The sequence below is a fragment of the Kogia breviceps genome, chromosome 3 (assembly GCF_026419965.1).
Source record: "Kogia breviceps isolate mKogBre1 chromosome 3, mKogBre1 haplotype 1, whole genome shotgun sequence".
NCBI classification, from domain to species: Eukaryota; Metazoa; Chordata; class Mammalia; order Artiodactyla; family Physeteridae; genus Kogia; species Kogia breviceps.
In genome coordinates this window covers 139,391,829-139,656,964 of record NC_081312.1, presented here as the reverse complement: position 1 = coordinate 139,656,964, position 265,136 = coordinate 139,391,829, and the positions used below count along the sequence as shown (strand labels likewise).

The 265,136-nt window shown below is 37.3% G+C and overlaps 2 protein-coding genes and 1 pseudogene across 9 annotated transcripts; 2 read left to right on the top strand and 1 right to left on the bottom strand.

Moving 5' to 3' along the window:
- Window positions 1-51,803: 51,803 nt before the first annotated feature.
- VPS13C (vacuolar protein sorting 13 homolog C) lies at window positions 51,804-237,635 on the bottom strand. Of its 8 annotated transcripts, XM_067029741.1 has the most exons (86): window positions 237,464-237,548; window positions 228,657-228,709; window positions 222,074-222,117; window positions 219,330-219,372; window positions 215,889-215,984; window positions 214,376-214,477; window positions 209,325-209,387; window positions 204,546-204,611; window positions 198,952-199,061; window positions 195,294-195,353; window positions 192,770-192,829; window positions 191,504-191,584; window positions 190,513-190,570; window positions 187,751-187,878; window positions 186,194-186,300; window positions 185,450-185,621; window positions 184,456-184,518; window positions 180,654-180,783; window positions 180,000-180,094; window positions 170,054-170,196; window positions 169,010-169,202; window positions 167,698-167,812; window positions 166,978-167,114; window positions 165,890-166,013; window positions 164,419-164,536; window positions 161,630-161,759; window positions 160,733-160,820; window positions 159,944-160,083; window positions 156,138-156,291; window positions 154,411-154,490; window positions 152,755-152,814; window positions 149,965-150,127; window positions 149,088-149,204; window positions 148,118-148,221; window positions 147,745-147,912; window positions 146,939-147,243; window positions 144,188-144,335; window positions 142,796-142,904; window positions 136,139-136,275; window positions 134,305-134,461; window positions 133,021-133,100; window positions 132,469-132,528; window positions 131,609-131,765; window positions 129,710-129,826; window positions 128,040-128,143; window positions 127,468-127,635; window positions 125,948-126,252; window positions 124,810-124,957; window positions 122,050-122,200; window positions 119,701-119,813; window positions 115,459-115,628; window positions 113,843-114,090; window positions 112,466-112,695; window positions 110,665-110,757; window positions 107,688-108,053; window positions 107,219-107,305; window positions 105,525-105,680; window positions 105,059-105,323; window positions 104,293-104,453; window positions 103,173-103,294; window positions 102,367-102,661; window positions 100,504-100,893; window positions 98,906-99,010; window positions 98,014-98,178; window positions 95,889-96,017; window positions 95,470-95,603; window positions 93,412-93,538; window positions 89,888-90,123; window positions 77,681-77,822; window positions 76,278-76,418; window positions 75,404-75,485; window positions 75,223-75,292; window positions 74,482-74,593; window positions 74,251-74,364; window positions 71,928-72,067; window positions 70,211-70,292; window positions 69,160-69,273; window positions 68,333-68,408; window positions 67,770-67,933; window positions 66,500-66,545; window positions 64,765-64,888; window positions 63,786-63,900; window positions 58,919-59,007; window positions 55,428-55,551; window positions 54,018-54,101; window positions 51,804-53,699 (listed from the first exon to the last, which is right to left on the bottom strand). In XM_067029741.1, the coding sequence occupies exons 2-86, from the start codon at window positions 228,658-228,660 to the stop codon at window positions 53,598-53,600; spliced, it is 11,175 nt and encodes a 3,724-aa protein (XP_066885842.1). In that variant the 5' UTR covers window positions 228,661-228,709; window positions 237,464-237,548; the 3' UTR covers window positions 51,804-53,597. The 8 variants fall into 8 exon arrangements, with proteins under 8 accessions (XP_066885842.1, XP_066885841.1, XP_058914527.1 ...); XM_067029740.1 differs by lacking the exon at window positions 228,657-228,709 and having other exon boundaries at window positions 237,464-237,623; XM_059058544.2 differs by lacking the exons at window positions 204,546-204,611; window positions 209,325-209,387; window positions 228,657-228,709 and having other exon boundaries at window positions 237,464-237,635.
- On the top strand, window positions 138,575-141,042 carry LOC131753350 (intraflagellar transport protein 88 homolog pseudogene; annotated as a pseudogene).
- Window positions 237,636-245,252: 7,617 nt separating the features above from the next.
- On the top strand, window positions 245,253-247,036 carry C2CD4A (C2 calcium dependent domain containing 4A). Its single transcript, XM_059058550.2, has 2 exons — window positions 245,253-245,336; window positions 245,801-247,036. The coding sequence occupies exon 2, from the start codon at window positions 245,854-245,856 to the stop codon at window positions 246,979-246,981; it is 1,128 nt and encodes a 375-aa protein (XP_058914533.2). The 5' UTR covers window positions 245,253-245,336; window positions 245,801-245,853; the 3' UTR covers window positions 246,982-247,036.
- Window positions 247,037-265,136: the final 18,100 nt, after the last annotated feature.

Below are 265,136 nucleotides of genomic sequence, written 5' to 3'. Positions count from 1 at the left end.
TTCTACACTTTCCTGTTTCCGTACTTGCAACTTCTTCATCTTACAGTAAGAAAGCTGGCTCTCATTACTGACAATACATTTACTTATTTGTTCAACCCTAATATACACAGAAAGCAGTTTCAGAATTGCTAACCCAAATCCCCATAGGAAAAGTGTGTGTGTGCACAGTACTTTCTGTCTTTAGTTTTATGGTATCAAGTCAAAAACACAGATTTCCAAAAGCACTTAAGTCAGCTCCTTTCTTCTCAACCCCCCTTCAGCGTAGTTATGTCAGTGGTTCTCAAAAAGAGCTATTTTGCCCCCAGGGCACATGTGACAATGTCTGGAGATATTTTAGGTTATCACAACTGGGGAGGTAACACTAATATCTACTGAGTAGAGGCCAAGGATGCTGTTAAACACTCTACAATGCCCAGGGGAGCTACAGATAAGAATTATCTGGCCTTAAGTGTCATTACATTCAAAAATATATCGTTTTTTCTTAAAGATATTCTCCTTCTAATAGAATGTGAATTTTTTGCTCAGTATTCCAACATAAGGAAGTGAAGAATTTTTGTTGATTTAATCATGTATCATTGCTTTCATTTCACAGTCTTAATCTTCATCTAAATTTTCTCATAATTCTTTAATAAATGAAGACAATGAAAGAATATACTCTTCTTATAGGCCCAAATCAGGAATCTGTAAATTCTTACTTATGTATTGATACGTTCCAAATGATCTTTGCAAACTGCAGTCAAACTAGCATATTTCCAGACAACTTTCCTTTAGCAGAATCCTAAAAGTGTTCATGGCCACCTCAGGCTACCTGGACACAAAGGGAAGTGTGATGGAGGAGAAGCTGGATGGAAAGAGACTGTGGTTTTAACCAAATGTTGTTAAAATGTCTTACTTTTGTGAATTTTACAAAAACATGTGAACATGTTGCTAGGGATTCTCCTAGGGCCTTGGATGAGATCGGAGATGAAGGACCTTCATCGCTTACACTCTATTCGTTTCAAATAATTCTTTTCCACCCAGAAGATGGAGATGGTTTACAAAAAAATCCAGGCTCTAAAGGAGCTTGTGGTCTAGGAAAGAAGGCAGATCTGTGTTCAGAGCTGCCTCAGGAGACAGGAACAGCCAGACATTTAGACCAGAACCTCGTACAGCCCTTCTCACACACCCCGTGAAACTAAACACCTGTGAGATCTTCGTTTCTGCGTGTCCACCCCTCCGCATCGCTCACCAAGTGATGGCCTTCTCACACTGACCCCTAGGTGGCTCTGGAGGCCAAGGCAAGGCTGACTCCTGAATTTTCCTTCGCCCTTTCCTTTTTACACAGGAGTGTGGGGTAGAGTAAGAGCTTGAAAGAGGATAAAATACATCAAAAATATCATCATCCTAAACACTGTGATTTGAAGTCGTTTTTCACTGCCAAGAAAGAAAGAAAGAAAAAAAAAAAACAACAACAACACGGTACTCATGCCTCTGATGGCAATGTTTACTCTTCCAGGGAGAGGACATATGGGAGAGCTTCTGACAAGACTGTCAAAAGTGTGTTCAGCAATTTAACTAGTAATAATAGTGAAAAACAACAAATACAGCCTTGAATTAATCCAGCATCTTTCACCTCCATATATCAAAGGGTGTTGCCAATGTTCCTGATGTCTGTGAAACACGCAAGTGTCAGGCACTGTCATTCCCCAGTGACAGATGAAAGAACAGAGAAGCTAAGAAACTCTCCCCCAGTGAATCAGCCAGGGACCTGCGGAGGCAGATCAGCCTCTCTCTGAGGTATCAACAACACCTCCCTGGGCTGATGGAGCATTTGCTCTGAGGAAGTTGGGTTTAAGGAGTGCCTGAACGTGAGCTACACAGAGCATCTGTGGAAGGCATCGAACCTGTGTCCTCCAGAAATTTGTCAATAAAATGCATCCACCACGATAGCTCTGCATCTCTGCAGGTGGATCGGCAAGACTCTTTTTAAAGGTCAGCTGTTCGCGGACCTTGCTGGATATGCTCTGGGAAGGCACTGGCCCCACAGAGCCTACCATTGGGGAGTTCATAATACATGGAATCAATTAAGGGAAGATACACACAATCCCTTCAAAACCCACACTCCAGCCACAGGAAGTTCCCTGCAGTTTCCCCACGTGCAAAAGCATGGGCTTCTGTGCCTTTGTTTATGCTGTTTCCTCTCCTTTGCTTGTCCCCCTCCATGATACTATGGAAGCATCACCTACACTATCAGACCACACACACACACACACACACACACACACACACACACACACACACCCCTTTCCTTCCTTTCTGTACCTTCCAGATTCTATATAGATCTCTGTCAAGGGCCCTATAACTCTACTGCATATACTTGTTTACACATCTGTATTCCCTACCAAATTCTCAGCTCTTTATCAGGGGAATGTATTATAGTTATCCTTGTATGTCCAATGAAGCTCATACCAGATGTTCAGTGATTGTTTCAGGAAAGAAAGAAGGAAGGAAGGGCAGGAGGGAAGGAAAAGGAACTAATATCTACTGCACAGCTATTTATTTGCCAGGCCCTGTGCTAGACATATATTTGTTCAGCATTTAGTGTGTACTTCTCATCTGAGAACTTGTACCTTCTTTCAATTTCAGAATTTTCTCAGCTATTATCTTTTTGAAAACTGCTTTTCTCCTATTCCTTCAAGTCCCTATTTCAGGAAGTCCATCTGTTGGAGACTCGGTCTGTCCTCCACGTCTCTTTCCTGTTTCCATCTCTTTATCTCTGTGCCACATTCACGTGACCTCCCCAGTGTTAATTCCCAAATCACTGATGCTCTCTTGGGCACATCAAGTCCAGAGTCGATCTTGTCTCCTGAACATATTTTTATTCCAATTGCTTGATTTTTCATTTCCAGTGCCTAATTAGTTCATTTTCACATACACCTGTTCTTGATTTCTACCTGCCTGTTTTTGTTTCATAATTTCACGCTGTTTAGGTTATTCCTTCCTTTACATCTTTAAGAATCTCAAATGTACTCATTTTAAAGTAATTTTCAGATTGCTCTATTATTCACTTTCAGTGGGAGTGAATGCTACTGATTTTTGAGCCTGTTGACTATCTTTCTCGGTATTAGTTTTCTTCATGTGCTTTGGGACTTTCGTTGGCAAGTTCATTTGGAATGTTTCCCTCCCACCACCTCTCTCCTCTAATCCTTCCCTGTCTGGAAGTTGATCAGTCTCCCCCTGTTAGGACTCCTAGTCCAGAGTCAGCTCTGATAATGGTGGCTCAGGTTTCCTTTTCCAAGGTGATCTTGTGGGTAGCACAGATCTAGTCACTGGGCCAGCAGTGGCTACTTGAGGTCCTGGCGGTATGGCTTCCTCTGCTTTTTTCCTCCACCTAGGCATTCAGCTCTGCAACATGCTGCATCTCCAGCAGAGACTGAAGTTTCTTCTAGCCCTTTCTGAAGACCTGGCAGTGAGCCCTTCAGTTTCACCCAGTGAGCTTGGGTCCAGTCCCCAATCATGAGTCCAAAACTTCTGGTCCCTGTCATCTCACAGCAGCTGTATTTCAAGTCCCCTCTGCCTATCTCCAAGTCCAAGAGCCCAGCAAGTCTACTGTGTTGTTTCTGGCCCACAGAGGTGTTCATCTTGTTGAGTGTGGCTATGTTTGAGTTGTTTTTGAAATGTTTCATCTCACATTGCAATGTATTTGACATCAAGGGAACTTCAAGGCATGAACTCCCAATACCGTCTTGGCTTCAAGTCCCAGTCTAGACATTTGCACACCACCAGTGACTTCATGAGCAATGATCCCCAGATGCCCAGAATGTACACTGCCACCTATAGGCCCAGCTCTCCAGGCCTTGGTCCTGGGCCAATGAGAGCCAGACCTGGGAACATGCAGAGCCCTGCACATGAGCTAGCATAGTCTGCAAATAGTCTCTAGCTCTCCTGCCTGTGCACCTCAGGGTGAAGCCAACTCGAGTCCCCAAGCAGAACTAAGCTGCAGCTCCCATAAAGCCAGCACCCAGCATCTGAGCTGGCCCACACTGCCCAAGTCTGCCTCGAAGGCTCACTCCCCTTGTCCTCTTACCTAGCCTTGTCTGGATTTTGTCAGACTCTCACTGAAATAAACCTAAAGTCCCACCTAAGGCTATCACTTCTCCAACATCTCAGACCAGACTCTCAGAGCACTGAACTTGAATCTAATATTCCCAGACTTGGTCCAGACTTCAGACCTCTCTTAGGCCCACACCACACTCCTTCTGACCTGGTCCCAGCTGATGCCTTCCCCCTGGCAGCTCTCATCCCCACTAAGCATTCTACGCCCAATTACAATGTGTGTGTGTGTGTGTGTGTGTGTGTGTGTGTGTGTGTGTGTGTGTGTGTACGGGTGGAAGTTCCCACAAACAATGCTCCCCACCAGCTGGGTGCCCTACAAGTCAAGTCAATTCTGACACTGTCTCCCTGGAGATGGGATCAGATCCCACAGGTTAAGGGCTCAGTCCCAACCAGACTGCCCCCACTCCTACTTCAGAAGCCAATCTCAAGAGCAGCTTGTCACCTGTGCTTCTGGCCGACTTTCTGACAGACTAATCAAGGGTTCCAACGACCCCCTCCTTGGGTTTGATTAACTTACAAAAGCAGCTCACAGAACCCTGAGAAATATTTTACCTACTAGATTACCAGTTTGTTATAAAAGGATATAACTCAGGAACAACCAGATAGAAGAGATGCGCAGGGCAGGGTATCAGGAAGCTTCACAGAGCTTCCATGCCCCCTCCAGGCTCACCACTCTGAACTCCATCTTTTTGGGTTTTTATGGAGGCTTCATTACATAGGCACAATTGATTAAATCATTGGCCTTGGCAATTGAACTCAATCTCCAGCCCTTCTTCCCTCCCCAGAGGTTGGGGGGATGGAAGTGAAAATTCCAGCCCTCTAATCACCTGGTTGGTTCCCCTGGCAACCAGCTCCCATCCTTAGGTGCTTTCCAAAAGTTGCCTCATTAACATAACAAAAGATACCTTTATGGGTCTCATCACAAGAAATTCCAAGGGTTTGGGGAGATATGTGCCAGAAAAGGCCACAGAGACCAAATATATATGTTTCTTATTACAACTCACAATATCACACTCACCCATCTGGGGCTGGACAAGAGACAGTGTTCATGCATGCTCTCACATAATTCTTAAGTAGATATTGTTACCATTTTTATCTAACATAACTACAATAGTAATATTTATTCTCTGCTCACAATGTTCCAGGATCTGTGCCTACTAGTACTTCACTGGCAATAATTCACCCAATCCTTGCAACAGTCCTATGAAGTGGCTACTTTTATCATCTTCCCATTTATGGATGCAGAAGCTGAGGCTCAGGCTTAGTATCTCTAAGACCCTAGAGATACTAGGTGCTGGAACCAGAATTTGAACCCAGGTTCACCTCAACCCAAAGCCCATGTCCTTAGCCAGATGCTTCACTGCCAAATCCATCCTGGCATTGATCTTGCCAGAACTCTTTGTGGCATTTGACACTATCACCAATGTCTTCCTCCTAGGAAGTGCCTCCTCCTTTACAGGCTCCCAGGTAACTGACCTGGACAGAGTTTCCTCTCACCCTGATCTCTTTCACAGGTGCTCACTGTTTTGCCCATGAATCCTGGTGTTCCCCAAACTCCCACCTTCTTAGACACAGACTCCTCAATTTCCACATTCAATATGTTCAATTCTGAACTCATTACTTACATCCCCATCTCAGTTCCTGGCAACACCACCCACCCAGGCCCCCAAACCAGAAGCCAGAGTCAGCCCTAGACAGCCCTGTCACTTAATCTCACAGCCCATCAATGGATGCAGCAGCAGACTCTCCCTCCTGAGCACCCTGCGTCATCCCACCTGACATTCCCAGAGCCTACAGAGGAGAGCCCCAAGCCCCCACCAGGCGCCCAGGGCCCAATTCTCCATCCTCATCATTTACTCCCAGCATCCACACCTAGAGCCCTGGAGCCCTAGCTGCCTCCATCACCTGCCACTTGCCACTTTTCCGGCCAAAAACCTTTCTCTTGGGTTCTGAGCAAGGACAGGGCACTGTCGTCTCTGCCCTCAGCTCTCCGGGGACTCCCCAGTGTGGCCTAGTTGGACTTTCGTCTGACCATCCTGCTCCAACATCCCAGGCCAGCCATCCGGATCTCTCCACGAGGGGAAGGGGTGCAAGGATTCCCCTCTTCCTTTCTGCCTCCAGCCCCGCCTCACTTCTAGCCTTAATCCAACATTTAGGTAATTAACCAACAACTGGCAACAGATACAAAAAAGCAATTTCTCACCCCAACAGGGGAGTGTAATGTTCAATTATATTTTTCTAAGGGCAGTGACCAGAAGCCTGTGTACACAGAAGAGATGCTTTGATAGGGTCGCCAACATCTGAAGTCAGCAAGGAGGCTTAAATCAAAGACTTAAGAGAAACAGATCTCAGCTGGAGCTCTATGCAGAAGGCTATGATGCTAAAATTTGCATTTAATAGGGACCACATGGCAGAAACGTTCCATCATGACTTAGAGTGCCACAGAACGACCTCAGCAGTGAGTCCCCAGTTCCCTAAGGCTGTGTCCCCACCTACAAACACACAACCCCCCACACACCCCACACTGAGTCATTTCCAAACTTTTGACTGATTGGCCCTCAACAGGTTGTTAAACTGCATCTCCTGCTAATCCCCAGTCTATTCCTTATCAGTTCTAATCCGAATGTTGAAATACTTCAGGTGGAAAAGGTAACCAAAAAAGAAATACAAATGGCTAATAAACATTAAAAAATTCAACCGTAGGAGTAATGAAAGAAATACAAATTAAGACATTATACTATTTTTATCTATAAAATTGGCAAAATTAAAAGCAATGATAAAATTCCTCCCTGCCAGAGAGGATGCTGGTGGCCTCAAGGAGCATCCACACCCCAGGGCAAAAGAAACCTCCGTAGTCCATCAACAGTCTTCAAGAGTTAACTCATCAGTGTCCTTAAACATTTCACGGTTAGTAGAGCCTTGCTGAGCATGAAGTGGTTTATGTGCAAGAATGGGGAGGGTGGAGAGAGGAGGGCAGGGAATGACCACACACACACACACACACACACACACACCGACACATCCACACTGTCTGACCATGAACGGGACCATACTGCACCCCACCCTGCCACACTGGTCTGTTAAGGAGGGCATGACCAATTCTGCCTTTATAGGCTTACAATTTAAAAGTGCAATCAAGACTCATACCCAAATCTGTAGAAAACAGGCAAACAGAATTAGATGCTGTCAGAGAAGAAAAAGTGCTGGGTGCAGTCAGAAAAGAGGAGATTATTTCCAACTAGGCCATCAGGGTGGAAATGAATTTTGTCAAAGGTATATAGGGTGAAAAGTATTCTAGGGGGAAAGGAAAGATTAAGGTCACAGTCAAAGACATTTCAATACGCATTAATTTAATCGCTGAGGTCCTTTCCAGCCTTTACATTTTTATAATCTGATACTTCCTCTCCTGTTAGTTGGGTGAGTTCCAATGACCCCAGAAAATGGATGGACGCTGCAGTTATATGCCAGGCACTGTCCTTATACACTATACAGATATGCTTGTTTAATTCTCAAAACACCTTTAGAGTAAGTCTCCTTAGGCCTGTTTTACAAATGAGGAATCTGAAGCTCAAAGAAGATTTGATTGCCCAAGATCACAGAGCTCGTCAGTGCTGGGAGGTCAGACATGAATTGACGTCCACCTGACTTTGAAACCTCCATCCATTCTTTATTCTACACCATACAGCCTCAATTCAAGATCACTTTCTTTTTTAAAAGTAAAGCCCCCAAACTGATCTATAAATTTGATGCAATCTTTATCAAATCCTGGTAGGCTTTTTTGGTCAAAGTGAAAAGGTGATCCTAAAACTCACATAATAATTCAAGGGACCCAGAAGAGCCAAAATAATCCTTTAAAAGAACAAAGTTGAAGAACTCACACTTCACAACTTCAAAACTTACTACAAAGCTACAGTAATCAAAACTGTGTGGCATAAAGTGCTGACATAAGGATAGAAATAAAGATCAGTGGAACAGAATTAAGAATCCAGAAATAAATCCATACCTTTAAAGGGCAACTGATTTTTGACAAAGATGCCAAGACAATTCAATGGGAGAAAAAAAATAGACTTTTGAACAAATGGCGATGAGCCAACTAATACCCACATGCAAAAGAATGAAGTTGGAACCTTACCTTACATCATATAAAAAGTTGACTCAAAACAAATCAAAGATATAAATGTAAGAGCAGAAACTATAAAACTCTTAAAAGAAAACATAGGGGTAAATCTCTGTGACCCTGGATTAGGCCATGGTTTCTTACCACCTAAAGAACAAGCAACCACAGAAAAACAAAAATAGATAAATTGAACTTTTGATAAAAAATCAAAAACGTTTGTACTTCAAAAGAAATTGCCAAAAAAGTGGAAAAGACAACCTATAGAATCTGAGAAAATATTTGCAAATCATATATCTGATAAGGGTATAGTCTCCAGAATATGTAAAGAACCCTTATAATGCAACAATAGAAAGACAAAAAACCCAATTTTAAAATGGACAAAGGATTTGAATAGACATTTCTTCAAAGAAGATATACAAATAGCTAATAATTACATGAAAAAGTACTCAATATCATTAGCCATTAGGGAAATGCAACCTGGAACCATAAGGAGATACCACTTCATACCCACTAGGATGGCTAGAATAAAAAAGAAACATTACAACAAGTGTTGAGAAGATAGGGAGAAACTGGAACCCTCATGCATTTCTGGTGGGAATGGAAAGTGGTGGAGTTGCTGTGGAAAGCAGTCTGGCAGTTCCTCATAAAGTTAAATTTAGAGTTACCATACAATCCAGCAATTCCATACATAGGTATATATTCCCAAGACAATTGAAAACATACGTTCACACAGAAACTTATACATCAATGTTCACAGAAGCGTTATTCATAACAGCCAGAATTTAGAAACAACCCAAATGTCCATCAGCTAATGACGGACAGACAAAATGTGGTATATCCACACAACGGAATATTATTTAGCCATAAAAAGGAATGACGTACCAATACATGTACAAAATGATGAACCTTGAAAACATGATTTCAAGAAAGAAAAGCCAGTCACAAAAGACCACATATCATGATTCCACTTTTACCAAATGTCCAGAATAGACAGATTTAGAGATACAAAGAAGGATGGGGGTGGATGGGGAAGGTGGGGAATGACTGCTAATGGGTACAGGGCCTCTTTTTTGGGAGAATGCAAGTTTTCTAAAATTGATTGTGGTGATAACTGCACAACTCTGTGAATATACTAAAAAACACTGATTTGTACACTTTAAATGGATGAATTATATGGCGTGTGAGTTATATCTCAAAAAAGCTGTTTAAAAATAAATAGGCCATTGTAAAGCAATTATACACCAATAAAGATGTTTAAAAAATAATAATAATAAATAGAGGTGATAATCAGAAAAATAAAATACATAGACCAAAAAATTTAAAAGTAGCACATGCTCACTAACAGTTGGAATATATGGAAAAATATAACAAAGGACAGAGAAGTCACTCAAGACCACCAGAGCTAAGTGTTGCTCACATTTTGGTTTCCTTCTTTCCCAAATTTATCTTCAATGGTTATTTTTATGATTGAAATTACACATGGACACTATTTTACCTGAATTCACTTCTTTCCTCAGAATAGCCCCTGGTGATACAGTCTCTAGCCACACGGTCCAACCTTTGTCCCCACCCCCGCCCAGCCAGTTCCTGGGGACCGTGTTCTCACCCAGATGGTGTCCTCTGCCTGGAAGGCCCTTCCCCCGATCACCTGGCTGGAAACTCCCTACTTTTCCCCTCATCGTCTGCCCTGATGCCTCCTCAGTGAAGCTTCCCCAGAGCACTCAGCATTTGCTGCTATTGATACATCTCTCATCTATCACCCTTTGTTCCTACGACTGGCTTCTGCTCCAAAACTGGGCTCCTTGGGCGCAAATTCAAGATTCATTCCCCTTTAGGAGAGAGGGGCCAAAGAGAAAGAGAGCATTTGTGGGAGGGTATGGCGTGGGGAGGCTGACCCTCCTCTCCTCAAGAGCTCCCCCTCCTTGTGACTGATGTCCCTCCATGTACACAAAGGTGAGGGTCCTGCAGCCTTAGCCTAAGAGCCCCCTCCTCACCCTCTAGCTCTTCCTGGATTTCCTGCCCTGCCCCACCTGGGCATTGCAGCCAGTGGCTGGCAGGCCCTCCTCCCAGGCTGGCCTCCCCCTTGCCTCCACCCTCTCTCTAAAGTAGATGGATGTCCACCACTGACCCCCGGTGAGGACTGGTTTGGGGGCCTAGGAAGAAGTCAGGCCACATGCCTGGTGACCCCACCGACCCCTCAGGTTCCAGGTCAGTCAGACTGAGTCCCTCGTGCGTCTGCTTGACCACAAAAATCTGGACCCAGTGTATTACAACTAACACAAGAAGATAGGGCTCCCCTTCTCTCTCAACAGAGATGGACTTACACTTACCTCGCAGAACTCAGGAAATGGAGCCCATCTCCTTGTTATCAATGTAAAAACTGAGCTGAGCTATTTGTGATCTAAATCAAAATAGAACTGTGTCTGGCAAACTCATTTTTCTCAGGCCCCGGCAGCTCCCCAAGATACATTGTCTACTGATGGGGGGGGTGAGGGGGACAGACAATGGCAACTGCCAGGAGCCATTGATCACTTGTTTTATGTGCAGAATGAATCCTTAATCACTGTCGCTTCAGAAAAAAAGGGGAAATTGAGATGGATTCTCAAGTGCCAAAGGCAGGGAGCTTGGTAATTGTAGCTCTTTCATTAAAACTTTGGAGCATAATAAGTTAGTCAGTGGCTGTGCATCTCCGCGTTGGCGTCCGTGGACCCCACCTTGGCTCATTGCTAAGAGGCAACAATGAGGAGTCCTGAGAGCCACGGGGAATCTCTCCTGTGAACTGGGAGGTTCAGAATCTCATATGTCACCTGGAGTTGGACATCTCAGGCTGGCATTTGAGGACCTAATTACTGGACCCAACTTACCCCTCCAACCCTATCTCTGAGCCTGGGTTTCCTTATTTGTAAATGAGAGCAAAGCCCTGCGCTGCCTTATTCACCTATGCTATTCTATTCTTTTGCCCCACTTCTTGCAGTAGTTCTTTCTACTGGTGGTGACATTTATTTATGTACTGATTCATTTTGCAAATAATGATCAACAGTTTTATTACGGGCTCAATGGTTAGCAAGAAAAGTTACAACAAGGGGCAATATTGCCCCTTTGGTTCTGGGGAGCAGAAAAAAATCATACTCTTTTTATGTATGAAGTCCAAATATACATGCAGTACATAAACAGATATGCACCCTATTTTTACACTTCATGAAGAAAGGTCAGAATGATTAGAATAAAGATGTCCGAAAAGGTTCCTTAGAGGAGCAATGAAAAGAAAGTCACTTGTCTACACTGGCTTAGAGTGGCTTTCTCTCCCCCTCAACTACCTCATGCATCAGAACTCAATAAATGTCTCCACCTCCAAGAAACTTTCCATGATCAATCCCCCATTCCTCTTTGGCCCTTCTCTTTGCTCCCCTGATGACCTCTACAAAGCTAGTTCACAGCACTAATCTCTGTGCACCCAACCATGACTCTGACCCATGGCTTCGTCTCCCATACTAGTCTGGAGGATGCACTCAGACAAGACTCTTGTCTTAGTCTATTTTAAACCTTTAGGGCCTAGGAAGGTACCCTGTATAGTAGCTGCTCAATAAATGTTGAATAAATGAATTAATGAGTGACTGACAATACATATCTCACTTTGTTATTCTCAAGGTAGAGAAAGGCAGAGTTAAGGGAACCAACACTTACTAAGACCCTTGGGTGCGCTAGGCACCATGATAATCCATGGCCCATCTTACTTCATGCCCACATTTACCACAGCCCTGGAGATTCCAGGGCAGAAATTATTACCTCTGGGGAAATAAAGATTAAACCGTGTTCCATGCACAAGTGTACTGAAGCCAGTCCCTGTGGCTCACCAGAGCCTACTACATTTTCAAAAAATTTTCAGGCCAGTTTTTAAATCATTGACAGCTTGAAATCAGCCATGATGAGAGTATTTACACCATGGAAATTGGCAAACATTACAAACCAAGGCTTTCTCTTTCCCCTCTGAGAGCCAGTTTACCAGCCTATCACTGCTTCCATGCCTGGCAAGTGGCTGACAGGAGAAAGTACAGAGTTTTTCCATTGTACCATGCTGCCTGCCTCCCAGTTGAGGGGGAGTGGTCAAAGGGAGATGTCCATCTTTGCATCATAAGACTTCATCCAGGATCTCACCTGATACCACCTGTCTTTCATTGAAATGCCTTTCCTTGCCCTTTAGTTAATTATTGTGAGGAAATAAACAAAGAAGACCCTTGAAAATTGCCCTTTTGAAAACTTGGGGTCACCACCGCTTTCTAGGAGGCAGAGGTCAGAGGAGAGAGTTTCAGAACCCTGCTCCATAATAGATGCCCCAAAGCCAAAGTCCAACAGGTCTTCCAGTTACCCTCACAGGGAGCCCTGCAGAAGCCTCACTTAGAACCTACAATCATTTATTTTGCCCATCTCTCTTGAGAGCATAGGTCCTTTAGGGCAGGGACCAAGGGCTTCTGACCTCTGCATCCATCTCTAGAATGCAGCCCAGTCCCTGGCATATAGTTAGCACTCAGTACATGCGTGTGTTGAATAACACCCACCTGACCCAGACACAACTCATTAGGGGACTGTCCCATACCAAACCCAGGTATTCCTAGCAATGCCCCAGTGAAATTTAACCCACTGAGTCCACTTCGAAGCTCAAACAACTCTCTTAATTCCTTGACCCTTTTGCATTTCCCGTAAGACTCAAATGAAACTTTAAATGCCTTGAGAACACTCTAGCTTTATGTTCTAAATGCTAAATGTCTTATTAGACACAGGAGTGTGGGTCTGACTCCTTTAGAGTACAGACCTGCTCGGAGGGGCATCGGCAAAAGCTGGTATTTCACATCGCAGTATCATTGACCACCAGACAGAGTTATTCAGTGCATACCTTTTAATGTCAAGTCTCCGTTTCCTGATTGCCTGACAAGCCAGAGAGGATAAATAAAGCAGGCTCCTATAGCGCATCTGGTTTTCTCTCACATTAGGTTCTCTGATGGGATCCCTGATTTAAGACCAGGATCCAATTGAGAAGCTGTGCTGACAGCACAATAAATAATAGGAAAACATCAGGCTTGAATTGGTGTTCTGTGTTCATCCAGGACCATGTACTGTCATTATTTATATCAAGCAAACCCTTACTTTGGTCTCTAGAAAAGGGCATCATGGAGAGAATATTGAAAAGGAAAGAAAAAGGCATTCATGGGAGAAAGAGTGTTTGTCCTTGTTGGGGAATGAGAGTCAACAGGTAAAGATATTTTCTATGGACGTGTTCAAAATACTTATAAGGGACAGAGAAGGTTCTGCTTTTTCTGGCTGCTTTTGTCACGATCTCTACCTACAGCCTCTTGCAACTGACACTAGTAGAAAAGAATTAAGAGGATTCCTTATCAACAGTGATCAAACAGCCTAGATTTTTTTTTTTTTTGCAGAATTCCAAAGTGCTGTCTCTGAAACAAAGATTATTCATTAAATTATACCAAAATACAGTTTAATTCTGTCCCTAAGACTTTACACAGCAATATATTCACAAATCAGAAAAAAAAATATCCTAAGCCAGTTTTTTAAAAACTATATGGCCTCAGTCTTTTTATTCACCCTTTTATTCTCCCCTCCTTTTAAAATCTGTATGACCGCCTGTGGGGTACACGGAGAACCACAGATGCAGGTACTGGGGTGCAGACGTGTTCAGTTAATTGCACGAAGACTCAGGGCCAGCAAGTGATGGCCCTGGGCTTCAATACCCAGCTGCTGTCTCCAAGCACGTGACTCCCACCATCCTCACTTCCACCTGCACCCCAGCCCCTGACACCTTTCAGTCCCACTTGAGGGAACACTAGAGGTGCCCCACAGAGGCAGGGCACTCTGGAGAGTCCCTAGCCTCTTCCTTCGGCAGTGGTCCTGCCACTTCCAGGGAACCCTGGGACCCATGCGTGTCACCCCAGTTCTTCCTCACGACAAGGTTGTACAGCAAGTGGTATCACCCCTATTTTGTAGATAACGCAAATGAAGCTCAAGGTGTGGAGTCACTTCCCAATGTCACACAGCAAATGGCAGTCAGAGCCAGGACTCAAACCCACACCTTGAATTCCAAGCTTCCCCCATTTTTCCGCAATAGTATATAAAAAGTCCCAGTATGGGCGACTTACCGGCTGGAAGGGCCAATTCTCTACACCTGTGCGGTTAGACCAACTGCAGGCTGTGGAATTACAAGCCCTGGGGCGAATGAATACTGCTCTGAGGCCCGAGCAAGTTCCTCAACCTCTCCGGGCCTGAGTCCCTCATTTCTCACGGGAGGCGGAAACACCAGCTGCCGGGGTTGTTGTGAAGCCCTCAGACGACACCCATGACACCCCAGCAAGGCCACGCACGGGCGCAGGGGGAGGGGTGCTCACGCTACCCCCGTCAGGTCCCCGCCTCCTGCCGGGACGTGGGGTGTGTGCAGCAGCCGCGGAGCCTCAACCTGTCAGAGGCAGCAAGTGGGCACACACTGGCCCCTCTCACCTGCACGGGGTTCCTTCTTAGGGACCTTGTCCAGGTCTGATAAGGGGCCGATCCTCGCAGGAAGATCCCAGCCAGCAGCCGTCTCTCTAACCAAGGAGAGAAAACGAGGGAGCCAGAGCCAAGTTGACGCGGGACACATAGGGGCTGGGGATGTAGCCAGCCGTCGCTTGGGGCCTAATTATCCAGCAGTCAAAGTCCTGGTGACATCTGAGATCCCCATCAACCCTGAAACACCCTCCGTCGCCTTCCTAGTTTGAGTTCTCTCTACAGGCATCCAAATGAACGAGGCACGAGGTGGCTACGGTGGCCTCCAGGGGCCATTTCTAGTGCGAGCGTTGTTAATCGCGGGCTCCTAAAAAAGCTGCAGGTTTGGGTCTGCAGCAGAGAGGTGCCATCAAGCAGGAAAAACCCAGAAACATAAAACAGGAGCGCAGAGCACATCCAATTAAACCTCCTAAATTAACAGGTGAAGAAACTAGGACCGGGAGACGGATGTACCTAGTAAGTAAAGCACAGCTTAAAAAGTGGCACAGCTGGTTCCAGAGCCCCCCCCCGTCCAGCCCTTCCAGCAGGCCTCCTCCCCTTCTCCACGTTGCCTCTTTGGTACTTAGATCCTGCCCTTGGCAGAAGCCATTGCCAGATTTGCTATCACAAAGACTCACTTTTACCTTATCATCCTCTGCCCAGCACTTCCAGCGGCTCTCCCATGAGCTACTCAGTAAAGAACAAAAAGCCTAGGCCGGCATTCAGAGGTCTACCTTGGTGGGCTTGATACCGCGTTTCTAGCCTTAATCATTCATTCATTCACTCACTCATTCCACAAGTATTTATTGAGTACCAAATTGAAGCAGGCACCGAAGGACAAAGTATTCAAGAACAAAACTGTTCCTGTCCTTTAAAAGCTAATTTAGTTCCAGAAACAAAAATTTACCATATAATGTGTTAGGGCAGGGAAACAGACATTTGCAGATACATGAACCCAGAAAAGGAATCCAATCTGAAGACAGAGGTTACATTTAGGAGAGTCTTACAGGGAGAAAGATGCCTGAGTTGAATTTTAAAGTGAGCAATGATGAGTTTGCAGGGAAGGACCAGAGGGGCACCACGAGAGGGCATAGCTGAAGTAAGAGAAAGGCACAGAGAACGTAAAGCCCACATCACATTCTTTTTCACCTCTGTGCTTTTGGTGACTCAATCTAAGGAATTTGGTTCTTCATAAATGGTCACCAGGTGAATAGAGGACTCATGTGAGGAGCTTCAGGAAGGTCCATGTCATTGTGACACCAAAGAGTGAGCCAGGTGGACATGATTACAGGCAAGGCCAGGCCATGGAGGGCTATGTGTATTATTCAAAAAAGCTTACACTTGACCGTGCAGGACAAGGATTTAATTTTTTTTAATTTTATTGAAGTAGAGTTGATTTACAATGGTGTGTTAATTTCTGCTGCACAGCAAAGTGATTCAGTTATATATATGTATATTCTTTTTCATACTCTTTTCCATTATGGATTATCACAGGATATTGAATATAGTTCCCCATGTTATACAGTAGGACCCTGTTGTTTATCCATCCTGTATATAATAGGTTGCATCTGCTAATCCCAAAGGTCAAGGATTCTTGAAGCCTGGCCTTCAGGGTCCAGCGTTCTCTCCCCTGAAGCTGTCAGCAAAGTTTTCTGTATGAATTCAGCTTTTATCAGATTTTAAAAGGGATTCATGACTGAAAGCATGCAAAGAATAATTGGGATAAGGATTGAAACATGTCAGAAGGTTGTAAGCCAGAGAGGGCCAGTGTGAGATGTATTAGTTATGTGGATCCTGCTGACGTATGAAAATAGGGTCTTTGTCTTTTTCACTGTTGTATCCCTAGCACATATCACCATGCTTGGCACATGATAGGTGTTCGATAGGGAAAGAATGACAACACTGCAGAGAATGGACTTGAGGGTACAGGAGCAGAGGCAAGGGACCTGTTAGGACGCTGCTGAAGTAAACCTCAACAGGGAAAGGGGGAGAGGATGGTTGTTGGTATAGAGTAAAAATGACATATTTTAAAACTCTTTTGGAAGTAAAATTTATGGGACTTACTGATTTACTGAATATGGCGGGGGGGGGATAGGGTAAGGGAAACAGAGAAGTCAAGGATGACTCCCACTTTTCCAGCTTGACAGACTAGCTAAATGGTGGTGCCATCAAATCAGGGGAATAGGAAAGGGAGCATGTTAGGAGTGGTTGGTGTTTGGTTCTGTTGGGATGTGACCAGCAGGGGGCGCCTGGATGACATCCAAGGGGAGATACAAAGTAGAACAGTGTCCTTGAGGCTGAAGTTTGGAGGTGAGATTTGAGCTGGGGACAGAGGTGTGGGGAGCAGGAATATAAAGCCGTTGAAAGCCTGAGAGTGATTGAGGTCACCTAGGGAGAGTGTAGAGGAATAGGGAACAGCCCAAGGACAGAACCCTCAGAAAGAACCAGCATTTGGGAAGTGCGGAGAGGATCAGGGACCTACAAAAGAAATAGTTTCCACGGGAGATACAATGAAATCAAGAGAAGGAAGCACTTGATGAAGGAGGAAGCATCCAATTCAGGCAGATGTGGCTGAGGGTTCAGCAGCCTAGGGATCAGAGCTAGACACTGATCTGCCAATAAAGAGGTCATCAGGGGCTTTAAGGAGAAGGATTTAAATGGAGCAGAAGTGAAAGTCAAATGGTGTGGGATTAGATGGGCAGTGAAGAAATGGCTACAATTCAAGGAGCCCATCCTTTCGCAAAGTTTATATATAGACCAAAGGTGGAGGGAGTTAGATTATATCAAGAGTGGGCTGCAGGATAAAGGATGCACCTTTTTCAGATGAGAAAGACTTAACTTCTTGCTGTATTTCTCTCGCTAGATTATCATCAATTCCAGGCACTTGGGCTAAGTCAGAAACAAGATAGACTGCCCTCAGGGTGCTTAATTCTAGGGAAATGGGGTGGTGAGGGTAGTGAGCAGTGGGCCTCATTGAGAAAGCAAGAGTTAAGCAAAAGCCTGACGGGAATGAAGGGGTTTGGCTGGTAGGAATGTTGGCGAGGCATGTTCCAGAGAGATGTAGGATGATCAATGGCCTCAATTTGCCCAGGACCAAGAGGTTTCCGTACAAAAAGCCTAAAATGTGAGACTTTCAAAACCAAAAGCCTAAGAGAGGGACCAGCTACAGGGCCAAGGCAGGAGTATGGCTGATGAGTCCAAGGCCAGTGTGACTGGAGGAGAGTGAATGGGGGGGAGGGGGGAGGGGGAGGGAGAAGCAGCACAGACGCTCCAGAGGCCCCGGAGTCATTCGTGTGCCAGAGCAGTTAAGCCCCTGTGCATGTCCGGTATGTATACTGAGCCCAGAGAATACATCCATTAACAAAACGGGGGGGGAAATACAAGCTTCACACACAAGGGTGAGGGGCTGTGATGACCCTCAGGCAAATACACTCACCTTTCCCAGCAACTTCCAAGTGTGATGCCTGCATCCCCCCCCCCGGGCAGCAACCCCATCCCATCCGCATGGGCTCCACGCACAGTTCTGCCCTCGTAGTGAGACTGCTGTTCACCTTCTCATCAGCTCCTTGGGGGAAAGGTCCTGAGCAGCAGGGCCAGCCTGACCCAGAGACAGAGCAGGACGTCGTCTGTCACACACTGGTACCCTCCCCGCCCCACCCTGACAGATCCCACTTTGCTGGGCTGCGTGGTCCTTGGGGAGAGACAATCGTTCTTACAAGGGGTCTCCAGACATCTGGTGACCCATTCAGATGGCAATGAGGAGGATTTCTTATGAAATGTTCAAGGTTTCCAATGAGACACAGAAAGAACACCCACAAATTCTCTTTTGTTTTATAAAGTATAAAGACACACGCATGTGTGGATCCAATTCCTACCAAGTTTGCTTCTTTTAGAAACATCTCATAGAACGTGGGGCTGGAAAGGAGAAAGATAGGGGGATCCCTAGTGTCAGCAGATTAGGAAATTCTGAGTTAAAACTTCAGCTAAAATGAAAGTGTGTTATCTGAGAAAAGCAAACGCATTAGGCTATCATCGTTCATTAACATTTGAGTGTAAATTAGCTGGTGAGATTAGCCGTTCACAAATCGAAGATTCAAGTAGCACCAGGAAGGGAGAGGGAGGATGATTGGAGACGGTGAAGAGCCAGGACAATCCCAAATAGGAAACCAGGAGGAGGCACAGACCCAGGGTTCAGAGAACCTGAGGTCAAAGTACCCTAAAAATAATCACACAGGCCACAGAGCAGTTTGACATTCTCTACTTCATTTGCCCCCTCAGAGTCCAGGATGGTGAGAATTACAATGATCCTCCAAGGAGCAGCACAACATAGCAGACCCAGACTGGACCTCAAAGCCCAGCTCTACCACTCAGCTAGCTGTGTTATTTGGGAAACTGACTTAGCCTCTCTGTGTCTCCTACTCCTCATCCTAAAAATGCAGATAATTATACTACTGCCAGTCTTACAGGCCTGCTGTGAAAATTAGATGAGCTAAGTCATGAGACACTCTTAGAACATGCTTGACACATGGTAAGTACTCAATAAATGTTAGCTGTTACTTATAAATGAGGATACAAGGCATCACCAGGTGGAGATTAGTTGGCCAAGGCCACCAGCAACAAAACAGCAAAACCTAGATTAGGAGGCTTCACCTTTCCTGGAAGAAGAATCATCTGGGAACCTAGTTGCAGATGCAGATTCCCAGGCCCCACGCTGGACCATCTATGTGGGTGGGGCAGATGGGCTGGTGGAGTGGGTATGCCATGCCATAGGAGGGCAGGAATCTGCACTTCCTTAAGACAGGTAGTGGCCAGGTGATTCTGATAGAGAGGCTCAGCGGAGGACAGTCTGGGGAACACCGGCTGGGACTCAGAGACCTCTCCCACCGCACGTGCCACTGTCCAGGAGACAGTGGGACTGAGGCCTACTTCCTCCACCCAACCCCTTGACCAACAGCCGGCCCTGCTGCTCCTGACTCACCATGCATTTTTCTTTCTCTAGTTTCTAAAGGGAAAAGTGTTATACGACCATTGTCAGAGAGAGAGAGAGAAAGAGCATTTTCTCCAAGACCAAGAGCTTTCAAACCAAACCCCACTTCAGAGTGGATTTCACCACCAGGTTCTGTAATGGAAATGCTGACATAATCTTAATTATGAGAGAGAATGTCTCTCGGATGGAAATGCGGTGACCTAGAAGACTCCATTTGCAAGTCCTCCTGACCTGTAAGAGAAGATGCCTGGTGGAATATTTTGGGTAATATATTATGCATCTACTTAGCCTACGATCCCCATCTGTGGGCTTAGCAAGGAGGTATTTTGAAGACAGGGTGAAAAAACTATCAACACCAGGCTTGAGAACACTCGCCTGGATCACAGACCAGGGTGAGCTTTCTACTCTGCAGTGTTTTGCATTTCATATGAAGTGAAATCTATTTCAGGTGCTGCTGAAAATGCAGGAAAAGTACCAGGGACTAGAGCCCTAGGAATTAAACTGGCCTCAGTTCAGAGACATGGAGTGGTCTCATACCATCTCTTCTGCATATTCATAATTCGCCAATATGAAGAGGTCTTTGTTACCAATAAATAAATAAATAAAAAGAAAGAAAGGAAAGGAAAAAATTCCTTGGGAAGCATCATCTCGTACAAATGAGGTGGTCCCCTTCACCCCAGCCCCAGAGGCTCCCACGTGTTATCAGCGTCTGTCCTCTAGCATTTGATTTTGTGCTACCCCTGCCCCCTGCTTGCCAAGACAGGGATGGTGTGGGCTTCAGGTGGCATATATTTCTCAGAAAGCAAGGCTGCTTCCCCAGAAAGTGGGGCAGTATTTGAGTATTTAGCTTGTGACTAGGATAACAGGGCAGAGCCCCAAGATGGGATGGATAGCCACTGTGACTCTATTTAACAGAAAGTGTGAACCCGTGAGGCCATGCCATCCTGAGAGTGGAGTCATCAGTTGGCATCTGGGGTAGGCTACAACTGCCTGGAAGTCTCTATCAATTGTACATCACTACTAAGTAGTATTAAGTCACCGCAAGATTTTTTTTTTTTTTTAAGCATACAGTTTGGTGAATTTGAGCAGATCTATATGTTCATTTACCAACACCCCAATCAAGATAGAGAACATTCCCATCAGCCCGGAATATTCTCTCATGCCACTTTTCGGTCAATCTCCTCCTCTCCAGAGGCACCACTGTTCTGTTATCTATCCCCATGGATGCATTATGCCTGTTCTGGAACCGTGATGTCAGTGGAATCATGTAGCCTGTGCCCTTTGTGTCTGCTTCTCTCATGGAACATGACATTCTGCAGATTCACCGTGCCATGGCATGTGCAAGTGATTGGCTCTGGACTACTTTTTTTTTTTTTTTTTTTTTTGTGGTACGCGGGCCTCTCGCTGCTGTGGCCTCTCCCCTTGCGGAGCACAGGCTCCGGACGCGCAGGCTCAGCAGCCATGGCTCACGGGCCCAGCCGCTCCGCGGCATGTGGGATCTTCCCAGACCGGGGCACGAACCCGTGTTCCCTACATCGGCAGGCGGAGTCTCAACCGCTGCGCCACCAGCGAAGCCCCAGGACTACTTTTTAAATATTGGGAGCTCACTCCACAGTCCCACTGGCCACAGAGGCATCCATGTTCCCAAGCAAACAAAGCCTCGGCTTCCCAGGAGCTCCAGGACCTGTAGCAGCAGCTCTTCCAGTTGCGGAGCTCATGGGGTGAGAGGGACCCCGGCTTTCAGAGAGCCCTTAACTTCCTGCCTCTTCTCCATCCTTCCCCACAGCTGTTCCCCTGTTCTGATGTGGAGCAGGGATTTCCCCAGTATCCCCTTCTAATCCCCAAATAGTTCATGATCTTGACCCGTGCCCCGTCAGTGAGGAGGGCAGGAGAGCCTAGAGGCGCTGACAGTGAAAGGTCTTATTAGATGCGATAAGAAGTCAGCGGTGGGGACCAGGGAGGGCATGCTTTCCAAGGCCTCCAGAGTCTGTGCTAATGTATCCTTCCCCTCAAATTGCCTCCAAACTTCGGTAATAAGCACGCACGTAGTTCACTGATGAAACATATTCTTCCAAAGCAATTTTAAAATAATCGTTCGTAGTGTGTGCTAAACCCTAAAAAAAAAAGAAGAAGAAGAAGAAAGAGAAAACCTGCAGCCAAGTCATCCTAGACTGAGCGGCAACGACAGAATTTCATAATTAGGAAATGCAATGTCATTTCTGAACGTTAGTGCACCTTTGAAAAAACGGTATCAAACTGAGGCCTGCATATTTGATACCCAATTGATTTCAGGTTTCCAGTCAACTGCAGCAAAATAATGAGCTGCCTCTGTCTTGAGCGGCTGAGCTCCAGCTCAGAGGGCCTGGGAGGGAAGGCATGAAGGGGTACTGAGCCCCAGGGCCCCAAGGCCTCAGAAACAAAGCTGAGGGGCCACTGGGCTGGCGGGCAGGCAGGATCCCACACTGTCTCCTGCGTGAATTTTTTTTGCCCGAGGGGCTGATTTTGAACTCTTCAATGGTGCTTCAGTTTTGCTCACCAGGGCTGATGTTGGGAAGCAGAGGATCAAAGCCCTGGATGGGAATGAGCCTGCAGTTCCCCCACCTCTTATCCAGGGCTGTCCCCAGCCCAGGGAACATGGGAGACAGTGTGCACAGCGTGATCTCACAGACCTCCACCCCTTCTCCATCACCACCAGGCTCGTCACCCACTACCCACTGCTCCAATGTCCATTAGAATTTCATTCATAAAATGAGAGCATCTCGGACCCAGAAAGGGACAGTGTGTCATTCTTCTCAACACTCGGCTCAAAGCCAGAATGTCTCCACATTGTTTCCCAGATCTGGCCCCTCAGGCCCTGCTGCTGGGGGCTGCACTGCCTTGTGATGTCACCAGTTCATGGAGCTCCAACTGTTAGAAAAGACCTCTTTCCCTTCACCACACATTTGCTGCCTGTAATTCTCACCCACATCACAGCCCTTCAAACATCTGAGGACAGTTCTGATGCCTGTAGCACATGTGTTGGTACCATGCCCATAGAGCCTTCCTACTATCAGTGTCCCATCTCTGAGTCTGGGGCTCTCTCTGAAGCCTTGGAGAGACCCCTGGACACAGCCCTCAGTCAAAGACAGATGCCCCAGAGCCCCCAGCGCTTAGATGGGATCACTGAGATGTATGATCTATGCCATTTCCAAGTTTCTCTTCAGAATTAAGCCCCCAGATACCCACAGTGGGAGCTGGCTGGATAACACCCATCACTGGTTGCCTTCCCTTCACTGTTTCCCCTCTCCACCCCGCTCCCAGGGTTTTCTGTACTTCCCAAATAAAGCACGTACGCCCAATCCTTGTCTCACAGTCTATTCCTGGAGAACCCAACTAAGATGATGCTCTATTTAAGTTCTCTTCCTCAAGCCAAATAGCCCTCATGCCTTCTCCTATTCACCATGTGATATTGTTCCGAGACCTATAACCTATAACCCTGGCCAAGCTTCTCCCCGGTCGTTTCACTTGCAAATTTCTCTCCTTCAGTGTGGAGCTGGGACGGGACATGAAGCTCCCAGCACATCTATCTAATGCAGTGCAAGTGCTGGGGTGTCTCATGCTCTGAGCACACACTTCTCTTCTTAGTCTTTCATGATATCACACTCGTGGTTTATAATCTCCTCCTTGTTGGTGTGAAACTCCCAGACTTCTGACTTGAACTGCTAACAGGCCCAGTCTTACTTTACTTTGGACTAGATAGCCACGCTCTCTGTGTCTTTATCCAATTTGATGTAAATGCTAGCTAGGACAGGCTCAAAGACATGACCCCCCAGCACGGTACTAGAGACCTTAGGATGGTGGCAATTCATTAACCAAATCCTTCAGAAACAGTTGATCAGCCAGGACACATATACCTAATTTTTACCCTGAAATCCACATTTTCGCTATTAGATTCATAGGATTTCATGAGAGACTTTGCAAAGGCCTTATTGAAAGCCAGGCCCATAGTCTAAAAGACCAGAATAAATCCCAGAATGTTCCATCATGCCACCTGTCCTGTCTTCCTGTACTCCATGGTGTCACCTCCCTCAAGCTACTCCGATATCAAAAATACTTTTTATATTTTGTTCCCAGGTTCTGACATTTTTAAAATACATATGCTTTATTTTATTTCATTTTTTTAAAAATTTTGGCCATGTCGCTCAGCATGCAGGATCTCAGTTCCCCGATCAGGGATCGCACCCGTGCCTCCTCCAGTGGAAGTTTGGAGTCTTAAACACTGGACCACCGGGGAAGTCCCCCGATATGTTTTCATAGATGTTCTCCGGTGGGACAGTAACCGTTAACATAGCAGCCCTAGAAGGACTGACCGAGAGATGGAGAATGGGGGTCAGCACACTTTTTCTGTAAAGGGCCAGAGAGTAAATATTTTAGGCTTTGCAGGTCAGATGGTCTCTGTCAACGACTACTCAACTCCACTCTTCTCACCCCAAAGCAGCCATAGACAGTGTATAAACAAAGGGCATGGCTGTGTTCCAACAAAACTTTATTTATGGGCACCAAAATTTGAATTTCATATCATGTTCACATGTCGCAAAATATTTCTTTTTCCCAACCATTTAAAAAATCCATTCTTAGCTCACAGAACATACAGAAATAGCCAGGGGGCTGGATTCAGCCCATGGCCATAGTTTGCCAGCCCTGCTATAGAGTAAGAGAAAGAGCACAAGCTCCACTGATGTCCTGGATCCTGCTTTTCCAGCTGTGGGATCTTGGGCTCTGACTGTGCTCAGCTCCCAGAAGGGATACCCAGGGGAATAAATGAAGGCAGCCCCGTGCCCCGGGCTGGGGTGAGGGGTCCATATGCACAGGAGGTGATACATCTCAAACCTATTACCCCAGGCTGGCTCCTCCCTCTGCAACCTTTATTTCTAAACGCTCAGAATTTAGATTCTGAGCAATTTGGGTTGTAATTTATTTTAGAATTTGGCTAACAGTTTATATCCAGTATGTTCCCTGCATGAAAAGCCGAATGCTAGCCGGCATCCTTCTCATCCCCTCTGGCTTTCTGTGATCTCTCTAAATTCTCAACAGGAGTTCATCAAACACAGCTCCAGAAAATTCCAGCACCCTGAGATGTAACAGGTCTCAGCCTAGAAGCTGGTAGATTTCAAGGTGCTTGGGTCGCTCTTCTTATCTTCAGCCTCAGATATCTCTCTCTCTCTTTTTTTTAATAACCTGCTTTTTTATTTGACCAAATGTTGTAAACAACATCCATTCATTAAGAAATCTTCATATCATTTTTAATGGTTGCATAGTATAGTATTCCCTTGTAACAATATCCCATAATTATTCACTTAATATCCTTTTATTGAGATATTTAGGTTCTCTGCCTGTCTTACTATTATACACAATGCTTTGCAGCGAAATCTTCGGACATATCCATGCTTACTCCCTTAGGACAATTCATGACTGTGTAATATTAGTGAAACGTAATTTAAACAAACAAACAAACAAAAAAGGTCCTGTTTCCCAAATCTTCAGTTATTCTTACACACAAGCTGAAGCTGAGGGTTTTCAACTCAACAGTGCATCGGAAATAGATCAGTAACTTTCATCATCTTATGTGGTATCAGATCTCTCTTATACACTTAAGTTTTCCCTATCCAGGTTAGAGATACTTCTCCTCAGCAAAGACAGAAGACAAGCAATCTACACCCTGCTATACATGGTGCCCCCTCCACTGGCCGCCCACTAATTCTCAGTGTCCCCACCATGGCGTCTAGATGGCCCTTCAGCCATTTCCAACTTACCCTTCCTGGGATTCATCCTGTGGCCGGGCGGTGCTGTTGAATTGGCCCTTGGCTACATGCTCCTTGCTATGGTTACTTAGCTGTCAACGGGGCTAAGCTATGGTGCTCCATTGTCGGTTCAAACAGCAGTCTTGATGTCACTGGGAAAGTAGTTTTAGATGAGATTAATGTTTAAATAAGTACACTTTGAGAAAAGGAGATTCCCCTCCATAATGTATGTGGGCCTCATCCAGTGGGTTGAAGGCTTTAAGGGCAAAGACTGAGGTTCCCCAAAGTAGAAGGGAATCCTCCTCCAGACTGCGACGTAGGAACCTTGCCTGAGTTTCTAACCAGCTGCCCTGCAGAATTTGGACTCAAGACTGCAGAATCAACTCTCACCTGAACTTCCAATCTGCCAGCTTGACCTATGGATTTTGGACTTTCCCGCTCCACAATCACGTGAGGCAATTCACTAAAAGAATTACGTGTGTGTGTATGTATGGAGGTGTGTGAGAGGGTTTGCGTGCGCACACGTCTGTCCTATTTGGAGAACTCTAAGACGCTCCTCCTCCCCTCTTCCGTGTAGCTGTACTGGTTTCTTTACGAGCCTTCTCCACCTCTTTTTGTCTGGGTCGCTTACGACTGCATAAGCAGAACGGCCATGGAGAGAGAGGCTCCTGCCCTTGTAACCAGGATCATCTTTTAACACTTTCCGGGGAAGAATCACCCCTCTCCTCTCTGACCCCTTTGCACTGGGTCCTGCTCACATGTGGATGACATACCCCACTCCATTCTCAGCTTCTCTTCCCTCCTAGGTGGGTGCCAAGGCTGGGGCCACAGTCCTCTGGGTTCTTGTTTGCTCCCACCCCAAATAGACTCCTTCTGGTCCCAATTACCAGTTTTCCTCTTTGCTTTCTCTCCCTTGGGAGATGAAATTGTCAGCAAGGCAAGACAAGACGTTATCTGTTTTTAGCTGCCTGAGACTCCGGCTGAGGCCCAGATGGTTGAAGTCTTCCTTCACTCCTGGATCTTGCCTCCATGCCAGCTTTGTGTTAGGCTTTTAAAAAGTATTATCCAGAGGCTCCGAAAATAGGACTCCTGTTGCCCTCTCCACCAGCGCCCTCCCTTCAGGATGGGATTTGCACTCCAGTGAAAATTTGCTAGATTCCCACACTCCTTCTATGATTTCCAGTTCTATTACTGTTAAACACATTTTATGATGTTCTTTCCCATCAATATACTCGACTGCTGAGTCCCAGAATCAGAGAACCCCAGGGTTAGAAGGGGGCTTACAGTCATCAGACCCTGGGACCCCATCTCCTCTATCAAAACCCCATCAAGAGGTTTGAGCACCTTCAGTGACTAGAAACTCACTTTCTGCCACCCTATGTGGCCCATTTCCATTTTTTATGGGTTTTTCTCACCAGGACTTGACAACAGTGGCACAGCCTAGAGGAGGGCAGACAGGCTGTTCACAGTTGGAACCGTCGAGCCACACCTTCCAAAATCAGTCTTTTCAAACCCAAAGATGGATAGAGAAAGTAAGGAAATACTGGAGGGCTTTTTGCATTAAGTTCCGCCCCCCCCCCAACAAAATCTGGCCAGACTTCCACTTGGCAACACCTGTGAAATTTATGTTTCCTTTGTTACATTCTTTTTCACTTTGTCACTCAGTCTCTATTTACTGGTATCTCTGAGGTCCTACAGATTTTTCCTAGCTTTCTGTAGCATTAATTTAAATGTAAGAATATGGGCAAAGAATTCAGCAAGGATGGTACATTGTATAAAAACTCAGGAACAGAGAAAACTGAAATGAATTAACAGATTTTACTGAATCAAAATGAAAACCTTATTGGAAAAGTAAAAAATATAGTAAAATAGATTATAATGCTCAAAGTGCTTCTGTGTCTTATACAAAAAGATCTGTAATAAATATATAATAAAAGTACTTTATAGAAAAACTAGGTAGAGGATATGAACAGAAGAGGAAATTTAAATGGCCAAGAGACAAATGAGAAGATTCTCCAATTCATATCAAAAAGGTAACCAAAAATAATATGGAGGTTCCTTAAAACACTAAAAATAGAGCTGCCATATGATCCAGCAATCCCATTCTTGGGTATATATACCTGGAAAAGACAAAAACTCTAATTCAAAAAGATACATGTGGGCTTCCCTGGTGGCGCAGTGGTTGAGAGTCCGCCTGCCGATGCAGGGGACACGGGTTCGTGCCCCGGTCCGGGAGGATCCCACATGCCTCGGAGCAGCTGGGCCCGTGAGCCATGGCCGCTGAGCCTGCGCGTCCGGAGCCTGTGCTCCGCAATGGGAGAGGCCACAACACTGAGGCCCGCGTACCGCAAAAAAAAAAAAAAAAAAAAAAAAGATACATGCACCCCAATGTTCATAGCAGCACTATTTACAATAGCCAAGACATGGAAGCAACCCAAGTGGCTATCAATGGATGTTTGGCTTAAGAATGTGTGAGATATATATATATCATATTATATTACTATCATTTATATCATATATTACTCAACCATAAAAAAAATAAAATATTGCCATTTGTAGCAACATGGGTGGACATAGAGATTATCATACTAAGTGAAGTCAGAGAAAGATAAATACTTTATGATGTCACCTATATGTGAAATCTAAAAAATAATACGAATGAATCTATATACAAAACAGAAACAGACTCACAGACATAGAAAACAAACTTATGGTTACCAAGGAGGGAGGGGGGAGGGATAAATTAGGAGTATGGAATTAACAGATACAAACTACTACACATAAAATAGACAAGCAACAAAGACTTACTATATAGCACAGGGAATTATATTCAATATCTTGTAATAACCTATAATGGAAAACAGTCTGAAAGAGTACATATATGAATCACTTTGCTGTACACCTGAAACTAACACAATATTGTAAATCAACTATTTTTCAATCTTTAAAAAGATGATCAGTGAAATGTATATTCAACAAAATACCACTTTGCACTCATAAGTCCAGCAGATCTTCTTTTTGAAAATGATAACATCCAATAATGTCATGGTCATGGAGAAATAGAATTGCAAATAGAAATTGGTGCCATCCTTTTGGGTGTTAATTTTGCAGTATTTATGAAGATCAAAATGGAGATGAATTCTGGTCCAGACACACCCACTTATAAGAATGTACTCAACAGAAAGATATGTAAAGATTTTTTACATATGTAAAAATATGTAAAAAATGTTTAATGAGGCATTGTAATAGCAAAATGATAATAATAATACCTGAAACAAGCAAATTAACAATAAGGGAGAGGTAGAAAAATTATGTTGCATTCACATACTGGAACGCTAAGCAGAAGTTAAAAGAATCAAGAAGATCAATATTCAACGATCTGGAAAGAAGGATGTCTATATATGCTAAAAAGAAAACACAACAAGACAAAAACAGTTGCAGACCAAACATGTTTGCAAAGACATGTCTGTTACCGACATAAATACATCTGCATCACGCGAAAGTCAGGAAGAACGAGTCCAAACTGCTGACTGAGATCCCTTTGGACCATGAGACAGGATGGCCCTGGTGAAGGCAGGGGACTCTCCTATCTAACTTCACAGAATCATGCCCACTACCCCAGAACAGCAGGGGATTATAGGACATTTTAATTTTTGGTTTTTTTCTCTGTTTTTCAAATAGAAGGGTGGTTGGGAGTATTAAAGAAAATAATGGAGGTAAAAATACCTAGCACAGTGCCTGACACACAGTCAGCACTAAGATGTTAGCTCTCAGTCCTTTACTCTGAGTGTGTAACCCTTTCCTGGCAGGTAGTCTTGAAAAGGGAGGGAGAATGAGAAGCCTGTGTGTCTTAGGGAGGGAGCATCCCAACCAGGGAAAGGGCGAAGGAAGGCTGAAGTCCAGCTTTGCTGATGTCATAGGTTTGGCTCACGGATGTCATTTGCACTGATTTGCTCTGTCACCTTTTTGGGTGACCTTGCCTCCCTTGTCCTCTCATTGTGGAGGGTAACAGTACCCCTGACGTAGAGAAAATGATGAGAACCAATGTCTTTTCTAAGGAGAATTATCAGCAGGGCTGCATTGGTGGGGGCTTCTCATTTCTGGTTTGTGAGGTCATTCTTACGGACAAAGACAAGAAACCAGAACTTGGCCTCTGCCAGAAACGTAGAGGCACCAAGCCAGTTCTGAGTTCAGTTTAATTTGACCAGCCACGAATCTTTTTCAATGTCGTCCAACACATTACAGGCACTTGATGAATGTTAAACAAGAACAATAACAAATCATTGTCTTCCACCTGCAGAGCCCCCTCTCGGCACCTAAGCCAGAGCTCGGTCCAGAGTTTTTGGAAGGAAATCCTGCTTATCTCCGTGTTCTCCCAGCACACCACCCAGGGGCAGAGAGCTCCCAGGCTACAGTGATTACGGACCACAGCCTTGGCCCACTAGACAGGGTCCAGCCCCTGCAGAAGTGGGCAGTCACCCAGGGAGGAAGGAGAAAGAAGTGCAGCAATGGCCCCAAGCGCTGCTACCCACCACCAGAGCCTCTTATTCCTGCTGTCATTCTGCGAACCCCACCACCATCAGCCAGAACACCTCCATCTGCCCAGCTGTCTTTTGGCCCTGGCTTCCCGACCACCCAGGGCAGCCAATTCATTTCATCTCACCCGTCAGTTCCAATCCATCACTCATGGTTGCCTGGAGAACCAAATAAGGAAAGACTTTGGAAGAAGCTGCTGGTGGTGAGTTTTGGGAAGAGGGGAGCAAGATGGCTTGGGAAGCCAGGATGATACCGAGGAGGGCCCTGTGAGGCTCCTGGACACAAAAACCTTTCTGTGTCCCCCATTTCTTTGATTACAGGAACTAGGCTTCATGACCTTCTCTGAGTTCCAATGGGCAGTTCAAGCAGTTGTTAATTAGGGAAGGGAGGGGATGCGCCACCAGGGAGAAACCAACAATCAAGAAAAACAATAGTGCAGCCTTGGGGCAGGGTCCTGGTTCCCCATCAAGGGATACACACAACAATACCTTTGAGCTGTTTTGCAGACACTGAAACCTCCTCCAGGTGGGAGAAGTTAGCGATTTAGATGGGATGGTGTGCTGCACACAAGCAGTAGACACCAGACTGGTTAGACCTGAAGGTTGATGATGCTGACTCCTACTTACCTCACCACCAACCCATCAGAAGAATGTCCACGAGCTGATCACGCCCTCTTTGAACCAGTACTACAACACTTCTCACTACTCCCTCCAGGTGGGGACAGTTTTGAGGGCATTAGCCCACTGTGGCCCCCTTTGCCTGGCAAAGCAATAAAGCTATTTTTTCTACTCCACCCAAAACTATGAGATTTAATTCGGTGTTGGGGTACAGAGGCCAGATTCGGCTTCAAGGATGGTAGAAGACCCTCTTCCCACCATATGCCCTTTTGCATCTTGCTGAGGTTTGGGTTATATGCCTGTATTATCTATCAAAGAAGCTAAAATTCAAACACTTTAAAGGAAGGATGGAAAAGTTGCCTTGAAGAGAGATGGAACAGAGAACTGTGTTCTCTCACAAAGTCAGCCGTTGTCGGGGGAGGGGCATGAGTGCAGAGAGTCACTGAATTTTATGTTCTTGGTAATGGTTAACCTGAAAAAAAATCCTGGTTGAGTTACAGAGGACAACATGTGTTTTATCTTAGATCCCACCCCCTCCATGAGGAGACTTTCAAATCAAGCAGAATTGTCACCTATCACCGTGGATAGTACCCACCTGTGCCCTGTGTTTTTGTTCCTCCCTCCTTGCTCAGGAGAATAAATGATAGAAGAAATAATCCAAGCAGGGAGATTAAAAAATAAAAGGTCCAGAAGAGGCAGGAAGCAAGGGAAACCAATGTTCAGAGTTTAGAGTATGTCACAAAGGAGCAAAACAAAACCAAAAAAAGCCCAGAGCCTTACATTGGCCGCATGTAGTGAATTCACTTCTCACCTCTGCAGCCGGAATGGTCCTAGTTATGAACCATCCTGGGCAGAGTTGAGAAAACCATCACTCAGACCATTTTCTGTGTTCTGTGGTTCCCGTGAGGAACCCCGGGGGAGACAGGCTGCATGAGAACGTCCAAATAAGCAAATGGGGTTCATCCACACAGGACAAACCCAGACCTTCCCAAGAAGCCATGGGGCCACAGGACAGAAGCCAAGATAACAATTATGGAACTGTCACCACACTAAGGAATATAATGATTCACCATTTTAGGTTTCTTCTGGCCTCCTTTAGACTAGAAGCTCCATGAGGAAATGGCCTTGCTCCTGCGAATTCCCCCAGCACCCAGCCCAGCACAGGGAACAGAGCAAGAGCTAAGTAAATACTCATCGGTGGAGATGAACAGTGGTTCGGCATCGGCAGATCTGAGGAACACAAGAATGGTTGATGTTGCTCAGCTGAGGAACCCAGAGAAGCCCATTTCATAGATGCGAGGAGGAGGCCAGACGTAAAGCAGTCTCTGCCCCACCAACCAGCCAATGAGCGCCTTGTAGATGGTGACACATCTCAGTCACAGTCGTGTCCTCTAAACCCACCCAGGACCTGGCATCTGCCTGTGTCAGCGGGACCTGTAGGACTTGGGGATCGGGGAAGGAATCCAGGGAGAGGGATGCGGATGGAGGTGACTGATGGAACCTCGGGCAGCACGGCCAAGGCCAGGGAAGAGCCCTCAGAAGAGTCCGAGGGGTCAGAGGAATTTCTGGCCCCCGTGGCCCTTGCCACAAGCCCCGCATATCTCCGTTTCTGCAGACCTTAAGCTTCGGGGTCTGTAGAAAACGAGCTTTGGACTGTGGTTGTGGGTGAGAGAGGCCCCAGGCTCAGGGGCTTCTACCCAGGATGCCAATGCCTCCCAGTCAGCTAGACGGCCAGCGCGGGAAACCAAGAAGTCTGCGAGTTTGGTTGAAGGGAAGGGTGTCAGGGAAGGTGAGGCCCCAGAAGGACCCCCATGTGACGCAGCAGGACATCGGCGAGGGGCGGGGGGGGGGAAGGGAGGGGAAACAGCCTGAGAAGTTTGCTGAGATCAGAGTCAGGCAAGTTTAAATCTCACCTGGGGGCTTCCCTGGTGGCGCAGTGGTTGAGAGTCCGCCTGCCGATGCAGGGGACGCGGGTTCGTGTCCTGGTCCTGGAAGATCCCACATGCCGCGGAGCGGCTGGGCCCGAGAGCCATGGCCGCTGAGCCTGTGCGTCCGGAGCCTGTGCTCCGCAACGGGAGAGGCCACAACAGTGAGAGGCCTGCGTACCGCAAAAAGAAACAAAAACAAACAAACAAAAAACCCACCTCACCTGGACTTGACTGCCGAATGTCATGCCTTGGCTGTGTGATGAGGATGGACAATCTGGGGACACGGCCAGGTGTTCTCACCCGGGGAGACCAGGAGTCGGAGGCAGACAGGGGGACATAGTGGGAAGGCCTGGCTGGACCCTGCCAACGAGCCAGCCCCACGGGAGAAACCTCTCCTCAAAATCACGGAGGCCTGGACATACTAGCTGGACTCACTGACACTGACCAGGCTCAGTGAGGGAGGCTGTAGGACAGCTTTTCTCCCTGTTTTACAGATTTGAAAACTGAGGCCCCAAAGGGTGAGATAATCTGCTGGAGGCCGCCTGGCCAACAAAGAGTAACCAGGAACTGAGGCCTGGGGTCCCTGGTGCTGGTCCTCCTGCAGGGTCTCCCTGTCCCTCTGGGCCTCACTCCCCATACCCTCTCTCCAGCAGACACTCCCAAGGTGCCCCCCTGCTGCCTGGCACCCCCTACCCAGTGGATGGGTCAACTACTGCCCGTCAGCCACCGCGGGCCTGGGCTTAGAGCAGCAGGAAGTCCCAGTGGACCTCAGCTCACAGCCCGTTGGAGCCGCCCTGATGGGAGCTGTCCCACCCTCTTCCCAGAGCTTGGGGTCCCTCATTCTCAACCCAGGGAACTCGGGACATGGCTCCTCCCCACACACCTTCAACACCTGGGGCAGGTGTGGCCCCAGGAAACCCTAGCTCAGATGTGCACACAGTGCCCTATAAGGGGCGCCTTTGCCCCCCCCCCAAGGGCACCAGCATGGACCTGTATCCTGATTACCAGGCCCTGAAAGGTCACATGGGGCTCCCCGACCTGGGGCTCTCCCAGAAATGGGAGCTCAGACCAGCTCTCAAGGGCATCCCCTGACGCCCTATAATCCTGTTGGCAGGAGAAGGGTCCTTCTGTGTTTCTGAAGGTCACACTCTCCTTAAGGGACTGCAGTTTCTGACACAGAAGCAATGCCTCATTGGGTGGCCAGGCTCCCAGCCAGGCCACCCAGTCACAGGCCGGGGCCACAGCCCGTGTCCCTCACCCTCACTCCCTGCCCAGTTGGCCAGAGGGATGGGATTCTTTCACCACCTACCCCTCCCTGGTGGCCACAATGACGTGTCACCTCAGCGCTCCCAGCTCCCAGGAGACACTGTCCAGTTCATCTCTGGTCCCCACCTTAGCTGGTCCATAAGAACATGAGGGTGCCTGTTAAAGAGGATCCTGGGAGACTTGAGATGACAAAGAGGAGGGAAGACTAGTAAAGCTATGTATTCATTGAGTTCTTTCTACGTACACGATGAAAAGCCCTTTATCCTCGTTCATTTGTCCTGACAAGAATTTATTGATGTGGGGACTGCTCTTACCCACGTATTGTGATGAGAGAACCAAGGGAAAGACACACAGATAGGAAGGGCCTGCGCCAGGATTCACAGCCAGGCAGCCTAGCCCCAGCTCACATGCTCAGCCGCACGGCATGGCCCTGCTTTTCTGCCAAACAAAGGACAGATTCCCAGGGGTCTGTCTTTTTCTAAAAATAAGCATGACTCTGATTTGTTTTAATTTGCCTGGCACACAGTAGGTGTTCTCTGAATATCTACAAAAGATTAGTAAATGAATGACATAAACATGGACACAAAAGCAAACACTGGAGGAGGAAAGAAGCTAAATATATGCAGCCTCTGTTCTGAAGCTTTAGCAGCAACGCCTCCCCCATTTTGTGCTGTGTGTGTGTGTGTGTTATATACGTGTGCGTGTGTCATACACAAACACATGCACACACACAAGTCTATGATCTCAAATCGGAGAAACTGAGTATTAATCACGTCTACAAAAAAATGTTAGAGACTCCTCCATCCTTCAAGTTGGGCTTGCAAAATGTTCTCACAGTGAAATTCAACATTGCCTCTGCTAATCTTGCTAAGAGGACTAGAGCTCATGGCACTAAACCTCTGCTGTCTTTATACAGTGGCATCCAGGGCTTGGCAGAACTGCAGGAGGTAAAAGCCCAGGGCTTCTTCACTGGCCTCCGTGGGACCTGTCGGGCTCTGGCCCTCTCTATCTACCTGTGGAAGCCCAGTAAGGCCCATAGCATCTGGGGACCGTGGCTCACAGCAGGCCCCTTCAGGTACAGGGTCCTCTATGCTCCCATCGTGGGGTGTGTGTGTGTGTGTGTGTGTGTGTGTGTGTGTCTGTGTGTGTGTCTGTGTGCAGTGCCTGCATGTCCCACGGAGTCCAAATTAGTCCCACATTTAAATGTTCTCTCACTATTCCCTTAAATACAGCCATGCATATCAGAAACATATGTCCAAATTTAGGGTTCAGAAATGGATTGTCCCATTGGACTCTGCATTATCCTCCCCCCTCACTTTATACACACTTAAACCTTTAATAAATAATGAGTTTTAACATGGGGAAAAGCGGGCTTCCCTGGTGGTGCAGTGGTTGAGAGTCCGCCTGCCGATGCAGGGGACACGGGTTCGTGCCCCGGTCCGGGAAGATCTCACATGCCCCGGAGCGGCTGGGCCCGTGGGCCATGGCCGCTGAGCCTGCGCGTCTGGAGCCTGTGCTCCGCAGTGGGAGAGGCCACAACAGTGAGAGGCCCACGTACCGCAAAAAAAGAAAAAAAATAATAAAAGAGGGGAAAGCAATCTATAAAAGCAGAGCCCCAGGAAAGAAAGTTCAGACAGAGGGGGAGGTGGCAGCTCTGGAATTCTCCAGGACGGAGGTTGCTCAGCATCCTCCAGGTCGAGGGCCATCGTGTGGGTCTAACTTGGCCATTCAGATCTCCTTCCAAGGGCCTCTTCCACTGCTTCGGAATCGAGCACCCCGTCTCCTTGCTCCCTTCCAACACTGATGTTCTGGAAACAGACATCTTTCTGCTCCCTTTTAAAGAGGTTTATAAACGTGAAGTCCATGTCACTCTGAACAAACTCCCAGTTGCTCCACTTTGCTCCCTTTGACCAGAGCCCAGCTTCCTGTCCTGACACTGAAAGGCGAGTAAGAAGCTTAAGTCAATCCGCCACCCTGTGGCCACTAGAAGAACTGCACTTTCCACACGGGTCAGAAGCCGGCTCCAGAACAATGAAGTCGCAAAGCCGAAAACAATTTTTTAATCTATCATAGAGATGAGCACCTCCTAAAAGGCTCCACGGTAGTTATTAATTGGACTGGAAATTACCAGTTTTAGTACAATTACCCATAAATGTTCTTGCATTAAAAGGGACAGATTCGTCTATTTCTCAGAGCTTTGTTCTATAGAACAGTATGGTTAGAAGCCACCTCCAGGGTTTGTCCAGTTAATCCTCCTGCCTCAAGGAAGGATGGCCTTCAACCTTTCCAGGAAAAAGCCATCACTGGCATTTTCTGAAGAGTATCTGGAGGGACTGTCACAATCTCCTGCTAACAACACACACACATGTGAAGGTCAGGGAGTCAGAGGTTTTCTCTGAAGTCAGACCCAAACAGGAGCAATCCCTTTCGAATCAGATTATGTGAGTTCAAGTCAGAATGTCAGCACTTACTTGCTCTGAGCCTTGTTTTTCTCATCTGTGAAGTGGGAGAGGTAAAAGTCATGCCTGATGGTTGTATCAAATAACATGTGTGCAAAAGTATGCAGTAAGGCGCACAAAGTGCAGTGGAAACTAGGCTTCTGGCCATCCTCATCAAATGTTTCAAAGTGGCAGAAGTAACTCATACAGGGGTAGGTGGCTCAAAATTAGGTCCTCAAACACAGAGCCAGGAGAAACAAAGAATGGGGGAGACATTCATCACATCCTTCTGCTTACAGAGCATGCTGAGAGGGAGCCCACCTATGAACCAGTGATCTGTTAATTAGAATTCTAAGTCAAGAGTGATCATGCTCACCCATAAAATGCCAATGCGGAAGCAACACTGGCAGGGGGCAGGGAGACCCAGGGGCTCTGTGACAGAGAGCTTGCCCTGATCAGGGAAAACATTTATTCTGGCTTTTCCTGAGTTCTGGTTTCAAATATTCCAGTCTATTGCTCCCATAAGGACATCTGTGTTTGCAGGGGTCTGGCAATTGAGGTTCAGGAAATACAGACCCCAAAGCCATGGAATCTGTCATAAGTCATCCCTGCAGTGCCCTTCTGAAACAAAGAGAGACGATTGAAAATGAAAAACCCTCACTGGGGTTTCTGAGATCCCAGTCCTGAAGTGCAGGGCTCTCACAGTCCCCGCCCTCCCCAGGGAGTTGGAGGGTGTCCTCTTGAGGGAGCCCTGAACCCCAGGCTGGACGCAGGCCTCCCAAGTCTGTTGCCGGCCCCAACTGTCTCCTTGGACCAGGATGGGAAAAGACCTACTTGGAGCGCTTGCACAGCTGGTAGTTGCGCGCCCTCTAGTGGAAGATGAGGGAAAGACAGATGCAAAATGAAACCTAACCCCGGCAAGCCAAGTGAGTTTTTCTCGCAGATTTTCTTTCCTCTGCTACATAACTGCCAGCACACATCTGCTTCCACGTTGACTGGAGAGTAGACCCTGGTGCCTCCTACGATCCAGTCCAGGGAACGACTTTCGATTCATAACAAATCACAGAAACCTTGGAAATTTTTCTGAACAGCAGCTCTCTCCACCTCCAAGAAAAACAATGAAGTTGGGTTTTGGGAAGCCTGACTCCTGTGATGTGTTTCTCACATGGTTCTCCTGGTTCAGGGAACTTTCAAGTCTGGGCATCAAATCCAGACACAGCTGTTTCAAATAGGAGGTCTGAAAACCGAGACAAATAGTGGCTGTTCTTTTTAAAACGGATCATTTCATTTGCAAAGCGTTTTGGTTTTTTTATTACTCCTTTTAAAGCATAAAATCCACTCTGCAGCGCACACCCATCCCTGTGAACTAGATTCCAGTAATGCTTCAAGCAGACACACTCTTTCTATTTTGTGGGCATGCACGGAGGTGGGCCTACATTTTCATGTAAGTTTAAAAATTGTCATCAAAATGGAATTATTTAAGCAGTATATAAGGGTTATTAATCTTTGTTTATGATATATTTTTGCAGTTAATTTTTGCATGGTTTTTGACACTGATACAACCTAAATGTAATAACAGTGTTTGAATATGGATATTTAATAAGAATATTGGGTCAAATTATAAGATCAAAGACCACTAGGATTTAATTATTAGACATCTTGTACTTGGTTCCTCTGAACATTGAGCACCTTGCCAAACACAATGCATACACAATCTCGTTTAATCTTCCCAACACCCCCATGAAGCAGGTATTATTGTCTCCATTTTATTGTTAAGGACACTAAACAGAGCCAGTAAATGATCATTCAGGGATTCACACCACACCCACCTTGTGGAAAAGCCTAGGATCTCCCCACTCTGCTTTACTGCCTCCTGTGTAAATGCTATCAATGCTGGCAAGGACAGCCTACTTCCAAAGTACCCTAAACCGGAGGATGCTGACTGAAGAAAAAATATTTTTTAAGACAAATAGAATTTCAAATCAGAAAAGTCAAATTAAAGTAAATGCTTAATCTGACCACAATGGCATGAAACTAGAAATCAACCACAGAAAAGAAATGAGAAAAATATGGTTACATGACACTAAACAACATGCTACTAAAAAATTAATCGGTCAACAATGAAATCAAAGAGGAAATTTTAAAATACCTTGAGACAAATGACAACGAAAACACAACCACACAAAATCTATGGGACGCAGCAAAAACAGTTCTTAGAGGGAAGTTCATAGCAATGCAGGCTTTCCTCAAACAACAAGAAAAATCTCAAATAAACAACCTGACCTACCACCTAAAAGAATTAGAAAAAGAAGAACAAACAAAACCTAAAGTCAGCAGAAGGAAGGAAATAATAAAGATCAGAGAGAAAATAAATAAAATCGAGATTAAGGGCTTCCCTGGTGGCGCAGTGGTTGGGGATCCGCCTGCCGATGCAGGGCACGCGGGTTCGTGCCCCGGTCTGGGAAGAGCCCACATGCCACTGAGCCTGCGCATCCGGAGCCTGTGCTCCGCGATGGGAGAGGCCACAGCAGTGAGAGGCCCGCATACCGCAAAATAAATAAATAAATAAATAAAATAAAATAAAATAAAATCGAGATTAAAAAAACAATAGAAACAATCGATAAAACCAAGAGATGGTTCTTTGAAAGGATAAACAAAATTGACAAACCTTGGGCCAAGCTTACCAAGAAGAAAAGAGAGAGGACCCAAATAAACAAAATAAGAAATGAAAAAGGAAAAATAACAACCAATGTTGCAGTAATATAAAGTAAATGCTTAAAAGGAAGACTGTAGTAGTAACACTCAGCAGAAGGTTTTCATACAAAGATGTCTTTAGAAATGTCCTAAATAGTGTCTCCAATCCAAATTACACAAATAGACTTGGAACTTTGAAGACCAAAATCAAACTGTACACAAAACAGTGGTGAATATTCCCAGGAGGACACAACATCCAAATTTACCAAAAGCACAGCTTTTGAGTAACAGATTTGAAAACACATGTAGAGATGCTCTTTGCAAAAAGAAGACTTCAGCTTTTCTTTGGAGCATTTTCTAAAACATTATAAATAATGTAAAAAATAACTTAAAATGATTAATTAATCTTAAACTTCACCTTTCCTAAAATTAAATGCCTCCAGTCTAAAGGCCTGGCTGCTTGATCTAGGAGGAATTTCATTAGCATTTATAAACTGTTAGTGTAAATATCTCTTCAAGAGACACATATGATTATTTTAATTCAAGAAGCCAATTCAGCGTTTATAAAAGGTAACTAAATCCGTCAGCATGCCCATCCATTTTCTTTTTGCATTTGTAAGACTGTGCTTCCTAATTTAATTCTGAAGTGTACAATTCAAGTGTGTTTAGATTAATGATAATTATGCACATATTAATATATGTTTACTTTATGGCAACAGAATTAAAATAGGGAAACTTTAATCTCAAAATTTAAAGAGCAGTGAAAATGAGGAAGTTTCCTTAGACCTGATTGTTTCTTCCTTACCTTGGTGACTCCCTAGGCCAAATGGTCCAGATAGGCAGAGACTGGTTACTCCTGCGTCCCCAGCCAGTGCAGGGTTTGACACATGGTTGGTGCTCACTGACCGTTTCTTTAATTGACCCGTGCTAACAACTTCTGGGCTGCAGTTTTTTTTTTGTTTTTTTTTTTTTTTTTTTGCGGTACGCGGGCCTCTCACTGTTGTGGCCTCTCCCGTTGCGGAGCACAGGCTCCGGATGCGCAGGCCTAGCGGCCATGGCTCACGGGCTTAGTTGCTCCGCGACATGTGGGATCTTCCCGGACCAGGGCACGAACCCGTGTCTCCTGCATCGGCAGGCGGATTCTCAACCACTGCGCCACCAGGGAAGCCCTGGGCTGCAGTTTTGATCCCTAGCAAAGGCTCTAAATGTCACCAAGGACAAACGTACCTGCCATTCTTTAGAAGAACGCCAAGCTCACTGCAACCAGGGCTTTTTACTCTTGAGTCAAACCACTCACCCCACTAAAGGGTTGGCAGGGCTTTCAGAACCAATCTGTTAGGTGCTCATCAGGTAGACAGGCTCAGAGAGGTGAGGGCAGCCCTGAGACCCCTACCCAGGCCTTCCCATTGCAAACCGGTGCTCCTTTCTTATGCCTGTGCAGCTGGGGCCTCAGGGCATGCCCACATCCCAGCAAAGCAGCATCCTCAAGATAAATCCCAAGAGCTCTTCTCTTCCACAATGGCTAACCAGCTGCCACATTCTCTGAGTGGGGTAGTCCAGGCAAACACAGCAAGCAGTGTGACGGGCCTTGCTTCATGCCGAGGTAGGTGAGTGCAGAGCCTCTTCCGCTTGGCGGCTGGTAACTGGAAGAGGGGGCAGATTACAAAAGGGAATTGGAGGGAACAGAAGTGAACATCAAAAAGTGCAATCAAATGCAGGTAACAGAGGTTTGTCGGAGCTGCCCCCAACCATACCCTCCACTATGGTCTTGTGTTGGATTGGGTCTCCCGTTTGGATGATCAGCCCCACAAAGACAAGAACCATCCTGGAAGTAGACGTGCAGCATTTCTTTATGCAAAGGCACTCCACATCTTCTGTCCCAGGAAGAATAAAAGACATGGCAAGCTTCCTCAAAGAGCAAATGAGGGGAAGATTATCTTTCTACAGGAGGCCACATTATCCGTGTTTATCACTGTTTTGACAAAGAGGCTGAATCAAAAGCAAATGTTTCTGGAAGCAACAAGTTAACTGGCCAAAGCCCTGGTCTCTTAATTAATTAACCAGCTCAGCCCAAAGACATGTCTGTTTCAAATATATGCGTTCTGCTTTAGAAGGGGGAGATTTCCAATGGAAATGATTAATCGGTGGCTAAATTGAGATACACTTGGGGCTGGGCCGCCAATGTAAATGCTGACGAGGGCCCGCAGAAGGTCAGAAGTTTTCTGAATTCGAACTAGGTTCCTGTCAGGCATAGTAGATCCAGAAATATTTTCTTACCCGGAAAACCTCCTTAGTGTGGATTGCCAAAGTGATTCAAGCCAGCCACTGCTCTATCAGTGAAATTTAAAAGTTAGGTAGAGCTAATTAAGAGGGTAAACTATCACTTAGCTTACCTTTCAAGCATTCCCAATGACCTTAGAAGCAGCAATTGACAATCACTCGCTATACGAGATATGAATCAACTTTATGTGATTCATTACAGCAGGTCCCCCAGAGCCCTGGCCAGACCACACTTTGATAGCCTAGTTTTAAATGCCTGAACCATTTGTACCTGAAAGCAAAAGAATTGACTTTCCTTAAATATTGCCTTCTGCACAGTCCGTTTTTTCATTCCATTTTACAGCATTTCTATCTTCTGGGAAACAAGTACCTGCACTACGTGTAGTAGCAGATGTCTGACTTCTTTTCCTTGTTCTCGTGTGCAGGCCCACCTTCCCTGGGACGGAGTTCCTCGCTCTGTAAAACGAGGGGCCTTGTCTCCCAAGTTCATGGGTCCCCTTTGTTGCAGCTGCCAACCCGGGTTAGAATCAGACCCAGCCACTTTGCTGGGAGACCCTCAAATGTCAGAAATCTCTAATGTCAACATCCCAAAATGTCAGAAATCTCTTGGGAAAATCAGTTTCTCCAGAGGAAAAGAATATCCATCCTGACGGCCAGTGTTTGGGGAGCGTGAGGGAAGAAGGGGAAGCAGGAGGGGGGTCTGCTTCATAAAAATGTTAATTCTTCCCGAGTTGCTCTCCATTTTCAGTGTAGCACCTCAAACTGAGGTCAATTTCTCCGGGGCACTAACTGCCTCACCCATCACACCTCTGCACACCTGTCTCCTTCAAAGTCCAGAGAAAGGAGATTAGCTGGTTGTGAGAGGCTAGAGAGGAGAGATGGAGACCTAATTACTCTTTTTAAGACTTTCAGTGCATCCCCCTCTGTTCACTTCCACCCAAAATACAGCCTCCTTTACTCTATAAGGCGCCGCAGTGCGCCCCTCGGGGTACTCAGTGGCTCACTACTCTTTGGTATCCTCCCAATCCCCACAAAACCATCTAGGCGTCAGCTCTATCCAGTCTGCTAAACCAGTTACAGTCAAACCTGTCACATCTCCATCCCTGTCCTCCCCTTGTAGGTCTGTTCCTTTCTCTTTCCTTTGCGTTGTTTGCGTGGGGGGAGGAGGGAGAGCAGCTCCAGGCATGGTTCCATCTTGCTTTGTTTCAGCAGACATCCCCAGCGGAGCTCCATTATGTATTTGGTCCTCCCCCTCTCCCCTGCTTTCCCTCCTTGACATTTGCCAAGACCCAGAGTCACTTCAACATTCGCTGTCTCCCCCGCAGCCTCCCCTCTCACCAGGAGCCACCCCCTTGCAGGTCAGTCCTTTCTTTAGAGAGTGCGTGGGGCTCTGCGGAGAGAAAGCCCTTCCACAATCTGGGCTCCCTTCATCCAAAGATGAGGGCGTCCAACTTCCCCAGCTCTGCTAACAGTTCTTCAGTCCAAATATTATCCTGGCCACCAGGCCATGATTTTCTTCTCTCCCTCACTCTTTTCTTCCTTCCTTTGTTTTAAATGTGACATGTTTTGTGTACATAAAGTGTGAAAAATAATCTTATAAACACTCATGTCCTTATCACCTGGATTGAACAGATACTGACATTTTGCCGTTTTGCTAACGATCTCTCTTTTACTTGTGAAGAACAAATCATGGCAGATATAACTTTTTGGGTTCAACTTCCTGTTTCTTGAAGGTCATCTTTTAGTAATTTTTAAAAAAAGGATCTGAAAGTGGAAAACCTTTTTTTTCCTGAAAATGGAATTATTTAACCCTCATTCTTGAATGATAATTTAGCTGATTAAAGACAAGTAGGCACACAGTTGGTTTTCTCTCAACAATTTGTAGATATGCCACTGCCTCCAGGGCCCTATTGTTGAAAATTCTGCTAATTGTTGATCCTTTGTCAGTCATATGTTTTCATCTGGTTTTCAATTTTTCTCTTTGTATTTGCACTGGTATAGTCTCAATCCAATGTGTGTTAGGCTTGGATTTATTTTTATTTATCCTGCTCTGGGCTCACCTTTTTTCCCTGCATTTGTCAAATCAAATCTTTCTTAAACTCTTCTGGAATATATCAACCATTTCTCTATTCTCTCCTTCTAGGACTTAGATTAGAAATATGTTGGATATTCTCAGTCTGTCCTCTATGTTGCTTAACTTCTGTTTTATATCTTCCATCTCTTTTTCTCTACTGCATTCCAGGAAATATAATGAGTCAGTTCTATCTTCCAATTCATGAATTCTTACTTTAGCTATGCTTAATTTACTATTGTCGCTCTGAAACTGTGGACCTCAGACTGGGACTTGAACCCAGGTCTGGGACTCAGCCAAAACCCAGATTGGGACTTGAACCCAGTCTTTTAACTGAGATCACACACCTGGTCTCAGGACTTAAGCTCAGGTTCTTGATGTCTCATTGCAGAATTCAGTGAGAGACAAGGTGATAGGTAAGAAGTGGATTTATTTAGAGAGAAACACACTCCACAGAGTGTGGGCCATCTCAGAAGGCAAGAGCAGCCCCAGGGAATGGGGCTGTCAGTTTTTATGGGCAGGGTAATTTCATAGGCTAATGAGTGGGAGGAGTATTCCAGCTATTTGAGGGAAGGGGCGGGTATTTCTATGAATTGGGCCACCACCCACTTTTTGGTCTCTGATGGTTAGCCTTGGAACTGTCATGGCACCTGTGGGTGTGTCATTTAGCTTGCAGATGTGTTACAGTGAGTGTATGCTGAGGCTCAAGGTCTAGTGGTCTGCTATCTTGGACCTATTTGGTCCTAATCAGTTTATGTCATGTCCTTGGGCTATGTCATTCTTTTAAAAGTTGTGCCCTACTCCCTTCCCTCCTGTTTCAGCTGTCCATTGATTTTTTATTTCAATGATATTTTTCATTTCTAGAAGATCTATTTGGTTCTCATTCTAATTTGCCTCTTTTTTTTCTTTAATAGTATCTTGTTTTTAATCCTTCTTTTAAAGCGTATCCATTTAATATATTTTATTGGATATTTCTTTTTCTAATTTCTTGGTAATTTAATCCTACCCTTTTGCTGATTTGGTAAATTAACCTGTGCAAATTTATCCACATGGGTAATATTTGTAATCCTTTCTCCAAAGCAAGGACTCCAACAAAATTTTAGATGACAGGGCTGGGCAGCAGGGGAGTCTTCTGAGCGGGTGATTGTCTTAGTCCATGTGGACTGCTATAACAAAAAAACCATAAACTGGGTGCCTTATAAGCAATGAACTATTTCTCATAGTTCTGTAGTCTGCAAGTCCAAGATAATGGTGCTAGCAGATTTGCTGTCTGGTGAGAGCCCAATTCTTCATAGACAAGATGGTGCCTTCTCACTGTGTCCTCACATGCAGGAAGGAGGCAAGGGATCTCTTGAGGTCTCTTTCGTAAGGGCACTAATCTCATTCATGAGAGCCGCAATCTCATAATCTAATTACCTTCCATAGGCCCCAACTCCTTAATGCCATCACCTTGTCGGTTACAATTTCAACAACTGAGTTTTGGGGACTGAATTCAGTCCATTGTAGTGTTATAAAAAATAAAAAAAAATAAAGGCTTTGTGGTTTTATAAAAAACCACACACACACACCCCTCATTGGTCAATAAAACATACATATGTCTATGGGGATATTGTGGGAAAGAGGGAATAAGACCTCCTTGAAGTAACAAATCTCACACACTTGGAACTAACAATGTTAAAACCCATCACTTTGTCCATAACTGTATAATCCATGCAGAGCACAAAAAGGCAGATCTGGTGCAGAGGTCTTATTTTTCAAATGAAGAAACTGAGAGAGAGGTAAAGGGATTTTTTTCAGGGTCTTTTGATTTTTAAATTTGTAGTACCACACAAATTCACTCTTAGTAAGAGATAAAAGGGATAATAACATTCTTATATAAACAGAAGTTACAAGACTAACAAATTATAATCAAGAGGAAAAGTAGTACAATAGTGAGGACATTTTACTTCATGTAAGTAATTAATAAGTTGGGATACTTATAATATTACTATTAGAAAGGTAGTAGAAAATATGGGATTGCCCAGGTACTGGTCTGCCTAAGTTGTCTCTGGCAACACTCACTCCGATCAGGTCCCACATCTGAGAGGGACGGGGATGAACTGCTGTATTTAGGGAAGGGCCATCAAGATTATGGGATGGGGCTTCCCTGGTGGCACAGTGGTTGAGAGTCTGCCTGTCGATGCAGAGGACACGGGTTCGTGCCCCGGTCCAGGAGGATCCCACATGCCGCGAAGCGGCTGGGCCCGTGAGCCATGACTGCTGAGCCTGTGCTCCGCGGTGGGAGAGGCCACAGCAGTGAGAGACCCGCGTACAGCAAAAAAAAAAAAGGATTATGGGATGACCTGAACTTATGTCTAATCAGGGATGGTTTAGGTAGAAAGAGATGAGAACTTGAAGACGTACATGCTTTACTGAATGAATGGCAGGACATGAGGTCAGCCTTCATTCTATTACTCAGTGCTTCCATATACAGGCTTCCATTTATATAAAGTCGTTGTTTTAAAGACTCATTCATTAAAGGATGGGTGGTTTTATGCAAGGTCAAGAAGATGGTATATATAATTTCATAAAGATTCTATGGTTCCATCATGAAAGGCTTAAAATATCTGTGACTAAAGGGACTTCCAACTACTCTTACAATATAAAGTTACTAGGTAGGCTCAGTATCCAGAATTTAAAGCCATTGGATTTATAGCTAGAATTAGGTCTTTAATTTTTAATTTACATAGTTGAAGGTTTTCACCTATTATGTGGGACTAAAGGGAGTAAATGGTTTTCAAGTCTTCAGCTGTAAAAATAAAAGCTCTCAGAGTTTAATAAACATTCCGTCATGTAAGACAAAACCTGTATTTCTTCTCTCTGAACTAGGAATACATGTGTAATGCTGGGGGGAATTCATCCCATGAGAAGGACATCAGCCAGCAGAGGAAAGAGCAGTTATAACTGGACTTCATCTGTATAAAAATTCATTCTTACTCTAATGGCCCCAAGGATTGGGACTGAGTTCAAAGGATGGCAGCCACAGGAAAACAGATTCCAACCAAGGACTATTATCAGTCTATGAATTGAAGTACAACTAAAACAAAGGCCCCCAAGGGAATTATTTTCTCCAAAAAATGAGTGATAGTACTAATTAAAAATGAATCCACTTGACATAAAAGCATTATTGGTGTTTCTAAAAGAGCTACATTATAATTTTTTTTTTTTTTTTTGTGGTACGCAGGCCTCTCCCGTTGCGGAGCGCAGGCTCCGGACGCGCAGGCTCAGCGACCATGGCTCACGGGCCCAGCCGCTCCGCGGCATGTGGTAACCTCCCGGACCGGGGCACGAACCCGTGTCCCCTGCATCGGCAAACAGATTCTCAACCACTGCGCCACCAGGGAAGCCCGCTACATTATAATTTAACATTAATTGATTAAGTCATTAGTTTTAAATAGAACAGGCAATATATTCTTATTCACCAGTCTGAGTCATGGGTAATCAGTCTTTATGACCCTTACAAAACAATGTTTTCAATAGTATCCATTCACCACCTAGATTGTAATAATAGTCATGCAAAATTTCCACTCTGTTCATTTGGGGTCAGCTCTGAAGGAGCATTTTCTAGGTCTCTAAACTTTAACCAAAGGAATTTTTTACATGGGCAAGCAGTTATTTCCTGCAATGTATTTCCGGTCAATAATTCCAGATATATTAAAATGTCACACAGACCTTATAACTATTCCAGAATCTCTCAGGAGTATGACTCCCTTATCTTGGCTTAAAGAAAAAAAAAAATCTACTACTTCCATTACACAGCTACTGATATTCCAATCACTGCAGAATCCAGGAAATCTTTAATGAAAACGTTAACTCTGTTAATACTCTAATTCATGCCCTCCCCCCCCCTACTTCTGAAAGTGTGAATCACTGTGAATTGAATGAAGTAAGGAAGATTTGATCAGAAGTATCAAAGTAGGTTAAGAATCTCCAAAAGAGCTCTGTAGGGAAGGGAGATATGTCTTGTTCAGGTGTGTTTCTTAATCTAAACCATCAGTAAGTGCCTGCTTATCTCATTTGCAGCACCATCCTCTGGTGAATCTAAAATGTTACAGCTTCCACTCAAATTGCAATCTTTGAACACCTGCTCATGTTACATTATTACTCTTTAATATGACCTACTATGCTTAAAAGCATGTAACTTCCTCCAGTGAGCCCCTAGCTACTTGGGATACAGTATGCATCTTGGGCATTTTTTTCATGCCTCTAACAACAGAACCTTCTAATGGCTTGATTATGGTATAACACCATAATCACGTATTTGATTCTTCATTCTGACCATGCATTAGAAATAGAGACAAGTTTTAGGTCCTAGCCAAAATTATTTCTTGATGTTTACACCTCAAAAGCTCTATTTGCTAGTAAACTGACACAGTAATATCAGATCAGGGCTTCCCTGGTGGCGCAGTGGTTAAGAATCCACCTGCCAATGCAGGGAAAACAGGTTCGAGTCCTGGTCCGGGAAGATCCCACATGCCGCGGAGCAACTAAGCCCATGCGCCACAACTACTGAGCCTGCACTCTAGAGCCTGTGAGCCACAACTACAGAGCCCATGTGCCACAACTACTGAAGCCTGCTCACCTAGAGCCTGTGCTCCACAACGAAAAGCCACCGCAATGAGAAGCCTGTACGCTGCAACTAGAGAAAACCCACACGCAGCAACCAAGACCCAACGCAGCCAAAAAAAAAAAAAAAATTAGATCATATGTAAGAATTCTCTAAAGAAAAAAAAAATTCACACAAAGGGCCGGTTTAGATTTCAAGTGCTACTATGGGAAGTGCTTGTGTCACTGTTAGACCCAAAACATAGAGGAGAAAATACATATATAATTTTGGGATATGGGTATAAGGTTCTAAAAGAAATCCAACATCAGTCATGTTCATTCAATATTGACACAAGTATCCTCTTTCTAAGAAAGAAGGGGAAGAGGTGGAGATAAGAAAGAGACGCTGGTAGGTGCTGAATCCTAATTTCTGCTTCTATCTCACCATAGGATTTTGGGTAAATTATTTAGTGTCTTGTTTCTGTCCCATCTCTAAGATTAATTTTATATTGATAGTATAATGTAGAGGTTGATGTTCTTCTGTAAAGGTTCAGAGAGTAAATATTAAGTTTTGCTGGTCATATTGTCTCTGTCACAACTACCCATTTCTGCCATTGTAGTGTGGGAACAGCATTATCAATGCAAATGAATTACCAATGCAACAGCATTACCGTGTTCCAGTAAAACTTTACTTACAAGAAGAGATTATTTGGGGACTTCCCTGTTGGTCCAGTGGTTAAGACTCCGTGCTTCCACTCTAGGGGGCACAGGTTCCATTCCTGGTCGGGGAACTAAGATCCCGCATGACGCGCAGGCACGGCCAAAACAAAAAACAAAAAAAACACCAGATTATTTGGTCCATGGGCTGCAGTGTGCCAGTCACTGGTATAATATCTACTGATACTTAATAAAGAGAATTCAATAATATCCAGAGAAGTGCCATTAAAAAGAAAAGATAAAGAAAATAATGTATAAAGAAGGCTTAGAAGATGACAAAAGAGGAAAGCAGTTTGTGTGACAGAAAAACTAGTATTATAAATGTTTTCTACAAAAACAAACAATAAAACCCCAAAACCAAGATCTGAAGTCTTTTTTGATGAAAATTATTTATCGTGGAACTTAAACCACAACTGGGGAAATTTAAGCATTATAGTCAATCTCTGGAGAAGTCACTTGGTCATTCTTCACAATCAAAATACTACTAAAGAATTAAATCTTCTTTGTAAAGTGTTCACTATTATCTTAGTGGATACTATCAACCTAGAGGATCATGTTGCCTTATTTCACTACCATTCTAATTATTTTCACACTAGAGAGGTCAATTCTAAAAACTTTTCAGCCACCAGGTATTTACTTAATACACTAGGGGATAGAAATCATGACTATGTTCTTCTGGTTTTTTTCTCCAGAGTTGTCAGGAATGTTTATGAATCACCATCATATGGCAACATTTTAGTCTCCTACATGCTGATGCCAATTACTTTGAATGCTTTATCAAAACAACTTGCCAGCATAACTAGAATGAAACATTGATACAATCTGAAGAGGGAAGAAAATCCTGTTGTTCCTCATGGCTTCTCCTACAGTTTATGACATTTCCAAAATTCAGGAAGCAACTTTAATAAACTGATAATTTTGAGGTTATACAGATTTACAATTTCTTATCTACCCCCTGGGACCAGAAGTATTTCACAATACAGAATTTTTCAAATTTTAGAAAGGCAATACGGTTCATATACCACATAGCTTGTACCCCTCTCCAGTGAAGTCTGGAGCAGCACCTCATAATCAAATACGTTAATTTTGCTACAGCCAAACTCATTTACACAAATAGAATAAAGACCACAAATGGCCTCATGTCAGTTCAGTTCAGATTTTGCTGTCAAATGTTTCTGTTGCAAACTTACAAAAAACCTTTCGGCTTTCAGGGCTTTCTCAATTTTGAATTTTGTTAGGGACTGAGGGTCTGCAGTATGTAAAAACAAAACAAACAAAAAGTTTTTCCAAAGTCTTTTTCAGTGCAAAGAGACGCTCAATGCTGAGTATTTGAATGATACAGCCTTGTAATGGAAGCATAAATTCAAGAACAGTAAGCCTAAATTCTTATAGGCACAATTACTGAGAAAAATGGGCTCCCTCTGTTCCAGGGAGTCTCAATTTCTATTGAGTCAATGCACACATAGCATAGAATCCTCTTTCATCAGTATTAATCGTCATTCTCACAGTGATTCTCAAACAAAAGGGCTTGTGCCTCAAGGATAGATGATTTTGATATAAGTAGTCTCCTATCCTTTAAAAATCTTTGGTTTTCTCCCCAGTGAAAAGATGGTTCTTCTAGCTCTGGCAGTAATTGCAATTCTGTAATTTAACTGCAGAGTTCTTCAAGAGTTTGACTACTTTAAATACAGAGAATTAATTTTTTAGTCCCAGGTGTACCTTAGAAATACACATAAACCACTGTTAAAAATACAGATGTCCAAACAACACCACACCAATACATGTAGAGGCCCACAGCACCAAAAAGGTGATAGTCACCTCCCTTATACATAATTCAAAATAAAAACAATACTAAATCATGAAACATGTGTAAAGAAATCCATTCTAGATCAGATTTTTCTTATGAGTCTTTGAATCTTTTGCACTTATTTTCATTTTGATGCCCCTGTTTTGCTATATTCCTCAGGCTATTTTCTTCCTAGTGGATAACCCAGTACCAAGAAAGCCTTCAGACTTGTAGTCTGAGTTCCCAGTGGGAGGGGGTGGAGGGAGGGAGACAAAAAAACGGAGAGACAGAGACAGATGGGGTGGAAGCCCCCCAAACTGCCGTGCAGTCTAAGAAAGGTTCTGCAAGGCCACTGAGGAGTCTTCAAGCCGAAGTCGGCTGTCAGAGGAGCTCCCTGTCTCCCAGGGGTGGGTCTGCCCAGCATCCTTGCCACCCACAGTCAGCGACAGATAGAAAGCATGGAAGACATGGCAAGTGGGGCCACAAATTCAAAGTGTGGCAGCTGGTCACATCTGTTCTCTGTATTCTCTCCGTATTGAAGATCTGTGCCACTGGTCTCCAGTGTGGTAAAGGGGCTCCACACCCCCAGGAAAAACCTTTTCCTGCCTAGCATCTTTTTAAAAAAAATTTATTTTTGGCTGTATTGGGTCTTCATTGCTGTGCACAGGCTTTCTCTAGTTGTGCGTGAGCAGGGGCTACTCTTCACTATGGTGCACAGGCTTCTCATTGTGGTGGCTTCTCTTGTTGCGGAGCACGAGCTCTAGGCGCACAGGCTTCATTAGTTGTGGCACGCGGGCTCAGTAGCTGTGGCTCGCGGGCTCTAGAGCACAGGCTCAGTAGTTGTGGTGCACGGGCTTAGTTGCTCTGCAGCATGTGGGATCTTCCTGGACCAGGGGTTGAACCAGTGTCCCCTTCATTGACAGGAGGATTCTTAACCACTGCACCATCAGGGAAGCCCTTGCCTAGCATCTTTTAAAGCTCTTGGGAACTAAATTCAATATCCTGTGACAAACCATAGTGGAAAAGAATATGAAAAAGAATATATATATACATACATACATGCATATATATGTATAACAGAGTCACTTTGATGTACAGCAGAAATTAACACACCATTGTAAATCAACTATACTTCAATAAATTTTTTTAAAAAAGCTCTCTGTAACTATTAATCTAACTTCTCACAAAAAGTAAAAGCAAATATTATTGAGTATGTAACAGAGTCACTTTGATGTATAGCAGAAATTAACACACCATTGTAAATCAACTATACTTCAATAAATTTTTTTTTAAAAAGCTCTCCGTAACTATTAATCTAACTTCTCACAAAAAGTAAAAGCAAATATTATTGAGTATGTCACATAAACCCACAAAGTTTTCACACCTGTAAACAATGCACCAAATGTTTTATTTCTCTCATATGCAAGCAGTTGACTCTCAAAGCATTTTAAAAAACACAATAGACATTATTATACTTTACTAATGAATTACTTCTGTCCCAGGGAATTAAATCAAATGAAAATGGTACAAATATTTAGAAGTTTATTTCTGAACCAACTGAGATGATGAATTTATGGGTTTCTATAAATTAATTTTTCTTAGTTCAATGTTTTGTACATGCCACCAGTATAATATAATTACTTACATATTTAGGATATTGTCAATAGCTGTGATTCATATGAAAAATATAATCAGATATCTCAAATTCCTGATTAAGTCAGTTTTAAAACACACAAAATATTAGTACACTTGAATAAACTGCAATTAACAGAAATTCTGCTTAAAGCTAGAAGTTTTGAATATAATACTTTCCTCGACAGAAAAAAAAAGTGATGTTGAAAAGGCAAAGACCACCATAACATATCAAATATTTAGAGCATTAGTTATTATACCCTTTGTTTTGGAGTCTACAGTAAATTTATAACTAGGAAAATTTTTTAAAGTTGTAAGGCCAGCCTTAAAAAACATGAATAAGGATAGTAGAAACATTACCACACATATCAACAAAAACAGAGCAAACCAAGTTTGTGCACAACTTCATTTCATCAATTCAGTGATTTGAAGTAAATGCCATGTTAAAAACCATGAGCAAATTTAAAGATTCATCCAAGGAAATTAAGTACTTTTGAGCATTTTTTAAAAAGCTTTAATAGGCAGTGCATCTCTGACCAGCACAAACGAGATGCAGAAAGAACAAAAATGAGAGTGTATGGAGCTGATTCTTACAGGCCTGCTCGCTCAAAGGATACATCTACCAATGATTTTCCACAGTGTTGTTAGATGCCTTATTTTATTTATATATAAAGCAGCTAGAGCTCTTTCATTATTCCTACTAAGTAGTTAAAATACATTTCTACGTATGCATTAAAATTAAGTGTTAATTATGATGCCCTTAAAAATCTTTCAACTTAAAAAAACAAGTTCTGGAAATATAAAAATATTCTTTTTTTTTCATGTTTCTGACTCTTGAAAAACTTAAAGTGCAATATTTTCATGCATCAGCACATTCATCATGCCATATGAGTTCATCTCGAAAGAGCATGTAAATAATTTCCAAAACTTCTAGAGAACAGAGTATAGGTATTTTAAGGTTTGATTTTCCATTTGTCTTTATATTACAGTGCAAGGAGGAAAAATGAGCGCCAAATCAAAACATGTTTTTATTAGGATAAAATAATGCTTTCATGAAAAGAAAATAGGAAACATGTCATGTCTCCCTTTAGTGGTTTTTCGTTAGTCAATCACCTGGTTTACCAAAAATGTTGTATCAGTTCAATTATTGAATAAAATATACAACATTTGTTCAAAGACTTGTCCAAAAAAGCTCTCACAGAACACTAGTCATTCTAAGCTCCTTTCTTATTTTTCAGTAAGGACTTCAATTTAAAACAAGCTGATTACCCTTTGTTTCACAATTTTAATGGAAATTTCACTCTGAGTTTAAAGTGGTATTTCTTTAAGGGTCTGACCCATCCAGGTGGCAGTGTAGAAGTGGACTGCTATCATACACACAGCTACAAAATTAGAGCCAAAACTAAGGGGGGAAAATGGAAAATCCAAAACTAACTACTCCAGAAAAAAATTCCAAAACTAAAGGTTCCTTGAAGAAGAGTGGTTTACAGACAAGACTGTGATTGGTTTTTCTCCCAGCAGCAGCCCCCTGGAATCTGTGATTAAGATGGTATTTGGGGCCTGAGAAATTTCAGTGATGATTGCTTCATCAATTTTTGCTGGTGTCTCATTGACCATGCATCCTCAACGGCACGACATGCTCTCTGGAAAACAAAATATTTACCATGAATGATAAAGACAAGTACAGGCTTACGTGGTGGAGGAGAAAGGTACAAAACCAAGAGTATGAACTCTCCACACAGATCCAAAGACAAGAATATACAGGTATTTTTAATACACGTCATGCTAAGACCCTTCTGCCCTGTTAAGCCCACAACATATTATTTTAAGCATATATATCCATCCAAAGCTATAACTAGTAGATCTTTTGGGAAAAGGAATAAGAATTGTTAATTATAACATTTTTATTTCAACTTGCAGTAAAAACACTGAGAGGGCATTCTTTAAAATAAATCGTTTACCTCTGCTGTGGTGATATCCTGCAGGTAAATTTTCTGAACATAGTCTTGATTGGCACTGTCTCTTTTTTGGAACAGACCTTGTTTCTGTTTCAAAACAAACAATGACAGAAAAGAAATTATTATGGGGAAGAAAAAAATCATAACCTTTGAGTGCTTAAATGTCAACTCTATTTTATAATCACTAGACTAACCAAATATACATATTCGATATGACAAGAAATAAATAATTTTGGTACAAGGATAGTGATTCCATATGTGAGTTGTTAGAATTTATGAAACTGGATAAGTATATATCTATCTGCATAAAATGATGGCTTTCTGCAGGCAATGATAAATAACCTATAGAAATACCACTTGATAACTCATCACATCTGACAAATAAAAAACCTTCATTTCCTTGGCCGATAGATTAAATTCTTATATAATGTAAAATACACTGAGTCAACTCTCACCACTGATGTGAGAGAAAAGTGATAGCTGAGGAAACTGTAATATACATGCATAGTGACACAATCTTTCCTAGTCTAAAAACTATGTTTCATATACCAAGGCATTTAAATTTTGAAACTCTACAATGAGGTAAGGCTGAAATACAAAATGGAATGGTTTCATGGTAGTTTCTTTTACTTGTAAACTTCTATGAAAAGAAAGTAAATGTAAGTTAAAGGATAATAGTACTTACATCTCTAACTATTTAATTTTATGATAAATATTTTTCAGATAGTTTCAGGAATAGAGATAACAATTATTGTTTAGGAAAAAAATATAGAAATTACCATCTCTGGAATAGTAATTTCTAGTTTTTTTTAAAGGGGTGAAAATAAATTTATATCATATATAATAAAAATTATACATTTCAAAGTAAAGTGAGTCTATGAACTAAGCAAAAGATAGGGTATCATTTTTGCTAATTACTTGCTATATAATTAAAAAGTTTTTCCATAGAAAATGTAGAGGAAAGACATGAAAGCATTATTACATACTTAAAATTCATTAGCCTTCTATAGATGTTAAATATTATTAAATGTGAGTGTTTTAGACATAATATTTATAATAATCTCCTAAAAGCCTAAAATGGGGAATCTTTCCAGAAGTATCTAAGATTATAGCAAAATAGTATCCATATGAACTTAAAAAAAACACCTTCTACTCAATAATGCTTTATTCTACCAAAAAGAAACCTAATTCTCTCAGTGAACAAATTTAATATTTCACTCAATGCAATCAAGGACTGTCAGAAACTAAAGTACAGAACACAAATAGATTACATCTTTCCTTACTTTTCAGCATATAATAATAATAATACTTCAAACATTTTATTCAATTAACTATAAAACAGAGTCAGAAAGCACTGGTTTCCATTCATTTAACAAACTCCTGGCTCTAAAGGTGTGACTCATGTTTCCTTACCTCAACTGAAATTTTGAGCAGATTTCCATCAACAATAGGAGACTGTACAAAATCTTCAAATGGATATTGCCAGTCTATGGACACATGGCCTAGGATTTCAACTTCCTTTACACACAACACTCGCCTATTTTGCAAAAGGAAACAAAAACATACAGGTAGCGATAAAGACAGTTAATTATTCTAATATTTCACTCTGCTGGACAGTATTACTTGCTCAGTAAGCATTATAACCTGGTACACTAAAAAATGTATGCTTCACATTTTAAAAAAAAAAGGTAACTGTCAAATAAAGAGCAAACATGGCACAAGTAACAAAGCAGACCTTCAAAAATTCCCCTTCTGCCAATCTTGCAAAATTCAGAAAAGTGTCTTTTTTTTTTTTTTTTAAACTGACCAGAAAACTGAAATCATTCTCTTTAAAACACATAAGGAACAAGCTAAACACTCATCTGGGAAGCAATAAAGGCAGAAGCCCCTGAAAATGTTTTACTTGGAAAATTATTTAATTGCTTTTTACTGTCAATCACATATGCCTTCTAATCAAGAAAAAAATGTTACAAACCTCAAATGTCAGCAAAGATTCACGTTAGGCCTACCAATAAATATCAGGGGTTTGAATACTTTAATACTGATGTACTATATCACAGAGTGTGTATCCCATTTTACGCAACAGCAATTAAAAAAAAATTCACAGAATCCTTAAAGGGCATCCACATTGATTTCCCAGTGTGTGATTCAGATTTGTTACTGATATAACTATACTTGATTTTAAAGTTTCTATTACAGAAAGCAAAACTAGGAAAGTAGAACTGTTCATTCTACAAATGTGTATGGTGCTGGAGAAACGAAAAAGACAGTTTCTGCTTGAGAGGTACCCATAGGCTATAAGGGGAAATAAACCTGCAAATAAATGCTACAGCACAGTTAGATAAGAACAATAGCAGTGACTGTAGAAAATTCTTTCGGCACACGGGAGAGAGGGACTGACCGTGGTGATAAAGTAGGTAGCGTTAAGAGCTGATTCTTGAAAGAAAGAAGTTCTCTAGGTAGGAAAGGGAAATTATACTCTAGACAAAGGAAACAGTGCATTAACATATATAGGAGTACAAAACAGGGAAGATTTGCGACTTCCTTGGTGGCACAGTAGTTAGGAATCTGCATGCCAATGCAGGGAACATGGGTTTGAGCCCTGGTCTGGGAAGATCCCACATGCCGCAGAGCAACTAGGCCTGTGCACCACAACTACTGAGCCTGCACTCCAGAGCGCGCGAGCCACAACTACTGAACCCGCGTGCTTAGAGTCCACGCTCCACAACAAGAGAAGCCACCGCAATGAGAAGCCCGCGCACCACAATGAAAAGTAGCCCCTGCTCGCCACAACTAGAGAAAGCCTGCGTGCAGCAACAAAGACCCAATGCAGCCAAAAACAAATAAATAAAATTAATTAATTAATTTTTAAAATGTTTAAAACATATTTCTTAAAAAAAAGGGGAAGATTTATCTGAGGAATGTGGAGGTCTGTAGCTGGACTACTGGATATATACAGAGGTGAGAAAATTAGCTTAGAGCCAGATCTTGAAGGATTTTTGTTTTTTGGGTTTTTTTGCAGGGGTCAGGGGTGGGGGAGGCTTTCAAGAAATTTTGACTTTGGCTGTGAGAAGAAGAAAGAGCTAGATTCTAGATGTTTATAAGGTAGAGTTGAATGAACTTGGTGACCAATGGGGTGAGGACTGATACAGACCCCTGGCACTGTATTTTTCAGCACAGGTGCTACTGAAATTGCGGGACTGTGTTGTGCACCATAGGAAGTACAGCATCCTTGGCCCCAGGCTACTAAGTGCCTGCAGGGCCTCTAATCATTGTGACAACCTCCAACACCCCCTACACATTCCAAACAGTCTCTAGGAAATGGACTCCATCCCCCCCACCTCCTGCCTAGTAGAGAATCAGATGATAGAGCTAAGAGTTAAAGGTAACTATTACAATTCACTGCATCAAACGCAATTCACCATTCTGATTGTCTTAAAACTCTACTCTTGACCATCACACTCTTGAACAATATTATTGTTCTCCTGCCACCTTCAATCTCCTTCACTTTCTTCCTCCTGCACCATGTTTGCCAGAGTGCAAATCTTGGTCTTCTTCTGTTTAACATATTCTCTCACGATGGTTTCTTAGATCTCAACTCCAGATCTTTACCCAAACTCCAATTATCTATGCTTATACCTGTATCTATATGTCTCCCTGACTACTGAGGCACCTCTACTTTGATATCTCAAAGCTATGTCAAACTCATTAAGCTCAAAACAGAAACAAAATCATCATCGTTTCCCTCAAATTACTGTAAATGGTACTCAAGCCCAAAACCAGCAAAGTCATCTTGTATTCCCTTCTCTTCCATATTCAGTCACCCAACCCTGGTCTCTTAAGGCTACCCACTCATATCTAAGGGAGACTGTCATTGCACTGGTCAGGAATATTATTTTTCTAATTGCCTCCTGAAAAGCTCTATAAGGGATTAGATTCAAATTACTATGATTTTTCAGTTTATTTGAAGAAAAACAGATGTATGATGTACACATTAATATTCCTACCAAATGACTAAATCAAACAAGTACTAAAGTATTACATATTACCAAAAAAACCCCCCCAAAAAACCCACTGATTTCCACTGCTTAGTGCTGAATTACATAAAAAGTATAAAAACCATAAAAACTACTTTTTAGATTGTTTTGTGAATATTTTACTTCTAAATTAATGGGCAAATCAGAAGACTAGTTAACTCTCTCTTAGAAACAGCTTGTAGGTTTAAGCCTGAAACCTAATGCTTTCCTTTCTCTCCTTGCCACCTAAATATATTTAAATGCAATAGTAAGGAATCTAATGCAGATGTTACCTACTGTAAGTGCTTTGCCTTAGTCTTACAAAATACATAACTTAGAATGTTTTGAAAATTATTAATCTATAATTAGAATAAGTGATGTAAGGTAAATCTCAGGAAAATAAACTTAGTAGTTTAGTCCAAGTTCTTTTATTGGGAAAAATTATCTAACACTCCCAAAATACTTAGAAAAAACTGGAACACAAAGAAATAATACCATCCTTTTAAAAGGTATGCTAATCATCCAAAATAAAACCTAGTGAGAAAAAGTGATTCATGAATTCACCCTCCATAACTGGATTTATAATTCACATATAAAGGTATCACTGCTGCACTTATAAAGTCTATTCTAGACTCCGTCTCTCAGAAGTTGTGTAACTTGGTTAAGCCCCTAAACCATGTTAGTCTCAGTTTCAGCATCTCCAAAATGATAGGGTCAGAATAGGTTATCTCGAAGGACCTATCCAGATCTGTATTTCTGTGATTCTATGACAATGAACATTTTGCAGTTGAAGCATAGTTATCTAAATCCTCTGCCATTTTAATCCCCAAAATTCTTATAATCTATATAGTTAGCATTTTTTAAAATGTCACTTGAAGAAGTCAATACCTATTTGTAACCATAAGGCTTGTCTTCTTCCTTCCCAGAATAACACAGTGGTATCGGTAAGTCTCTCCTTCTAACTTTTTGATATGATTCTGAAAGAAAAGAAGACTCAAGATTTGGGTTGTACATGCATCCAAATAGTATTTCCAATACTCTATATTAGCTAATCATAATAACAGTGCCAGTTAGGAAAAAATTATTAAAACCAAAAGCACAATTCTATAGATTGAAGCTAGAAAAATATTCATAGTATAAATTAACTTTTACTGTGCCTTAAAAGACAAATAAGTATTAAACACTTACTAAGTGATCTTCTAATAAAATACATCTTGTTGCATAACTCAGAAGCTTTTAAATATTTACCAGAAATAATCAGACATTTTCATTAATATGAACCTATACTAAAACTGGATATTAACATTACAGGGGTCTTTACCCTGGGGTCCACAGAAGGACTTTGGGAGGTCTATCAACTACCGTAAAAGAATATAAAATTTGGAAAATGTATTTCTGAACTTTATTCAGAGGACAGTTCGTACTTTTCATCAGATTATTAAAAGGGGTCTGTGATCCTTCTCAAAGGTTAAAAACCACTGATTTACAGAGAGGTAGATATACACATAATAAAATTCCAAGATAACTGATATTTAATATTTTTGAATACTTGGTCTTATACATTAAACATGCATGAGAAGTACAATTGTGTATTGAATTATATTCCTGGTAGAAAAGAAAATTTAATGACAATCTTAATACAAACATGAAGAATTTCTAAGATTTCAAATAGCTGGCACAATTTATTACTAAAGACAATTACAAGCATAAAGTAATTCAAGTATAAATAGTAGCACATTAAAATACATTTATTTTTTAACTATCTCAAAACTATTGTGACTTTAGTCAACACACATTAAAATTAATAGTTATTTTTATAATTAATGCTAATGAAATATTATTGACATTATATATAATAATTAAAAATCAGATGAGATAATATATATATGAAAATATAAAACATAAACATACCTATAAGATATTAACATTTTATAACCAAGAATACAACATCAATATTATCAAAAGAAGAATATAATCAATAATAATCATAAGCAGAGAAAGCACACTTGTTATTATTTCAAATACATATTTTTTTAAAGATCCTTGGTTCCCAGTCATTCCTTGACAATTACAAAAAGCCATGAACAAGGAAGATGAATCCCCAGAGAAAGGGGTCTCAACCTCGGAATGAGTCTCAGAGAGAAGTGGAGTTTAATAGTCACTTGTTTCAGATCTTCCCTGTGTGAATTAGCTAAAATCTTTTAACATTTATACCTTAATTCCTTTAAAGAGAATATAGGAAATGAATGTAACAATTTAGTGCTTTTACTTTCAGCTTTGACATTTAAATGTTAAAATATTTAGATTGGAGATGAAATGTACAAGAAATACTACCCACTTTCCATCTTGTATGCATTTTCATTAGTTACCAGGCTTTGCACTTTAAAAAAACTGAAGCTTTTAAAGTATATTTATCATCATAATACATTATAGAAACCTCATTTCCAGCACTTCTAAAACCCACTACACTCTGAGATTCAGTCTTTGTGACAGACTGGTTTATAAAATATTTACTCTCCCTTCCCAAAATGCAACTTGAAGAATTTACAATATTTAGCAAAACCATTCAATTTTTTCAAATAAATTCTAAGGAAATAATATAAGATACGAAAAAGCATTATGTTTAATGATATTTATCACAACATTCTTACTGTTAGTAAAATAACAGAAACAACTTTAACGTCAAGAACTGGGAATGGTCAAATATACGAGGTACATTTACCTCAACAGATGGTAATGCAAGAATTAAGAATGAAGCATTTCTAAGAACATGGAAAAATATAATTAAAACAAAAATGCAAGGAACACCATTTTAAATATTATATAATCATAACTATGTGAATCAAGATGAGTATTAAATAAAAACTGGCTCTCTCTCTCTATATATATAAATATATATGTCTGTGTGTAAATATATATGTGTGTGTGTGTGTCATGATAATTATCCTAGGAGAACAGAAGATAAGTAGAAGAGTATATCCTATGAAAACATAGTATATAATTCAGTAACTTTCAAAACTCAGTATTAAATTAAAGAATACAGAGCAATGCTCAGGAGAAAAAGAAAATGGGGTAAATCGAAAGATTCCCAAATAAATTATTTAAAATGTACCCACATTACACTAAGCACTAGGAGGACATAATTTTACCCTCAAGTGCTCTTTAATATTTACACATTTTGTTATACTAGGTCCCTTAAGGACAGAAGTCTCCTTTCTTCTGTATATCCAACACAGTCTAGATTATCAAATACTTTGTACCCAACTAACTGATTACAGCAAAGTGGGCAAGGGATGAAACAGCCTAAATTTCTTAATTATCCATGCCTACCCTTGCTACCCATGGAAAAAAATTACCAAGTTCTGTTCTTAATGTACAATCATTCTACTTCTTCCAGTTCTCATATCTTAACAAAAACTACTAAATCAGATGACTATATTTAGCTAAAATAATAAAGTTTCTTGAAGTTTTGTGCTTACTGACCTGCAGTTGTAAAAAGGGAAATCATGAGGAAAAGAATAACAAAGAGCTAAACAATCAAAAAGTAGACAATAAAGAAAAAAATTTTAACAAGTTATAAGATTTTCCAGAAGTCTCATTAAAATTGTAATATATCCAGGAAAATTAAAAATCATTACTTTTACCTAAGAAGGAAGAATAATTATTAGTGATGACTTAAGACAGAATTTTGAATTAATTACTGTGCCTGATTCTCACAGAAACTGTACATGAGGCAACATTTTTGCCAACCCTCAATTATTCAGGCACAAGAAAAGTCTGTCAGCTATAGTTTTAGGCTAGTCTTTGAAGGTCATTCTTCCTTCTTTAAAGAGTCCTTGTTTTAAATATGAAGGATTCAATTTATTCTTTTGTTAACCATAGTTTAAAAAATACATAATCCAACTGAACAGTTGTGTGTTAACAGCTTCATTCTCTTTAAATGTTACAACACATTAAATCTAAGTTTATACTTTGGTTTCACTTTTGGGAGGAAGCATGAAAGTTGCTAGATAAGACACTGCTAAATCAAGCATTTCTATCATTTATAAAAAAGAAAAAAATCAAAATATAACTTATATTGAAATTAACTATGGGACCACTAATTTCAAAATGATAGTTCATAATATTTTTGTTCTCATTAGGATAATGAATCCTCTCGCAGGATTTAAAAGCACAAGTGGTTAGTTTTTAAAAATAAAGACATCTATAAATCCAAAAGCCACATAAATATAATTACATGTTCAACTTCTATTTACATTAGTTAAAACTAATAATTGTGAAATAAGCATAACCAATAAGGAGACTTAATTTTTAAAAGGTATAAATACTAAAGGCTAGGAATATATATAACATAATTAGAAAATAATTGCCACTTATCTAGCAAGAGTACCAAGGAGTTAAAAAAAGAGAAAGAGATTAAGGAAACATATTCTCAAAATGCATGTGCCAACTCTTATTTGAGGTCTAAGGACAGACCCAGAGCAACTGATACTTCATTTCTTAAAATATATGCCCCAGTCAATAGTTCTGTAACTTGAGCAAATTTAGGTGATTTGCGAAACATATAATAGTTATGTAACTCTATCAGCAGGACTCACATACACAAAAAGCACATAATAGACTGAACATAAGAATTGGGTTTTTTCCCCAACTTTATCAGAAATGCACATGAATACCGTAAGAAAGATGAAATTCTCAAAATGATAGTGTAAGTATCCACTTGTGAGTTCAATAAAGTGTTCCTCCAACAAAATGTAAAAGAGAGTCGATTTCCTATATCCTTTCATCTTTTATATTGACCTCTTATTCCTGGTACAGTATTACCAGGAATATCATAATTTTTATCTGTAGTCAAGCCACTACAATAAAAAGTTCAGATAGAGGTGAGAAATGTAAAGAAAACTTCATTTTAATGGACTCTCACTCTAAATAAATCAGGACAGGCAATTAGTAACACAGTTTGTTTTGATTTTTAAGGATGAAATCAAGTAGTAGTATAGAAAACATTTACTCCTGTATTTCCAGTTCTTGCTGTGTAGGCAGAAAAAGAAAGAAAATAAAGTTAGAAGCATGCAGAAAGATAAAATATAATCACAAACTATAAAAATCAAAGTCTAAGAAAAATGAAGAGTCATTTTATTTTAAAGTCAAAGTAGGAAAATATTACTAATTTTATTTTGGAGGAAAGCTAGTCATGGGAGAATAGCAATTTACATATGTGTGTATTATTTAAATACAGTAAAATTAAAACTAAAATAAAAGCCAAAAAAATCCTTAAAAAAGTTTTTAAGGTTTAAAAAGATTAAATTGCACATAATCTTTTTTTCTCTCCTCCAGCTTCTGTTTACCTGAATAAATCTAGACTTACAATATAGTCCAAATAAATTAATTTGGTTGGGAGAAAAGGAAGCAGTGAAATTCCAATAATTAGCTACAAAGCAGGAGACCAAAGTTAACAATGCAAACTAAAGGAGCTAACATACAAATAGTAATAAAGCCTATGACTTCGTTTAAGATTATCCTTTCTACACTAAAAAGCTTTGATCCTGTGCAGAAAAAAAATGATGAGTTATTCCCATTTAATACATTATCCTAATATAATAAAACAAATAAATAATCAAATTCTACCCTACCATTGTTCCCTGTGTCATCTTTAAAGAAGCTCATGAATCACAAACTTTAGGAACCACCCATGAAATCCTGATCCTAGAAATCTTTAAATTTCACTCATGACCATGAAGAATAGAATTTATACCTCAAATAAATCATAGCCCTCAGATTCCTGTCTGTCGTAAGGGCGAATGATACCATCCTCATGGATCAGGCGAGGGGAACGGAGCCTGGTCACTTCCTCAGTTGATTCTGCCACCCTGTGTAAGGCAGCAGAGTAAGTACATATAAGAAAACATGTGAGAATCTTTCAAAATAATACAAATATACATGCATTGATTAAACACTGTACCACGTAACACAGTATATCAATATTTGATAAACAGAGTAACTTTAAATAACTTGCCCAAAATAATGTGACAAGTATTAAAACCAAGTAGGTTTAGGGCTTCCCCGGTGGCACAGTGGTTGAGAATCTGCCTGCCAATGCAGGGGACACGGGTTCGAGCCCTGGTCTGGGAAGATTCCGCAGCCACAACTACTGAGCCTGCGCGTCTGGAGCTTGTGCTCCGAAACAAGAGAGGCTACGATAGTGAGAGGCCCGCGCACCACGATGAAGAGTGGCCCCTGCTTGCCGCAACTAGAGAAAGCCCTCGCACAGAAACGAAGACCCAACACAGCCAAAAATAAATAAATTAATTAAAACACACACACACACACACACACACACACACACACACACACACACACACACACACACACACAAAACCCCAAGTAGGTTTGACTCCAAGTTCCCCCACCTTTTCTTAAAGAAAAGAAAATGTCAAAATAATAAAGGCAGGGAGTAGGCCATCCAACTCTTTGTATCTGTGGTGTCTAGCACACTGCCTGGCATATAGTAGGGACCAATAAACACTTGCTGAATAAAAGAGAAACTGGCTATAAAAAAAACATATCTTCTTACTCCTTTCTGGGGGCACTCTACCTTGTGAACCTGTCAGAGATTTCAATTAGACTTTAATTAAGGTCCTCAAGCACAGGCAGAGTAATTAACCTACTTAATGTATTCCTGGCAACAATTAGCACACAGACACATAGCTTGCACACAGTGTGCACTTAATTACCTCTGGATTCCTTGGAAGGTGCTGCTGGCCATATCTATTATTCCACCAGTTGGACGAGCCACTGCACCCACAAGCCCTTTTCCAATTCCTTTAAAGAATCCAGCAGCTCCTTCCTTTTTGGCACCTTCATAAAGCCAAAGACAATTAAAGAATAGAGATTTTAAAATGAGCCACTTTGAACTCAACAAAAGCCTAAGTCAAATACTGAATTGTTTTACCCAGGAAGTTCCTAGAATTTGACTTTCTAAAGAACTTGAATTTAATCCTAACATGTGATACAACAGCAGTTTTCAAAGTGTGTTAAAAATGCAAATTATTAGCCCCCACTCCCAGCCAGTAATCTGTGCTTTAACAAGCCCCCAATGTAACCCCAAGGCACACTCAAATTTTACAACTACTGATCCAGGAGTCTAGTCAGTACCTATGACTGGAAGATCTAAGAACTGACCAGAAAATATTGTGGGTTTTGTTTCTTTTTTTTGCCAACAATCAGGAGATTTTTCAAGCAGTGCACTTTTTAAAAAAATATAAGAACTTTATTAAAACATAATTCAAATACTATATAATTCAGCCATTAAAGTATACAAGTTAAATGTTTTTTATAGTATATTCAGAGTTGTGCAACTATCACCATAATCAATTTTAGAAAATCTGTTATTATCCCGAAAAGAAACCCCATGCCTATTAGCAATCATTCCCCATCATTTCCCCCTAAACCCTCTTCGCAATCGTATGCAATTTACCTCCTTCCTCCCCACCCTGCAGACCCAGGCAACCACTAACCTACTTTCTATCTGTATGGACTGGCCTATTCTGGTCATTTCCTACAAATGGAATCATACAATATATGGTCTTTTGTGACTGGCTTTTTTCACTTAGAATCATGCTTTCAAGGTTCATCCATCTTGTACTTATATCAATACTTGATTTCTTTTTATAACTGCATAATAACTTATTTGTAAGGATATACCACACTTTCTTTATCCATACATTAGATGATGGACATTTGGGTTGCTATTACATTCTGGCTATTATGAATAATGCTTCTATAAACATTTATATGCAAGTTTTTAAAGCAAACGTAGCTTTTTAATTCCCTTGGGTATAATACCTAACAGTGGGATTGCTGGGTCACATATATAAACTCTATGTTTATATTCAGTTGTCCCAGCACCATTTGTTGAAAAGGCTATTTTTCTCTATGGAATTATCTTGGCACCCCTGTCAAAAATCAATCTACCATAAAAGTAAGGATGTATTTCTGGAATCTGAATTCTATTCCATTGGTCTATATGTGTACCTGTATGCCAGCACCACCTGTCTTAGCTACTTTAACTTTATAGTAAGTTTTAAAATTGGACAGTGTAAGTCCTCCAACTTCCTTCTCTTCTTCCAGATTGTTTTGGCTATTCGGGGTTCCCCTGAATTCCTATATAAATTTTTGAATCAGCTTGTCAATTTCTGCAAAAAACTTAACTGCGATTTTGATAGGGACTGTACTGAATAAAGTAATGTGCTTTTTTAAAAATAGGATTAAAAAAGAAGAGTCAACTGCTATTGATGGTCCAAGTGACTCTAGTCTAACTATGGACCTGTTAAAAATAGCATCCAAAGTCTGAGACATAGTCTACTACTTAATCTCTTCACATCCTGAGGAAATTATGCTCGTTAAACAACAATTTACCATATATCAACTGCTCAGACTCTGTACAGGAAGGAAACGTTCTCAACCTACCTTCCACTGGCTTTGTTATTATTCCAGTCACTCCACCAACGACTCCCTGAGAGAGAAACCAATCAAGTCAAGCCCAAAAGGAAGGTGCTTAATTTTAAATCAACCACTAGAGGTCTCTACAGACATACTAGAAATAACTTTTTTTTAATGAGGACTTGACAGAGAACAACATGCACATATAAGTGAGCACTATGATTTTTAAAATATTACATCATAGCAAATTTTAAACGGAGCACTTTGTAGAACTTTATAATAGACAAAGGAGTAAAGCAGGTGAAAATTTTCTACATCTGACTCTGACACCAATTAGCAGTTGATACAATCTCTTTAAGTCTCAGTTTCCATCCATATCAGTATATGAGTAAGCTGAGAAAATTATACATCTAATTATAAGTTCTAATGAGGTTACTCTATAATCTAGTGAAAGTGTGGAAAACCGAAAATGAAGGGACCTCTGAAGGATAGCAAATATCCTGACAAGTAAAGCACTTTAGAGGAGAGAATACATAAAACATTACAAATCACTGGCACAAATACAGCAGTTATAGTCTCCTGAATTATTTCCAAAATTTAAAAAATAATATTTGTACATTCTTTAAATAACTGACAAGTAACGGTAGTAACTAAAAATACCTGAATATTATATAAACACACAGAAAAGGAACTGAAGGATATATACTATATTGAAAAGATTAGATACCTCTCAGAAGAGGTGAGGGGTAATCAAAGAGTACTTTATAGCCTTACCTATGTTTCCATTACTCGTTTAAAAAAAGAACTTATAAGTTCTTATTATTACCTATAAGGAGGACAGTCATATAGTACCTGTATAATTAAACAGTATTTGTATATAAATTATAATACCTGTACCTAAAAAGTAGTGAAAGGTAGTTCCTGGTTTATAACCTGTAGCTTGTATGATTCCCTTCCATAGAAACGGTCGACTAACGATGACCTGAAGAATTCCTCCCCCCACCAGTTACCTCCACATTCCTCTGCTCTACCTGCCCCCCTCCCCACTAGTGCTAACCTGCCATCATTACAGTTTTCACTCCAGCTGAGTGCCAAACTAAGTCCAGGGATTGGGGGGTAGATCTGATGGTGATAAAGGGAAGGAGAACAAAAAAGGAAACAAAGTCCACAATTTATCACTACTGATACTCTGACAGACCTTTACTCACAAGCTGTATTCCAAGTGTCAAACAACCAGTACATATTCTAAAGTGTATATAAAAGTAAGCATTTCTTAAAGATTCAGCAGGAAACTTACACGCAAGAAGCCCTTTCCTCCTCTGGCCAGGCTGTCACCAAAATCTTTAGGCTGCCGACCCATCTCTTCTCTTCTTTTTTGCTGATATTCTTTGTCCATTGTAATTGCTGCCAAACCTTTCCCAACAGAACCGGTGATTCGAGATACCACTCCTGCTGCACCACCTATCAGAAGGTCAAGAGAAGTAAGTCACACTGTTTCTTTACAGAGCATTACCACAATATACAGCATGCGGCTGCTTTAAACTAACAGGTGCTTAAAATTCTGTCTCATATACAAAAATGTATTTATATTTTCCATTTCCCACTTAGCAAGAAGAGTAATAAAACTATTTAAAGTACATTGATTCAACACAACAAAGACATATTAAAAAAACTCAGCAGGTCAGTGTTAAAATTATTTTCCACTTAAGAACAAGGGAACACATATTTTAAAAGGATTATAAAACTAATCCCTCTTTTATTAAACATAATCATTTGTTTTTCATAAACAATGCATTTTATAATAACTATAATTAAAAATATGTACACACCCACACACAAACAAAAGTATGTGATACATACCTACTGTATGTCCAAAGAGACTTCTTACTCCAATTACTAACCCCTCAGCAAATTCTTCAGGGCCTTGAACAGCACCCTGGCCAGAGAAAAAAAAAAGTTTTGCTACTTAAAATTTAAATAAGTTTTAAGACTTTGAATCTACTATTTCAGGGTTTCCATGAATATATACAGAATCTGTAAAGATACATAAACATTGTGGTGACAGTTTTCACCTTCTAACCCAAATACTGATGGAATACCTATTGTGTTTGAAGATACTTTCAACCCACATGATCTCAGCCCTTTAAGATGACAAAAATTGGAGAGGAGTAAATCACTGGCTTCAGTAACAATCTGAAGTTGGCCTCCCAGGACCAAGTGCCATCTGACTGCTAAAGCAAGCCACACTGCCAACAAGGCTAAGAGCCACAGTTTCGGCTCTCTTGTTCTCCCCATTAATTCTCTTTGCTTGGTCCTTCTAAAACCCTCACCACACTAGGCTCCTGGATCCTTTAAATGGAGGAAAACAGGTTAGAGGAAAGCTTGACTATGAAACAAAGTCAGCTTTTAGTGCCCCATTAGTCCTTTCCATAATGGTGAAACAGCCTTGAAATGGGTCTCAAACTACGTGGGGATGCTTTATTACCCAGACACTAGAAGTGCTCAATTAATTCTAAAATAATCTTTTAATGTTATCTCTAGTAATTTAAAAAAATATATAAAATTGATATATTTGTTATTTGAACATTATTCAGTCCCCAGATACAATTAAAATACAAATTACTTGTCATAAAAACTAGAACATCCATTTTTCTACACTACACTTAAAAAAAATGAAAGATCAATACCTGGAAGGGTTCATAGAATAAAGCTTCAAATCCTTCTGACAGGCCTCTAATTAATCCAAATGGGTTTCCAAGCACATCTAAGCCCAATACAAGGACATACATCTGTTTCAAGAACTACAGGGGAAAAAAAATAAATGAAATCCTTTGCAAACTATTTTAAGGAACAACATCATGATGCAGTAAGAAAGTGGGATACTGACTAAATTAGGTTTGTTAAAGGAAAGCGCTGCAGAATAACCACCATTACGACCATTAATTGCTCTTTCACTATGTGCCAGGCATTATGTTAGTACTTTTACATGGGTTTTTCAAATTGGACTGAACTAAGGTTTGAGGCAAAGTCTGCCATTTGGCAGTTACGTAACCTTAGACAAGTCACTTAGTCTCTATAGGCCTTCCTCTTTTCATCTATAAAATGGGAGGTCTATTATACTGACCTTGCATGGCTGAGTATGCATATTAAATGAATATATATTTCAATAACTGGTACTTACTTTTGTTATTATCACTATCTCTATGAACTAGATGGGTTAAAAAAAAAAGAAAAAATATCCTTATTTGAACATGTAAAAACATAATGTCTATACACCATAAGAGAAAGGAACTGCCAGCAGAGGAAGGAAAGAGGAATGTCACCCTGGAGTTCCACAGTATAGCAATGGAACCCTAGTGCCCCCAAACAACTACTATGTCTCTGTGCATAGAACTCGAACCATGGAGCAACAGGCAAAGGGAGGAAGCTGGCTTCCTCGCAATTCTACTATGCTTAGAAACTATAGTCATTGAAGGAATAAAATGTATTGACTCCTAAGTTATTATTCTTTCCCAAAGTGGTAAATGTACAACTGCAAAGGGAAAAAACATTTTTAAAAAGTTTATAGATGGGGAAAAACTAAAGAAATGGAAATTAATCATTCAAGAAAACTAAGTAATGAGATTGAGAACTGCAGTAAATTAGGTAAACGTCACACACTGTACAATCACATACAAATGTTTTGTTTTGATATTTTATGAAGTATATTCCTTATGAGTTACTATGATAGGAAATTACCTGTTCACTGTAATGTCTAACAACACTCCACATGAGCTGATCTCTGTTGTAAAACTGATATCGAATTTCATAATAAGCAAGTCTGGGAGGAGAAAGTGTCAAAAGTACTAAGATTATTTTTTGAAAAAAAAAAATAGAGACTTAAAATTTCAATGATATTCATTGCTAATTCACAATTAGGTTTGTACACATAATTTGTTTGAGATCTTAAATATTAGGATAACAAAACTACTATAAAAATAGTGCATTCTCATGCAAATCTTTCATAAACACATAAAGAGTAAAAAGGTTTTAAAAAGTTGACCATAATCCCACCACACAGTGGATTTTTTTTTAAGTTTTTTCTTCTTCTCATTTTCCACTTTGAATTCTTTCTTTTCTGTGCAACTGAAAAATATTAAAACATTCTATATGCATTTTTACACTCAGCATTGTAAATAAATATTCTTCTGTGTTTTCAAAATTCTATGTAACCATTTTTAATAATGCATAGAATTCCATCATGTGAACGTGTCATAACAAACAATTCTTCCACGGTCAGACATTTTTAAATTTTGACATAATAATTAATGTTGCTATGTGTATCTTGAATATTAACTTTGGTTGCGTTTCAAGATTATTTTTTGGACCGAATTCCCGCCCAAAATAATTGATGAGTGAAAGACTACAAAAACATTTAAGGCTCTTGAATAGATCCCTTTCCACTGATACAAATAGTTAAAAAAAAAAAAAAGTGCCCATTTCTTAGATCCACCCCTCTCTAGTACTAGGATTTCTCATATTTTGAAAGCTTTGATAACTTGTTTTAATTTGCATATATTCTTTGATAAATAATAAAGCTAACCATTTCTAATATCTATTAGCCACTGTATCTTCCCTTTCATGAATTATCTCACATTGTCCTCTGGCACCTATGGCATTGGAACTTTTAGGTTAAAAATTAAGATTATTATCTTTCGTTATACTTGTCATCATATTTTTCCAGTCCTTTGTTTTTTAAGTGTTTTCACTGATTTTGTTGTAAGAGTTTAATTTTTATGTAGTCAAATCAATTTTGTATTTTTCCATTGGGATTTTTTCATTGCTTTTAAACATAGAAAGGTTTCCTTTTATTCAGAGATTTGATAGTGATTAACTTCTATTTTTCCTTAGTCTTTGTTTTTCTATTTGAATTTTATGTTTAAGCCTTCAATTCCTATGAAATTTGATAGTGTACAAGTGAGGTGAAAATAATATTAATGAGTTTTTTTCTCCAGTACCACTGTTGAATATTCCATTCAATAAACATTCATTGAATTTATATGTGTCTGGCACACACAAATATTCTTATAATAAATGTAGCAAGGATCTATTATCTATACTTTGCCATATAATTATACTGAAATCTAATCCTGTTGGCTATGTATTTCTAATTATAATTCCTTTTAAAACATGGTCAATTTATAATATACTACTAAACTAATTCTGTTTATACTATATTCATGTATTATCTAGATACTGATAACTGCAGAAGATATTAGACTCTTTACCTTATCTTTATGAGTAAAATAAATATACCTAAAGGGCATAATTAGAAAGGGGCCAAATTATTCAAGAATAAGTAGTAAGAATTATCATTTTTCTAAGCAAACATTCTAGCACAAATGGAGAGAATTAATATCCAGAAACATCATCCTGATATAAAAACCTCCCCAATACACTTTAACATAACTCTTACTTGAATATAAGGTCATCCACATCAGTCAGAGTAGCACCTATGCTTTTCAATAGCAGATTGACAGAATGAATTGGAATCATTTCCTGGTTTTCTTGGTCTGACTCTTCATCGCCAGAACCCAAAGACAAACTCAAGTGTAACTAAAAGAAAAATAATGTTCAATAAATGAAAACTAAAAACAAAAATATTTATATACATAGAAGCCAGATCGTCCAGATACAAACAAATGTTGTATCTTTCAATTAGAGTCCTAAAGAAACTATTTGTTACTCAGTAAATTACACTGAACAGCTCTGATTCTCATATTTACCTTTTGATAAAATACAAATCAGTCTGTCCCAAAAATTGAACTATAATTTTATTCAAAGCCTATAAATACCATTGTGTTTATATGGAGGAGACCAAAACACTTTGCAAAAATAGCATCATCATTTTAAGGAGAAAACTGTGTCAACTGGCCCACAAGTAGTCTAAAACTTGAAATAATGGACAATCATTTATTTTAATCCAATAAGATAAACAACTTATGGTAACAACTAACAATAACAACTGTGGGGCTTCCCTGGTGGCGCAGTGGTTGAGAATCCGCCTGCCGATGCAGGAGACACGGGTTCGTGCCCTGGTCCGGGAAGATCCCACATGCCGCGGAGCAACTAAGCCCGTGAGCCATGGCCGCTAGGCCTGTGCGTCCGGAGCCTGTGTCCCGCAACGGGAGAAGCCACAACAGTGAGAGGCCCGCATACCGCAAAAAAAAAAAATAAAAATAAAAAAAATAACAACTGTGGTATAATCATACAATAATAACAGGTAACAAGAACATGACAATTATGGCAACAACTAGCAAGTTCTAAACAAATTTTTTAAAAGAGTAATAATTTTTCAGTTTCCACAGACCACTCAACTCAATACTGAACCATGAGATTTTCCCATTCCCATTTAGCTTCTTCTACTTTGTGCTGCATCATCATTAGTGCAACAGTGCCAGAAGGCAACAGTACCAGAAGACACAGGTGTAAGGTAATTCAACATGTGTAAGTAAAGCAGATAACTCTCCCTTCTCATTCTGCCATTCTCTAGGCATTTTCCCTCATCAACAGAGAGATCAATAGAGGGGACTTGGGTAAAGCCAAGAAAGCCTGGTTGTTGAGTTTTTTTCTCTGATGTGGACTTTTGCCCATCTTCAGAGTCATAGACTGCTGGGGTCCAGGAAAGGTAATCTTAGGTGAAAAGAGATCCAGCTTTTTCCTAGGGCAAAGTCACCATGGAATAAGAAAATGACCATGGTTCATGATCTTAATTATTCAACTGCATGGCACAATTCCCAGTGCGCCTAAAAATACGTATCGGTAAATCATCAATCTTTAATACATCCTAGATTATAAACTCCATAAAGTCATTTTACACCTTCCACAGCAACTTTGATAGCAGGCCTTCAGTAAATAATTTGTTGAAGGTACTGCTCAATCTCATAAAGAACTGATTTTCATTTAATGATGAAAAAGCAGCTGTGCATAATACCACATAAAACAATATCAATTTTAAACCTAACACTATGGATATGTCTGATAACACCAAACTAATATATCAATTTAAAATAATAATTGCATTTTATAAATCTATTCATTTAGCTGAATGGATTGGTGAATGCAACTAAAAATAATGGGCTATAAACAGTTTTGGAGACTGTAAAGGATCATCAATATTTTAAAAGAGTTACTTAATTGTAAATCTGGCCCATTACACAAGTTTAGAGCTTCATGGTTGACAGCATTTGTGAATTCTCTAAGCAGTCACCTTCCCCTATAAAAGCTAAAAACAATAACAAAAGGAGATAAGGAAATGGGTTCATTAAAGTACAAAATCAGGCAAGGGAAAGGTATCCAATTTTCCACTCTCTTAGTTACAATCAAATTTTGGAAGGGTGAAAAACACCACATCAACAGTATAATACCTACTTCAGCATTTTCACATTCTGGTTAGGAAACCCATTATAGCTTTCTATTCAGACAGTGACAGTAGTTACAAAGTGCAACCAAAACATTAAACACTGGTGAGCACTTCTTTGCTTAATTAAGAAATGCTTTTGTCAGCTTTTTCCTTGAAGAAAGGGGTTATTAATTCAAGACTAGAAAGCACGCTCTGGTGGTTTCTCTGTGGGAATTATGGTTGTACATATGTCAGAGAACTGTCTTAATTATTTCAATTAATGAAACAAAATTCCCACCAAATACTTGATGCAACAAATTAAAACCCACATTTGTAAACAGATCCTTTAAAAGTTCTACAATACTATCACAGTTTCAAAATAGTAATTATAACAAACCTTAATAGGAGAAATATGGAAATGTTCAAAGAAACTAAGAATGGACGTATCAGCCACTGAGGTCTCCACTAATTCTGTGTTTATAGCATCAGAGTCTTCCTGGATTAACTCTGTCTGAAAAAAATTAATCAAGAATTTCTATTTTAATTTTTTTCCTACTACAATTAGTGCAAAGAATGGTTGATTTAATTTTTTTACTTTATAATTTTCCCAAGATATAAAAATTATTACCCATTTTCTTTCGGCTTCAGGGTCAGCTGTTGGGGTAAACAGTGCAGTAATAGCTCCTAGAAACCCCTGATCAACTTTTAAGGCCATTTCCTGAATGAGAACCATAAAATACCTAAGGAAAAAAAAATTTTTAAGTGGAAAAGGTTTTTTTAAACATGAAAAAGGCTTTCTATCAAACCTTGTAATTTTCCATGTTAAAACTTTGATTTTGGCCAAAAACCAGAGCGAGATCTTGTTCCTTGATCTCTAAAAAAAGTGTTATGTTAACAAGATCAAAGTCTACTTAGACTGAGATTTTTTTTTTTTTTCATTATAGTGATGGTTTCACTAGAGGTAATACTGCTGTATTAACACTTAGTGTTAAAAGTCCCAAATTCCATATTTATCATGTTATAGAAAAGACAAAAGCAAAGATAATGTAGCATGTATTACTTAATTTTTAAAGTCCACAGGAATTACTTTAAAGAACACACCTCACAAACACACTTATCATTTATATTTCACTATTTTATATTCTAATGGAAGTTACAAAGGAGAGAAAGTGGTTGAAGGAATTTTACTTTAAAATATATATTATTAAAATAAGTTTCAATATAGAAAATCACTTCACCAAAAGTAGATTGATATGTTCAGGTGGATAATAGTTTTTATACAGAAGTCACTTTCAAAAGAGTAAAATTTATTTTCAAAGTAGATTATCATTTTAAATTCCTTTAGATAAATAAGGGAATCTTCACTTACTTGAACTGTAAGACTTTACTGTACTCATTAAATCTTGTGATGACACTCAAATCAATGAAAGGTTTAGGCTCTAAAAGGAAGAAAGAAAACAGGAAAAAGGCAATCAATCTTTACAGTAGGTCAAAATAATGTCTACTCAACTTTCATATATAGGATACATCTCAATTTAATTTTTTTTTACCTGAATCCAAAGCAATAGATTTTGGAGGGGCCACAGGATGAAATACAACAGGGAACACTGTACCTGGTAACTGACTATCAACCTGACAAAACAACAACAACAACAACAAAAAACTGATTCAGCAGGACTTGAAATAATTTAAATTTAAACTTCTGTTTGAGACAATATTATAGACGATGCCACTAATTACATCATAAATAAGTATCTGTATGTATATGTGCTACTATTAAAAGTTTCACTTTAAATCTAAAATTCTTATAAATCTCACCAAGGGCAAGCTTTTACATAAAGGAATATATAAACATCCTCATAATTGCATTAAAATTGTGCAGCATGAACACTATTAATGGAAATATTTGTACCTATGGATCATGTGAGATTTCATCTATCCATTATTTAAATAAAAATGTAAGTAGAGACCAGATATGAAATTAGAGGTTAGGTATTAAGAAAAAAATAAAAATGTCCTAAATAGCAGTAATCGGTAGTTAAAAGCAAGAGATGGAGAGAGAGAGGAAAGGAGCAAGCAAACAAGCAGACAAAAACAGCCTCCAATAAAGCCCTACTCATTCCCATATAGAAGGACAAAAGAAAATGCTATTTTGGGATCCCATGAAAAATACAAAGGAATATTAAAAATAACAATTTCAGTGTAAGAAAACACTCTGGCAGGCTAACTGGTCAAATTAAAGTCTCAATGGTCATTTAGCCTTGGACGGTGAATCTACAGGATATGCGGAAGGAGAATAAACACATAAACAAAAAGAAAGATACCAACTATGATGCATGATAGAATCTTGTTAAAAAAAAAAAATTCAGACCCAAGATTCCCAAACTGATTAGATATATCTACTGAATAGGATGATAATGTTACCTGAAGCCAAAACAATCTGGCCCTTAAACTTCTTTGGTGAGGAGACTGCTTAAATTCAACCTGAATTCCTGATAAAAAATCTCGCTTTATAGGGCACCGAACAGGGAGGCGCATTTCCATTGGGTCTTTGCCAAAATTTACCTGGGAAAAAAGTACATGTGTTTGTGATAAACTGGTACGAGCAGTTAAGCCCATTTTATATATCCACTTACTCACAAACTGAAAAGGAAAAATATCTTAACCTCTTGGTCTCATCAAAAGATCTACCTTAAGATGATCTACAGTTGAGATACTGGAAGCAGAATCATCACTTTTCTACCAAGGTTATTAGGAAAACAAGAAAACAACTGGAGAACTTTTCAACTATATAAATTATACTTAAAGAAAATAAGCCATGCTTTTTACATTTTAAAAACCTCAATTGTAATGGATAATTCTAGATAACACTTAAACTTTGTTTTAACAAAGTTAAACAAGGAATAGTTAATAGCTTATTTACGTCTGACACTAACTGTAGAGTGTTTTTTCATTTGAGCATGACCAACACTTACAGGGATGGGCGTGGGGCTGGGGAGCCTATCTGGTGACAATGCAGACTCAACCATTAAAGACAAAGAGTGGGCTTCCCTGGTGGTGCAGTGGTTGAGAGTCCGCCTGCCAATGCATGGGACACGGGTTCGTGCCCCGGTCTGGGAGGATCCCACATGCCGCGGAGCGGCTGGGCCCATGAGCCATGGCCGCTGAGCCTGCGCGTCCGGAGCCTGTGCTCCGCAATGGGAGAGGCCACAACAGTGAGAGGCCCGCGTACCGCAAAAAAAAAAAGACAAAGAGTAACCCAAATTGTATGACTGAACCTGCAGTCAAGCTTCTGGGGTCTTCTTGGAGCAAAAGTGACTTTCAGTTTCAACAGTGTAGTGACCTATGTAGAGTACACATTTATTTGTGGACATCTACTCATGTCCTACAATCATTCACATTTAATGAATTTAATTGAGCAAGTTTTCTATAGGGTTTTCATCACTGATATATACAATTTTGCACAGCCTTTATTTAGGTATCATTCAGAAAAGGAAGTTTCAATAAGCAATCTTAATTTCTCCATAATCTTCCTAAAAACAAGTTACATGAAACTATCTGCTGTGCAAATAGAAGAAATTATAAAAATGCAGATAACGTATTTAGATAATGTTTCATACTATATGATTCAACAATGTATTTTAATTTAATATTTATTTTAATAAAAAATTTTTAATATTTATTTTAATAAATTTTATTAGTTATGCCAATCCTACAAATTAATTAGTTTCTGCATATACATTTTTACTTGGATAATGAAATTTGATTTACTACCACCAGAAGCAACAAAATACATATATAAGAAACAAAACAAATTTTTGGTATACCTCAAAATTATCATCTAGTTTAATCCAGCCAAGGTCTCTTGATTCTAGGTATTTCTTATAGGACTTTTCCAATAAAATTATCTTCTTTTGACTAAATGGCTTCCATTTCTGTTTTGGTTTCATCTCCCAAACAACACCAGAACTAAAATAATTCACAAAGAAAATTAATTAAATACATATTTAGGTTGTGGAATTGTCATTCAACTCCAAATTGTTGTAACTGTCAACCACCTATGAAAATCACATTTATACATGAGATTTTTTTAAAATACCAAAATATATCTGTGTTATAAAAGTGCATAAAGAAAAGAGGCAGGGGTAAATCTTTTTCTGTCACACGTTGACATCAACGAGCTAAGGGACCAGCAAACTTTTTTCACATGGGGATATTTTAGGCTTTGTGAGCTGAGACAAAATCGAAGTTATTATGCAGGTACTTAAATAACAAGAGAGAAAAAACACTTTCACGCATTTTTTAATTGATGAAATTCAAAATGTAAAAATAACAATTGGGTACAATTTTTAAAAACAAGTCCATTAATGAGAAAAACACTTTCTCCCTCCCTCCCTTCCTCCCTTCCTTTTTATTGAGGTATAGTTGACATAGAACATTACTTAGTTTCAGATGTACAACATAATGATTTGATATTTGTATATACTGTCAAACTATCACCACAGTAACAGTTAACCTCCATTACCATACATAGTTACAAAAAAATTTTTTTACTCTTCTTTTGTGGGGGTGACAACTTTTCACTTAATTAGGGCTCAAAGTTAGTGTTCCCTATTATCAAAATCTATTGCAAATGCTCACCTGTTAATGCTGATCTGTAATGAGCATCTTTAAAAATGTCCTTTCATGCAGATACTGTCAAATACTGATCTCAATCTAAGAGAATATTAGTTTAACTAAGCATATGTATTGTTTGTAATACATTTGTAAAATTCTATTCTATATTAGAAAAATTCTAGATCTAATTTTAAATTCTGTTTCCTACTCTATTAGATTCTTCTCTTGATTGTTGCCTTTTAGCATGTCAATACATTACAAATAAATCACTTCCGATTGAAGGTTAGGTAGAAGCTCTTTCATTAATAGTTAAATGAATTTTGAAATGTGGAAATTTTCTTTGTCCTTGCCCTGAGGTTGGAAAACATGTTGTTGGAACTGTAGTTGTAGGTCATAGAATATATCCACCAGCTCCAAACTTGTGTGGGGTTGGAGATCTTACTTCTTGCTTTAACTTTGGACAGCAGAGGACATATATAAAATAGACTAACACTATTTGCGATTCAAATATTAGTTGTCATCAAAATGACTTTCCTGTTTTACCTTCTGCTTTTAGGTTGAATTTGCTATCAAGTCTGCAGCAAAAGCTAACTTACAAAGCCATTCAGTGTTCAATAATAGTGGCTGAGGGTGGTTCCTTTCATTTAGAAAAATTTTAATCTTGACCGGGAACTCAAAAAAAGTACAATGAAAAGTATTACCGTTACACAGTCAAATTGCTGTGTGTTAAATAAGGACATTTGGCTTCTAGTTCTGACAAAAATTCGCTGAATAATTATCGTTAAGTCCACAAGAGTGAAGGAAGTTCGTCACTGGGCACTACTGGTTTGATAACAAATGACCAATTCAAATATTTTCTACAAAGTACCTGCTGACAAACAACATAATGAAACTATACACATTCAACACTACATTTTCACAAGCTTTGTGAATTTGTCCAACTATGTCTTCTTGTGTTTCACACATTATTTTCTCATCATTAGTTGTAATATATCTTAGAAGATTCCACTTCATGTACTGAATTAGTATTACTTCAACTTGTTTGAAAATATTCTCACCTGTATTGTTCTATGTTGACTATTTATAGAGGCTAACTCTTCATTCACTTTCAAACTCAGTCCTGGCTTCTCAAATATGCAACTGAGCATACTGGTAACATCTATTCACTCAAGAAGAGCCAAGGAAAACCACTCAAAATTATTTGCCTGTTTTCTAATTAACTACTGATGTTGATCCAAATGTCCTCAATTCTTCAAGCAACTATTCTCACCAAAAGGCTAATGTTCCTAAGTTTATATGCTCTGGACACATTTCTTTAGCTGCTACAATCAGACACAATTCAATTAATCCACCATAGGTAAAAGGCTTTCTCTGCATGGCTAACAAATGGGTCACTCCGAAACTAACTTTGGTTGCAGCTTCATTTTTGTTTTGTTTTTTTAATCTTATAAAGAAAAATTCTTCTGTGATGAGATATTTTGTCTGAGATTTTCTAATTTTTCTGGCCATTGCTTTCCTGTGAGTTGGATATATTCTGATGCATACCTAGTTTGCAAATGTCAATATATATTGTATTCTTTAACTACACACATAGTGTCATTACATAATAAAATAATGCTTTGCCATTTCATTTGATAACTGTGTCCTATAGGAGAGACATTCAAAGTCCACTTTTCTTACTTTGACGTGATAAATATGCATTAAATATAAAAAATAAATAAAAGTTTCAGTAGACCTATATCTGTGGCACTCAAACATTCTCAAGTTATAATTACATCCCTGTCATTCGTTATGCACTGAACAGCAGTACAAAAGCAGTCACAGACATGCAGAAGAATAAGCAAGGCCGTTTTCTAATAAAACTTAACTTATAGGCAACAAACTCTGAATTTCATATACTTTTCATGCGTTACAAAATATTATTGTTCTTTTGATTTTTCAATCATTTAAAAATGCAAAAAAATCACTATTAGATCAAGGGCTATACAAAAACAGGCAGCAGACTAGATTTAGCTCTTAGGCCATACTTTGCTGATCCCTGATTGGAGAATGTTTGCATAAAGATAAAATATAACTCCATAATGCATTAATTTACATAACTTGTTGATAACAGTCATGATAGTGTTAACAATGTCCTCACTACATAATGTGCTTAAGGGACACCAGTCAATAAAGGTAATGAATAAACTACCTACTATAAATTATATAAATTCAACATGATAAAGCTTCCACAAACTAGGAAGAGAGGGGAACTTCTTCAACTTGATAAAGAACATCTACAAAATACCTACAGTTAACACCATACCTAAGAGTGAGAAACTAGATATCTTCTCGCTAACATCAGGAACAAAGCAAGGATGTCCACTCCCACTAGTCCTAGTTAACATTATACAGGAAATCCTAGATAATGTAATAAGACAAGAAAGTAAAATAAAAGGTACACAGATTGAGAAGAAAGACATAAAGAACTGATGAGTTTGTTCTTAGATGACACAAATGTCTATGCAGAAAATCCTGAAGAATTAACCAAAAAACTCCTGTGACTAGTAAGTTTCAAGATACAAGGGTAACATAAAAAAGTCAAATACTTTCTTATATACCAGCAATAAACAACTGGAATGTGAAATTAAAAACAGGATAATGTTTACATTAGTACCAAAGAAATGAAATACTTAGGTATAATAAAATCTAACAAATCTGTATAAGATCTACATAAGGAAAACCATAGGAGTCTGATGAAAGAGATCAAACACCTAAATAAATCAAAATATCCATGTACATGGATATGAAGATTCAGTACTGTCAAGATATCAGTTCTCCCCAAGTTGACTATAGATTCAATGCAATCTCAATCAAAATTCCAGCTAATTATTTTGTGGATGTTGAAAAACTGATTCTAAAGTTTATATGGAAAGGCAAAGACTCAAAATAGCCAACACAATATGAAAGGAGAAGAAAAAAGTTGAAGAACTGACACTACCTGACTTCAAGATTACTATAAAACTAGAAAAATCAAGACAGTGTGATATTGATGAAAGAACAGACAAACAGATCAAGAGAACAGAACTGAGAGCCCAGTAACAGACACTAACAGTCAACTGATTTTTGAAAAGGAACAAAAGCAATTCAGAGGAGAAAGAACAGTCTTTTCAACAAATGGTAATAGAACAACTGGACATTCACATGCCAAAAAAGTGAATCTAGACAAAGAGCTTACATATTTCACAAACAACCCCTCAAAATGGATGACCTAAATATCAAACACGAAACTATAAAATTCTTAGAACATAACACAGGATAAAGTCTAAGTGACTTTAGGTTTGGCAATGAATTTTAAGATATGACACCAAAAGCACAATCCATGAAAGAAAAATAGATGTGGGACTTCAATGAAACTGAAAATTTCTGCTCTGAGAAAAAGACTGTTAAAAGAATGAAAAGACAAGCCACAGGCTGGGAGAAAATATCTGTAAACCACATATCTGATAAAAGACTGATACCCAGGGGCTTCCCTGGTGGCGCAGTGGTTGAGAATCCGCCTGCCGATGCAGGGGACACGGGTTCGTGCCCCGGTCCGGGAAGATCCCACATGCCGCAGAGCGGCTGGGCCCATGAGCCATGGCCGCTGAGCCTGTGCGTCTGGAGCCTGCGCTCCGCAATGGGAGAGGCCACAACAGTGAGAGGCCCGTGTACCACCAAAAAATAAATAAATAAATAAAATTAAAAAAAAAAAAAAAAAAAGACTGATACCCAAAAAATACAAAAACTCTTAAAACTCAACAATAACAAAAAATTTTAAATTGGGCAAAAGATCTGAACCTCATCACAGAAGATGTTCACATGACAAATAAGCATATGAAAAGATGCTCAACATCATATGTAATTAGGTATTCAACATATGTAATTAGGCAAATTAAAATGAGATTATCACTACAGACCTATTAGACTAGCCAAAATCCACACAATGACAACACCAAACACTGGCAAGGATGTGGAGCAACAGGAACTCTCATTCATTCCTGGCAGGACTCCAAATGGTGCAGCCTCTTTGGAAGACAATTTGGCAGTTTCTCACAAATCTAAACATACTCTTACCATATAATTCAGCAGTCATGTTCCTTGATATTTACCCAAATAAGGCGAAATCTCATGTCCACACAAAAATCCAGCACATGAACGTTCATAACTACCAAAACTTGGAAGCAACCAAGAAGTCCTTCACTATGTAAATGTATAAATAAACTGTGTTACATCCACACGTGCCACATTATTCAGTGATTAAAAAAAAGAATCATCTATCAAGTCGCAAAAAGACATAATTAACCTTAAAAGGATATTACTCAGTGAAAGAAGTCAATTTGAAAAGGCTACATGTACAATTCCAATGATAAGATATTCCTGAAAAGGCAAAACTTTGGAAACAGTAAAAAGATCAGTGGTTTTCAGGTGTTCAAGGGGAGGGAGAGAGGAATGACTAGGTTGGGCATAGGTGATTTTTTAGAGTAGTGAAATTATACTATATGATCCTGTAATGGTAGATACATGTTACTATACATTTATCAAAATCCTTAAAATTTACAACACAAATAGCAAATGCAAACAATATAAACAATAGACTTTAGAAAACAATAATGTATCAATATTAGTTCATCAATAGCAACAAATGTACCACACTATTTCAAGACGTTAATAACAGGTGAAACTGGGGTGACGGGTGGGGAGAAGGGAGAAAATAGGAACTCTGTACTTTTTATATTCAATGTTTTTGTAAACCTAAAACTGTATTTTAAAAAGACTATTTTTTTAAAAATTATGTAACTCATTTTCCTCAGTACACATCCTACTGAATGTGCATTGAATGTGTAGTGTGTCAGAAAAAGGTAATCAAGTTCTTTTAGATGAAATTTTGAAATGTCCTTATAAATGAAGGTCAATCTAACAAAATATACTAGCATATATAATATTAGAGGAAAAATAAGTTATATCAAAGAACAAGAGTGGAGAAAACTGGATTTATATAATTTCAAAAAGATTTCTGAACTAAAATCCTGCAGCCTGTAGAACAAAAACCACATTTACAGAAAGATAGACAAGATGAAAAGGCAAAGGGCTAAATACCAGATGAAGAAACAAGATAAAACCCCAGAAAAATAACTAAATGAAGTGGAAATAGGGAACCTTCCCGAAAAAGATTTCAGAATAAAGATAGTGAAGGTGATCCAGGACCTTGGAAAAAGAATGGAGGCGAAGATTGAGAAGATGCAAGAAACATTTAACAAAGACCTAGAAGAGTTAAAGAACAAACACCTAGAAGAATAAAAGAACAAACAAACAGAGATGAACAATACAATAACTGAAATGAAAAATACACTAGAAGGAATCAATAGCAGAATAACTGAGGCAGAAGAACAGATAAGTGACCTGGAACACAGAATGGTGGAACTCCCTGCCAGAGAACAGAATAAAGAAAAAAGAATGAAAAGACATTAAGACAGCCAAAGAGACCTCTGGGACAACATTATATGCACCAACATTCGAATTATAGGGGTCCCAGAGGGAGAAGAGAGAGAGAAAGGACCCAAGAAAATATCTGAAGAGATAACAGTGGAAAAATTCCCTAACTTGGGAAAGGAAATAGACACACAAGACCAGGAAGCACAGAGTCCCAGGCAGGATAAACCCAAGAAGAAACATGCCGAGATACATAGTAATCAAACTGATAAAAATTAAAGACAAAGAAAAATTATTGGAAGCAACAAGGGAAAAACAACAAATAACATACAAGGGAACTCCCACACGGTTAACAGCTGATTTCTCAGCAGAAACTCTACAAGCCAGAAGGGAGTGTGGCATGATATATTTAAAGTGATGAAAGGGAAGAACCTACAATCAAGATTACTTTACCCGGAAAGGATTTCATTCAGATTCGATGGAGAAATCAAAAGTTTTACAGACTAGCAAAAGCTAAGAGAATTCAGCACCACCAAACCAGCTCTACAACAAACGTTAAAGGAACTTCTCTAAGTGGGAAGCCCAAGGGAAGAAAAGAACCTACAAAAACAAACCCAAAACAGTTAAGAAAATGGCAATAGGAACATACATATCGATAATTACCTTAAATGTGAATAGGTTAAATGCTCCAACCAAGAGACGCAGGATGGCCGAATGTATACAAAAACAAGACCCATATATATGCTGTCTACAAGAGACCCACTTCAGACCTACAGACACATACAGACTGAAAATGAGCGGGTGGAAAAAGATATTCCATACAAATGGAAATCAAAAGAAAACTGGAGTAGCAATACTCATATCGGATAAAACAGAGTTTAAAATAAAGAATGTTACAAGAGACAAGGAAGGACACTACATAATGATCAAAGGATCAATCCAAGAAGAAGATATAACAATTATAAATATATATGCACCTAACATAGGAGCACCTCAATACATAAGGCAACTGCTAACAGTTCTAAAAAAGGAAATCGACAGTAACACAATAGTAGTGGGGGACTTTAACACCTCACTTACACCAATGGACAGATCATCCAAACAAAATATTAATAAGGAAATAAAAGCTTTAAATGACACAATACACCAGATAGATTTAATTGATATTTAAAGGACATTCCAACCAAAAACAGCAGATTACACTTTCTTCTGAAGTGCACATGGAACATTCTCCAGGATAGATCACATCTTGGGTCACAAATCAAGCCTAAGTAAATGTAAGAAAACTGAAATCATATCAAGCATCTTTTCTGACCGCAAGGCTATGAGATTAGAAATCAATTACAGGGAAAAAAACATAAAAAACACAAACACATGGAGGCTAAACAATATATTACTAATAACCAAGAGATAACTGAAGAAATCAAAAAATACCTAGAAACAAATGACAATGAAAACACGACAATCCAAAACCTCTGGGATGCAGCAAAAGAAGTTCTAAGAGGGAAGTTTATAGCAATACAAGCTTACCTCAAGAAACAAGAAACATCTCAAATAAACACTCTAACCTTATACCTAAAGGAACTAGAGAAAGAAGAACAAACAAAACCCAAAGTTAGTAGAAGGAAAGAAATCATAAAGATCAGAGCAGAAATAAATGAAATAGAAACAAAGAAAACAACAGCAAAGATCAATGAAACTAAAAGCTGGTTCTGTGAGAAGATAAACAAAATTGATAAACCATTAGACAGACTCATCAAGAAAAAATGGAAGAGGACTCAAATCAATAAAGTGAGAAATAAAAAAGGAGAAGTTACAACAGATACTGCAGAAATATAAAGCATGCTAAGAGACTACTACAAGCAACTCTATGCCAATAAAATGGACAACCTGGAAGAAATGGACGAATTTTTAGAAGGGTATAACCTTCCAAGACTGAACCAGGAAGAAATAGAAAATATGAATAAACCAATCACAAGTAATGAAATTGAAACTGTGATTAAAAATCTTCCAACAGAGCTTCCCTGGTGGTGCAGTGGTTGAGAGTCCGCCTGCCGATGCAGGGGATACGGGTTCGTGCCCTGGTCCGGGAAGATCCCACACGCCGCGGAGCAGCTGGGCCTGTGAGCCATGGCCACTGAGCCTGCGCTCCGCAACAGGAGAGGCCACAAGAGTGAGAGGCCCGCATACAGCAAAAAAAAAAAAAAAAAAAAAAAAAAAAATCTTCCAACAAACAAAAATCCAGGACCAGATGGCTTCACAGGTGAATTCTATCAAACATTAAGAGAAGAGCTAGGGCTTCCCTGGTGGCGCAGTGGTTTAGAGTCCGCCTGCCGATGCAGGGGACGCGGGTTCGTGCCCCGGTCCGGGAAGATCCCATGTGCCGCGGAGTGGCTGGGCCCGTGAGCCATGGCCGGTGAGCCTGCGCGTCCGGAGCCTGCGCTCCGCAATGGGAGAGGCCACAACAGTGAGAGGCCCGCGTACCACAAAAAAAAAAAAAAAAAAGAGAAGAGCTAACACCCATCCTTCCCAAACTCTTCCAAACAACTGGGGAGGAAGGAACACTCCCAAATTCATTCTATGAGGCCACCATCATCCTGATACCAAAACCAGACAAAAGTTACTACAAAAAAAGAAAATTACAGACCAGTATCACTGACAAATACAGATGCAAAAATTCTCAACAAAATACTAGCAAACAGAATCCAACAACACATTTAAAGGATCATACACCATGATCAAGTGGGAATTGTCCCAGGGATGCAAGGATTCTTCAATATACGCAAATCAATCAATGTGATACACCATATTAACAGACTGAGGAATAAAAACCATATGATCATCTCAATAGATGCAGAAAAAGCTTTTGACAATATTCAATACCCATTTATGATAAAAACTCTCCAGAAAGTGGGCAAAGAGGGAACCTACCTCAACATAATAAAGGCCATATACAGCAAACCCACAGCAAACATCATTCTCAATGGTGAAAAACTGAGAGCACTTCCTCTAAGATCAGGAACAAGAAAAGGATGTCCACTCTCGCCACTATGATTCAACATAGTTTTGGAAGTCCTAGCCACAGCAATCAGAGAAGAAAAAGAAATAAAAGGAATACAAATTGGAAAAGAAGAAGTAAAGCTATCACTGTTTGCAGATGACATGATACTATACAGAGAATCCTAAAGATACCACCAGAAAACTACTAGAAGTAATCAATGAATTTGGTAAAGTTGCAGGATACAAAATTAATGCACAGAAATCTCTTGCATTCTTATACACTAACAATGACAAATCTGAAAGCAAAATTAAGGAAACACTCCCATTTACTACTGCAACAAAAAGAATAAAATACCTAGGAATAAACCTACCTAGGGAGACAAAAGATCTGATCTGTATTCAGAATCTATAAGACACTGATGAAATTAATTAAAGATGATACAAACAGATGGAGAGATATACCACGTTCTTGGATTGGGAGAATTAATATTGTGAAAATGACTATATTACCCAAAGCAATCTACAGATTCAATGTAGTCCCTATCAAATTACCAATAGCATTTTTTACAGAACTGGAACAAAAAAATCTTAAAATCTGTATGGAGACACAAAAGACCCCAAATAGTCAAAGAAGTCTTGAAGGAAAAAAACAGAGCTGGAGGAATCAGACTCCCTGACTTCAAACTATACTACAAAGCTACAGTACAAAGCTACAGTAATCAAGACAATATGGTACTGGCACAAAAACAGAAATATAGACCTATGGAACAGGAAAGCCCAGAGATAAACTCATGCACCTATGGTCAACTAATCTATGACAAAGGAGGCAAGGATATACAATGGAGAAAAGACAGCCCCTTCAATAAGTAGTGCTGGGGAAACTGGACAGCTACATGTAAAAGAATGAAATTAGAACACTCCCTAACACCACACACAAAAATAACCTCAAAATGGATTAGAGATCTAAATTTAAGAACAGACACTGTAAAACTCTTAGAGGAAAAGAGAGGAAGAACACTCTTTGACATAAATCACAGCAAGATCTTTTTTGATCCACCTCCTAGAGTAATGGAAATGAAAACAAAAATAAACAAATGGGACCTAGTGAAACTTTAAAGCTTTTGCAAAGCAAAGGAAACTACAAACAAGATGAGAAGACAACCCTCAGAATGGGAAAAAATATTTGCAAACAAGTCGACAAAGGATTAATCTCCAAAATATATAAACAAAATATATAAACAGCTTATGCAGCTCAATATTAAAAAAAACAAACAACCCAATCAAAAAATCGGCAGAAGACCTAAACAGACATTTTTCCAAATGAGACAAACAGATGGCTAAGAAGCACATGAAAAGCTGCTCAACATCACTAATTATTACAGAAATGCAAATCAAAACTACAATGAGGTATCACCTCACACCAGTTAGAACGGGCATCATCAGAAAATCTACAAACAACAAATGCTGGAGAGGGTGTGGAGAAAAGGGAATCCTCTTGTACTGTTGGTGGGAATGTAAACTGATAAAGCCACTATGGAGAACAGTATGGAGGTTCCTTAAAAAAAAAAAAAAAAAATAGAATTACCATATGACCCAGCAATCCCACTACTGGGCATATACCCAGAGTAAACCATAATTCAAAAAGACACATGCACCCCAATGTTCATCGCAGCACTATTTACAATAGCCAGGTCATGGAAGCAACCTAAATGCCCATCAACAGATGAATGGATAAGGAAGATGTGGTACATATACACGATGGAATATTACTCATCCATAAAAAGGAACGAAATTGGGTCATTTGTTGAAACGTGGATGGACCTAGAGACTGTCATAAAGAGTGAAGTAAGTCAGAAAGAGAAAAACAAGTATCCTATATTAATGCATATATGTGGAACCTAGAAAAATGGTACAGATGAACCAGTTTGCAGGGCAGAAATAGAGACACAGATGTAGAGAACAAACATATGGACACCAAGGGGGGAAAGCGGCGGGGGGCTGCGGTGGTGGTGTGATGAATTGGGAGATTGGGATTGACATGTATACACTAATATGTATAAAATGCATAACTAATAAGAACCTGCTGTATAAAAAAATAAAATTCTAAAAAAAAATAGATTTTCATATTTAGTTCAAAATACTATACAATAATGAAACGTATAGCCAAGAGAATATATCAGTCATACATACATAAATGTACTAATATTACATTAATGGTATGTATAATTGAACCCTTAATCTGTCAGGTGTTGCACTAAGAGCATTACATACATGATCTCTTTATTTCCTTAATTTTCTACTTCACTGAACAAACACATGATTATCGATAGACCCTATGCTGGTTATACTTGGTAACCATTCCCCCCAACAGTCTCCAAAGAAGAATGAGTCTTTAACTAAAGTTAGTGTGATTGAAACACCAAAACAGTTAAATTCAAATATTTTTCTTAGATAGGTATAAGCACAATCAGAGGAAATACCTGGCTCCATCATGAGTAAAAAGTTCTAAATGAGTAGCCAATAAAGATTATGTACCCACGTCCACTACTGCCTGCCTGCTCTATAAATAACCCTTTCTACCACTATATGCAACTTGTTGTTGGCATCCCCCATCCACACCAGTTTCTCCAGCCTCTACAGCACCACTGCACGTGCACATACTTCTTTGTAGCTTTTCCTGGTGTTTTTATAATTCATTCCAAAAATGTACAAACAAACAACAAAGAAAGAAGCAAACCTCTTTCTTCCCCCACCAACTGATGAGTATCATAAAGGCAAAGACATGATCTTAGTCATCTTTCTATCCTAGGGGCTTTTCAACTAGCAGTGAAAACAGTTGTTCAGTAAGTTTTGCTGAAAGAATTGCATAGTAAGCAAATTCAGAACAGGTATCTGGGCTCATCAAACCTGATATAACGAACTCAATGCCTTTTCAAGATTTCTGATACCTTTTCCTTCTTTCATACCTGGTTATCCCAATATACGAAACTTCTTGCTTGTTTTCATTGTTAACCAGTGAAAGCCCAAGACTATGGAGAGAAAAAGTTATTTCATGATTGGCCTGCTCCATTTCTTCTGCCTGCAGTGCTTTGGAAACCAAGGCAACATCATCAGTGAAAAGCAAAACTCTCTGGCGCCCATCTAGAAATGATACCCAGTGTATCTGGATGTTTGCATCATATGGAAACTGTCCACATTCATCCTGTGGGAAAGAGAGACTTCATATTAAAACCACAAACAGTGCTTTTATTACATAAAGTTGAACTGTAGTAGCTGAGAAAGCATGACTATAAATCAGAAAATTATCAAAATAACAAATTAAAGTTATAATCTGCTTTAAAACATACTCACCAATTTTTTCAAACAGTAACAAAGATTAATAGTGCTTAATTTTTTTAAACCTTAGTTTGAGTTACCTCGTTAGTGCTCAAAGGGCACTTAGCAGGGACAGGAGTATCCTTCAATGGCACCAATGCCATAAGATGCTTACTTGTCTCCCAGATGGAGAACAGAATGGTTTAGAAATTTATTGGAAAAGTAACCTCAGGTAAAACTAACCTGGTTTATTTTTAGGGTTTAATAATTTATAACACTGCAAATACATATATAAATCACATTCTTAAATAGTCAAACTATGGTGATCAGTTTGTACTGTTTCACAAAGAAGAACCTTTTTGGCTAACAGTCTCATATAGCATTTAAAAATATGAGGCTTGATTTGGTGAGTGTCTTTAGAGATTTAGATAATGATTTTTCTCTCATTCTGGACTTAACATAAATATAACAACAGTTCGTTTCAGCAGGCAGTACAAGTTCCTAATATGTGCTTTTCATTTCATGCTTTCTTGGAAAACCAAAACCAAAACCAAATAAATAAAGGATGTTACCAAAAGCATAGGAATGGTTGGTATTTGTTGTTGTCTAAAATTTACCTATTGCTTTTAACATATGTCAAAGTAGACTGTGTAATTTTTTTACTCTAACATGATCAAATTTTGTACATGTTCCAGAGATACCTACTAAGGTGAATTCTCTCTTTGTAAACTACAAAATTTGATACATAGCTTGGTTCAGTCTTATTTATCATTCAAATACTCTCTAATCCCATTTGTTTTTCATCTATTTGATCTGTTAAAAATTAAATGAGGTGCGTTAAAATATCCTCAGGCAACTGTGTTTCAGTTGACTTCCAAGTTTCACATTTTGATTCAATATTCACTGCATGAAGGCTTATGGCTATCATGCCTTCTTTGTCACATTATCATATTCTATTGAATGACTGAATTCTTTGAATTATAGTTACTCAGAAATTAAAATCAACAACTTTCCTTTTTATTTTTGTTTGTCTGTTAAATCTTTACCATGTCTTCTGCTTTCAACTTTTTGTATTAGTTCAGTTAAAACAGATCTCATGTAAGTAGCATTTGGTTAGAAACTAATTTTTAAATTAATCTGAATGTGGTCTTTTAATAGGAGAATTTAAACCATTTTCATTTACTGGCATAATTGATGGGAAGCATGGTTTAGTGGGGAAAGTCCATGAACTGTGAAGTCAGACAGACCTGGTTTTGAATTCTAACCAGAAGTTCTAAGTTCCAATCATAAGAATTAATGATACTATATGACAAGCATGATATACACTCAATAAAAGGTATTTGCCACTTTCTATATACTTCCTTAGGTTTCCTTCTTTTACTATAAGGGCAAATTTTTCTTTATTTTCATTTTCTCAATTAATTGTTTTAGAATTCTTTTATCACTGATTTTGGTTCTACTAATTGGTATCTTTAAAAAAAAAAAACCCATCATCTTTGATCTTTATCTCCTAAAACTTAGGGTTAAATGGTGTTAATATAGTATGTTCAGAATATATTGTTTCCCTGCTCCCCTTTCACTTTATTTTGTTGTCTTTGTCTTTTATTTCACCATCTTTCTCCTTTTTCATAGTTGTCATATCTTTATAACTTTAGGGATCTCAGGCATACATTCTGAAATTTTTCTCTGGTCTTCCTGTAGTAAAAAAATTTTCAGAAGTATAATCAGCCTCTGAATCTTTAGGATAATGTTACGTTTTTCTCCTGAACTATTTTTTTCATGTTTTTTTTTTGTTGTTTATTCACACTTAATGAGGAAAGTGCTTTCCAATACTGTAAGGAATTTCTCTGAATTCCCAACTAGGCCTGAGCAGAATTCCCTTCTTAGATCAACCCAGGGGACAAGGAAATGGGTAACTGCCTTGCTTCTAGCTCAAGTTTCATAATCTGGCAGATTACCTGCTGACTGAGGCACACTTATCTACTTTTCTTACTGCCTGGTTCTCTAACACCAAACAGAATAGAGACATTTAAAACCACAATCCAGTGAATACACAATTACCAGGATTCTTCATGATTTTGCCTTAATTTACAGACCTGGATATCCTCCTTCAGGATGGCATTACCACTTTCTCTCCAGGGCCTGTATACCACTTTCTGGGAGTTGTGGTTGCTGAGGAGCATGAAATGTAAGGAGAAGGAAAATAACACCAGCATAGTACAGGGACCCATGGTTGAGCTACCATGTCTCTGAGCCAGAGACCTAAGAGTAACAGGGAATTTAAGCTCCTCTCTACCACTTATAAACCTTGAAGGTTTTTCTGCTGTAAAAAGTAAAGCATAAGCAGGCAATAGAGCTCCATCAAATTGTCATGGCAGAAATCACTCCAAGAATCTCATAACTATCAGTCTGATTTTTCAAAGGTGGGTAAGTCTATCTCTTTTATGGGTATTTCAGAGGGAATATAGGAGAGAATAATTCAGTCACTGTTGGCCAATTACTATTTTAAATAACCAAGAAAGCTTTTCTAACAACTGGCATTATCAGACAATGGAATATGACACTGTATTAACTTTTCAGGATACATTCCTACAGAAACTAGGTGCTCATGGAAGAGCAATGCCTATATTAGAGGGAGGCTGGCAGATGAATTCTTAAGCCCTTCCCAAAGTCTAAGAGTCTAGGAAATAACATATTTAATTAATTTAGCTACCTAAATATTGTTTCAATAAATATTTTATTAAATTTCTTATATGGGATAATTTGCATACTGTCAGACTCCTTTAATTAACAAAACATATGGCTTTGATAGGGAAAACATGCCTAAAAATTCTCACAGCTAACAGTGGTACACACATGTTCAAGATAAAGTTGTTTTTCACTTAGGCTCAAAATTCCTTTCTTTAAAAAAAAGTAAATAAAAAAGTACTTTCCTGGTCTTAGGCAAGCTGAAACAGGCCTATTTTTTAAAACTGTAAATAAAGTATTTTGACTGATCTAGGACAAAATATTGGTATGAACTCTTTGCAATCTAAAGCCAAAAAGTAACTTATTTTGAAAATATTTTCAATTCATTTTTAGTTCAGTAAAGACAAAGATGACTGCGTGAAGCTAACTTGTCTACTTCCTTTGTTATCAGGTACTTCATACAGCACTCATTCACATCAAATGGTACCTTTAACAGATCATGTTCCCCAGCATTTGCTGCATAACTCCATATAAGTTTTCTGGTACCAGTGGGATCTGCCCAGGCAAAGAGTCGAACTTGTCTTGGCAGCAATACCATTTCTTCCTGTGACCCACTGAAATGCAAGCAACAGAGGGAAGATGAAAATATCCTCACCTTGAGAAACCTAGACCCATGGTTTATTGAGGAAAGGACTGGTGCAAACATCTTATAAAATTGCCTTTGTTAATAAAACACAACTCTGCCTAAAAATAAGCACCCTAAAATGTCCAATTAACTAACGATTTTGAAGCTTGAGGGAACAGAATACTGCCCTTTCTGAAGTTGCAGTATACTCTGAACTGATCTAGGCAAGATCACACTAATGAAATTCATCAAAGTAAACAGACTGGTACATCAGAGTTCATCTACAGAAAAGGCTGTGAATCGTAAAAAAAATTTTTTTTTAATTAAAAAAAAATTTATTTGGCTGTGCTGGTCTTAGTTGTAGCATGCAGGATCTTCATTGCCGTGTGTAGGAGCTTCATTAGGCCACGTGGAATCTTTAGTTGTGGCATGTGGGATCTAGTTCCCTGACCACGGATCAAACCCGGGACCCCTGCATTGGGAGCACAGAGTCTTAACCACCAGACCACAAGGGAAGTCCCAATAGTAAATTTTTTAGTAGCAGAAGAACTTTACTTGGTGCTCAAATTTAAGATTTTAATCAAATGCAACACATAGGGCTTCCCTGGTGGCGCAGTGGTTGAGAATCCGCCTGCTGATGCAGGGGACATGGGTTTGTGTCCCGATCCGGGAAGATCCCAACATGCCGCAGAGAGGATGGGTCCGTGAGCCATGGCCGCTGAGCCTGCGCGTCCGGAGCCTGTGCTCCGCAACTGGAGAGGTCACAACAGTGAGAGGCGCGCGTACCGCAAAAAAAAAAAAAAATGCAACACATAAGAAATAAGCTCAGAGGAAAAAAATTGGGTCCATGTACCATTGCTACTCAAAGCATGGTCTGTGGACCAGTAGCATTAGCATTACCTGGAGGCTTGCTGGAAAGTGCAAAATTCTGGGTCCCACTTAAAACCTACTAAATCAGAACCTACATTTTAACAAGATTTCTAAGGGATCTTAATATTGATACTTAAGTTTAAGAAGTATTGGTCTAGATAAGACAAAAGACTTTCCAGAGAACTAAAATAAAACAAAAAGTAACCCAATTAGGGTTTAATCCCAATGTATGCTTTTAAATCTCTCAGCAGATTCAGCAGAGTCAAGCCATGAGAGTTATAAATACATTAAATCTGCAAGGCATTATTTTATATGTATACATATATAATGTATATTATTTATATTTTATATATACATATAAATAATGCCTTGAAGATTTATAATAATAATTCTTTGCAAATATATATTACATATTTTAAGGATTTAAAGCTATCTGTTATATCATTATTTAATGGCATTACCCAAGCCAAATGATAGCACAGACACAAAATTCCTATCATTCTGTACTATAATACATTCAACACCACTACTTAATCTTCTACTTTAATCTTTCTTTAATCTGCTGCCCTCTTATTTAATCTTCTACTATTCCTACCAAAAAACTAGATACAGATTTACAGGGAGAGGTTCACTGAGCATCACCAGACTACAAAAGAATGATAATACTTAAACAGGTTCACAGTTCCTTACGTGCAATTCTGAAGTTTAAAAAATTCCAAAACTCCAAATATTTGTCTCTAGGTTTGGTGTCAAACGTCATGTGGCAGCAAAACTTGATCTGAACTGATGTGAAACTGCTAATGGTTTCATTTATCCCACTTACTGTGAAGGTTCACAACTTTTGCTACAGGAATACTAATGTGTTTGGTTATAGAGTACTGTCTCAAAACCTGCTATGGGTATTAGCAATAAACATCATGTATCCCTATTACCTTTCTACAATCTGAAAACATGCAGAATGTGAAACACATCTAGCTCCAAGTATTTCCTAGAAGGGACTGTGGACCAGTAAAAGCAAATCAGATTTTCCAAGAAACTTTTTTTTCATACCTCTGTTTATATGTGAGGATGTTCCATGGTGTGTGGTTTACTATTAGGGCAGGTGCGGATCCCTCATGGTAATCAGAAAAGCTTATGACAGTTGAATGTGGAGCAGTATCTACATCCACCAAGATACCCCCATTCTATTGTAGAAAAAAAAAAGAGTATGTTTGAGGTATTGGTTTAAACTGCACATGGTACACTTAGAATTTCAATCACTTATATAGATATTACAAAGTTGGTTTTCTTAAGTTCTTAGTGAAAAGCAAACTGGCTCTGATCTTACAAATATACGTACAGCATTATATATTGATATTTTAGTATACCTTCAATTAATTATCAGTATATTTTATAGCATGTCTTAATAAAATATTTTAAAGCAAACTTTAAAAATCAAAAACATTTTATTTTAAAACAGGAAAACTTACCAGATCTTCTAAGCTCAATAAAGTGCCATTATCCTGTTGGTTATAAAAGAATGGCTTGGAGGATCCTTCATAGCCCACCACTCTCACACAAAGTTTGCCTGAAATTTTTTCAGGCCAAAATGGAAGGTACTGAAAATATGAAAGTCAATATCAGTCTTAAGACAATACTATAGTATAAATAAAACAGTGGCTAATAAAGTTTCCAATTCTAATTCAGATCATGATTCAATTCTTACTAAGTTTCTTAAAATAGCCCCTCTATATCTAATATTAAGATTACTGATAATATAATGATTATTTATGAAGCCAAAGAAACTCCATCAGAAGAATAGATATATTAGTCTTTTCAGACTTATGGAATAATTACAATATGAGAAACTGAAGTGCTATTAAGAACATCTCAAGTATCTTGAATATTTAAAAATTATAATCTTAATAACATTTGCTTTTATTTTTTTTTTTTTTTTTTTTTTTTTTTTTTTTTGTGTGGTATGCGGGCCTCTCACTGCTGTGGCCTCTCCCGTTGCGGAGCACAGGCTCCGGACGCGCAGGCCTAGCGGCCATGGCTCACGGGCTTAGTTGCTCCGCGGCATGTGGGATCTTCCCGGACCAGGGCACGAACCCGTGACCCCTGCATCGGCAGGCGGATTCTCAACCACTGCGCCACCAGGGAAGCCCAACATTTGCTTTTATATGTAACCCATTTTAATTCCTTAATCACTATGAATTCTTTCACAGAGTATCTTATCCTAGATAAACCAGAAGACAACTGAAGGCAGAGGACCTTGCTGGAAGTCCTGACACTATCCTCCAGGCTGTCTGATCTTAATCAAATCATGCACCTTTTTGAGCCTGTTTCCTTATCTGTAAAACTGAGATCTTAGTTCCTAAAAAGAAAGTTCTCTCTGTTATAGAATACTGGGTAAATTCTATTTCTAAAACAAAATACTACTGCTATCAAACTCACATCAAAGATAAAAAGATAAGGAGCATTTATTTGTTGCCAAGTCTATGGAGATCATTCCAAGTGCCTTGGAAAGGTCATGCCTTTTAGAGGTCTAACAGTGTTTGTAGTGTAATTGGAATCCTTCTCTTAAGCTTTTGCTAAATATTTTTTTTTTTTTTTTTTTTTTTTTTTTTTTGCAGTATGCGGGGCTCTCACTGTTGTGGCCACTCCCGTTGTGGAGCACAGGCTCTGGACGCGCAGGCTCAGCGGCCATGGCTCACGGGCCCAGCCGCTCCGCGGCACGTGGGATCTTCCCGGACCGGGGCACGAACCCGTGTCCCCTGCATCTGCAGGCAGACTCTCAACCACTGCGCCACCAGGGAAGCCCTAAATATTTTTTTAAATAATTTTAGAATTCTTTTGAGATGTACAGAAGAACAGTCCTATCCTTAAGTCAGGTGGCTTGGTTGAAAACTCGGGCAAATTCAAGCACTAACACTTGTCTTTGCATCTGTCCTCTCCCCACTCTTTCCTTATTCTCTTCATGTTTCATCTTGTTGAGTCTCCAAAAGTTTAGTTCAAATGCCAGCTCTTCTATGAAACTTCTCCTTTTGATCTAGACCACAATGATCTCAACCTCCAATAACTTTACTGACCTAAAAAAGTAAGATTCAATTTCCTTCTCTGTAAAGCAAGGTGGTTGAATTTTTGAAATTTTTCAAGGAAACTTCCAGCTCATCTATTCAGAGATCCTATAACCACCTATAACTTACCATACACTATCTTCTTCTCCATGTATTAATTTATATGAGTCTTAAGCCCTCCAACAAGATTAGATGCTTCTTAAATACAAAGACGTTACCTTGCTATTGACACAATACATACTACTTTATGTACATTTTACAGTACATACCCATGTTCATACATATAGGAAGAACTAGAGAATGAGTGTTAACAGTCTAGACTGAGCTAGTGGTAAATATTATCCACAATTATTTTCTTCTTTTTTAACATATGCTTATAGTATGAAATAAAAGTCTTTCAAAGCTGGCTGTCATATTTTAACCCACAAATATGGTAGCAAAGTGAGTATGACAAAGAGATATATATAATTCTTATTTATATGTCTATATTTATTTGTACATTTTAGGAGCCAGTTGTATTAAAGGAAAATATTACCTCTGAAGAAGCAATATAGTTCCATTTATTAGTTGGCATTGAGCCATCAGATGCAATTTCACCAACTTCTAGTTCTAGTGATGACTTGTTCACAATAGTATAAAAGGGAGTCAAAGTAACTATTCGTGTAAGATTAAAACTGCTCATTTTGATGCTAACACCAACCTGTAAAAAGTAAACAAGCTTATCATTTCCCAGTACTTTACACAGCTTGAAATACACATACATACATACACACACACACACACCATTCACATACAGGCTTCTTAAAATATTTTAAAATAAGATTTCTTAAATAAATTAACTGCTAAGAGTCATATTCCATGATTGATTATCTTCTCACTAAGAAGAAAAATTTTGGTTCCTTAGTTTGGCTCCATCAGAAACAAATTCAAGAAATATCACTCAGTAATTTAACTAATGATGACTTACAATAACAAACTTAATTTTAAAAAATCCTTTACTTTTTAACATTCCAAAATAAATTGTTTTAAAATTAGTGTACAGGCTCGATTTTTGCTGCTTTATTAATTCTGCTATCAATAAAATAAAATAAAAATTTCAAAATGGTAATAAAACAAGTCAACTTGTATCAGGTTATTCAAATTTTCGCAGTCAGATTTAAGAAACATTTGGCAGGGAGTGGTATGGAATGCAGATTCTAGTATATTCTGAATATTTACCAAGTTGCTTAATTGTATGGATTCAACTCACTGCCTTAAACTTTATCAAATTTAGGTTTTGCTTTGATACTAGCGGTCCTAGAAATTAGCAGAGAGATATAAAAGTCCTCCACGTAATACTTTGAATTCACATTTCTGTACCCCTTAGGATCCAGCTCATTTACTGATGAAAATGTGAATGAAATCAGAATAAGCAAGCAAAATCTTACCAGGTATTCCATATTGTTGGCAGGACACTTCACACACCCATAATTTCCCACTGTATCCAATGAAAAACCACTGGACCATGAACTAGTTGAAATTTTTAACTGTACCTACACCAGAGAACACAAACAATCATATAAGAAATCTAAAACACGATATTAATTTTATTTGATGGAATGCTGCTAGACCACTAGAAATTTATTTGGTAACATGAGACAGAAAAATATAACCAAAGGCATGCTGCAAATGGGTAACAGAACCACAGAAACTCTAGGGCACAATGTAATATTTAAAAGCAGAGCTCTGACCTTCCCATTCACCTATGCAATGAGTATAGTGAATTTAAAGATGTATACCAATGTGATCTTCTGTTATTTGGAAAGGAATTATAATGTAAAATGATATTTTCCAGTGTTAGACTTTTGATACAGAGCTAACGAATTCTTAAAGTTTTAGCACAGAGAATTTATGCTTTTAACATTATTCAGCAAACAATAAAGGAGAAGTGTTGTGATAAGCAGAATGGAAGACACAATTCCTGTCTTCAATGAGCTTCCAACTAAACAAAGAGATAGGAAATACATACTAATAATTATGATGCGAGACTTAATGTGATAACAACTATATAAAAGGGATAATATGTGATCAAGGTGAGAGGGTAAAAAGTTTACTTCTGGCTATGGGATTCAGATAAAGTTGTACAGAAGGGATCTAATTCTGCTCCTGCATTAACCTCCATCTACCCAATAGATTATAAAATACCTGAGTACAACCAGAGGTCAGACTCATAAACAGGTACAATATCAAGTATTAATCAAAACTCGAAGACAGGTCCCTGGACCAGCACCATCAGCAACACCTGGCAATCTGTGGAAAATGCAAATTCTCAGACCCTACTCAGACCTACTGAATCAAACTATGGGGGTCTGACCCAGCAATCTGTTTTCAAAGCCCTCTGGGTGATTCTAACACACTGAGATTTGAGAAGCACTTCTCTAAGAGAACATGGATGGAATATCTAGCCCCACTTTAGATGGTCAGAAAATCCTTCAAACATGTCAGGCTGGAGCAGACTGCCAAAGGATGAACAGCAGATAACCAGAAAACATGAGGCAGACAGGCAAAGCATAGGGCAAGAGGCATTCTAGGCAGAGAGTGCAGCCATACAAACGCATAGAGGTAAACTATACCAAGATGTGAATCTGAAAAGGAAAGAAGGGACCAGAGCATAAAGGACCAGGCCTTATGCATTAGGTTCCTCTCACGAAGGCCTGCTTTAGTGCTTCACACATAGGAGGGCTCAGTTAAAATAAACCAAATTCAACTGTCCTATCTTTTGAAATGCCATTGCATCACTGGTAACCTACATAAAATCAAGGTTTCTACTTGACACTATGTCAAGAACAGAAGTAATTCTAGGGGCACCAGAGAAAAAGGTAACTCAGCCTTGGGACACTATTGTTAGTTCCTAATATCCCACTTAACCATGTATTCCTTAAAAGTCCTCTTGGACCTAATTCATACCTGTGACACTGAGCGAAGAGGTAAGCATGGCATTAGATAAACAATAAACAGGTCATTTGTTTTATCAACAAAAACACACCTTATTTTTACTAAATATGTTCTTCTTCTTGAAAGAGAATAAAATAATATCCCTAAAATCAGCTGGATGTTTCACATGAATTTCTTCTGAACGATACTGGAGAACCCGAGAAGTCTTGTTGATTAGCCAATAGGGACTAAAGATGGATAGCTCCATCTGGCTGCCAATTCGCTTGACATGTATTGACAGGTCAACTGTCAACGCTTCTGTGGAGTCAGAAGAAAAATACACAAGAAAGAATTCGGGAAGTGTATCACATATACGGAAATGTCCATTCCAGTTTTTGCCCTGATATTTCACCAGAACTAATTCCATTATTTCTCCATTGATTCTCGAATGTAGAACATTGGCAGCACTGCCTTCTGCTAGCTCATGAGTTTCTGCTGTTCCCTAAAAACAAACAAACAAAAACTAAATTTGCTTACCAATTTTTTAAAAACCTCTGCAGGTGATGTCCATATTTTATACAAATACTAAGTAACCTACCAGATTCACATTAACTGACAAGTCTTCAAGGTACCATCTTTACATATTATGAATATCCAACAATTACTAATGATTAAAAATAAAACACTATATCATAGCCAAAGTCAGAAACTGTCTTTTGGTCATTAGCAGGCCAATGGTTATAAATTTTGAGAAAAAGACCTGTGCCAAGAATCAAAGGCTGGATTCCGGAACATTGGCTGTTTTCCATTAACAGCTATGTCATTAAATGAGCCACTTAATTGCCTGGACTTCAGCTTCATCCTTTATTCACATACTACACCTAATGGTTCTCATACAAATAGAATAAGAAAAGTGATATCAAGCTATGCTGACAAGCTATCTAAGGTGGAACTACTTTAAAAATGAGTAATAGTAGGCTTCCCTGGCGGCACAGTGGTTGAGAGTCCGTGCCCCAGTCTGGGAGGATCCCACATGCTGCGGAGCAGCTGGGCCCGTTGGCCATGGCCGCTGGGCCTGCGTGTCCAAAGTCTGTGCTCCGCAGCGGGAGAGGCCACAGCAGTGAGAGGCCCGCGTACCGCAAAAAAAAAATAAAAATAGAAAGAGTAATAGCAACATAATAAATTAGGCTTTCTTACCGAAAGCATCTCTTGTATAAATACTACTTAGTTCATCTAATTAATTTTATTCTCTGAAACTCAGGGATGGCTCATTGTCAGACACAGAAAATAAATTTAGGTTCCAAATACTTTCAGATTTTTGTATTTTGATATGTTGTGGCATGTACAAATTTAAAAATATTTATCATACTTCATTACTAGAAAATGTTCCCTAATATTTTTTAAGACAGTAATTATTTTTCAGTTCAACAGAAACTTGAACCAAATAATCATCACTTTAAAACAAAAAACTATAAAATTAACTTCATAATAAATTAAGATGAAGTATTTTCTCACTGGCATTTTTCCATACTTTAGCTAAGAGAATTATATTTAGATAATAAAGAGACTATGATAATTATTAATTTAGAGCAGATGCAGCAGAGTTCAGTGGTGGAGAACAAGGAACCAAATTGCTTAGGTTCAAATTCCAGCTCTACTATTTATTAGCTGTGGGATCCTGGACCTGTCACTTAAACCCTCTGTGAATCAGTTTCTTCATCTGTAAAATGGGTATAATAACAGTACCTTCCTCAGGAAGTTATTGTAAGGACTAAATATGTTAATACATGTAAAATACATGACATAGTGGCTGGCACAAAGTAGATGTTATACCAGTTTTTGCTATTATTAATATTATTAAAGCATTACAAGTACGTGAATGTAAAACACTGACCTCAACTAAAAATACCATTAAAAAAAAACTAGAATTCATTCCATGTAATAATAAAAGTCAAACAAAATGCAAGAGGCATACCTCAAGTAAATATCTTAGAGAATATGGGAGAAAATTCCGCAAAGTGACAGTAGGGTAAAGATGAATGATGTAAGCTGGATCCCAGTCTTTCCTGTGTGTACATATATAGCTTAATTCATCAGGCACAGCAATTGTATTGACTATAAGAGGTAAGAAGTTGACTTCTGTTGACGGACACTGCAGCATGCATCTGATTTCCCTGCTCCGATGAAGTTCTTCCTTCCAGGAAATATATGTGGTGGATTCTTTGTACTGATTCTCTAAGATACCAGCTGGCTGAATGAACAACTGACATCTACAGAAGAAGAAAACAGAGTGGGAAAAACGTTTTTATTGAGAACGTAAGAAAAAGAATCTCATTAATTCTTCTTGATAACTCTACAAGATAAGTACTATTATTCCTATTTTTACAAATGAGAAAAACAAGGGTAATAAATTTTAAGAAACTTGCCCAAAGTCACACAGCTGACTCATGGAGGCACCTTCTGGGAAAAAATACTCTGTAAAAAATGACAACTTAAAAAAAAAAGTCATTTCAAATACAAAGGCAATCTAATAAAAATAAGTCTCAGAAAATTCTAAAACATCAAGTATACAACAGGAAATTTCATCTGGTAAATTCAACAATATAAATGTATTTCTCTATATGTCTCAAAACTGACTTTTACAGATCTTTAGATAATAAGAATGATTATTATGTAGAATATAGATATTTTACTTTTTTTCTAGAATAAAGATCCTAATTCACAGAATTAAAAATGTGTATTATGAACCTTTTATATCAACATATTCAAGGAAGTATCTACCTATATGAATCTAAAGGAACATGGAACTCCTCTTCAGGTCTGGCTACTCCAATGCGCTCCAATAACTTCACATTCTTAACATATTTATAGATGATGAAAGCAATAGAGAAATGGTTTTTAATCTGTTGGACAAAAAAACATACAAGTTGTTTAAAAAGATGGAGACGTTCAAAAGAAAAATGTGAGCCACACAATCACTTTTAGATCTAAAAAATTTCAAGCCCAATATTGGAAGATATTTTTATGGTAATTGAAAAGTTTTAAGATATTTAAGGAGCTATATATATGAAACTTGATGTTTAAACGGAAGTTAAAAATTATTAGGATATTCACATGTTCATATATTACAGACTGATTTTTTTAGCGTGTATTATTATCTTTCAAATACGTGTTAATCTTTGAGGATTTCAGCCATAATATTTTCCTCATTACAACCTTTTCTCAATGCACCATACAACTAAACAGAAAACAATAGTAAAGGAAACATGAGGTAAATAAATACAGTACGATCCTTCCTTAACTACAGTGTAATATAGGTTGGAGCTAATAGTAAACTGATAGACAATGACTAAAATTGGAAATCTTTTCATTTTTATCTGATGTTATAGGCAGGAAGAAATATTCTTCTGCTGACCATATACTGAAATCTGTAATAATGCAGAGAAAAAGAAAAATCGATAAAGCCTTAAAGGTGGAAAAAAATAATTATACAGATTAATATGCTAAAATTTTTTTCTGGGGAGACCATTTCAATATTCCTTCATACATACTTGAAAAATACAATACAAAGAGAATGGAATGTTATCCTATTTGACAACCAGCTATTACTGCAACATTCCTCAGTTCTGAATCTTTAAAGGAATAGACAAAAAGTTTCATTAGTTTTAAACACAGGAGACAACAAAAATGGGCTTTAAATTAACAACAGCATTTCATGAGACATATAAAATGAAGAATATTACAAAAGTAAGTTGGACAGGAAATACCCAGTTCAAACTATTATTTATTTCTGAACTATCAGTACTAACCTAATGAAGTTTTATTATATTCCTATATTCAGTCAAATGATTTAATATTTCTTGATATACTTAAAGGAACACAATTCACTTTAATGCATTACCTGCAGAGGAGAACGAAGGGTAATTACTTTGTTCCCTTCAGCTGCATCTATCTGTACCACGAGCGAGTCAAAACGATTGGCACTGGGATTCCACACATTATACAATCGCCGTCCAGGTCTGGCAACAGGGACTTTTGTAACTTCTGTATATCCATGAGGTGCTAAGTAAGAGCATAAGTGAGAAGCATTCCAAATACTAATTTACCTAAATGTTTATAAGACAGATCAGGAGCAGCACCTCAAAATAATGACAAGAGGATTGATTCTTCCTCATGACTAGAAATGTAGAATACACAAAATTCTTTTCTAAGACACAGGAGCTAACAAAGAAAGGAAACTAGTTATTATAAAATTTTTTGACCCCAAACAATTTTTCTTGGGGTTTTAAATGTATTACAACAAGCAAAATCTAACTTGTTCTTTATTTTCTCAACTATATAACAATAATAATTGCTTTTTTTTGGAAATGGTGATAACTACTGTCAACATAAGACTTCTGAATATAGTTATTTTCTCTCCTCACTGTACTGTACTGTTTAAGCACATAGAAATAATCTAGTTTTCTAAGGTAATTCTTAAATTAATCAAGTTTAATTTTCTCAAGTTTAGAGGAAGAAAACAAAAGTTTATCAAATATTTGTTTCAAGCCTTTAGAAATGTTGTCTCTCAAGGTATCTGCAGCAAATATTTTTCCATATTTTATCAAAAATAAGCTGACACCAGTAATTCCAAAAATACCCTTAAAAAGAGCATAAATATAGCATACCAAAGGTCAAAGAGAAGAAGGAGCTCTCCTGACGGCTCAGTGTAGATAGTTTCCCTTGACATGAAGGTTCCATGATGGCATATTCCAATTCCAATTTCTGACCAGCATCAACATCACACACATCACTTTTCTCAAGGGAGCCCATCACTCTGAGATTATGATTGGGCTGCACCTTAATGGGAACACCTACAGAATTTGTTACTGTAAAAGGTGCCCTGTCTTTTAAAGAGTAGTCAAAAGTAGAAGCAGTGCCCTCTGAAAAACCCTGAAAAGGAACACAACAACACAATAAAATTTTTGCAAAATTCAAATTTTTTTTCAAAAACTAAATTTCAACTACACATTTTTTAGAAATGAATGTTGATGACAAACAAAAATAATGCATACATTTCAATTTGAAATTCCATTTGAAATAGTCCAAGCAAGAACCAAACTATGAAATAGTCCAAGCAAGAACCAAACATACTTTTGCTAAATTGTTGAAAACATTAAGACAGCTTTTGGATATTGTTATATTCATTGTATCTCCTGAAGAAATATCAACTTCTGTTTCTGGCTCAGGAAGTAGAATAAAATAATCTCCTGGCATCAAACTTTTATCCTGGACTGGATTCTTCTTTACCTATGAGGATAAATACATAGCAAATTTATTAGCCAATGAATAATAAAATTAAAATACTCTCAACAGAGTCAAGGTTAAATTCTCCTAACCTTGTCACTTTATATTAAGGCTCCTCAAAGTCTCATTTTCAAAAATATTCAGTGCTTCACCCTGACTTTTAGCACAAGTCAGCATTCTTTCTCTCAGTGTGTAGTCCACGCATAGGGAAATGTTTAGAATTGTGCCATGGAAGGACTCCAAGTGAGTTACAATATTTGTCTTTTGTGCATTCACCAGAGAAAGCTATTTACCCAGTGTCACCTAATTGGTCATTTTACGTTGATGAGCACTTTAAGAGGACCCTGAAGTCTAAACTGATCCTTATTGGAAGTAACATCTGGAATTCCTTCTACTTTTTACCAGTAACACCTATAAATAAGTAATATGATAAGCTTTCAACCAGCCATCAGATTCCACCATAGTTTTCGTTCTAAAGGCATTTCAAAAGTCTTGTAAAACATTCTTTGTTAGCCTGCTTACTCCAAAGAGAGGTAGGTCAGAAATATTACTTCTACTTTACTGAGAGGAAATTAGGACACAGGTTAAGTGACTGCTCATCTTTAAAATAAGAATCTGCTAAGTCAATTTCAATGCCTCACACTTGAGTCAAGTTGCCCCAGAGAAGTGTGCTGTGATAATTTGTGAAGGGTATAAAACTTGTGTTCCTGTTAATCTAGGAAGATGTGTTTCAGTATGTAGGACTCTGCAGTGTTCTCAGGAAGTACCATAAAGAGATGACACAAAGAATTTATGAACCAGAATAGCAGTTCTTGGATTTTTTGGTCTCTTAAAATGATTGAGGATCCCAAAGAGCTTCATTTATGTGGTTTATTATCTATCAGTATGTACTCTATGAGAAACTAAAACTGAGAAAATTTTAAATATTCATTTAAAACCAACAATTACATGTTAACATAAATAATTTTTTTTTTTTTTTTTTTTTTTTTTTTTTTTGCGGTACGCGGGCCTCTCACTGTTGTGGCCTCTCCCGTTGCGGAGCACAGGCTCCGGACGCGCAGGCTCAGCGGCCATGGCTCACGGGCCCAGCCGCTCCGCGGCACGTGGGGTCTTCCCGGACTGGGGCACGAACCCGCGTCCCCTGCATCGGCAGGCGGGTTCTCAACCACTACGCCACCAGGGAAGCCCCATAAATAATATTTTAATGAAAAATAACCATTAAAAATACACAGTGAGAAGAGGAGTATTTATAAATCTCTTTAGTGCAAGCCTTAAGAGAAGACAGGTGGACTCATTTCTAATTTTATATTCAATCTGCTGCAAAATTGCATAGTCTCTGGAAAATTCCATTGTATGCTCATGAGAGAATGAGAATGAAAATGATATATAATGTCTAAATATTATTATGAAAAGAATTTTGATCCTATGATCCTCTAAAAGGGCCTCAAGGATCCTGGACTACATCTTGAGAATCTCTGAACTAAAAAATATATATATAAATGAATGTACACAATGATATTATTTTATTATGATTTCCTTACAGTAAGCCTTAAATTCCATGGTCTCTTCCCCTCCACTCTCTCAATCAGTGGCTCCCATACAGCATGGGTCTCATTGTAATAATGAACCTGGAAAGGCAGAGAATTATGAGAGTCTTTAAACGCTTAACTACATATTTCTATAACCAGTAGGAAAAAATATTAAGTAATGTTATATGCCAATAACCGTTTTAACAACACACCTAAGGACACAAAGGATATTTATAAAGAGAGTGCATTTTATTTTACTCTTACTTTGCTCCATAAACTAATTATTTAGCAAAAGAACCTTTAAAAAGTAATGACCAAATAAATAATACCATACATGAATAAATTAAATGTTAGAATGTATTATCTATTCACATATATACTTGCTATGGTCATGCACACAAAAAAGCTCACTTCTTAATTCCTCCATTGTACTTTTAAGGAAGTTGCCTCTGAAGGTGGGTAATAATTCACGTGGTCATACCTCTAGTGTCATGTCAGCAGAAGCAGCCATTAGGGAAGTCCAATTTTTAATGCTTCCTGAAAACTTAGACTCCGCCAATAATAGAGGTATAGTTCGATGCCCAAGGCCACATTCTAAGGTAACTTGAACTGACTGGACAACAACAGCACAATTTTCCTCTATCAGTGGATTTTCAATGTCTCTGAAATTTTCTGTTATTTCTGTGGCCATGTCAACACCAAGAAACCAAGAGTTATAATCACTAATAGATTTGACACCCCAAAGATGTTCCGTTTCCTTAGATATATCTTTGGATTCATCTTCTTTTGTCTTTGGAGACAGAGCAGCCATTATTGTCATCACAGTATTAAGAATTATGGGTGAAATCTTTAAAAAAGAAAGGAGAAAAAGATTTAGAATAAATTATTTCCCAGATGAGAAGAATTAATACATAACACACAAAATTTAAAGTAACTAATTAAAAATTTAAATATATTAAATTAATAACTGAGGAAAACAAAAGAGAACAGACAAAATCATGTGTCAAGTCAACTAACCTCAAAACTGGTTTCTGCCCAGGTTATTCTAGAATTAAGTGACTAATGTACATGTCAATTGTCGAAACCTAAAGTTAAATCAGTTAATTCAGAGTGAAACAGTGTTATGTGAACAGAAAAATGTAGAAGTGTAACTGAATTTTTCATTTTTCAACCAGCTGCATAAACTAAACCGAAGTATGTGATCCTCATCAAGATATACACACATGGTTTTCATTTGTCTTACTGACATAGGAAACCTGAGAATCACCACGGACCCCCTTTCACCCTAAGATCTGAAAATTCCACCTCCTATTATCTTTGGCTAGTATCTTTGCTCACCTCTTCATTCCAATCACTGTGCCTTAGTTCTTAGCAACGATGATGTCTTCCGTGTCCTGTCAGCACCATCTCGGGCCACCCACCACATGATTTTTCTAAAACCCAAATCTGAGCATGTCATTCCTATGTTTAAAATGTTCAACAACTCCCCATAACTTTCAGGGTAAGATTAAAACTCTTTAGCATAGGACACAAACTTCTTTGTGACTTGATGCCTCATCTGTTAAGCTACCCATGGTTTCCCAAAGTTTCAGCAATACTGGGTTAAAGAAATTAAGTGGATTCCTTTACTGTTCACTTCTCACAACCCTTACTTGTTTAATATGCTAAGGAGATATGATTACATCACCGAAAGAAGGAGCGAGTATGCAGTACTTACCTGTCAACTGAATCCTTTTCTTCATTGCCTTATTAATGTCACCTATAATTAGTGTTCTCAGTCCTACGACTCCACCACACCATTCTCCCCATCCACATGGGATCACCCCTCTAAGTCCTTAAAGGATTTTTCAAGCCTTTGCCTTTATGCATATTGTTGGTTCTATCTAGGTAACCCTTTCCCTCTCTCTCCATCTAACCACCCTCAGATGTTCAAAGCTCAGTTCAAGCAGCCCCACTTCCAGACAGCTTCCCCTGATGTCCTAGTCTGAGCTGGAGGCTCCTGCCTGCACCCCCAAGAGCACCTCATGCATGCCTCTAGCACTGAAAGCTGAAAGTAATCACTCATTTACTTCTTTCTCTCACATATATCACTAAGTTTTTTGAATGTAGGGACCACGTACCCTCACAGTGCCTTGTACAGGACGTTCTTCATACACAGTAAAGGCTCAAAAAACGTGTGCTCAATAAATAAGTAAAGTGATATACAAAGACATGGAAAAACAATCCCTCAGCACCTTAACCCAGTGTCGCAGACAAAATGCATGCAAATCCAAGTTTTCTCCCCATTTAGCATTTTAAGTCTGTAGAAAAGTAAATCTGTTAACAAAATACCATCTAAGACAAACCAGTAATTTAAAACGTTGAGAGAAAAGTACTTTGGAGAGCAGATTGCTTTTTCAATACTACCAATGTAAGAGATAAAAAAAATCTAATAATTTATTTCTGGCATACATCTGTCATTATAAATATTTTATAAGACAAATAAAACATTTAATCACATAATTATTAAATTCAACTAAACTACACCTCAAATAAAAGACTAAAAATAACATTGCAAATAAAATAAGAGCAACCTCATTTTTCCATCCTTCCTTTCCTTCTCTTCCCACTTCATCTCTGCTCTCCCCACCCAAACCCAATCTCCAACACACACAAATATACTAGATAAAAACTATCCTGATCATTTAAAAGTGCAGTTCACCCTGAGCAACATGGATTTGAACTGTGGGGGTTCACTTATATGTGGATTTTTTTTCGGTAGTAAATACTATGGTACTACATGAGCCACAGTTGTTTGAATCTGCAGATGTAGAACCTCAGACATGGAGGAATGCAGACTCTGAGGGACCGCATATACCGAGGTCTGACTATAAAGTTAAAGCACTGCTAATCCCCGCGTTGCTCAAGAGTCACCTGCACTCTTTCAAAGAAAACAGAAACAAACATTTGCATTAAAGAAAAATGTATTTTAATATTAGAGGCTTTTATTGATTACTAAATATGTGACTAGCATAATGCTCTAGATGTGAGAGTCATCAAAAGATAAGAAAAATAAGAATTGATTGTGGGACTTCCCTGGTGGCGCAGTGGTTAAGAACCCACCTTCCAGTGCAGGGGACACGGGTTCGAGCCCTGGTCCAGGAAGATCCCACATGCCACAGAGCAACTAAGCCCATGTACCACAACTGCTGAGCCGGTGCTCTAGAGGCCCTGAGCCACAACTGAGCCCGTGTGCCACAACTAGTGAAGCCCGTGCGCCTAGAGCCCGTGCTCTGCAACAAGAGAAGCCACTGTAATGAGAAGCCTGCGCGCCTCAAGGAAAAGTAGCCCCCGCTCGCCGCAACTAGAGAAAGCCCATGCACAGCAACGAAGACCCGACGCAGCCTAAAATAAATAAATAAATAAATAAATTTTAAAAAAGAATTGATCTTCACCCAAATAATATGATAGGCACTAACCTTAATTATAAATTCTTCAACTTCAATATTTATATCTTCTTTTCCTGAAGCCCATGTACATTTTTTCATAAATAGAGAACAGGGCTGTAAGACCTAGAAACAAATAAATGAAATTTACTTATGAACATGTCTTACTTAATTTGAGATCTTTAACTATAGTGTACAACTAAAAGCAAAAAAGGCAAATGAAATTAGCTGAGAATCTCTTGTGAGGGCTCCTCCAAACTATGACAAGTCTATGACCACTGGAAAGGACTTTAAGCGGTTCTGATGAATTCCTTTATGCCAAATTCTTAAGTAGTAATGCACATTTACTATAAGAAGTTTAAAATGTTTCCTTTTGCTAAAATGTCTTTTAAATGATGCCCTATGTAAAATACACTTTTAAGATACCTACAAAAATGAGCTAAGGACTATGGTAAGGTCTTACATTTGCAAAGAGGTAAATGAGGAAATGGAAATGGTATTTCATTATAATTTTTATGATCACTAAATCACTTGAAAATGTTATTCTAAACAGATAGTTCTGTTAACACCCTTAAAAAAAAGACTATAGAGGGGTGGGATAGGGAGGGTGGGAGGGAGGGTGATGCAAGAGGGAAGAGATATGGGAACATATGTATATGTATAACTGATTCACTTTGTTGTAAAGGAGAAACTAACACACTATTGTAAAAGAGTTATACTCAAATAAAGATGTTAAAAAAAAAAAGATTATAGTAAGGTAGGTAAATGAACAGCTTCCAGATGATTAACAACAGGTCAATCTTGAATTTCCTGTAAGGTCCTTATTAGAATAGATTTCAAATCTTCAAACTCGACGATTTATTAAAACCATGAAGGCTATGTTATTAAATATCATTAAAGAAACAAATAAAATGAACCTGAACTGAATGGGGGAATTAGTATGCATAACTTTCATTTTTAAAAAAGTAGGATGAGCTTTAAATAGAATGATTAATATAAACTTTCTGTGACATGTCAAAAGAAGATGATCCTGGGACTTCCCTTGTGGCGCAGTGGATAGGATTCTGCACTCCCAATGCAGGGGGCCCGTGGTCAGGGAACTAGATCCCACATGCATGTCACAACTAAGACCCGGTGCAACAACAACAACAAAAAAGATGATGATCCTGCTAAAAAGAATGTTTCATGATACAGTATAGATTAAGCTTAGCACTGCACTTCTTTATGCAAGTCACTTTGTCCATGCATTTTTTAAAATTTAAAATAACACTGCAAAAAAAAAAAATAAAATAAAATAAAATAAAATAACACTGCAAATGAGTCACATTATATAATGATGCTCTTTAACATAAAATTATCAATTTAATACTAAAAAATATTTAGTACAGTAAATAATTTAATTAACTAAAACCATATTTTTCAATATAATGTGAAAGCACAATTGAAGTTAATTTGTAATAAAGCAAAACATAAGCTCTTTTGGACACATGACTAATGAATTTTTTGGTTCATTCATCCACTCACTCATTGGATATACTGTGGTGAACAAAAGCAACAGCTGAAAAGGAATGTTGATCTGTACTAAAATTCAAATACTGTTCAGCAAAAGACAGTAAAATGAAAATGAGTCTGGAGATAGTCTACAGTTCTGTCACTACAGATATGGCTAAATCATTTAACATCTTTGGAATTCAACATCCTTATCTGTAAAATCTCAAGCTGGAGTAAATACTCTCTTAAGTCCTACAGAGCTCTCACTCACATTATGGGATTCTATGAATCAACCATATCTGCCATCCTTCAATCCAAGCTTAGAATATAAGGTAATTCTTACTGTGGTAATGTTTTCTCTTCTCTTTTCTCTGAGAAAAGGGCAAGCAAGCACTTTAAGATCTCTCACAGAAGCTTTCATTATCTGTTCGAGTTTGGATGTCGACAGACAGAGGTTACACCGGAATGAGGCTGTCAGGGCAGGAGCACCAGCCTTTGTCAGGCTGGCAACAAACACCACCTCTGGATCTGTGATCTTGGCGTTTAAAGTCATATTTGGTCTTACAGAGTCATCTGAAGAAACAAAAAGAGGAACCATAAAAGTTCTAGTAAAGTAAATCTTGTCACTTGGGTACATGCTATCTGTAAGCTGCTAAGCTGCTTGTAATATCCTGCTATTATGGATATGGTGAAAGTAACAATATTAATAACTAATCGGTAAAGACTAACGATAAATTATTATTAACAAATGCTGATTACGTGGGATAACGCAATCTTGATCCCTGTTGTTAAGATCATTCTCACTTTGACCTAGCAGAAATCACCTTGTTTTGAAGTTCTTTTTGTCAGAATTAACGCATATATGCGATGCATGTGTGTATATGTCTGAGTGTGTCCTATGTTATGCTGCAGGACAAGAAAGGGAAAACAGGCGAGAGGAGTATCAGGAAAGGGACAGGAGACCCTGATAAGTACACAGGCCATTATTACTCGTCTGCCTTGATTTCACCCTTAAGTCTATAGTTAGTGTCATACAATCTATAGTATAAATACATTACATGCATATATGAATACAGAGATATCACATGATTACTGTTTAAGAAAGGTAAATGGAAAAATAAAATTCTGACCTTGCCAGTAAATGGCAGTTTTCCAATCTTGCTGAGTTGCACATCAGAGAGAAAAATGCCTGACCTTAGACAATCACAATTTAACAGAGAAAATCACTGATCTACTTGGCAATGCTGGAATAAATGGTTTATAGGTCAGGGAGTGGCACCAGCATACACAGACACCAGACCTGAGCAAACCCTCTGCTAACTTTAAGGAATCTAAGGTGATGTCCAGGGGTGTCATGTTAGGTCCTCCAATACTCCCACCCTCTGCTTTCAGCTGTTTAATTGCTCTTCAATATGATTTAATTCTTCCAAATATTTTCTTTGCATGAAAGATTCCCTTTTTATAAAACAGGCTGTATTTCTGGATGGGTAAAGAAATGTCAATGGCAGAGTTGGAACCAGAGCTGAGGTTTCCTGGCGCCTGATCCGATACATATTTTTACTGCACCTCTCTCTTAAAAAAATCTATGCTTACTATGGTTTTTCTGCTGAATACATTTAAATTTGAAAGAGTAATTTTACATTCTTAAATTCTCCATTTCTCTTTTTTCCAGTTTGTAATTTTGGTAAAATATACAAGTTGACAGATAAATTCTGCTAACCTTTCTCCATTTTGATTTTTGCTAAGGCAGTCTGTCGCAGTGGAATCTGTGATTCTTTAGCCATATTTTCTGGACTCTGAGGTACAGCTTTGATAAAGAAATCTGCCACAGTCATCAGAAATTCCACACTGGCACAAACATACAGCTTGTCAAGAACAGCATCAATATGACTTCCATTCTTGTCTTGTGTATAACTTACGTCAATCATAGAACTGTTGTTATCTTGGCCATTCTTCTTATCAATCATTCTGAAAAAATATATACATTCATTATTTTATTTCTGCTAAAAGAATTAAAAAGATGAAAAATTTCCTATACATTTTAATAATTTTTCTTTCACCTTTCAGTTTCCAATCTGTGAATAGAAAACAGATCAGTGTTAACTTGAGTCTAATTAGCTAATCAGCAACCAAGACATGGTCTCCTAATCTCCACAGCAAGGTTCATGATAATAAGTAATTATAGAATATTTTATAATTATAATGCAATACTAGAAAAACAAATCAATGACTGCTGAAAGGAAGTTTGGCAATTAACAAAACACATTAATGTGGTCCCACAAAATTTAAAAGACAACCTGTTTATATTATTTTACAAAATAAAACCTCCCTGAAAGAATTTGTCTCCAAAGATCACTCTATACAATTGACTCCCAAATTATTCAATGTAATTCAAATCAGGCAGTGTTCATCAAGCGTCTGCAATGATATAATAATTCCCACACATCCTCATGTGCACTGCAAAGAGCAGGCTATGAAACAGAAGGACGGCCTTTATCACCCTTGCCTAGATTGCTACCCCAAGACGTGAAATTTGCAAATCAGAAAAGCTGGTTACATGATAGCACTCTTTCCTCATTTATTCATCTCTTAGAAAAACAAAGGGCTCAGAAGTATTCAATACATATTCAACGGGTCCAACTTCAAGTAGCAGAATAGTTTTTCTCCAAAAAACAACAAGGACAAAAACACTATGCATCTCATTATTTGGGAAAGGAATAAAAATATAATTAGGCTATTAAAGTTGCATGTTTCTCACTTTATAGTAGGGTGATATAAATTAATCTTTCAAAAGTGAGTTGATAATGTGAAAATTAGGGATTCCATTTTTTTTTTAACTCCTGTAGGGTCTTTTTTTAAGTACAGTTGATCTACTAAAACTTTTAAAGAAATTTCACAAAACTGTTTTAAAATATATAGACAAAATAAAACAAAAGAAAGATCCATAACTTTAAGGCTTTTTTTAAAAAAAAGATTCTGCCTACTGTGAACAATTTAGAAAAATATATCACCAATCAACCACCCCATATGGATTTAACTATTAAAATTCTTCCAGTTTCTTAGTTCCCACTTTTAAGACAATACTCTATTTTATTATTAAACTTCCTTTTATTCAAACTTTAAAGCAACTGAATCTGAAATTAGCACTACTTCTTGATGTACTTCAAACTGAAATATGACCAAAGACCTCTTTTGATAATTCCAAGGAACAGAATCCCAAAAAGGATGATCAAAAGACCCCTTCTGACAATCTTAGCTGAGCAATTAATGCCTGGTAGCAATGCCAAATGCAATGTCAACCTTATATAATGTGTGGCAAATTCGGAGATGACAAACCTTGAGGTTGCTCTCTCAATTCCTTCTCTGAGATCATCAAGGGTGCATGTCTTAAGTTTAATATTGACATTCATTGAGCCATCCTTAAACATCTTCCCTGAAGAGGCCATAAGATGTAGTCTGAGTTCACCAAGCCGGAAACTGTCATTATGAAATGAAAGTTTGGATTCCTGTGGTATATTTTTCAAGCAAAACAATCAATTATCTTCAGGTGTTATGTAATTACTTTTAAACATATTTCTTAACTCAGAGGTTAAAAGCAAACCCAAACCACAAATTTTTAAAGTATGGGCATTAAAACTGGAACAAAGAATAATATGCATGTTTGTGACTATATATACACATACAAATAAATATATAAGTGTGTGTGCTGATCTTCAACAAGGGTTAATACATAAAAATTTCTAATTTACAATTCAATGCAAATTTTTAAAAACCCAGGAAACTGTCAATCAATCATGCTAACTGGGCTTCCCTGGTGGCGCAATGGTTGGGAGTCCACCTGCCAATGCAGGGGACACGGGTTCGTGCCCCAGTCCGGGAGGATCCCACATGCCGTGGAGCGGCTGGGCCCGTGAGTCATGGCCACTGGGCCTGCACGTCCGGAGCCTGTGCTCCACAACAGGAGAGGCCACAACAGTGAGAGGCCTGCGTACCGCAAAAAAAAAAAAAAAAAAAAAAAAAAAAAAAAATCATGCTAACTTACAAATATTGGGTTGGCCAAAATGTTCGTTTGGTTAATGAATACATTGTTCAATAAAGTTCTTGGTGAAAATGAAAAAGTTCTTTTATTTTTACTTAAAACCAAATGAACTTTTTGGCCAACCCAATATTTAATGAGCTCTTCTGTAAAATACTCTGTGAGAGGAACTAAAGGCTTTATGAGAAAGGATAAGGCATGGTAGGTGATCTCATTGAGCTTATACTCTAATTGAAAAAATACAACAGAAATACATTACAAGGAACATCCCAAGGAAATGCTGTAAGTTGTAAATAATTTTAAAATGATATATCATCACTTATTTATTCATATTTATATCTTCCCATATTCCACAAAGGATATTAAGTGATTAGGTAAAGAATATAAACAGCAAAAGCTCATAGGGTCAAAGAGATCACTGTGGGCTGGGAAAAATTCATGAAGAAGGTTGAGAACTAACTGAGCTTGAGAGACTGAGTGGAATCAGATAGGCTATGAGGGGTAGAAGACATTCTAAATGGGGAAAAAACATGAGCAAACAATTCAAGATGATCTGAGGGCACAAGGTACAGACTGGCATTTTAGGCTTAAGTATTCCAATAAAAGAAAGGTAGGGAATGACGTCTGGAAAGAAATGTGGAGGTCTAATCGTGCTCTCAAATCCTAAACCAAATATTTAAACTTTAAGGAAAAATGACCTCAATCTTTATTTCACCATAATGCATAGCTCCAAATTCTATAGGTGTGCTGAGACATTAAAAGAACAAAACACAATCAACCAACCAAAAAAACCACACAAATATTTGGGGAAGTAAAGAAGATCAGTTCAGTCATATTGCTCACTACAGACCATGGCATTGATATAAGGGTACTGGTGATGGGCAATTCTTGGCACACTGGTTATAACTCCCTATCTTCTCTCACTCAAAAGAGTACAATGCATGTAATTGGGTCAGAATGAAATTATTATTGGAAAACTTGGAATGCCTTTAATTTATAAAAATGTAAATAATTCACAAACTTGTGATCTGTAACTATTAACAGAAATGACTAGTGACACGTCTACTGATCACAATATAATAGCATTTGTGATATGGTTACTGATGTAGACAATTTGGAGCAAATGAATTTTTTTAATAAGTTAAAATTCATATAACATAACACTGAATGCTTTCTAAGTAGAATGGGAAGTTGTAAACGGCTACATAAGATTAACTGAAGAAACCGACTTGTGCCAATGTCTAGGATGGATGAAAGGAAAAAGAGCAACGAACAAGGAAGCCACTGCAGTACTGTGTGAGCTAAGAAGTTTCAAATAAAGCAGCAGTGAAAACTGCCAGGAAAAAACAAATGTTCACTCAAAGAAAAAACTGACAATACTCTATCTAAATGAATAAAGAAGGTCTACAAAGAAGGAAGTAAAAGAAGACACCAAGATTCTAAAGCTGAGAAACCAATAGAATGATAGTACCTTAACTGAAATGAAGAATCCATTTAACTGTTCATTTTCCATTACGTCATTTTCTGATCTTTTTCTTAACATTAAACATTAGAAATTAAGGCAGTCACCTCACACCAGTCAGAATGGCCAACATTAAAATGTCTACAAATAACAAATGCTGGAGGGGGTGTGGAGAAAAGAGAACCCTCCTACACTGTTAGTGGGAATGTAAATTGGCACAGCCACTATGGAAAACAGTATAGATTTTCCTCAAAAAACTAAAAATAGAATTGCCATATGATCCAGCAATCCCACTCCTGGGCATATATTCAGACAAAAATATAATTCGAAAAGATACATGCACCCCTATGTTCACAACAGCACTATTCACAGTAGCCAAGACAAGGAAACAACCTCAATGTCCATCAACAGATGAATGGATAAAGAAGATGTGGTACATGTATATAATGGAATACACCTCAGCCATAAAAAGAATGAAATAATGCCATTTGCAGCAACATGGATAGACCTGCAGATTATCATACTAAGCAAAGTAAGTCAGAAAGAGAAAGACAAATACCATACGATATCACTTATATGTGGAATCTGAAGTATGACACAAATGAACATATCTACAAAACACAGACTCAGAGATAAAGAAAACACATTTCTGGTTGTCAAGGGGGAGGGAAGGATTGGGAGTTCGGGATTAGCAGATGCAAACTATTATATACAGGATGGATAAACAACAAGGTCCTACTGTATAGCACAAGGAACTATATTCAATATCCTGTGATATACTATAATGGAAAAGAATATAAAAAAAGAATATATATATGTATAACTGAATCATTTTGATATACAGCAGAAATTAACACAATACTGTAAATCATCTATACTTCAATAAAATTTGGGAAAAAAAATGAAATTAAGGCAGTCCATTGCACAAATGACAGACACTAGCCCAAGGCCCGACAATAACAATATATGAATATTGTATAAGTTTTAGAAAATATGAAACATAAGAAAACATATAAATGGACATAAACAACAGATATAATACTTATAATCAGTGCATATTATGGGTACTATATGTATGAGTATTATGAGATATTAACTGATATAATCAAAAACATTTATTAGAAGACACTACCTATATAATAAAAAAAATAGCTTTCTAAAATATCAATTACACATTATGTGGTTCAAATCATAATGGCACTAGACCCTTGGTTCCTCCACTCATCAGTATCCTTAATATGTATCTACTACATATAAAATTTATTCAAGAGAAACATAATTAATGCTTATATATCATGGATAATCATGAATTTAAAAATAATCCTCTAAGGTTCCAAAGCCACTACTAAATTATTTTCCTTAGTTAAATATGCATATATATCTAGCTACGTAATAAAATTGTACATATAATTAATTACTCATATATAAAATTCTTCTCCTAGAGACACGTTGTGTTTTAGTCCTGATATTACTTGGAAATAAGTAAGAACTTTTCCTTGGCCTAGTAAGATTAAAAACACTGGGACTTCCCTGGTGGTCCAGTGGTAAAGAATCTACCTTCCAACGCAGGGGACGCAGGTTCTATTCCTTGTCGGGGAACTAAGATCTCACATGCCACGGGGCACCTAAGCCCATGCGCCTCAACTACTGAGCCCACACGCTCAACGAAAGAGCCCGCATGCCTCAAACTACAGACCCCACGCGCTCTGGACCCCGTGTGCCACAACTACAGAGCCCACGTGCTCTGGAGCCTGTGCATCACAACTAGAGAAGAGAAAACCCCCATACCACAACTAGAGAGAAGCCCACGCGCTGCAACAAAAAGATCCTGCATGCCACAATGAAGACCCGACACAGCCAAAAATAAAAATAAACAAATAAAATATTTTTAAAAATAAAAAATAAGAACACTACAAAGTGAAAGCAGAGAGCAAGACCAATGCATATTCTCTAAGCCAAATAGAATTTAATAGACACATCAATTTTGAGAAGAAAAGTCACATCAAAAAAATGACAACATTCTAAAATTGAATATCAAGAGCTAAAGACATATTCCTAGATGCAGACATTAACTACATACCTGGCAGGGATCATTGTTATAAAGTATAATAGAAAGAGATTCAAAGTGAAAGTCAAACTGGAGAGTGACATTCTGGTCCAAAGAAAGCTTTGAGTCTGTCCCATCTTCTTGTTCTGATGGTTCAAACATAAATATGAAAATTAAAAAGCTTTTAAGTATGTATATGATTTTATACATATTTTAAAAGCTAAGATTCTGGGCTTCCCTGGTGGCGCAGTGGTTGAGAGTCTGCCTGCTGATGCAGGAGACATGGGTTCGTGCCCCGGTCCGGGAGGATCCCACATGCCACGGAGCGGCTGGGCCCGTGAGCCATGGCCGCTGAGCCTGTGCATCCGGAGCCTGTGTTCCACAGCGGGAGAGGCTGCAACAGTGAGAGGCCCACGTATTGCCAAAAAAAAAAAAGCTACGATTCTAAATTTATATCATATTTTCAAGGATTCTTTAAATCATTATGAGACAATTAACAAAAATGCCATATATTTAATACAAGGCAAAGTGATAGAGCCAGACTATCTACATTAAAAATAAAAAGAGAGAGGGCCTTGCAAAGAGTATCAAGACAACTTTTTTTAAAAAGCCCATCCAGAGCAAGACTACTTCATTATAGTTTATAATTATCAAAGCATTTCAATAAACTGGTTACAAGCAATTCTCAAGAGACTATGAAATTGGAGGTAGAGAAAAGCAAAATACTTTGTCCTACAACAGACAGCCAGTCAGTAAAAGATCCTCTGCTAGTGTAGTTCACGGCTCACTATCTTTAATTACCTATATCACCCAATCCATTACTTTTATAAGAAGAACAGAATGTAATTCAAAAGCAGAGTCGAGGAGGGCTCAAATATAATTAGGGACAGGGAGCCTTCGGAATTCTGAGATGAGACTTCGACAAGTAATTCAGTCTCTCCCCTCATCTTTAGGCAGAAACTTTTTAGACAAAGAACAATACATATTGCTTTCAATCACTTGTACAAAGTGATTCTGCAATCTCTTTTGGAGATTGATTCTATTCTTTTGGTCATTTATAGGAAAGTCTATTCTTACTGTACAAGTTACTGGAAGAGCAAACACTGCATAACTTTAACCAGATAAAGGCTTCTCCAAGTTGGAAAGCTCTAGGGTTTTTTCCTTTACCTTTCCTGAAAATAATTTACATTCCAATCTTCATCATCTTTATAGCTTTTCCATCTGAACTCGCAAGTTTTCCCAAGTACCACATTAACTGTATAGCCTGAACCAGAGACATGAATTGACCACAGCTGAACATAATGAGATCCTTAATCACATAAAGCTTGCCTGCTACAGTTTATTCATGTGTACATAGTTCCTGTCTAACCAGAGCTACAGCGTACTTATCTAGCATTTGTCTATACAGTGGCATGACCTTAACCTGGGAGAAAATGCTGACCTCACTAAACTGATATAGTACTCATAACTATCCTGAATGAAAAACCTTATTTTTCACACTGCTCTAGTCATTTGTTTTGTGATTTCAAAACACACCAGACCTAACTATAGGTGAAGCAGTGCTGGTACAGTGTTATTAACTGGCGGTTTTACTGACTGTTGTCATAAGTAACAGCTGATGACCTGAGCGTTATAAAAGCACAGCAGTCTGGGGCCATTTATTATATGGACAAGGAACACTTCATCTCTTTTTAGCTATGGAAATATTAACCTATTCACAGTCTAAAATAAAACATATGATATTCATGTAATGATTTTAAATAATGAAAAGAGTGCAATTATAAAATTATTCTATATAATTGCTCAAGAAAGCAAAAAGCAACCTTATATTTTAGAAAAATTATCTTTTAAAAATGGCTGAATTTAAAAGGTTCAGTACTTGTGAAAGATTCAATTTTAATAATCTGGGAAACTCCCTTAGGTATCTGACTATATCACACTCCCCAGTGAAACCAGATAAGTAATGCTGTTACTAAACAAGAATACCTTCCTTTTTTATGGACCAGTCATCTGAGTATGACATCAAGGTCCTTTTCTCTCAATTAGTTTGGGACCTTACTATGCTACATGCCTACTTTGCTTTTTCTCAAAGTACACCACCTCAGTGCCCCGTGAATTGGACAAATTCACCTTTCACAAATAAAGGGCAAATACGTATCATGCAGGCAATAAGAGGTGGGCCCTCCCTTTAGAGCAATGAGCCTATCTCCTTCCCCTGGGAGCTTCAAGGCAGCCCCAGCTGATTTTCCACAGTAAATAACACAATGCTGGATCAGTTCACACCACATTATGCTGGACAACTAAAAACAACACTAAATATAAATATGGCATTAATACTAATTTTTCTCTATAATCAAAGTGAAAATCTCCATCAATTTATACCTTTGAAGTGGTCAGGTCTACTGGAAACATCTTTTCTTACTGTTATAGCCTCCTGGGCAGACTGTGTAGGGCTTGTCTGTGAAGAAGCTTCTCCAAGATTCTCTACCAAAATTTTCATTAAAACTGTCAAGTCATCTTTACTGAGAGCAACCTAGAAAGCAACAATAGGCTGTTGTTAATACAAAGTAATAAAAAATGCAAAATATAATATCTATGTCTTAATTTATGGTCCCTCAAATGAACTAATTGTACATCTAACTGGAAAAAAAAAGCAAGTTGGGACCACGAATACCAGGATAAAAGTATTTCATCTTGTATAGTATTAGACATTACTCCTGTGTGTAAACACGCATCTGCCTCCACTCATATCCAAGCCCCTACTTCCGGTACTCCCTTCTTCCTGCCTTAACTGTTACTATCTATTTTGTCCTGTTCCTGGACCTGTGTCCCTCTCCCCTCTCCCTAGTTCCTCATCTCCATTCTGCTTCTCTCTATTTTCATACACTGCTAGATTTTTCCTCCACATTATTTACTCTCCTCCAAACTCAATACAGGAAGAATGCTGTTCAGTTTCCAGTCTCCACCAAGAAGGAAAAAGATGCTCTCCTGCAATGCAGCATTTTTTTAAAAATTTAATTTATTATAAATTTTGACATCTCTGTATACCCATGAAACCATTACCAAAATCATGAAAGTAAACATATCTATTACCTTCAAAAGCTTCCTTATGCCATTTTGTAATCCTTCCTTCCTGTTTGTATTATATCCCTCTTTTCCCACAACCACTGATCTGTTTTCTATCACTATAGATTAATTTGCATTTTCTAGAGCTTTATATAAATGAAATCATGTAAAAAAAAAATTTAATTTATTTATTTTTGGCTGCATTGGGACTTCGTTGCTGCGCACGGGCCTTCCCTAGTTGGGGCAAGTGGGGGCTACTCTTCATCGTGATGCATGGGCTTCTCACTGCGGTGGCCTCTCCCGCTGCACAGCACCGGCTCCAGGCACACAGGTTTCAGTAGTTGCAGCTCACAGGCTCTAGAGCGCAGGCTCAGTAGTTGTGGCACACGGGCTTAGTTGCTCCACGGCATGTGGGATCTTCCCGGACCAGGGCTCGAACGCGTGTCCCCTGCATTGGTAGGCGGACTCTTAACCACTGTGCCGCCAGGGAAGTCCCTAACTCAAGTTTCTTAATCTTTACAATAGGAATAATATCATCTACCTCATGGGTGGCTGCACAACAACATGAAGCTGCTAGAACAAACAAAGATGCTACTGGCTGCTAAGATCCATTAAACCTTTTAATCCTTCCATCTTTTGTACACTTCCCCTACACATATAGTGGTCCAAAAGGCCTTTTGCAAGCACCTAAACACAAATTCACACAGATACATTCACAGCACCTTTTCTTCTGAACATCAGAGTACCCTATGCCCCCCAAATTAGGTCCCTATCACCAAGGAAATTGCTTGATTCCCAGCCTAAATGAAACTGGGGAGATATTTTAGCAAGAGACAATGACCAGGGATTTCTTATTTGCTCCAAGCCCCAGTCCTTAGATAACAGATGTTACTTTAACTCCCTAAGACTTCTTTGTATATTCATTCCCACTTGCGACACCAACCAAGATATCACAGCTGCCTGAAGAAGAGCTAACTTCACCACCTCCTAATATTTGAAAAGGATCAAATATTAGTTCTGGGAGCTAATCTTAGCAAGGGAGAATTTAAGAGAACAGTCTCATATTCCAGAATAGAAAAGTCTCTATCAATACCCTGAACAGATGTTCTTCTTCATATATCATATCTACTCATACTATAGATAGGGATCTATTATTCCTACAACAAACTTCAATTTTAACATCTTCCCTAGTAGGACTCTGCTCCTTTGACCCTTCTTGTTTAATCTTAGAACTAACTCTGAAATAATCACAGACATCAAAAACCACTAAACTACTAAATTTTTATTTGTCTTTCACACATTCTGTTTAGCCACCCCCTCCCTTTCCCTATCCCCTACTGTTTGGCTTCAACAGTTTCACCCACAGGCGCACAAGAACCATAAGATTCCTACACTTCCATGACCATCTTGGAACAGTATCACCTCTTCCTGTGAGCCTACATATGACCTGCTAACTACAGTATTAAAAATACTGCTGTTTACTTGGTGCTTTGTGACCACCTGAGGTGGGGGGATAGGGAGGGTGGGAGGGAGATACAAGAGGGAGGAGATAGGGGGATGTATATATATGTATAGCTGATTCACTTTGTTATAAAGCAGAAACTAACACACCATTGTAAAGCAATTATACTCCAATAAAGATGTTAAAAAAAAGTACTGCTGTTTATATGCTTACCAAATCAACATATTCACCTATTGAAAATGTCCACTTTTCTATAAAAGAGTGCTTCTATACATTAAAAATACTACTAAGGTGCTTTGAATGTGGTATCTAAATATCACTTTACAGTGTCTTATAATTTAACTGCCTTAAAACTTTAATAGAATTTTCTACAATTACAATAAATATTTTCTGTAGACTCCATAGCTTTTAACCTCAGAGTTCTTGCTTGGTTTTACCAAATATCCAATTAATGTGAAATAAAGAAAAGTGTGGGAAACTAGGATAACTTCATTTTCAGTTAACAAAGCATTCCCTTTAAATGTATTATCACTTCTGATGTCCACTTGAACTACATTGTGATCAATGATAAAAGCCTATCTAGCAATTTTCATGTATTTTATACATATACTTACCTGCATAGGTTTTAGTTTTCCTTTTATCTCCATCCCTGGAATTTTCACATACCATGATGCTGCTAAATTTCGCTGTATGGATAAAAGCATGTTGACTGGTTTTAAAATTTCAATGTCATGCTGTGGTAAGCCAGCCTGCAAAATTGTTCTGAAAGATAAATAAGAATTTATTTTACATTTCTAAAATCTACATTTTAAAATGAAGACTATCATATTGTGTAACAGTTTCCACGGAGCATTTTTCTTTTTCTTTTTTTTTTTTTTTTTTGAGCATTTTTCTAAAGGCTGCTATCAGAGTTCTTTTAGAACATGTTTCTTTTCACAAATCAATCTGCATCAGAATAATTCAAGTTTATATGCAGAGCTATGTAAAATAAAGCCTATGCAATGCTGATTTCAAAGAGACAAATTTCATGAAGTATGACTATTGCACTATTTACTATCTTTCACAAGGATATTTAATAGCAACTAGTCCAACATCATACAAACAAATGTTACATCCTCCTAAAATTGGAGGACCAAGAAAGTGATACTCTACTTAGCCCTTAGGTTTATGTTATTAGTACTTCTCCAAACTCAAAGGGAAAAACTCACCAAACCTAGAAGTTAAACAAGCATATTATAACAGTCATATCTAGCCTGCCTGCCAACAAACATTTGAACCACCAAATAAGTTACTCTTGTCATTCAACAGAGCGAACACTTTCCCATTTGGATTTGATAATCCATTAGATATCTTACTGAGAATTCCTAAATGAGACAAGGTTTGGAAATGAGAAATATATCTTAAATTTTATTACATTTTAAGAAGTCTTTATCTCTGTACAGAAATGAAAATAGCTGTGTGCAGAGCAAATAAATAAAAATAAATCTAAATTATTATTGAGTAAACTATAATTTTGTAATAGGAAATTTTTATAGAGTGAAAAGAACATGTTATAAATTTAGTAAGACAAAATGTAGATTCTATGAGATCCACCATTATAAACCACTAACCAAAAACCAACAGTCAAGGTTTCATAATTAGAAGAAATACGGAATAAGAACCATAAATCACTAGAGTGTTTTACCCCTGGCAAAGATTTTATGAAAATCCTATTTCTAGTAAGTAATTCACCATTGGATTATATATTTATACCTGGACAGCTTCAGCTGAGTGAGTTGGATGTTCATTTTATCAATGACTGGGGGAAGAGAATACTGTTCCACAGAAACTACATTAAATTGGTTTTCAACTTTGATTAAACCCAGATCTGCTATAACAGCATTAGGTGATACTGAAGACTGAGGAATGATAATAACTGGTGCTTTCAAATTGATATCCATCAAAAGGCGGAAGCTCTTTTCAGCCAAGTCTTTCATGCTGGAAGCAGCTCTTTCTGCAGCCTGGACTGTAGCTGTGCTCAAAGCTTCTTTGGCAGTTTGAAAATTGTTGAGGAAGTTCTGTTGGAAAATAATGGTATTTAGAGTTCCCCCCAAACAGGATTTATTTTTAAAAGGAAAAACTTTAAAAAAGAAAAACTAAATAAAAGAGGTGATGATATAAAAGAGATGTTATTTATGACTGTGTACATGGAGTAAAGTCTAGAAAGATACACTCTGTGATAATTAACAAGTGGAAGAAAGAATCATTTAACTTTCACTTTATGTATTTCAGAATTATTTGTTTTTTGACAAATTTTGGTTACAATACTTTTTAAAATATCCCTTTTACTCATGAATGTTGTCATCTTAATTCAAATTTAAATAAAAAGATGAAGGAGAACTCTTCACACCTCCCAAAGTTGCTTTAATTCTGTACCTCTAGGTCTTAGGAATAAAGTCTATTAGTTTTAGTCCTTAGTTTTAGAAACTAAGGTTTTGCCCGCTTATTTCTAAATGTCCTTTTCTTAAGTGTACTCTAACATGAGCAAAGGTGCAAGTGTTTACAATCTTGCAATCATTAATAAGAGTCAAAAATTCTTTTTTTAGAGTGAGATCTTTCACCTCAATTTCAACTAAAAACAGAAAGATTTTTCCCAATGGAGAAAAGAATTGGAAGCAATATTCTTCCATTAATAATGCAAATGGTTTATTTAGTTTATTAAACTAACCCCCCTCCAAATAAATTACTTTCCAGATAAATAAAACATGATGGTTTAGGTAGAAATCCATAACTTAAAATCTTTGATTAACAGCCCTGCTAAGAGGCATAGGCAAATTAAACTCTTCAGCCCATGACACTTACATGGAAATAATTAAAGGAATTTTATGGCCTTGTTGATCATAATTATAATCAAAAGCTGTAAGTTCCAGTATTAGTCCTTCAAATGCCTGATGACCTCCTTAAAAGATTCTTTTTGCTAAGTACCTTTTAAGGGTCTCTCATAAAACAAATAACACTGAAAAGCCCTAATTAAAACATCAGAAAGTACCTTCAAAATATATAACTATGGAAATATTAAAGAATGATCATTCACAGGTTCAAAACAATGATAACAAAAATTCATTTAGTTATCCATCATGTAAAGGATTTCCTTAATTGTAATATTCTATTCAGCATTTGGAAGTTTATCACACAGCCCTATTAGTAAATATTTTGACTACCTAGGTTCAGATGTATAGGCAAAGATACTTAGGTGTCAATGAGAAATAAATATATTTTTAAAATAAACTTACCAAAAGAGACATGAAGAATTTATGAACATAAACAATTTGAATACAACCCACTTTGAGAGTAAGTTTGCCATCTACTTTAGACATATCAGCATAGGCCTTTCCTTCTGTGGCGTCTGGATAAAGAGTCATTTGGAACCTAAAGACTTCATCTCCCAAAATAGAGACAGCCTAAAAGTATTAAACTAACTGGTTATTATATCAAAAGAGCTGTATCACTGTATTATGAATAAGTTTCCTATTACAGAATCCTTGATATATAAAGAAGCATCACTTAAATTCAACCTTCAACAATTAGTTAAAAACATTTAACTTGACAATAACTTTTTCCTATATCTATAAAAAATGTTTTATCAATGGAGATATCAATCACTTAATTGGTTAGAAATAACTTTTACAAATCATCTAGTCTATATACACTGTGAAAGCAGATGATGACCATATTCATGCTTACTCCCTAACAAAATGCCTGACACATGACAGATAATAAATATACACTGAACAAATGATTAAAGGCAGCTCAAGCCCTCAAAAACAAAAATAAATTTCAATATAGAAACATATCTTTTAATTACCTTTTTGTGAATGGAAGTTGAATCAACATTCGTAACTATGATGTCCTTAAGTCTGGCAAACATGTCGGTCTGCTTTGGCCTCACAGAAATAGAGGCATCCATTCCTGTGGGAAACACAACACTTTTCACCTAATCCAAGTTCACTAATTTAGTGGTTTTTAATTCAATAATATACTACCAAGATAAAGAATAGATAAAAATTACTCACTATTAGACATATTAAAGGTAACAACTTTTCTTTTCTTTTTTTTTTAACATCTTTATTGGAATATAATTGCTATACAATGGTGTGTTAGTTTCTGCTTTACAACAAAGTCAATCAGTTATACATATACATATGTTCCCATATCTCTTCCCTCTTTTGTTTTGGCCACGCCAAGTGGCATGTGGGAATGTGGGATCTTAGTTCCCCGACCAGGGATACAACCCACGCCCCTTGCACTGGAAGCACAGAGTCTTAACCACTGGACCACCAGGGAAGTCCCAAAGGTAACAACTTCTATGTATGAGATACCTAAGAAAGATGATAATATCTTTAAGTGCTAGAAGCATCTCATACATAAACTTTGTGGAAATTTTAAAACAAAAGAAATCAAATGTCAAAGAAAATTAATCCCAGGTCTCCAAACACAAGTATCCTGTGCATTATTAGTAAGATCAGAATTGGTTATTTATGATGACACCTAACATTTGTTAAACAGTTATTTTACAAACATTATATAAACTATTACTCTGAAAACTAAAGAATTGGAATTATAATTAAATATAATTTGATGAATAAATACTATTCTTTCTACAGTAAACTGTATCTAAAACACAATCTTTTAAAATTTCTCTCCAAAACAATGTTTGTCATTCTCATAATTTCTAAAGGCATGATTTCTAAAACAACTCCTCAGAGTGAATGAGAGAATGCCTACAGCTAAGCCCCAAGGATGAACCTAAATCATTACCATGCTATGCATAAATACTCAGCAACATTTGTTGAATGGAACTGATTTTCTAACCCCTTGTTAACTGCTTATTATGTACATACCAGGCACTTTTCTTAACACATGTAAATTTGTAAACTTAATCCTCATAACAATCCCATGAATAATTACTATAAATATCTCCATTTTACAGAAGAGGGAACTCAGGCATGGAAACATTAATTAATTTGCTCAAGGTCAGCCAGTAAGTGTTAGAGCCAAAATTTGAACCTTGGCAGGCTGGCTCCAGAACCCATGGTATAATCTGAACTCATCTTTATATCAGGCTGATGATGAGTAAAGCTTACAAAATTTCTTTTAGAAACTTCTCTTCCTGATGCTATATAAGCACAAAAGACAAGGGAAACAGGATAATGACATTTTCTTTACTCAGTGAGATGTTATGATATTCATTTCTCAGTTTAAAGTTATATTATTCTGAAAATGCAAACAGAACAGGAGATTAAGCCTTAGACTTATTCTGAAAACTTTAAACATAAGGAATGTCTCACATCAGTCATGAATCATAACAAATTTACTTCTAACATTTCAAAGCACATCTTTGAAAAGTTTGCAAGAATCTTCAATATAAGTAAGCCAAAAGACAACTCATGACAAATCTACCATGCAACAAGCTCATTCTTCCTGAAGGTCTATGTAAAGAAACAGAAATACCTACACCAAGAAAAAGTTACTTACCATGTATTCTAATATCTGCAATATTACACTTCTGATCACAGACAAAGACATTAAATGCATTTAATTCAGCTATGACCTTTAAATCAAACACATCATCTTGAGAAGTGTTGCTGCATACTGAAAAGTAATAGAATCCTAGTGATTAGCAAAGTGCAAAGATGATATAACATAAAATAATCCCAAAATCACTAAAATAAAAGTACATTATGAACTATGAAGAACCAAAAAGGTCTCCATTAAGATTACATATAATTAATATTATTTTAAAATGCCAATCTGACAGAAAGTAGCATATTTCCATCCAAATTTTTTAAAAATAAAGGCAACATTTATTAGCACCTTATAAGTATAATTTTGCTAGATGGAAACTTTACTATAATTTTTCTTGTGGGTAAAAAGGAAATTCCCTATATTAGAATTCTAAGATTCCATCAGAGCTAAATTTTGATTTGGAACTCCTTTTCATATCATATATTAGATCAAAGAAAAATATTTCATGAAAAATTGAAATAGTGATGACAGTAAAATATGTAGTATTAACTATGACACATACATGTTATTAACTATAGAGACAACTTCCCTAGATTATATTATGTTCCTCCATGAAGAATCCTAAAAAACGTTCTATAAGAAATGAACATAAAGGGCTAAAGTTAAGAAAAAAACAAAAAATTATTTTATAATGTGTATTTGTGTCTGTGCACGTGTATAAAAACCACAATCACATGGATTCCCTTAATCTATTTTAGTCTAGGTCCTGATTGATAAAATTAAGATATAATTTCCTAGAGATTTGTCTTGACTGAAGGAAACACTTTTTCCTATAAAACTGTAAAAGTATGGGGACATCAGTCCTTAATCACCGAGATGATAAAAGGGTTTTTTTTTTTCTTTAAGATTTAAAGTAGCAAAATCAAACTGTAAAAAACAGCTATTTGGCATAACTAGAAGATTGTTTCTTTGGATTACTATTTTTTGTAGTTTATTGTGAGCTTAAACATTGCTTTTTCATTTATTCAACTGTGTGCATGTGCGTGTGTATGTATGTATATGTTATGTAAGTATTTCCATGGATATTAATGTAACAAGTACATTAAAGACAAAGAAGGTAAAACTCTTTTACTCTAGTTTAATGCAAAAATACTGCTCTGCTCCCTGGTTAAAAAAAAAATCTCATCCTTGTATCAGATCTAATATTACTAACAGTTTTCACTTTAAAGATGCCAGTAATATAGATATAATACAAATAGGTAATGGTCTGAAAATTAAATTACCAGATATTAGATACTCACATCATATGACATGAAAGAAAAATAATTAAAATGATATTTGGCTTAAAAATAGGCACATGTTCACTCACGCTACACCACATCTAATATTTCACAAAACAAATTGTGGCATGTGCCCATATCTCTATGTGACTTAAATAGTTTTGGTTAGAAACCAAAGTGAGTCTGTCTCTTCCATGAGATTGTTCCTTTTGTGTTCTGCAAAGCTGAAAACTGTTGAGCACCAGGTAGTTTTAACTGACTGAAATGGGGCTTTGTTACCATGCATGATTGTGTTCATATTTTAATTACTTCCTTTCTCACTTTCACTGGCGTGAAGGTTACAGAGACATCAATGCAAAGTATATACAACTTTATTTTACATAAAAGCTAGGCAGTGAAATCAAAAATAAATACGCAATAAATATTAAACACTTATGTAAAATCTCTCACTAAATTACCCTATTATACCATAGGGATAAAATCTGCTTTCTTTTGAAACCAACCTCATCTGTCAAAGCAGTTAAAACATTAAGGTGATAAACAGTTATCTTAGCTTGAAAATACATGTTATTATATGATTATTAAAGTTCAGATAGAAAGTATTAAACCATGATTCAAAAGTTAATACCAGTTTTGGCAATGATACTTCTGGACTCCCCCGTAAGTGGCTTCATCTCCGATCCCTTCTTAGAAGGTTCAGAGGATGGAAAAGCAGATGATAAAAAATCCATGAAGGACAGTAAAGCTTCCAAATGAAGAACTAAGTTTAAGGATGAAAATGAAACCTAAGATAATGAACAATTAGAGAGGTAGATTTCAGATATGGAAACATTTTTATGTCAAACATCAACGTATACAAGTAGTACAAGAATAGTTCAACTAAAGACTTCTTTTCTAAGAAAGAACTCACTATTACTTTGTTAACCTTTACCAGACAATAAACCAACACAGCCCACTCCCACATCCAACGATAATTCTAACCTCAATGGAACTTGATAGGCTTTAAGTAAAGATACAATAAGTATTATCAGCCTTAGGTTGGTCAGTCCCCTTACAAATAGCCCCCAGACAGACTATACAAGCTCAAATGGATGGTGACCAATGTCTGTACCGAGCCATATTTTTAGCCTTACCCTTAATTTTTTTCTAATCCTAAAGCCAATTCATTCAAATGTTTAATGCTTCCATCAACACTACACCAAATAATCAGTGAACAAAATTTCCTTAAAAAATATTTTATTTGTGTACAACAAGGAATCATTAATTTATATCTAGGAAACAAGGAGTCTTTTAGGAAATCAAATCAACTGTTGTAATAACTTTATTTCAACTCTCTATCCATTTCTTTTATCTATAAAATTAAACCTATTATTGTTACCATCCTTATTCTAATTTTAGAGCTCACAAATCTCACAACTGAAGATGGCCTTGAAGCTAGATTTAATCATTACTATAATCTAACCTTATAGTGAATTAGAAAAGATTTACCTGAAGTCTTTGTTTGGTATTGTCATGGATGGTTTTAAATTCTGGTCCATCACTGTCTGCCTACAAATAATGGAGGATAAAGCCACTGGGTTGCAAACACTAGAAATTCACACACTGAAAAAATATATATGTATTCTTTACTTTTCAAAGTATGCTATGAAAACACTATAAACATATTTCTTAAAGGCAAAGAAGAACATGCCAAAAACATGACCACATAGCATTTCTTATACTCTACAAAAGCAAAAACTCGAACTCCTTATCCTACTTGGGAGGAGATGCTAGAGGTAGGGGAAACTGTCAGTGTATTAGATTATAATAGATTTTGCTTCAAATTACAATGGAACTTTGTATACATCTACTTATTCAAAACCATAGGATTAACTCAGAAGATTACTGAAATTATCCAGATTGTCAGATGTTTGCAGAAATCACTATAATCAACCAGTTTTAGGATGAAAAATTTTAGGGAAGAAAACCAAGATATTATATACAGGGGAATGATATAATTTCATATATGCAAATATTAAAGAATCCTAGAAATGAAACTACCTTTTTCAACAACATTTTCAGAAGAGGTTCATCTGTTACATTAGAAGAGTTAATAATGTGAAGAGGTTCTCCTTTAGAGTCTAAAAGAGAAAAAAGAGAGGGTAGATTCATTATTAAGTCCTTTAAACATTTCAAATGTATTTGATACAGACCAGCCAGTTACACAAATATACGTTTGTCAAAACTCAGAGTTGTATGCTAAAAAGGGTGAATTTTACTGTATATAAATCGTATCTCAATAAAGCTGGCTTTGAAAAAAAAAAAATTAAAGAAACTCCAAAAAACAAAAAAAACAGCACTGGCCAATTATAAATGCTATAACATTTGGTACTACTGGTTTTACTTATTTGAACAAATCATAATATATTAAAGAACAAAGCTATAAAACACTTAAACTAGTGATTATTCTCAATACAAGTTTGCTTTACTTAAAGTTACCCCATAGAGTTCCTATAAACTTTAAACACCCATACCAACTTTAAAAGTTGGCTTGGTGCGGGGGCTTCCTTGATGGCGCAGTGGTTGAGAGTCCGCCTGCCGATGCAGGGGACACGGCTTCGTGCCCCCGTCCGGGAAGATCCCACATGCCACGGAGTGGATGGGCCCGTGAGCCATGGCTGCTGAGCCTGTGCATCCGGAGCCTGTGCTCCGCAACGGGAGAGGCCACAACAGTGAGAGGCCCACGTACCGTTTAAAAAAAAAAAAAAAAAAAAAAAAAAAAAAAAAAAGTTGGCTTGGTGCAATTTAGAAAGTGAATTTGAAAGGCTGAAGAGACTACAAGGTGATGTTAAATTTTTCCTCTATATATTTCTGGGTTGTTTAATTTTTATTTTTTACAAGTATATATTAATGTCATTAAACACTAATTAAAAAACACTTATGTAATTTTAAAATAAATAAAAAACCAAAGAAAAAAGTTACTTCCCAGTAAATTAACTCACCTTTCAAAAAGGGTCCCTGGGCTCTATACCTGGGTATTGTTCTCAGAGCACAGTTATAATGTAATGTTGCTTTTCCTAAGTACTGAAGTGTTATGTATTGAAGACATATGCCTCATTTTTCTTTTAGATATATGCTACTTTGTGCTAAATATTTAGATATAGACCTACTTTATGATAAATAACCACATAATGAATTTTAACTATCAAATTACTTCATATTAATGTAATAAATTTAAATTAACTGATTGTGGTGACACTAATAAATATGCTTCATGTCGATAAAAAGGTAGTGACCATCTGCCTATTACATGCACAATTTACAGAGACTATACTTCACACTTACCAGTGAACTCAAAGCATCGCATACTAATTTTTTTTAGATAAGCTTCAGCAGTCAGGTCGTAGGCTTTAACTCTAGCTTCCAGTCCAAGCTGCAGGACATTTAGTTCATGTAAAGGCCTTCCTTTCTTTTCTGCTTTTTCCATCAAAGTAATCACGACCTAGAAAAAGGTACCATTATTACCACACACTATTTCACTAATATACATTGAAGATAAGTTAACAATTTAATAATCATCCAGAATGATATTATCAAAATATTCACACAGCGTAAAGATGTTCACTTCTATTTGTGCCTGGAAATTACCTAGGGTTATTTACTTTGGAAGGCTCACTTACTTGTTCAGACTTTTAAAGCACTGTCACTATATTCTAATGGATTTCAAGATAGTTATGAAAAAAAAAAAAGTTGTTCTGCCTAATTCCCAGAAGTCCTAGTCTGATGGATGGTGTCAGACTAGATCTGAAAGTCAGAGATAAACAGTCAATTTTTAAAATACTCCTAAGGCAAGGTTTCTCAACCTTGGCACCACTGACATCTGGGGCTGGATAATTCTTCCCAGTGGGGAGTAGTCCCATGTGCTGTAGGCTGTTTAGTGGCATCACTGGCCTCTACCCACTGGTTGCCAGTAGCCCACTCTCTCTCTGGATAGTGACAACCAAAAATATCTTCAGACAATGCTAATTATCAGCTTGAGGGGAGGATGCAAATTGCTTCCCCCAACCCTAATCACCGTCCTAAGGGAAGGGAACTGTAATTATATGTATTACAAATAATATTAAAAAGGACTTACAGGTTTTCTATGTACATATGTTAATGAAACCCATCTGCAAATAGAATTATTCATTTATCAATGTTTCAATTATCAAAGCCTAAAAATCTTCAATAACTGTAACATTAACCAGAAAAACAGCAGAGGTTTAGCATGAAGGAAGTTAGTTTCAAAACATATATTTCAGATCAAAAAAGTAGCACTCATTTGTTTAAAGTTTATAATTTTTGACTCAAAGATAAAACATAACCTCTACACAGCTATTTAACGATAAAGGGATTTTGGAGAAAGTTCTTCTAAGTCCCTGTATCCGCGATTCTTTCCCACATACACACGTGTATGCCTGTCCCTCTTTCTACCCTGTCCCAGCCCCTTACCTTCTTCTTCTTTAAAAATTCAACTAAATCTCACTTCCTCCAGGTAATCTTCCCTGACTCTTTAAGACTGCTTAGATGCCCTCTTCCTACCATCACTGCCACAAGCTCCCTGGGCACATTTTTAAGGGGCGTACTTAACAAAAATTTTAATTGTTTTCTTGTTTGAGTTCAGAGTTTACGTCTTTTACTTCTGTATCCTTAGCACTTAGTACATGCAATGAATATCTGTTATGTGTGCAAACACAGAAGAGGAAAATTCACTTAACCTTATCTTAAGAATATGCAGATGGAAAGCAGGTAATGGTAATATAACATTTTTTAAATGTAGGCATATTGTGTTTTATTATTCTATAAATGGTTTCTAAAATTTGCAAAGAATTTCTCTGTCATTTTTCCCTTTCCTGCCTTCCCTATATAAATTCCAAAGCAGGCCACATTCCAACTGTCCTAAAATCATTTGAAAAGCCTGTTACAGGGCATATTACCATTTTCTCTGTAAATATTATATCCCCCAAATATAACTCATCGTTAGCAAACTCTCAAATTTTTAAACATTTCTACAAATTAAAAATAGCCTTTGTAAGCTTTTTCTACCCATATCAATAACCTACAAGTTTAATTTATTAGAGGTAATTCCGAATATCCATTATTTGTCCACCTTTTATAAAAACAGATGAAAATTACACACCTCTTTGATTTCAAATTTCAGCAGCATATTAATGATGTCTATAGATCGAATTTCTTCCACTCCAGCTGTTAAACTATCTTGTGAAACATGCATATCTTGTTTTAATGTAGAGATTTCAAGTGGCTCTTTAGTTTCATCTAAAGATGTTTAAAAGAAATTCATTCACTTCTATTCACACATTTCTTACATGAATACTCAACAAGGACTTATACAAGTACTCTGGACTTGGTTCAGGCATTGAAAATCCACAAATCAGTCATACACAGCTCTAGCCCTTAGAAAGCTCAGGGCTTAGTAGAAGAAACATATATACTTAAAATACAAACAAAATAAGAAGGCCCCACCTAGTCACATTAAATGGACAAATGTTAATAGTCTCTAGATAAAGTACATAGAAAGCACAGAACTAAGCATGACACTGTCATGAGAAGGTCAAGAAAGTTTTAATAGGAGAGTTATAATTCAAGTAGAACTGAAGGAGCTCCTCACACAGAGAAGAATAAAATAAGAGGTAGTAGAAAATCACAGAGAGATAACACATCAGGATAGGTTTTGCAAACAGAATGGAGTTTGATATGGTTACATCATAAGGAGGATAATAAGAGCTAAGCCTTGATATGAAAGTGGGGGGTGGGGGTGAGTTAAAGCCTCTTACGCCATACCAAGAATCAAAAGTAAAACCATATGAATATGATGAACCTGTTGTCCTGAAACTCACGCATCCTGAAATGCAGTAAAATTGCTTTCTAAACTGTGATACACAACACTAATAATAGCTATCACTTGCAAAGTACTTAACCTCTGTGTTGGATGTTGTGCTAACAGACGTTCATGGACTATCTCATTTAACTCTTATAACAACACTTTAAGGTAAAACCTTAACATTGTCTTTATTTCACATATGAGAAAATTGAGGTCCAGACAGATTCAGTACCTTGTCTAGTGTTCTCCATATGGAAAACCACTGCTGTTAATTACTACCTTTGAGAAAGTAATGCACAGGGCAAGGTTTCTTAACTATCACCTTATTTCAGCACTGTTCCAAATACAATGTGATTGAGGGAAAATAATTCTACCAAATATTTTGCTTCTACAAAACAATTCCTGGAACAGGCAAAGATTTCTTAAATAAGAAATAAAAAGCACTGATCATTTTTTAAATTGTGTATTAGAATTCATTAAAATTAACTAATTCTGGGCTTCCCTGGTGGCGCAGTGGTTGAGAGTCCGCCTGCCGATGCAGGGGAGACGGGTTCGTGCCCCAGTCCGGGAAGATCCCACATACCGCGGAGCGGCTGGGCCCGTGAGCCATGGCCGCTGAGCCTGCGCGTCCGGAGCCTGTGCTCCGCAATGGGAGAGGCCACAACAGTGAGAGGCCCGCCTAGCACCAAAAAAAAAAAAAAAAAAAAAAAAAAAAAATTAACTAATTCTATTAAAAGAAAACCTATTAAGAGAGTGAAAAGGTAAAGCACTGATAGGGAGAAGATATTTCTACACATGCACTAACATGTATACATATAACACATATAACCAGCAAAGGGCTCCAAGAATGAACCAGAATGAATAAACAACTCCTATACACCAATTAGAAAAAAGACCATACCTCAATAAAAATAATGGTCAACAGACTTGAATGATCATGTCATAAAAGAGGATATCCAAACGGCATATGAAAAGGTTTTCAATTTCATTAGTTACCAGGGAACAAATAAAAACCATAGAGATACTATTATATAACCACCAGGATGGCTAAATTTTACAAGACTGAGGATAGCAAGTACTGGTGAGAATGTGAAACAACTGGAACTCTCACACATTGCTAGTAGAAAAGTAAATTGGTTCAACCACTTGGAAAACTGTTCAATATAGCCTGGCGTAAGTTACTGAAGCGAAATGTAAGCTAACATACGACCTGGTAATTCTACTCCCAGCTATATGTCCAAAAGAAAACAGTATATAAGTGTGCCGAAAGACTGTACAATGATATTCATAGCAATTTCACTCATGATAGTCAAATACTGGAAACAGGAATAAAAAGAACTAACGCTACAGACATCAACACGGATGAATCCCACAAAATGTTGAATGAAAGAAGCCAAGGGATCCGCGCGTGGCAGCGCTGCGGCCGCGCAGGTCTCTGCCGAGCCCCAGAAAGGCCGCGACGTCCCCCCACCCCCACCCCGCGCTCGCGGTCGCGCTGCTCCCCTCGCCACGAGCGGGGAGAGGGCTCGGGGCGGCGCGAGTGCCTGCCGCCCTCAGAGGGGGCCGTGGGGACGGGTCGCAGGGGCTCTAACCCAGGCCCGTGCCCACCCCCCACCCCGCCCGAAGCCGCGCGGCCCTCGAGCCCCCAACCCCGAGCTCGTGACACGAAGCTCCAAAATCCCCGGCAAGGCTCGGCCGAGGCACAAGCTCGGGCCCGCTCTCACGGAGGTACAAATGATGCAAAATGGATACCTCACCCCAGAGACAGATGATGATCTTCAGTCTGGCTATAATGACTACAATCCAACCTATGATACCGAGGAACTGGAGAATGACACAGCTTTTCAGCAAGCTGTGAGAACTAGTCATGGGAGAAGACTTCCCGTAACTGCTAAAATACCAAGCACAGCGATTGCTAGACCTGTAGCTACTGGGTATGGGTCCAAGACATCCCTGGCATCGTCAGTGGGAAGACCAATGCAGGGGCTCTTCAGAATGCAGTTACTAGACCCATGAGAGCAGTGAGGGCAGCTGGTTTTACCAAAGCAGCTTTGAGAGGCTCTGCGTTCGACCCCCTCGGTCAGTCGTGGGGCCCTGCATCGCCCCTGGAGGCCAGGAACGAAGACAGCAGAGAAGAAAAGATGAGACAAGTAGAGAAGAAAGTAAATGAGTCGGTAGAAGAAAGCTGTATTGCTAACAGTCGTGGAGAGTTAAAATTGGCCTTAGAAAAGGCAAAAGATGCAGGAAGAAAAGAGAGAGTCCTGGTGAGACAAGGAGAACAAGTTACAAGTCCAGAAAACATCAATTTGGATTTAACTTAATCAGTTCTTTTCAACTTGGCCAGTCACTATTCAGCTAATGAAATATATGCTGAAGCATCAAACACCTATCAAGTTACAGTGAAAAATAAGATGTTTTAGCAATGCAGGATGGTTGAAAGTGAATATGGGGAATATTTATTTAAAGCAAAGAAATTATTCCAAAGCCATTAAATTCTACCAAATAGCCTTAGATCAAATTCCAAGTGTCCATAAAGAAATGAGGATTAAAATTATGCAGAACATTGGAGTTACATTTATTAAAACTGGGCAGTATTCAGATGCCATTAATTTATTTGAGCACATAATGAGTATGGCACCAAATCTGAAGGCAGGCTGCAACCTAATTCTTAGTTACTTTGCTGTTGGAGATCGAGAAAAAAATGAAGGCATTCCAAAATTTGATTGCTGTTCCATTAGAAACTGATGAAGATGATAAATACATTTCACGAAGTGATGACCCACATACTAGTTTAGTGATTGAATCTATAAAAAATGATCATCTAAGGCAAACGCAAGGTGAAAGGAAAGACATGGCAGAAAAATACAACATGACAGTTGCAAAACTCATTGCTCCTGTAATTGAAACATCCTTTGCTGTAGGTTATGATTGGTGTGTTGAAGTTGTGAAAGCTTCTCAGTATGTAGAGCTGGCAAATGATCTGGAAATAACGCAATTACATACCTGAGACAAAAGGACTTTAATCAAGCTGTAGAGACCTTTAAAATGTTTGAAAAAAAGGACAGTAGAGTGAAGAGTGCAGCTGCACCCAACCTCTCATTCCTGTATTATTTGGAAAATGAATTTGCAAAAGCCGGTAGCTATGCAGATTTAGCTGTGAACTCTGACAAGATATAATTCGTCAGCTCTTACTCATAAAGGGAATACATTTTTTGCAAATGGTGATTATGAGAAGGCAGCTGAATTCTAAAATGAGGCTCTAAGAAATTATTCTTCTTGTACTAAAGCACTTTATAATATTGGCCTTACCTATAAGAAGCTAAACCAGCTTGATGAAGCTTTGGACTGTTTCCTGAAACTTCACGCAATCCTAAGAGACAGCACCCAAGTCCTTTACCAGATAGCAAATGTATACGAATTAATGGAAGATCCCAATCAAGCTATGGAATGGTTATTGCAGCTGATCAGTGTTGTTCCAACTGACTCCAGAGCTTTGTCTAAACTGGGAGGATTATATGACACTGAGGGGGATAAATCGCAAGCATTCCAATATTACTAGGAGTCATATAGGTATTTCCCGTCCAACACTGAAGTCAACTAGTGGCTCGCGGCCTATTACATTGAAACCCAGTTTTGTGAAAAAGCCATTCAGTACTTTGAAAGAGCTTCTCTTATACAGCCTACACAGGTGAAATGGCAACTGATGGTAGCTAGTTGTTTTAGAAGAAGTGGTAACTACCAAAAAGAATTAGATATTTACAAAGATATTCACAGAAATTTTCCAGAAAATGTTGAATGTCTACGTTTCTTGGTACATCTCTGCACAAACAGAGATGGATTAAAAGAAGTTCAAGAATATGCAACAAAACTCAAGAGATTGGAAAAAATGAAATCAGGGAACAGCGCATCAAGTCTGGCAGGCATGGCAGCAGGGGTCCCCATGGCAGGAGAGACAGGAGCGCTGGCAGTGACAGTGGCCAGAACTGTGGCTCCGGTAGCAGAGGCAAGCAGCTCAGCACCCAGCTCCGAGCCCTGCCTGGGACAGACGAGCCTTATGAGAGCAGCAGTAACAAGAAGCTAGATGCCTCCTATGGGATCCGCTTGGCCCGCCAATAGAAAGACCCAAAACCACAGCCAAAAAGAGAGTCAATGAGGATGATTTTGCTGATGAACAGTTAGGAGATGATTTGCTTCCAAAATAATATATATTTTAATATATTATTTATTAAAGGAAAGAAATGGCCTTACAAGAGAATACTCATGTTAAAGTTTGGATTAAATATCCAAACTTTAATTTTGCACACTGTCAAAACTTTAAATAAGTGTATTCTGTTCTATGAGTATGGATTTAGATTTTGTTTTGCTTTTAATGGAAAAAAAACATGTGAAAATAAAAAAAAAAAAAGAAAGAAGCCAAAAATGAAAGTAAATTCTCTATGATTCCATTTATATGAAATTCAAAAAGAGGCAAAACTAATGTATGATATTACAAATCAGAATGGTACTTAATTCTGGGTGGATTCAGGGGCAGGGTGGGTGTTTGGTATTGATTGGTAAAGGTATAGGGAGAGCTCTAGGATGCAGTGCTGGAAATGTTCTATATCTTAATCATGGTGATTACACTGATGTAGCCATATATAAAAATCCACTGAATTGTACACTGAAGATTTGCAAACTTTACTATATGTACTAACATACTGTAAAAAAGGTTTGTCCCCCTAGTATTTTGTGTTTTTTCTGAGACACGATTGACATGTAATATTACATTAGTTTCAGGTAAAAAAAAGTTTTTCAAAATTGAAAAAATACAGTGAGATACCATTTTTCACTCAGCAGCGAACTGGCAAAAATTTTTAAATCTGATATTACACTGTGTTAGAAAAAGCACAGAAAAACCACCTGATGGGGGTACAAAATGAGTATAAGTTATATGGGGGTCTACTGGCAAATCTGTCAAAATGTTAATAAAATTACTTTTATTAAATGTATTGATTGAATTCAATTATTATTTTAATTTAATAAAAACTAAATACTCTTTAACCCAGCAGTCCTGGTATTTCCCCTACAGATAAATGCACTTTTACATGCACTTGTAAAAGTGTATGTACAAGGATATTTAATGCAACATAGTAAGAGTGAAAGACTGAAAACCACCTGAAATGTCCATCAATAGGGACTTGCTAACTAAATTATGATACTTCAACAGAATTTAATACCAAGCAGCCACTAGAAAGAATGAGTCGGATCTATACACAGCATATATACAGATATGGAATGAACACCAAGATACACTGTGTATGTGTATATGTGTACATATAAAACAGCTTAAAAAATAATTCTGGTAGTTACTTTGCCTTTAAGGACCACTGTATCTAATAATTTAAATACTATTTGCATTTTTATTGCGGTACAATTTTTTTCAGTATCTTTGTTCAGTGGTAATTTATCAACCACTTCACTTTGTACAGCTAAAAATCAGATCAAGGGACTTCCCTGGCAGTCCAGTGATTAGGAGTCTGCACTTCCACTGCAGGGGGCATGGGTTCGATCGCTGGTCAAGGAACTGAGATCCTGCATGCCACACAGTATGGCCAAAATAGATTTTTTTAATTTATAAAAAAATTTAAAAATAAAAGTCAGATCAAGTATGCTACATAGCCTAGTGCCAACTTAAAATGTTTTTTTCTCTATACATGTAAGTTCAAAAATTTTTCCAGGAATTCACCATTGATCTGAAACCCTTCTTTATGGCCTTCTCCTAATTCATGCAACTTAGAAATAACTGACTTTACTCAACTTAAAAGCAAACTATGGTTTTTTCAATAGCATCTTATTTGTTTTCTTGGTAATACAAATCGCAATTTGTAAATATATGTTTACTTCATTTTTATTGTTTGTCTCCACTACAAAATTGTAAAAAACCATTTATTACACCACCTACAGTCAACCTCTTACCTGTCTCTTGCACTCTTGGTTTCACTTTATTCAAGTCTTCAGTAGCCTCACCAAGATTTTCTGCTAGTATTCTAAATAAAAGATTAAGATCTTCTTGATTTAGATTAACCTGTGAAATATGATGTTCCAAGAAAAGATAAAGATATTTCATTTTAAAATGAAACAATTTTAATATGGAAAACACATCTTTAGTAACAAAACACTAAGGACAGGATACTCTTAACATTGACTAAAAAATTATATAATCACTGTACACACAAGTATTTCACTACTTATTTCATGTTAAAAATTTCATTTTCAAATATAAGAGTGAAGAAAAACAATGTGACTTACAAGTCAATATTAGTTTCAACCACTTAACCAATATGATACTTAGTGAAAGTTAATAATTATTAAAGAAATCAGATCACTTTTTTTAATAAGTGACTTTAACACACATAAATTCCACTTTGTGTGTGTGTGTGTGTGTGTGTGTGTGGTACACGGGCCTCTCACTGTTGTGGCCTCTCCCGTTAAGGAGCACAGGCTCCGGACGCGCAGGCTCAGCGGCCATGGCTCACGGGCCCAGCCGCTCCGCAGCATGTGGGATCTTCCCGGACCGGGGCACGAACCCGTGTCCCCTGCATCGGCAGGCGGATTCTCAACCACTGCGCCACCAGGGAAGCCCAAATTCCACTTTTTAAACAATAACAATTTCAATGTAATAAAAAGGCCACCTTCAGTATGAAAAAAGGCATTTCACTCAATGCTATAATTATCTGAGGGGTACTCAGATATTCCTAAAATAAAAGGGTATGTATATAATATATAGAAAGAGCTATAATTATAATACACTAATAAATAATTTACAAACAGATCTCTGCTAACACATACACATAACCAATTTAAAAGCTAAGTAACATTTAACTGAAGATTAAATTCTACTAAAATTAATAAAGATCCTGTTGGACAATATCACACTGAAATTTTCCTTACAATTATCAGTAAAAATTCCACATTTCATTTAGATTTATAATGAGAAAGTCTTCAGAGTCTGAACTTTCAATAAGAAAGTTTTTTTCTGGGACTTCCCTGGTGGCGCAGTGGTTAAGAATCCGCATACCAATGCAGGGGACACGGGTTCGAGCCCTGGTCCGGGAAGATCCCACATGCCACGGAGCAACTAAGCCCGTGCACCACAACTACTGAGCCTGTACTCTAGAGCCTGTGAGCCACAACTACTGAAGCCCACGTGCCTACAGCCCGTGCTCCACAACAAGAGAAGCCACCACAATGAGAAGCCCACGCGCCACAACTAGAGAAAGCCCAAGCACAGCAATGAAGACCCAGTGCAAAAATAAATAAATTTAAAAAATAATTTTTTAAAAAAGTTTTTTTCACTCATATACTCACATTCATTGACTCAAGATGACCTTTAATTTCCACAACAGGCACCTTGTGGTACCAAGATGCAGCTAGATTCCGATTTACAGACAACTCCAAATTAATTGGATGCAACAGCTGAATATCAGGATGAAAGATGCCTGGCTGGATCACTGTCCTAATGAAAAATATAATTGATATATATGCATAAACAAAGGGGTAAATGCAACATATCATTAAAAAAAACACAAAGCCCAAAGTTGCTGCTCTAACCATTGATTTGAAACAATGCTGTCTTAGTGTTTTCTAAACTTGGTCTATAATTAATTTAATCTACAATATTCTAGCATGGACAGATTAAAACACAGCTGTCCCTTGAACAACACGGGGGACTAGGGTGATGACCCCTCCATGCAATCATGTAACCTATAGTTTGCCCTTCATATTTCATTTCCTCTGTATTTGCAGTTCCTCCATAACCCAGTTCTAAACAACCACAGGTTGTATAATACTGTTATTTACCACTAGAAAAAAAAATCTGCGCATAAGCAGAACCATGCAGTTCAAACCCGTGCTGTTCAAGGGTCAACTGTATATGATATACAATTAGCCTTTAAGAAAACTTTTTTCTTTAAACAGAAGATAGATGACAACCTGAGTAAATTTTGAAAAGAAACTGATATTTTTGAAGCTATGGGGGAAATCAAAAATACAGTTGTTCAAGGACTGATATGTGTGCTGGTACAGAGATTAGAGAAAAAAATGGCAAGATGAAAAGGAAGCTATTTCTAAGTTTATAAAGCTCTTCAACCAGGATTCTTTTCTGGACTTGTCTTATAATCATTCCTTTTGTATTCAAGATAATTAAATCTCCTTGGATGGGGTAGAAAATGATTTTAAAATGAAAATATACACTTTCAAATGTCCTCTGGTAGAGCCCTAGAGATACATCATTACTTACACAGCATTCCTGCCAAAAATGTATAAGCTCAATTAAATCAAGAGAAATCACTCAGACAAAACTAAATTGAGAGTCATTCTATGAAATAACTAGACTGAACTCTTCAAAACTGTCATCATCATGAAAAACAAAGAAAGGCTGAAGAACTATCCCAGAATAAATGTCTATCAGTACAGAAAACCCCCTCACTAATGTAGGATACAATTAAATGCCACATGTTATCCTGGATTGAGGGGAAAATTCTTGAAATAACTGGTAAAATCTGAATATTTAATGCATATTAGGTAATAGATTATATCAATGTTAAATTTCCAGAATTTGATGGTTGTGGTTATTATGTAAGAGGATTAATGTCCTTGTTCTTAGGAGACACATGCTAAAGCTCTTTGGGACAAAGGGTTAAGATATCTATTCTCAAACGGTTTAGCAAAAAATGTTTTAATTTCCAATTATAAAATAAATCTTGGGGATGTAACATATAGGATGGTGACTATAGTTAATAACACTGTATTGTATATTTGAAAGTTGCTAAGAGCATATATCTTTTTTTTTTCTTTGGGACAAAGGGTTAAGATATCTATTCTCAAATGGTTTAGCAAAAAATATTTTAACTTCCAATTATAAAATAAATCTTGGGGATGTAACATATAGGATGGTGACTATAGTTAATTAACACTGTATTGTATATTTGAAAGTTGCTAAGAGCATATATCTTTTTTTTTTTTTTTTTTTTTTTTTTTTTTTGCGGTACGCGGGCCTCTTACTGTTGTGGCCTCTCCCGTTGCGGAGCACAGAATTCGGACACGCAGGCTCAGCGGCCATGGCTCACAGGCCCAGACGCTCCACGGCATGTGGGATCTTCCTGGGCCAGGGCACGAACCCGTGTCCCCTGCATCAGCAGGCGGATTCTCAACCACTGCGCCACCAGGGAAGCCCAAGAGCATATATCTTAAAAGTTCTCATAACAAGAAAAAAAATTTCTGTAGGGACCAGGGAAGCCCAAGAGCATATATCTTAAAAGTTCTCATAACAAGAAAAAAAATTTCTGTAGGGACCAGGGAAGCCCAAGAGCATATATCTTAAAAGTTCTCATAACAAGAAAAAAATTTTCTGTAGGGACCAGGGAAGCCCAAGAGCATATATCTTAAAAGTTCTCATAACAAGAAAAAAATTTTCTGTAGTGCTTCCCTGGTGGCGCAGTGGTTGAGAATCCGCCTGCCGATGCAGGGGACACGGGTTCGTGCCCTGGCCCAGGAAGATCCCACATGCCGCGGAGCGTCTGGGCCCGTGAGCCATGGCTGCTGAGCCTGCGTGTCCGGAGCCTGTGCTCCGCAACGGGAGAGGCCACAACAGTAAGAGGCCCGCGTACCGCAAAAAAAAAAAAAAAAAAAAAAAAAAGTTTCTGTAAATGTGTGCTGATGGATGTTAAGTAGACTTACTATGGTGACCATTTAGACTTACTATGGTGACCATTTAGCAATACATACGACTATCAAATCATTATGTTGTATACCTGAAATTAATATGTCAGTTATTCCTGAATAAAAATAAAATTTTAAATTTTTAAATATTTTAAATGATACTATGTATATACACAGAGTTAAAGCAAATGTAAATAATTGGTGAATCTAGTTGAAAAATTATAGGTACTATTTTTGCGATTTGTCTGTAGGCTTGAGATTTTTCAAAATAAAAAGTTGATTAAAGAACAATTCTGTGCAACAGAAGTATGTTGAGCATGAATTTCAATAGTCATAAAATTTCATAGACAATATTAAATAATACTTAAATATCAATACATAATTATTGAAAGAGTATACCTAGAAAGCTTAAGCTTTGTTAGCTGCACATCCATTCTATCAATTACTGGAGGGTCTGAGTAGTCTTCACCAGATATCAGACTGAACTGATTCTGAACTCTGATTAACCCAAGATCTACCACTACTGCATCGGTGGAAATGGAAGACTGTGGGATGACTATAACTGGTGCTTTCAAATCAATATTGATAGAAACACGAAAGCTCCTCTGGGCAAAATCTTTCACACTTGTGGCAGCCTTTTCAGCAGCCTGAGCAGTGGCAGCACTCAGCGCCTCTTTGGCTGTCTGGAAATTGTTCAGGAAGTTCTGTGGACACAAAATAAAAGGAGCAATTCAAACAGGAGGACAAGCACATCATTTCTCACACCATCTTCTTTTTATTTATGTGCTAATTTTTTTCCAGTAAATAACTTTCAATTTAGTCCTATCTTTCTAGTTAGGAAAGAATTACTGATTATCCATCCATATTTATGAGCTACCTGACAAGGGCTAATTATAATTAGACTTATATGGCTGAGGAACAGAGAAAAAACAGTTTTAATAGTTTTTGCACTTGAGAATTTGGATTCATTATATTCCAGCAAAAATAATTCCAGTTCTAGACAATGCTAGACAAAAATCATTATATGATTCAGATTTCAACTGTTAAAAGAGAGGTTTTGACCTCTACATTAATCCATAAATACCATCAATAATCAAATCAATGCACAACCTAACGTTCACAGTTCTAAGATTTGCAATCATAATTATCAGACTTATTTTAAGTATTTCTAAGTCAAAAAATCTATATATAAATAGTGATTTTACCAGAAGTGACACGAGGAATTTATGGAGATAGACAATCTGAATACAGCCAACGTTCAGGGACACCACACCATCCACTTTGGACATGTCAGTATAGGAATCCCCCTCAGTAGCATCTGGATACAAATCCAAGTTAAAATGAAAGACTTCATTTCCCATTATTGACACAGCCTGAAAAGCAGAGATTTGAATGCACTCCATCCAATGGACAATGACAATGACAAAATAAAATCCCAATTTAAAAGGGTTTATAATCATAATAGAAACATTTTTCTATCAAAATATATTTCATTCATATTTTAAAAAGTAAAATATATTTTAAAATAAAATCTCACATTCAATCATCAAAACATATTAATGATTTACTATCACCTACTTTTTTATGAACTGTCTTAGGATCAACATCTGTGACAATAATATTTTCCAATCTGGCAAATAGTGACTGTTTTCTTGACTGAAGAGAAAGGGAAGAATCAAGTCCTGGAAAAAAAATTATATTATTATAATTCCTATAGATACCATAATAAGATCTGAAGATTTTTCTTCTATTGCATAACTTTATTCTGTAGGTGATATTTTTTATAAATTTAGCAATGTTTGAACTCACAATTGATAAATAAGTACAACATTAGATATTTTTAGTTTTATGAACAATGAAACCTATAAACTCATTAAAAAATAATTATCTCAATTTTCAACCTTCTGAAAAAACTATATCTAGTGCAAACAGATTATCTTAGGATTTTAGTTAAGTCTTTACACCTTATATCCAGTCATTTACATGGAGACTATAAGAGTTTCATGAATCAAATTCAGACTAGTAGATGCACTGCCAGTTTAGAAAAAACAAAGAAAAACCCTAGTTTTCTTGTTTTAAGTTCCTCAAGAATTGTATTAAACATATTCTTTACCTTTACCAGATCACAATGAGCTGGTAAAGATAGAGTCAGAGAAAAAAGCAACATTCATTTTAGCAGATTTTGCCTAAAAGAACATAATGGGCTCATAGGATTTGTTCTTCATGATAAGGTTGCTTTGCATTTGTACCAAGATCAAGTGTATTCACAGACCTTAAACTGAATTCTGGGTTGACACTTAGCTCATCAACAGCATCCCTACATTGACATTAGTATTCCTTTCACCTCTGACACAACTCTCAAAAGGGTCCAAAACACCAGTATGTGTATTGTGGTTCAACTCTCAAAGAGTTAAGAAAACATGCAATCCAATTATGTCATAAAATAATCCAGTTTTCACAGCTCAGAGCCTTCCATTTTATATATACTTTAGCATTGCAAAAAAAAGCTTATCTTTTAAACAATTTTTAATATCATGAGAACTTTTACCTTGAATCTTGATTTCAGCAATAGTGCTCTTCTCATCACAAACAACAACACAGAAAGCATTCAACTTGGCAAACAGCCTGAAGTGAATAATGTCACTCTCCTTAGAGGATACAATCACTGCATATAAACAAAGCAATTCTATCACAGTGGATTCTAGTAATATACACTCTGTTAAGATTTCTTCCTTATATTAAGTGAACCATGGTTCTGCTTAAAATAATTTTAAAATTCTCAAATTCTTAAGTATTTCAAATACTTTTTTTGCTTTATATATTCTTTATATATAGTTTGCATTTTTAATAGTGAGATGTACTACTTTGATAATGTAAAAGAAAAAACTTAAAATACATAAAGATAACGACATTGAAACTCAAGGAAGTTATTGAATATTAAATAACATGCCTATGGTCCCACAGTTTAAGTAGCAGAGTCAGGATTAGAACTGAGTTCTTTCTGATCCAAAAGCTGGGCTCTTATCCAATTCGATGCTATCCCTGCACCCTGGCCCTCATGTCTCTGGGTCTTGATTTCCTTATCTGTAAAATGTTAGGGAAGATTAACCCTCTATGGAGTCCTTTCAGGAGCCACTGAGAGGAGGAAGAGCTCAGAATAAATACAGGTCTTCTTCCCCTAATACCCATATAAAGGCATCCCCCCCCATCACCACCAGAATAAGAACAAAAACATTTTTTTAAACAACAGTATTAACTACATTTATCTTACATATCAGGCACCCAAGTATGACTCAGTTTGAAGGAAAGAACAAAGGTAGGCAAAATGGATGTAAATGACTAACCAGATGGTCTCTAAGATTCCCCATTTAGCTCTACAATTCTAAAACCCTTACTAACAAGAAACAAAACAGTGTTTTTCATACTTTTCTGCAGAGCTGAATTTTTTTGTTGCTTTTCAGTAGAAACTTGTACTTCCTTGGTATCACCCACATTTTGGCCATCTGATGGAATAATGGTTGTCAGGTAATTAAGAGAAGAGAGAAGAGCTTGTGTATGCAGCAACAGGTTTAAAGATGAAAAAGCCACCTAGAAATATTTTAAAAAGAAAATTAGTTTCCCAGGCCAATTATACCAGTCGTCTACATGATGTATGCAAAAGGCTCCTTTTAGGCTTGCATCACTGCCGTACACCACTTAAAAGGAAGAGAGAAGAGAGGAAGACTCACAACTCACAGTCCTCAAACAGGGAATATATGGAGAGTAAATTATACTTACACATTTTGGGGGTTCATTTGAGTATCAAGGTAACCTAATTACTCCATTTCCCAATCCTAATTACTATAGAGCCTACAATCTACCTGTCATGGCCATTCCAATATTCAATATATATATCACTTTTTTGAATCTTCAATGACTACTATTATGATTATATAAAACATATAAGTTAGAACATGAAACTCCAGAATCACCATGTATTACCACCGTGTTAAGAAATGATTTCAGGCTCTGCACATGGCTCTGCACATGGCCCTTGAAGCTACAGTGTCGGCAGAAGCCAGTTTGCACTAGGAACTCTGGTGTGAAGGGCTGGGCACGAGGCCTCTGCACGCAGCCCCCTATGAGCAAGTGCATCTAGACTAAGCACAAAGGAAAAAGAAAAAGCTTGCAGGATCTTGGTTCCCAGGCTGGAGGTCAGGCCTGAGCTCCTGTGGTGGGAGCTCCAAGTCCAAACCGCTGGACTAACAGAGAACCTCAGACCCCAGAGAATATCAATTGGAGTAAGGCCTCCCAGAGGTCCTCATCTCAGCACCGAGACCCAGCTCTACCCAACTGCCTGCAAACTCCAGTGCTGGACGTCTCAGGCCAAACAACCAGTAAGACAGGAATACAGCAACACCCATTAAAAAAAAAAAAAAAAAAAAAAAGAAACGACAAAAAAATATGTTACAGACGAAGGAGCAAGGTAAAAACCTACAAGACCAAATAAATGAAGACGAAATAGGCAACTTACCTGAGAAAGAATTCAGAGTAATGATAGTAAAGATGATCCAAAATCTCAGAAACAGAATGGAGAAAAGACAAGAAACATTTAACATGGATCTAGAAGAACTAAAGAGCAAACAAACAATGATGAACAACACAATTACTAAAATTAAAAATACTCTCGAAGGAATCAATAACAGAATAACTGAGGCAGAAAAACAGATAAGTGAGCTGGAAGATAAAATGGTGGAAATAACTGCCAGGGAGCAGAATAAAGAAAAAAGAATGAAAAGAATTGAGGACAGTCTCAGAGACCTCCGGGACAACATTAAACACACCAACATTCGAATTATAGGGGTCTCAGAAAAAGAAGAGATAAAGAAAGGGTCTGGGCTTCCCTGGTGGCGCAGTGGTTGAGAGTCTGCCTGCTGATGCAGGGGACATGGGTTCGTGCCCAGGTCCGGGAGGATCCGACATGCTGAGGGGCGGCTAGGCCAGTGAGCTGTGGCCGCTGGACCTGCACGTCTGGAGCCTGTGCTCCGCAACGGGAGAGGCCACAGCAGTGAGAGGCCCGCGTACCACAAAAAAAAAAAAAAAAAAGAAAAAGAAAAAAAGAAAGGGTCTAAAAAAATATTTGAAGAGATTATAGTCGAAAACTTCCTTAACATGGGAGAGGAATTAGTCAGTCAAGTCCAGGAAGCACACTGAGTACCATACAGGATAAACCCAAAGAGAAACATGCTGAGACACATATTAATCCAACTATCAAAAATTAAATACAAAGAAAAAATATTAAAAGCAGCAAGGGAAAAGCAACAAATAACATACAAGTGAATCCCCATAAGGTATGGGGATATGGGGATATAAGTATGCATACAGCTGATTCCCTCTGTTATACAGCAGAAACTAACACAACACTGTAAAGCAATTATACCCTAATAAAGATGTTTAAAAAAAGATTTCAAATGTGACATTCATGAGATTTAAATATAAAAAATGCAATTAAGAGTGAGTTCTCAGTCACTAAATAATCTTCTAAAACCACAATTATGGTCCTATCATTTAAAAAAAAGAATATATAGCTTATAGGAGAAAATATTATATTTTTAAAAACAGTAACTCCAGAAACCTAAAATAGCAACACAAATTGCTTTAAAGAATATATGATTTTCTAATAGCGAATTGAAATTTTTTAAAAATCACTTTTTATACAAAAGGACTTCTTTTCATTGCTTCAAGACACTAAGTGGATATAAAAATTATTAAAAGGAAGATTCAATATTCAACAGATTTTCCCATCTCTCAAAAGTATAATCTGAAACTCATTTCTCTCATTTTCTTTTTACTGTACCCTAAAATTACATTTTGCCTCTTCTTCCTCTACTTGAGTACCTTAGTATAGCTACAGAAGTACTCAACATCTCTCCTTGTATTTCACATACTTTCTGAGCCCTGCATTAAAAGACAGTATCTAGTTTGGTTTGTTCAGAATCCTGTTGGTTCTTTGTAAATCAAAGTTCCCTCATCTACAGCATTCCCTCCTTTAGAAGTAATTAGGATGTGAGACAATGAGTTAAATAACAGTATTATTATCCTGAATCATAAACACAGAGCATGGTAGACATTTATGAAGCTAATATATAACTTTTAATGGTTCCTTGAAGGATACTGAAGACTTCCAGAGTAGGTTATTTTCAAACAGGATCTATTCTTTTAACAGAATTTCTTACCTTAAGTGTTTGTTCAGTTTTTTCAAAGCTAGTTTGAAAACTGGGTCCATTCTTATCAGCCTAAAAAAAAAAAAAAAAAAAAAAAAAAAGAAAAAAAAAGTTCTAAAGAAGGAATTAAGACCAAAGTAAATGAATCATTTACTTATAATCTTTACTTAATTTATTTATATTCAGATATAACTATTTTAAAATACATTATATATTTAATTTTATTGCATTATTAAAAAGTTACATCAAATCTATTTATTTATCGTAAGCGTAAAAACTCATCCTCCTCTTCAAACAGAGGAGAGCATGACATCATTCACTTTTGGGAAACTACAGCTAGGGATCAGAATGATAAACTCTGAGGGTTAGAAGGTTTAAAGGTAGTCTAGCCCCATCTATCACCTAATATTTAAATACCTTTAGAAAGTCTTCAGCAAGTCTATTTTAGGATATGTCCAGTGAAAGAAACCTCATTTTCTTAGAAATCCAAACTTTAGAGAAATTTGATTTAATGAGGTCTTCACACTGAATCAAAAATCTGTCTCCTGGGACTTCCCTGGTGGTCCAGTAGGTAAGACTCCGTGCTCCCAATGCAGGGGGCCCGGGTTCAATGCCTGGTCGGGGAACTAGATCCCACATGCATGCCGCAACTAAAGATCCCACATGCCAAAATGAAGATCCTGCATGCCACAACTAAGACCCGGCGCAGCCAAAAAAAATAAAATAAATAATCAATCAATAAATAAATACATATTTTTAAAACTATATCTCCTATCATAATAACCAATTGGTTCAAGTTATGTCCCTTGGGAACATACATAGTAAATTCAAAGTTTTACATCCTGTGAGAAGTCTTCTAGCTAGATCAATATCCCTGCCTCCCTGCTCCCATAATGCTTTGTGTTCTTCCTTATTAAAGAATCAAACATTATATTTTTTTGAATTTTATTTTTTTTTAATACAGCAGGTTCTTATTAGTTATCCATTTTATACACATCAGTGTATACGTGCCAATCGCAATCTCCCAATTCCTCACACCACCCCACCCGCTACTTTCCCCCCTTGGTGTCCATAAAACACATTATATTTTAATTATTGTTTACCTATCTCCCTACTGGTCTATAAATTCCTTGAGAACAGAGAATATTTTTCATCTCTGTATCCTAACACAACCTAACACAAAAGACATTCAACAGTTACTGAATAATTAAATAAATCAACTAATTTTGAATGAAGCTGAATACCATCAGTTCATATAACATTCTTCAACCTTCTTCATATAACATATTTTTGAGTCCTTCCAAATCCTGGCAATTCTCTTCTGAACCAAATTCAATTTGACTTTATCCCTTTTGATGTAGGATACTTAGCCAAATATCACCTACACATACAATAATGTAGGTAGGTGAATGTGCCCCAGAAGACAGTAGTAGGACCTACTTCACCCCAGGCTTCCATCTTTGTGGACAAAAGTGTGACTTTGTAAAATCCTAGTCCTTACTTGAGTGAAAGAGAAAGAGGTGTGCAAATGGAAAGAGAAAACAGTAGATATCCCTATGATTCAAACCTATGATACAGAAGAGCCTTTAATAATCTACTGTCATCTTTTTCCTTCCAGAGGATAGTTTAGAGTATACAATAAATATATAAACATTCTATGACCCTTACCTTAATGTACTCCGCTTTTAAGAGATCTAATCCAGGTTTGTCAGAAGAGCTAATCAAGTGAAGGGGCTTCTTTTTGGACCCTAGATTAAAGAAAAAGAAAAAAAAAAGTGTTTCAAATAAATTGCTCTTTTTTACATTTGGAATTTTCAACGTGTCCTTTTCTTCTTAAAAAATTTTATTAATTAAGCTTTAAAAGACTATCTGCACATATTTTCATGGTTATTAAATATTAAGGTCATCACTGGTAAAGAAATAAGCCAATCCAAATCCTTACCTTACCTCTGACATCCAACTTATTTAAAAACATGCATACTATATTTATTTTCTTTGATCTTACATCTGTGTTCAAAAGTAATCAAAACTTCTCTAGATATTTTTAAGACCATATGTGTATTCGTAAGGCAGTAGAAGACTACGGGTGTTAAGAATCAGGAAATATGAATTCTAATTCATCTCTACCTTTACCAAAAGCTATTTAACTTCAGTTTTCTCAACTACATAACAATGAGGTTGAACTAAAAAAACACGTAGTATTCTGTTGAGCTCTAAAATTTCATTCATATTAAAGAAATTTAAATAATTTTCCTTTGTTTAAACTAAGAGAAGGCTTACACAGAAGAGGAAATAGTTTTTTGAAGGGAGGGGAATTGTTAAATTTCTTTAAATTTAAAAACAACAGGTACCACCAGATGTCCTCTATATCCTCATGTACATGTCCCAAGGAACTACCTCCAGAAGCCATGGAGGGAGAAGTGATTTATCCACTCTTTTATGCATCTTTTATTATTTGCAGTTTTATAACTCCTGTTTCTGAGATATCTCAGAATTTTCCACTGAAATAACCTTCTCTAAAGGAAAAAGTAGCCTCGAAAATTTATTATTTGTATTTTTCCCCTTAAGACCGTAATGTAAACTCCATGTCTCCACAGTGCTTATAGGAGCTTACTAACACATACAACATTTTTCTTCTAAGCTGAGGTTAATTTTAGTTAGAGCTATTTAAAAAATAACAAAAAAATAGGTCTTTATATTTGACTAAAATACTAGGCAAATATTAGGTAACCTTAATTACTGTAGATTCACCCATTCCTTCATTCCTCCTCCAATGAGTATACAAGATGTACACTGAAATGCATAAACCATAAAAGCTTCTGAAAGAATTAATTTTATGTCCCACCATTTTCATTTTCATAACCTGATGCTCCTTCTGATATATGAACACTATTGAATCAAAAGAACAAGAACTTCAATATTATAAGACCAGAGATAAATTCTAGGTTTTGCTATTCGTAAGATGCATGATCTTGAGTAACTCATTTAATCTCTCTTTATTTAACCTTCCTTTGTTTGTAAAATGGGAATAATACTCTCTATATAAAGGTGATTTATGTGGACTCTCAGTAGATCATAGTAGTTAAGAATACAGACCCTAGGGCCAGCTTTCTAGGGTTTTAATCATGGTTCAGCCACTAACTAACTAGCAGTGTGACCTTGGGTAAATTATGTAACCAATTTATGACTTTGTTTCCTCTTGTGTAAATTGGAGATAATAGCATTGCCTATCTTATAGCATTGTTACAAGGATTAAATGAGTTATTATTTATAAAATGCTTAGAACACTGCTATTATTTATTATAATTATTACTATATAACTGAATGTGTTTCAGATACTCAAAAGTGATACTAAATCTGTTACTGTCTATTATTTCTAACTTTATGGCTATTACCTTGAATTTCATGGTAATCCAAGCTGATTTTCTTTAGGTAAGTTACCGCAGTTAAATCAAATGTTCTCATTGTAGCCTCTGTTCCTAACTGAGTAACATTAAACACTAGAATTGTATCCTCTTCCTTCTGTTGTTTGGTAAATTCCAAAATCACCTAAAACAATCAGGACAGCCAATGAAAGGCAGATAAGTACTTTGAATCATACTTAAAAATACAAAATCCTTCTTCATATATATAATCATTACCATAGTAGACATTTTGCTCATACTCTTCTATTACCATCAAGTTATTTACCATGATTGGAAGTTACATCTTAAATTCTATTATTGAGAATATAACTACATCTATCTAAAAATCATGATGAAATTTTATATCCTTATTGATTTACTTTTTAAATTTAGTAAAAATAGGCATGTATGAATTCTTCCTGCATATGAGTTTTTAAAACCTTTATCTCAAAACTAAAAGTCATATCTGGTGATATAAGAATCATCTCCATTAATGTCAAAAAGTACGACAATGACATTTACTATTACACTACTATTCAAATTTACTGTAGAAATGATAGCCAGTATATTTAGCCAATGAAAAATAAAACATATATGCTGCCATTTTTAAAACATGCAAGTTCTTTGATCTCCGTCAAGAGATGGAGGTCTTTGCCCTACCCCCGCAGAATTTGGGCAGGGTTGTGACTGCTTCAATCAACAAAGTACAGAGGAAGTGATACTATAAGGATTTCCAAAGTCAAAAAAGGCCGTAAAACTTCCACCTGGGATTTCTCATTCTGGAGGAAGCCAGTTGCCATGTAAAAAGTTCAACTACCCTGAAGCTGCCATGGTCAGGAGGCCGTGAGTTGGTACTGTGGTCAACAGTCCCAGCTGAGGTCCCAGCCAACATCCAGTATCAACTGCCAGCCTCATGAGTGAGCCATGAGGCCCATTGAGAGTTCAGGTCACTGCTACTCTAGTCAAATGTGACTGAAAGCATGTGAAAGACTACATGCAAAAATTACTAAGCTGGGCCCTTCCAGAATTCCTAACCCACAAAACTGTTAGCAAGATAAAATAGTTGTTTTGAACTATCACATTTTGGGAAAACCTATAACCCAGCCACAGTAACTGGAAAAATATAAATGCTGAAAAAAAAAGCAAAAACTAATATTATTAGCACTGATATAATCATATACCTAAGAAAAATCATGAGTGTCAACTGAAAAACAGAAACAATAAAACAGTACAGTAAGATATTCAGTACTGAATTGATATAAAAATAAATTTCAAATAAATCAATGATTTAAATGAAAGCATTAAAATCATGGAACAATAAATAAAATCATGGGTAAATATTTTTGTAATGGAGGATAATTTTCTAAACACACACTTAAACTAGAATATAAGGCTTCCCTGGTGGCGCAGAAGTTGAGAATCCGCCTGCTGATGCAGGGGACACAGGTTCGTGCCCCAGTCCGGGAAGATCTCACATGCCATGGAGCAGCTGGGCCCGTGAGCCATGGCCACTGAGCCTGCGCGTCTGGAGCCTGTGCTCCACAACGGGAGAGGCCACAACAGTGAGAGAGAGGCCCACATACCACACACACACACACAAAAAAAACTAGAATATAAAGAAAAAATTAGATAGATTTCATTACAGAAATATTTAAAACCTCGGAAAGGCAAAAGAAGGTCAAATTGGGAAAAATATTTCAAACAGCACTACTATTTTTTCTTAGATGATTTTTATTGTTTATGACTTTAGTTCATTCATTCAATACTCAATAAAATATTTATGGAGCATCATCTTCCATGTATGAGGGTGTGCCAGCCACTAAGAACATCAAAATGACCAGGACAGACAAAGTCCTTGTCTTCAAGAAGCTTACATTCTAGGGAGGACGGGGAAAAGCAAAGGTTGTTGCTGTTTTGTGTTGCGTGGTCAGGGCTTTCCAATAAGATGGCATTTCTAAAAGAAGTAAAGAAGCAAGTCATGCAAGGAAAGAGTTTTCCAGGCAAAGGAAACAGCAAGCACAAAGAATATGCTTTGGTATATACAAGAAAGAACAAAAGGTAAGTGTAAGCTCCATGAAGAACTCTGCTTACTGCTGTCGCTCTAGTATCTAAAACAATGCCTGGTACGTGACGACACTTGATAAACATTTATGGAAGGAATAAATGAAATACGGCTGGAGCAAAATGAGCAAGGAAGAAGAGAACAGCAGATGAAGCCAAAGAAGTCACATGGTGTGACTTGTAAACCATGTAAGGCCTTGTAGGCCATGGGAAGAATTTAGCTCTTTACTGTGAGTGAGATGGGAAGCCTGTGTGGGGTTATGAGCAAAGCAATAGCATGAACTGACTTTCCCTTTAAAACAATCACTCTAGGGACTTCCCTGGTGGTCCAGTGGTGAAGACTCTGCTTTCCAATGCAAGGCACACAGTTCGATCCCTGGTCGGGGAACTGAAATCCCACATGGCATGGGGCAACTAAGCCCACATGCCTCAACTAGAAAGAGAAAACCTGCACACCACAACGAGAGAAGCATGCGTGCCACAACAAAAGATCCCACATACCACAACTAAGACCCAACACAGTCAAAAGGACAAATAAATATTTTTTTAAGAAAAGATTTAAAATAGTATCACTCTAGCTACGGTGTGGAGAACAGAGTACATGATGGAAGCAGAGAGACAGGAGGCTACTGCAATAGTCCAATCAAGATATGATGGTGACGTGGACAGTGCAATAGCTGTAGAAGGGAAGAGCAATCATTTGAATACATTTTGAAGGTAAAGTCAAGGGGTTTTCTGATATGTTAGATGGGAGTATGAGAGAAAGAGAGAAGTCAGAGAAGTCTAAACATGGAGAACATATCTTTCTTTAAACAAATACTTAGATATGAAGCAGTCAATAAGAAATACCTCCATTTCATACCTTTTGTGTTTTATTTCAAAGCAATGCATATTCATTAAAATAAAATTTTAATTGGGCTTCCCTGGTGGCGCAGTGGTTGAGAGTCTGCCTGCCGATGCAGGGGACACGGGTTTGTGCCCCGGTCCGGGAAGATCCCACATGCCGCGGAGCTGCTGGGCCCGTGAGCCATGGCCACTGAGCCTGCGCGTCTGGAGCCTGTGCTCCGAAACGGGAGAGGCCACAACAGTGAGAGGCCCGCGTACCACAAAAAAATAAAATAAAATTTTAATATATATAAAAGTAAAAAGGCAGGAATGAAAAGCTATAATCCCACCACACAGAGATGAACACTGTCATTTATTTTTAAAAAGTGTGTGTGTATGTGTGTGTTTATTTTCTAAATGGAATCATAATATCCTTGGAATTGTAATTGCTTTTTTTTTCCCAAATGAAGATATGCGGTGACCATCTCTCGATGTCGATGTTTTCTTTTATTACTACCAGACTTTCAATGGCTGTAAAAGCCATGTTGCAAATTTAGGTTGCTCACATTTTTCTAAATTATAAACATGACAATAAACTATATTATTTGGCTTAAAAGTTGAAAAATTTTAAAGTAAACATGGCACAGAAATTTTCTACAGAAAAGAAAATCCTAATTAAGAGTCTTGAGCTTTTCCAGAATAGATCAGATATACCACAGATCACACTTATATCAGTTTTTACAAAATAACATTTCATTTTCTTAGAAGTATGTGTGTGTTGGGGGGTGGCAGTAGGGAAGATAGAGTACAACATTTTAAATATACTTAATGTTTGGGTCTAGCATGAGACAGTTTATGAGGACAGCAGTAACAAGAATATATTTGTTTATGGACAAAACAAATATACATACCTCTTTAACTTCAAACTTCAGTAGAAGATTAATGAGCTCCTCATTTGGGGCCTCTGCAACCTTTTTTATGTCTGACCCTTTCATACTTTTACCAGTCTGTGTGTCTCCATCCTCAGCATCAAAATACTCATCATCAGACTCTAAAGGAAGAAGACAACTGACTTGAGAGAATGTCCACTGAAAACTGCATAAAACACTCAAACTGAAATCTCTCAAAAGTAACATTCATTTATTAGACATAACCTTCATATTCAGAATCAGAATATAGCTTCTTTCTAAGTCCCACAGAGTGACTCAACCTGGCATGGGATAATCATATATAAAATCAAACCGCCCTTCTATTTTCTTCTTCACTTCTGATTGTTTTTCACTTTAGTTTATTCATTCAGTTTTCAATAAAATATTTACTGGGTATCATCTATCACATATCCATCTGTACCAGCCACTAAGGACACCAGGGTTACCAGAACAGACATTATCCTTGTCCTCATAAAGTTTACATTCTAGTTCAAAATCAAAAAAGATCAGTGACACCAGAGATAGAGAAAAGAATCAAGTAGAGATCAGGGCAAAAAAAAGTAGCTTATTTAGAATCTTAAACACTGTCAATAACAAAAATACTTTTATTAAAACAAAGAAACTTGGCCTTAAAAATAAATAACTCGAAGTCTCACTGTTGGTTAGTAGCACAACTGGAAATAAAGCCAGTAAATTATTATAACACTTTCACAATTCCTTTATTTTCTGAAAAGTTTATCTCTAGGTTTGGTTTAATAAAGACCATTTTACCTTCCTCACCAGATTCCACTCCATCTAGCAACAGTGGAGTACCAAGTAGGCCTTTTGTCCTAGCTGGTGTAATAGGAATTGAGGATACCTAGAAAATAATACAAAAAGTTTTCTAAACATACTAATTTAGCAGGATTAAATGTACATAAATGAGAGAAATACTGAAAAAGTAAGAGAGGATATATAGAGAGATGGAAAGACACATACACAGCACACAAATCTTCCAACAAAGAACGTTATGCAATCAACTAACTAATGGCTGGCTGGAGTTTATTTATTATTAAGACCACCATCTGCATTTACAAGGGCAGAACCATGTACAACTCTAGTAGGTAAGTCTACCTATCATTGTGTGGCATTCAGTTACTGTCTATTACAATATTAATTATACATCTTTTTGACAGGTTCCTGGAAAATGGTATCGACATTAGTTGGCTCTCAAATTTCATTTCAAAGTAAATGGAAGTCCAACATTTATGTTGTAAAGATCAATTCCAAGTAAAGTATTCTAGAACTTTTAAGTCTAACATATAAGAAAATTTTATAATAATCATTTTATTTTGCAACATTTTAAAGATTTCTATATTTAGCTTTATTTAAAACATATTTCCTAAATTTGAAAAACATTTTTCCTTTCATTTATGTATCTTTCTTTCCATTTTTCCCTATAACAGACTTTCTACCACCACTCCAAAACAAAAATAGGCTACAGTCTTTATTTATTCAATGCCATATGCAGTTCTGTACAGAATCAACCACATTAAACCTCAAAAATGTATCAAATAAATGAAACTGGCCCTGAACAATTGAAAAATAAAACAGCTCACAAAAAGATGGAAAAAAATCACCATATATACAAATATAAAGATATTTAGCATTTTTATTATGTCCATTTACCTGTCTCTCTGGAGACTGCGCAGATGATTTCTGTGGCAAGGGTATACTGTTAATCAAATGTAGCATGTCTTTCATCTTCTGATCAGAAATTCTCACGTGCATCAGAGGAAGCCCTCCAGATACTTTAAATCTAAAAACATAATTAATTCAACTATAAGGTTTCAAGGTCCAGCTTCTCTATATTATGGAGGTGGGGAAGAGAATGGAGAAGAGACTACATTCTGCGGTCAAAGTTACTTTGGATATGTTTTAATCTAATTACATTAATGTCTCAACACTGTCAGGGAATGGGAAGCTCTATGTAAGCCAAGTTTTGTATCCTTCTTAAGCAGCCAAACCTTAAGTTAACTAATTTTTAGGAAGATATTTTCAAATACAAATTATCTATGTTTTAAAACCTAAAACACTATACATAACATTTCCTGGTATCAAAGATTTCTCATTCTAAACATAAAAGAGTATCTACCCCATCATTCTCTATCCCCTCACCTCCCATTATTTACTTTCATAGCATTTGTCAGCACCTGACATAGCATACATATACTTGTTTATGTCTCCTCTGGTTAAGATATAAGCTCCATGAGAAGGGTATCTGTCTTACTCACTGCTGAATCACTGTTGTGCTTTCATCAGGTGCTTCCTTTTCAGCACGTGCTTCTCTTCTGCTTCCCTATTACACCTAACTGCCTGGGTTTGCTTGTCCTAATAACTTTGTGGCAGCTATCTGCTGCTCATAAAGCTCTTTCAAGTTGTTTATCTTTATCTTCCTAAGTAAGCTGTGAACATCAAGTTGACAGATGCCTAATTACTAAATGAAGAATGATTTTTCTGTATAATGCAACCACTAATGTTCAAAAGAGGCTAGTTAGCTGTTCCTACCTCAAAGAATTGAACTTTCTGTGAAAGTACTCTGTAAATTGAAAAGCACTGTAAAAATGTGAGATGCTTCTTTATTATTTCTGAAACATTACATAAAACTAATATCATCCCAAATAGAGGGACTAGATAAACCCTCCCAACTAAAATAACTAAAAAAATGGACAAAATATGTGAAACAACTGTTTCAAAGACACTAGACATCAGTCAACAAAGGAAAGTTGAAAGATGGGAAACAAATGGCTAAAGTCGTACAAATACCCAATCTACTGACTGAAGAGTTTCAAAATGTGTAGGATACAGTTAAGCAGCATTTCAAGGGAAATTTAAAGCACTAAATGTCTGTAATTAGAAAAGAAGAAAGGTCTCAATGGAATGGTCTCAGCTTCCATCTTAAGAAACTAGGAGAGTAAAACAAATGAAACCCAAAGTAAGCAAAACAAAAAAGCAATGCTGTATGTGAGTGGAAATCAGTGAAATAAAAAACAAATACAATAGAGAAAATATTTGAAACCAAAAGCTGATTCTTTCAGAAGATCGACAAAATTGATAAACCTCTAAACAGACTGATCAAAAAAAAAAGGGAAAAGATACAAGTTACTAATATCAAGAGTGAGAGAAATAGCAACACTACAAATTCTCCAGGTATTAAAAAGGTTAAGATGGAAATATTATGAACAATTTGAAAACAATAAACTCAACAACTAAGACATGAAAGACAAACTTTTTCATTGCAATGCAAGCTACCAAAGATCTCTCAAAAAAACAGATAATCTGAACAGCCCTATATCTATTAAAGAAATTGAATTTAAGTTAAAGAAACTTAATTTGTAGTTAAAAACCCTCCTCCAAAAAAGAAAACTCCAGGCCCAGGTGGCTTCACGGGCAAATTCTACCAAACATATAAGAAGGAAAAAATACCAATTCTACATAACTTTCCTCTATGAAGCCTGATACATTGATGCCAAAACAAGAAAATAAAAGCACAGATCAATATCCCTCATAAACAGAAATGTAAGGTTTTAAAACTTCATAACAAAATTTTAGCAAGCCAAGTCCAACATTTTAAAAGAATAATACATTACTGCTAGAAGAGGTTTATCTAGTAATGCATGGTTGGTTTAACCTCCAACTGATAAAGAGTATCAATGAACTAAAGATACACACACGAATAAATCTCAAATCAATTATACTGAAAGAAGTCAAAAAGAAAAGAATTACAACTCTATGATTTTATTTATATAAAATTCTAGAAAACTCTAACAAACCTTTAGTGTCAGAAAGAAGATCAACGTTGCCTGGGGACTGAGGGAAGAGGAGTTAGCAGGTAGGGATGTGAGGGAGAGAATACAACGGGACACAAGGACTTTTGAGGATGATGGATGGATGTGTTCATTATCTTGACTGTGGTGATGGTTTCATAGATAAATACTTATGTCAAAACTTATCAAAATGTACACTCTAAACAAACATAGCATATTAAATGTCAATAATACTTCAACAAAGCTGTTTTTAAGAAGGCAGCAGATAATTTCATAATTATCTACTTAAATTCAAAATTCAGTTTCTACTTTCCATTCCCTAGATTATTCTCGAGATTTTATATGGTTCGATAATCAAGAGTCTATAATTTTTGAAGATTTTATATTTCAATATTGAACCTTGAATTCAATCCATTCAAAAACAGGGATAACTAACTTTCACAAAATGTAAAAGCCCAAGTACTTCTGAGATAAGAGAGGTGATATATATAATTCAAATAAACATTTCCTTAAAAATGTATTTCTGCTGTAAGATAATCATTATTTTTCTGTCCTTCAAAAATCTAGCTTTGCTTTCTTAAAATTCAGTTAACTGATGCAGATATATTTCACTTTGTTGATTTTATAATATAAAGGAAACTCATACATTACCTAGCCATTCTAATGTCTCTTTCCACCATTGCCTTGGCCAACTCAACATGAATATCCATGGGTTGCAATATATGCATAGTTGATGGATGCTGAAATCGACACTTTTTCCAGTTTTCATCTTAAAAAAATTTTTTTAATTTAATGACTAATTTATTAATTAGTTTTAGATTATCAGATGTTCTATGGAAAAGTAACCTATTAGAAAATAATTAACAAATACATTCAATAATGATTTTTACTTCTTTCAACATACAAGCTAAATGACCTATATTTTTTAACACAGATTGACAAAAGTCAAAGACTATGATATAAAAATAATTCTAAACATTTATTTGAAGAATGTTTTCTAATAACATCTTACATTTTAAAGCAAACAGGGAAAAAAAACCTAAGAATTTACTTCCTTGATTCCAGAATTAGAGATCAAGGTTGGGGGGCTGCAGTGAAAAAAGGAAAAAACGGAAAAAAAGACAAGAAAAAAAAGAGGTTTCTGGGGGTCCTAAGTGCAATAATTCTAAAGCAAAAATGAGTTTTATCAAGCAAGATTTTATGACCAAAAAGTGTAACAGTCACTTTTCTTCCAAATAAGAAGGTTCCAAAGACAGACTTCCAATGACTGAAAGAACTCTACACAGATCTTAACCAATGGCAATGAATGAACATCTTTTATTGCTTATAAATCAAACAATTATTATTAAGTACAAAATAAAGGCAGCTTTAATGGTCTGTATAGGTACTTCTCTTCAAGGAATTAACAGGCTCAATCTATAAAACTAAGTAGAGCATTATATATTTACATTTTAGTAAATCTCATCACTCCAACTATAGTACACACTCTACACACATAAGCTATGTCCTTTCCTCCAGTGACTACCACAGAGTGATATACTCAAGGATATTTTGCAAATACTTATTATTGCTTCTAGAAACTAAAGAAATACAGAGAACCAACAATCTTCATTTAAGCAGCAGAAACCAGCAAAGCTTTTGGAAAATAATTAAATTCACTACTTTTAGGGTTTAAAGACTATATCCATACTTCTCAGGTATCTACAAAAGTAAAAAACATACTACTACTCAAATAAAGACTAGGCTAATAGTAAAATATTTTAAAATAAAGGCAGCAAGGGAAAACAACATTGAGACATCCCAAACACACTGGGACAGAGAAACATGAGCCAACTGCAACTTCTGTTCTGTATTCTGGGCAGTTTTAAGTCACTTTCAAAAAAAACAGGCAATGACTGGACTTAGATTCAAATGGTACTAAGTACCCTAAGATGAACAGCCACATCTCTGTTTGTAATTGTGACAGATTTTCATTGATGGGCTCCTATTTGGTTCTCTTAAGTGACCAACAGTATATGTGTTCAAAATGTTATCAGGGTTGATATACACGTAAACATGCATATCTATTTACCAATGCTACTCAACGTAATTTCAAGGTCCTAAAAACTGAGCAACAGTTTACCTGCTCTTGCAAAGAGTAGCTGCACACTTTTTATTTCCACATCAAACTTGTCATATGCCTTATCCATTATTTCTTCCAGAGATGAATTACTAGTCTTCTGCAAACCTTGATCTTTACTGTTAAGCTGAAATGAAGAAAAACCTTGAATTTTTTTAACAGAAAAATCTTTATGTCAACATACTTTAGTTGTGTTTTCTTAAAGCCTAAATAAAATTAAAACATTGCCCTTAATGAATTCATATTTTGCTTAATTTTCTAATAATTATTAGCAAATATTTTATTAGGACTATACCATTTCAGCATACATCTCTACTACATTTGGGTAACAGGTGCTCAGCACATTTAAATTAATCACAAGATGAGATACACAGCTGTCTCTCTCAAATAACCCGTCTAGACATGCGACTCTTCCTGGCTCTCAGGAGTTGTCACCACTTGTGGCTCAAGCTTCCCTACCAGCTACCCTAACCTCTTCACCATGAAACAGAAGCTTTTATTCCTTCCTCTCCCCACTATATAACTAGAATAATTAGGCCAGTAGAATTCAGCTCCAATCTCAACTTGCTTTTCCCTCTTCCTAAAGGAAACAAGGATCAATTCAGGACTACATTTTTTGAAATCTTCACTTTTTCTCAGAAGATTGGATTTCTAGAAGGTTCAACACCCAAACTCTTAGAGTTCTCATACTCTACTTAGTTGATGTCAGTGATTTAACAAATATATATTCATATCTGTATAATTTTCTATTCTCAAGACATATAAATTAACAAAGAAAACTATGTAATTAGATTCTGGAAACCTAGGAGTGCTTGAAACCTAGGAGTGCTTCTCTCTAATTAGGAAAAGACAGCAGTAAGCCAGTCCTCAATGTCAAATCATCCACCATTTCAGAAAATGTTAGTTTGCTTTTTTTTAATAGCGGTAAGATACATACAAACTACACAATCTAAGCTAGGCTTGACAAAATGCTAATAAGAAATAAGTCTAGGTTTAGTTTAAGTGAACTCTGAGGGAAAAACAGCATACTGTTAGACAGCTAGCTACTTAACTGAGCAAAAATGGGCAGATAGAAATGCATATACACCTACCTGAAATGTACCAAAATCTAAGATGAGAAGATCTGACTTTTCATGGTGGAAACCTGTCTGTGGAACTATTAGATACGAGGGCTTCAGATTTATCCTTAAATCAAGAACTTTTCGGGTTTCAATAATATGTGTAAGTCCTAAAAGAAGAAAAAGAAATGATGAAAGATTATGCAGTCAAATTGAAATATGTAATCATATTATTAACAATGAGAAAAAGAAGATCACTTGAAAAGTATGTTGGAGAAGTTCTTTTCACAGATTAGATTCTCCATTCAGCATGTAAGGCGAAATTGCATATGGTCAATGAGAAACAATCATATCACATAATATAATAAACCCAACACAGCTAGTATTTTAGCCAGAGATAGAAAAATTCATTATTTCTTTAGTTAAGTAACCAGATACAGTAGGTGTCTTAAGATTAGAGGCCATAATGCACAAAAGTATGTATCTTTAAAACTCGATTCACACACAGTACGGTGAACCGTCGCTTAAGAACTAAGACAGAGATGTTTTCCAGCTCAAGTTCACTCTGCAGCACAGGTTCCTGAAGGTAACAGCAGACAGAATCATCTGTGCCCCATATTATTCTCTTTCTCACCCAGTCTGGCAGGTATATTTGACAAAAAACTACCTACACTATTTTAAACATAGTATTTACGTTAGAACAGCAAAAAATTTTGAGAGTTTAGATGACATTTATTCAGTCAAATTCTTTACCTGTAGCTGTTCTCTCTTTAATTTCTTCCAGCTTCATCAATGTAGCTGATGTTATTTGCTCAAGATCTAATCCCCTATTTGACTGAAAGAATTCAACCACTGCATTGATGGTTTTCTGTAAAATCATTTAAAATATAAACAAGTTATACAGAGTACTTTCTATATTACAAAATTTAAAGTTTCAGTTTAATTCTAATCAACTCTGGCTCTGAACTGAGGTGGTACCTCCAAAGACAATCTACCCTACTACATCTCCCTCTGGAGTGAAAGGGAACCTGAAAAAAGGTATAGCGCACTTCACCTTATTGGAAAGGCAACAAATGTGTGCATATCATTAAGGTGACCTTAAGTATGTTCTACGGTATCATGTTAATGTAGCAATGGGGCATTACTTCTAGACTTAGCCTCCAGATTAGAAGGTGAAACTCAACCTCTCTATACTGCAACTGGACTCTCCTGCACTTTGAAGTTTAGAGAGGAAATAAGAAAGCTGTTCAGTCCTTACCTACACCCAAAACTTGAACTTAAATTCAGACATTTTGCAAGAAAGAATGAGTTCTGGGCATTGGATGTACAATGGTGTAAATGTACTTAACCTTAATGCACTATACACTTAAAAAATGGCTAAGATGGGAAATTATGTTCTATGTATTTTACAATTTAAATTTTTTAAATTTTTTTTTTTAAATCACAGAATACACTAAGTTCTGCCTCCCACACACACTGTGAATTTACTTCTAAACTGTACAGTAAAAATAAGTCAGGGATCTCAATGACAGAGTGGGGCCAACCTACAAGTGATGGAACGAGCGATGCTCAAGATGAGTTAAGAGAGTCTGAATAAAGATGGAGCTACAAATACAGAACTGGAGCCAGCATTTTCAACAGCAAAGAAATGGCAATGCTTTTTTCTCACGTGAACAGTATCTAAAATTCTTTCATTTGTTGCTAAAGCTCTTTAAATTGGTTCCAAACATTGAAGAGAAAGGGGAAATAGGCAAAAAGAAACTGGAGTAGGAAACTGATGTGTAGTTATTTGTGACTAGTTAGCCAGTATAATAAACACATACTTCTTTAAGGGTATATTACATTTTTAAAAAATTTAACATAAGCATACAGTAGAAAAAAATCTATAGCATATGAAATATCAAAATTAACTGCTAAACATGTACTGCTCTTTAATCAAGAAAAAGGTGTCAGTAAACTGAGCTGCTAAGTAAATTAAGGTAAAATATGAAAAGGAAAAAAGAAGAAAACCATGTCAGAAGCATAAGACGTGTTTAATAAGGATTTACTTTCTCCTTGTACTCACAGCATCGTAGATGACCTCCACAGGCTGAGACTGAACAACCAGAGTCTGGTCAGCAGTACTATTCTCTGGATTGGTTTCAAATTCAATTTTAAGCAAGGATGATGCAGTATCGCCAATTGAAGCCACAAGTGATGGTACAATATCTTGCTGTCTCAGACCTGTTATATACCAGTGTTCTAATTTTGCTTCCACCCTACAATCCAATGTGGAAAAAAGAAGTATTACAAGTAAGATCCTTGTAATATAATAGGTTAAAATACAAATTTCCCTTTTAAAAAACTCCTTTGAGAGCCAAGGCCATGCCCATCACCCAGAGTTGAAGTCCAAACTCCGAAGTCTGGCATTTAATTACCCACACAATCTGGGGCTTTTTTCTCTGATTTGGTTTATTTTTTTATTCTCCTTATCCTCATGAAAAATCCACTTTGGCCAACTACAGAACACTGCAGAACTGCCACACAAATACATGCTATATGGAATACATGTTCATGGAACTCATCTCCCTATTTCATGCCACCCTGCACACTCTCCTCCCTCATCCCTGCATCTATTGGTCCCTTCCATTTAGTTAGCCTAAGCCCCAGATCTCAAAGCCCAAGTTATTCCCTTCTACAACTGAGCTTGTGTAGCATTAACCCTAAGGTATTTCACATTACAGTACCTTCTTACTCATGAGTTCTCAAATATTATACAGATCTTAAATTAACTTTTTGTTTCCTTGCTTATCAACTACAGCATAAACACCTTGAAAACAGAAAGTTATTGTTTCTATGCATAGCCTTTATAGTAACAAATCTATGAGTTAAACAGTATACAAGAAATATTTGTGAAGGAAAAAAGGAAGGGAAGAACAAATGATGAGCTCCTTGTATAGTTCTGTAACAAAACAAACTCTAATATAAAATGACTATCTTCACACACAAAAGGAAAAGAAATTAGAGACAAACTACTATTAATCAGGTTTTTTTATGCTAACACTATATTTTTTTGGCCTGAAGTCAAACTTAGAAATAAAAATTAAAATAATAAGTTTTTTAAACTTACTTAAGTGCTTGTGCTCCTGGTCGCTGAGATACTTGGGTGCCAAGGCCAATTATCTGAATTTTCAGTATTTCTGGAACATTTCTGTTTTCTCTTATTGTAACAGAGGTGCTAACTAACTTCAGTGCCACAATATAAGCAACATACTAAATCAAAGAATGAATGAAAATGGTTAAATTTTAAGTAATTCTTTTATTTCTCCATATTTAAATCTGCTAAATTATAAAATGATCTAAAAAAACGTATGTTCATTGTAAAAGAAGAACATTAGAAAACTCAATACAAAATTGCTTGCTCAAATAGGACATTTACAAAAGATTCAAAATTAATTTCTCTTAGTTTTAAAAGTAATAAAAATGAAATCTGATAAAATATTTGGTGGCCTAAAGATTCAATTCAGCAGCTTTCACTAAAGCAAATTAATTCAAACCAATCCTCTAGCTCAAAAACTGAACAAAATATGAAGAATATCTGCTTGATGACTTTGGAGAGTTAGTAAGACATTGAGAAAAAAAAATCTGCCCCCAAAATTGATAGGTCAAGAATACAGGTAGGACAGATATCTAGAGAGATGATTCTCATCAAACCACACAAGAAGAGAGGAAACAAGGAACAAAGAATCTATGAAAGAGTCAGAAAACAATTAACAAAATGTAAATAGTAAACCATTATCTCTCAGTAGTTACTTTAAATGTAAATGAATTAAATTCTCTAATCAAAAGACAGAGACTGACAGAATGGATTTTTTTTTTTTTTTAAAGATACAATGATCTGCTGCCTACAAGAGACTCACTTTAGCTTTAAGGCCACACACAGACTGAGAGAGAAGGGATGGAAAAAGATATTTCAAACAAACATTAACCAAGAGAGACAGAGTAGCTATATTTACATCAGAAAAAAAATAGACTGTAAGTTTAAAATAGTCGGAAGAGAGTAAGGTCATTATATAATGATAAAGGGGTCAATCCATCAAGAAGAGGTAACAACTGTAAATATGCTATGTACCCACTGGAGCAACTAAATATATAAATCAAATACTAACAGAACCAAAAGAAATAGACAGCAATAAAATATTAGTTGGGGACTCCATTCTCAACAAAAGAGATATCATCCAGACAGAATCAATAAGGAAACAATGGATTTGAATAACACTACATGCCAAATGGACCTAAGAGACATAGAGAGAAATTCCACCAAACAGCAGCAGAATAAATACTCTTCTGGAATAAATGGAATATTTTCTAGGATAGATCATACATTAGACCACAAAAAAGTCTCAAAATATTCAAGAAGATACACATTATATCAAGTGTCTTTCCAATCACAATGAAATGAAACTAGAAATCAGTAATAATAATAAAACTACAAAATTCAAAAATACATGGAAATTAAACAACACACTCCTGGATCAAGGAAGAAATCAAAAGGGAAAATAACAAGTATCATGAGACAAACAAGAATGGGAACACAACCTACCAAACTTATTGGATGTGGCAAAAGCAGTTTTAAGAGGAAAGTTTATAGTGATGAACGCCTATAGCAAGAAGAAAGAAATATCTCAAGTAAACAACCTAAATTTACACCTCAAAGAACTATGAAAGAACAATCTAGGCCAAAAGGTAGAAGAATAAAGGAAATAATAAACATTACAGCAGAAAGAAATGAAAAGGAGAATACAGCAGAAAAACAGAAACACAATGGAGATTAACAAAACCAACAGTTGGTTCTTTGAAAAGAAAAGCAAAACCGACAAACCTTTAGCTAGAATAACAAAAAAAGAAGAGACAACACATATAAATAAAATTATAAATTAAAGAAGAAACATTACAACTCATACCACAAAAATACCAAAGACCATAAGAGTGATTACTATGAACACCTTTCCACCAATAAATTGGAAAACCTAGAAGAAATTGATAACTTCTAAGAAACATAATCTACCAAGAATGAATCATGAACAGAAAATCTGAATAAACCAATAATGGAGATTAAATGATTAATTTAAAATATCCCAATACACTAAGATCAACAAGACAAGGTTGCCCACTCTCACCACTCTTATTCAACATAGATTTGGAAGTTCTAGCCACAGCAATCAGAGAAGACAAAGAAATAAAAGGAATCCAAATAGGAAAAGAAGAAGTAAAGCTGTCACTGTTTGCAGATGACATGATACTATACATAGAGAATCCTAAGGATGCTACCAGAAAACTACTAGAGTTAATCAATGAATTTGGTAAAGTAGCAGGATACAAAATTAATGCACAGAAATCTCTGGCATTCTTATACACTAATGATGAAAAATCTGAGAGTGAAATTAAGAAAACACTCCCATTTACCACTGCAACAAAAAGAATAAAATATCTAGGAATAAACCTACCTAAGCAGACAAAAGACCTGTATGCAGAAAATTATAAGACACTGATGAAAGAAATTAAAGATGATACAAATAGATGGAGAGATATACCATGTTCTTGGATTGGAAGAATCACATTGTGAAAATGACTCTACTACCCAAAGCAATCTACAGATTCAATGCAATCCCTATCAAACTACCACTGGCATGTTTTACAAAATTAGAACAAAAAATTTCACAATTTGTATGGAAACACAAAAGACCCCGAATAGCCAAAGCAATCTTGAGAACAAAAAATGGAGCTGGGGGAATCAGGCTTCCTGACTTCAAACTCTACTACGAAGCTACAGTAATCAAGACAGTATGGTACTGGCACAAAAACAGAAATATAGATCAATGGAACAGGATACAGAGCCCAGAGATAAACCCACACACATATGGTCACCTTATCTTTGATAAAGGAGGCAAGAATATACAGTGGAGAAAAGACAGCCTCTTCAATAAGTGGTGCTGGGAAAACTGGACAGCTACATGTAAAAGAGAGAAATTAGAACACTCCCTAACACCATCCACAAAAATAAACTCAAAATGGGTTAAAGACCTACAAGTAAGGCCAGACACTATCAAACTCTTAGAAGAAAACATAGGCAAAACACTCTATGGCATAAATCACAGCAAGATCCTTTTTAACCCACCTCCTAGAGAAATGGAAATAAAAACAAAAATAAACAAATGGGACCTAATGAAACTTAAAAGCTTTTGCACAGCAAAGGATACCACAAACAAGACCAAAAGACAACCCTCAGAATGGGAGAAAATAGTTGCAAATGAAGCAACTGACAAAGGATTAATCTCCAAAATTTATAAGCAACTAATGCAGCTCAATAACAAAAAAACAAACAACCTAATCCAAAAATGGGCAGAAGACCTAAACAGACATTTCTCCAAGGAAGATATACAGATTGCCAACAAACACATGAAAGAATGCTCAACATCATTAATCATTAGAGAAATGCAAATCAAAACTACAATGACATATCATGTCACACTGGTCAGAATGGCCATCATCAAAAAATCTAGAAACAATAAATGCTGGAGAGGGTGTGGAGAAAAGGAAACACTCTTGCACTGCTGGTTGGAATGTAAATGGATACAGCCACTATGGAGAACAGCATGGAGGTTCCTTAAAAAACTACAAATAGAACTACCATACGACTCAGCAATCCCACTACTGGGCATATACCCTGAGAAAACCATCATTCAAAAAGAGTCATGTACCAAAATGTGCATTGCAGCTCTATTTACAATAGCCAGGACATGGAAGCAATCTATGTGTCCATCAACAGATGAATGGATAAAGAAGATGTGGCACATATATACAACGGAATATTACTCAGCCATAAAAAGAAATGAAACTGAGTTATTTGTAGTGAGGTGGATAGACCTGGTGTCTGTCATACAGAGTGAAGTAAGTCAGAAGGAGAAAAACAAATACCATATGCTAACAAATATATATGGAATCTAAGAAAAAAAAATGTCATGAAGAGCCTAGGAATAGGATGGGAATAAAACACAGACCTACTAGAGCATGGACTTGAGGATATGGGGAGGGGGAAGGGTAAGCTGTGACAAAGTGAGAGAGTGGCATGGACATATATACACTACCAAACGTAGGGTGGATAGCTAGTGGAAAGCAGCCACATAGCACAGAGAGATCAGCTAGATGGTTTGTGACCACCTAGAGGGGTGGGATAGGGAGGGTGGGAGGGAGGGAGACGCAAGCGGGAAGAGATATGGGAACATATGTATACGTATAACTGATTCACTTTGTTGTAAAGCAGAAACTAACACACCATTGTAAAGCAATTATATTCCAATAAGGATCTTAAAAAAAAAAAGAAAATGAAAAAAAGAAATCCACAAGAGAATACTTTATTCTGTATGCAATGAATGGATGAGCCATTCGAAAATAAAAAAAACTTTACAAAAAAAAAAAAATCCCAAGAAAAAAAGCCCAGGACAAATGTTTTCATTGGTGAATTCTATCAAACATTTAAAGAATCTACACCAATCCTCTCAAACTCCTCAAAGTGGGGGCTCCTCTTCCTTGCGGTGTGCAGGTTTCTTACTGCAATGGCTTCTCTCTGTTGCAGAGCATGGGCTCTAGGCACACGGGTTTCAGCAGTTGTAGCACGTGGGCTGAGTAGTTGTGGTGCACGAGTTTAGTTGCTCCGCAGCATGTGGGATCTTCCCAGACCAGGGATTGAACATGTGTCCCCTGCACTGGCAGGTGGATTCTTAACCACTGCACCACCAGGGAAGTCCCTGGTCCCCTATCTTACACCACTCACAAAAATTAATTAGAAATGGGTTAATGGCTTAAATGTAAGACCTGAAGCCATAATTCCTAGAAGAAAATACAGGGAAAAAGCTCCTTGATGGCAGTCTTGACAATGATTTTATGGATATGACACTGAAAGCAGAAGCAAAAAAAGCAAAAATAAATAAGCAGGACAACATCAAACTAAAAAGCTTCTGCATAGAAAAGGAAGCAACAAAATGAAAAGGAAACATACAGAATGGGAGAAAATATTTGCAAACCACATATCTGATAAGGGGTTAATAAGAAAAATATAAAAGGAACTCATATAACTCAATAGCAAAAGATAATAATAATAATAATCCAATTAAAAATTGGGTGAAGGACCTGAACAGACATTTTTCCAAAGAGGATATTCAAATGGCCAAGAGGTATATAAAAAGATGCTCAACATCACTAATCATCAGGGAAATGCAATTCAAAACCACAATAAGGGTGAAGATCAAGATGGCGGAGTAGGAGGATGTGAAATGAACTCAACTACCCAACATGAACACATCAAAATATGTCTACATGTAAACAATTCTCATTGAAAACTAACTGCAGACTGGCAAAAAGACTCCGCAAAACCAAGACTGTAAGAAATACCCACATAGAATCAGGTAGTAAGGGAAGTCCACTAGTAAAGGCAAATACATAGTAAAGGCTGAGGATCAATCATTAAGCTATCATGGAGATGAAAAGAAAAAAATTTAAAATCAACTATAACTACAACAATCAGTAAAGGGATAAACATGAAGATGTAAAATATGACATGAAAAACACAAAATGTGAAGGAGGGGAGAAAAAAATGTAGATCACTTAGAATGTGCTTGAGCTTAAATGACTTCCTATTTAGAACAAGTAAATATAGTTATAGGTCAACATACGTGAACCTTGTGGTAACCATAAATCAAAAACCTACAATAGATAAACAAAAAATACACAGTAAGAACACAAGCACAGCACTAAAGAAAATCATCAAACCAAAAGGGAAGAAACGAAAAGAAGAACAGGGAAGAACTACAAAAACACTGGAAAACAAGTAACAAAAAGTCAATAAGTACACACCTATCAATAATTACTTTAAATGTTAATAGACTAAATGCTCCAATCAAAGACAAAGGATGGCTGGTTGGATAAGAAAACAAGACCCATCTTTATGCTGCTTACAAGAAACTTCAGAACTAAAGACATACACAGACTGAAAGTGAGGGGATGGTAAAAGATATTTCACACAAATGGAAATGACAAGATATCAAGGGGAGCAATATTCATATCAGAAAAAACAGACTTTGAAACAAAGTCTATTTTAAAAAGACAAAGGGGCTTCCCTGGTAGCACAGTGGTTGAGAGTCCACCTGCTGATGCAGGGGACACGGGTTTGTGCCCCAGTCTGGGAGGATCCCACATGCTGCGGAGCGGCTGGGCCTGTGAGCCATGGCCGCTGAGCCTGCGCATCTGGAGCCTGTGCTCCACAACGGGAGAGGCCACAACAGTGAGAGGCCCGCGTACCACAAAATAAAAATTTTAAAAAGACAAAGAAAGGCATTATATAATGAGAAAGAGATCAATACAAAAATAGAATATAACGCTCATTAACATATATACACCAAATACAGGAGCACTGAGATATAAAAAGCAAATATTAACAGACACAAAGGGAGAAACTGACAATAATACAGTAATAGTAGGGGACTTTAACACTCCACTTACATCAATGGACAGATCATCTAGACAGAAAATCAATGAGGAAACAGTGATCTTAAATGACACAACAGACCAGATGGACTTAATAGATATCTATAGGATATTCCATCCCAAAACAGAAAAATACACATTGTTTTCAAATGCACATGGAATGTTCTCCATGATATATCATATGCTAGCCCACAAAACAAGTCTCAACAAATTTAAGAGGATAGAAATCATATCAAGCAATTCTTCCAACCACATTGGTATGAAACTAGAAATCAACTACAGGAAGCAAAGGGGGACAAGCATGAACACATGGAGACTAAACAGTATGTTATTAAAAAACCAAATATTCAATGAAGAAATCAAAGAGGAAACCATAAAATATCTCCAGACAAATGAAAATGGAAACACAACTTTCCAACATCTATGGCATGCAGTGAAAGCAGTTCTGAGGGAGAAGTTTATATTATGTCATCCCTATCAAAGTACCCATGACATTTTTCACAGATCTAGAACAAATAATTCTAAAATTTATATGGAACCATAAATGACTCCAAATGACCAAAGTAATTTTGAGAAAAAAGAACAAAGCTAGAGGTATCACGCTACCTGACTTCAGAATATACTACAAAGCTACAGTAATCAAAACGGTATGGTACCTGCATAAAAAGAGACACAGAGATCAACAGAACAGAATAGAGAGCCCAGAAATAAACCCACACACTTACAGTCAATTAATCTATGACAAAAGAGGGAAGAATATACAAGAGAGAAAAGACAATCTCTTCAATAAGTGATGCTGGGAAAACTGGACAGTACATGTAAAAGAATGAAATTTGAACATTTCCTCACCCCACATACAAAAATAAACTCAAAATGGACCAAAGACCTAAATGTAAGACCTGAAACCATAAAACTCACAGAAGGGAACACAGGCAGAATATTTTCTGACACAAATTGCAGCAATATTTTTTTGATCTCTCTCCTAAGGCAAAAGAAACAGAAGCAAAATAAACAGGCCCTATTAAACTTAAAAGCTTTTGCAGAGCAAAGGAAACCACTGACAAAATGGAAAGGCAACCTACCATATAAGGGAAAATATTTTCAGGTGATATTACCAGTAAGGGGTTAATATCCAAAATATATAAACAACTCATACAACTCAATATCAAAAGACAACTAACCTGATTAAAAAAATGGGAAGAACACCTGAGTAGACATTTTTTTCACTGAAGATATAGAGATGGCCAAAAGACACATGAAAAAACGTTCAACATGGCTAATCATCAGAGAAGTGCAAGTCAAAACTGAAATGAGATATCACCTCATGCCTGTCAAAATGGTTATTATCAAAAAGTCCACAAATAACAAACAAATATTGAAGAGGGTGTGGAGAAAAGGGAACCCTCCTACACTAATGGTGGTAATGTAAATTGGTGCAGTGACTATGGAAAACACTATAGCCATTCCTCAGAAAACTGAAAGTAGAACTGTCATATGATCCAGCAATTCCACTCCTGGGTGTGTATATGAAGAAAACGAAAACACTAATTCAAAAAGATACATGCACCTCAATGTTCACAGCAGTATTACATTCAATAGCTAGGATATGGAAGCAACCTAAATATCCATCAACAGATATAGAGAACAAATTTGTGGTTACCAGATGGGCAAGGGAAAGGGGGATGGGCACAAGAGGTGTTCGGAAATTAAAAGGTACAAACATATATAAAATAATAAGCAACAAGGATATATTGTACATCACAGGGAAATATAGTCATTATTTTGTAAGAACTTTAAATGGAGCATAATCTATAAAAATACTGAATCACTATGATGTACACCTGAAACTAATATAATATTGTAAATCAACTATACTTCAATTAAAAAACATTAATAACTTCATATGGAGGGAAATACATTTGCCAATGTTCTTTAGAAAAAAAAAAAAAAAACTACAATGAGATATCACCTCACACCTGTTAGAATGACTATTATTCTGTACCAATTTATATTCCCATGCTTGTACACTGTGGGTGGGAATGTAAATTGGTATAGTCACTATAAGAACCAGTGAGGAGGCTCCTCAAAAAACTAAACAGAGAAGTACCTTATGATCCAGCAATTTCCACTTCTGGATATTTATCTGAAGGAAATGAAATCAATACCTCAAAGAGATATGTGCACTCCCATGTTCACTGAAGCATTATTCACAACAGCCAAGACATTATAACAACCTAGGTGTCCACTGACTGATGAAAAAATAAAGAAAATGTAGTGTGGATATACACAATGGAATATTATTTAGCCATAAAAAGGAAGGAAATTCTGCAACAACATGGATGTAGCTTGAGGACATTATGCTAAGTAAAGTAAGTCAAACAGAGAAAGACATATACTGTATGGTCTCACTTTATATGTGGTATCTAAAAAGACCAGAGAATAGACTGGTGGTTGCCAGGAACAGGGAGCAGGGTATGGGAGAAATTGGTGAAGGTAGTCAAAGGTACAAACTTCCAGTTATAAAATGACTAATTTCTAGGGATGTAATGTAATTTAACAAATACATAAAAGACTCCTACAAACCAATAAGAAAAAGAAAACCCAATAATGAACAAGAGACTCAAAAAGCTACTTCACAAAAGAGGATATCTATCAGGCCTACAACAGTACAAGAAAGTGAAAAACCTCTTCAGTCATCCAGAAAACACAAATTAAAACCACAATGAAATACTACATACTCACCATTTAGAATGGATAAATTTAAAAGACTGATGATGGTAAGAGTTGGTAAAGATGTGGAACAATAAGAATCCTCATATACCACTGATGGAAATGTTTTTCACATTGGAAAAGTATTTAGCAGAATCTATTAAAGTTAAACATACTCATATCCTATGATACACCAATTCTACTCCTAAGGATATACTGAGCAGAAAATCTCATATGCCCACTAAAAGACATTTACAAGAAGTTAATAGCAGCATAACAACCAAAAAACAGAAACAACCCACATGCCCATAACAGAAGTATGAATAAGTAAGTTGTGGTATTTTCAAATGAAAATACCTACACAACAATGAAAGTGAGCAAAATACACAGAGTCCAAGAACAGAGACAGATCACACATTAATGCCCTATCTATTGCAGAATCCATAATTTAACCAGTAGTAATTACACAGCTGTTCTTTATGACAAATCAAATGAGCAATACATTTTGGTTCTGATGACTCTTTTATACATGAGTTACATTTCACACATACAGATTTTTTTAAGATAAAATTTTAAAAGATTTAATTTACCTCTATAATAAGTACTTTTTATCAGGTTATTTTCACATTCATTAAAGCAACTAAATCTAAAGTTGGAGACAGTTTTAATTGGTAAGGTCTGACTGAAATGTTTAACAAAAAGTTATGCAGAAACAAACTAACATATTTTTATTAGTTACTTTTAAAATCAATAACCTGTTTAACCCAATTCAAGATAACACAGAAAAATGAAACCACCTAAATAATTACCACCTAAATAATTACCTGCTTGGGTAAAGTTAGGTTGTGGGTGCTCTCACTATAACCAATAGCCGTGAAGAGCTTATCTTTTTCCTCTGGTGTCATAAGGTCATCAATAGCTACAAAAAGATAATATTTTAAGAAATCAATTGCTTGTCTTAGATACAATAAAAAAATTAAACCAAACTAACGAGTGGCCTAAAATCAATAGACACAAATGCTAAAGCAAAAGCAGCAAAGTAATTTCCTCTAATATACTATTTTGACTTGTTAAACATCATGTATTTGCTTGTTTAGGTCAAGAAAACGCAAAGAGACACCATTAAGGGAATTCAGGTGTCACATAACAATTTTATAATTCCCTAAGTATTTTAAAAATTAAGTGAAACATCTAATTAAATATCCATGTAAAAAAGTAACAATAAGGAATGCTACCTGTGAGATTTCTGAATTTCAAGATTTAAAATTTCACACAAACAACTTTTCTCAAAAATTCAAAGTTTTTTGTTAAATAAACATGGGAATGTTCCATCCTGATGTATTTGTTTATGTGTTTACTATACTAAGGCACTTTTATTTCAAAAATATTATGAAATAAAATTCAACTAACTGGTAAAAACATAATTTATATATTTTTTCCTTATCAGTGTACAATAAACTATCTGACTTGGAACTTACTTTCAGGAATCAAAGATTCTTCATCTTTTTTCTTAGATTCCTTCTTACCCCAAAACCCACTAAACCAGCCTCCACGTTTTTCACCTCTGTCAGTAGACTTTTTCCTTAATTTTTGCCCAGATCGAATCACCTAAAAAAATAAAAATCAAAAAATTTAATTAAAGAAGAAATGCCCTCTTCACTTTCAGGTGCAGCCAGGTAAGAACAATGGTTAATTTTTTTAACACTAAATTAAGTTAAAAGCAGTCAATAAAGCCAGTTCCTTAGGAAACGATTCTCAACATTACTTGGTTAATATAGTCTATTAACTTATACACTTGTCACACCTACTGATAGGTTTCTGACGAAGTTGCATTTTGTGAGTAAGTTAAGGTTTCAAGTAAAATTCTTCTGAGCAATGTGTCTTCCAAATTTACAAGGTAAGGAGCTACTATGACAGCAGATTTTTAAAATGAAAAGTTCCCTGAAAGGAAGACACTTCCACACTCAAAAATAAAATTTAACAATCTTATTTCATAATTCACATACATTGTTGACTTGCTAACTATGAACATGTTTGGGGGACAGAATATAAATAAAATTAGAAAGTCCTCAAATCTCATTTCATCCTGTTTCTCAACAAATCCTGGCTTGATTATCTGCTGCTTCTTGTCTTTACCCACTTTTCAGTAAAATACAGATGAGTAACTCAAAAGTGGAAAACAAAAGGATTAAAATATAGGGCTTAAATAATTTAGACTCTATCTTCTCATTTCCTGAATAAGTAAATAATTTTCCCACTTTAACTTTAAAATATTTTAAATTGGTAGTGAATTGGTAACATACTGCAAGCTTCTGTGTGTACCAAAAAGTGAAATAATCCAAAAGACAAGTTAAAGAGCTGAATTCTATAGTAAAGAGAGTAAGTTGATTAACAACTCAGATTAAACTAAGTTAAATAAGTTATCTTTGACAAGTAGACATTAAACAAATAATCGGGGAACAGGTCTATATCTGCCCACAAAATCATTGATGGTCCCAGTTATATCTCAGCTCTAACTTCTGTCAAGCTTAATCCATTTTCAGCAGTCAGAAATGTAATAGGTAAAAAAATATACAGCTGATTAGTTTATATTTTATATGAAATAACATTTAACTTCTTTATTCTCCTAGCATAGAAGATTAGTATGCGTTTTTATTTTTCACTGTAAAATATATCTATGAGACCATAAATTTTAAAATGTGTATAAAATTTAATATGAAGAGGTATGCAGAACCCTTTCACTTTTTCCTAAATACCACCTCTGTTGCCTTCACTTCCCCTCCCTGTCCAGCTAAGAGGCCAAGGTAAATAACTTCATCTAATCCTCTGCCTACATTTTAAACTCTCTGGCCCTGCAGATTTTCCACTATAATGAAAAATCATCAATCTCGGATGAATCTAATTGCCTTCTCTGCATCTACATTCCATCCTTCTTTAGCCACAGCATCCAATAATTTATCTTCTTCCTTCAATTTTGAAGCAACTGATAAGTAGTATTAAGAACACCCAATTAAACTGAAGCAACTTAATTTAGGGAGGATTAGAATTATATGTTTCTTCTGGCAAAATGTTTCTCTAATTCGTAGGAACAAATCCACAGTAACAGCAAATACCTTTTAAAATATTCACACTCTCTGCCCCACCTTGGGGAATTTGTCCTTAAGAAAATAAGGAACGTTTGAGAAAATGTAAAGACAAGGCTCCTCATTGTAGTGTGTTTTATAATCAAATATAACCAGTGGGAAATAGTAAGCAAATTCTGGTATACGAACAGAACTGAATACTAGTCAGTTATTTAAAATTATTTTGGATAAACAATTCTATGGAATACTATATAAAACAGAACACTAACATTTTTTTAAAGAAAGAAAAGCAACTTACAAAACCTTTTCTTGACTCCACAATCCCCACGAGTTGCCACTCCCTTTATCTTGCTTTCCACTTACAGTGAAGTATCATAACTGTCTGTATTTAGTCTCTCCAATTCCTCTTCTTCCACTCCCTCTCATTCTTATCAAATTCTACCCATACTATTCTATAAAACTTGCTCTTTAAATGATTTCTTTACAGCTAAATCCAATGATGAACTTTCAGTTCCATGATGAACTAAGCCCTCTACAACACATCCTTCATTGCTTATTACAACAAAAAATTCTGGACAAAACATAAAAAGCATCTACCACAGACTCTGAAAAGTTAGCAAAGTAGGCAGATGGTGGAGGGAAGTCAACACTTGAAGAAGTGATCTTCTCAATAGTGAGTTCCTCACTTTTTTTTTTCACATGTTGTACTCATCCCCAATCTGCCCTAAAACTTCTCCCTCCTGGTGTTCTTAACCTTCGGACAGTCCCCTTCCCTTGAGTGTGGGCATGACCTGTGACTTGTTTCTGACAAATAGAATACGGCAAGGGTGATGAGATGTACATAATTATGTGCATAGAATTGTGCCAGGAACATAACAGTCTAAGTGGTTTATATGGTTTATCAGGTACTCCACACGATAACCCTATGATGTAGGTACTGTGAATTAATATTGTTTTACAAATGAGGAAACTGAGGCGCAGGCCCGTTAAAAAGTCAACCCAAGGTCAAAGAAGTAGCAGATAGCAAAGCTGGGATTAGAATCCAGACCATCTGACTTCCAAGTCTACACTCTTAACTATTATGTTAGTACAACAGGCACTCAATGAGCATTTACTAAGTACATGAATGAACAAGTGCATATGCTTTAATCCCAATTTAAAAAATGAGTATGTGTATAAAGATCTATGACTATAAAAAAGACTGGAAGAATACACAAAAAGGTATTAACAGTAGTTATCTTTAGTGTGTGAGATAATGGGTATTTCTATTTTCTTTTTTTGTGGATCTTTATTTTCTAACTTTCCTATAAAGAGTTTATTGTACTTATAATTTATTTTTTTGTTTACCAAAAAAGTCATGTTACAGAATAATAGAAATGACATGGAACAATGAGGGCAAGATACCAAGTGGGATAAGTCAGCAATTACAAAACATTACAAACAGACTGAGTCCAATTTTAGAAAAAAAAGAAAGGAAGAGAAGAGGGAGAGAAGGAGGGAAGGAGGGAAAAAAAGGAAAATGGGTTAAAGAAAGGAGGAAAGAAGGGAGGGCAGAGGAAATAAAGGGAAAGAAATGGGGGATACAAAGCATAAATAACTAGGTACATATGCATGAGAGAAAAACTAGAAGCCTACATATCAAAATCTTAACACCAGCATTATGTGTTGCTAGGATTATGGATGACTTTTACTTACTTTCTTTTGGGGGGTTAGCAAATTTTTAGTTATAAAATTAGAAAATTTGCCCCTTCATATTACTGGGGTTTTTTCCTCCAGTATTCCAATTAATTTTCTCCTGAGACTAAATTAAGACATGAAAACTCAACCTTTATTTTCACTTGAGTAAATCTAAACAACTTCCCATGAAACTTAAATTTCTTGATCCCAGGTTTAAAGGAGTAGTATTAACATGTTTAAAACATAAAATCAGCTAATAAAAATTACTGACATAAATACACTACCATGTGTAAAATAGAGATAGTTAGTGGGAACCTGTTGTACAGCACAGGGAGCCAGCTCGGTGCTCTGTGGTGACCTAGATGGGTGGGATGGGGGGATGGGAGGGAGGTCCAAGAGAAAGGGGATGTATGTATACATATAGCTGATTCACTTCGTTGTACAGCAGAAACTAACCCAATACTGTAAAGCAAATATACTCCAGTTTAACCAAAAAAAATCATGAAGAAAAAAAGATTACCTCAACTTGTGCTTGTTGCCTTGCTAAAATTATGTTAAAAACATCTAGTGGCCTCTCCAAATCCTAAAAAACAAAGAGACACTTGTAAACAAAGAAAATGGTCATTAGATCAAAAAATTTTTTTCTTCTATGATTTCTAGGCTTATTCTAGTCCATGAACAAACAGCATTTGTGATCTATTAAAAGTATAAGTATAAATTTGAACGTACACTTGGCTTTTACATTTTTACTTTTTTGCAATGTGAGAAACAGTTTTTCAAGAAAGTAAATGCTTGTTAAATACAATATGAAAATAAGAAATTTAATGGGACCACTATAATACAGAGATAGCCATACATGTAAATGGAAACAAAAATATTTAGGAGGGGGACCTGTTTTAGGTATTAGCCTTATGGTTGTTACTTCTGACTCCCCTGTTTCTGTGTTATTTCACAATCATCGTACTAAAGGCACCTTAATAAAACACAAAATTTAAGTATGTAAAATTCTTCAAATCAAGCACACTAAAGCAGAAACCAACTTGGGGAATTTATGTAAGAGGAATCTAACATGTAGTGGGTGACCTGTGTGCCACATGCTCTGTGTATTATTTCATGCAATTCTCACAACTCTGTAAGACAGATACTGTTTCCATTTTATACATGAGAATACCAGATCTAAGATACTGAGAAACTTGATGCTATTTCTAATATATAATATTAATTATATTAATATTAATTGTTAAATTATATCATATTAATTATTAATATTTTCTAAACATTATTATAAAAACCAAACACATTTTTCCAAATAGTTACAAGTACCCTGATATTAGGAAGCTTTTTTTTGAAGGAAATAACAGGGGAAAAAATGCTCTGCATTTTCCATACAATTCTCTCAAAAAGAGGTCAGTTCTGTTCTTTCTAAAATTATATTTAAATTTAAAGTAAATTAAGTTAACATTAAAGGATGATTTAAGCAAATAATAGCTCTCACCAATATATGCAAGATATACCTGAATTTGTTTCTGTATTTCTTCTGGGACTTTAGTCTGGGTTAGCTTATTTTTGTAGGCACTTTTATAACTCTTGAGCAACTGCCTGTGTTTTTTTATGTTACTCCATGACCACATCCGTGTATACCTTCTTATGTGAACTTCAAGAACAGAATCAATTGCATATTTCCACCTGCAAATCAAAGTTTGTTAATGCACATTTGAATATGAAGGTTTAAGAAACAGCAGGAAAACAGCTTTGACGTTTTAGAGCTACACTGTTACTCTTTTTGTTCTTATTAACTGTATTCCTATAAAAGTTCAGCGATAACATTTCAATTCCCCAGTACTTCAATTCTCTGACTTAAATAGATTATGAATGGAGCAAACCACTCCAGGAAGAGGATATGCCAAAGCAAAATCATAAAGACACAAAATGACATGTTGCGTGAAATTAATAGTATCCCAATATGGTTGCAACATTGGAGTTCATATCCATTACTGAAGGGCAATAAGAAAAAAAATGTTGAAAGTCTTGAATACTGAGTTAAGAATTTGGGAATAATCTAGGAGAAGGAGTACAAGAGGACGTGTTTATTTTTTTTAAAAAGTAACAAGGACATAATATAAAAGATATCCCTCTCATTTCTCTAAAAAAATAAAGTGGCTTCATTACATGGCTTTAAAGGTCTCTTAGCTCTGAGAGTCCCTAACTATATGATTACATGGTTCTCATAAAACATTTTTTAAAAAATTCTAACTTACCATTGTCGAGCATTGGTATGAAGTGGTAAATAAGGCTTAAATTTCCTGTAAGGAGCATTTCTAACCATATAATCCACTGATTCCAAAAGGTCAATCATACTTAAGTACTATTAAAACAAAAAGCAAGTTACATTTGTTACATCACACACATGAATAAACACCAAATTTTGTTACATTTTCAGTATAGTGAGACTTCAAATTCTCTGAACAATGAATATCACAGTTGTCTGGTAATTCAATAATATATTTCATCAGATTTAAGACAACAATGATTATAAGTTGTAAGATAATTTTAAGTTCTACTACAAAAGAAAACAGTACTGCCAATTAAACTGTCATACCACCAATAATAATATACATCCTATTTTCAAATATATTGAAGTGTGAAATAAATGTAAATCTTAGAACCAATGAAATATGGTATTTGTAACTACTAACATGAAACATGCTGATTCCTAAAACTACATATTTTCCTCTGGACCATCATTTCAAGCAGTGGCTATCTATAAGCTGAATTTCAAATTGCTCTAGTAAATTATTGCATAACTAAAGCAAGATAAAGCTATTTAACCACCCATCTTAACCACCAATACAACAACTCTGTGTGTATCTGGTAAACAGCTCAAATAGAGGGAAACACACACACACACACACACACACACACACACACACACACACACACACACACACACACAACTATAGGCAAAATAAAGAAAGGGGAAGCCCAGCTTCTTCTCCATTTTTTTCTTAACACAACTCTACCTAAGAGTTACCACATGGCTATTCAGTACTTAACATGTGGATAGTCTGAACTTAAATGTATTTGTAAGTATAAAATAAACCCCAGATTTTGAAGACTTAAGAAAAAAATAAAAATATAAAATATTGTAACAATTTTTAATTTTGATTACATGTTGAAATGATATTTGGGGTATGTTAAATAAATGTTATTCATTTTAGTAATTGTTTTCCTCTTTTCTTATTTTGCTAATGTAGCTACTAGAAAATGTAAAATTACACATATGACTTGCATTATATTTGTACTGGACTGCACTGGGCTAAAAGCTCAGTTAACTAAACCCCCCATCCTCCTTTCACTTCCAGTTCTCCAGATGTCTTATCCAAACTCCTTAGGCACATAACCAAACTTGAGAAACAAGTGAAGGAAAAAAAGCTGCCAACATAGCTATTCTAAAACTTAAGTGAACAATATTTAATGTAAGAGTGTCTGCTATTAAAATCTGAGGAAGAAAAAAACTATTAAAACCATCCATCAAGAATTGGGAATTAAATGGGAATCATGTCATTCACTATAATTTGGTAAGATTCTCCACCAATAAGGGAAAAATCAGGTAAAATGAAGGAAAACTATTTCTTATATATGGTATTTATTTTCTTTTAAAAATACACATATAATCTATTTTTAGGAGATATATCAAATCTGAACATAACGAACCAAAAGAACCACCAGAGCACTGGAGAAGGAATAATCACAGAGGACAAAAGCCACTGAAATTTAAGGTTAATCAAAGCTATAAATACCTAAATGAATCTTACCTGAGGTTTGGTCAATTCAATGGCAATATTTTGTACTTCTATGTTCCAATCTAGTTTAGGTGTTTTGAGCTCTGTTTCTGCATAAGGATTCATGTAGAGTTTTGCAGAGGCTGATATTGGCTGGAAAACTTATATAACATGGGAAGACGTAAGATATGTTTACATGCCCTTACATATGAGCAACTGTAAATAATTATGAGAACACTGTTACTTTGCAAGTAAAGAAAAATGATCAAAAATATGTAAAAAAATCACTACTACCAAAAACTATTTAAGCATCTACTTATCTGCATAATACAAAATGTCAAACTCAATGGTAAAAGTGCAATCTCCAAGGAGGAAATCTGATGCTCTATGCTTCTAAGTAAGAAATGTACAAAATATAGACAATCTAATCTTGGTTATTCACAGTTTGTGTAAAATTATGTTTCCCTTCCTTGCTACAAGACATTTAATGATTTTAGTATTCATTAAAAATAATAATACAGGGGGAGGGATAAATAGGGAGATTGGGATTGACATATACATACTACTATATATAAAATAGATCACTAATAAGAACCTACTGTATAGCACAGGGAACTCTACTCAATATTCTGTAATGGTCTATATGGTAAAAGAATCTAAAAAAGAGTGGATATCTGTATATGTATAACTGATTCACTTTGCTATACACCTAAAACTAACACAACACTGTAAATCAACTACATTCCAATAAGAATTTTAAAAATAATTATAAAGTATTGCCTGACATGCCCCCCCAAAAAAATACTAATACAAGATAAGAAACAAAATTTGATTACTTTCCATATTATTTAATCATAGTCAGAATTTAGGAACAGAATCATGAATGAAATTCATATTACCCAGAAAAAATTGCCTACTACTTATAATTTTCAAAATGATCATTACATATATAATCTTAGACTCAACTAAAGGCAATATTTTTGAAGTTGAGAAGTAGTATGAAAAAGAGTATTAGGGAAGATGACAGAGCAAAGTAATGTAATAAACTTTAATTGCAAATAGTATTAAAATTATGTAAATTGTGGTATCTTATAGTATTTACAATTTGTGTAAGACTGTATAAAATTTTAACTTATTTAGAGGTTATTTATAAATGAAACATGTCTCAGAATAAAGTTGTAGATTTTTCTGAACAAGTTATTTCATGAGTGAAACTAAATGCTCTCACAAACTAACAGTATCTGAAAACTATGGTCATTGTTTAATAGAGAGGTTTGTGGACATAAAGAGAAAGTGCCAGCTCTCTTATAAAGGCAATTAACTATAAAAGAATAAGAAGAAAACAACAGTGAACGAGAGTAGTATGGAATATAGAAGAACATGGGCATGAAAGCTGAGAACAAACATAAAGAGGTACACTAAATAAAAACAAAAGAATAGCATCTTTAGAACAAAACTGAAATGCAGAAAATGAATGGGATAAATAAACAGAGAGGCAGCTTTGTTAGAGATCTATTTAAAAATAAGTAAAGGTGAGGCTGCCAAGAGATAGAAAAGCTTACTTAAAAAAGATCTCTGAAGAAATATAGATCAAAACAACAAGGCGGTACCCCCTCACACCTGTCAGAATGGCTAACATCAAAAAGTCTACAAATAGCAAATGCTGGAGAGGATGTGAAGAAAGGGGAACGCTTGTGCACTGTCGGTGGTAAATGTAAATTGGTGCAGCCACCATGGAAAACAGTATGGACGTTCCTCAAAAAAACAAAAATAGAACTACCATATGACCCAGCAATTCCACTTCTGGGTCTATATCCTGAAAAAATAAAAACACTAATTTGAAAAGATACATGCACCCCAATGTTAACAGCAGCACTATTTACAATAGCCAAGACATGGAAGCAACCCAAGTGCCCATCAACAGATGAATGGATTAAGATGTGGTACATATATACAATGGAATATTACTCAGCCATAAAAAAGAATCAAATACTGCCATTTACAGCAATGTGGATGAACCTAGAGAATATTATGCTTAGTAAAATAAGACAAAGACAAATATTATATGATATCACTTATATGTATAATCTAAAAAATAATACAAATGAATGTATATGCAAAAGAGAAACAACTCACAGATATAGAAAACAAACTTGTGATTACCAAAGAGGAGAGGGAAGAAGAAGGGACAAATTAGGGTTATGGGATTAACAGATACAAACTGCTATACATAAAAGAGATAAGCAATAAGGATTTACTGTATAGCACAGGGAATTATACCCACTATCTTATAATAATCCATAATGGAGTATAGTCTGTAAAAATACAGAATTGCTATGCTGTACACCTGAAACTAACATAATATTGTAAATCAACTATACTTCATTAAAAAAAGAATCTCTGGAGTAGTCAGCCTGTCTTAGCACTGCAATAGTGACATGTTCAGATCTTGAATATCAAGATCTCAGAGATTTCGTTATTAAACAAAGAAAAGAAAACCTAATTCCTAAAACAAAGTAGACAATAAAAAGGTAAGAAGAAAACATAGAGGTCAAGGGGGTTAACTGATGGGAGTGAACTATAGCCACAGTGCCTTTCTCACTCTCCAGTGGTATAAGTATTATAATCTATTTCTAAATACTAAATTATATACCAAATATGCTATATCATAAAACTAACATATAAAATTAATACTTTCTCTTTGTCAAAATAACTTTATCAGAAAAAGTATTTGAAAATAAAGTATTTAATTCCATGCTTCTTATAACATGAAATAAACTTTTACCATTACTTACTGTATTGATGGTTTGGGGGTATATTGCTACTTGTAAGAATTTCACTTTTCAGCTGACCCTAAACAAAAAATTTGAATTATATGAGAATGAAAAAGAAAATGCATATATATTCAGCCACCCCCCCACCCACCCACCCCCACACACACACACAAATTTAGTCCTAAATCAATATCTCTATTCCCATCTTCATAATTATTAATCCATAAGAAAAACACACTGAGCACTATTTACAGATATATTTCTTTAGAATATTACTTTAGTAGATAATTTTTATAAATTCTAAATATCTGGAAACATTTTAAGACTGTGTTCCCCTCTGACTTAAAATGTGTCTATGTGTTCATACATATACACACACATATATATATATACATATACACACACACACATCCATAAATTAGGATCTCAAACACTTTCTAGACAAAGGCAAGTTAACCTAACATTACAGTGTCTTTCTGAGAAATAAAACATAGAATCTTGGAATTAATTCAATTCAGAAAATTCAACTGTTCTTCCTTTCTCCTCTAAGTAAATAAACATGACTAAGACTGGCTTAGCAGTCTAAGCCAGTCGTTCACTATTCAAGAATGCATTATCACAAATGCTTAAAACATTTGCTAAGAACACATTTTTTAGATCTGAAAGATATCATCTTTCTTTACAATACTCTTCAAGTAATCATTCTCATATGAAACTCCACAATGTGACCAGAATGCCATCAAAATGAGAGTGTAAAACACCATAAACACAGTTTTAATGTGATAGTATAGGTTCTCATCTCACTGTCAAGTGAATGCTTTCACAACGATCTTCAAAATCAAAAGTGCTTTTTTTTTTAAAGATAGAGTGATTCCAAAAACTGTGTTGCTCACTTCTGACTTAGTTACATACAACTTAAACAAAAGACTGATATCCTGTCCTCATTAAAGACCACTATGTAAAACAAATCTAGGGAGTGTGGTTAGCTCTTCAAGGTATGAACTGAAATTACCAAGATCTGTTCCCTTGACTCCGGGTAAGACATGCGGCAGTTAACATTCCAGTAGGCACTGAGACTATCAAGCCGTATAAGCTATAGAAGAAAATGGAAAAGGTCAGGTAACTAACACACTGAAATTATGAATCAATATTAAAAGATTATTCTCATGTACACTACCCCAAAATTCTCCAACTGCCACTTTGAACTTTTAAAGGAAAGGAGATAATGCAAAAATGGAGGAAAATATATGTATGTTATACAGAGACTTTATTATTAATCTAGCATTTGCTACATTGTGCTTCCAAGAACACTATTCCCAAGGGGATTCATTCATTCAGTGATCAAATATTTATTGAGAGTTTAGTATTTAACAGACTGTAAATATTTCATTGAATAAGAAAGACATGATTTAGGACTTCCCTAGTGGCGCAGTGGTTAAGAATCTGCCTGCCAACGCAGGGGACATGGGTTCAAGCCCTGCTCCGGGAAGGTCCCACATGTCATGAAGCAACTAAGCCCGTGCGCCACAACTACTGAGCCTGAGCTCTAGAGCCCATGAGCCACAACTACTGAAGCCTGCACGCCTACAGCCTGAGCTCCTCAACAAGAGAAGCCACTGCAATGAGAAGCCAGTGCACCGCAAGGAAGAGTAGCCCCTGCTTGCCCCAACTAGAGAAAGCCCGCGCGCAGCAACGAAGATCCAATGCAGCCAAAAATAAATAAATAAATTTATTTTAAAAAAAAGAAAGACAGACATGATTCCTCCAGTGGGTACAAATGGCTGTTTCAAGGGAGGGGTGAAGGGAAAGGATTCTATGATCAACAAAGGTGGGGAAAGCTACATACTAAATATCCTTCTTAAAGCTTTACAATGTTTATTAGCATATTTAAAGTACTGTGAAGTCCTGGAGTTTAAAACAAAATAAAATGTACCTGTTTAACTATGTACAGCTTTCTACTTTAGTCAATAATCTTACTTGACCAGAGAATATTTTTTCAACAATCTGATAATATCTTAATTACCTAATGTTCCATGAAGTACAATTTGGGAAACATTCATTTTATTCAGTTTCTTTATATTCTAGGTGAAGAATCTAAACCTCAGAATAGGTAAGTGATTACAGAAAGTCACATAGTAAGTAGCAGAGCCAAAACTGGACCCAAAACTTTTAACTCACATTCCAATGGCATAGTCTGCTCCATCAAGGTTTCTTGAAGAAAATACATTAAGTGTTTGTACTTAGGAAAATAATTGGATTAAAAAGTTTAGTCTAATACCTTGTATATAATTTTTTCTGCTTCATTTAATATGCACAGAGTCCAGTGTTCATTTGCAGTCTAAAAGAAAAAACGAGAGTAACTGTGAAATGAAGTATATACATCAACAAAACAGTGCTCTAATAACCGTAACAAAATAACTTGGGAATAACAAGACATTTAGCTAATGATGGCTAATGTTAGCTGTTTCTTTACATATTTATATTACAAAATCAAAGGAACAGTGAAAATGGAATTGAGGAGGTTCTAATTTAACTGAGTTCATTCATTCAGAAAATAATTACTGAGCTACTCTGTGTCTGAGTGTGGAAGGAATAGTGAATAAAAACAAGAGCTAGCCTATAAACTATTGAAGAAGGTCCACATTCTTGTAAAAAATAAATAAATAAATAAATAATTATTGCAAAGTAGGAAGAAAACAAGGAGAATATGGAAATCACAGCATGACCATGTTTCTACAAAGTCAGTATGGTCAGCAATGCCAAAAGCTGATATAAGATAAACTAAAATAAACTTACTTAAGCGGCCAGGGCATTACCGATGAACTTGTTAAGAGAAGTTTCAGTGGAGCAGCAGAATAAGAGTAGTTTCAGTGGAGCAGTAGAATAACAGTATAGTGGGTAGGGAGTCATTAGGAGGTGGGGAAATAAAGATAGCAAAGGTAGAGAATTTTCTCACAAACTTAGAAAGAAGAGAAGGAGAAGGCAATGGTTAGATGAGGTCTGGGTGCAGTGGGAGAAGGTTAAGGAGAGGCTTTTTAATTTTAATATAAAAGAGACACCTGAATGCATTTAAATGCTTAGAAGAAGGAGGTAGGGAAGGGAGAAGAGGGAAGGAGAAGGGTTGAAGATTTAGGAAAGAGAAGGAAGTTGACAGAAATAAGGAAGAAAAGGCAAAAGGTAGGAGGGGGTGAGAGAAAAGGGGGAAAAGGCTCCTAAGGACATGGGGGACGACGGGATCCAGATCAGAGGTGGGAAGATTATCTTAGATATAAACGTTAGTTTGTAAGTGGAAAGATGGAAAAAGGAATGGTATAGATACAGAAAGAGTTAAGTTTGCTATTATTGTTGTTATAATAGTCAATGTAGTAGTTGAAGCAGAAACTGAGCCAGACAATATGCCAAATGCTTTACACAAACTAATTTAATCATCACAAAAACACTAAAATATAGGTACTATTGTATCAATGAATGAAGGCTGAATAGAAGGAAACCAACATGATAACCAGTTCAGTAATGTGTCACATGTGCTTTGATAAAATATAATGGGGAGCATAAAAGAAGGAATGGTAACTTGTAAGAGTGAAGTAAAAAAAAAAAAAAAGAAAGAAAAAGATGGTAATATCTGAAGGAACTATTAAAACCTGAATAGAATAGCCAGGCAGATTAAGGGAAAAGAATAACGCAGGCAAAGAAAGCCATACGAACAATCTGAGCAAAGATACAGAGGATCAAACAACACCACACACTAAGAAAACACACCATCCTTAGAATGCCTGTTATCAGTCAATGGGAACTATGTGACTATTTTGTATTTTTCATTTGGTCTGTTAGAAGCTCAACATTAAACAGTGAGCTCACTTATGACTAATATTGCTGGTCTCATTTTTCTGGAACAATTATCTCTCTGGCTTTCAGAATTCAGATCCTGGTTTCTTTAGAAGTGTTATAGTATTGTTTCTTTTTTATTGAAAGCTACTTCAAATTCATTTTGAAAACAAGCAGAGGATAAACAGTGGATTAAACACTAGCTTCCTTGACTCCCTTTCCTTTCTTTCTCCAGTTTCTTTTCTTTAATTTTTGTGCTTTGATGTTCAACTGATGTATACCTCTACTTCTCCGCATGCATGTATCTTCTTAAGGCCTCCATGTAACAATGACCTTTTTCTGTTTAGTAGTCTACTTCTCTTTCTTTTTTTCTTCGTCTCCTTTCCGTACTAAGGTCCTCTTCATATAACTAATCAAAAGCCAAAAATGTACCCAGTATGATCTACTGCTCACTGTCCTTAACTTTAAAACATGTTTCCTACCACTTAGTTGTCCATAACAGTAAAATAATGTCCAACCTGGATATACACACTCTATATCCTTAAAGACCTTTAAGAGAAAAACCAAACTGCATTATAAAATACTTAATCAAAATAAATCAGCTTATGTACATTTCAATATAATAAACAAATAGACATGTATAAACTATTTGGAAATTATACTGTGAATAAGAACATGACTCTATAGAAATCTATCTTCCCCTAATTTACTAAAGATTTAAGATACAGCTTTTAATACTTTCAAAACACTTGTTCTTGATATTTTGAAATCTGTTAAATTCAAAGATAAATCAAAATAATCAGAGAATATAATAAAAGTATCACTAAATGTTGTAAATTCCTAGAAAAGCTGTAGAAGGATTACACATAAAAATAAAACAGCTATTTGTAGCAATAGCTGATTTTAGGAAATTCACCCTGTGACTTGAGAATAATATTTCATGGGTTCCACAGAAATTTTAAATAAGGTCACTTTACCAATAGACTAAGTTCTCCCAGTGTGACACCAAATGAAAGAGGCCGCTTTGGATCTGTTACCTATCAAAGAAAAAAAGGTGACATTAAAATATACTGATAGTGAGGGTAAATCCATTCTCCATTCTACAATAGGCAACATAGGACAATGAGTTTAAAAGTAACACAACCAAATGGATTTGTGTAAAAGAAAGGGAAGGAGGACAGTAACATGGCTGGGATTTTCCATATTTTGTAGGCATGACACTAACATGATACTTCCCTAGTGGAACTATTTTCTTACTACAAGTGATACGATTCACTAACTAGCACTAAACAGACTCTTATCTACATAGTTTAAAAGAGACAGTCTCGGGCTTCCCTGGTGGCGCAGTGGTTGGGAGTCCGCCTGCCGATGCAGGGGACACGGGTTCGTGCCCCGGTCCGGGAAGGTCCCACATGCCGCGGAGCGGCTGGGCCCGTGAGCCATGGCCGCTGAGCCTGCGCGTCCGGAGCCTGTGCTCCGCAACGGGAGAGGCCACGACAGTGAGAGGCCCGCGTACCACAAAAAAAAAAAAAAAAAAAAAAAGAGACAGTCTCTTTATGTATATACCATTAAAGATGTTCTCCACAGATAAACAAAACAAGGAGTTGTAGATAAAACCATGCCACTAAATTATTTTTAAAACATTTAAGATTTTCACATTTAGAAATGTGAACTGCCTCTTTAAGCCTTTAATTTCACGGACACTTTAAAAATGGTTTGTTAGAAGATGCTTCAACATTCTTAATATTTAATTTCCTCAATCCCTTAACTCAAAATATTCCAATGTTAAACTTCTGATCTATTTCTCATCTTCAATACCTAAATTATATTTATACACAGTGCTTAAACTGTGCCATGGTGTGTATGATGTCATTGTTTTCGACATCTAAAAGATGTCCAAAAGTCAGTGTTTTTTGGTCATGAAAGAAAATAGGGAAACTAGAGAGAGGAGAAAAATTATGTTCTAAATCATCCACCAGAGACTTGAGTTTAGTCACCTAAATACATGCTCTGGTATAGCTGCAAAGCACAAAGAGCTTTGTGAGCTTTGTTTTTTTGTTTATTTATTTATTTATTTATTTATTTACATCTTTACTGGAGTATAATTGCTTTACAATGTTGTATTAGTTTCTGCTTTACAACGAAGTGAATCAGTTATACATATACATATGTTCCCATATCTCTTCCCTCTTGCATCTCCCTCCCTCCCACCCTCCCTATCCCACCCCTCTAGGTGGTCACAAGCCACCTAGCTGATCTCCCTGTGCTATGCAGCTGCTTCCCACTAGCTATCCACCCTACGTTTGGTAGTGTATATATGTCCATGCCACTCTCTCACTTTGTCACAGCTTACCCTTCCCCCTCCCCATATCCTCAAGTCCATGCTCTAGTAGGTCTGTGTTTTATTCCCATCCTATTCCTAGGCTCTTCATGACATTTTTTTTTCTTAGAGTCCATATATATTTGTTAGCATACGGTATTTGTTTTTCTCCTTCTGACTTACTTCACTCTATATGACAGACTCCAGGTCTATCTACCTCACTACAAATAACTCAGTTTCATTTCTTTTTATGGCTAATATTCCATTGTATATATGTGCCACATCTTCTTTATCCATTCATCTGTTGATGGACACTTAGGTTGCTTCCATGTCCTGGCTATTGTAAATAGAGCTGCAATGCACATTTTGGTACATGACTCTTTTTGAATTATGGTTTTCTCAGGGTATATGCCCAGTAGTGGGATTGCTGAGTCATATGGTAGTTCTATTTGTAGTTTTTTAAGAAACCTCCATGCTGTTCTCCATAGTGGCTGTATCAATTTACATTCCAACCAGCAGTGCAAGAGTGTTTCCTTTTCTCCACACCCTCTCCAGCATTTATTGTTTCTAGATTTTTTGATGACAGCCATTCTGACCGGTGTGAGATGATATCTCATTGTGAGCTTTGTTTTTAATATTAGATATATTATGATTTGTGGCAAAATGTATTTCCCTTCATTCCCATATTCATCTTTTTATACCTATGGATATCAAGCTCAAAATAACTTGCAGCTATTTCAGAAGGAACCTTAATAAAACACAACTCCTCAGCTGCTAATGCACTACCCATAAATTATTGCTATCATACAAATAACATCTTTATGATAAATTATTATACTTTTCCTTCCCCCATTGCTATATTTTTCATTATCCTTCTAGACACAATGATTAAGGTAATCACATTGAAAGAGGCAATATAAGGAAGATCCCTCTGTGCTTTTAATTTTTTTCCTTTAGGTTATTTTAATATATTTTGTCACTGACACCAATTTAAATGTAATTGATATTACTTGTCCCACTCCTATGCATCTCTGTATTTCTTCATTAAAGAGAAAGAAATAATGTACCTTTTGAATTGTATTTGCACAATAAAAAAGCTTAGTTTAAGTTTAAACTGAGATTATCAATCACCAACATGCCATTAGCTTTAAGAATAATTCTTTTACTTCCATGATGGATTGAGTCAATTTTATTTTCCTAAGTTTGTTTTAAACAAGGAGATTTATGAATTTGGTTTTTAGACATTATTTGTTAGCAAATTTCAGTCTAATGACTACAGAAAAACCAAAAGATAAAAGTCAGTGTAGGGGTGGGATAGGGAGGGTGGGAGGGAGGGTGACGCAAGAGGGAAGAGATATGGAAACATGTGTATATGAATAACTGATTCACTTTGTTGTAAAGGAGAAACTAACACACTATTGTAAAACAGTTATACTCAAATAAAGATGTTAAAAAAAAAAGTCAGTGTAAGATAGAGATGGTGTATCTTGAAAAACTACAAGTGTGTCTTACTGAATATTAAGTTACAAAAGGAACTTATCAGGAAAGTAAAATAAATTCTATATATGGCAGTATGACTTTAATTCAATCCAAACTTAAAGCAAACTAACAACAAAAAAGAAAGCAAACTCATTTTTGGAAAAGATGAAAAAGCATTTCCAATTTGTTAGGTAAATGAAAAAGATTCAAGGCTTCTCATGTATGTTTTGAACTTTAAGACAAAGCAGTGCATATTAAGTTCAAAATATTTGTTACATTTTAACTAAAATTAATCAGTAAAATAGTTCTTAATCAACTAATGTTAAACTTTTGCTTATAAGTGAAGTGTGGTTTCTAAATATTGCCACACATGTGTGTGAGTAGCTGTGGGTGTTAAAATCCAACATGGTGGAAAGTAAAGTGAATGAGAATAGCAGCCAAGTGACCTGGATTTTAATCCCCTCTCTACCAACTACCATTATAAACGATTACTTCATCACCTCTGGAAACTAATTTTTTGTCATTATTTTAAAAAGTTAGTTCCTTAAAATTATATTAGTCTAAGTCTTTAAAAATATTCAAAATAAATGATAGAGAAAAATCCAAAAATCTCTTAAATTAGCTTTAGAAAGGAACATATGGAAGTTTTATGATATATGTACACACATTAATGCCGGATGAAAAAAGCCTAACACAAGGAAGGAGATATGGTAGTGTACTAATCAGGAAAAAAAAATCTATCTTGGATTTAAAATTGCTATTTATGGGAAAATCAAGAATTAATGTCATAAAATACACACTTAACTACTAACTTAAACCAAGTAAACTATACTTACATCATCTTCATATTTAATGTGAATGTCTGTGATTTTTACTTGTACATTTTTAATTACTTGAGTTGCCAATTTTTCCAACAACGTATCCTTTTTGGCTTCTTTTGGTTTATCTATAAAAAAACAGGAAAATACAAGTTAAAGAGTTGAAATTCTTGAACAGAGGGCAGAGAGCAGAAGCAAGAACTACAATTTTTCAGCCTGTGGAAGGAAAACCACATTCAAAGAATGACAGACAAGATGAAAAGGAAGAAGACTATGTACCAGATGAAGGAACACGATAAAACCCAAGAAAAACAACTAAATGAAGTGGAGATAGGCAACCTTCCAGAACAAGAATTCAGAATAATGAATAATGATACCACTATCATTATCCAGGACCTCGGAAAAAGAATACAGGCAAAAATCGAGAAGATGCATGACATGTTTAACAAAGACCTAGAAGAATTAAAGAACAATCAGAGATGAACAATACAATAACTGAAATGAAAAATACACTACAAGGAATCAATAGTAGAATGAGTGAGGCAGAAGAACAGATAAGTGACCTGGAAGACAGAATGGTGGAATTCACTGCCTCAGAAGAGAATAAAGAAAAAAGAATGAAAAGAAATCAAGACAGCCTAAGAGACCTCTGGGACAACATTAAACGCAACAACGTTCACATTATAGGGGTCCCAGAAGAGGAAGACAGACAGAAAGGACTTGAGAAAATATTTTAAGACATTATAGTCGAAAACTTCCCTAACATGGGAAACGATATAGCCACCCAAGTCCCAGAAGCACAGAGAGTCCCAGGAAGGATAAACCCAAGGAGAAACATGCTGACACACATAGTAATAAAATTGACAAAAATCAAAAACAAAGAAAAATTATTGAAAGCAACAAGGGAAAAACAACAAATAACATACAAGGGAACTCCCATAAGGTTAACAGCTGATTTCTCAGCAGAAACTCTACAAGCCAGAAGGGAGTGGCATGACATATTTAAAGTGATGAAAGGGAAGAAGCTACCACCAAGATTACTCAACCCAACAAGGATCTCATTCAGATTCGACAGAGAAATCAAAAGCTTTACAAACAAGCAAAAGCTAAGAGAATTCAGCACCACCAAACCAGCTCTACAACAAATGCTAAAGGAACTTCTCTAAGTGGGAAACCCAAGAGAAGAAAAGGACCTACAAAAACAAACCCCAAACAATTAAGAAAATGGCAAGAGGAACATACATATCGATAATTTCCTTAAATGTGAAAAGGTTAAATGCTCCAGCCAAAAGACACAGGCTGGCTGAATGTATACAAAAACAAGACCTATATATATGATGTCTACAAGAGACCCACTTCAGAGCTACAGACACATACAGACTGAAAATGAGGGGATGGAAAAAGGTTTTCCATGCCAATGGAAATCAAAAGAAAGCTGGGGTAGCAATACTCATATCAGATAAAATAGACTTTAAAATAAAGAATGTTACAAGAAACAAGGAAGGACACTACATAATGATCAAGGGATCAATCCAATAAGAAGATATAACAATTGTAGATATTTATGCACCCAACATAGGAGCACTTCAATACATAAGGCAACTGCTAACAGCTCTATAAAAGAGGAAATCGACAGTAACATAATAATAGTGGGGGACTTTAACACCTCATTTACACCAATGGACAGATCACCCAGACAGAAAATTGGGAAACACAAGCTTTAAATGACACAATAGACCAGATAGACTTAATTAATATTTATAGGACATTCCACCCAAAAACAGCAGATTACACTTTCGTCTCAAGTGCACAAGGAACATTCACCCGGACAGATCACATCTTGGGTCACAAATCAAGCCTCGGTAAATTTAAGAAAACTAAAATCATATCAACATCTTTTCCAACCACAACACTATGAGATTAAAAATCAATTACAGAGGAAATAAACGTAAAAAACACAAACACATGGAGGCTAAACAATACATTACTAAATAACCATGAGATAACTGAAGAAATCAAAGAGAAAATCAAAAAGTACCTAGAGACAAATTACAATGAAAACAAATGATCCAAAACCTATGGGATGCAGCAAAAGAAGTACTAAGAGGGAAGTTTATAGCAATACAATCCTACCTCAAGAAACAAGAAAAATCTCAAGTAAACAATCTAACCTTACACCTAAAGGAATTAGAGAAAAAAGAATAATCAAAACCCAAAATTAGCAGAAGGAAATCATAAAGATCAGAGCAGAAATAAATGAAATAGAAACAAAGAAAAAAATAACAAACATCAATAAAACTAAAAGCTGGTTCTTTGAGTAGATAAACAAAACTGATAAACCTTTTGCCAGACTCATCAAGAAAAAGAGGGAGAGTATGACCCCATAAATGTTAGTTGCTTTGAAATCCAATTTTTATTGAAACTCTCCTATAAAATGTATAATAACTCTATTAAATAAATTAATAAAAAAAAAAAAAAAAGAAAAAGAGGGAGGACTCAAATCAATAAAATTAGAAATGAAAAAGGAGAAGTTACAACGAATGCTGCAGAAATACAAGTGTCATAAGAGACTACTTCAAGCAACTCTATGCCAATAAAATGCACAACCTGGAAGAAATGGACAAATTCTTAGGAAGTTATAACCTTCTAAGACTGAACCAGGAAGAAAGAGAAAATATGAACAGACCAATCACAAGTAATGAAATTGAAACTGTGATTAAAAATCTTCCAACAAACAAAAGTCCAGGACCAGATGGCTTCACAGGTGAATTCTATCAAACATTTAGAGAAGAGCTAACACCCATCTTTCTCAAACTCTTCCAAACAACTGGGAAGGAAGGGACACTCCCAAACTCATTCTATGAGGCCACCATCACCCTGATACCAAAACCCGACAAAGATACTAAAGGAAAATTACAGACCAGTGTCACTAACGAATATAGATGTAAAAATTCTCAACAAAATACTAGCAAACAAATCCAACAACACATTAAAAGGATCCTACACCATGATCAAGTGGGATTTATCCCAGGGATGCAAGGATTATTCAATATATGCAAATCAATCATTGTGATACACCATATTAACAAATTGAAGAAGAAAAACCATATGATCATCTCAATAGATGCAGAAAAAGCTTTTGACAAAATTCAACACCCATTTATGATAAAAACTCTCCAGAAAATGGGCATAGAGGGAACCTACCTCAACATAATGAAGGCCATATATGACAAGCCCACAGCAAACATCATTCTCAGTTGTGAAAAACTGAAAGCATTTCCTCTAAGGTCAGGAACAAGACAAGGATGTCCACTCTCACCACTATTATTCAACATAGTTTTGGAAGTCCTAGCCACGGCAATCAGAGAAGAAAAAGAAATAAAAAGGAATCCAAATCAGAAAAGAAGTAAAACCATCACTGTTTGCAGATGACATGATACTATACATGGATAGTCCTAAAGATGCCACCAGAAAACTACTAGAGCTAATCAATGAACTTGGTAAAGTTGCCAGATAAAAAAATTAATGCACAGAAATCTCTTGTGTTCCTATACACTAACAACAAAAGATCAGAAAGAGAAATTAAGGAAACAATCCCATTCACCATTGCAACAAAAAGAATAAAATACCTAGGAATAAACCTACCTAAGGAGGTAAAAGACCTATACTCAGAAAACTATAAGACAATGATGAAAGAAATCAAAGATGACACAAACAGATGGAGAGATATACCATATTCTTGGATTGGAAGAATCAATACTGTGAAAATGACTATATGACCCAAAGCAATCTACAGATTCATGCAATCCCTATCAAATTACCAATGGCATTTTCTACAGAACTAGAACAAAAAATCTTAAAATTTGTATGGAGACACAAAAGACCCCAAATAGCCAAAGCAATCTTGAGGGAAAAAAACAGAGCTGGAGGAATCAGACTACCTGACCTCAGACTACACTACAAAGCTACAGTAATCAAGACAATATAGTACTGGCACAAAAACAGAAATACAGATCCATGGAACAGGATAGAAAGCCCAGAGATAATCCCACACACCTATGGTCAACTAATTTATGACAAAGGAGGCAAGGATATACAATGAAGAAAAGACAGTCTCTTCAATAAGTGGTGCTGGGAAAACTGGACAGCTACACGTAATTGAATGAAATTAGAACACTCCCTAACACCATACACAAAAATAAGCTCAAAATGGATTACAGACCTAAATGTAAGACAGGACACTATAAAACCCTTAGAGGAAAACATAGGAAGAACACTCTTTGACATAAATCACAGCAAGATCTTTTTTGATCCACTTCCCAGAGTAATGGAAATAAAAACAAAAATAAACAAATGGGACGTAATGAAACTTAAAAGCTTTTGCACAGCAAAGGCAAGTACAAACAAGACAAAAAGACAAACTTCAGAATGGGAGAAAATAGCTGCAAACAAAACAATGGATAAATGATTAATCTCCAAAATACATAAACTGCTCAAGCAGCTCAGTATTAAAAAGACAAACCAAATCAAAAAATGGTCAGAAGACCAATCAAAGAATGGACAGAAAACCTAAATAGACATTTCTCCAAAGACATACAGATGGCCAAGAAGCACAAGAAAAGCTGCTCAACTTCACTAATTATTAGAGAAATGCAAATCAAAACTACAATCAGGTATCACCTCACACCAGTTAGAATGGGCAACATCAGAAAATCTACAAATAACAAATGCTGGAGAGGGTGTGGAGAAAAGGGAACCCTCTTGTACTACTGGTAGGAATGTAAATTGATACAGCCACTATGGAACAACAGTATGGAGGTTCCTTAAAAAGTTAAAAATAGAATTACCATATGACCCAGCAATCCCACTACTGGGCGTATGCCCAGAGAAAACCATAATTCAAAAAGACACATGCACCCCAATGTTCACTGCAGTACTATTTACAATAGCCAGGTCATGGAAGCAACCTAAATGCCCATCAACAGACAAATGGATAAAGAAGATGTGGTACATATATACAAGGGAATATTACTCAGCCATAAAAAGGAACAAAAGTGGGTCATTTATAAAGACATGGATGGATCTAGAGATTGTCATTCAGAGTGAAGTTAAGTCAGAAAGAGAAAAACAAATATCATATATTAATGCATATATGTGGAACCTAGAAAAATGGTACCGATGGACCTGTTTGTGGGGCAGTAATAGAGACACACATGTAGAGAACAAATGTATGGACACCAAGGCGGAGAAGTGGCGGGGGGTGGCGGTGGTGTGATAAATTGGGAGATTGGGATTGACATACATACACTAATATGTATAAAACAGATAACTAATAAGAACCTGCTGTATAAAAAATAAATTTTTTTTAAAAAAAGAGTTGAAATTCTCACATAGTTCATAATCAATGACCAAACGATAGCTAAGGCACTACTCAAAGGAAATTACAACCTACTCCAGTGTCCTTCTTTTATTTTAGATTTTAATATGCATTTCCAACTTAAAACTAATTTTTGAAGTTACATTGTAATCTAACATTCATTTGACCTTTGAAGACAGAAATCAAGTGGCAATGTGTATAAATAACACATGGCATAAAAACTACTTTTACCTACCTTTTGAGCGATCAAGACCTTTAAAAGGTTTCTTAAAATGTTTTTTGTGCTTTTTACGTTTACGTCCTTCTCAGTGGAAGCATTTTAGTGAGAAAAGGATAAAATTCAAGTTAGCAGACTAGAGGACAGAAAAGAAAACAAGAGACTTCTTCCTGACAGCAAATTTTGGTACAACTCACCTTACTTTATTCTAAACTGATCTGTTATTTCAATACAAGCAGAAATTCACAAACCTTCTTTAGTCTAGAATAACCTTCTTTAATCTAGAAAATAACTTGGCTGGTGCAATTATACAAAAATTGGGTAAATTATCCATACAGAATGCCCTTTATAATATTTATGACTGTTTACACTATGAAGCTTAATTTTTCATTTCAGCGTTACCAAAATATTGGAAATGTAATAATGACAGAATAAAAAGACTTTCAGAGAAAGGTTTTGATAAGTGTGTGATAGGAACACAGGAACACAAATGAAATGAATGGGTAGGCTGCCGACAGATGACTTCCTATGGATGATACACCTCACAAGCAGAATCCTTTAATAACGTGAAGACATAAAGAATACAAAAAGGGCAAAAAAAGTACATGGACTTGTACACTGAAATTAGCTTAATAATTCCTTTAACACTCATCCACTTTTATTTGGCACTGCCTCACTTCATGGCATTAACCCAAACCTATCTTACCCAATTTACAAATCATTACATTCAACTGCCCATTACACATCAACTCCAGTCCACACTCTTGGGGCAGCCTCTGTATGGTCTCCCCTGCCTCCAGTCTCCACTGTTACCTCCGACCTAACATCCTTCTATACCGCCACCAAACTTACATCTTCTAAAATACTATTTAGGCCTGTTAATTCCCTGCTCAAAATTCTTTAAAGCCTCTCTGCAGCCTGCCAGATAAAATGAGAAAGTGTTTGCATGACACAAAGGTCCTTTCATGATCCGACCCCTATCACCCTGTCCTGTTCTATCTCCTGCCACTCATCCTTGCACTGGATACTTCAGGAATACTACTTATACTTTCCAAAACAAACCATAACTTTCTAATGCCTAGTGCCTCTACACGTTTCATTCCCTGAACTTGGTTTCCTCTCCCTGAAGTTCTTTACCAGGCAAATTCCTAGGAGGCTTCCAAATCTCAGGTCCAGCACTACAGTCTGTGTGAAGCCTTCTTTGACTCTTCCAAGCATCTCCAAGGCCATCTACCCCTGCACCTTATAGAGACTTCCATTAAGCGGTGATTACACTGTATTTGAAGTGTTTGCACAACTGTCTTGTTACCAGGCAGGAGTCTTCATTAGGACAAGAATTACCCTAACATCTAGGCACAAAGCACATGATACGTATCTGTTCAAATGAATCAAAAAAATCCACATCTGAACATTATAATAAAAATATAAGCTCAGTTAAGGTTACATATATTTGAGAGAATATACAGGATATTTAGCTTGAAATTTTAAATTCGTTTTTCCTTGATATTTTAAAGCAAATTGTCCTGCCGCTACAAAAAACTAAGAATCAAATCCTGGATTTTAAGAATAAAACCCTAAGTTTCAAGAAGAAAATATTTAATAAATGTATAACAAAACCTGGATTTTGCTATTACCAGTAGTTCTTGTCACAGTGATGTTCCCTAAGTCTTTTTCATTTATAAATTAAACATTCAGAAAAAGACTAAGTTCTCAAAGAAATACCATTTGAAAAGAAACAGCTAAGAAAGCCAGAGTAGCCCTGAAAACCATCCCACTTAAGTAGAAAGCTTTCAGAGACAGGAGTTCAGCTGCCTGGGTTTAGAATCTACCATAACTCACTCTTCTCACCTGACCTCCTATTATCTTTCTGGTTTCACATTTGTTCTAGCACCTTGCTTTGTCTTTGATCTCAGTGTTAGATGCACCATGTTTAAACATCTTCAAATAGTTGCAAAATCTAATCTGAGTACTACATACTTCTTTAGAGTTTCTGTTTAATCGGATGGACAATAAATTCATGATCCCCAGTCACTCTGTAAAGCAGTTCTCAAATGTTTTGGTCTCAGGGTTCCTTTAACACACTTACAATTTAAGAACCTTAAACAGCTTTTCATTAGTGTGGGTTACAGCTATTGATATTTACCATATTGGAAATCAACACTGAAAATCTTTTTAATATTAACTCATTAAAAAACCCATTATGTGATAGTACAGTTAACATGTATTTATGAAAAATAACTCTTATTTTCCAAACAAAAAGTTGTAGTGAGAAGAGTGGCATGGTTTTACAATCTTACAAATGTCTTTAATGTCTGCCTTAGTAGAAGACTGCTGTATTCAAATATCTGCTTCTGCCTTTGCTCTTTTGGTATATGTTGTTTAGATTGAACTATGTGCAGAAAATCTGACCTAACTACAGACATGTAGTACGAAAAGGAAGGAACATCTTCACAGTCTTTTCATGCAATTATGGATACTACACCAAACTCAACTAGTGATAGCTTCTTAAAGTTGCACCTTGGAAATTGAAACTCTATCAGTGTATCTTTCGTCTGAATTAAAATCAGTCTACCTTGCTCTTTTATACATTCATAATTTTTTACTACGCACTGATAATATGGAAATATTGCTTCATTGAATTATGCATCTTACAAACACTGAGTTACCTTATTATTTAATACCCAAAATCACATTGTTAATACCACCACAAATCTCATCAGAAAAGTCTTTTAAGTATGGGAAGCCATCAAGCTCAAAGCAGCAAATACAAATTCCCCCAAATTCTAATTTTTGTACAGAAACTCAAATCTTTTTGCTGGCAACAAACACTGTCAGCTGTTTTTTCTTAAAGTTGTATTGTTGAAATGTCTACCAAACACCCAAATCTGTGTAATAATAGTCTGTCAGTCATTCTTCCAAATAAAATGACTTTCCATGAAAAAAGCAACTGGTTCCACTGACAACCCAAACAACTGCACAAGTATTTTTCCTTGAGACAATTATCCTGCTTCAGTCTGTAGAAGTACCTTGTGTATGCTTCCTCTTTTGTCACAAAACTTCAAAGACACATATGCTCAAGAGCTGTAATTTATTAAAATTAAAATTTTTCTATTTCATCAATGACATTCTTAAGTAAAACTGGTGCTTTTTCCATTTTATTTTGTTTTTTACTGTGAGTGATTGGTAAGGAACAATGGCTCCAAATAGTATAGTTTAGTGTCACAGCCTCGATTCATGCTAAGGCAGCCAGCAATTGTACACAACATTGTTTTTGCACCATCAGCACCAATGTCAACACAGTGAAACATCAAATAATGTCTTAGCATTATTATGAAAATAGTTTTGAGTTTTTGAAAACCACTGCTCTACAAGTTCTGGGTTGTTTGTTTGTTTGTTTTTTAACGAGAACTCAGAAACTGAAAACAACGAAAGGATTATAAAGTACACACAAAGTTCTGGACAACTAAATAAAGATATCATCAACAAAATTATTCTCATTTCAGAATCATCAAATTCTAGGCCTAGTTTTTTTATCCAGGCTAATATACCTTTTTGGAATAAAAGGAAACTGAATCAATGAGGTTTTACTTTATGATGACCTCTGTCTGTTTTGTTTTGTTTTTAGCAATGCTGCCCAATGATTTTGTTACATGTTTGAATGGGCCGGTGGAATTCATTTGTATCCTGGAGGCAGGTTGCTCCTAGTAGGATCAGAAAACACTGCCCCTGGCAGACTACAGAAAGCTGGTTCAATTACAACCTACAAAGCTGGACAGTGAACCATGAGTATCTCCACGCTATCTTTTATATTAAACAAGGTGACTTGAAGACAAATTAACATAGCCAGCCACACTTACTGGACACAAATTTGTACAAAGAGAAACTCTTTCTCCTTTCAGGGTAATTTCATTCAATGCTGTGAAATCTGCATGCAAATTACTCTTCCATTTGTCATAATGAACCTAAACATTAAAGAAGTTTCTAGCAGCAAAAGTAATTATATCACAGTGCTTATTAATGTTTACATTTTGAGATAGAGACCCCACTTGCCATTTAATCAAAAGAAATTTTAAGTGTGACTGAGCTAATATAATACATTCCTGAAAAGTTATAGGGAATACAGTTAAATAAATCAAATTACTATGTAAAATATTAGAGATTATTATTTTAATGTGCTTGGTAAACTTTCTAGGATACAAAAGAATCCTACTGTAAATCCTAAAGCAGTCAGCCTTCAAATTTGCCTTTTGTGAGGCTGTCCAGGACAGTAGTCTACAGGCACCTCCAAAGCTACTACAGAGGTGAAGCAAATCAGGGAGGACATGAGAAGAAAGCCACAGAAACATCTCTTATCCAGGTTCTAAATAAAGTCTCACTCAAAAAATAAAAGGTTCCATTTTATTGCTTTTTACAAAGTCTGAAAACCACTGCTATAGGAGAGGAATTGCTTAATTGAGAAACTACTATTCTACAGAACTAAAGTCAAAAACGCAGTCCAGATTTGAGTTATCTATAGATCAAACTGTAAGCTTCATAAGGGCAGTGGATTGTGTCTGTTTCACCTCATGAATATTCAGCATCCAGCATAGTGCTTGCTACCAGAAGACATTAAGTATTTGGTGAATGAATAAATGCAGAAGGTAGAGAAAAGGAAATGATGGTAAAGGGGAAAAACATGAATTACATTTCCATATTTTCTAAAAGGATGGCATGTCATATGCACTCCATTAAAAGCACAAGCATGGATAAGAATATAATTTTGTATGTAGCTGAATATAATTAACCATGCATACCCACCAGGCTTGATGTCCTTGTAAACAAAGTTTTCCAAGCCATATATGAACTCCCCTGAATGTGCACCTGCATCCACATGGCAGCGATAACCAAAATGCAAAGCGTTTAAAAAACACCTTTAACTTTACACATAAAATATGTCTAAACTTAATTCAAAGAATTAGAAACCATGTAACAGAACAAGTAAAATCCAGTGACACCAAAACAACTTACTTCTAAGGAAATATTTTCAGTGACACCATTTTCATTCTTTCAACATATAAACTTTGTTTTAATAACATTAAAACAAAAATTCTTTTTTGTATGTGGTACGCAGGCCTCTCACTGTTGTGGCCTCTCCCGTTGCGGAGCACAGGCTCTGGACGCACTGGCTCAGCAGCCATGGCTCACGGGCCCAGCCGCTCCGCAGCATGTGGGATCCTCCCGGACCGGGGCATGAACCCATATCCCCTGCATCGGCAGGTGGATTCTCAACCACTGCGCCACCAGGGAAGCCCCCAAAATTCTTAATAATTAATTATAATAATAATTTCAAATTAAACAAAACAGACAAATATCAATTATGGCTAATGTCTCAGTGATTTGCCAAATTTTCAAAGAAAGCAAAAATCTGCTGTTTTGGTTCCCTTTTTCCCCCACCATTTTGCCCATTTTCAGAATAAAATATTGCTGTGATATTTACGCTAATTTTAGAGTCAGTTGAAATGAATTCATCTTACTTTAGTGTATGTTCCCTTTCAGACACATTGTCTGAATCCTTTCTATCCATTCTTGTCAGTGAAGGCTAGGTAGCACCATCTTCCATTTTCCTCCTCAAATCCAGCCTAGACACCACTACAAGCTTACCTTCCTAAAACACAGCTGTGATCACATCACTCTCTGGATTTTTTTTTTAAAAATTAAAACTTACTTTCTCACTGACTATCAATTAAAGTCCATTATAAACCAGAGTCAAGAGCCAGACTGAGTTCAAATTCTAGCTCTGTCATTTGCTAGCAGCATAACCTAGAACAAGTTATTTAACTTCCAGCTTTCTCATCTATATAATGGGAACAATAAAAGCCTTTATATCATAGAATTATGACTATTAAATGAGTAAGCTGACATAAAGCATTTTGAAGAGTGACCCACAAATAGTAAATTCTCAATAATTATCGTCATCACCATCATGGCTTTCAAATCTCTTAAAACTGACCTAAACTTAGCTTTCCAACTCACGTCCAGCTAGGCTACCAAACTTCCAAATTCTTAGCTGCTCGCCAGACATGCTCTACATTTTTTCATTTCACTGTCCCTTTTACCTAGAATGCCCTCTTTCCTTTCTGCATACTCATCCTTTAGACTCAGCTGAAATATATACCTTCACAGTGTCCACCCTGATCTCTGGCTGAACATAATATGCCCATTATGAACTCCCGTAACACTCTTATCTATACCTCTTTGACGAGACTGAACACTCTCTCCTATTTATCACTATATATGAAGTCTTTCAACAGTAGGCTCCAGGAATTTTCTAATTTTTGTGTTTCCAACAATCTGCTGAACAGAGGCATCAGACTTCTCAAAAGTACCTGCAAGTTAGAAGATTTTGCCTTCAAAATTATAATTTTAAACCCAACATTCTATCCCCAGCCAAATCAAACAAGTATGGAAATAAATTACAAATCTTTCAGACTTGAAAGGATTTTTTAAATTATACCCAGTGTATCCTTTCTTAAAAGCTATTAGAAATGTTCTAGCAAAACAAAGAAACAAACTAACAGAACAAAAGGCAAGGGACTCAATGAATTAAAACAGAAGAGCAGTGAAGACCAGTTCCAGGATGACAATTATGTAGCAGAACTAAAAGAAAAACCAGTTCAGAGAAAGATCTCCAAGAGAGACAGGGGGACAGGGAGAGGACCAACAAACGGGTTTGGCCAATTGGAAAATAACACTGATAGTCATATGATAAATAAATTTCATGTAGTACACAAAAAGAATTGAAGATAAATTTAAAAAGAAGACCAGGCAAATAGGAAAGAAGCATTTACAAATTCAAGAAAAACAAAAGGCTACATAGCAAAGGAAATACAATCACAGTACATTATTTGACCTATGCAGTGAACAATAATTATATTGTCATAGTAATGTAAATTTTGACTCGTAATTGGCCAAAAATTATGATATAACTATATTGTGAGAAGACAGAAAGGGGAATTTAGGGTGAAAAAATTGTAGGAGAGGTGAATTCCTTAACTACCATAACAGGAAATCCAAGATAGTGCCTTACATTAATACATTAGACAACCACAGAAAGTTAATATTTCTAAAATGATGGTTCCCTCTAAGGAGTGGGTCTAGAGGGTAGAGAATAGTGGAATACGAAACTGACATTTTTCATTATAAGTCTTTTTGGAAAAACTATTTGATTTTAGAGTTAATGTTAACTCTAAAATTTTAGAGTTTTTGATAAAATTAACATTTTAAAATACAGAATCTATATAGCATTTGAAAATCTTTTGGCCTCACTAAGAATTTAATATTTCCCTTTACTTTACAATAGCCTTTCCAGGAAAATAAACTCACTACAATGAAATAAAAGAAGAAAAATATCAAGAAAATTTATTTTTACAGTTAAGCAAGCTCTCTAGAAATGAATTTATAGTTATATTTCAATTTTCTTTTTTTCCCACATAATAGTGGGCAGCACTTTATTTTAACAATGAAACAAATTAAGTAAAAATACTTTTTTAAAGCAGATCAGCCTGAGGACTCTATTTTCATTTTTATCATCTGGTGCTTATAATTGAATCACTTCCTCTCCTTACCTCCTAGTCTCTATATATACACGATAGTGTTTTTGTGCTTTTAATATCAAGAAATAAGTGGAAAAATAATAAGTATGAAAAATAAAGTATGGTAATCAAGTCAAAACTATTAACTAATAATGGTGAAATAGAAAGCACCTAAAGGCCAGGGTTGTCTTATCATTCACACAACATTACATGAACGTAGGATCCACATTCACACAAACTAGAAAAAATACTTATAGGCAGTCAAGATAATTAAATGTATTTCTTGACAATTAAAGGAAAAAAGTCTATCAACATATTTCCCAATTCCTGAATTCATCTTTTATACTCAAAACATTTTTCTGACAAATCTAATGTAATAATGTTAAAACTGAGTTTCACTTTCTGAATTTTAGTTCTACCCAACAAAACCTAAATTTTATCATCCAAGAAGCTACAATGTAATGATTATATATTATATAAGCCTAACAGCCCCATTTACACACGCTTAATACTACAGATGTTCATCCCTATAGATTTATCAAATCATCCTTAATAGCCTCTCTGCCAGACACAAACATATAAGTTTCCTAAGTATTGAAAACCCAGGAGTCAAAATTTCATAGGCACTTAATACAAAATGTATAGCACGTTATCATTTTGCTGACTGTCAACTACTAAAACAGGAGAGAGTATATACCATGCTTTTTCTTATAGTTCACTTGAAACGCTAAAATATTTTTTAAGCAATCACAGCTATTTCCATTCCAAAAAAAAAAAAAAATGAGTTTGGGGTTTGTTTCTCAAGAGGGAAAATGTAACTTAATTATACATATTATAAATTATTTTAAGCGTATAACTACATGTTACAGCAATATATCCAAGTATATATAAATATATCTATCGATGACTATATATATAATTATATACATTTGTGTTAAGAAAAGAGATTTAATCTGAATTGATTCAAGAAAGAAATAAAATTTTAGTGCTCTCCAAGCCTTTTCCTCATTTTTATAAAACTACTTCTAATTAACCAAAATTGAATAAAAAGAAATACTCACACTTAACTGTCATAAAACAAAACCACTACCACCTTGCTTTATTTGGTACATAAAGTACTAGAAATGAAGAAAACTCTTTTCATGGAAATATAGATCCTTAAGTTTCAGCAGAAACATAAGATATGGTTAAATATGAAAAGCGAAAGGAAAAAACATGTTTAGGCCTTTAAAAAATTCTACCATTAAGATAGCCTCTGTATTTTAAGTATTCTAGTACTTTTTTGTAAAAGAACCAATAATTCTGAATAAGAGAAAAACACTTGTAGCAAAAAGAATTAGAATCATTGATAAAGAATTTTAATCAACAAGCTATTTTTAAAAGAGATTTCTTACTGATTTAAATAAATATCAGCAGCTTAAGCTAGGAAAGATATCTTATTATAATATCTAAATATAATTTTGTCATTTCTAACTCAACATTTGCCATATCTTTCAAGAGAGACCAAAGAGAAATGCCTTAGCATTTCTAGTACCATATTCTTTCATCACAGAAATATATAAACATGCTACCAAATGACACAAAAATTATGTAAAATGCTGTAACTCTCACACCCTAATCTGCAATTGGGGTATGATTTGACTTGAAAGAGAAAAACAACCTTGGAAAGGCTTGGAAAAGTCCTTCAACTCACCATTCTATAGACTACTCTTTTTCATCCTATCCTTATTGTTGCGCCATAAACCAAATTAAAATAGTCACCAGACTTATTCTTAGATTAAAAACAAAACATTAAAAGTTGAGACAAGATGTTAAAATGTTGAAATCTGAAAAATCAAGTTTTTAAAACTATCATGTATAATATAAAGAGACAGCTAGGAAAAGAATTACAGCACCATTTCCTCTAAACATTATTTCACTGTATTAATATACCAAACCTTATTATCTTTCAACAACACATGTGAAAATGCAGACAAGGAATCCATTAACCTTTGGGAAAAACAAACAGGCTTGCAAGAACTCAAAGAATTTGGGAAGTCTCCATTAAGTAGCACAATAGAAATGACTGGTAAGAAAAGTAAGAAAAGTGTGAGTCACTCCCAAGTGTGAGTCATTAAAATCATTACAATCAATATTGTGAGATATGATTTTAAAAGTAGATTCTTTCTTTGGAACTACAACTTATGAAGGCCTATGAAAGAACCCTCTTTACAGAGCATTAAATATATCTATAATATAGGTATATGTACATTTATCTAAAACATAAACTTACTGTACCTTTCTCTGCTGCTTTTTGAAGGGCTTCTTCAATTCGGGATAACTCTTTCTGTTTAATATCTTGCAAGGATTTTTCTTCCTTTTCAGCATCATATTTAATACCTAAAAATGTATAGTTAATTCACACATCAAGAAATGCAATTAATAAATAAACAAATAAGAAAAGTTCAGCCTCATTATAATATTGTATTGTGTGTGTAACAAGTAATTTTTTGTAAGTCAAAAAAATTTATATTCTTTAGATTGGTTTTACAAAAAGCTTAAACATAAATGATTCCTATTTATTTACAAAGCTTATATCAAAAGAAAAATGACAGAAGGAAAGGAATTAAAGGGAGAAAGAAGATAGGAAAAAGGATATTTGGGGAAAAGGGTGAGTAGAAAGGTGAAAGGGAGGAACAAAGAGAAGGCAGAAAGTATACCAAAATATTTCCAGTTATTATATCTGAGTGGTAAAATTCTGAGTTACTACAAAAAAACATGTAATATCCAATACCCGCTGGTAACAGTGTAAGACTGATGAAAAGACTTTCAGAAAGTAATTCAAGAACATTTATCAACAATTATAAAACATATATATCCTTTTAATCTAGTAATCTCATTTCTGATCATGTATCCTAAGGAAATAACACAAAATGAGTAAGATATCTGTAAGAAGGAGGAGTTTATAATGTTCACTGTAATAGCAAAAAACAGTTGGCAGACCATAATGGAATATCATATAGCTTTTAAAAATTGTCACTATCACCAAAAAAACTGTGAAACATATCAAAAATATATATATTAACCAAAAAAGCCAGATCCATGTTGTACATATAGTGTGATAAATGCTACATCAAATCAAGTATGTATACAGTAAAGACTGGAAAACAAAAGGTAAAAATAACAATTGTTTCTTTCATGGTTGAGAAAATATAAGTAATTTTTCCCTAAAATATCCAAACTTTTCTTAATATTATATTGTACTCAAACTGAAAAAACATTAATAATAAAAGATATCACTTTAAAAAACATCACTACTTTAAAAATTAAAATACTATAGCTTATAATGAAAAAAATTATCTACTTTACACACATTTTTGAAAGAACATTCACTCAAAATCAGAAGCAACAAAATGGGAAAAAAAATTTTCCAGTCTGTAGATTAACACATTTTTTAAAACTTACTTTCAATCCCCAAAGAAAAAGTCTAATGTATCTCAACTTAATAGGAAGCCTTAGTTGTAGAATAATTATTCTTTGAGAATAGAATAAATTTCACAAATGGTTGAAATTATTCTTTCCAACAATAGCATAAAAATTTTATATAAAATGTGGCAATATATGTGTATCTGTAAAATGTATGTATTGTATATGTGTACATATATGAACATGATTAGTTTATTTCTATTATCTTCTTTTTTACTAAACACATTAAAATACTTAACGTAAGGTAACAATTTAATTTTACTATGATGCTATATAATTTTACTATGATGTTTACTATAATGCTTATAAACCTAAAATAACATACTTGCCCCAGGGACAACAAGCAGGTATAATCCCTCTAGGGTCGCAACAACAGCTTCTCCATAAAGGTTCTTCCAAGGAATCTTCAAAGTTAATTTATCTAAAGGAACATAATTTCAACCTTCTTATTTGTATGCTCAAGAAGATATACATTTCTCACTTTTCATTAAGAGAAAAAGTACACAAAACCCTTCACACATACAGTATGTACATCACTCAGAAAAGAAAAGAAAAAAAAACCCAACACAGTTTAAAACATCTTTTCCATATTATATTACCATTAAGGTGACTATTCTCATTGTGCTTTATATTTTTCAAACTTTTTGATAACTATTAATTCATTTAATATTCCCAAACCATAAGAAAAATGAGGCAACTATTACTTCAGTTTTGAAAAAAAAAGGAAACTCAGTCCCAGACAGGTTAAATTACAGACAGGTTAAATTATATGCTTAAGTCCACCCAAGTCATCAATGGAACCAGAATTGATGGTCTGAATATTGTACATGTTGTTCTAGCCACACCTACAACTTCATCTCTACAGCATTAGTATAAAAAAAAAAAATCTGTTCAAGATCTCAGGAATTGAAGCGGCAACACAGAGAAGAGTACCAAAGGAACAGAACTTTGACAGTATGCCAAATTGCCACAACTGGAAGAGGCCAACCCTAAAGGCAAGGTATACTGTTTTATGGTTACGAGTATTATGAGTTACAGGAGTTCAGACCAGTTATATTCCAAATATCTACTTATAAATCTCATGAAAGACAGAACACATCTTCTATCTTAGAAACAATGGTATGAATATCAGGTCCTTCAGAAATTTACCTACAGAAACTTTCTCACCCAAAATAATAGATGAACTACGGCCCTAACTGTCACTAAGCCAAGTTTGGAGTTTTACAGCAAAAACCTACGCAAAGCAGGAGAGAAGACAAAAAGGGCATATTCTCAGCTAAATTTTGAAATGGGCAAAATCTGTCTTTGGTATCTTTCCACATTCATTTCTTTACTCTCTTCCCAATCTTTAGTATGCCCTCTTTCCAGCTCTCCAGGTAGCCAATGTCCCAATCTGCCCTCAACTGTATTAAAACAATTCTATCCAAACCTTTACTACCCCACAGTTTTCCATGTTCCAAAATTAAATACCTTCTCTAATCACAATTTAAAAAATAATGACCCTAAAAAAAAAAAATAATAAATAATGACCCTACAGTCATTATACTGAGAGCTATAGTTCTCTCAGTGCTGCCGATAAGACCCTTAAGACAAAGAATCTGATTCAACTAACTCATGCTAATATGTAATGACTAAGCTACTTATACCACCAGAGTCATTGGCACTTTTAAATAAAGATGCTGAAAGCTCAAAAAATTGTTAAACAGGATAAGAAGCTGAAGAGGAAATAAAATAATGCAATGCAAAGGGAGGATATCTTGATTCACCTGAATGGCTATGGACGCAAGCCAGTTTTAGCTGGGAATCTCTTACCAATGTTAAAATCTCAAATTATTTCTCCATCTAAATTTTTATTTTTCTCCAGCTTATAAAACTGATGAGTTTCTTAAATGGTTCCCACTTCAGAGGACCTAGAGATAATGCCTAGAGGTAGTCGTTTCTAAGTCTATTGATCTTATAGTGAGTACCACCTATATTTATAATGGATAGTGTTTTATTTGTAGTTATCTCACCAACTACTAAAAACTGATTTGATTGCCTTCTTGGTGAGCATGAGACTGAAAAAGTAGGAAATGCCCCTTTAACATACCAAAAAGAGATTAACTGTTCTCTAAACCTTTTCTTCTCTCCTTTTACCCTAACTCATTATCCTCCCATCCTTAATTATTCTGTATTCCACTGAAATTAAGTTAGCTATGTTACTGCCTTCCTTTTATAGATCACAAAATTTTTTAAATTTTTAAGTAAAAGGAGTATCCACAAATATGTCTAGCTCTTAGAAAACCAAAACATACTTGAGCCCACTTAGCCACACTAACTCTACAGGTTAGGTGTAATATTTTAACCTAACGGTAATTTAATAACTAATATAAATGCCCCATAAACCCCAAAACAGGGATAAGTAGAAAGAAAATATGCTTTGCATCCTTACATGTAAAGGGTCTCTCATAACTCAATGAGTAACCTTGAAGGAAGCCATTAAATTCTTATAATACTTTAAAAGCAAAGAGAATAAATTCTGAACCATTAGAAAACCTCTTCCAAAATATAAATCTAGTTGTAATAATATAATGAATAACGTATAAGTTCTTTAGTCAAATGTAACTCATCCAATACCCTGGAAATGACACTGCAATATTTTGTACTAATTTTAGATCTCTATAACTTCTTTGAGGACAAAGATATCATATTTAGCCTTGCTTTTCCCACAGCTATATATCTCAAAGGGAAAAGAATGAATGAATGGCTATAATTTCATTCAAGGATTTCGATTAAGCATGTAGGGCTACAACAATACTTCTAAAACATTGCTAAACATCACCGCCTCACAAAGCACAAGGCTCTGTCTAACAGACGAACAAAAAATCTAATGCAAGCCCTAGGGATACTTCCGATCTAAGAGAAATTTTTTCAAGGAAAATTTATATTTAAATTTTTATAAAACGAACACATATATATGATATAATGTGGATTCACAGAAGTATTCAAGTAATTACTAAGAGATACTAGAACAGTAAAAGACAAAGCCTCCCTTGAATACAAAATAATGAATGAAGAAGGAAAGCAATGTGGTGAAGTAGCAGGGTGATAGGGATGGAAGGAAGGATGGTGGCATAAGTGAAAATTCTAAAGTAAGGGTAAGTCATCTAGGGTTGTAATTTATATTTTTTTAAAAAGTAAAAACCAAGTAGTATGGACTAGTTGAAAGGACTTGAGATATTAAACTTCCTATTAAAAAATTTCTCCAACAAAGATGTATGCTTAGTTATGGCTGATCTTAGTGTAAGAGTTTAGCTGCAAAGGAAGACTTTCTGCTTAACAAAACATATCTATGCCACACTGCTGCACAATGTATCAAGTGAAATGGCTGAACAAAACATGAGGGAAATAAGCTACACTTAAATTCTCTTTACTAGAGTTTGCAAATTATACTACTTTGACATATGAAGAAAAATCACATAAAATTTGCATTTCGATTTTGAAAATGAAGATTATTTTTGTGTGGTGGAACCAAGCCTGGAAACATCATTGCAGTTCAAATGTCCTTCCACTTTAGAGGGTAATTTTCTAAGCTTCTGTCAAAAACTTTGATGTATGTACTAGGTATAGCTGACATTAGGCTCAGAACTCAGAAAGCTCTAAACAACATAAACCAAAAACCTCTCACATTTTTTTCAAGCTAAAAATGATGTTTGAGATTAAATAACAGGAACAATAAAAAACTAAAAGGACAAAGAAAAATTCAAATGAAGAGTGAAGTACTTACCAATTTGGCCAGCCCTGACTTTAAAAGGAACATCCAATTCACTCTTCAGAAGAAAGAAAAAAGATTAAAGAACATCTTAAATTATTAAGCCCCCACCCAAATCACCTTTCTATCATCATTTAAATACACAATCATCTCTAAGGAAAAACAAATTTTCTATATTTGAGTAACTCATAAAGGATATGTTTCTCAGCTGAAAAAAAGTTTTTATTAACTTACACTTGACTTTAAAGAAAGAATTCATAAGAGAAGCAAAATTATAAATAAGAACAACAGAAAAAGAGTTTGTAGTTAAAGAAAGTAATTGGGTTGGGCTTCCCTGGTGGCGCAGTGGTTGAGAGTCCGCCTGCCGATGCAGGGGACGCGGGTTCGTGCCCCGGTCCGGGAGGATCCCACATGCTGTGGAGCGGCTGGGCCCGTTAGCCGTGGCCGCTGGGCCTGCGAGTCCGGAGCCTGTGCTCCACAACAGGAGAGGCCACAACAGTGAGAGGCCCGCATACCCCCCCGCCAAAAAAAAAAGAAAGTAATTGGGTAAACTGGTTAGTTGTTTTAATAAACCAAACCAAGCCAGATGGAAATTCCATGAATTTTTAAAGTAACAGATGAACACTGCTTATGTGAAATACTAAAAGGAAGGAAAAGGAAGATTCTTTTCACTTAAGTAAGTTGAAAACAATAACTGAACAACAATCCTCTATCAAGTAAAATATTCAGTAAATGAATAAACAAATCTTAAAAGGCAGACGCCCAACATATTATCTACCACATTAGCATTTACTTTAGATAAGTTACTAACAGGTACCAATCAATAACGATGAACTTTCACTTATCTAGATTCCAAACCACTAGAAAGTTCAAATAACTTTTTTATTCACAGAGTACCATTCAATAACTGATATTCACAATGTTCGCTTGAGTCTTTAAAATAATTAAAAATTCAACCAGTCAGAATAGCCTTTCTGTCAGGTGTACCTTACATACTAATACTATGGAAATCTGGCAACTTAAATACATACTTTAGGTAAGAATTAACCAATCAATGAAAAATTAACTAAAAATAAATAAGTAAATAAAATAGTCAATTTACCCACTCATCTGATTACTCAACTATTCTAAGTGAACAGAAACTGAACAAAACACTAACAGATTTTGACAATAAACCTTTTTTTAGACCCAAACAAAAAATCCTCACTGGTAATGAGAGAGCAGCTCTACCCTCCAGGGGTTGGGCAGGGGAAGGGGACAAATAAATTGAAGTGTCTTCAAATCATACAGGATACCAATGGAAAACTATACACTTCTATAAGTGTGGTCTCACACTCATTTTAATCCTCCTTAAATAATTTTTCACACAAAAGAAATGTAAAGAACCCATATCAAAGTAAAACCTCACCAAGCTGGATTAACTGGGGAAAGGAGGCTAGTTGGAATTAATGGAGAATATAAATTACAAAATAATTTATTAGATTTAATCATAACCAACATTCAAATTAGCCTAACAGAGTGCAATCTGTCATCTAAGTATATTAGATACCTATACCCTGCAACCACAATTCTATTTAGACTTATTATCTTCTAAAATATTTTCATAAGTAGAGTAAAAATAGCCTTTATTCCAATCTCTAGAAATGGAGCCTTAAGTTCTAAAATTTTGGATAAAATTTTTTAAAGTATAGTATCCTATATAAAGGGAGGGAAAGAAAATTTAAATATTTTGAGAGTCCACTACTTGCCAGGCTCCATTTTTTATTTTATTCAAGCCACAAAGGCACACAAATATTATACTATTTTGTATTATTAACTTCGTTCTAAAGATGATTAAACTGATGCTCAAAGAAATTGAGAAACTTCCCAAAACACACAGCTGGTCAAAGCCAGAGCTACCACTCAAACCCAGGTTGGCCAGAGTACAAGGTCCATGAACTTTCCACTATGCCAGTAACAAAATAAACTGTTACTTCTTGAGTTCTACTCCTAGATCTTCAACACCCAAAATTGGCTTCCATGAGACCAGGCATGCGGAGAACTTTGTGTATAAGGCTCCCCTTAATTACACAGTTCATCATGTAGATATTCAACCAGAAGTCAAAGCTAGGATTATAAAACATAATGTAGGTTAATTATAAATCTGACCTATTGATTAAAGAATAAACTCACTCTTAAGACATTTCATAAACTCAAATTAAGTCCAAGGGGCTAAAGACAAAGGGGGGTAGGGGTCTTGGAAGATGGGGAGAGTTTTGTTTTTAGCTCAACAGTAAATGACCCAAACTACTGTCTAGAGTTAGAGTCCAAAAAAATCTATTTTACCTCTTAACATTACCATAGTATTATAAGGCTGCACTGCCAATATATTTCCAAAAAATACAATTATTTATTAGATACATTGTTAAAATAAAGCCCTTATTTACCTGAAAAATATTTAAAGATAATTCTGAAGAAAACTATTTCATTAAGACAAATGTCTACTACAAAGCTATACAGCCAAATATATAAAAGGGAAAAACATTATTATTTTCCAAGAGATACTATTTCGATCATCAGGAAAAAAATTTTTTTCCTAAATCTTTAATCTCAGATTTTCCTAGAACAAACAGTTAAAAAAGTAATCCTTCTTTGAGCAACTCAATCACTTCACCTGGCACCTGGTACCAGATACCTAGTAACCAGGGTTTCTAAGAGCTTACCGAATTAACTGAGTAGTCAACATAGTTAAAAAAAAAAAAAGGAAAAAAAAAACTTACCAGAGCATTTTCTTTTATTTGTAGATTATCTAAAGCCACATTACCTTTAAAAAATAAAAGAAAAAAATATGAAGTTAATACACCAAATACTATACCCTGTCTTAATGCAAAACCAAACACTATGACACTACGCTAAATTCTAAGTGAGCAAAGCAAACTTCAAGAACTTAAGAAGCTACTGGCACAAAAGAGTTGCTACTTATAGATAAGAAGTATTAGCTGTAAATATTTTAGGTTAGTCCAATGCAAAACAAATTACAAAATAGTTAATCAGGCTAACATTTAATGAGAAAAAAGTTGAAACACACCATTGTAAAGCAATTATACTCTAATAAAGCTGTTAAAAAAAAAAAGAAAGAAAGAAGTTGAAGACTTTCAGACTAAAGACCTTTGGAACCAAAAAAAGTATCCATCATTTTTAATGATTAAGCCAAAAATCTCAAAAGAAGGAAGTAAATAGGTGACTATTATAACAGATCAATTATCCTGCAACCCAGGATTCTTTCCTTAATCATGGTGTCAGTGAATATTTTCTACAAGACCACAGTGTTAACCTTTTAAAACTTCAAACATCCTACTTTCCCAGTAATTATTGTTTATGGTTGTAATATTCTTTCATTAGTCCAACTTTTTAAAAGTCTATTCAGATATTAAGTTTTAAAAAACTAAAGCCACAATGACACGATTACATGACTCAAATTTTAAACACTGAACCTATATGTTGATACACAATATGTAAGTATTCTTGCTTACATAAAAACTTAAGCAATAAAAAAGTTTTCATTTCCTTAAATTCTCTAAAGATTACTAAAACTAAAGTTTCAACACTGAATACAAGTATAAAGTATGCAGTTATGTATACTTTCTTAATCAACATGACACATTTATTTTTTAAAGAATACTATGCTTCCTATGCACAAATAACAAACTACAAGACTAGATACTAAAATAATCACAGCTGTTATTGCCATATAATAAAGTTCATTTCCTTTGTATAAGCATATTGCAAATTTCCTAAGATAAACTTAAAAACTTCAAAAGGAAAGTAAGAGGTAAGAAGCCTCACAAATGGGAAGAAAATACTACAGCATAATAATAGGAAGAAGGCATCTACAATATACTGCAGAGAAATTAAAACCTGAAATAGGCAATAACTTCAGAGTCAAAGAGATAGATTAAAAAGTTATTTTGGAGATAGCCACATCCACCACAGGGCAGACAGCAGAATCAAGAAAAACTACAGTCCTGCAGCCTGTGGAACGAAAACCACATTCACAGAAAGACAGACAAAATGAAAAGGCAGAGGACTGTGTACCAGATGAAGGAACAAGACAAAACCCCAGAAAAACAACTAAATGAAGTGGAGATAGCCAACCTTCCAGGAAAAGAATTCAGAATAATGATAGCGAAGATGATCCATAATCTCAGAAAAAGAATGGAGGCAAAGATTGAGAAGATGCAAGAAATGTTTAACAAAGACCTAGAAGAATTAAAGAACAAACAAACAGAGATGAACAATACAATAACTGAAATGAAAAATACACTAGAAGGAATCAACAGCAGATTAACTTAGGCAGAAGAATGGATAAGTGACCTAGAAGACAGAATGGTGGAATTCACTGCCACTGAAGAGAATAAAGAAAAAGAATGAAAAGAAATGATGACAGCCTAAGAGACCTCTGGGACAACATTAAACACAGCAACATTCGCATTATAGGGGTCCCAGATGGAGAAGAGAGAAAGGACCAGAGAAAATATTTGAAAAGATTATACTCGAAAACTTCCCTATCATAGGAAAGGATAGCAACCCAAGTCAAGGAAGCTCAGAGACTCCTAGGCAGGATAAACCCAAGGAGAAACATGCTGAAGCATACAGTAATCAAACTAACAAAAATTAAAGACAAAGAAAAATTATTTAAAGCAACAAGGGAAAAAATGACAAATAACTTACAAGGGAACTCCCATAAGAGTAACAGCTGATTTCTCAGCAGAAACTCTACAAGCCAGAAGGGAATGGCACTATATATTTAAAGTGTTGAAAGAGAAGAACCTACAACCAAGATTACTCTACCCGGCAAGGATCTCATTCAGATTTGACAGAGAAATCAAAAGCTTTACAAACAAGCAAAAGCTAAGAGAATTCAGCACCACCAAACCAGCTCTACAACAAATGCTAAAGGAATTTCTCTAAGTGGGAAACCCAAGAGAAGAAAAGGACCTACAAAAACAAACCCAAAACAATTAAGAAAATGGCAACAGGAACACACATATCAATAATTACCTTAAATATGAACAAGTTAAATGCTCCAACCAAAAGACACAGGCTGGCTGAATGTATACAAAACAAGACCCATATATATGCTGCCTACAAAAGACCCACTTCAGACCTACAGACACATACAGACTGAAAATGAAGGGATGGAAAAAGATTTTCCATGCCAATGGAAATCAAAAGAAAGCTGGAGTACCAATACTCATATCAGATAAAATAGACTTTAAAATAAAGACTGTTACAAGAGACAAGGAAGGACACTACATAATGATCAAGGGATCAATCCAAGAAGAAGATATAACAATTATAAATACATATGCACCCAACACAGGAGCACCTCAATACATAAGGCAACTGCTAACAGCTATAAAAGAGGAAGTCGACAGTAACACAATAATAGTGGGGGACTTTAACACCTCACTTATACCAATGGACAGATCACCCAGAGAGAAAATTAATCAGGACACACAAGCCTCAAATAACACAATAGACCAGATAGACTTAACTGATATTTATACGACATTCCATCCAAAAACAGCAGATTACACTTTCTTCTCAAGTGCACACGGAACATTCTCCCAGATAGATCACATCTTGGGTCACAAATCAAGCCTCGGTAAATTCAAGAAAATTGAAATCATATCAAACATCTTTTCCAACCACAACGCTATGAGATTAAAAGTCAATTACCGTGGGAAAACACGTAAAAAACACAAACACATGAGGCTAAACAACACATTACTAAATAACCATGAGATCACTGAAGAAATCAAAGAGAAAATCAAAAAACACCTAGAGACAAATTACAATGAAAACATGACGATCCAAAACCTATGGGATGCAGCAAAAGAAGTACTAAGAGGGAAGTTTATAGCAATACAATCCTACCTCAAGAAACAAGAAAAATCTCAAATAAACAATCTAATCTTACACCTAAAGGAATTAGAGAAAAAAGAATAATCAAAACCCAAAATTAGCAGAAGGAAATCATAAAGATCAGAGCAGAAATAAATGAAATAGAAACAAAGAAAAAAATAACAAACATCAATAAAACTAAAAGCTGGTTCTTTGAGTAGATAAACAAAACTGATAAACCTTTTGCCAGACTCATCAAGAAAAAGAGGGAGAGGACTCAAATCAATAAAATTAGAAATGAAAAAGGAGAAGTTACAACAAACACTGCAGAAATACAGTGTCATAAGAGACTACTACAAGCAACTCTATGCCAATAAAATGCACAACCTGGAAGAAATGGACAAATTCTTAGAAAGGTATAACCTTCCAAGACTGAACCAGGAAGAAAGAGAAAATATGAACAGACCAATCACAAGTAATGAAATTGAAACTGTGATTAAAAATCTTCCAACAAACAGAAGTCCAGGACCAGATGGCTTCACAGGTGAATTCTATCAAACATTTAGAGAAGAGTAACACCCATCCCTCTCAAACTTTTCCAAAAATTGCAGAAGAAGGAACACTCCCAAACTCATTCTATGAGGTCACCATCACCCTGATACCAAAACCAAAGATACTACAAAAAAAGAAAACTACAGACCAATATCACTGATGAATATAGATGTAAAATTTCTCAACAAAATACTGGCAAACAGAATCCAACAACATATTAAAAGGATCATAGACCATGATCAAGTGGGATTCATCCCAGGGATGCAAGGATTCTTCAAAATATGCAAATCAATCAATGTGATACACCATATTACAAATTAAAGAATAAAAACCATATGATCATCTCAAAAGATGCCAAAAAAGCTTTTGACAAAATTCAACACCCATTTATGATAAAAAAACTCTCCAGAAAGTGGGCATAGAGGGAACCGACCTCAACATAATAAAGGCCATATATGATAAACCCACAGCAAATATCATTCTCAATGGTGAAAAACTGAAAGCATTTCCTCTAAGATCAGGAACACGACAAGGATGTCCACTCTCGCCACTATTATTCAACATAGTTTTGGAAGTCCTAGCCGCGGCAATCAGAGAAGAAAAAGAAATAAAACGAATCCAAATCAGAAAAGAAGAAGTAAAACCATCACTGTTTGCAGATGACATGATACTATACACAGTTAACCCTAAAGATGCCACCAGAAAACTACTAGAGCTAATCAATGAATTTGGTAAAGTGGTAGGATACGAAATTAATGCACAGAAATCTCTTGCATTCCTATACACTAACAACAAAAGATCAGAAAGAGAAATTAAGGAAACAATCCCATTCACCATTGCAACAAAAAGAATAAAATACCTAGGAATAAACCTACCTAAGGAGGTAAAAGACCTATACACAGAAAACTAAGACACTGATTAAAGAAATCAAGGATGACACAAACAGATGGAGAGATATACCATGTTCTTGGATTGGAAGAATCAATATTGTGAAAATGACTATACGACCCTAAGCAATCTACAGATTCAATGCAATCCCTATCAAATTACCAATGGCATTTTCTACAGAACTAGAACAAAAAATCTTAAATTTGTATGGAGACACAAAAGACCCCAAATAGCCAAAGCAATCTTGAGGGAAAAAAACAGAGCTGGAGGAATCAGACGCCCTGACTTCAGACTATACTACAAAGCTACAGTAATCAAGACAATATGGTACTGGCACAAAAACAGAACTATAGATCCATGGAACAGGATAGAAAGCCCAGAGATAATCCCACACACCTATGGTCAACTAATCTATGACAAAGGAGGCAAGGATATACAATGGAGAAAAGACAGTCTCTTCAATAAGTGGTGATGGGAAAACTGGACAGCTACATGTAATTGAATGAAATTAGAACACTCCCTAACACCATACACAAAAATAAACTCAAAATGGATTACAGACCTAAATGTAAGACAGGACACTATAAAACCCTTACAGGAAAACATAGGAAGAACACTCTATGACATAAATCACAGCAAGATCTTTTTTGATCCACCTCCTAGAGTAACAGAAATAAAAATAAACAAATGGGACCTAATGAAACTTAAAAGCTTTTTCACAGCAAAGGAAACTATAAACAACACAAAAAGCAACCCTCAGAATGGGAAAAAATATTTGATAACAAATCGACAATGGATTAATCTCCAAAATATATACAAAGCTCATGCATCTCAATATTAAAAAAACAAACAACCCAATCAAAAACTGGGCAGAAGACCTAAATAGACATTTCTCCAACTAATACATACAGATGGCCAAGAAGCACTTGAAAAGCTGCTCAACATCACCAATTATTAGAGAAATGCAAATCAAAACTACAATGAGGTATCACCTCACACGGTCAGAATGGCCATCATCAAAAAGTCTACATACAACAAATGCTGGAGAGGCTATGGAAAAAAGGGAACCCTCTTGCACTGTTGATGGGAATGTAAATTGATACAGCCACTATGGAGAACAGTGTGGAGGTTCCTTTAAAAACTAAAAACAGAGCTACCATATGGTCCAGCAATCCCCCTCCTGGGCATATACCAGGGAAAACCATAATTCGAAAGGATACATGCACCCCAATGTTCATTGTAGCACTATTTACAATAGCCAGGACATGGAAGCAACCTAAATGCCCACTGACAGACGAATGGATAAAGAAAATGTGGTACATATCTACAATGGAATATTACTCAGCCATAAAAAGGAACGAAACTGGGTCATTTGTTGAGATGTGGATGGATCTAGAGACTCACACAGAGTGAAGTCAGAAAGAGAAAAACAAATATCGTATATTAACACATATATGTGGAATCTAGAAAAATGGTACAGATGAACCAGTTTACAAGGCAGAAATAGAGACACAAATGTAGAGAACAAACGTACGGACCCCAAGGCGGTGGTGGTGGGAGGAACAGGGAGATTGGGATTGACATATATACACTAATATGTATAAAATAACTAATAAGAACCTGTGGTATAAAAAAAAAATTAATTTTTTTAAAAAGAAATAAAAACCAATTCAACACCACCACCAAGTTACTCTGGAGGCAGAACTGACAAGATGTCATCACTGACCAAATATAGGGATAATACAATAGTCATGGAAAACTGACGTGTTTCAGAATTGGGAAAAAAATCCTTAAAAAGCATTATATGTATAAAATTGTATTAAGTGGAAAAATATTCTGGGGTTTAATTCCGTCCTATGGCGAATTACAAAAAATTACAATTGGGAATTCTACTCAGGCCAAAAGAATTTATCTGCACAGAAGCTAGTGCATATTTGAAGGAATCCAAACCAATTTAACACGATCTAAGACCATACGGAGACATGTAAACTTGCTCATGAATTTTTATTGTCTTACCCATTAATTTTCAACTAGTGGGTCAAGGGTCACCAGGAATGCTCACAAGTAACCTGCAGTAGATATGAAGCATTTTCTAATAATTATTAAGGCACTAACATAATAAGCGCCCTCATAAAAAGCACTTTCTACTGCAGTGACATTCTCTTTCTTTAATGAAGTAACAGATGGTATTTAACATGTGAAATACTGAAAACTACCAATATGGCTAACAGAGCTAAACAAGTATATTTACAAAGGCAGATAAAAAACGGTAATGGCGATTATTGCTAGGAGGTAGAATTAAGGATTTTTTATTAATGTTCTTCAGTATTTTCTAGTTTTTACAATAAACATGTATTACTTTCATGTTAAGAACTATTATACAAATTGTAATATGAAATGAGGAACAAAACAAGGTAAATTCTAATGTCAATATGACCTCAATATGTTTTATACAAATTCTTTCTATATTTACTATTTACCTTCTCTACAGACACATAAAAAAGATCTATTTCTACTACTGAGAGTCCAGCAAACAAATGCATACTTCCTCTCTGAAAAATGTGAATGTTATCTAACAAACAGTAAATATAACAATGAAATAAGAATGATACAGTCTATGAATTATTTGCACTGAAGGAGGAGCCACTAGTCCTAACACAAAGAAAAGGGGAGGAACAGCAGTGTATTTCTGATTAACACCAGGGTAAAAGTGCATTCATTCATTCAACCAGTAGATGCGTGCCTTATCTAAGTAAGGCACTGTGCTAAGAAGTACTCTTCCACTAAAATGCATGCTTTTCTGCAGATACAGAAAGCAGACTTCCTCCTAAATATCAACCATCTCATATTTAACTCAATACTAAGGAAAAAGTTAAGATTTAGCTTTCCATTTCTATTCAAGATAACATAATTCTATACACATGCAAATAACTTGAATAACTATAATCAGATCACCCTGGGCTAAGAACACACAGAGGCCATAGGAAGTTCCTGAAAACCTAGAGGAAGGGTAAATATGTGTCTAATGTTTTAACAATAACCAAAAAAAGGCGAGAGGAGAATGACTAATAATTGGAGATGGATAGACTTAACTCTGCCAGCAAGGAAGGCACTAAAGCCAATCCCACAATCAAGTGTCCCTAATCGCATGAATTTCTAAAGAAACCAAGGTGAGAGACAAGTAGAGAAGTTCGGTGAAATGATTTCCTTCTATGATGGACTGGCAACCCTAAAGGATGACAGCAAGCAATAAGTGTAGTCTGGCTTTAGAAGACAAAGTTTCTGATTTTTAACCCTGTATGATACTCATAAATAAACAGAAACATTTTGGATGAGCATACATGACTAGAGTCACATATACAGTTTCAAAGCTAATCTTGAAGGATATTTTAAGTATCTTAAAAAAGTAAATCCTGGATCAAAATTTATCTAATAATCTTTACAAATGAACCAGAAGAGGGGAATGAAAGTAAATCCATTAAGTTAGCAAATAAAACCAAGGCAAGCAGAGTTGGAGCCATCTCAGAAAAGTTCAATAGAAAAAGAAATGGTTGCTAAATCACAGAAAATAACAAGGTTAGTATATTTATGAATAAGAATCAAATGGTACTGGCATAATTTGGAACAAGCCCACCTCAGTCCAAGAATGGCTTTTAAAACACAAAATGGCCTACAAAATAAACGCAAGAAATATAGTGCTGATGTTAAATATCTCCAGTCAGAAATAACCTATCCGAACTGTCACAGAAGTTTCACTACACCTTTCTTATGGCACTTCACACTTAACTATTTAAATCCCCAACCTGATCATAAACTCTTTATTGATTCTCCTCATAGTAGGTACTCAGTAAGTCTTGACTCAATTAATTAGAATGCATATTGTACTGAAATAGGAATGACTACAATAAGAACATAAACCTTTCTATTTTAGAAAACACTTTCGGAGCTATTACATTACTTGATCCTCACAGCCTCCTGGTGAAGGAGGCAGGACACAGAGAGAAACTGGGGCTTAGAGAGCTTAAGTGACTGTCCTAAGAATACTATGTCAATGTAGTAAATGGTTATCCTGATGGAAGATTATGCATTTTCTTTTAACTAATTCTGGATGCTTTTCGTCGAGCGCTGCTTTCAGTTGGTCTAATTGGGAGCTGTACTTGTTGAAATTAATCGTTTGGTTTTCCGGAAGGAACTCATAACAGAGGACTTCTTCCAATCCCACCATTACACAACATCACCTTCTTTGGACGAAAACAGGCCTTTGGTGTGGTTGGTGGTGGTTCATTTCGCTTGCCCCATGATCTCTTCAGTTCCATATTACTATACAGTATTCACTTTTCATCGCCTGTCACAATTTGTTTTAAAAACAGAACGTTTTCATTACGTTTCAGTAGAGAATCGCATGCGGAAATATGGTCAAGAAGGTTTTTTTCACTTAACTTAGGTGGAACCCAAATATCAAAGCGATTCACATAACCAAGCTGGTGTAAATGATTTTCAACGCTTGATTTGGATATTTTGAGTATGTTGGCTATCTCCTGTGCAGTATAATATTGGATGTTCTCAATTATTGTTTCAATTTGATAGCTATCAACTTCAACTGGTCTACCAGACTATGGAGCATCGTCCAGGGAGAAATCTCCAGGAGAAACTTCGCACACCACTTTTGACACATTCGATCAGTCACAGCACCTTCATACACTGCACAACTTTTTTGTGCATTTCAGTTTCATTTTTACCTTTCTTGAAATAATAAAGCATAATATGCCAAAAATGCTACTTTTTTTCTTCCATCTTCAATATTAAAACGGCTACACAAAAATTCACCACACCAATTTTGAAAGCTCTTTTTTTAAATGCATGCTGATATGAGAGCTGTCACATACAATCTAACAAAACGTTTTCAAATGAAGTTAAAGAACTCAGCTACTAGAGCCATCTTACAGAAAAAAACGAACAAACCTTGTGGCTCACTCAATATTTAACTCAAATTAACCCATCTAGACTCATTTTAATAGGAGTTCACAGTAACTTTATCTTGGGAGGGGAAGCTAAGGGAAGGAGAAGAAACTGACTCTCACTCTTCCATTTCCCTATTGAAACAGGAAGTTTTGACAAAGAAAGGTGGAAAGCTGCCATGTCACCACTGAACTTTCTCCTTTTTAAGTACATTTCAGGGCTTTCATAAGAGTGAGTAGTATATGGCAGAGCCTCCTAGCAGAATGGTTACCCACGTACCACCTTCCAGCTCTATTTGTAGAAAAGAGGTGAAGTTTTAATTTATGATAGTACTCAAATATGTGGAAAGTTGTTTTCAATAAAATTTTAAAGTGTTGTTTTAAATAATGATAACTAAGTCTAAGTACATTATAATATTGAACTTTCTGTTGTTCACTTTACATACTACAGGACAAGCTAATAAGAAATGTGGCTTGCATTACACCAAGCGTTGGCTGGGAGGAAACTAATAAAAAAAAATTCCTCAACAGGTTTGGAAACACTTAGATACTGCTATGTTTTATGGATCAAGGTAAAAAGAAGCAAAGAGGCCTGTTTTTTCTTGCATTCTCAAGCTGCCCTTCGACTACCTGTTAAGACTATATATATAGATTTGGATTCGCAAATAATCAGCACGAGGTTGAAACTTTATTTTTCTTGTCGTATTTCATGACTGTGGTTCTCTGCTCACTGGTACCCAGTGAAGAACAGAAAGGAAAGAAACATGATCTGACTACCATTTCTCACCACGAATGCAGAGCAAGTGGCAGTACAACTTAATGAAGGAGCTCACGCTGCTCTGGCCTTATTCAAGTCACAGAAGTTCAAAGCAAGAAGAAATGACCTTGCCTCACCTTCTCATTTACAGATAAGAAGCTAGTGGTCACTGGTCAGTGACTGCCAAAAGCCAATGAACCAGGCAGTACTGGATATGTAATTAGATCCCAGGTTTCCTCCTTCCTTATTCTGCTGCTCCAACAACATGTGGAAGCTGATGGAAAAGTGTCAGGGGTGGAGTGTAGGACAACAGGGTAATAAGCATGGGCTCAGCCTGGTTTGCAGAGGTACAAATTCTGAAGACACTCTACCTGGCTCCTAATCCTACTGGTGGCCAGCAGGTCACCAAAGGCAACTCTTGCATCCAACACATCACAGCCTCTATGTATATTCTACCTGTCAAATGGAAGTGAGAGCAGCAGAATTCTGAACGGACATCTTCTGATGACTTTTCACAGTAAATGACTTTGAAAAATCAAACTGACAAAGGTTCTACATTGCAACAATCCTACTTAAACTAAATTGCAAAAGATCTAGTGTTTCAACATACCTTTTCAAATATATGTTACTCCCCTAAAACAATTAAATCCTGGACACTCCAAAAATAGCTAAGAGCTGTACAATTTATGTCCTGGTACCAGTCTGTGGGGAATAAAAATCTAGATAAACCTTCTGACCTGCATAGGCAGCAACATGCCCACCAGGCATTTTTCTGAACCTTTGAAAATCTGACTGACAAAATAACTGGCAAGGCAGATAGTATAAGTACTGTAAGTGTAAACTCATATGCAAATAGTTTCTTTTTCTTTAAAGAACAATTTTTGGAAAGTACGATATTTTTAGATATGTGGTGTTTAGACACGTGGTGTTAACTCTACACAAAATTATCACACTGCAGAATGTGAAAACCCTGGAAGAAATATACTTATGAAAATACAGGGATACCTCATTTTACTGCACTTCACTTTACTGAGCTTCACGGGTACTGTTTTTTACAATTAAAGGTTTGTGGCAACCCTGTCAAGCAAGTCTATTGGCGCCATTTTTCCAACAGCGTTTGCTCACTTCATGTCTCTGTGTCACATTTTGGTAATTCTTGCAATATTTCAAACTTTTTCATTATTATTATATTTGTTATGGTGATTAGTGATCTTTGATGTTCCTATTGCAAAAAGATCACTACTCATCAAAGCCTCAGATGATGGTTAACATTTTTTAGCAATAAAGTATTTTTTAATTAGGTATGTACATGTTTTTAGACATAATGCTCTTGTACACTAAAGAGACTATAGTACAGTATAAACATTAACTTTAATATACACTAGAAAACCAGAAAATTCATGTGACTTGCTTTATTTTGATAGTCACTTTATTGCAGTGGTCTGAAACCAAACCCACAATATCTCCAAGGTATGCCTGTAAAATAAAACAAGCAGGCTGCTTTCCATCACTTGGCTCGGTTTGTGTATCATCACTATTGCTGTCAGTATTAACAATTTAACAATTATAATTACAAAGGATTTTCACATGACTTATCTTACAAACAAGAGTGTTACTTCCCCATTTTAAAAGGGGGATAAGGAAACTGAGGCTTCAAGAATTAAAATTTTTCTCCTATGTCCCACAGCTAGTAAATAATTTTTCATTTTTCTACAACAGCAAGAATTTTTAAAAAATCATTATGCTTAAATCACTTTTAAAAATACATAAGAATTGCTTGGCACTAAAAAATCTTTAAAAGAATAAAAACAAGAAAAATGATAAAGTTTTTTTTTCCTCTCCAATTTAAGGCAATATCGACAGTATACATCCTGATTCTAGACATTCCAATAATTTTTCCCTTCCTTCTCACTCTTTTTTTGTTTATTGTGGATTTCATTATGAATGCCTATATATATATATATGAATATATGCACAGCACATTTTTCCAATTAGTCAACGCAACATTTTGATTTCTAAAACGACTTCCTGATATCATCCAAGCAAAGACTATGCATTTTTACTGACATGATACCAAGTCACTTCTTAAGACTTCTGTTTCTCTCTTAAGTTATAAATTTCAAGAAGCATATAATTCCTCGAAGTCCTTTTTTACTTCCTACTACAACCTGTTCAGCACCAGAAGGTCTCCTATAAATGCAAAATACAATCTCAATATTCCCCTTAGACTAGGGTTTCTCAACAAACATTTTGGGCTGGTAATTCCTTGCTGTGGGGAGCTGTCCTGTGCACTGTAGAATGTAACAGCATTCAGGAGTTCGCCCACCAGATACCACAAGCACACATCTCCCCACTATGTGACAATCAAGTGTCTCAGACATAACCAAATATCCTCTTGGGGGCAAAGTCATTCCTGCTTGAAAACCACTGTCATAGGCTAGGCAAAAAAGTATCCATTTATCCCTTGTTTGGAAAGAATGGTAAGATCAGCTGTGTGAAATTTTTGCAGGTTGAATTATTCCCCTCAAGATATGAAAATTTAACAAGAAAAAAAAACTGAAAAAGCCAAACTCTATGACTCATAAACCTTAACTGCTAAAGCAAACAGTTTTCAAGTAAGGTCATATAAAATTTTAAATTCTTTATAAAACTTGTCACCATCATAGAAGTCACAAATATCAGCTGTTTTCTTAAATAACTTAATAATCCCACTTGTTTACTATACAAAGTTTAAGATAAACTTCTTTAAAGAACAGAAATAGTCAACTCACATTTTGCCTTTCTATCTTAATGAGGGAATTAGGGTTATAAAGAAAATATCTGAGCAATAACTGTAAAAGCTCATGACTTATTGCTTCTTTTATGACTATCACAAAAATAAAAGGCAGTAAAACTTTACAGAAGCACAGTTATGGGCTGATAAACCTGATTGGACTTCCACTGGAGGCATTTCCTAAAAGAAACGGGTTTATTTGCTCTGGCCTATTATAAAGTTGATGTTGCCCATGGGCAGAATACCTTATTGTAAAAAAACAAAATAAACTGCAAGAAAAGAAAGTTTCCTTTCCTACACTTCACCAAAAAAGAGGGGAAGAATGATGTAAAATTATTATTATGGCATTTTAATTCCTAACATGAAAAAATTCAAATTCCTCAGGCAGTATACGTCACAATTTCACAGTATATTTACAATTAGAATCACAGAGTATTGGCACTGGAAGGACCCTTAGGCGTTACCTAGTCAAACCAATAAGTCTTAAAGAAAAAGAAAAAGGAAAATAAGATATGGGAGGGAAGGAATCTTCGAATGTATCCATAAACTTTATTTAATTTTTAAAAATCTGAGATAAATAGGGCAAAACGTTTTAACTTGGGTAAGCAATTCTGAGTAGTGATAACATAGGAATACTATATTTTCTTGTATGATTTTTTTTCTATTAAAGGTGAAATTAAGATGAAGAAATTAAGGACCAGTGAGGTAAATGGATTGTCGAACACACCAACCTCAAACCCAGGTTTTTCCTAAACGTTAGCCCAGAGCCTTTTCAGATTTCAAATACTGTTTACAAACTACAAGGAACAATTTGTATTATTAGACAGTAGTCTGAAGAAACACTTGATCCCTGCAGAAGGCACTGGCCATTTAATTCCTTAAATGTCTCCTTTACTTCTCTTTCTCTTGCACTAAGTGTGAGGTGAGGGGAGGGGACGTAAACCAAGTATGTTATTGCTGGGCAAACCACGCTGAACCAATAAAAAGATCAGTAAACTACTAAAAGCAGCGTCCTCCGTAATTTAGGGCAGCACAATTGCGCTCTCTCTCTCTCTCTCTCTCTCTCTCTCTCTCTCTCTCTATATATATATATATATATATAGTCCATATATGTAATTATAAATTTTAGGAGTCAGGTTTTTTTTTAAGTAAAAAGAAATGGGGGAATGAATTTTAATGATATATTTTATTTAACCCAATATATTCAAATATTTCATTATGTATCAACATAAAAAATTGCTGAGATATTACACTCTTTCTCCTACTAAGTATTTTCAAAACTCGGTGTGTACTTTATACTTCTAGCACACCTCAATTTGCACTAACTACGTTGCAAGTGCTCCTATAGTGGCTACCGTATAGTACAGATCAGGATAGAACTACATGTTGACTGAATTAAAAGCAGTTCCATCCACTTGAGTAGTTCTTTAGATTTCCCTCCAAAGCTGACAAAATGCCCAAAAGTTGTCTGCAGAGTGCAAAAGTATCCCCAATCTCCCCAAAGCTTAACATGTAAATGGTGCAAATAATTAACCTTTTTGAAGAATGGAGAAACACACTACAGTCTACTTCTATACACAACCCCTAGGGTAGAAGCATTGGTGTAAATTCTTCGGCGTGCAGCCTAGCAGCACCTAATGATGATGCTAGTCGAGGCCTGAATTTCTCTCTATCGCTCCAAAACAAAATTGAAAGTCCTCTTCCTATTGAGAGAATAAGCAATATTAAGGGAAGTTGTCACTTTCTCGGAACCTCAAAAGTATTATGAGTAAGCATCCCTACCGACAAGCCTTTCGTAATGATCCTCCCCTGCCTGCCGATCCTTTCCCAAACCCTGCAATCTTAAAGAGAAGCCAGCTCCTGCTCGCTATCAACTGCCAAAAAAGATCCCTGCGAAACACAATTTATTTTTTCTTCCTTAGTGCCACTTAGAACGTGTGAGGCCACGCAGCCCTCCTAGCTCCACGCGGTGCGGGAGCAGGGAGGGGTTCTTTATGCTTCGGGGCCAAAGGGGCCAGGCTGAGCGCAGGGAGAGGCCGCCCAAGGTGGGCAGGTGGGGCGGGGCAGGGGCTTCCGCCTCAGGGTGGCGAAACCCGGGAATCCCGGCAGCCCGGGCGGACACCCCGTGGCGGCGGAGGCCAGCGAAGGCCTCCCCACGCCCCGCACCTGCGGCCCAGAGAGCGGGCCCAGCCGAGCGCCCTCCCCGGAGGCGGAGTCTCGGGCGGCGAAGGGAGTACGGCCCGGGCTGGAGCTAGGAAGGAGGCAGCCCGTGGCGTGGGCCCTTCGGCCAGCGCCGGCAACCCCCGACAGCCCGCGGCCGCGCCCTCTCGCTTACCGCCCCAGATCCCCAGCTTCAGCTGGGACTTGTTCAGGTTCTCCACATAGTCCCCCAGAAAGCGGTTCAGCAAGTCCGCGACCACAGACTCCAGCACCATGATGGCCTGAGGCGCGGGAGACAGAGGACCCGGAACCGCCCGGCGCAGCTGAGGGCGGTGACCAGCGCGGCGAATGACAGCCCCCCCGGGCGCCGACCCGCCCCAGCGCCGCGCCGCACCGCGCGTGACTCGGTCTGTGCGCAGGCGCACTGCCGCCGCCGCTGTTGCCGGAAGCGGGAGGTGCGTGCACTCGCCGCTAACTCGCGGCCTCGTGGTAGCCGCTTCCTGGGCTACCGAGCGTGGGCGGAGGAGCAGGGTTGGGGCCTGCCCCAGAGGAAAAGGATGTTAGAGAAAGAAAAGGGGGAGCAGGAGTTACTGAGCACGGGGACATCTCTGTGGCCGCTGTGCTTCCCTGCTGTCGCCTTCTGTTGACCTTGGGTCTGCAGGGCTCAATCGTCCCGGCGGGAAGCAGCTCTGTGGCCTCGGAGCCGACCCTACGGGTGCCCGGCGCTTCCCAGGCCTCCAGTGCACCCTGAGCGCCTCCTAAGTAACCACCCCTTCAGGAGGGGAAAAAGGAGACGCTGCACCCTCCTCCTGCTACATTTCAGCTCCGCCTAGCACCATCTCTCCGCTTACTTTTGCTTCCTGAAAACACACTAATAATTCACAAGTGGGAGGAGGAGGAATAGAACCGCATCATAAGATGGCAGATAGAATGGGAACTGAATGTGCATTTCGTTAACTCGTTCTTTTACTCCCTTCTGTTGCTAATTGGCTCTTAGTTAACTCATAAGACACCTCTTAGTTACATACCTCGGTAAGGAAATAAAACGACGTAGTACTTCCTTTTTTTTCCTTTAGGTGTAGGTGTGTTTATCTCTTTCATGCAATCATTGAACTGTTTCTGGTGTGGCAAGGCTTTGAAAGTGGGGCTTTTATAATGCAAGGACTTTCACGTTAGTAAAGTTCAGCCGCTCATTGACAAGCCAATCCTCTTTAGAGAACAGGACTTCTTTTTCTAAAATGTGTTTCAAAAAACTGTTGAGATACTGTAAACAGACAAAGATTAGGGCTTGGTGGCGCAGTGGTTGAGAGTCCGCCTGTCAATGCAGAGGACACGGGTTCGTGCCCCGGTCCGGGAAGATCCCACATGCCGCGGAGCGGATGGGACCGTGAGCCATGGCCCCTGAGCCTGCGCTCCGCAAAGGGGGATGTCACAACAGTGAGAGGCCCGCGTACCAAAAAAAAATAATATCATTTGTAGTCACAAGTTTATTAAATGCTTTGCTACACATAATGTCTGAAAAACTATGTGTGAATTGCTCTTAAACAACCTGCTATGGACATTGTGTACCCGCAAAATTCATATGTTGAAATTCTAACCCCTGTTGTCATGTTATTAGGAGGTGAGGCCTTTGGGAGATAATTAGGTCATTAGGTAATTAAGCAGAGCCCTCATGGATGGGATTAGTACCCTTATAAAACGGACCCCAGAGAGCTCCCTCACCCCTTCAGCCGTGTGAAGATATAGCAAGAAGACAGATATCTATGAACCAGGAAGTGGGCCCTCACCAGACACTGAATAAACTGGCACCTTGATCTTGGACTTCCTAGCCTCCAGAACTGTGAAAAATAAATTATTGTTTTTAAACCACCCACTCTATGGTATTTTGTAATAGCAGCCTGAACGGACAAAGAGGATCAAAAAGAAAAATCATTCCTTAAATACAAAGTCCATTGGAGAAGAAAAAAAGTCAAAATGTCTACAATTGGTATTATGTAAAATGGATGTAAAAGAAAAAACTAATACTAACCAGTACTGGTGCTATCAGTAACCACCTGCATCCTTTGCTCCTGCACACAGAATATAAAACCTTAACCGTTTGTTTTTCCGAGCTTAGTCACCCAGACAAAATACCTAGGATGTATTTTGAAGCATTTCATACTTCCCTCCTTCACCATCCACAAACAATTAACAGCCAAACCTGGCTATTCTGCTTTTGCCATATTTCCTAAATTCTCTTTATATCTCATCTGAACCATGCAATCACCCTCTATCTGGCCTCCTGGCCTCCAGTTTTTCCTCTCTCCATCCATCTTCACATTGTCACCGGAGCTAATTTCCCAAAGCACAGATGAGCTCAGGTTAGTCTCCTGCTCAAAAAGACCCAATAACTTTCCAGTGTTCAGAAAGCCCTCTTCAACCTGTACCAAACTTGTCTCTAATCTACCCACAACAACCCCTCTCCCCTTGTACATGCACACCAACTCTGCACTGAGGAGGTTGCCAAAAAAAAAAAAATCTATCCATCTATCTATAGATAGATAGATAAATATTTGGGTGTTCCAGGCACAGGGCCTCATCCTGTTATGCCATCCTCCCAAGCACTGCATGGCTCATGCTTCCCCAACAACCCCTCTCCCCTTGTACGTGCACACCAACTATGTACTGAGGAGAAAGCAAATATATATATATATATATGTGTGTGTATATATAAATATATGTGTATATATATTCTTGTTGGGATAGGCATGCATCAGAAAAAGATAAAAAGCAAACAATGCAAAGATGTATGAATAACAGTGCAAGACGATATGAAAGATGCCACAGGCAGAAGATTCTGGGCAAGCAAATGGAACAGAAGGAGTAATCTGGGGAAAAGTGGGTAGTACCGATCCTTGTGTAATAATTTCTTGTACTTCTATGGTACTTTACACTTTGAAAGAATAATGCATGGGCCTGCCTTTATAAGCATTATTCTGTCTTATTAATACTTCTCCAGTTATACCTCATGAGCTGTCATGCCATTATTATGCCAAGGTATGCATTTTCAAGTAAACCTCATGAAAGATCTGTGAGACAAGTAATGCAGGTAGTAGTATTGTCTTCATTTATAGGAAAATTAAAGTCAGTGATTTATATTAAATTAAATGATTTACATAAAACTACACAGCAAGTGTTTCTTTCCTTCAGTTCCCTGAGCACTGCCACTTTTTCTCTTTTAAGTAGAGTTAAATCACCTAGTGGTTTAACTCTAGGTGTGAGTGATTTCTTTCTCTGAAAGGGTGATGACAGAATGGAAACTCTCATGGTGGAAAAATTCAGCTCAAAATTGTCAGTACAAATAATGCTATTACCATAGAGGATTAAAAGCTTTTAAGTTTTAATATTTTACTTTTTAAGTATGTTTTGAGGGATTGGTTATTATGTGCACAGAGTAATGAACCAAATATCCCATACTTCTTGAAAAACTCCTAATCCAAAACAAACCTTAACCAATGTTAAGAAATACCATTAGGGCTTCCCTGGTGGTGCAGTGGTTAAGAATCCGCCTGCCAATGCAGGGCACAGAGGTTCGAGCCCTGGTCCGGGAAGATCCCACATGCTGCGGAGCAGCTAAGCCCGTGCGCCACAACTACTGAGCCTGCACTCTAGCGCCCACGAGCCACAACTACTGAAGCCTGCGCGCCTAGAGCCTGTGCTCCGCAACAAGAGAAGCCACCGCAATGAGAAGCCTGCGCACCGCAATGAAGAGTAGCCCCCGCTGGCCGCAACTAGAGAAAGCCCATGCTCAGCAACAAAGACCCACCGCAACCTAAAATAAAATAAAATAGAAAAGAAACACCATTAGCACTCTAACGCACAGATACCAAAAGGAATTTGGATACAAAGGTTGACTAAAGGAAATGAACATTCTAGTAATTATGGCTCTTACATTCATTCTGCTTCAGAACAATGAGAAGGTTAACAAAGGCAACTGCAAAGCCAAACTGCAAGGAGGGACTGAGCAATAAAAACAGATGAGCAAAATATTCTTCCTGTTAAAAAAAAAAGTCAAAATTAGGGACACTTTTAAAAAATTAACACTCTTGCTTAAAAATTGAAAAATAAGAAATTCCAATGTCACACTACTACCTCATACCCACACCCCATTCCCAAGCCCTGGAGATTGCTGAGAAAAGCAAAAGGGATTTGGGGGGAACAGGAAATGGAGGAGAAAGCTGGAGAATAAGCATGACAGCATGGGTTTTCAGAAGTTTAACTGGGAGAAAGCACAGGAGTAGATTGCAGAATGTCAGAGACAGAGGCAATCAAATGTCATCTGGTTAATCCAACCTCCTCCTTTGATGGAGGGGACATTGAATGCAAGAGAGAATTAAGGGACTTGCCAGGGTCGCACAAGAAGTTAATGAAGTTAATGACTATCAGTGCTAAACCCCAGGTGTCCCAACTCCCTGGTCTGTTTACTTTCCATTACTTCACACTCCAATTCTGTTGAATGAGATGGATAAGTCAGAACACCAGTATTTTATTGGGTTATAAACTCTCTTCTTCTTGCTTTCCTTGACACGCAACCTCCTACATATTATTTTTGCAGTTCTGCTTGAAGTGGTTCCATATCCTTCTACTCCAAGAGCACCTCTGACCTCGATGGTGTGTGATCTATTTATGCTTACTTCGCAGAATTTTTTCAGCTCCATCAGTGAATGTTCCCATAGCTGTGATCTCGAAATGATAACAGTCTTCCTCTGAGTAGATTTGGGTGTTCCAGGCACAGGGCCTCATCCTGTTACACCATCCTCCCACATACTGCATGGCTCATGCTTCCAAGGTAAGTAAAACATAAGGCTTAATGTGGTCACAGGGGGCCAGCCATGCGAGGGCATGTCTCTGCTGTTTCAAGAAATCTTATATAGAAAATGCTTCTAAAGTGTTATTAAAGAAGGTGAATTATTAATAAAAACAAAGCAGTGCTGCTTGGCTTGGCCAGAAAGAGAAATGTTTTTAAGGGAATCCATGTGTGAATCACCTAATTCCTAGCCAAGCAGACCTGTATAATAATAATGGCTAAGTGATAGCCAACACTTACTGTGTACCAGGCATTTCATGCATTTTTAACCCTCACAACAATCTTGTGTGGTAGGTATTATAAACCCCATTATACAACTTCTGCTCAAAGAAATTAACTTGCTCACAGCTCTATAGTTAAAAAGTTGCATAACATTTGAATCTAGGATAGATCAACTTCAAAGTTTATGTTTCTTTACCCCTCAATCATCTCTCCCTTCAAGACACAGCTCTGCTTAACAACTTCTCAGACAACTTCTCAGATTGTGAGCCTCACCATTTTAACCTAGGGGTCTCTGGGCTCTCATTTGCTGAGCTAACAGCATCTTGTCTCCTGAGAAAAGATGAGTCAAAACACATTCACATGACCCTCAAGTATATAATTTGGTAATCATTCTCCCATAGATGTGGCACTGGACCAAGAATTTTGGCCAGGAGTGGAGCTCATATAAAGACAAACAAGTAGCTAGTCAAGGGCATGGCAAACCCAGGGACACACCAACCCTGCCCCCAGACTAAATATATAAATAGTGTGCAGTGGTCTCTTCTCATTTCTCCCTCAGCCAAACGGAGTTCAAATATGTCATCCTCATCATTTCATTTCTCTTCTGACAGATGTACATAGTTGATATGATCTTGTACAGCCTGGATCTACCTGCCTAGCACAGTTGCTGGAACCCAGGAGGCATTCAGTAAATATTGCTTTGAATGAATAAATGGACTAATGAACATTTACTCTCTTCTGTAGTAACAATAAATATCTGACATTGTGTATATCAGGCTCTATGCTAAAGTTTTCACCTGCATTATCTTATTTTATAGATAGATAAATAGATAGATAGATAGATAGATACTATTATTATCAGAAGGGGCAAGGGAGCTCTCCTGGGTCTCTTTTATAAGATCACTAATCTCATTACCTCCCAAAGGCCCCACCTCCTAATTTTACATTTGATACTGTGGCTTGGAAAGTTTAAGTAACTTGCTCATGGTCACATAGTGAGTGGCCATTCTAGAGTAAAAACCACTGATTTCGGACCTAATTTTCTTTTCTTTCCTTTTTTTTCCTATTTATTTTATTTATTTATTTTGGCTGTGTTGGGTCTCTGTTGCTGCACGTGGGCTTTCTTTAGTTGTGTGGAGCAGGGGCTACTCTTCGTTGCAGTGTGTGTCTCATTGCGGTGGCTTCTCTTGTTGCGGACCACGGGATCTAGGTGCACGGGCTTCAGTAGTTGAAGCATGTGGGCTCAGTAGTCGTGGCTTGCAGGCTCTAGAGCGCAGGCTAAGTAGTTGTGGCACACAGGCTTAGTTGCTCCACAGCATGTGGGATCTTCTTGGACCAGGGCACGAACCCGTGTCCCCTGCATTGGGAGTGCAGAGTTTTAACCACTGCACCATCAGAGAAGTCCCTCCCTTCTATTTTTATTAATGATAATAATAATCACAGCTTATATGTATTTAGCATTTACCATGTTCCAAGCACAGCGCTAAGTATTTTACCTTATTAGAGTTGTTTAATCCCCAAAACAACTCATTTATGCCCATCAGTATGTATTTTTCTTCCATTTCCCATCATTATGTGAACGTGGATACCTTACTAGGAATAATCATAATTTGCAGGGTTTATGTGACTATTCCAGAGAATATATGTAAATCATCAAGTACAGTGGCTGTGTACGTATATATCCTGGAAACAAAATGCACATGGCCCATCCTAAAATCACCTTTGCATGAGTTCAGTTTAATTTACTGAACATCATTTGGATAAGCAATTAATTTGCAAGGCGGTATCTGAGGCAGAAATAGTGTACACCCAAACGCTGAACAAAATGCCTCAGATCTCTTTCAACCTAAGCTAGTTGGAAGCAGGTCTCTTACAAAGTGAACACAGGTCAGTTTTCAAAAGAGAGGAAAAGGATGTCTCAGGTGGGCGCAGCCTACAAAGGTGCCGTCAAAGGATGGTTCCAGCAGCCCAGTTGTATGTAGGAGTTTATTTTCCCAATTAAAACATCAGCGCACAAGGTTTAAGAAGTGGGTTGGGGGCTTCCCTGGTGGCGCAGTGGTTGGGAGTCCGCCTGCCGATGCAGGGGACACAGGTTCGTGCCCCGGTCCGGGAGGATCGCGCATGCCGCTGAGCAGCTGGGCCCCTGGGCCATGGCCGCTGAGCCTGCGCGTCTGGAGCCTGTGCTCCGCAACGGGAGAGGCCACAGCAGTGAGAGGCCCGCGTACCACAAAAAAAAAAAAAAAGTGGGTTGTTATTTTTTAAATTGAGATATAAGACACAATCTTATATCTAATCTTAAGTGTATGCTAGATAATTTTTTTACATATGGATACACCCCAGTAACGCCACCCAGATCAAGATACAGAATATTTACAGCAGCCCATAGGGTTTCCTGTATCCAGAGTGGTTTGTAATCAACAAACAAAAACGATTTAAAATCAGAACAGAAAACCAGAAGGTAGGTAAAGAACTTCGAAAGCTGGTCAAACTAAAGGCTGGATTTGGGGGGAATCCCCAAATAAGACAGATTTGTAAGTAAGGATAAGACAGATTCGACTTCTATCTCCTGTTATTGGTGGGTGTAGAGTGCTTCTGTGATTCACACTCATTATGTCCATCGATCCTCACAATGACTCTGCCATATAGTAAAAACTTAGCGCTCTTTTGCACGTGAGTAAACAGAAACATCCGTACCTGAAGCAGGAGAGAAAAAGAACTGCATGTCTAGAATTTGCGCTGCGGATCCAGCCACGTGGCAGAGGGAATGTTGGAAGGCCTATCGTCAGGTTACCTATCAGTGCCAATCCGGCCCGCCCACTGGCGGGCGTCCCAGGCCCCAGGTATAAAGGCTCAGGCCGCCTGCCTTTAAGCTGTACAGAACCCCGCCGCACGAGCTCTGATCTTCCCAGAGGCTGTGCGCCTCTAGAGGTTGGTGCCCCATGCGGATCGGTGCGGAGACCTATATGACGCTGGACCCCAGGTACATTATGAGAGACCTATAGCCTTGCTTAACTCCCCCAGGGACTCGTTTAAGGCTCTTTGCGCTTTAAGCGGGGAGCAAGCCGAATATCTTGGAAAGGTTAATAATTATTTTAATTCTCTCTTGAGTGCAATAATCCAAAGATTCAGGAAACTATTGCACAAGCATAGTGCCATTTGGCACCGAGGACAGCGCGAGGCAAACATTTTGAGAATCTCCTCCCGTAGGCCAGCGAGGGCAGGTCTAGATTAAGGTAACAAACCCAAACTGTACAGTACTACAGAATAGAGAAGAACGATTGTTTTACCGTCAGGGAAACACTGAAACATTTGCAACAGCAGCGTGAGGGGCAATTTGCCTGGTCTGGGGGAGGCAGGAGGAAGCACCCCATGAGTAGAAGAGACGGGCATTGCTGCGCCCTGCAGGGCTCACTATGACCATCCGTGTGTGCTTGTGCATTGCAGCTGACCAGACCAGCTCCAGCAGAGGTTCCTCTGGAACCGGCACCTGCTGCCTGATGTGGTGCCTGGAGCGGCTCCGCTTGGGACCCGAGCACATCCTGCGGGGCAGAAACCGGCTTTTCCAGGATCAGGCCGGCCGAGCCACTGCCCTCAGGCCCTCCCGGTGCGCAAACGTGCTCACCCCGGACTGCATCCCCGAGTTCTACATCCCCACGCGACTCGCGCCCTGCCCGACCCTGGCTGCAAACCAAGACACTAGGGGCGAAAAAGCAGGGACAGACGACGGCGCGGAGCGCACGGACTGGGACCCACGCTCGCAGGCTGCGCTCTCGCTGCCTCACCTGCCCCGAGCGCGTACAGCCTATGGCTTCTGCGCGCTGCTCGAGAGCCCGCACACCCGTCGCAGGGAGTCGCTCTTCCTCGGGGGCCCGGGGGCCGCCCCGCTCCTGCCCGCGCTCCGCCCCCGGGCCCGCACCTTCGGCGGCGGCGGCGGAGACCGCCCCCTCAAGCCCCCGGGAAGAGCCCCCATTGCGCCCCCGGCGGCTCTCGGCGGCCTCCACCCGCACCTGGACGCGCTCACTCTCCGACCCCGTGGCCACCGCCTCCTGCGCGCTCCCGAGGGGTTGCTGCGCCGCGCGCTGCGGACCCAGAGGAGCAGCGGCCTGGCCCGCGCCCGCTCCGTCTCCAGCGGGGACGGGGACGACGACGACGACGGGCGCCGCGCCGGCTCCCGGTCCCCGGCCCGGGCCCCCGCCACGTCCCCTCCGCCGCCCGCAGACCCGCGGCCCGAGCGCCTGGAGGCCGAGGGCACCGTGACTCTGGACCGCGCCGGCGGCGCCCTGCGCCTGGCTGTCGAGTACAATCGGGACAGCGGGCGCCTCCGCGTCCGGCTGCTCCGCGCCGAGGGCCCGGCCGGAGGGGTCGCCGAGCCCCGCGCCCCCGTCGGCTGCCGCGTCAGCTTCGTCCTGCAGCCGCCGGGCCAGACGCGCCGGCCGCGGGGCGCCGTGGTCCGGCGGAGCCGCCGGGCGGTCTTGGAGCAGGACTTGTGCTTGGACGGGCTCTCGGAGGACGAGGTGCGCCGCCTGGCCGTGCGCGTCAAGGCCGAGAACCGGGGCCGCGGGCTGGAGCGGGGCCGCCTGCTGGGCCAGGGCGAGCTGCTGCTGGGACCCCTCCTGCTCCTCTGAGGGCGCTCCCTGCCCTTGCTCTGCCCCTCGGACAGAGCCTATTTGTACAAAATAAACGTGTTTTTATTATTCTACTCTGGCCTTTGTTTCAGTCTAGTATTGGCAGAGATAATACTGGATTAATTACCACTGTAAAGGGTGTTATATTTTGTGTACATACTGTCAATATTCTTTTTAAGTAAATGGTATGCTGTTTTGCAGTGGTGTTTCCCAATGTAGATAGCCAATGTCGTTTTCAGGTGTTCCCCACGGTACTACTGATAGATAATGAATCACATAAGTATTAAAATTAGAGGGTTTCTAGGTGATCTATTTGCTCCAATATCCTCATTTTGACGTTTGTTCATTCCACAACATCCATTGAGAATCTTAGAACATGTATTACTTTTGAAACATTGTTTTAGATCCTGAATAAGAAGAGAATGAGACCAAGAGGAAGTGACTTGTTCAAGGGCAACAGTGAGTTATGAGCAGGAGCTCCAATCTGTTACTCTTGGCTACATCTTGCTGGAAAAGCATAGGAAGAAGTGAAACCATTTTAATATTATAAGCTTAAATAATTATTATAATAGTTTTACAAGTATCAGCTTATTTCTTAAAACAACCCACAAAATTGGTACAGCTATCCCCATTTAACAATGAGGATATGGAGGCAAAGAATAAAGACAGAAGCAGGATTTGCACCTAAGTAATCAGTATTTTACTCTTTACTCTGTATTAGTTAACACTACAATGTCGGAAAGGCTCATCTTACTAGAGTCGTGAAACTGCATCTTATATCTGAAATTGTTGACTCTGGGGTTGAGGTCTCTTCACATTTCTCACCCTCTAATAGAAAAGCAAATAGATTAAAATGAGTGATTTATCATCTCAAGCTACTGACTTCAGGCATTGAGATGAGCTGGGTCTATGACTGACTGAGGCAGAAGCTAAAGACTTCAGAGTCATAGAAAAAGGGGTATCAGCCTTATCGGCACCAGATGAGCTAATGTACCAGGGCAGAGTCAAGAGTACCTGTAACATTGTTCTACCTCCTCTGGCTTCTGATAGTAATAATAGGTTTACTATGTTTTAAAGGATGATTTTCCTTCATCCCTTAAATTCATTGCCAGCCAGGCATATTTCTTCCTTTCTTAGGCATATAGGAGAGAAATGTGTCCTAAATGAGGGTTGAAAATATTTAAATATGTGGTGCACTGTTAAATATGATTACTTTATCAGTCTGGGTTCAGAAATGGTTTCTGCTTTCACTAAACTGCTGACAGTTTTATCCATTGGTGCTCGTGAAAAATGCTACTTAGAAAAGAGTTTCAGTTTTAATAACAGCTCAAGCATAAACTGAAAATGGGTTATTGTGGTAGATATTTATGATGACATTCATTGAACAAATGCGAAGAGTAACTGAATTAATTGACTGTCAAAATCAATCACATCCAGAAGCTCAAAATGGTTGACCAAATGAATGATGACATCACAGTAGTTCAGATCTTTAACATGCTCTTTTGTCTACTCTCAGTCACAGTTTCCTTGGTCTTCAAGCCAACGAGTTTTAAAAATATACATACACATATAACCTTCTTAATGATTTTAGAAGTTTGGTAGGGTAACTAATACTGAGTTCACATGTGTGGTGCTTTAAAAGGAAAATAAACGGAGAGTGAGAACAACCTGGGTATGAACAAGATCATTGTGGGGTTTTTTGTTTGTTTGTTTTAAGAAAAACAGATTGTATTGATAGCTTAAATCATAAAATTTATTGCAGAAAACATTGCAACCACTATTGTCACTAGATTATATACAAGTAACAGTTTGGAGGCAGAAGTGACATTTTACTAAGAAGGAAAATCAATGCATATCAGGGACCTAAGTTTTCCATGAAATAACGGTGGGTATTTCCAAAGAGAATCTCCACTAATGTCAAGTTATGGTTGAATGAATAATGTAATAGCCTAATCAACAAGATTTTACATGACTTAAATAGAATCATTAATCATAAAACCATGAGACTTTAGAGTTGAAAAGAATGCTAAGAATCATTTTGTACAAATCCACATATCATAGAAGGGGAGCAGAGAGGCAAACTGTAGATTGCCCCATATCATGCAGTTAGTGAAAGAGCTGGGACTGAAACCAATTCTATTTTCATTTTGCTCTTGGACCAGTACTTCCAAGAAAGGAGAAATACTTGTGCATAAATTATTTTACATCACTGATCTAATGTGAATTTTTTGCATTTAAGAAATCTTACTTGGCAGTACAAATTTTTGTGATAATACAGTAGCAGCCTTTCTGGGGGCAAATTTAAATTTGATTTGCATTTTGCTGCCCTCTAGTGGATCCCTCTTGTGTTTTGTCAGTGGGTCTATCTTCTTCCTATTAGACCATCTCAACGAATCTAATGCCAGGACCCAAAGACCTTGAAGATGTGCGCTAATATCAGATTACAGGAAGTGTTACATCACAAAGTAACTAAATATAGCTATCTGAGCAAAGAAGGTGCCAAAATATTTTAGATTAAAAAAAAAAAAACTTTTCCCAGTAATAATGAAGCTGGGCGTGTGTGGCAAACAGCATGTTGGTTGCAGAAAACTGCTTTAAGAGTTCTCATGTTTCCCATTGGGCTTTAGGTAACTATAACTTCTCCAAAAATGACACAGCACAATCTTGTCTCTTTTAGGTTTAAATATTTGAACATGTTCAAAGAAAAACCCTATACAACAATAGGAAATATGTCAGTTTAAATAGTGTTAAGTACAAATTTAAAATCAAATCATTTTTGTCACTTAGTCTTACAAAGATAATCCATTCTACACCTAAAATACTAGCTTTAATATAACTGAAATCTGCCTAGAAGATTGTTTCTTTAGAATCTAATTTTCTTTTACCCACACTCAACAATTCTAAACATTTTCCCCATATCCATCCCCAGGACCTAGGTAAAAATACTCTTTTGGCCAAAGATATTTGAAAGACAGAGCAAAACGTGGGTACTATGTGATTTCTATGACATTAAAGCAATAAAAATATATAAGTGGATAGAAAGGTATCCAAAAGTTGAATTTAGAACACCTATCATATTCAAGATTCTAGATGTATAGCTGTAAATAAGACACAAAAGGTCCTTGCTCAGATGGAATTAAGTTTTCAAAGGCAGGGGAGCACAGAGACAACAAACAAATAATTTTAGTAGTGCTTCAGAAAATTAAATGTGCTAATGGGAAAGAGTGTGACTAGGGTGAAGGGGCACCTTAGATTGGATGGTTAAGAAAGACCTGTATGAGGATCCAACACTGAGCCTCTTTTCTATGGTCATGTACATATTGCTATCATATTTTAATCCAGTGTGCTGATCTGGGGACTTCTGACCTCCCAGAGGAACCTGACAACCGTTTTCCTAGGAATTCTGCTAGTATGTTATCACTAGTGAGAAATACTTCCTGTGGGGTTCAGCCCTGCTATGTAGAAGATCTGCTTCCAAGTTTACTAGTTCAACAGATGGAATTGACCTGAGACGGCCCATGGGGTTTACAAACGCAGTGTTCACTACCATGTATCCCATAGCTAAGAATTTTATTATGGTGCCATGATGGCTCTGGCATTAATTTGAGAGGATTACAAACTCTGGTCAGATTAGGCCTTCAGGACATTAGGAAGCAAATAGCAACATGTTTTTTGTTTTGTTTTGTTTTGTTTGCAATGTTGTAGTTTTCAAGCAAATGTTTAATCCTGTATATGCTTAAATCTTCTCAACGACAGTTTGGGCTAGTTACTCTTATAGTACCTGGGGTAGATGCTGTAGGTTGGCTCCTTCAACGCACAATCCAATCCCTTATTGCTTCCTTTTCTGTGCTATAGAGGCTAGAGAACAAAAACTTGCCTTCCCAGGCCCTTTTCCAGCTAAGGATATCCATGTGACTCATCTATGGCCAATGAAAGATGGGGAGAAGTCACTTGATGGTGCCTCTTTCCCTTCCTCCCTCTCCCTCCTGGGACACACAAGTTATCTGAGGAGTGGCAGCCATCACTAAGGACAGTAAAATAATCTTGGTTCACCAGTAACATCAGTGATCCTCCATGCCAGCGCTGGACAGCCTACACCCAAAGTTCATGTCCATGAGACAAATACATCCTTTACTTGTTTCAGCCATTGCTAAGCTTTCAGATATATATGAACACAATCTTAACTGACAGACACAGTGTCCATTTTACAGAGAAGGACACTTCTTTTCAGAAGAATTAAATAAGTTGCCTGAGATCATGCAAGTAAATCATGAATTTAATTACAGACCTCTCAAAACTCCATGCTCACTGCTTTTTCCACCTCACCATCTTACCTCGTGTGAGCTATTTTTTAAAAACTTTTTTTTAAGTTTGTTTTTTGGTTTCTTTCTTTGCGGTATGCGGGCCTCTCACCGTTGTGGCCTCTCTCGTTGCGGAGCACAGGCTCCGGATGCGCAGGCTCAGCGGCCATGGCTCACGGACCCAGCCGCTCCGCAGCATGTGGGATCTTCCCGAACCAGGGCACGAACCTGTCTCCCCTGCATCGGCAGGCGGACTCTCATCCACTGAGCCACCAGGGAAGCCCTTAAAAACTTTTCTGAAGTACAATTGACATACAATAAATTGCACTTATTTCGAGGATACAATTTCATGAGTTTTGACATACACATGCACCCATGAAACCAAAACCTCAATCAAGATAATGAACACAGTCATGATTCCTAATAGTTTCTTCATGTTCCTTTGTAATCCCTCTCTCCTACCCACTTCACGTCCCATCTCTGGTCCCCAGGGAACTATCTGCTTTCTTCACTACAGATTAGTTTGCAGTTTATAAACTTTTATGTAAATGGAAAAATACATATTTGGAGGGGGGGTTGGCTTCTTTCACTTAGCATTAGTATTCTGAGATGTATCCATATTTTTCCCATATCAGTAGTGTGTTCCTTTATATTGCTGAATGAAGAGCTATTGAATGGATAAAACACAATTGTTTTATTCATTCACCTGTTTGTAACTATTTTCTATTCCTTGCACTTGTTATTTGTTTCTTTTTTTCCTTTCCCTTCTTTTTCTGCATTGACTAGTTTAAATTGAACATATTATAGGATACCACTTTCTCTTCTCTCTCAGCACATCAATTATTTTCTTTAAAAAATTTCTTTAGTGGTTGCCCTATTGCTTGCAGTATACATTTACAACTGTACATCCTCTAAATTCACTTTCAAATAAGACTCTACTGTTTTGTGGGTAGTAAAGGTATGTTATAAAAGAGCATTCCCAATACCTCTCTCTCATCTCTGATAACATTGTTCTCATTCATTTCGTTCATCTATATACTTTAATCATCCAAAATATTATTACCATTGTTACTCTGAAAAAATTATGTCAAATCAGTTAAGAAAAAGTAAAATATTTTGTTTTGTCATCATTTATTTCTTCTCTGACACACTCCCTTTCTTAATGTTAATCTGCGTTTCTGACATATATATTTTTCTTCTTCTTGAAGAACTTCTTATGACTTTTTTTTTGCAGGGCAGATTTGTTAGCAATAAATTCTCTTAATTTTTGTTTATTTTTGTTTCTTCTTCACTTTTGAAGGATAATTTCACTGGATATTGAATTCTACTTTAATGTGTTTTTTTTCCTTTCATTACTTTAAATATTTCATTTCACTGGCTTCCTAGTTGCATGATTCCTGACAAGAATTCTAATAAAATTCTTATCCTTTTTCCCCTATAGGTAAGGTATTTCCCCCTGTTTGGCTTCCTTCAAGATTTTCTTTGTTTTTGGCTTTCTGCAGTTTGAATGTGATATTCCTAGGTATAGATTATTTTAAAGGATTTATCCTGCTTGGTGTTCTTTGAGTTTCTTAGATCTGTTCTTTGATATTTGTCATTCATTTTGGAAAAATCTCATCCATTTTTAACTTCAGGTACTTCATTTGCTCTGTTACCTCTTCTCTTCCTAGTATTCCAATTACTCATACGTTACACCTTTTGAAATTATCTCACAGTTCTTGGGTATTCTGTTCGGGTTTTTTTTCTTCATTATTTTTTCTCCTTGCTTTTCAGTCTGGGAAGTTTCTATGGACATGTCATAAAGCTCACTGATTTTTCCTTGCTGTACTCATTCTAGAGATGAACACTTGAAAGCCCTCCTTCATTTCTGTTACAGGGCTTCATTTCTAGGATTTCCTTTTGATGTTTTCCCATCTCTTTGCTTACATTACCCATCTGTACTTGCATGTTATCTACTTTTTCTATTAGGGCCCTTAACATGTTAACCACAATTATTTTAAATTCTCTGATCATTCCAAAATCTGTGTTAATCTGAGTCTGGTTCTGCAAGGTTTGCTTCTTCAGACTGTTTCTCACCTTCTAGCCTGCCTTGTAATTTTTCAATTAAAAGCTAGGTATAATGTATTAGACAATAGAAACTGAGGTAAATAGGCCTTTAGTGTGAGGGTTAAGTTTACCTGGTGGAGTTATGCTGTGTTTATTGTTTGCTGCAGCCGTTAGGTGTCTAAGGCTTCGGTTTCCTTTAGCGTTCTTACTCTTGTCTTATCTGTAGTCTTTGGGTTTCTCTAAGATCACCTTCTTAAATAGAGTATCTGCCTTGCAGCTCTTTCAGCTGTTACCCAGTGTTATTATATGGGGGCCCTACACTGATTTGGTGGTAAATATTGGGGTGGGGAAGCAGTCTATAATACCATGATTAAATTTCAATCCTTTTGTGGGTCTTTGTATCTAAGTTGTGTACTTCACAAATGTTTTGCTGTTGATGTTTTATTGTGTTTATCTGTTTACTTTTTTCCCCCTAGATGAGATGGAAAGGATGGAAAGATTGGAGTTGGGTAACTACCCTTTCCCCCAAGTCAACAGGCTCTGGTCAGGTCTTTTTCCCTGTAGGGTAGTCTTTTGTTATGAAGAATGTACTGGGAGTATTTCAAAAGGGTTACTACTAAGGTTTTTGCTTAGCTCTTCACCATAGGAACCTGGTGGTGTTCTTGGATGTGAAAGTATATCAGCCACAAGCCCCCCTCCTCCAAGACTATGGATCCCAGGAGTATCTCACTTACACATTAGTCACACTCAGGCTTCAGCAATTTGTCAAAATTAAGTATTCCTGTCAGTTTATGGCTCCAGCAGCTTCTGTTTTACTCAGCCTGATCTTGGCTGTGATTCTCCACATGCTCCTGTCTGTCTCTTCAGATTTCAGAGTGATGGTTTGTTTTGCTACCTCAAATCTCTGAGGAAAAAGTCATTAAGTCATGAATTTTCAGTTCGGACTTTTTTCTTGTGAGGGTAGAATGACAGCTTCCATGCTCTTCACATACTGGAGCTCATTCCAAGATAAAGAAAAGGTGACTCTGAATAGATGAACACCAAGGTTCTACTGTATAGCACAAGGAACTATATTCAATATCCTGTGAAAAACCATAATGGAAAAGTATATAAAAAAGAATGTGTATATATATATATATGTATATATATATATACATATATATATAAAACTGAATCACTTTACCGTATAGCAGAAATTAACACAACATTGTAAACCAACTATGCTTCAATAAAATACATTTAAAAAAAGAAAATTTGACCCCATTTAGGAAGCTAGACTTCCAGAATCAGCATTCATTCTCCTATAGATGGAGATTTAGATTGTTTCCATTCTTTTACTCTTCTGAATAAAGCTGCTGTGACTATTCATGTACAAGACTTTGTGTGAGCATACGCTTCCGTTTCTCTTGGGTAAATACCTAGAGGAGATGGATGAATCATCATGTGATAACTTTTTAAGAAACTGACAAAATGGTCGTATCATTTAACTTTCCCACCACCAACATGTGAGAGTTCTGTTTGCCCTACATCCTTGCCAAAACTTGCACATATGAGGACCTTTTGAAGGAAACATATACTCAAAGTTTCTTATTTTTTTTTTTACCTTTTACAAAGTTTCTATTCTGTTACCTATGTGTTATTACAAACATGTACCTCAGTCCCCTCGAGAATATTGATGACAGTTTTACTTTAATTATTAAAAAGTAGCAATAACAATTAGGCAAAATCCCCATTTAGGGCAGAATTTCAAAGTAATGTAACCATTATTATCTCGGTATAAGATATCTATAAAATATCTGGGCTCATTAAAAAAATCCTAGAACATCAGAATTTTTAAAATACTCAGTGCCGATTCAATAGTTTTCAAGTGTCACAAGGGTCATTGAGTTTCTTTCCCAAAGTGATTAATTTAGTCATTTAAAATCAATTTGGATAAAAGAGATCTATCATAGATCAGGATCAAATTTTGTGAGAGTCAGTTAGAGGAAATAACAATTACACCACTAGAGAAAAGTCTGAATTGAGATGGGGGTCAGAGACACTCTTGTTTTCTTCTAGGTAGGTTAATAGAGATCACCTTTGTCGAAGAACTGACAATCTCTTCTTTCCTATCTGTATCACCCTGAAGCTGGGGGAGCAGAAATATGAGCTATCTGGTGACATCAGAGCTAGAATACTGCTGCAGAGCCAGTTTCTGACAATCATTATTCCAAGGTGCCACTCCCCATTCAAATCTGGGCCTGGATATTCTGCAGCAACTCTCCAAGTGTTGGTTGCTGAGAGTAAATTCATTTTTTAAAAGAGGAGTTTATATTTAAAATCAGAGGAATGTGGGTTCCAGATCTCAGCTGCTGTTTTCTATCCGTGTCTCTCAGTCATGTCAATTAGCCTTTCTAAATGTCACTTCTTCATTAGTAAAGATGTGGTAATATTACCTACCACATGGGATTTGTGTGAGGATTAAAGAAGGTAATGAATTCAATGTCCTCCACCCAGGGCCTGGTATGTAGAACCACTCAATAAATCCTAGTTCTATTTTTGGCTTCTTCATAATGGATGATTTTCTGGACTTACCCCCAAGCTTTTAGCATGTTCAGTATGTGCTTATCCTATAGATGGGACCCTACATCTAAGGGATTTAGGAGATAAGTTATACACATATGAGTCATTTCAGGAATAATACAAAGTGCCAAAGCAAGCAGACAAGGATTCTTTAAAAAGGATATTGGGAAATGAGAAAGGCTCTGACATTTACTTAGTATTGATGTTCCAGGCATTATACTAGAGACACATTCAGTATTAGACATCTTTGTGCCACTGCTGAGTGAGGAAAGAGTTTAAAAGTAGATTCTGATGCTCGGAGAAGAAGCATGGTCATATGGCTGGTAAAGGGGAAGACATGGATTTGGAATGGCCGGGATACATATGACCACACGGCCTTTGCTCAAGGTGGGCTGGATTTGGGTTTAAAGAGAAAAGGGAGAAGAGCAGACTTAGAAAAGGAACTAAGTTTTGGATCAAGATAAGAATTAATAAACTGTGTTGTGGAAACACTGCTTCTTAGATCCCCAGAAGCCCCTGGGATCATCTTTGGTGATCCTGTCCCACCTGTGGAGAATTTTGACTTGGCAACTTCCTGGCACATAAAAGTAAAATATAGATCTCACTGTGCCTTGCAACAATTAGAAGAGAACAGTTCATCCTATGTTAGCAGTCATGATTTATTCACTCATAATATCACATCGCCCTTGGACAACACTATTTCTCCATCTTTTAAAGGTATTTTACTGCATGATTAACTATGTATTCAGCAGTAGGTTCTAAGTATGAGCTTTTCTGAAAAATGGATAAATCACAGCTTTTTGCTTAAGAAAAAATAACTAGTTTTGAGCCAAGACAGATATATTACTTTTTATTTTAGGTAACCCAGTTTTCTAAGCTTGAGTGAGGCTTGAAAGTTTCTTTTTTCGACCAAGGCCCTGAAATTTGACACGTATTTACCATCCTTAAACATTTAAAAACACTTTATTTTTAAATTAAAAAAAAATTTTATTGGAGTATAGTTGATTTACAATGTTACGTTACTTTCAGCTGTACAGTGAAGTGAATCAGTTATACATATATATATATATATATCCACTTTTTTGTAAGATTCTTTTCCCATATAGGTCATTACAGAGTATTGAGTAGAGTCCCTGTGCTATACAGTAGGTCCTCATTAGTTATCTATTTTATACATAGTAGTAAAACACTTTCAAATGTCAATTTAAATAAAGTAGAAGGTAAGTCCATGAAGATAATAGAATTTAGATCAACTTAGAAAAAAGTTGCTCAGTGTCTTCATTTTATAGATGACAAAAGTGAGATCAAACAGTGAAAGGATTTTGCAGGGTCATATTGCCATTTAGTGACATATCCTGACTCCCAAATCAGAGCCCCTTCTTCCTTCATCTGCCATAATACTAACTACACTGGTGAACTCTCAATTTTTTTTTTTTTTTTTTTTTTTTTTTTTTTTTTTTTTGCCGTATGCGGGCCTCTCACTGTTGTGGCCTCTCCCGTTGCGGAGCACAGGCTCCGGACGCACAGGCTCAGAGGCCATGGCTCACGGGCTTAGTTGCTCCGCGGCATGTGGGATCTTCCCAGACCAGGGCCGAACCCGTGTCTCCTGCATCGGCAGGCGGATTCTCAACCACTGCGCCACCAGGGAAGCCCAATTTTTTGTATTATTAAAGAACATTTTGAAAAATGATCACCATCAAAACACAAACATTCCCCTGCCACTCTGATGTAAATTATTTTTGTCTTTATTCACGACTTTCCAGTCTTTGTTCATAAGTATATCAGTACTTATATAGTTTCAAGAATAGTGTATACACACATAGAATTTTTTTCTATTTTTTTAATTTATGATTATAATTTGAGATGTTTATGTTGCCATTGCCCTTTGGTCTCATAGCCCTTGAAGTAGATATATAATAATAAATATCACTATGTCCCTATTGTTGAACACTTTTCACTCTTCCCAATTTTTTTTTCTTCTTTTGATTTTTTTTCTTGAATAAATTCTAAGTGATGTGATTTCAGGATCAACGGCTATGAACAAGGTTATGTCTCCTAATACACCTTAATAAACTACCTTTTCCAGTTTGTTAATATTTTCTTTTACAAAGTGAGATGGGGAAGAGAAGTACTGTGAGGAGGGGAGAGAAAAACCCGATATTTAATAGGTTTGTAACTAAAGAACTGAACATGTTTGTAGAAGGCACAGTGTTTCCAGAGATAAAATAGCAAGTGAAAAGGAATGAGTATGGCTTGGTTGCTATGGTAAGTAACACTATTGTTACATATTAATTATTGATTTTAAGGACTCTTTCTCAAAGGATTTGCTGGCCTGGGCTGCTTCTGAGCAAGGGTCCCCTTCTTCTCCAGTCTCCTTTTTCCTGTATCAGGGTCTAGTTTGCAGCAAGAGCCTCCAAAGTGCAAAAATGTTATTTCTGTTGGGATTTTAAAAACCCTACTCTCTTTAATTACTGTTTTGTTAAGAGCCCTTCTAAGTGCCTGGAGAAAGAACCGGGAAGAACAATTTGCTCAAATGCATCCATTTTAAATAACTTGGAGGAGAGTAAACTAATTTAATGCAAATATGTTTTTAGACTTATGCTTTTTAAATCTAATTTTCATTATGAATGTGATTGATGTATTTTTTTTTTAGATCTAACCTGCCATATTTAACCAGGAAAGTTTTGTACAACTACAGACTCTTTCCATGTGTATGACTGGTATAGTCTATGGCAAGTGGTAAGAGGGGCATATACTTTAATAGGTTTGGGATGTCCTCTGTGGACCTCATTACCGAAGGAAAAGAGTTTGAAAACTACAAATTTGAACTGAAATGTCAGATAATTCACAATCATGAATTAAGCTGCCACCCCAGGCAGACCCAATGATATTAAATTACAATGTCAATAGCATTGTGAAATACTCTGCTTTCCAAATACCTGAGTAAACTCAGCCCTAAGAAAGATGGTCATAGTGTTTGCTGAGCACCCAGTACGAACCCAGCAACTGTGTCGGGCACCCTTCGGGATATTAACAACACAGCATGCTTAGTGATGATGAAGAAAGAAGATGACAAGAAATAGGAGACACTGGTTCTAGTTCTGGATCTGCATACCATGAGTAAGTCACTGCCTCTTTGGGCCCTAATTTCCTCATTTGGAAAATAAGAGGCTTGGAGTAGATCCAGGATAGCAAGTGGATTTTATCTCAGGTGTAAGCTCCACTGAACTTATAGTGGTGGCCTGGAGTGCTATGGTGAAAAGAATGCTAAGACAACATCTGGGCTTAGGGGGAGAGAGCTCTGTGATTGATTAGCTACGTCTGTATAGGTTCACACTGAAGTATGGATACATGTTCTACTGCTTATTGACCCTGGGCTCTCCAACTTTGATATTCTTTGATGTTAATGAAGATAAGATTCTTGCCCTTAGTAACTTAAAATCTGTTTGCGGAAGACCAACAACCAGAAATTAAATAAATTGAATAAATCGAGGTGGAATCATTATGAGGGCTAATTTGTGTGGCACAGATGATAAATGTCAAAATTCAGAGAATACAAAGATCAGTTTATCAATTCAGACTTGGGTAGTTAGGGATATTTTCTTGGAGGAAAGAACACTTGAAATGGGTCTTGAACAGGGAAAGATAATACTGACATAAATACTAAAAAGGATCATATATTTATGATTATAGCACTTCAGAATTTACATATCATCTTGGCATATATTATCAAATTTTGAGATGATTTCAAGTGTGTTTCATATTTTCAGGATGTTTTATAATTTACAGAGTTTTCACAACCATTGTAACATTTAATCTTCACAATAATCCTAGAAGTAGGTATCATTAGCCATATCTTACAAATGAGGAGCCTGACATTTAGTAAAGTTAAATGACTTTTCAAGAAATGTCACAAAGTTAATAAGGGGTATAGTGGGAAACAAACCTACCTTACCCACAGTTTAGAACTAAACTAAGGGAGGTGTACTGATTAAGGTTGAGCATTAAAAAAAAAAAAAAAAAGTCCCCCTTAACTTAGGAAAAGACTGGTATGTAACTACAGTAATGAGTAGTCGCAAAAACTTTTTTTTTTGAAGCAACTTGCCTCACTGAACATGCTTCGGCAAGCCAACCAATCAGTGTCAACCTTCACGTCTGGAAGCCAGCCAATGAGAGATGGACTCACCTCAGGAAGCGTACCTCTGAGTGACAGCCAATCAACAACAGTCTCAGATGAGTGACCAAGCAGCTGCGGAGAACGTCATCAGTTTTGCCTCTAAAATTCCTCCAATTCCTGAGCTCCGTGCTTCCCCAAAGCCCTAAAAGATATTAGCGGACTTCTCAGCTCAAAATGAATGTGCCTGACCAGCGTATCCCTCCCTTACTGTAGTAAGCAATAATCTCAGCTTTGGTTTGTTTATTTATTCATGGTAGTGTTGGATCTTTGTTACTGCCTGTGGGGTTTCTCTAGTTGTGGCAAGCGGGGGCCACTCTTCGTTGCGGCACACAGGCTTCTCATTGCGGCGGCTTCTCTTGTTGTGGAGCACGGGCTCTAGGCGCGGGCTTCAGTAGTTGTGTCACAGGGGCTCAGTAGTTGTGGCTCACAGGCTCTAAAGCGCAGTCTCAGTAATTGTGGCGCACGGGCTTAGTTGCTCCACGGCATGTGGGATCTTCCTGGACCAGGGCTCGAACCTGTCTCCTGCACTGGCAGGCAGATTCTTAACCACTGCGCCACCAGGGAAGCCCTCAGCTTTGTTCTTTATTTCAGATACTGAGTGGTGGTCTCATCACTTGTGGACGAGGTCCAGTCAAAACAAAGCCACTTCGGATATTTCAAACAAAGGTAAGAAAATACAGATGATTGCTTCCACGGGGTGGGAAGGATTGCGTCTTCAAAAAAGGGATGTTGAGATGACCCAGAGATGAATAATTCTAGATAATTCTAGAGGTACAAGCTTCTAAAAGATTGGTTACATGAATGTAACTCATGCCAACCCTTCTTCCAGGCACTGGAATACAGAAAGGAGCAAGGAAGAGAGGTCCCAGCTCCCACGGGATTGAGAACGAACAGTGAATGAGTTTTTTAAAATAGCTAAACAAAGTACGGGAAGTAATATGAAATGACACAGCAGAGTGATGTGATAGATTGGGGTCAGGGAAGCCCTGTCTCAGGTGAAGGTGATAATACAGAGGCTGAGGCAGCTCAGGCCAACCCTACTACCATTATAATGCTGTGCCACCAGCAGCATAATGTTGTCCCTCTGGGTCAAATTGTTTCACTCCAAAACGTCAAAATCTCACTGAGGTAAGCATTAACAATTCCTTTGTGGATTTTTTTTTCTTTTTCTTTAAAGTTGGAAACAGGACACAGCCCGGAAAGTCCAGCCCGGCTGGCTGATTAGCCAACTGTTTTTTCCCATAAGATACCATACCATAAAGGAGAAGATAAGGGGAAAAAAAAAAAAAAAAGCAACCAAAAAAATCCTGGGGAGGAAAATACAGAACAGATGGTGATGTTTATTACTTCATTAACCTTTGCATATGTGAGAAGCGCTTGCGAAATTTCTAGGAACCGGGCATTGCCAGAAGAAAAAAATATATATATAAGCTAATTGCTAGTAATAACAGCATCAATAAACCTAATCACACCTGAGGTGCTTAAGCTGGAAGCAGAAAACCCAGCTATCACATACTTGTAAACCTGTCACTTGTGGTAACCAGAGCTTTAAAAAGAAGGTGGGGGAAGGCGAAAGCTTTTCAGAGAGCAGCTCCTGTTACATGGGTTAGCGGTGAAACTCTTGATTGTAATAACTGTGAAATGATTCTTCTTTCAAAGCAGGTGTAAAACTTTAAGGGAGAAGTAGGGAAGGCATTTAGGCAGCCATGATGAGGGTGAAAGGGACTGAAGAAGGCTGAGATCATAAATCAGGAGAGATGATTCCTCTTCTGGCTCTGCTTCAGCTGGATGTGTGAGTCCTCTGGGCCCAGGCCCCCTAATATACATAAATGGAGCATTGGACCAGAGCGGTGGTTTCTAAATGGACTTTTTAGCTGCTGAATCTTTTCTTCAAATATAATCTTATGCAGAAACCTAACATCAATGCTAATTTTAAAGATGAAGTTGCTCTGGTTGATGAAGACGTGATGGACCCAGAAACCCATTCGTTCATGCAGACACTAATTCAAGAGATATTTTTTGAAATCCTGTTATGTGTCAGGCAGTGTTCTAGCTGCCTGGAAAACATCAGTGAGCAAAACAGATAAATATCCCTGCCCTTATGAAACTTACATTTTTAGCAAGGGGAGTAAATTGTTTAGACAATAAACAGAGTAAATCAACATACAGTAAATATGTATGGTATGTTAGAAGGTGATAAATATAACAGGAAACAGAAAAGTATACCAAAGGAAGGGGAATCCAGAGTGCCCAGCTGATATGGGGAAAACTGCAATAGAGAAGGTATCAGGGAACTTCTCATAGAGAAAGTGAGGTTTGAACAAAGATTTGAGGAGAGAGTGAGGAAACCACCAAGCAGGTGTCTGGGAGAAGAGCATCCAGTAGAGAGCGGGCAGGCTGAGCAAAGGCCCTGCATGGAAGCACACCTGCACAGTAGAGCAACAACAAAGATGCCAGGGTGGCAGGAGGGCAGTGAGTGATGAGGAGAGGAGCAGGAGAAGAGATTGGAGAGAGAAAAGGGGACTAGACTATGCAAGGCCTTGAAGAGTCTGGCCAGGAATCTGGCTTTTAGGCTGAGTGAAATGGGGAACCACGGCAGGGTTTTGAACTGAGGAATTGCCTAATGTGACTTCTGTTTTAACAGGCTCACTTCAGCTGTTGCGTTGAAAATAAGCTAGATGGCAATGAGGATGAAAGCAAAGAGACTAATTCAGGGCAGAAATGAGGTGGCCCAGATCAGGGCGGTAGCATTGGAGATGGTGAGAAATATGTCCGGGGTCTGGACATAGTTTCAAGGCCCCACCCCTTAGCCTCCTACTCACTCCCATAGCTGCTTCTGGGGTCCTCCTGGAATCCCTTGGACTTCTAGAGCACAGTTTGCAAATCCGTGGGCCAGCCTGACCTGCCAGCTTCCCTATTGGCCCTGGTTCCTATCTCCAATAGAACCAGAGCACTAATCATGAATGTTCAGAGAGCTGCCCGGGGAATGGTATGATCTGCTGGACCTAACTTTTTCTCTAGCCCAAACATTTAAATTTCGGATAATGAGAAATATTTTGGCTTATAAGTTATCACCGGAGTCTACCTCAAGCCTCCACACCAGCCGTTCTGACTTGGAGGACCGCCTCATGTGCCTCACTGCAGGCAAGAATTCCAATGAGGGCCTCAAATGTGCAGTAGGCCCTCATGTACATGTTCTATCCTTCCTCCTCCTGTGGATGACAGAAGGGGACCAGCATGCACTCAAGACCCAGATCCCTCTGCAGACAGCCTCTGGGCTTTCTGCACTGTCATACTGATAATAACTCCATGTATTACATACAGAAAGTTCTCAAGGGAAATAGGTTGTGTTGATTCAAATCCATACCAGTAGCTCCATATAAAAACAACATTATAAGGAGCAAAATTGCAGAGTCATAAAGGAGGATGGAGTTTTGGTTTCTGTCCACTTTAGTCGAACCTTATAAGCTGCTTGTGAATTGATCTGAGGGGCACATAGGGCCCACCTGGCTAAATTATTTATCCCATAGGCTTCTATTATTTCTACAATTATCCAAATTTAAGCCAGGATGACAGATAGAATTTATCTCAAATATCAAATGTGATCAATTAGTAAAGGTTATCTGGAGCAACGTGTTGAGAAGGATAGTGAAGCCACATCCAGGTTCAACAACAAGAAATAAAAAAGAACTGTAATTGATTAATAGTGTCTGCCATGGATGTGATAAGAAGGTATTGTTACATATTTTATTCCTATTTTAAGCCTTTCTCTTATGTTCAAAAGCCCTATATTTAGAAGGTACCATTTAAAATAGAAATGGAGGGCTTCCCTGGCGGCGCACTGGTTGAGAATCCGCCTGCCCATGCAAGGGACACGGGTTCGTGCCCCGATTCGGGAAGATCCCACATGCCGCGGAGCGGCTGGGCCCGTGAGCCATGGCCGCTGAGCCTGTGTGTCCGGAGCCTGTGCTCCGCAACGGGAGAGGCCACAACAGTGAGAGGCCCACGTACCACAAAAATAAATAAATAAATAAATAAAATAGAAATGGACAGAAAAAAATTACTAGTAATGAAACCAGCTGACCATCCATTCACATGTTATGTATGTTTTGAGGGGTAAACTCCATTTCTTAAGTATGTATCTGAATCCTTAAATTGGATGTAGCCTGGCCCAAATCTGCTTGATTAGGAAATAATTGTTGAATGCAAATCTGATAACATTCAACCCAGCTGTTTTGTCTATTGCCTTTTGGCATCATATCTTTCACGGAAGTTAATTTTTGAGCACCCAGTGTTTTCAAGGCACGATTTAGGTACTTTCCCTATATTAAATTCTCACCACAATCCAGCAAAGTAGGTGTGACTTATGTCTGTTTTACAGAGAAGACTCTGGACTGTCACACAGATACAGGTGGCAGATAAAGGTTCTGAACCCACCTCCAACGCTTTGCTCTTTTCAAATTTGAAATTGGCGCTATGAGCTCATGCACATAAGTTGCAGAGGTAAATTATCTACGAATGGATGTCACCAGCTGACAGGATGAAGTTGTTCATCTCAAAGATGACTCTAGTAGCATAAGCCTGATGATCTTTGTGATTTCACTAAGTAAAGCCCCAAGGGCTATTAACACTGATTCAATAAATGCTGAAGCCCTTACCCAATCATTTGTTTGCATCCTTCAATAAAATGGAAATGTCAGCTGCATGTGACGCACCTCATTCTGCTGGTGATATTTTAAAAGAGATGACTGTTTTCTCAGAGCTCATATTTCCTCTCCTGTCCCCTCCCTTCCCGACTCCTCCCCAAGCCACCACCTGTTTGACGGTTGCTGGGAAGAAGGTCAGGTTTCCAGATGCTGAGCCAGGACTGGGAAATTTCCCAGAAAGTGTGCCTGATATTCAGGTCTACAGTTCTGATTTTATAGGGCAGAAACATTTCATTGCAGGTTTCCACTGTCACAGATAATATGAATTTAGGGCATAAAAAGCAAAATTCCAAATGAGGACTTTTGCTTTATACATCTTTAATAAAGCTTGTGAGAGGGGTCACCGAGTCAAAACATAGCAGG

Coding starts and splice junctions, on each gene's coding strand:
- C2CD4A (XM_059058550.2), top strand. CDS start 245,854: ATGTGGTGCCTGGAGCGGCTCCGCTTGGGACCCGAGCACATCCTGCGG.
- VPS13C (XM_067029740.1), bottom strand. CDS start 237,563: ATGGTGCTGGAGTCTGTGGTCGCGGACTTGCTGAACCGCTTTCTGGGG. Junction 166,014..166,977: donor TAGATTTTGGTACATTTCAG/GTAGGTGTATAT, acceptor TCTTCATTTCAG/CTTAACAGTAAAGATCAAGG. Junction 132,529..133,020: donor TGAAAATGTTGTTGAAAAAG/GTAGTTTCATTT, acceptor CATTATTTGTAG/GCAGACAGTGATGGACCAGA.